The 246,341-nt window shown below is 40.6% G+C and overlaps 1 protein-coding gene and 1 long non-coding RNA gene across 2 annotated transcripts; one reads left to right on the forward strand and one right to left on the reverse strand.

Moving 5' to 3' along the window:
* The first annotated feature begins 19,085 nt into the window (after positions 1 to 19,085).
* On the forward strand, positions 19,086 to 19,341 carry LOC132958275 (uncharacterized). Its single transcript, XR_009666745.1, has 2 exons — positions 19,086 to 19,225; positions 19,285 to 19,341. It is a non-coding gene; the product is annotated as an uncharacterized LOC132958275 (long non-coding RNA).
* A 139-nt stretch (positions 19,342 to 19,480) lies between these two features.
* On the reverse strand, positions 19,481 to 239,906 carry LOC132958274 (adhesion G protein-coupled receptor L3-like). Its single transcript, XM_061031001.1, has 24 exons — positions 239,323 to 239,906; positions 212,222 to 212,299; positions 179,660 to 179,885; positions 153,893 to 154,106; positions 122,696 to 122,805; positions 108,884 to 108,898; positions 104,477 to 105,277; positions 89,721 to 90,083; positions 86,484 to 86,587; positions 82,881 to 83,066; positions 80,587 to 80,625; positions 70,912 to 71,095; positions 65,872 to 65,994; positions 64,029 to 64,234; positions 61,235 to 61,411; positions 51,118 to 51,327; positions 48,634 to 48,854; positions 42,422 to 42,488; positions 40,049 to 40,140; positions 31,045 to 31,213; positions 30,079 to 30,204; positions 28,049 to 28,145; positions 24,564 to 24,689; positions 19,481 to 21,752 (listed from the first exon to the last, which is right to left on the reverse strand). The coding sequence occupies exons 3-24, from the start codon at positions 179,712 to 179,714 to the stop codon at positions 20,803 to 20,805; spliced, it is 4,635 nt and encodes a 1,544-aa protein (XP_060886984.1). The 5' UTR covers positions 179,715 to 179,885; positions 212,222 to 212,299; positions 239,323 to 239,906; the 3' UTR covers positions 19,481 to 20,802.
* Positions 239,907 to 246,341: the final 6,435 nt, after the last annotated feature.

A 246,341-nucleotide genomic window follows, 5' to 3' on the forward strand; every position in this document is an offset into this window, starting at 1 on the left:
TACCTGATGACACTACTGGGTCATCACACTTACTGTACATTCAGAAGATATAGTATAGTCGAGCCATGAAACAACCATGATAGAGCCAAGATCAGTGTAATACATATTGTTTCCCCATGATCTGTCCTACTTTTTGTCCTAGAGAAACATACATCAAAAAAATCAAGGCCCCTGTAGCCAAGCTGGCAACAAAAGAAGTCAAAAAGAGTAAGAAGAGGACACAGAGGGTATAACACCGCTAACACAGTAACAAGCAATTCTGGCATAACAACCACTGCCTGGCTGCCGCAATAGATTCCACCAGGGGAAGGGAACTTTACATGAAATGTCAGGGCAAACATTGACCATGACAGGCTGACCATTGAGGTGATCCATTATTGGGCTGGGATAATGGTGCCACTCATGGAGCGTCCAGAATATATCTGCGAGTCTCCCTCAACACCCTTGGGGATAGGGTTGGGATGACTGTGAATGATGCGAGTGATGACTGTGAAGATGAATGACTGTAAGCAGAGCCAAGCCGGAGCAGCAGGGAGCACGCTGAGAGTTAATACACTACCTTCAAATAGGCATTTTCAGGTCCTAGAGCCAAGATCAACCCATCTGCTTGCGTTAGTGTGCCATCAGGTGCAGTGTGGTTAGAAATGCTCCTACAGAGGGAAATACCATTTGACTGTAATATTATACTGTTAATAATTACTGGTTAAATAAAGATATATCAAAAGATATATTAAAAGATGCATCAGGGCAAAGCTATCATAGGATATTCATAGAGCATTGTACGCAATAGTCATTCATCTTAAACCAGTTAACTCAAAAATAATTAAATAAAAGGAAGATAGTGGATTTAAATTAGTTCAACTATTAACTGTGACACCTAAAGTCTGATGCTGCTTCATTCACACGTTGGTACAGAGCTCCTCTGTCATTTCAATAGATGGAACAAATCAAGAGTGAATTAAGTATGGCGCTTTAAAGCTATAAGCTTGATTACCTCAAGACCTGCAGCTTCAGAGGTGGCCAAGCAATCTATTTCAACAGCTACACCCGATTGCTGGCCTCATTATATATGTCCAATTCAGCGGCCAAATGTGCAAGGTTAACATGAACCTGGATATCTATTATAATTCTTCTTTATGGTAAAGCATTGCCTTAAGTCAACACAGGTGTTAACCTCTAATTGCATATCATTCAATAATCTACTGACACCTCATCATACACACAAGTTATTATTTAGCCTTATGGCTCAAAAAGTCAAATAGAGAATACTTTATATGTATGTTGCAGCACCAAGTGACATGTAGACTCGCGGGTAATAAAGAGAAACATTGACATGGTTGATATCTTAGTATTAAATTGTGGTGAAATTACAAATTATATAATTGAAGTAGAGGACAAAGAGCCAGGAGGCTCCTTGAATATCATCTTTCCTCTATTATTATAAATGTGCTTTTGTTTGTCATTACAATCAGAGCAAAACATCAATAAATACTGTAATTAGCTGAGGTTCAATTGTACCCAAAACTATCTTGGTAAATGTGCTCAATATTTTTTTTTTAGCATTTTAGGAAAAGCTTAAGGAACTTTTAACTGTTAAATTACCAAATACATTTTAGTACATAAACAATTATTTCACACATAACAAGTACTTGTTGTGACAGTTAATTCATCTTTCACACAAATACTCCTGGATCTTTACATTAAAATGATTGTTCAGGAAATGTATTGTACTGTTGTGCTGCATATTTCACATAAGGTTCAAAACAAATCTAAATTGGTCTTCCAAATTTAGAGTATTTTCTTTATCTTCTATGAATGGAATGGTTATGCCTTTTAACATTAAAGGGAAATTAAATAAACATTTCACATAAGCATCAGTGCGGTATTAGAAGCAGTTGTCAGGCAGAAAAAAGATATCAAATGCCACAAAGTGTCAGGCTGTAAAAAAAAATAATTAAAAAAAGTATTGAATGATGAATTGTGTTCACACGTTCACATAAAGAGACCTATACAAGGAAACGGTCCAAGCTTTCCAAGTACCCACAGGCAGCCACACTTGTTGCAGCCCATCAACCTAATAGCTCAGAGGGTAAAAAAACAAGTCAAATTTCTTCTCTACAAAGCAAGTTGAGTTGTCAAGATTCCCCTCTCAAGTATTGATCTACAAGCATGCACTATGGGAGGGCACACAGACGCTCCGCCCTTCGTTTTTAACAAGCTTCATTCAGTCTAGTGGATAATATCTGTGAATATTTCAGCACTTTGAGTACGGAGGCTGCAAGTGCCTTGACTGACAATCAAGAGGAGAGAGTGAGAGAGGAGAGAGACTCATAGAAAGAGGAGAACGTGTTTGAGCTGCAGTGCTGAAGTTGTCTGCCACTGTGGTTCCTGTCATCAGTATTCTGGGTCACTCTGAGATACTCTTTTATTTATTTTATTCTGTCTCTCGCTTCCCATTCACAGGGTCTGGGGCTTTTCATATCACTCTCTGTGATGGAATGTACCCATTGTTTCCCCCTGGAGATTAAACTCCGTGAAATGTCAATTTGAAATAAACTGTGAAAAAAGTGATACAAAATCCAACCCAAGCACTGGGGTTGTGTGTGTGTGTGTGTGTAGGGGGGGGGGGGTGATGGCAGTGAGTAAGTTAGAGGGAAGGGGGAATGGCACGTGCACAAAAGAGTGTTGAGAGAGAGGTTTTAAGATGTATTTTTACGTGTCTTGGGAGGGAAGAAGTAAGAGTACAAGTGTTAACGTGTCGTTAAAAGCGTTTAAAATTTCCTGGACTGAGCCGCCAAGCAAATCCTTTTTATTCCCTGAGCAAAACAGCCATCTTAAAAATAAAAAAAAGTTTCATTCCAGCACATTTTTTGCCACGGGCGATTGGAAGAACCATCAACCCAACGCATTGTAAAGTGCCACAGGAAGCTTGGGTGAGGAAGGTTAATGAACCCACCTTTTCCATCATCCCGGTGGGCGTTTTTTATAGGAGAAGAATTAATTACTTGTGACAAACAGACCGGTGCTTGGACGAGCTGCCATTTCTGCCAGGCGGCCTGTGAAGAAAAACATTTTTCCAAAGCCGTTATATTAGCAATGGACTAGCTGACTAATCAAGGCCCTGTGCAGAAAGCAGGTGTCAACACGTCCAGAGAAAAACCAAAGCTCAGACACTCCAAGACTCCCTGACAAAACATGACAGTACATAAAAAAAAAAAGTAAAGTTCACAAGCTCTGACAATGATGGCATGCTGTTTCCAGAGTAAAACACTGCACAGTCTATGACATTATGCCTCGACTCACTGGGGGAACAGCCAAGTGAAATGACAGACACTCTTTGTCCCCACTATCCGTTCATAGGGAAAGATGCAGTGCCCAAGGGTTTGCAGCAAGATGCTCAGAAATGGTAATGAAATCATTTGTTCCCATCTCCCCCACAAGCATTTCCATGATTAAAATGACATGTTTTAGTGTCCCCCCCCTCCCCCCCGTTAGCAGCGTATTGACCCCATTAATCACATTGCTAAACGCCGTTTCCTTTTCCGGATCGGTCAGTTTGATTAACTGTTTATTGGCTTCATGCGTCAGGGAGTGCCAGGGTCTGAATGGGAACTATTACGCTAATAAAGACTATGGAGTTTTAATAATTAATATCATGCTGGCTTGTGATTGCATTCATTGTTCCTAGAAGTCACCATGGAGACATGATATTGCATATAAATGGAGCGCTAGCTGTATGACTAAATAAATATAAAATAAAATGTGTAAAGATCAGAAAAGACACCAAAGGAAACTGCTCTAACTATGTCGAGTGCTACCTGAAAAATATATTTCTTTGACTATCAGCCCACTGACTATCAATAATACACTTTAGGTATACTTTTGGTGTACGAACACTGCTCAGCGCCCCTTAAATCCTTTGAGCTGGCCAAAGAGAAGTGTCCCTGAAGGAGACGATTAATCCTCACACGTGATTCATACCTTTGTATAATCCTGAGAGAGAGAAACAGGGAGTGAGGGAGAGATGTGAGCCAAATTGGGGGGGAAAAAAAGGATGAGAAATTGAATGTGGATCTCACATCAAAATAAAGCAGAGCAGGTTATTCGGCAGCGCTTTAGACACTGCTGTCATTGAGAGCCCTGAAGTACAGCCACAGCAAGACAATTAAATAGCTATCCGTTCTCCCTAATGGTCACATTTGGTGGAGGAATGACAAATTAGAATCCAATGAAGTTGTACTTATTATAGCTGGATGCTTGCCTTTTAATATCTGCACGGCGCCACCCTGAACTCACAGATAAATTACCCAGAAAACCACAGCAATGAATTATTTATAATGTGATATTGGATAACACCTTCAGTTGAAACTTTCATAAGAAAAAGGTTAAAACTTTGTCTGTATTGAGACTGCGAGTCAGTTGACAGTTTCACTTATCCGGGCATATGAAGTCAACACATTTGGCTAGAAGGGCAGACATTATTTTATCTGTTGTTTTAATATTGCTTCGTCATTTCTGAACACCTGTCTTATATCCACCAATAATACGAGAAGTACCTATCCGAAGAAGCCATCAGAATGAAGTGTCTCTTCTAGCCTATTCACTCTCAGCCTCCAAAAACAGGGTTCAATACTAGCCATGGCCCGGTGACCTGAAGCCAGAAAAAGATGCCATTGAGGTATTAGAGAAAGGCATCCCCATGTGGTCATAAAGTTGCAGTCCACCACAGAATACAAGTCACAGATACTTTGTCATTCTACCAAATCAGCCTATAATTTTATTTCCAGTAAATCAGTCAAACAATCAAAAAACGCATTCAAATGTTACGAGTTAATCAATCCACTTGCGTCTAGGTGGCCAGTTGGGAGCCACACTTTATTGACTCTATTTGTGCAGGAAAACTAAATGAGCGATGGCATAGATTGCTTTTAAAGCTCTCTTAGTGCAGGGACATGCATATGGAAACACAGACACAGATGCTCTGGGTGATATGATGGCATCAGAAGGCTCACTTAATTTAATGCAGGCACATCATTTGTCCTATGGGAGCTCTATCCTAATACTGGAGCTTATTGCAGATTTAGTTAGATACTAATTTCAGTCATCACTCACATAAAGGACACTGCCAGGGCTGCTACTGACGGGGATGTACAGGACATTCATGAAGGTTTTATATTCAATTTGTTCCCAAGAGGGATTTAGAACAGAACCTGCCTGAAGGATAAATTATTAGATATTTATATTTACATAGTCTGCATTTTCTTTTTGCAATGTTAAGAAAAATGCTGAAATCATGTTCTTTAAGAAAAAAAACAACGTTATAGTTTTACTGTGAACAAAAAAAAGAATGTTACATCCAAAAAGCAAATAACAGCAAAAATAACTTCATAAAATTGTTTGATATATATAAAAGTGTGTAAACCTACAATATATATATTAAGGGTGCAAGACATTAGGCAGCATTTTGCTCTAAGATATGATAATACCTGGAGAGGCCTAATAACACTTTCTACCCAGTTGGCCATTTGTTGCCTTAAATTGCTCCCGAGACAAGGCCATCTGGTTCACTCATGTATGGTCTACTAGAAATGGTGTGTTGTCAAAGGCTTGGGAGACTTGTCTTGGTTAGTCCCTCTGGGGGAGGAGAATACCACAACTGTCTATAGGATCAGATATAAATGAATAGCTGCACTGCTGAAATTGAAATGGGCCTTGGTAAGCTTGGTAAGCTCTTGGGTCGTTACTTTAAGTTAGATGGAAGAAAGGGGATTTTGACTGAAACTCATATCTCAAGAGACAATGTAAGGTCACGGCTGTTGCACAGATGTCACAGCAACACGGCACTATTTGTAACATTGGATGATTTAGAACACTCCTCTAAAAGCTTTTTCTGACCAGAGGAACTTTTTCATAGTTCTAGAAAAGACGGAGAGCTCCGCCCCTTTTTGTTGTGTAAGAACTGGAAAGTAGATCTCAGCACCAAATTCAAAAGGGAATTTTCAAGCGACTACTTCAGGATGATAGACCTCAAAGCACAAGAGGTACCTTGAGTCACAGTATGTTAAGTGACATGTCTGGTCCAAGGGCAAGCCAAGGTTTACTGGACCAAATAAATGAGCCAATGATACACAAACAACCTCAATTGTCCCTTTGCTATCTTACGCAACTGGATCACAACACCAACAAATGGACCAATGGTAAAGTCTCAATCAGCTTGTCTCCTTTTCAACAACACAAACAAAAACAACAGTGTTCCTTCATTTTGTTGTTGTTGTTGCAATACCAGTCACTAACTGGAGAGTCACTGTTTCTACTGGCGGTGCAAATGGATATATTGTTCTTCGGGCGCTCCCCCAATGGGCGTTTCCTTGAGCTGTTTTGTCCTAAAACTCCCATTGTTTTTAAGAAAAAGACAACTGTCAGGTTACTTCTTTAAAAAGTGTAATTCTTCCAATCGGACAAATGTCGAAATACAAACAAAATGCCCAGAAGATAAAAAAATAGGCTCGCCAGGAATACCCGTCGTTACAATGTTAAGTCTATTTTAGATACTTTTGTGATTAGAAGATGTATTAATGACCTACAGTATGACAAAAAGTCTTTAACAAGAACATACTATTGACTACAGACGAGGATCCCCATAATTAACATGCCTATATCAAATCATTAAGGATGCGTACAAGAATGATTAAAGAAAAGGAAGGTCCAAGACACACTTTAAGAACATCCTTTCCAAATTGTCTCTCAAGCACTAAGCAGCCAGCCCCATTATCAATACACTTCAGCTGGGATGAGTGTTCCAACCTGCTGTTTATTTGAATCAGTCATTCCAAAACCAAGTGGCTTTTGATGTCAATGCGTGAAAATACAAACAGCATGAAAACTGTCACTGCCAGTGTGCTTGCTCGGTTCTGAACATACTTTACTGGCACTGTCAAACAGGATAGGTGTGACCTGACAAGCTAGCAGAGCACAAACGCAGGAAAGCTGTTAGTGTGAACCAGGGAGCTGAGGGAAAGGAAATGCTTGCTCACTGCAATACCTTAGCTGGACATACAAAGAGACTATCTGCTTAAAAATGCAGCAATATAGTGCAGAGAGGAAGAATCATCCCTTAAACAGCAATAGCCTTAACTTACCAAAAGTTTCAGGTCTGTAATTACTTGAGGTGTTTCCTTTATTGCACTTGATATATTTAAAAATATCTTGAAAAGCAACCTAATAGCAGTTCTTAGCTCAGAAACAGTCCCTTAACAAACCTTAAACCTCAACAAGATATCATTTTATGATTAACTAAGAGTAAATTCTGCTGCACTTGCAGTCTTGACAGTGCAATTGTCACATTGCACATTAGTGAGAGCGTCCCTTTAAGAGATCTCATTAAATTGCTGGATCACAGCAGCGTCCAATCAACAGTATCCACAGAGGATCCAGACAAATATATTAGTATTATCTTAGCGGGGGATGCATGTAGAGCTGATTTTTTAGTTTAACCCTGCAATTAGCAGAGCAACGGGGTATAGCATTTTGTACTGGTGTATTGGTCGCACCGGTATACAGGACACAGTGAGTCTTATAGACCTGTTATGAAAATGTCCTATACAAACACATTCCAGAAAACGGAATCAAAATCATTTAGAGAACAATTATGTACAATTACATCATTTAAAATTTAAAAGAAAGTCCAAGTTAGATATCAAGCCATATCCACATATGTAATCTCACACATTTCAGTGGGTTGATTTATATTTTACTTTTAAAAAATGCTGATCACTTCATAATTAACAGAAAATGTCCCCGCCATGACATCACTACCATTATTATTGCCGGCACATATTTCTAAAGTTCAAGTGTCTCAGCCACTCTGAGCATTTTTACCACATAATTTATATCTTCTCTTATATGAGTCAGCCTTCATTTCATTCTTCTTTGATTCACCTTTTGTGAGTAAAAAAGGTATAAAGAAACAGTATACAGCTGCAACTCCTCACAATAAATCATCGCAATAACAACTTACGAGGTAGAAATATATAGCCTCCCTCCCAAATAAGGTCTTTCAAACAGAATAACAGCCATTAAGTGTGACATTTGCACAAGGAGACCCTCAGCATAAAAAATCAACTATATTACAAAAAAGGCTTTTCCTCCCTCTCCATCTGTCTGACAGTTCAATTTCCTGTGCAAAGCTTTAATTTGGAGCATCCTCTCTATACTTTATCTGGAATTCAGATCTTACAAGGTCACCCAGGCGTACAGAAGAAAGGGCCATTGTGCAGATATTCATCTGCAATGTGATTTCTTATTTTACCCTTGTGCCACTGAGAGTCCAGAGCAGAACAAAGCTTATTTGCAGGGGGGGGGGGGTCACTTTTATCTGGATTCTCTTAAAACAGCCAGTGGGCATTTAGTTTGACAGGTGCTGCTCAGAGCTGACAGAGTGGTTACACAGAACACTTACACCAAACATATTTAGTTACTAAAGGCCAGGAAAAGCCTTTCAGTCCCAGTGGACTGCTTCTTATCCACTGGGTTGAGGCATGCACAAACGATTACGGGGCAAATGTTTCCAATAAAACAATTCTACAGCAATAAGAAGTTCAAAATGCACAAAAGCAAAATATCGAATCAAATACAATCTGTAGAGTTACACCAACCACACAGACTGGAAAACACATCCGGCCATCACTCACACACAAACACACGCATACACACACATGCACGCACACACCCAGAAAAAGAACCAGAACTAGTGCTTTATTGATTGAGGAATGCGCTTAAAGTAATTGCCTTAGGTCAATCTAGCCAGATAAACTGTTTTTTTGCTTCATTAAAGGAAACCACAACTTCTCTCTCAGTCATTAAATGTGAGTTATTGACTCCGGGTCCCATGACATTTGATACAAAAGCAAAGTCCCAGAGATTTTAGATAAACCGATTGTGTGTGCTGCCCTTTGTGTTGTAAAAAATGACTTTATCAGACCTACTGCCATTTGGTTTTGCTCCTGCGGGTCTATAAATGAATTTATATCCAAACAAGATAGATGGATACGACTCACAGCTTGATATCTGACCCGTGATGATTTGTAACTGCAGAGTTATTTGTGTATTGTTTTGAAACTGTCTGCCTTCATCAGATTTTCTCCTCACAAAGTTTCATTGTCATCTAAATAAACACTATGAAAATAATTGTCTTCCTCATATCAATCTTTAATAAATTGAATTCAAGTCATTTAATATAAAATCAATTTGTTGTGATATCACGTTCATGTTAATGCGATCCAAATGATTCACATCCTTATACCCTTGACCAAGACCACCTTGGATATTTTAGAAAAATAATGGCTCGGTTATTTCCAGGACATAACGATGCTGAATGTAAGTTGACCCATGACCTTCTGGGTGAAAAAAGTAATCACTCACAGATTTAAGTGAAACTTTAGAATTAGTGTTGGTCTCCATTTTTGGTTAAAACAGACACTGACCCTTTTTCTCCAAACTGTGATCAGGTCATCCTTGAGTCCAAGTTCAAATATATTTGAATTCTAACTTATTCTCTTGAGGTGTTCACCAGAGAATAGGATGAATTTATGGACTCCCCTACGGTAGATGGGCTTTTTTTTTACCTTGCAAAACTTTACTTCAGAAGGATTTGGAATAACAATAAACAGGATGTAATGAAACTAATTCTATCCTTCTGATTATGCTCAAATATGGAAAAAAAAAAGGGTGGAAATGATGTAGTGCAGTTCCTGGAATGATATGCAATACATTTGTTACAGTTAAGGTTAATTGGTTTGTTGGACAGAAATGTAAAGTTTGCTGTGTCGCATTAAGAAGCAAACATTTTATTTAGAGAGAAAAACACAGTCAAGTTTCAACAATATGTACATTCTTGTAAATTCAGTTCAGTCGTTTCGTTACTCAATATCTACAATCAAACCATTTTCTTCTAAGTTTTTTCTTCATGTACATATTCATCTTTAAATGCCCCCTTTAATTAGATTACATTTATGTGTCGATATCATTCTTATAATATTCCATTCTAGTTTCTCTTTAACTTTGGTGCATTTAGACACATCTGAATCTCTAATCTAGATGTAGACCTACTTGGCCAGTGTGAGCAAAAGCACTCGTGAATCTCCAACACAGACTCAGGAAATCATTGTTAAAAGTGACACAAAGGGGGAAACTCGGACACTCTGGCAAACATGCACTCTAGTGATACATCTTGAGCTGCATGTCTGAAACGGTTTGTTGTTGCAAGTCGAAGCCTGGCATTTCATATTCAAATCATATTTGACAGAGAAAGCTCTGAGTTAGGGACGGCCCTGATAAAAACACATGACGAACGTCTAGAAGGAATGACCATTTTAATCATGGTCTGAGGAACATGTTTAATAAACCATGGACGCCAACTAATGTCTCGATGTTATGTGTCAGAGAGAGAGAGATAAAAAGTACAATTATAGTAAAACAATTGTGATAATTGATAATTGGTAACAAATTCAAACTAAACACGTCTTCATGCAATTTTTAACGCTTGACTCAGTGTGCTGCTTCTGAAAGCCATGGGTTGAAATTAAGCCAATCAAGAATGTACAAGGAGAGCAGGGCAATTAGTGATTTAGATGCCTTGTTCAAAGCCTGAAATCAAACCTCCTAATCCTCACACTTTCAGATACAGTCTTTTTAATGTGTGGCATACAAAAAGACCACTCCCGAGGTACCAATGAAACCTAAGCCAGTCGGCACTTTTTCCACTTAACAAAATGCAAATCAAGTTTAACACGATCATTTCTTGAATACAAGAATGTGATACCATTTATATCTAAAGTTATAATCCCACATAAATTGAGCGTCTAGATCCCACAGGGTTTCTCTGCTCCTCCAAGAAATCCAAGACTCAACAAGGCGGCTGCTGAGCGACCCAATTAGAAAACACAACACTTTACAGCTTCATCACTAACTATCTATCTGCGTAACGCTATGGGCTAGCATATAACCCGGTGTTGGTATTAGCATCCAGCCATATCCGGCCCCTGCCATGAAAGCAGATGTGTACACATTAGTGAGAGCATCCCTTTAGGAGATCTCATTAAATTGCTGGATCACAGCAGCGTCCAATCAACAGCATCCACAGAGGATCCAGACGGATATATTTTTATTATCCTAGCAGGGGATGCATGTAGAGATGATTTTTTGGTTTAACCCTGCAATTAGCAGAGCAACGGGGAGCCTTATCGTGGTTCTCAATAGCATATTTTCAAGGAAGCTGATTAGAATCGAGCAAGGTCAAGAGATTCATGGATCAGTGAGCTCATTAGACCACACAGGGCGATCTGGTAAGCAGACACCAAGAAAGTGCGCACGTTTCTTCCTTTACTTTCAACCCAACAAGTGATCCAAAAAAAAAGGGCAAATAACTACAGTTTGGACATGTACAGAAGAAAATAGAAGACAGCACCTGTATATGTTTGAAGGATTTGAGATGCTCGTGGTGCATCTGGGACCAGCACACTCAACCTGCTTTGACACTATCGCCAGAGTCAATCTACAATATGCTGATTCTATCATAATAAAGAAAATTGGCTCAATCCCCAAGGTAGAGAAGCCCTAATAGAAAATAATTCTGCCCTTGAAACACTCTGGGCCTGGCTTTGATTAGATGATGCTATCTTTGTTTAGACTTGAGCATCTGGGGCAGGACCATGTGTTCATATATTTAATTAAAATACCATTGCCTGCACTGACAAAGGCTACTTATCTCATCAAAGTGTTCACCCTGGATTTTTTCTCTTAATTCAAAAGATTATCTTTGGTGATTGGCCATAGAGGTGGAAAGGATGGGGGCAACGGCGAGTATGGAATCTATTGGCTTGTCAGAATACTGGCTCGTCTGCTGTCCACCTTGACTGCAGGCCAGATATCATCACTGCGTGCCATCTGGCTCGGAGACAGGACTATTTTACCTCAAACGCTGCAATTTTATCATTCATCGAGAGGTGTGTGAGAGCATAATTACAGTGTCATTATAGTTGTCACAACCTTGCCACAACCAAATTTGTATCGCTGACCCATCAGAAATGACCTTTGAATGCCACAAGCCTCATCTACTACATACTATATATGCCTCTGGAGTACAACAAAAACTGTGGGAACACATGAGCTAAAACATTAGGCCACGATAAACATTTCTAAGTTGGAATGAAATGATCAATTTTCATCTGTAAACTGTTATTAAACCGTGAAAAAGCTTTTATTACAGCCAGATTCATTCAAAAGTGAAGCTTAATGTAACAGTGATAAGATAAGCAACTCCTCAATCAATTTTTAAAAGCACAAATCGTGGAACTAAAAATAACAGCAACAGTAAAAAAAACATATTACAAGTGATACACTACTGAAAAAAACAGCAATTATTTATTGAAGAACCAATCAAATCACTTGTTGTCATTTCTGATTATAATTGATTATGAATATTTGTATCAGACTGTACGGTTGGTATTCATTTTTTTATTTCAGGACATTTGAATGTAATAATAAAAATGACTGATACAACTTTTGAATATCCACTGTGTGGTTTTACTATAGACCATGACAGGGTGAAAAGGGAACATAGTTTGTTCAATTAACATTATGCTGTATGGATGAAAACTTCATTGGATTTGTTTTCTAAGTGAATGAATCAACTGAGAAGTAAGGCCAATATCTCAACTGGTTTTATGCAGTCAGACTACTTTATGCAAAACACTGAGTGTCTCCATCCTGTGAGCCATAAGAATAATTGAGGTTCGAGTCCCTTTCACATTTGTTCCACTTCACAAAAGCGACTCGGCCTACACAAAATAAACAGTCTATATTTTTTACACGTCGAAAAAAATAATGTTCTAAGTTTTAGAGAGGGCCTTTTCAAGTCACCAACACTTGTGTTTTTTAGTTGCTCCACCCTCCCCAGGGCAGCTGGGATTGTGCCTAATGTGAAAATGGCATTTGTCTGCTGTTGAACGGAGGGTTAACAGATGAGCGGACGTTACTTCAGGATATTATGGACCTAGAAATGAAGATAATTACGTTGCAGATGTAAACACAGCACAGAAAAGGAGGTCTTGCCTGGAAGTCGTATTATTCTAACTGCTGGCTTCACTGGAAATTACTGAGAAACGTGCATAACATTTCCAGAGGCAAATATCTGAAAGATGATGATTACTGATGGGTTCCAAAATTGAGAACATACAAATGAGCATTTAAAAAGTTAGTAGCAATTTATTGTTTTATTTTTAGTACAAAATGTGTCTTTGCTTTACGAAAATAAAAGACAATATTAGATCAGATTTATATACTGTAGATACATTATATTCATGCCAGATGTCCAAATAAAAAAATGCAGTCCAGAAGATCATAATAAGATTTAATCCAAGCAAAGTATATCGTGTAAAATCACTATCTATGATCTAATTCAAGGTTAAATGTGAGCATGCTGCAACATCTCAACTCATGTCCAGACTGACAGTAAACAAGATACAGCCTACCTGACTTAAGAGCTTTCAGGCTGCTCCTTAGGAGTTATGAAACAGAGGAACTACAGCACACTGCAGCAGTCTGCCTGGTTATGTACTGTACAGCACACTCCATCCTGTGACCTGCAGTAACACAAAAACATCCCCCGACAGCCATTAATGCTTCCCCTACAAGCATACACCTTCTCCTGTGGCCTCTGCTCTGAAAATTATCCTCCAAATTAACTCACAGAGGATTTTCGTCCAATGTCACGTAACCTGTTTGCCTGTGACATGAGGGGGCCTGTTTGCTGCTCCCGGGTGGGTAAGTGTTGTGATACTGTCAGGCATTAAAGGGGTACGAGGGCTTTAACTGCTTATCCCTTCCGTCATAAAAACAAGGCTGTGATGGGGCATGATGAAGTGTATTTATGAGGGAACAAAAGTGACAGTGGCAACTGGGAGGAACTAGAAGATACAGAGCAATGCATGACAGACATGCAAAATGGAGTAAGGTTGATATGCATGGGATTTAGCTTAAATGTATAACTGCACGACAGAAAAAATAGCTCAACACTATTAAAACATACTTTGAAGTGACAAAATCACAAGTACAAAGGGTTTATTTAATAAGTTTATATAGTAATTGGTCAATATTGTTCATATGTTTCGATAAGTGAATTTAAAGCAACAAAGAAGTTTCATTTTCACTTACTCTTCAATAAAAGTGAACTGATTTTATTTTAATTTATTTGGACAGCTAGTCAAACATTAGATGAATCAATTTCTAACAAGATCTGTTTAGACATAATATTTTTTATATATTATATTTTAATCCCTTAACAGACCAAACTTATGAATAGAAAAAAATGATTAAAAATATGATTTGTTGTGCAGCACTAATTGTGTTATGTTGTGTTTTATTTAAGGGTTGAATCACTCCAAAAAAAGATTTAACTTGCAGATACCTTTCACAACAGTGTTATTGTTGTTTTTCTCTATGCATTTTTCCCAAATATTTGGGTGTTGTCTAGTCCAAAACAACAAAACAATAACTTCATTGTTTTAACGGATGCATCCGCAATTTGTAAACCTTTGAAACCTCTGAGTATCTGTTTTACAAAACATATATTTATTTTTCCTCATTGGCAAGTCAGGGTAAATATGCTCTGTCAAACGCATTTTAACTATGTTGTTAAATCTAATTTACACTGACATTAATACAAAACAACGAATCACTATCAATGAAACGCAAACACCAACTACAAATTTGGTTAGTTGCAAGAAAAATTTAAACGTTCAATCTGAGCAAAGGCAAACAATAGCCGAGGCTGTAATTAAAAAAAAAAAATTCATTCATTCATTCATATTTAATTTTTAATTAATAATTAAGATTATTTAGCCCAGTAAGCTAACGCTAGTATTAAATGCCACACAACAGACTCAACATAATTTCAGCAGTGGTCATTAACATAAATGCATTATCTTATTTCAAAGTTGAAATGGATTTAGTAACTGGTTTAGCTACCTCCTTAATAAAAACAAAACTCTCACCTGTTTGTGTCTTGTACAGGTAACGAGCCATTTGTCATCCTTCAATGAGTTTATCGGTCACGTGACGAACCAGACACAAATTTATTCACAATGTTAGCTAGCTAGCGCTTTCGGCTAACGAGAGATATCTTTCAACATGATTATTACGAACCATTAACACATTGGTAACCTGCTTTTTACTCCAGTGATTCAAAGCACTTTTTACAAACAACTTTAACCCACAAGTCAAGCACTGCTAATGTTTTTAAATATTCTTTAAAAAGCTTGGACTAAAAAAAACAGAAAACTCTGTCAAATTACCCACACTTTTTCAATCCATTCCTCTTATAGTAAAAAAAAAACAAAAAAAACTGGTACAGGATATCTGTTTTCTTGGATTAATTTGAACACACTGTGTAAGTCTACTATTGGTGTGCATGGCCTTACAAAATCATAACCCTGTAGTCATACGCAAGCCTACATAATATAAGTTTCATCACATTTTCTGACCTTTTATAAAAGCAAAGTTTTTGTACTGACCCATTTTTTGTAAGCTATCTCAAGTAAGAACTGAGCCAAAAGTCTTGAAAACTTGGGCAAGATTGAGACACAAAAAACTCTATCTTAAATCAATGTTATCTTCATTGAAATAAAAATAAAAGTTAGAGAGGTATTTTTTTGTTCTGTGTGAAAGCTGTCAAGTTGTCCCAATTCACAAAGCTGAAGATGACATTGATTTACCTTTCATTGGAATTCTGCCAGCCATTTGTACATTGATTTTTCACCAGGCGGGCAGATTTAAAACGTGCCTTTCTTTGAATTATTATCTGAGCACACGATACAGTGTTGTTCACACAGATTGCAGGTGTTTCTAAGGCCATTAACTCACAGACGGTACACACATGCAGCCTCATAAGGGATTTTAATCTATATTTGAAGATGGCAGAGAACAGTATTCCAATACTGTCTCCTCAAGCAGACAGCTCACAAATGGACACTTGTCCTTATCAGCACATCCACATTGCTCTTCTCTTTTTTCCCCACCTCGTGTTGAACTGTTAAAATGATTTCCTGTGTAATTGGATGTCATCATACGAGGCCGGGAAATAGTGCAAAGTGGTGTTAAATCTTGAAAAAGATCAAATCGTTTCACCGTCAGTAAAAGGTCCAAAGAAACAAATTGTTAGATTCTGAATGACATTCAAGTGCTGCATGTAAACGCATCAATTTACATGATTGTTAGACTCATCATCCAGTGAATTTGATTTAGACTTGTATCAAAGATGAAGTAAAAAAGAAAGAAGGTGAAACATTTGTTGGTTAAGGGGATCAACAATGGGAAGCTGGGTAACAGTGTGTAGAAGAGGGATACATACAGTTCTTTCTGACAAAATCATCTGTTCTGTCTGTAAAATGAATCTTCAATCTATATCATAAACTGGTAAATAAAACACAGAGACTGTATTTAACATAAGCTGTGTGTTCCTTAAGTATCACTGAAGCTCATCTTTCAAATAAAAGTTCTACCGCAAATACTGTAAATACAAATCAGCTCAATCCTGTGTATTGATTTTCCCTTTTGAAAAGTGCTTTACTTTGAGAGCACTGTGGCAACACTTACTTTGTGGTTAGGGAGGTAAAAGACAATTAGCAATTATCGATATCCTCTTGCTAGTCAGGGAGTGTTCAAACACGGGTAAACAAAGTGAATAAAAGGATAACCCTCTGACTGCAATCTGCATCCCTTCATGTGCCAGTAAACATCTGTAGAGCATTAGAAGTATCTCAAGCCAATGGGAAGTGAGCTGCAGTAGCGTTTTTATGCAACGCAAGCATGTTTCTGAGCAGCGTCCGGGCCCGCGGTGGCTTATGAGCTTGCATAACATCTCATTAATAAAGAGGATGGGGGCCAGAGTCACATCTTCAGCACATTTCATGAACTCGCGCGGGTTTGCAAATGCCAGTCAAAGTGATGCAGTGGTGACGGCCGGGGCTCTCTCTCTCTCTGTCCAACCGAGCCATTTCTCTGAGTGAAGATCCTGGCGGCAGCACACGGGCTAGAGTAAGCACCGGATCTCTACTCTGGATGAAAGACCCTGGCTGTGGTAAGAGAGAATATCTCTCTCTAAATGCAGAATATGGTCAAATACAGCGTTTATAATGCAAGACAATATCTGAGCTTTACCTCCAAAAACATAGGTTTAGCTACAAACAGGCTCACCACCTGACAAGTAGCTCAAATAAACATCCGACCTAATCAGAAAGTTGAGCATTCAAGACCCTACAGAGCCTTTCTATTTGTCTTAATATTGAGCTTACATTCATCACACCGTCTGCAGGTTTGCTAACATGTTGGCGGTAAGTAATCAACAGGCAGATTTTAGCATGAGTCCATGTGGGAGTTTTAGGAGTCCTTCCTTTCTTCATGGTAAACAATCCTTCTATGCAGCTTTGGATTTTTTTATTTCACTTTTCCTGGCTTTAAATACCTCACTGAATTTAACACATTTCCTTCACAATATGTTGCCGAGATCCTTAAAAGGGGGAAGTAACAAATTCATTACATTTTTATTTGGCCACTTGGGGGCAGCATAACAATCCGGACACACAGTGGCCGACATACTTTCAAGTTTTAAAAGTTGTTGTGGTGAGCTTGTTGGAAGAGGTTGGCTTATTAAGCGTTTGGCCAGAGACGAAGAAACATAATCAGAATTAAATTGTGGTCAGTGTATGCATGTCAAATGCTCCCTCTCCTTTTAGCACTTGTTTTTGCCTCCTCCCGCTCCAAAGGTTAATATCTTAACTCTGAGGCGTCTTAATGTTTAGTTTCCTTCATAGTCATTTAAACGATGGCTGCCATTGTTGTTGAAATGATCAATTCAGCAGCTGCATGGGGAAGGGGGATTTTATTCTGAGATAGAAAACTACAACACTCTTCCAAAAGGTTAAAGTCTAAAATTCGAGAGACAAAAGGCTTGACATGTATGACAAAGCTAAAAGCCAATAAAAGCAATTAAAAGAGAAAAATACACATTTTCTTACTTAGAAAATATGAATGTAAACATTTCCTGAGATGATTTGTTGTCCTCCATTGCAGAGTAATATAATGACCAAACTATGTTTCAACCATTTGTGACAAAAAGGAGTACATTTAAAAAACTTACTTTGTAGGATGAGTGATACCGACCTCTCTTCATGTCTTCTCTCACCATATTCAAGTCCAGATGACTTTCCACGTCTCCTGCTCAGCCTACCACACTCACGTCAAACACACAGTATCTGTAAAGAATTCATTGGTTACACCGGCGCTGATTTTGAAATATTTATTACAGCTTATGAAATCACTGCTTCTATCGTAAAGCAGACCAGAGCATACAGAGCACATCCACTGTTGCTGGGCCAAAATTCATTTGGCACTAAAATGGACAGAGGGCTAATGAGGGATAATAACTGAAAATTCAACCGAAAGAATTTGTCGTTCCATCATTGGGAGGTCCTTCGCTGTAATCGATATATATAAAAGTGTTCCAAACCCCGGACAAAACAGTCAAACTTTTGTCATATCTTAGTGATGAATCTTACTCGGTACTTCATTTGTTGTCAAACATGTTTCACTGTTACAACAAATATTAGTAATTATGAAATCCTTCAACTTGGACACTGTGACAGATAAAGGAATAAATAAGAAGCTGTATAAAAAAAATGTTATCTGTGCCACTAAACTTACATCCATCCTGCTTTTAATTTCAAACAAATAAATAAATATATTTTCTCCGAGTGGAAGAAAAGAAAATCACTTCCAGTTTGTCTCACTCCAAAAGCTCTTTCTTTAATAAGTAAAACAACGATCATACTTTTTTTGCACAAGCGCCAAGTGCTCATCAATTTTCTGTTTGTTCTCTCTCCGTGAAGCACGAGCTTTTCCTGGATAAAGATGCCGAAGGATCTCTAAAGCTTTCTGAGGGACACCTGTTGAACTCGGACTTGTTGGCCTAATCCCAATCCCCACACTCACAGACTCCCAAAACTTTGAGGTGTGATCGTTTTTAAGTGTGTGAGTACTTCGGGCTGTCCAATAATCAAACAGCCCTGTGTGTGAAGTCTCTGATGTGGCCTTCACTATGCCAAACAACACAATTTCTGCAAGTGTCCCTTTCTGCAGACTTTCCCGCGGGACTTTCAACATCGAACGTGATGTGAAAGACATGATTGTCCGGCCCCAGACCAAAATGAAACACATGTTTGTATGTTGAAGCAGTATTCAAAAATAAATGTAAACCAATCAGGGATGGACGTGAAAAAAAAAGGGAATCTGTCAGCTTCAAAATTATTGTATTAACTTTGGTTGTTATCAATAGTAAGTTTGTAAAGTTGTGTTTGTTTTTCAGTTAAATATCCACATTAGAAAACCAATAACGGCTTCACTTACTCTAGTTTGCTACATTAAAAACAATGTAATGGAAGAAACACAAACATACTGGAGGCAGGCTGTTTTTCCAATTATGTATTATGGAGCAATATAGTGTGTCGCATTCCTAATTTTATACCATCTAAAACACTCCCGCACTGCACGCCTGAAGACATGCGAGTCTGTGAGGGTTTGTTGTTTAGTCTTTAGGGTGGGAGATTGGGATTGGGCAATTCTGTCTCACTGATGAGCAGTCAATCAGAGCCATCTACACTGTAAAACAAAAACAAAAAAGAGGGAAACAAATCAAACAGAAAACAAACATGAAACAAAGATCAATTTGACACACAAATGCCTGCATGTTAAGTGTTTTGTTGTGATATATATATATTTTTTGATATTTTCATTCTATTCAGGTGGTCACTTTTTGAAAAGTGAAAAAAACCCAAAGAAAAACGGAACAAAAAAAGAGAGATTGGTACCAGAAACCTAGAGAGGCCAGCACAACAGAACAGAATTGCTCCTAACCACTACATTTACAGAGACGAAGGGTTTGCTCGGAACAAAAAAAAAAAAAAGAAAAAAAAAAGCATACTATAATGTGCAATGCTAGTTATCTGTACAATTACATAGAAATATCTCATAGTTCTCTTATTAGTTTTTTTTCTCCCTCTTTAACAACTGTTATTACAGTAAAAGGAAAGGAAAACAGAACAGCTATGCTTGAAAGCATACGATCAATAATTCCTTCATGGTAATTGTTCAAAATGAGTTTTTTTGTCTTTTTTTTTTTCATTGAAGGGACACTTTCAGCAAACAAAATGTGCTGCGACTCACCAAAGAGGAAGAAAATCTTTCAAAAAGTCAATATAGACAGAGAAGTATAATAAAATAGTCTTTTTTTTTTTTTTTAAATCTCCCATTTACTCTGGTGCAGTCTATACTTTAGACTTGTATAGTTTTGGGGCTGTGCAGTTCCTTTTTTTGACTGTCAGGCTATATCGCTGTGACCTAGAAATCCTGTGTGGGTAATGTCTCTTTTCACACTGAGACAAAACACAGCAAACCGCACGGGGTTTGCGACGAGAGGAGGGGTTGGGGGGTGGGGGTGGGGGGGGGGGGGGGCACAACATCAACAGATTCTGCAATGTCTACCCGAATACAGTCACATTTTAGCCCCTGTATGTTGCAATTATCATCCTGTCCGCAATTGTACAGTTAATCGCTTCCCCTCAGTTTTTTCTGGACACGCAATAAAAAGAAAGGCTACCACTGCCGACGACTGATGGAAAAGAGAGACATGGAGGAGTAAGAGGACTACAGTAACAAGAGGGACACTGGAGGAGTGTGGGGTTTTTTTGGGGCCTATAGGCTGGTGACCAGGTGTGACGGCTCCTGGTGGGCTTCTTCCGGAGATAGATCCTCTTTGTTTGGCTGCACAATGAACCCGTCACTGCTGCCCCGCCCTAGCTGGTAGTAGGAGTGCAGCTGATGGAGGTGGTTGCCCGAGCCCAAATTGGGCATGCTCTTGTAGTATACGTCGTCCAAGCTGGCCTCAGGGCTCTTGGCGTCCCCTCCATCCTTGGAGCCGTCTGCAGATTCCGCAGACACGTCGGGCAGACCAGAGAGCATGGGCATGCTGGTGTAGAGCGAGTCTCTCTGGTGGTTGTGGATCGGGGACGAGCTCTCGTCCCCCGTGTGCTCGTTGTTGAGTAAGGGGAAGAAACTCTCGCTGTTCTCCTGGGGGATCCTCCGCCGAGAGGACGAGGAGGTGGTTGCGGACGAGAAGGGGTGGTGTGGCAGCGGGAGGGGAGGCGGCACCGATTGGTGGAGGTGATTGTGAAGGTTGTCAACCGCCTGCAGGGATGGAGGCGGTCTTTGAGGCAGCAGCGGGGCGTTAGACTCCTCGCGGATTAACTCCAGGCCGAGGCCCTCGTCGTGGTGCGGCCCAAAGGTCGAGTGGTCGTCCAGACTCAGCGCAACATTCATGCCCAACCCCATCCCCAAGCCCATCCCGTAGCCGCTGTCCTTGCCGCCGTTGCTCACGTTGTTGACCAGCTTGTTCATCAGGTTCCGGTTGTGCTCGGCTGAGCGGTCGTGGGAGTTGTTGAGGTAGGATGGGATGTAATTGGAGGTGAGCTCTTTCAGGATCTTTTTCTCCAGGGTGGTCTCCTTGTGGTTGTAGCCCCTGTCGATAATCTGGACGCAGTCACTCATGTACTCGGCGCTGGCGATGCTGTAGCTGTTGCCATGGTTACCATTCAGTGGTAGAGTATCCATGACACTTGTATCCCGGGCATTGTTCAGGATTCCCTCTGGAATGACACACATGGATTGGGTGGGGGGGTAGAGTGGGCGAATGAGAAGGGTGAAATCTGATGGGATGTAATTATCACAGCTAAATGTCAGCCATTTTTTTTTTTTTTTTTTTTAACAAACACAAATCACACCCATCAAACACTGCAGCCCTTTTATTCTCAAATATGTCCTGACCCTACAGCTACCTCAGAACATAATGTCACTCACATTTCTATAAAGTGCACTCAATGGACATGTAACCCTACAGAATTTGGATTAGGTAACACAGAAAGCACAAAACGTGGAATAAAAACCTCTCTACTGATAATTTAGACATCATACCCACTTACCTTGACACAAAGAATCATTCTCTATATCCCCATTGTACTTTTCATTACCCGTACATGTTGCTATGGCGGTGATGAATACACTGATATATGTGCGACAAACAACAGCAAAAACACAGCACGGAAAACACAAAGCGATGCATTCCATTCAAGCAAGAACAAAAATAGCTATGCATGCAACACTAACACATTGGCAACATTAGCAACAGCTGTAGAACTGAGCCCCTGCCATATTGTCCCATTTGAGCATTGCAATGTGACACATTTTAAACTGGAAACATTCTATATTCATGTCTGCTTTTTTTTTTTTTTTTTTGCTTTTTTTTTTTTCCCCTGTGTGAGCAAAACTAGCCGAATCTCTAAACATGAATTAGTTAAAACATCTCTGTTCAGATTTTCTGTTCTCTCTGCTGCATGGACATTCATATTTCATATTTCATGAGTTCATGCTACCCCATATCAAAGCAAATGTTTTAACTAGCCAGGACAAGGCCGTACACATAGTATGACCTCTTCAAATTTTCAAAGGGCATATTATCTTAGACCTTCAAGGAGTGACTAGATTGATCAAGGTGGGTGGTGAAAAGATTACTGCATGCACAAAGGCACCGGTGTTAGGTATTCACTGAAAAAAACTACAGATCAATATTATATTGATGTTCCTTGTGAAATGTTGAGGTGAGTCTGAATGTTGATTGTAATTGGATTAGCTTTGTCGGAGGCTGATGGATATTTGCCTGTAAGAATCTGCAGTCTGTATTTAAAATCAAGTCTACAATAAGCAGCGGACGTGATTTAAAGTGATTTTTACAGCTCCTTTTTGAAATGGTGAGAGGCCTTTGTCATAAAAGAACGCTGTTACTTCCAAAGGGAATGATGCTTTTTCTTTCATTACCCCTTTATCAGCATTGAGTGAAAAGAAAAGTAAAGCCAAAGTCAATTACATTTGATAAGCAATGTTTAGTTTGACTCCCATACTTGTCTCTCTGTAGGGCTCTTTTAGGGACAGCATGAGGGGAAGGAAAGAAGAAAACACAATAAGCATAACAGTGACAGGTTGAAAGAGAAATGTGCACATACAGTATGCTGATGAAGCATCAAGAAAATGTCTCTGGAACGCAGTTTCTTTTAAAGTCACCATGCAAATTTAGCAGGAACCACATCACATCTCTCGACAAATAAAGAAGAAAAAGGACGTTTTTGATATATCTCATGGCAGGATCCTTGGGGTAAAACATGGCAGTGGTACTTGTGCGTCAAAAGCGCTAGTAAATCTCTGATGCATTAGCATTTTCATCCTTTCAGATATTTCTTTTACATCTATGGCAATGTAAGTGAATTATAGCCCTCTGTCACGAGCCCCCAATGCAGTGCTTGTATTGCATACATAAATTATCTCCTGATCAAAGCTCTCTGAGACTTTTTTTCTTTTTATATCTGGGTTTTACACAAGTTTCTCAGTTTTACAGACTTGCAGAGTTATACAGCAACTTCATATTGACTGCAGAGAGTTGAGATAAAATAATAACAGCTCTGCAAAGAGAAAAAAGATCACTAAAATACTCAGACTGATACCAGACTAAAGTTGAAAGAAGGTTTCTTTCAAACAAGTGGGACATTTTTGGAGTATCTATAGTTAAAACCTTTACTACTTAATTACAGGTATGTGTTGATGATATCTAAAAAATGACACACTTTTTAAATAAAAGGAATTAGAAGTTATAACGAGTAAAAGTTTCAAATAAACAGCTATTTAGTTTTTGTAAATGTCTTTTGAAAGAAGCACAACGTTAGCAATTCAACTAAAAATGTTTAACAAAGAACTAAATTACTTGCTGTCCTCATTTTGGTCATTCAGACTTTTCTTTTCTATGCAATAGAAGACATTCCTCACAAACAAAATTGCTCAACAATCCAACAGCAGCATAAAAAGAAAAAGTAGCCTACGCTAAAAAAAACAGACAGAAGACATGGCACACAAGCCTCACTGACAATATTAGAGCACATTTAAAATAAATGACTGGGGATGTATCCGGCTCTCTATGGGCACCCTTTCTTGATCCTTTTTTACAACATCTTTGACAGCCAAACGTCTTGGTCTAAATTATGTAAATAGAATTCATGCCCGATACAGAAGCCGAGATACACCTCCAATGAAAAAAAAAAAAAAAAAAAAAACCCACAGAAAACGAAACTGATATCAAACTAATTTGTTCAATGCTTATGCACAACATCTAGAGCAGTGTTTTTTCTTTTTCTTTATCAAAGCCCCGTAAAAACCCTCAAGGGGGAGCACAGGCTTCCAGCTAAGTCAAAGTCCATTACTTTTAACACCCTGGTCATAACGTTTTTTTTTTCTGTTCTTGTGCAGGAACAAAGATGTGCAGCCTCACAGTTTCTCCAGGACCAGACGTGTAAAAAAAAAAAAAAAAAAACACTGCCCATGCCGCTAAGTTAAAGAATGAAAAGAAGCTAGCACACCTTGTGTGTTGTACATGCCCAGAGGGTTGTTATAGACTGCCGATTCCCCAAGCAATGTATTATAGGGATTGTTAGTGCCATGAGGACGTAGGAGTGCATTAGGAATAAGATGGTTAGCCATAGCCCCTGGAGCAGCCAGAAAGAGACAGAGTGAGAGTGAAAAAAAGAGAAGAGAACAAGAGTGTAAAGGCAGAAAGAGGTAGGAGGGTAAAGAAAAAGATAAAGAAAGAGAGAAGGAGAGAGAACATACATATCAGTTTGGCAGATGCAGCTGAGCAATGACAGCCATTTACATCCAAATGATCACATGATCATTAATGTGAGGGGTTTGAGACAGAGCTGAACTGACATGGCTAATGGGACCGATGAAAAGTGTGTTAATTGTATTGTTAATGCCAGCCATTAGAGTTAAGCTAGTTTTTGTGCCCCCACATTCAGCCAGCGTACTCATGTTAACACACATCTATTACAAAGAAGCATCGACAAGGCCAACAAAACACAATCATTACATTTCTAGACTCAAAACAGGACAAAATACAGTCATGGAATAACTGTTTAGTTTGAAATGAAAGAAGAAAGTCTTTAAAGGTGAGTGTCTTTTTTTTTTGGTTTGATTTTATATAAGATGTTATTTCTACTAAGTCTTGCTAACTAGCTTAAAAGCTATGCTAGAAAGGAAATAGAATTTGTGGTATTTTCTAACTTGCTGAGAGTGCTAGCTTATGAAACAGGCCAGGGACAGTTGTTTTTAAGACCTGCCAAACCGCCTTTAGCTGCCTGAAATGAAGAGGCCTCATTCAGTATACATTTTATTTCTCTGGGACCGAGTATCTGTGGCTACTATCATCATGAAGCTGTGTATGTGAAGAGTGAGAATTCAAAGCTTGACAGGCATAGTGAGGCAGAGGCCGAGCAAACGGTGAATATATTATTATTGCCTGTGGCATTGCCAATCTTACCAGCTGAAGTGGTATAATATTTCCTTTTCTCCAAAGAGCAAAGTTCAAATATGGAAGACACTCTTATGTGCCATTGCTGAAATAACCTCTGAGAGAAGCCACATGTCCTCTCTTTAGCTGAGATGGTCATTACTTTGGCCCTGCTTCGCCTCTTCCGCACAAACAGGACAGAGGCTCATTTACTATTTATGCCCGTGCTTGTCCTCAGATACTTGCTGCTAGGATCCTGCATGAATGACTCATCAATTTCCCCAACCACATTCAACGCAGCGGAGCAACCTTCACAGCCTGAGCTCCGTGATTAGCTTCAGATTTGAAGGCTGCAATCTTAAACATGAATGGTGCAGATTCCCTGATGTTTGTTTTTCCGGCTGTTGATAAAAAATAATTTATTTCAAAGTGCTTGAATACATTATGCTGAATATCAAGTTTGCTGGGAATATTTGTGAGACACATTTATTTCCTGTTTGCCTCCCCTGTCAACATGATATGATTCTAATATGTTTTTAAATTGAAGACTCCTGTGGATGTTACAGGCATGTGCTCCCAGAATGCACTACGCTACAGTGGGTAAACACATTTTATCTTCTGAGTACACTGCAATTACTTCCCACCCCCCCCCCCCCCCCCCACCCAAACACTTTGAATCAGTCACACAAATGGAAAAAAAGACTCAAATATCACCTTCTGTCTTCCACAAACTTCTCAAAAAGGAGGGTTGCAGCTTTGAGAGCATTCTTATTGCTGAAGTATTTTCGATCTTGAAAGATTCTCTCTAATGAAATTTTGAAAGAAGCTAATTAAACCTAATCTTAGAGTATAACCCAATTTTTCTTTCCTTTTAAATATTAATTAGGTGTATTATAATTTTGCCTGGGAATCACAATATTGTTTTGATTAAAAAATAAAAAACAGTAATTTGTTGATGTTTCCTCTGCTTGCCCTAATTACAGTGTATTCCATAAACACCAGCCCTCTCGTGAGCTCTCCCCCAATGACAGATCCCCCACTTATTGTGTCTGTATTTGATAAATTGGACAATTTCCAAAAGCCGCACTGATTGCAAATAATTCTGAATACTGGGATAAATGGAACATGCAACGCTATCAAGTTGATTGCGTGGCTGCGCTCTTGAGACGGGCGCTGCAGGAGTGTCAGCTGCAGGCTCTTACTCAGTCGTGTGTGTTTGTGTGTTTGTGTGTGTGTGTAATGTGGAGGTGACGAGTGAAAAGGACAAATCAGCAGAATATATTTGCTCCTCAATGTGTAATTCCTTAATAACAACACAGGAGCAGCTCTGGATAAGTGCAATTCTGTGCGCATCTGTTCCTTATGATACTTGTGACGGCTGACACACTCTTGATCTCTTACAAGTGCTGTCTCTAACAGATCCAGCCTGGTAAGAAGCCAAGGGGAATAAACATCACATTCATAATTTCTATCTCAGCTTTTTGCTTTTAAGGAAGATCCATGTAGGTTTTTCTTCAACTCGTGACCTACAGTACCGCCCCGATTGCGCCCGGTTCAAGTCTGCATCGGTTGGTGGTGCGCTAAGCTGAGTGCCTAATTATTGAGATCTTGACACTTCCTCCCCGTGTCGAACATTAATCCATCATTGTAACTATGCATTAGTGTCTACGGGAGCGGGCGCCCAGAGCAAATTTAGAGAGCAGGAGAGTGGTGAGGAACTGGAGCCTTCTATCATGAGATGCAATGGGTAGGGGAGAGAGTCAGGGAGGGATGCCAGCCAGGACTTTTTTGTTTTTTGTTTTTTTTTGCTACTTGAAGTCAAATGTAGTCTGGTGTCTATTTTCTGTGAAACCTGAGAGACTCTGAAGTTAACTCTATTCTCAGAGCCGCTGTCAAATGCATTATGGGGAAATACTTTTTATTAACGTGTTCCTGAGAGGGAATTCCTCTGAACCGATTTTTCAAATATGTTATTCAGCACTTTGCCTGGGAGAAAGCCCGGTTTCAGTTTTCAGTTCAGTTTTTTTTGCACAAGGTTTGCACCATGTTACACTGCTGGCTGGGTAAATGAATAAAACCTTTAATATCAGTACAACTATTTTTGCTCAATCTTTTAAATAACTAGACTTTGATTGTTCTCCACAATAAAATATGCACCATAATAAACTATTTCAATGTTTCATTTGAAAAATCCAAAGATGGATTTTATACTTTTTATCAATGCCTTGTCATGTTCATGTTCTCTCAACTTGGCACAGATGTCACAATCAAAACCAGCTATTTAAGAGATCAACTTAATTTGATTAAATTTTAGAATTTTGTCATTTTTCAAACTATCAAACCCTGACAAATAATGTCTCCTTGGCCCAAAGTTAATTTTCATTGACTTGAGATGAAGAACGTATGAGTCATGTTAAATAAGGAGTAGAACTGCAATGTCAGAAAAATGTGAAGCTTTAGTGAATACTTTTATCATCGCATTAGTCATACAGTCTAAGGTGAAAGCCCATCTACTGTGGACTCATTCAAGTAAATATCTGCGGCGGGACCAAGTACCTCTGTTGAGTGATGCGGAGCTGTTGATGTCACCGGTCATGAAAGAAGACTCGGACTGTTTCCTGACCGTGTCATTCCACATTCGGCGGATGCGGCTCTGCGGAAGGAACAACATGTCAGAACTCATCGGAGTATGAACTCTGAACAGTGTCAGCAACAAAAGTTAAAGAACACAGATGGAAAAAGTTAAAATCAACCAGACATAAAAATGCTATTTTTAGAGTATTTCTAAAGTATTCTCTCGGACTCACCTCCTTTTTGAATACAACACATGCTCAGATAGAAACATAGACTGTCAAGCCACTAATCCAGAATCCAAACCACAAAACACATCCGCTGTGGGGATAAGTAACCTCCAATTAAAGATGAGCACTAGGACTTGTATAGGTGAAGACAGTAATAAAGCCATCAGACATGCTCTTGGAATCAGTGTCTCCAGTTGCAAAAAGGCTCAATCCAACAGGGTTCATCCTGGTTAATTATGATAGAGTCCCATGGGCTGTTGCACAAGCTAAGGGTCTGGATATTCAACCACAGAGCTGAGTATCCTGTGCCAGAGGGGCTTGGCAGAGGATTCTGATTAATATAAAACCCGTTTAGTGGCAGAAGAAATCAAATGAGTGACATGTTCCTTTTTCCTCCTAAAAGGATAGCTCCAGGTTAGTTTGAGCTAAATCTTGTTTGATCTTGCCTGCTAACATACAACATACAGGATGCACTTTGTGTTGAGAATGCATGGAGAATAGAGGTGAGTGATGAGACATGAAATTTACAACATAGTATTTTTTTTTGCTCCTTGTGGTAACGGTACAAAATGGAATTATTTAAATAATTCACAGAACCTGAATTAATGCTTCCTTGTAATACCCATTATGGATAACATTCTTCATGTTTATTTCCATACAAAAATCTCAGTTGTCATATATATATATTTTTTAATGCCCACGCACTGAATCTATACTGCACCCTCAGACTGTATGTCATTTTTGGCAGTTCAGTGTCAACCCCAGGTGACAAACAAGCTCAAATATTCAAACATACACTGTCACAGCACATCTCATTAGCATACTGTATGTCATGTTATCCCCAGCATTGGAGACACAGATGGGATGAAAATGACACTGCTGTTTTTCTGGACGTGGTAAAAAAAAAAAAAATCTCGAAAACCGCTCCGTCGCCAGCGGGTTGGAATGTACTCTGGTGATTACACATTCACTCCAAGTTAGCGATAAACAACCACGTCTTTCCAAGAGTGTTTCCATTCCTGTCTCGCTCATATGGAGTGACTGAGCACGAGGTTAGAGCGGTCTTGTCAAAGCACTGTGTATAATTAAACGCTTTGATCTGTATGCAGAAAAACCGCCGTGTATCGTGGGTTGTCACTGCATGCTTCGACTCAAAGGACTATTTATAATTGAACACTGGAAGCAAATCACTCTCTCTTCGGGAATGAATTGATGTGATGTTCAATTATAGTGTATCATGGCAATTCATCCTATACTTCATGTCGATGTGGGAGGAATGCATTACCAATTGACTTTTCAAGGAGACTTACCACATAGGCACAGCATTGGCAGATTTTTTGGTAGAGACAATTAAATCTGCATTTGTGAGCACTTCCTCACAATGCTGGAGCCCAAAGTTGGGTGAGTGTGCTCACTCAGCATGCTCCAGTGAGAATGAATGGCTGTATGTTAAGCTCTACAGGCACTACATTATCCTGCTATCACTTCCAAACATATGGTGCACTTACTTGGAATCCCTCATAGAGACCTAAACAGTCAGCTTTTCCCCCATTTCTTTTGTTACCAGGTGCATTTGTGTGTGATGTCAACTGTGTTGTGTCTTGTTGTCTCAGCTTCTAGCAATGCACATGAACTTCTCAAAGATCAAACATAGCCATAGTCTAAAGTCAAAAGAGCATTTATCTGTTTAAGTTTGCAAAGAGAGATGCAGTCAAAGTGCATTAGATCAGGAATGTAAAAAAACAAACAAACAAACAAAAGAAAGCATGAAAAGTGTCCGACAACCTGTGAGCCTGTAGAGTATCGTCCTGGTGCACGGGAGGCGGTGCCTTTTCCCGAGCCGATGGAGCTGTCCACACTTTTGCCACTGCAGCAGTGAGTACGGAGGCATTTTCCGTACTCTTTACGGACCTTTCAAATAAAAAGCAACGGGTCAGCAAGAGCACATGCATTATAGCGAATAGACCAAATCCAAGGATAATCTCGGTGCATTTCATGACATTTTAGAAGAGCCTCTCGGAAAATGTGGCTTGAAATAGTAAAAAAAATCAAAGAATGTCTTTAAGCAGCAGCAGAAATCGGGGGAAAAGATAAACTTTCACAACAGGTGGACACCTGGATTTAAATATTTCAAATAATGACATCTTCCTGTACACTATGGGGCATGTGACACTCGGCTTTATGAAGCCTTTTTAAGAACGTTTGTATCTTCTGAATTAGAGCAAGTTGTTACAAGTTGGTAAACACATGCAACACTAACTTAGAAGCCTCTATTTGCTTAAAAAACATGAATACAATGCTCCAAAAATGGCTGAGTAGCCTTACCTAGTGCTATGATTTTACAGATATAAACCCCCTCAGGTGAGCTACAATACCAGCTCAAATCAAATAAGACCATAATGGCCTGCACTTAACTCCTGCGGCCGAAAAACGGTCAACTGGAGGGAGACTGAACACCAGCGGACATCAGTAATCATCCCCAGCAGTTAATGATCACTTGTGGACTTTGTTAACACTGGGTGTAAACATCTGAGCGGCTGCTGTCTGGGTGTTCCTTACTGTTTAGTTTGCGTAAATATTTTTAAATAAATGTCCAAGAAACTAAAATAATATCATATTATAAAATATTTCAGATTTGGAGTGCAAAAGATTTCCAGTCCTTTACATGCATTAGAGTGAGCTATAGTGTTTGGGTTGACAGTAGCTTTAAATGATGTGTGCTCATGTCTGACACAAACAACACAACTATACCTTCTTCTGCAGCACACAGTGGAAGATGAAGATGAACATTCCCTGCAGGGAGTTGAAGATGGTGAACAGGTAGGCCATGACCACCGTGCTCTCGTTGACATACATGAGACCAAAGGCCCAGGTCAGGCCCAGCAGGCACAGCAGGGCTATGGCCCCAATCACCCATGATCTGGAACACACACACAAACAACTGTCTTAGAAACCAACCGACAAAGTTACTAAACTTCAAAAAAGAAATACTTTAAAGCAGCTTTTGACCTGAGAAGAAAGCACATTATATACGTCAAAACAACACCTTTGAAAATACAAAGAGGACATTTTTAATATGTCAAAATATCATAAGCAATCAGTGCAAGGAATTATCTAGTCCAGTGCTGAAATAGGTTTTCCTCTGAGAGGGGAAAGAGTCACAAAACAAATGAAAAGAGAAAAAGGAATGATTATGGATTTAATCTTCATTTTCTGATTCCTCGCTTGTCTTAGTTACCGCTTCCTTCCTTTTTTGAAGTCTTTCAAGTGATGCCTCTTTTTGAAGTCATAAATTATCATAAACTGCCGAGTCGTATATATAAGGTAACGGAGGTGTGTATGAATTGAGGAGGAACAAATATGGCGTTTTCATTAGAGAAGTATTTACATGACTGCATTACTTTTGGTTTCCAGTGCCTGAAGATTGGGGAAAGTGCTGTATAAATTCATATTCGAGCTGAGAGGTTGAATGAAGATAAATGCCCCTGAGAACGCAGAGTCTATTAAGAATGAAGGGCTCGGTCTTCATTGCAGGAACACTGCACGGACAAGTGGCATTTTTTCTTCACCTGCACCCTTTTGGTATTTCGGTGACTCCCTCTGCGTAGCAGAAGGCGAGGTGGAGTCGAGATTAATATCTGGTTTCTTGCCAGCATCTGTCATCTACAAAAGCCTGCATGTGTGAAGACCTTCCCTTTGAGTCCATTAAATGCTTCAAGGGCCGTCTGAAGAAAGCACTTATATCTCTTTCTGTGGGCCTCTAATTTGAGTGGCATGCATTGTCAAAGTACAATTTCACCTGTAACAATATTAGTGACCTTAATGAAGTATTGTGCAAACATCTGACTGTTTAAAATACTCTACTTTGATCCATTCCAGTTTTATCCTTTTCATTGGAACAGGTTAACCTGACAAGAGTCACAGCTGGAAAGCTAAGTACAAAAACTCCTTCTTTCAAACTCATTATTTCATGTTGCATTTTGGTCCTAACCTGATAAAAGGCCTTCAGAAGTTGGGTTCCTCTTCTTTCTATGTAGTTGACGATACTTCTGTGAAACTTATTCTGTAGTTAATTGAAATATTTAGATCACAAAGCTTATATGAAGCATTTAAAGAAGGAAAATATGAGATCCCTCTTAGTGGCATATTTGAGTCGCTGTATATCATCACCTATAGAACATTGAGTTTATTGAGATGCTAACTTATTAAAGTTTTACCACTATCCTTTTAAGGTACTAGACAACATGATGTGAGCTACACCAATGTTTTTTTTTTCTGAGCCATACCATCACATAGGTCAATCTTCCCTCACTTGAAAGGTCATTGCCATTTTCCATCTGTGTTGACTATAGCTATTTTTTAAACAGGAAGTCATTGCTGTTATTTGTAATACTAAGGAAGAAATTATGATGTGAGGTTGAACTATTTGAACATTTTTTAAATAGTTTTTAGCAGTGCAATCATTACTTTAACCTTTTCCTTTGTGGGCTGTTCAGTGATAAATGTAATCTGTTTCATATTCTTGCGATCTTTTCATGCACACACTCAATGACAGCATAATGTTTCCAGGTGTTAAAGCTTTTCATTATCTCTCTTACTCTACAGTCTTTTTCCTGGCTGGGAATCTTTGCACTACACTAACATTCAGAAAGTGAGCACGCTGGTGTGAAGATTGGCTGTAGATTTCAACAGACAAATGTGGTTGCTGTATCTACATTAAAGCACTTAAGATTTCTTTACAGTGCACTTTGAAGATACAGGTCGGTGCGATTGGAAACTAATCTTACTTGTCACATCTGTCGGGCTATGTATATGTAAGACAGGAGTGCTGTGAACACATTAGTGTGCTGTGTCAGTCTTCAACTTGACTGAGCACTTTACTATAAATCATTTCAATGCTTCAGAGGGGCTGGTAGGTGGACTGGGTTGCTGATTGATTCATATGGAGGAGATGAAAGATGGCATTGTTGGGGAAAAGGGGCCTGTCTTGTTTTGCCTTACTTGATCTCGGGTTCATAATCCTGATAGCTGAGCAACATGAACAAAATAACACAAAGAAAACAGGCAGAAATCAATTAAATCACAGAACAATGGGATGGGCGTGTAATCCAGAATGTGTGGCCAAACAGAAAATGTACACATTTAGACATTAAGAGGTAAACAATACACAAAGACAGACACAGAATTGGGTTATTTTGGCAGAGAGGATTTAAGCTACATTCACAGCATCCACATTCAAACGTTGAGACTACACATTCATACATTTCTGGAAGGGGTTGGTTAGAAATTCACAGGTAACAACTATGATTATTTCAGTATATGCAAGTATCTAGCTCCCCTCATAAATGCTGGCAGACCTTCACATTTAAGCCTTTATAAATGGGCCAGGTGTGCAGAAAAATAAATGATTTATGAATTCACCCAGGCACCCATTAAACATAATTTTCCCCGAGCTGTCTTAATGACCTGGTGGTAGAGGTACTTCATCAAGGCGATTGCCCCCGGAATGGACACAGAAACACAAGCAGTGAGCACAAAGGGAACTAAATATTGTCCTCTAACTTGTCAGTTTTTTTTTTTTTGTTGGAAATAAGAGGCAGATAGAGACTCCAGAGGTCATAAGAAACGCACCCAGGACGACAGGATATGAAGAGGCTATGACTCATATCAGGCAGGGCTTATCTTCTTCTGGAGTTATCAGATAAATATGGGCATGAATTTGAGAGCGGCATGGAAGGAGCCTGGAGGCACAAACTTCTGAGACTGCATAACAGTCACTGAAAAGCGGAACAGATCTCTTACAAACGAAGAGGGGGGCAGTTCAGATGAGGTTTCATCCCGTCTGGACTAGTGCTGCTTGACGTCTACTTAAATAATAAAAGTCAAAGAATCGCTCGCTTCAGATTTCTGGCATCCAAAATGTAAAATCTTTCCATCCTTTTCCGTCTATCTTTATTTGTGTAACACCAATTCATAACAAATGTAATCTCAAGGCACTTCACAAAAAGACTAGGTCGAGCCCCTTCTCTTTATTCTATTATTAACAGATACCCAACATTCATCCAGCATGTAGCATCATTTAGCAAAGCAGCTAGTCAAAGTATATTCTTTAGGTCATATGTCTATATGAAGACTTTCCTTCCATGGTGGCTGCAGCGGACTACTTACAGGCTTTGAAAGCACTAAAAAAAATGAGGGAAGCTAATCGTTGGGAAGATACACCCAAAATGGGCCATTCAAAGCCGAGAACTGCTTCAGACTATGGAATCAAATTACCACCAATTTCCTTCAAAATGGCTTAATTTGCAGAGGAGCCATTCCTCGCAATGTCACAGATCATTTATGTATGAGATTGCTATAGGTCAATTCAGCCTGCTTTCAGTCTGTATGAAGTCATGTACATGCTGGTTCGAGAGGGAAGAGAGAAAGTGCTCTGATCGACCACACATGGTGTGAATTATTCAACCAACGGTGTTCTTAAAATGCTATTCCGCTCAAAAAGTTTGAGACATCAATAGTGCAAAATGTGATGCAGGTAGAGACCTTCTTTATCTTTGACATCATTCTGATTTGGATATTATACTTGCATTTTCTGATCAGTTTTGTTAGGAAGCTCTGCCATACAAATGAACGTCTTTTTCTGGAACAATGTTTGATCCATCACTTTCTAAATAAGTCGCATTCAGAAGCTAGTTTGGTATTTAGAGTCACGATGATATGAAGTCACGTTTTTATCCATGAATCAGAGCGCGCTGGCAGCTGCTGTCTCCATTATGGGGGGTTGAGGAGGGAAGAAAACACATCAAACACAATATCAATTCTACGCTACACCCTCTACTGAGAAATGTTGCATCTTACCAGTGCCATTCTACAATAATACATCCATCATAATAACGGTAGCTAAAATGAAGAAGGAGGGGGGGGGGGGGGGGGGGGAGTGGAAGATGAAGAAAAAAAAAAACAGAAAGATGTTAAAGATAAACACAGCATAAGATACAAAAAAAAGGCTGGAATGCTAATCAAAAGAGGAAATTCAGGGAGGAAGAGGGAGAGAAAAACAGTGAAAGAGAGATGAAACAATCATGTAAAAACAAAGCAGTGTGATGAAACCAGCACAGAAAACGTGACATCAGAACATAAATGGGAATCAAATTGCACCAAGATAAGACACAAGAAGACCTCCTCACACCTCATTAAACTAAGCTAGAAGAACTTAATTAACCTGTGGTATCGACAGCATCAAACCATTTCACCTTGATGACTCAGAGAAATCCCAAATGAAAGGAAGGGAAAAGAAGTCAGCGCTAAAACATCTGCTGTGATGTTTGGATGACAGTTTTATTTCAATTCACGTGAAAAACTGCAAAAAAAAAAAAAAAAAAAAAAAAAAAAAAAAAACAGGCTTTATTCATCCTACATACAATTTAAATCTTGTTTATGATGAAACAAAAGCAAAAGTCAGAGCAAACTGCCAAACGCTGAAGCTAGTTTTTTTTTGCTCCAAATGTGCCTGAGCAGCCGTGTGTTGAGTAATGGTCTTTGAATTTAAAAATGGCGTCAGATGAATGAGCGCTGACAGAAGCAGCGCAGCTTCACATTCGTTTCCAATGGTCATCTGAAACATTGCAGACTGTTTGGAAAGTCAGTAAGAGTCGAGGTCAGGCGGTCAGCTCTCAGCTACATAATGGGAGGCCGTTGTAATACATCATATGACACTGAGAACTCCGGCAGTCGATATGTTTTTTTTTTGCTGCAGAACAAACTACACAATGTATCTTCACTACCAGAGATTTTGGACTTGTGCTTCGTTTCTGGTCTAGAGTTGTATGAAATTGCCAATCTTTTTCCGCTCTGAGTGTCATCATTTAAGCTAGCGAGCCAATCAAGGGGCTTAGGGTGGCCCTTGATTGGGTGGATGTGCCTTGTAGTTTGAACAGAGTTATAACAGTCTTTCATATGTTAGAAATGGTATCTGACACAGACCATGTGTTTAAAAATGTGAGGCTGAGCTTAAAAGACAAGTATGTTGATATCTTATTCAGCTAATTTGAGGACTTTCATTCTTGCAGAGTGTCGTTGGTTATTTAACAGAACCTGATGAGATACACAGGGAACTCGTTGAGGCCAAATTGCTTCATCAAGTATTCACTGTCGGAGGTGTCCACTTGGGATCACCAAAGTATTCACCTTGCAGGAAACTATGGGATCTCATTATGTTTGATACATAATGGCAGAAAGAGAGACTCAGAAAATTGCGCCTATAAGTTAGAAGAACAGTAAAAGGAGGATTGGGTTGACCCATAAATCATTGAATTTGTGGGTTAAATGATTTTCTCCTCTCAGCTACCTTAAACCATTGCATTTACTACAATAGCTCCCTTTATTCACAAACATAGCCTTAGCTGATGAAGATGGAAGTGATGATGGGAGTACATTTGTTGCAGGGAAACATCTGAAGCCCTGTCCAATCCCATTCAATCACCTTTATGAACATGAAGTCATTATAGGATTCAAAGCCTTACCATACCCTTAATCAGTGGAAAAACTGTTCAAGGTGATTCCAATCTTTTGGATCCCTTTTGTTTACACTTGTGAGAAAGGGAAACTGAGAGTTACTACTGGTCATTCAAAATAAAAGTGTTTAAAATAAGTGGGAAACACAAAATGATGCTTACCTAACTGCTCTTATTTGCTCCTTGCTTCAATGTTTTTGGCTGAATCTTTTTTTTTTTAAATTTTGGAATTTAGGCTGTGGCAGTACGCAGTCAAACGGTCCATGTGGTCCAGCTCAACCCTGGAACCCATCAGCACTCATCTGATTCATCTCTCGTTAATGTCAAAAAAAAAAAAGAGCACTCTGCTTAAAAGTCTCGCTAATACTCCCCATGTAGATTTGCTCCTCGGCTCTAACTCCAGTCTCGCTTCTGATGTTGCTAGTATGATGTTGCTAGTAACCATGGCAACGCACGGCATGGGGAGTCTTGGCAGAAAGAACTCGATTTCTAACTTCTGGCTACATTGGAAGCCCCAGAAAGTTGCAAAGTGAAGGGTAAAGAGATTGTATATAAGCAACCTAACCCCATTTTCTTTGTACTTATTCTGTTAGCGACACATCAGTCGGTGACATGAAACTTTTTAGTAAGCACGTACCGGCTTGTGGCAGCAGTTTGTGTGCTTCAAAGTAACCGGCCACTGATTGAAGGATGAAAACAAGACGCCATACTTTTACATTTCTCAGAAGAAGAAGATCATTTAGTGACTCCCTCTACTTCATGTCTTTCAGAGTAGACTGTAGTGTGAGTACAGGTCATACTTTTGTCTTTCTCATAGCAGCACTTAAACACCCAGGTTTTGCTCTGTAACATCCTGCAGAGAATCTGTGATGGAAAAACACATCAGTAAAGTACGGTCTGATGCAACACAGCTAAAGAAGGCAATAGCATGCTCGCAGAAGATTGTTTTTTTTTTTTCTGTGTCACTGTGCGGAGAGAAGCGGGGCAGACAGGGCCACTGTGCAGAGACACGGCCACTGATGTGATGCCACTAAGAAAAAAACAGCCAGAACGTCAGCCATAAAGGAGACTAATGTGTCCAGAGTGGCTCCAAAAAGAAAAGAAAAAAAATAACGTGGCAGACAGCAAAAAACAGAGCAGAGACCCTTATCCATCATAGCAAACAGGCAGCAAAACAACGTTACACCATCTGTTGAAGGAGTGTGCCCTGACACCAGGTAGCCGGGGCTTACGTCAAAGGCAATGATGGAAAAAAGCTGTGTCATCCTTCAGTGGTAAAGGACATTAAAAACAAACTTGTAAAGCTCTTTTTTTTTTTTTTGTTTTTTTTACAGTGCCAGACTTCTAGGAGAAACTTTCAGAAGAACTAATCTACAGCTAAATCTCTAGAGTGTAATGCATGGATAATTCAATGAAAACCTGCAGCTTCAAAGCTAGACTTAGCAATATTTGAAAATCTTAAATTGCTCACACGTCGGCTTGAATGTGAAAAGGGTCACTCATAACCCCACAGCGCTAATTTAGCTGCCCTAAATCGACAAAATGAATACATTTACGTCTAAAGATTAGTGCTTGAACCATTATGTAATCAACATAATACAGATTTTACTGCATTCATTTTTTGTCTGTTTTGCATTGCTGTGATTAGTTATTATTAAGGGGCAGAAATTAGTGTCAACAGAAACTGAATCAGAATTGTATATATCTTTGAATTGCTCCACTTGAATTATTGAATTAAATATTTGAATTTAAATAACATGATTTGAATTTGTATCGTTAAAACTGAATTGAAATTAAAATTTTCCCTTGCTAAAAACACAAGTCCCCCAAATTCAGTTATCTCTATCAATTTACCCGGAGTCCGCCCTCCACCCTTTTGGTTCATGTACTAAACTTAGACTAACTTCATTATTTTCGTGCATTTAGTTTTGTCCTCTTTTGTCTCCTGTGCTCATTATTGAAAGGTTGTTTTAAGAAACTTTTCTGTGACGAGATAAGGGGATACACTGTGATATGAAACAAAAAAATTGTCCCCTTGGGCCAAATTGGTCATGTAGTCAAGTGCTTCCCACATTTAGCTTCCTCTGTAGAAAGAGATTTAGCTTCTTTCAACTTATGCAGTGGAGCTTTTTGTCCTTTTACAAATATCTTGCCTACAGTACAGGTGTATTAGCCTTCACCTTCATAGAGACTTTTTTTCTCAAAGAAGTTAAAAAAAAGAGTTTTTAGTTGTGCAAATGTTTGCAATGTTTCTCTAGGTATTCTCTACTTGCGCTAAAAGAAAAGTTTGCATCTGAGTTGTATAGCCTTCCTTGTCCCTTTAGGTTCCATAGTATCTGTAAGCAGCCAGGCACAGGCAGATAAACATAGAACACACACACTCGCACGTTATGAATATTCATCGTCGGCGTGTTGACACCCAGATAACACCAGGTCAGGCCTGTCAGATTGTCCCCTGGCCTTTCCCCGCTCACAGACAACAACATTCTTCAGATAATGACGGAGACGCAGCAGCATATCTGTTTGATTTTAACCCCCGCCTGACACAACCTTTCAGCATAATGGGAGGTGCTTACCTTTGCAGGCTCCGACTCCCAGACCCTTGGGTTGGCTGTTCACAACCTTAAGTACTTTTAATGAGGTTTCCAAAATATCAAAAGAGAAAGGCAAACAAGAGTGAAAAGCTCGGGAAGACTTGTGAGTACAGAGGGCCAATCGGAAATGTTGCCTTTTTAGCAGGCGTTCATTAAAGCTCCTATGAGGAGTTTCTGAGCTGGTTATTAAACAGACTGAAACGGATATTGAAGCCTCTACAGGAGCTGCGTAATCAAACAATATCATCTGGGACAAGACTGATTATTTCTATAATGTTATTATCAATGCCTGAAACTGCTGCAGGAGGGTAGATGTCAGACAGTTAGCTGGAGAAACATTTTCACACCACAAAAAAAGAAGTCACTGTGAGCGAAACATTTGAATATTAGAGGATAGAGAGAGATAAGTGGGTAGCGCTTTGTCCACTGGGGCACCAGAGCCGACTAATAACGTGAGTTCTTCTCAGCAGCTCTGAAGTGGAGGAAACAGGAGGCTCAACCTGAGTCACACCAGACACAATTCAGCCGTCAGAGCGAGCCCGTCACACAGATTTTCAAACATTCTTCCCATCTGCAACAAAAACGTCAATGCCGGTGCTATTTCTGGACGGCTTTTAATGGATCTCTGGGTGATCTGAGTGCTCTTACTTGATGTTGTCCAGGCAACCGGAGTCTGGTTTCAAGATGGCCGTGTGATGGAACATCTTGTAGAGAGCGATGCCCAGGAAGATCACGTTGAGCTGAGATTCAGAGAGAGAGGGAGAGAGAGAGAGAGAGAGAGGGGGGATAAAGATTTCATGTTGCATCCCCGTTCATTTTAAATCAGAGCACTTTGTAGCACAAAGCTGGAACGCCACAGCCCCAGACTTGGTTTCCCACTTTGCCAAACAGAGCGCAAAATCCTGTGAAACCTCTGTGGCAGTACGGCAGACAAAACAGGGGGGGGGGGGGGGACGGTGAGACAAGACAGCTGCATACTTGTATGAGGGAGCCTTTCCATCTGACTTAGTCACACTTGTCTCATCATATTCACACTTAGAGGCAACCACAGGGAATAACTGCCATCTCTGCTGCTGCTGCTGCACTCCTATTTCTTTACCAGTGTCTATATCTTGAAAAAAAAAAACATACACTTGGCATCGCTTGAAATTTCCACTTGAAGAACTTTCAGTATTTCTCACATTGTGCTTGGAGCTATTCCACGAGCAAATAACAGAGGAAGGGTTTAATTGTATTCACACTGCGATGTGCCCTTTTTGTTGTAAAACGGTACACTTTTTGCTCACCCTCCCGCTCTGTGCAAGAGTTCCTCAAGTATTTTCAAAATACCCGTTTCTCTAAATACCAGATTTCTACAAATTAAAAAAAAAAAAAAGAAATCTGGCTGAGAATCAAACGCGGAAATGTCGAGCAAATTCCACTAAGTTGAACTTCCGCGCGGCTGTGTTTGCCAAACACATTCAAATAAACCAGACAAAAAAAAAATGGTTTGTATGATATTGCGTGAAAATAAAAAAAACTATAATTTAGCACATTATGTTCCTTTTTTCTCTTTCAAACAAAAGAAAATCATTCAAATCTGGTCACAGCACACTGGTCTTTACATAATGGCTCCTCCACAAATAACAGTCATTAGAGCACTTTCACTTTCTGTGCTGCTGCTGCTGCTGCTCACAGGTGACATTTAGCTAATCTGAGACAATTTGAAGAGTTAACCATGTGTGTATGTTATGGCTGTCTTTTTTTTTTTTTTAAATCCCTGTTCTGTTTGTTCCTTACTCCCCTTCTGTTGTCCTTCAGTTCTGCAGTAGACACGAAGGAGCACGTGGTCCTGGATCCGTTCTGAAAAACCTGAGTCGAGACATCTGAAGTGGGAGCTAACGTCTCCGGCCTCTCACACAGGGGGGGGGGGGTTTGTCGCTTGGAGGACCATTGCCTCCATACGTGGGGCGCGCACCCACTGAGATGATTTCTATATGAAAATATTTCTATATTTTCTAGACTCTTATACCCTTCTTTTGTAGTGCAACATTTGTACACAACCATCCGTTTCATTAAGTAGACAGGAGGAAGTTGCTTTGTCTACAGACCTCTTGTAGGGGGATCTCACATTTTAAGAGCTTTAGTTCCTCGACCAGAAAGAGCATTATGCAAGTTAGAATTAAGTTAGTGCACACTGTGTGTCCTGCTAGACAAAATATTACCTTTCTTAAGGGTGTACATCTTGATTTACTGTTTCTGAGTATTTATTATGTGGCTGACTGATGACTTTGAAAATCAGGGACGCACATCATTTGTGCCAAAGTAATATTTATAGCTTGGCATTAGCTTAAAGGCTAAGATAAACAGCACTCTGACACCAGATTTAGAGCACTCAGATCAATAAATTAGCTCTTAAAAAAAAAAATTTATAATAATAATTAGGGCTGTCCTAGTTGGGAAGGAGTCGGAAAGTGTGTATGTGTGTGAGTCCTGCTTCATGTTGCTTGGGTATCTCAGTTCCAGTGAGGAGAAGCGGTAAGAAAAAAAAAAAAAAAAAAAAAAAAAAGGTAGAGAAGTTGGAACGGGAACAAAATCAATCATAATCGCAGTGCGGATTACTCCAACACTGCATACTGAGCAGAGTTCACTCTCTTTCTCTCCGTTTCTCACTAACCCTCTACTACATCCCCCCCCCCCCCCCCCCCCCCCCCCCCCCCCTCCCCCCTCCCCCCTCCCCCCTAAAATTGTCTCAGCCTGTGACTGCAGCGCGGGGCGACAAACTGCAATATATTCTCTACACCCCTCATTCGTTTCTCTGGATGGCTCCGTGCCTGCGGTGGCATATATGCTCAACAGGGCGGGGAAAGGAGGGAGGATAGAGGCTGGAAAAAGAGAGGGGGGGGGGGGGGATCTCGGCGGAGCATTTAAGCGCCGACCCGCAGGCTAAGTAGGGTTAATGAGGAAAGTCGAGGAGGGGGTTGGGGTTGGGGTGGGGGGGGGGGGGGGGGGGGGGGGGGGTGATGGGGGTGTCATGCTTACCATAATTATCAAGGTTGCTGGTCCTATGAAACTCCAAATGAAGTAGGTGTCCAGGCGAAGCCAGCAACTGCAAAGAAAGAGAAAGAAAGAGTGAGGTGAGGGGGGGGGAGAGAGAGAGATTTGAGGTGATGGCTTTATACTCCTCCTCAGAGGAGATACATCAAGAAGGAGGAAGACGTGACACAGAGGAATAGGCTCTTCAAAACATATACTGCCGCGAGGGGTTTAAAGAATGATGACCAACAGTGAGGATTTGGTGGGAAAGGGGGCTTTTAGTGTCAGTGTCAGCAACAATAATAATGGACTCTCATAAGCAGAAGAGTTTCAGAACAGTCAGAACTGTTTGCTGTATGCACATGTTGGATGGTCCGCCTGCTGTGTTCTCATTTACAAGACTAGGTGTGCTTCTTTCATGTCTTCAAACCTACAGAAACTTATTTCTACTGTCTAATTCTAATATCAGAAGTGAACAGGGGGAAAGAGTGCTTACGTTTGCTGCTCCCTTTGTTTGGAATTCATTACAAAAAGACCTGAAATTGGATTGCATCGGATGCTCCAAAGGTGATTTTAAATAACTTGGAGTCAGGCGTGTCTGTCTGTAGATGTTCTTCTTGGTGTATTCATGGTCGATTTTGTCAAACATTTGCCGGTTTACACTTGGTATTTCATGTCTATTCATTTACTATAGTCATTGTGTTTGTTGGGAACTCACACACTGTAAACTGTTCAGCCACCTGTCTGGGCCACAGACAGAATAAAAAACTGGACGCATCTCGCCTTTGGCTGCTGAATGATAGTGGTCGCCACACTGGAAATGCTGACTCCACTGAAAATGTGGTCAGTAAAAGACGACGAGGTGGAGTTGAGGTGAACCTTAAAAAAACAATAACCCTAACTTTGTTTTTGTTTTTTATCAATTGAGAAGTGAGCTTCTGAGCCCAAAAGCATTTATTTGAACCATGTTTATTTCTGGGCATTTCAATATGGGATGGGATCTATTGGCGATTTCTTAACTGTGGCGTCAGAGTCAATGAGCCCTTGAGAAACTGTATTTGTCGGTTTTATTTTTCAACACTAGAAGTGGCCGCTTGGTCTTGGCCAGTACACTCTATGAAAAGAGATATGTTGCTTCTCCTGAAACAATAAAGGTTGAACGCAAAGAACAGGTGTTATCAAACGTGGTGTGAAGTCTGAGAGTTAGCAGAGTTCAATCACTTCTTATTCGATTTGTCTGGTTAAGGTCTCAAATTACCATTACAGATGATAATTTATGGATGATTCAATTAGTCCACAATTGAACCCCAACTGTATCACTCCAAAGGAATCAGACTGACCTTGACCCCGACAGACACGGCCACACACAGATTCAACAAAGTGTCTCTCATGTTCATGTTAACTGTGATGGCACTGCAGCCCTCTTGTAATGAAGTCAATAATTGACTAACATGATATCATGACCCAACGTTTCATGTCAAAACATTACAGATGGTCGCTTCTTCTGCACTCTGTGAAACTAAATGCAGATCACAAGCAGCAGGGTTGGCTGGCGGAAGGTGACAAAGCTCCTTTGAAATGGCAAAAGGAAGAAAAATAACTTGATTCATGACCTGTGGTTGAATTATTAATCTTTTAATCTCCCCTGCCGCAGTAGATAGACGCCTCCATTTTTGGCCACTGGAAAATTACAGTTCAAGCAGGCGCATTGTCATTCCGACTGACAGGGAGAGGAAAATGGAAGTGGCAGAGAATTAGCTGTAATTCAATAGCATTTTAAGGCAATTTGAAGTGTATGAGGCACTCAAGAGGAGCATAAAGCTTGTAAAGTGGAACGTGCAGACAAAATAAAAGTCTGAGAAACAAGGCACAAAGCTTTGAAATGTGCTTGTGTAAAGCCATTCCTTTTCATAAAGCCTTTCTTATTCAATGTAGATAGAGAAACTAAGAAAATACAATAACCCACGGTATGATTAAAGCTTTTCTGGTCTCTTTGAGGAAAGACAAATGGGACATCTTCACTTTTTAAACATTCAATATCGAGCCAAAAAATCTCAAAAACAATGGACGAGTTTGTACATGTTTCACTTTTTGTCTTTGAAAAACACGATACAACACCGCACGAGACGTGACGGGAGAAAAAAAAACTGACTGGTCCTTTGTTGTCACTGGGGCTTGATACGTCTCCCCCTCGCTGATATCGATGGATAAGAGGAGGCAACACAGAAGAAACATGTGTGCATAAAGAAGTGAAAGAGCGCACACAAAAGACGCACAACATGCGGAGAAACTGTGGCAGCTCGTCAAAGCGCTCGCTCTGAACGTCGCTGTTATAAATTATGCTGAAGGTTCTATTGTCTGTATTTTGCCTCTTCTTCTTCTTCTTCTTCTTCTTCAGATCATAGAAAGATTTAAAGACCTGGTGGGCGGTGGAAGCTGCCAGGCTTTCATTTCTTTCTCCCCTCTACCTCCCCGTCTCCACTCGTGTCACGGTTTTATTTGGCTTTTGGAGCTCTTGGAGTTGTTGTTTTTTTTTTAAATCTTCCCCCTCGCGGTTTTCTACTTTGTGCACTCTTCCTTTCGTAACCGAGCACTAAAAGCCGAAGTCAAAACACAAGGCTCGCTCGCGCCAACAGCTTGGGCTGAGTATTTTGGCATTTCGTGCCACCAATCTGCAGTGATCTGACACAGGCTGTCCTCCGAGCCAAGGCAGCTTAATCTGCAAAGACGTCTCTGCGACAGAGATAGTCATTTGGTTGGCGTGATAGCGAGCTGATGACCAACTGAGTGAGTGAAGCAACGTGAAATATTTAGGCCAGAGATATCACTCGCAGCTCTTTGATGCAGTCTGAAGGCCCGAAGCACATTTTGCCTTGAAATATGATCCATAAGGCATTTGCATTTTGTAGACATAGATTTAAGATACTCTGTGACCTGGGGCTGTTATGGAGCAGTGTTTGATGAGCTCTTTTGTTTGGGTTATGTCAATCTTGCTTAACATGTTCCAGTTGTTGCTTTTAATGTAATGCACCAAGACATGAACAGGGAGAAGTGAAGGAAAGACGACACACAAAAAAAAAATCACTTTCAAGAGACTCTCAAGGTCCCACGAACTTGTCATCGGAGGGTCATTTGATAGACACTAAAGGTGTCAATAGGCTAATTTTTGGTAGCTTTGATAGCTTAGCTGCCAAATAAGTATAACTATGAAAGTAGGCTATCATACAGTTTTAAATAAGACCTGTGCTGTATGCTAGCCTTTTTCCAAAATAATACATACATTTATAGATAACTTTCAGATTTCTTAATCACAGTTTTTATCACAGTTTTATGCCTTTCAAGAATGATCTGAAATACTTGAACTTACTGTTGCTTCATTCTTCTAACTTCACAGTATTTAGAATATCAAGCTAGGGAACAGAATACACGCTAGCTTCAGACAAAGGCTCAGCTGTTGTAGCAAAAAAAAAAAAAAAAGTGGAAAAAAAGCTCTTATATTAATATATTCCAAGTCCATGAAAATGTAAGAATAACCTAAATAGTCAAACCCACAGCAAGTAAGATATAGCTAACCCAGTCTGTAGAGTAAACCTGCAGTAAACATGCTAACAGTAACATAGCTAGCTTGGTCACTTCTGCTTGCTACATATGGTACCTTCTTGCCTTGCTGCTCTCCAAAAGGAATTTGACATCATAATGCAAGTCAACAGACCAAGTTTAGCTGTTTTTATTTACAAAATGTTCTACGGTTTACCTCTGGCAATACCCACCATTATTCTGCAGGTCCAACCGAACCGACTGCATGACTACAACAGTAAATAGATTGATGAAACATAAAAGGGGCTATTGCTCGGTTTAAAGGTGCTTTTAGGCCATTTTTGTTTCATTAGAGAAGTTCCACAGGAATACAGCCTTGTTTTGCTGACCAGTGGATGTAAAAAGAGTAGAGTGTGTTGCTCGAGGGCACAATTAGAGGGATCACTTAAAGTTGCTAAATAGAAATCTTGCTTTTTCCTTTCCTGAGACCAAATATTTCCATTTCATCTTGGGCTTTGAACCAGTGACTTTACCCTTCCACTGCACTTTTTTTTGTTACATTATCACACAACTTGTTAGACATTTCTTCTGAAATGAGACCACCTATGATAACGCCGTAATGGTCCCCTAATCAATTTGCAACACGATTTTGCACCTTCCCCCACCTTCTGCTATTCACCAGGTGTCACACCTTGTCCCTTCCCTCATCATTCAATGGCTGCGTATAATTGTTCCACTGGCGGCAGCCTTTAATTATTCACATGATGCCACGGCTCAGGCGGTGGCACCTATCACCTCATCCATCACCAAGAACTATGGCTCCACCAATTCACAAATGCACTGCTGTCTACCAGTAACACTGTGTGTGGGCCTTAGATGATAAACATCGTGGAAGCAAACTGCTGATGCTGGTCTTCATTATTTTCAGATGGCTCTGAGATTAACAGAGAGGAATGGAGGGCCATCCTCTTCTTGACATAGCACTGCTTTATGGACCACTTTGTGCTCAAAGTAGAGTGCTGGGAAATTTTTTATCTAATGTAGCTTTTGGAGGAAATGTAAAAAGGGAGTCCATGTTGCATTGGTTTGTTAATCTCCTGTCTCTTTTTCCCTCTTTCACTCTCCATCCTCCTGTTCATACTCACTCTCCTTCCTTTAAATCTATCCCTCCAAGTGCTTGAATTTGTGCATCCCAAAAACGCCGGAGACATCAGCCACTACAGCCAAACATTTATTCAGCAGTGCTCTCTCCTGAAGTTTGCATTTTTCACTGTCGGAACAATGTCAATTCAGCAGTGGGGAAGTGTTCGCAGCATGAGTAACCGTTCTGCTTCATTAAAAGTTGATGATGATGAGCAATAGCTATCGGAGCGTCATTTGCAAGATTGCTGAACACAAACAGTTGCCATGTTGTTTGAGGGCTTTATGTTGCTATAGAAACACGCAGAATAGTGGGGGGGGGGTCTGCTTTTTTTTTTGACTCCTGATTTAGCCACGTATCCCTGCCAGATAAACGCTTTCACACAGATTCTACTTTTTACCGAAAAACAATAAGTTGCTTTTTTGGTGTCAAACATATTTGACTATTGGAATTGTAAAGATCAGGAACAATTACAGTAAATGGTAGATTGTTAATGCGTTTTGGTCATTTAAGTGGATTGCACATAGTACTATTAGTAGGTCTTACATAGCCCGAGTACCAACTCTTCCCTATATTTGTGCAGTGAAAAAATCCCCTTTCGTTTGTAATGAAATGTACAATATAAAGGCAAGTAGGCAAGGCAAGGCAAACCTGTAGCTCTCCTCTTGAATTCTGTGTGTTGACTTTCACAGTATCAGTATGCTGTTTATAATGCAACCTGATGCAACATTTCAGGAGGCATGGTATAGAAAAGTCAACCACTATGTTGACGACACAAAGTATATATTGCAGTCTCTCCTAAAGACTCGGGCTATTGGCTGCATTTTAAACTGCATAGTCATACAGCTATGGATGGTGATGTAACTTAACAGCTTAACCAGAAAAGAAAAGAAATGTGTTTTTTTTTTTTTTTTCTTTTTAGCAATAAGGGCAAGAGAGAGAGAGAAGCCCAATGTAATACTCCAAGCACTTGCATTACAGCAGCAATATGTAACTCTGACACGTAGCGTTTAAAATGAGTACTAGAGTCCAAATTCAAAAACATTGGAGAGAGCCCGCCTCCTCTTCCCTAGAGCCAGCTCTGCATCGGTCTCAAAACCTTTCTGTGCTCTAACCTCTCTCCATTCTTCAAAAGCATCTCCAATATTTATCCTAGTTTTTTACCATGTTTCTGGTCATGGAACTTATTAGAAAAATGCAGAGGCATTTTAGGTCGGGTAGAATCAGTTATTCTTCAACTAGGGTTGAGGAGGACATACTGGCTGCTGTGCTGTTGATAGGAAAACCAGTTTGTCCATATAGCCTGTTCCTTAATGTCTGATGATATACAGATGTATGGTCACTACACAAGGTTACGTAAAGTTATGATTTCATTTTCTAGATATTTTACATACTGGACTTTTAAACTGTGGAAATCAAAAAAAGTTGTCCGTAATTCTAAACATAATATTTGAACTGCAAATTAGAGAGAGATTAGAACAAGAATAAAGCCAATTCTTCAGCAGCTTGAAGTCATATCTCAAACGCTGATGTTACTCACACTCGGTCGGTGCCGTAACTCCTGTAGTCCACTGCGGCGGAAACGGCCACAATTAGCGCCGGAACTCCGTAGCCCACCATGTAGAAGTAGCGGCGGCGCGAGTGCTCGCTCTCGAACACCTCCACCAGCATGATGTAGAGCTGCACGCCCTCCAGGAACATCCACGTGAACGCTGCCAGGAAGAAGAAGTGGAGCAGGGCTGCGAAGACGGCACAGGCAATCTGGGGGAAGATTTACACGATATGTGCTTAAGAAACATTTTAATCAAATCACTTTGGGGGCATTTTTGGATTTCCCGAGAGGATTTTTAATGCAATGCCCGCGGCCACAGTGTGATAAGAGGACTGTGCCATCCAGGAGAAAGTATTTCTCTGACCTCTGCACATACGTGTCTTCCCAACCATTAGCATTGCTTAGCTTTGTTTGGCTAGCGTGATTGGATGTTTGCCTGTACTGACTGGCAGAGGAACGCCACAGCTACTGAGCCCATGTGGTCTTGTTTGCTGTAGCTGGCACGGATGAAAGAGAGATATGAAGAAGCCGAGTCAACAGTCCAAGAGCCATTTGGAGCTCATTGGTTTTTTAGAGTGCGGCCAGGTGCTCTCTCATAGCGCGCAGTTAGAGATACAGCAGTCTGTCATTGGTGTGTGTTCAGATGCCTTCTCACTTTCTTACAATAATAAGACCAAGTACTTACACGGATTGATGTAATTATCGGCACAGTTGAACATAACTAGCGTATTTTGTCACTGAGATGGATTCAATTAAATAACTAAAAGGTTGAGTGGACATTAATTGCAGTACAGGAGAGTGATCTTAGAGTCTGGGCGGTGAATCACACACATAAAATGTTATGGAAGCGAAAAGGTGTCGGGTAAAGCATTACCTTTCACTTGGTGGGGAAGTAGTTTTGCGGATCGGGGATGACCTGTGAGTTTTGATTTGATAAGTTGTAGAAGTCCAGATTTGATTGGTTAGAATGAGGCTTGTAGGTATGCAGGGGACTAAATGATAATAAAAGCATCTGCAATAAATAACTGTGATTATTCAAAATAGCTATTATAAAAGATTTAATCCAGTGACTGACCCCATTATAAGGTAATGCTTTCTTTCTGGAGACGAGCAAGTTTAACTGCATATTCTGCCTCATTAGTAAGCAAAAAAAAAGGCATAATTTACAGAAGCTGTAGGTGGACTAAAGCCCTCCACTGCTCTGTTCAAATGTAATGACTCTATATTTGTCTAAAGTGTGAGTGCTGAGCACACACACTTGAAGATGACTGTGCAGTGACAGTGCGCCTCCAATTGCTACAACAGCTGAGCTCTCGGAGGAAAATAATGCAATTCAAAGCACAGTTATTATACTAGAAGAAGGTGCAGTTTATTGAACAGCGTCATCCAGTTTAATCTCAAGTGTTGACAAATTAGAAAACGGCACCAGGAGGTGAATTCATGTGTGTACTATGTTAGAGTGATCGAGATATGAGGATGTGTCAGCGAGTTGGCAGGTGTGATTGAGCATGTGTGAGTAATTTCAAGCATGTCTTTGCTTCTGTGGAGCCAGGGGGGAGGGAAGAACCTTTGTTGACTGAAGACCATGCAATTCTTTTTCCACAGTTTTTCGTCTCAGTGAGCTAGGCAGAATAAAAAATCAAAAAAAAATCATGGCCACTGTAACTTGCTTGGAACTAGCACTCACAACACAGCGGGATATTAAAGGTTATGTTTGCTTAAGAGCTTCAGATTCTTAAATTTAGAGAAAGGATGGTGACGATTCTTTGGTGGAAATTTACAAAAAAAAAAAATAGCTTTCAGGGAACACTTCTAGCAGTCCCTAGGGACCACAAACAAAACAATTCAACACACGTTGAGATTCAAGGTTGTTGTGCAAGGTGTAGAAAATGGCATGTCTTCATTTTTAATTTAAAAACTACAACATGGTTATAAAAAGCTAAAAGTCAAATATTTTGAAATAAATGTTGCTACCAGTGCTACCACATTGTCAAAAACAATTCCATAAATCCAGATGACCTGCAGTCATTGGTGTTTCATTTTTAATTTCTTCCAACCCTTCATCTCTTGATAGTGGTATTAAAGAATTAAATCGATAAAGGATAATACACCAATGTTTCTTTTTTTTGTCAAAATTAGGAGACCCTCCATCAATCTTAAAACTTAACAATAAAAACTGTATTTTTATCTGAGCAAGCAATGCAGGTAGCCTAGCTTAGCATTAGGTGGAGAAACAACAATCCTTACTGTGTTATCAAGCTCAAAGTTCTGTAAAAATGGCCTCAAAACAATAACAATAATAATAATTAATAATCAATCATTTTTTTCCAATTTGTTTTCGTCGTTGGCACCTTCCAACAGATTATCAAAATATTACTTTAAACATATTCTGTTTAACTTCTTTTTCGTCACATACTTGTAATTAATGATGATTTTGTCCATGTATGGTAGTCGGGTCTATCGGTTTCTTACCGGCTGGTCGCCTCGGTTGATCCCCACCAGGAACAGGGACTCCGCGATGAACAAACAGATGCAGAGGTTCTTGTGGATGGTGTTGCGATCACTCTGGAGGCCGCGGAAGAAGCAGAAGGTGAAGAGGCTGATGAGCAGGCAGACCAGCGACAGCAGGATGCCGACCCACGTGATGACATCCAGAAGCATGTCGTGGATGGGGTCTGTGTTCTGGTAGCGAGGCGAGGAGAGAAACGGGTTGGCATACACAAGTCGTAGTCATGATCTGAGAATTATTTCTAATTTTTCAAACACAAAACCTTATTTTTTTACTTTTTGAAAAGACTCAAAGATAAAAACGACTGAAAGGGGATTGTTAGTCAAAGGGAAAAACTAATCATAAGCCAATCAATGGTAACACATGAATGACAAAAGTCAGTACAATTCACCGTTCTATTCTAGCACCAACCCTGAAGCTGTTATTTTCAGTATAATTTGATTTTTGTTTCATTTTGGGGGGTAAAGAGCAGTCATTCAGCGCTCCAACAAACCACAACAGAGCGGGCCACAGGTGGCGGATATGAATCATGAATTAGTCAGTGGGAATCAATCTAAAATGCCCCCCTATTGTTTCATTTTGTTCGGGGCAACAAAGTGAAACAAAGTGAGCAGTCCACAGGGCCACAGGTGTCTAAGACCGGCACAGCAGGAATGCAATCAAACCACAACATGGTCAATAACTTTCACTGTTGATTTTTTCGACAATTTTCTCTTTTCAAATAGTAATTTGCCACCAAAGCCAGGTTTGGACACTAAAAGTCTTTCCGCTGACAATATATCCGTGGCTTTACTGGAGAGATAAGGATCAACAGTGAGTCCAGAGCAGCCATGAAAGAGAATTTACATCGCTCCATAAAAGCTGCGTGCACATAGGGATACTGTGCAGAAGCGGGAGAAAGGCAGCACAGGCTAAAACAGCAGCATCTGCAGAATGACTGACTTCTGTGGCCTTAAACACATTAAAACAAACACATAAGATGCATTATCCTTCCAAGAAGCTGCCAAAGATTAAAATCTGGGCCCCTCTAGAATAGGAGCTTCATTAAGAATGTGTAATAGGCGACATCCTGTCAGTAAATTCACTTTGAAACTTAAAAGGTGCCGTGACTTTCTTGCTTGATCAGCAAACTTCTTGCAATCTATGGTTCCTACGGGGAGTTCTTTATGGAAAAGGCATAGGTGAAGCTCAACCAAGGTGATAAAATACAGATCAACATTTTATTTAAAAATAGTTAGCATATAAAGTGGGCATGACTAAGCATGTATTAAAACGGTCGGCATGAAAAAAAAAGAGGACGAATCAGAAAGCTGAAAGTAGTACTACCAAATAGTTGATGGCTGAAATGGCTTGATGTTATCAGAAATTGCCAAAACGTTAGAATTTTTGACTTTACTATCAAAAAGTAATAGATGTATGATAGATATAGTTGAAATTCAAAGATGATCTTTTTTTTTTTGGCTTATACTAGTTGATAAACGGTAGAAGTGGTTAAATATGATGGACACATGTTGAAATATTGAAGTGAAACATGTGGATGAAAGTTCAAGTAGTTCAAGGCAACAGACACATTTCAAAACATTTAATTCATTCATTCATTCAACATCAATTTCAGCTGCTCAAGGTGGCAGTTGAACAAATGTGAAGACTGCAAGTTCAATCGAATAAAAAAAATAAAGAACATTTTATTTTTTGTACTTTTATACGATTAAAAGTTCAGGAAAGTCTGATTCATGATCAATCGTCATGGGGTCTGTCGGGTTTGGAGTGTTATCTTGATTTTATCATACTTGACTGTGGAGTTTCAACTGACATCAAGGTATGATTACATTTCTCTAAAAGATCAAAATCGTTCAACAACAAGCAGATTCCTAGATTGTCTTTACAGTTCACATCTAGTATAATGAACAGCACTGTCGACTGACAATTCATCATGCTTCCAGTGGTAGAGCAAAGACTTGCCAAGAGAGATGCCAAAACATGAATCAGGCCACCAGTATGTGCCTTTAACATGTCAAAATAAATAAATAAATAAATAATAAAAAAAACAATTGGACAGGAATCAGAGTGTGACATCTTGATTAATTAATTAAACATAATCACTGCATCCAAACACTTTGGTCAGCTTTTGAGGCTTCCTAATTTCCCAAAGGGATAGTTTTCTTTTTCAGCCTGCTGGGCATTGATTTAAAAAAAAATGGAGGGGAAAATTGCAAGTGGATGGGAAGTGGTGGAGGGAGGTTCAGATAAATATGCCAACCTCTCCAGAAATGACAAGTTATCTCTACTGGGACTTCAGGATTGCCTGGGTGTAACTTTGAGTTTTAAAGTGACGCATTATTTTAAACACAGAACAACTTAAAGACGCTCAAAGGCAGACAGTTAATTAGCTTTTGACAGGCTGAAAAAAAAAAAACCTCTACACAAGTGCAACAGCAACTCCCTTTAACTTTGTTTACATCAAGCACTGACACTGTATATTAACCTCTAGACTTTGGTTGTTTGATGTTTGATTCAAAGACTGTGCCCTCCAGCAAATAATACATGACCCGGAGCTACAGCGTCAGAGACACTCAAGAAAAAAAATATTTGCTTATGTTGAGAAATATGGCTGCAAAAGCACACTATAAGTCTAATATGAATCTCAAACAAGCACCTCTTTAAATCATACTTCGCCCACAGTCAGCAGTATTTTTTTTTCGTGGCGGCACGGAAAGAGATAGACCACATCAACATCTATGCGTATTTTTTTTCTTCTTTCTTTCTTTCTTCTTTATCTTTCATCCCCTCCAGTCAAAGTGAGGAAACTTAGGGGGGATGAAGTATTGCACAAAAGCCTTGTTTAGTGGCAGCACTGCTAACACTAGCAGAGAAGGGGAACAGATGCTGATCATTAAGGGGCTCTGGTACAATAACAGCCGCAGTGCTCCTTGAGTCTGGGGAGAGCGCCGCGTTTGATTTTCCTGCCTGATGAGCCGTTGTGTATACGTCGGAGGGTTGGCAAGATGTTATATAGAGCAGACGCCTGTGTGTGTATGTGTGTGTGGAAGTGAGCATCAGTACTTTAGAGGGTTGCCTACACAGTGGCTGGCAACAGATGTTGATGTTTGTGCTCGGATGTGACATAGAAGTCTGTTTTCTGTGTTCCATAGGTATAGATGTGGGTGGGTGGTACATTTTGAAAGTACCCTGAGGTCTCCTGGGCGAGCGAGCTGTGCAGTGGCTGCAGGCTCTATCCATCACAATCTCACCTTCAATTGGAGAACAGCCGGGTCAGAGAGAAAGAGAAGGCCACAGAGGAAGAGAGAGAAAAGGAGACAAAGCTGTAGAAACAGTAAAAGAAAGCCATGGAGTGTATCTACACCTGGGTGATGGATTTACTGCAGAATGATTTCTTTGTTCTGCGAGGTGGATGATGGCTGAGACATCGCCAGGAACAATGTCTCTCCTGGAGAGTTCCCTTTATAGCGACGGTTCTGCCCAGGCAGGATGGCAAATGATGTGATCTGCAGAGCCTCCACACCTAACCTCACGCCGACAAGCCTCCATGATGGGAATCAGTGTCGAGGTCTCTAAAGTGGGCAGACGTAATTTGCTCTGAAATTCACTGGCTGTGTCACAGGGGGCGGCCGAGTCATACAGCATCCGTGTTACTTAGCGGGGCCAGGCGGGTTTGTGCACATTCCATTTGTCTTCCAATCTTTCTCTGCTACATTTTTCTTTTATTTCTTAAACACACATATTTTTTTCATTCCAGACGGATGCCTGAGGAGATTGGCTCGGGCCCTGATCTGCTCACACAAAGCGCAGAATAAGATTTCCGGGCATTCGAGCGTTCTGACGAGGAGGAGCAGACGAGGCACCGAGGCCTCTTTGCAACGCATACTGGTCATCTTGGCCGAGCCATCTGAACCTGACATACGCACTGAATTACCATAACAACCAAAGCTGAAATCTCCTGAACTAGTCCAATGAAATGCGTAAGAGGTTGGAAGTGCCGAAGAGAACAGAGCGGCAATCCTTTATACCTCAAAGAACTGAGGCCATGAAGCCAATCCAATTAAAATGCATAAATCTCCCTATATGCCTCCAGAGCTCGGCTTTGACTCATGAAATACAGTCAGGCGGGGCAGACAGTCGTGCTAAGGGGTAGTGGCCCCACTGCAGGGAGTCATGTGACAAGTTCACCTCCGGTATGACCGAGGATTTATGATCTGCACCGGGATGAGGAACAGTTGCAGAGAGAGGGCGCATGAATCAGGGGTCCTGGCAAAATTGTCACATTTTCAAAAAAAAAAGGAGTGGGAGAGCGATTCCAGCGAGTTGACGTTCAGCACATGCACAGAATGTCCCACTGTGTTCAAAGCTACAATAACAATGATGTAACGCCCAAGCAGGACTTCAGGACGCTATGGTGCTTTATGCTGCCTCCCATCTTCTCCATTCATACCTCCCCCCCCAAATAAGTCGATTTATTTTGAACTGTCTCCTTTGCACTGCACCGTGTGTATGTGCAACATCGCACAACAAATAACCTTGAATGTCCTTTCCCGTCATGGTTACAAGCTGATGGCGCCAATTTGGGGATGTTCTATCAGGACATAGATGAATGGTACCCAAATACCACCCTCTCCATCATCCAGTGGGATGCGCCATTGATTTATATTTACTGGTCTGTCGGGACTAGTGCCACTTACCAGTATCTCAACGCCTCCCTGGGGCCAACCTAAGCACACCCGTCGTCTACGTAAAGAATGGCTTGAAGGTAAAACCAGAGCAGGTCTGTATGTCTTGCACTGGGGCTTGTACTTTAGCCCACATTTTAAAATACATATATTTTTATTCAAATGCCCTCAAGCCGTCTTCACTAATGGTGGACTTAAATCCAAAAGGGAAGAGTCCAATTAGGAGCCCCAAGAGCTAGTGTGAGCATGGGCAGTAAGGGAATTGAACAGTATGATTCAAAGGAGACAAGGATGAAATAGCAGCTTTCCATGGTGTGTCTTTGTGATGGTCAATGAGCTTCTTCTTCTGAGGCAAGACCAAGTGACCCAGAAAGGTTTTATGCAACTGAAGAGGCTTATCAGTTCATCAAAACAGGCTGACATCACCACTGCCACGGTGTCAGGGCGGCATATTGAGGTCAAACCATTCACTATGAAATGCTCACGCTGTGACCAAGTCAAAACCACCAACTGAAAGGCTGTATCATGTCGCGCTATATCAAGTGAAGTGGAGTGAATTTATTTGAAGTACTTTTCTAAACATCTTCCTCTGCAGTAAAATGACTCAAGGCCTCGTAAGAGGACATCTCAGGGTTGGAATCATCTGTGTTCTTTGCAAAGTCACATGAAAGCACACCCACACTCACATCACTGGCTCAAACAAGACAAAAACAAATTCCGGTTTGCAATCATTCTGGAAAAAAAAAAAGATACAAAAGAGTCATATAATCTCTCGCATGCAGCTGCCATCTGTGAGTACAGTTTTAATTTGTTTATGCGGCCCACGGCGCTTCTCAGCTCGGATTGAAGGATCAATCAAAGGCATCAGCTCTCCGGCTAGATAGCTCAAAATTAGCAAACAAAGAGCTCAAGTGGCAACGACGGCAGCGGCGATGGCACTCGATGCCCTTGTGATCGCCTAAGTGGCGGTTACCTGATCCTCTTTATCTGACAGATACTCCTGAAAAATAGGAGGGCCTTGGTTGAATTTTTGCAAGACTGCAAGTTGAAAAAGATATCACATTGGGTTCTTGGGTTCAGAACATTGCATTAGAGAGAAGCAAGGCTCTAAACATATTTAGAAGCATGCAATTTTTCAACCGAGATCCACCCTAATATTTGGATTAGTAACTATTATAATACAGTGGTGTTTGCAGAGGATGACCTGGTGGCATCACCTCTGCCTGAAATTTGTTGGGTGCCTCTAACAAGGCATACAACCCGCCACAGTTTAGGATATTGAGGTGCATGCCTGGTCACATGTGGGACTTAAATTCATACTGCCTATTGGGCTGTGGTTTGAGAGGCTTGTAGCATTTGTCAAAATATTATAGTTCCTTTTGTTGGTGGGGCGCTGGTGGCGCATTGGTTAGTGCGCGCGCCCCATGTATGAAGGCTGTAGTCCTCCAAGCGGGCGGCCCGGGTTCGAGTCCGACCTGTGGCTTCCTTCCCCGCATGTCATTCCCCACTCTCTCTCTCTCCCTGATTTCTGACTCCATCCACTGTCACATCTCAACAATAAAGGCACAAAACGCCTAACAATAAATCATTTAAAAAAAAAAAGTTCCTGTTGTTGGAACCTTCTAAGACTTTTGAAGATACATACTATTCTGAAGTGTGTGTGCTTCCTATACTGTACACCCCCCTCCATATGTAAATGCCACAGTTAGGCCAACCTCGTTCCAAACAGTCTTGAAACACCACCTGTTGAAACTAGCTGATTGACTTAACGTAATGTAAATCCCACTGAGAATCAACGTCAGGTTTCACTGTAATTAAAGATACTTATTGTTCAAAGCATACAAGTGCACATTTGTTAGTTTGGTTGGAAATACTTGGTCTAAAAGTAGTGGGGATTTACTCAGTAATACCTTATAAGAGCTTTTGTAGGCTGCTTTTGTAGTGCGTGACTGATATGATTTGTGATTATTTTTGGGGGCTTTTATGCCTTTATTTAGAGACAGGACGGTGAATAGAGTTTCACAGGTCGGATTGGAACCTGGGCTGCCTGCTTGGAGGCCTCCAGACATGAGGCGCACACACCGACCACTAACACCGCCTAATTAATAAACAGCTTAATAGTAAATGTTTCCCAACAACAATGTCTCCAAAACCAACTTTTCCAAACAGACTCATTTTTCTTTTTTTTATACCATACAAAAGCTGAATATGCAATGCACGCTGTAGAAATGCAAGCGCCCACAACCCTACAGCAACTTTAAATTGCCGTTAAGGACAAAATGACAGCGCTCAAAATGTCACACGAACAAGCAGAAACATTTTGCCCCCTCTAATTTGCGTGAAGTATGTGGCACTTTGAATGCAATCATAACTCCATGATCAAAACATAATACCACAGGCAGACAGCTTATTAAGCTGAACATAAAGATCTCTGAATCTCACACTGTCATTATTACCAACTAACGTTCGATCCAGCGGCTGAGACAAAAATACAACGAGATGAAAGATTATGGTGGTGGTGTAGCAAGCCTCGGTTCTCCAATGTAAAATTGTAATTACAGCATCCGCATCTTCTTTTTTTCCTGCACTCTGAGATGCCACAGAGAAATAAACAAGGCTGGAATATAATCTGTTGCTCTGAGGGTAATGAGTAATAACAATGCAGAGATCAGCAGTGGCATGTTCTGTTGCCATGGATACAAAAACAGATATTCTCCTCAATTTTATGACATTTTTTTTTCTCTGTCTCTCTCTCATGCACCCTCTTTGCCTCTGTTCGCTGTGTTCTCGCACACAACACGATGACAGTTTGTCAAATAAAAAGCCTCTGTATCTCCCATTTAGTGGCACCTTCCAACAAACTGCCTTTTATAACATCCAAGTGGAAAAGATAAAGAAATAGGAAAGAAAAGAAATCACTCAGCAACAGGGTGTAACTACAGTCCACTTTCCTCGAGTGAATGCAGGCATTCCAAAATGTTAGGGATTGACTTGACTGAAAGCCCCCCTTTTACTTCATCCTTTTCCCCCCCTTTTTCTTCTTTCCTTCTTTGCTTTCATCGCGTCAAGGCTTCCATTCTTTGCGACTCCCTCTCTATTCCAGACTCGGCTGCAGCCCTGCAGAGAGCTTAGTGGGTCCAAAAGTCATGCTGCTCGCTGACAAACAGCAGCTCTCTCTAGCTGGAGGTAAACCACACTTTGTGAGCCATCTTCTCCAATTGGAATGTTGTGTGGGGCAAAAAACTGTGAATTTTAGATTTAGCTTTACATTTTTTTGTGCATTGTGTCTTTGTGTTAAAAAAAAAAAAAAAGAGAGTTTGATGAAGGAATAAAATGAAGGTGAAGAAAGGTCAACCGGTTTCATGGGCGAAGGCCAACTGTGACAGTGTTCGGAGATTTTTTTTTAAGAGAGACTCTGCAGAGACAGATTCCCGACCAGATACAAAGAACTACTCCCCTCTGTCAGCAGCTACTTCCTTAAAGTTCAAGTGACAGAAATAATTAAACCGTCCGTCAGGCACAGCTTCTTCCCTGACCGCCAATTCAAGTACCTTCTCACCCTCCAATTCCGTAGATTTTTTTTCATTTCCAACAGCCTTGTCACCTTCCCTCTTTTTTTTTCAGCTTTGTAAGAGCTGCCATCAATAATCATTCCACACAAATCAAACAGCAAAATTACAATTTACTTTTCTTTTTTTTTTCAAAACAACTTCCATTAGCACCTCCCAATTAACTGCTCTCCAGCACTCCACATCACACTTTAGTACTCATTTCACTTTGCTCAGTGGCTACCCTGCAGGCAAACAAACTAATGGTGCACTGAGAGAATGCTGCAGGACAGGGATACAATGAAAATGTTTTCCTTTTCTCATTTCTATACTAACATTAATAAATAAGCGCATCCATGCATGAACAAAAAGAAGCAAATAGAAACGGCAGGGAGTAAGAACAAATCTTGATATAAGGCTTTGGGTTCAACCGGATGAATCCAATTGTGAATAACTGAAACACTTCTATAGTTTTAGACTATAAAAAGTATTTCATTAGATAAGCTTAGGATAAAATTTGCAATTTATCAGTTTTCAGTTTGTTGAAAAAAAACAAACAAAGAGAATATATTGTGTAAATAACTGCATTTAAGAGTTGCTGGTAGGGGTAAGGTAAGAGCCAGGCTAGCAGTTTCCCTGCTTCTTGTCTTTGTAGTTAGCTTGGCTAGCCTAAAGCTAGCAAGCTGAGCTAGCTTTAAAGTAAGAGCCAGTGCACTGAAGTGGTAATACCTTAGCTAATGTGAGGCAAGAGAATTAAACAGCTTACATGTATAAAGAAAAAAAAAACATTAATTTGAATTAGACATGAAATTTTCCTAAAAGTTAGCTTAGAGCTAGCAAAACTTGCTCCATAGTTATAGCCCAAACACCTTTCTCTTGTGTTAATTTTTGAGATTTGGAGAAGATGATTTTCTTAAAATATAATTCTTTAAGACTATGGCTACCTGTATCACACTGCAGCCCAGACTTTATGCTAAGTTAATCAACTCTTGCACAGTTAACACATAGGCTAAACAATCTCTCACTTAAAATCTAAGCATATTTTACAAATTAGATGATTGGGAGCATTACTTACTAACAAGAGTCAATCTTTTGGGGAGTAGATCATGGCAACATAGAAGGCTAACTATGGTAAATGTTTTACCATGAAAAACACTAAAAAATAACAATACAATATTTGTCAAACATTTACAAGTCTGGTTTATTTAGTGATAGTGATCAGATTCAAACGGATCAATTTCCATACCGCCACTACCCAATGAACACCCTCAAAATGTGGCCAGGCAAAGAGAGGTAGTAAAAAGACATTTCTGTTTTGAAGAATGCTCATCATGCCAAAAAAACCCATAGAAAATAGATATAGCATAGAAAATATGCTTTAAAGAAATGCTCTAAAGTTCTGCTCTTAAAGGCTTTGTGCACAAAACACACCACAGATTGGAGCCCTTCATATATTAGGTCTAGTTCACACATTGGCGCTTTGAGATGACCACAATCGATACCCACTTTACAGAGACAGGGTCATTGGTTAAAACTGTATGAGTAGTGTTTGTGCATTGGCACTTTAAATGTTAGTCTAAAAAGTGCTGTGAAGGTCAAAAAACTCTTCAGTCTCTTTCACCGTCTGCACTAAAAAGCAGGAGAAATAAAAAAAAAACATGCAATAAAAGAGATGCCTTTTGTTTTACAATGCTTTACACTCTCCTGACCTTACTTTTCTTGTCAACCAAATCATCTTGAATTGGACCGGCTGAGTTACACAGGATGGATCAATGTGTTTTATATCTTTCTAGTAAATTGAACTTTAAAGCAAGGGGGGGGGGGGGGGGGGGAGGAAGCTGGCCTACCTTGACATCCACATGGGCCATTAGGACGGCGAAATTGGTTAGATGGGTGCAGGAGCATGTGGTGTGAGTCCTGTTGGTGCCTAGCAAGCGACAGTCCTGCGTCGACCAGAAACCGGCCATGGTTCTCTTGGAGTAACTCCAAAAGGAACAGTTGGGGTTGAAGTTCTCCTCGGATTGCTGTTAGAGGGCAAAAAAAAGCATAAATAAATGAACAGAATTAGACACAATGGAACTTAAAAAAGGAAGTTTTAAAAAAGGTTTTGTGGTGATTTACCCATTAGCTGTTCATTTTTTATTCTCCTTTGTTTGCAGCATAAATACATCAAAAAGCTAATTTCTCCCGCGGCTATGGGCATCAATTTCGAAAGCGATTTGTTGTTTAACTATCATCCAGCATCGAGCGGCCCCATGCCTCTTTTTCATTGTGTGATTTGACCTTTCTCTTTAACTTTCCCTGCGTGTGAATGGTCTGCCCCACTGTTTAATGGGAACCGCTGCTGTCTGCACCAGGGCGACGGCTCTAACGACGTGCACGCCTTCCCCCGCTATCCAGCTCGCCATTTTAGAAAAAAAAATAATCCACGACACTGAGAACGAGGCACAACAAAACATCACTGCTGATAAAAAAAAGATCCCTCTTGAGCTCAATTTCTTTTGTACGGCTCTGCAAACAAAGGAGATTACACACGGTTAAACACGTCTTTTTCTCGTGCTTTAAACACGAGAAGGAGCTGTAGTTCCTCATAGTTTCACACTCGCTGTAAGGTAATTAGTCTAATAAGGTTCATCCTCTGTGAATGCAAATTTGCAGCTGATTGACTTTCCCCTTCACACATCCAAAACCCTGTGTAAAATATCGCACAGCAAGGAGATAGGATGACCCTCCGTCCCACTAATGGCTTTAATTGGTCCCATTAAGTGGCGAGGCAAGGAAGCAAAACAATAACTAGAGGACACATCATCATCCCAGAAGACCAGTGATCCGAACCATCACGCTTGAGAGGAGGGAGTGATTGTGAGAAGACAGAAAACAAGAAACACTGTTTACCCTAATAGAGGTTCATTTTGAAGATGATCATCTTATTCTTATTTTTAGTCAATCCATCAATCAATCCATTTGATATATAAAGTTAAGGTTAGATATAAGTCTATCGTTTGAGGATTCATTCTCACCAGTTTAGGGCTGGTAGTAACTCATTTTGTCTCTAATCTTTAGGATTGTATCATGATGACAGAAGCTAATGAAACTGTTACAAATATAATAATACATATCTAAATGATCTCTGTTAGCCTGGCTGCAGAGCTGAAAAGGTACCCAAGACTATTTTGTCCTACTAAAAAGGTGTAGAAGGCACAGAGACCATGCCAAAGTGCCTTCCTGTATTTTTATAGCATGATATCATTTATTATTTTCAGCTTTAAAATCAAATAAATCCAAACCAGGTCTGTATAATTATGGATAAAAAGACATTTTCCTGCTCATGACTCTACAATTAAGATGATCAGAATAATCAGAAATCATCTTTGGTTCAAATATATATATATATATATATATACATACATATATATATAAAATTAAAAAAAAGTTGTAGTTCATAGTATAACATCAATTGAAAATGTTTCATCCCTGGAAAAAGACAGGGAGAATGTTGTTTCCACAACGGAGCTTTAAAAGCAGAGACGAGCCAATCAGTGTTCCCTTAACAACACCTCTGATTGGTTGATCAGTTTACCAGAGAAAAGGGAGCTTTTGATTTGATGGAGCAGAGCGAGGGCTCTTTATGCAAAACACCAGTAGGCTATTGCTCCCAATTCATTTAAGAAGCCAGATTTATATTTTTTTTATTCCAGAGTCCATAGTGCTGTTTTTTTTTTTTTTGTGTACTTAACTTTGATGTGATAAAATAGCTATCAAAGCGGTAGCTCTTCTGGTGCTCTCAAGGGTTAAGAGCAAAAAGTAAAGCTTGTGCAGAAAACACTCTTATCCGAAAGGGCACTTTTTTATTGAGAAGACTTGATCTGAGCAAGAAAAGGGTATAAAAGAGTCAGTGCCCCAACATTAGACCAACAGTAAAATTACTGAATCCAAATGACTAATTTCACTTAAAACAGATGAGTCAGGCAGTGAGCAGCAATAACTGCGCTGACATCGCCCCCTGACATTTTCCAAGCATTTACTTTTTACACCTATGAGCTACCATACTTTTACTCTCTCTCCCTCTACGCTCTGTGTTTTTTTTTTTTCTTTTCTGCCATTGTTGCTTCCTTCCAGGTTCCCTCCTACACATGAGACCCCGCTGCAATTCTCTCATGGTTGTTCAACATCCCGATAATCGCTGAAGGCGCCGTTTGTAGACAAAACAGGGATATTTCGAGGGTGGTAGAGTGTGGAGAAGATAATGTAGTCAGGAGGGAGAAGTCGCGACTCCTGGCACTGACTAAGCAGCCTCCAGTGAGGCTCAATAGGACTGATGTTTGTTCAGGAGATCAGGCTGCTGTTTGTTCCGACTGAGAAACAAACACAAATCATCTGCGGCGTCACCTTGTGAGCATCATAATCAAATTTTTCCACATCTTTCTTTCAAAAAACAACTTGATTTTTCTTGCTTTGAGATGGGATTGGCACTTTTTTTTTTTGGTTGCAATTCAGGGGCAGAGGAGATTTTGATAAAAAGGGTTTGATCAAAGAAAATTCATTAAAAGAAAAAGAAAATGACAGAAATGATATCAAAATGAAGGGGGAAGTCACATCAAAGCAGAAATCACAGCGCAGACAAAAGAGACAGAAAATTACCTGTAGGTGTCTGATGGTGAAAATGACAGGGTCAGAGAGGTAGACTTTGTTAGAGTCCTTGTTGATGGCAGCTGTGATCACTGGGGAGTTGACAATGACGGAGTAATTGGTCGCCATCGCTTCGCTGCCCAGTTTAATGCTGGCGTTCTCAGTGGAGAGGTAAACCCCAATGTGTTTGTACAGGACGAATGCTATCCTGATCTCACCTGCAAGACGACAGTCAGGGAAAAACGTTTTAGTTTGTCACAAGTGGAACTCGGAGACAGTATGTGGTAATCTCATTCTACCAAGATGTCGGCTAATTTTCTGCAACAATACCACAGTTTGTAAAGAATTTTACACCAAGGTGGAGGATTTCCTTTCACTCAAACACAAGAATATATCAAAGATATGTATATGTGAGGGAGTTCAAACTATTCCGAAAGGTGCTGCTGACAAGTGCAGCTTTTATAAACAAAACTTGAGGTGCTTTAAGACAGGGGGTTGTTGATTCAGCCGTTGAAATGGACCAGAAGCAGCCAATGTCCCTCCTGCCATTCATTTACAAACAGATTTGAAGTTTAGTAGAAGCAGCAGCAAACCAGTGCAACTTCAAAAGAAATGTCTTTATAGACCTGCCTTACAGTCACTGTGACCATGACAAGCTCAGTGTGACCTTGACACAGAAAACAGTCTTATTCAAAGTGTTGCTGAAAAGCCGCAAGTCCACTTTTGTGTCACTGATTGCTTTAAGATTGAGACAAACCTCAAATGGAACTAGAAATATTCCCTCGCCTGTTGTTTTCCAGAGTAAAAGAACATGAAACTAAAAAGTGTCCAAACCCGTAAAGTCATAAAGTTTAGTATAAACCTAATAATGCAAATATTGCAAATAAACAGCCAATTAGTGTTGTTTTTTTTCCTCTACCTTTTTGCCATAGTAACACTTAAGATGTCCTGTTACTCATGAAAATGAATACTGGAAATAATCGCTCTGTTGAAGCTTTGTAGGCGAAGAAATCAGAAGCTGTATTAAACCGCCGAACAAGAAACCAATCTCAGGTCTGCCTCAAAAGTTTCAAAAGAAAAAAAATGTCAAAAGTTAGTTTAATTTAATATTGAAAGATATTGAAAGAATGTGTTTAGCTTTCTGACAAAGCCAGGATGTTCTTTTTCTTGTAATGATTTTCTACTTTATTTCTCTCCTCCTCCTGTTGCCTCACTTTTCAGCACACACTCCCCCCCCCCCTCCCGCTGAGTCTGAGATCGCTCACCCAGATGAAAAGAAAACTATTTGGGTGCTATAGCGGTGGATGACGGGGGCCGTGCTACAGTATAATGATCCGCCTGGGCCTGGCTGGACATGTTCTTAGTCATCCAGCTGAGAGGGAACCAGGCACAGCTTGAGTTGATTCTGATTTGCATGGGCTGATAATAAAGTCTAAAAATGGGGCTGAGGATGGCTATGCATTGTGTCTAACTGCCTCATTTACAGTTTAGAGGCAGTGCTCGAGTGGAACTAATTCTACAGCCAGGGTGCTATTTGAAAAGTGCAGAACGATTGGTGTGCTTTATGTGCAGCACAACCAAGGATTTGAGAAGCAAATTGAATGTTATTCACAGGCATCAGTAATGATATTCCTACCAAAGAAATGACTGGAGCACCATGCAATGTCACACTCATATATGGGTGGGTGGGTGGGTGGGGGGGGGGGGGGGGGGAATCTCAGAAAGTAAAGCAGAATTTCTAACACGGCCATATAACATTTAGCTTTAAAAATCAGATAATTTACATTCAAACTGAATATTACACTGACTGAACACTGAACAAAAAAAAAACAAATAAAAGATTTTTTGGTCTCACCGTTTCTTCCATGCTGCTTGAGCGTGTTCGCTGACAGGTGGATGGAGTTACCCTGTCCTCCAGTTTGTGGGAACTTCAGATCCGGCAAATTCCCGTCTGTGCTCATCCTCGCGACCTCCAGCTCTACACGGATAAAAAAAAAAAAAAAAAAAACAGAACAAGAAAGAAATAATCAATAATCAATAACTTTGTTTTTGCACAGGCTGATAGACATAAAGTGTTGCAATCTGCTGAATTGTTAATGCTGCACATCTTTTATTAAAAAAATCTTCAATCTTCTTCACTGAATATTTATTCTGACTCTTTTTCCTGTTTTTCTCCACTGAAAAAGTATCAATATGTGTATGAAATGTTGGCTCATAGGCCGGGATGTTTAGGACAAAGAGCAATGAAGACATAGATGTGCTTTGTCTCTTTTGTATACCATGCAGTTATGTAAAATGCAAAACACAAATGCACATTTTTTTGTAAGGATAAAAACGGTTGCAGACATTGTTGTTAGCTGTCTGCAGAGGCACAACAGTTTCTTATATTACGAGAAGTAGTTTGTTTTTTTTAGGAATCCAAGCATGTGTGACAAGCTTTAAATGCAACATTGCCTTTACTGATTGCAGAGGAGGAGAGGTTAGATTGTTGCTACAGGCATCTTAATCAAGTTACCATCAAGTGTTCAGGTGGCATTGTTTCCTCTTCAACTGTAAAAACAAAGGGGCGTCTTTGCCCGCTGTGTGAAAAGATGCCTCGATTTGAGGGAATCTTTTTGTCTCGAGGAGCGTTGAGAGCGAGCCGCACAAAGACGAGATAAAGACCAGCTTGTAAAGACGAGCTCGCTGCTGCTGCTGCTGCTGCTGCAGCTCAACAGCTGTTGTGTCTGAAGCAGGCTCCTAATTTACGGTTCAAAGACTCCAGCGTCATAAAGCAGAGGGAAATGAGCTGCTGATAGGAGCCTGGATGGAATAAAAAAAAAAAGAAAGAAAAAAAAAAAGCTCATTCCATCAACGTTATTATGGCAAGATACAATTGAGTTTAATAAAGCAGTGGAGTGTGCTCTACTCTCAAGCACCGGTGACCTGTGTGAATACAGAAATGTCACATGAACTCTCAAAGCGCTGCGAAGAGTCCGTTGATTCACTGCCAGGTGGAGGTGCAGAGGAGTAGATGCACAAATGTCAAATTCCAAAAACAAAAAGGTGAGAAGTACCCACTAATGTGGTTTGCAGATATGAACAAACAAGCTGCTGCTATTGGCTAATCATCCTACTCGTCAGTTCAGATGGAACCATGTAGTTTAGCTTGACAATGTATGTTACCTGATGACAAAACAAGAAATCCTTACTTCCATGTAATGTTCAACTATTATCAATATTTATTATCATTTGTGACATGGCTAATGTTTAAGTGTTAAGTGTTAAATATTACTGCTGACATAGATGCTGCCCATGCTTAGTGTAATGGACTAATAATCAATCAAACAATTTCCAAACCAATACGTTGTGTCATCTTATTGATTTCTCAAAGCTCCTGTGAGCTGGTCATGCAACAGACTGACATAAATGTGGATCTATTTGATCTAAAAAAAAAATCCAACAAGACTATTAGCGACAAGATGTCTCATTTCTATGTCGTAACATTTAGTGCTTTTAAGCAGTGCTGGGGGGGTAGGTGTCACACACAGTGAGTTACATTGTCCACAGGGTCGCCAAAATCTGCACAACCCAAAGTCACTCACCTGAGCTCAAAGTAAAAAAGCCTTCTAGTAAGTGTGTCGATGTACAGTACCACTGTTTTGTAAAGGTGTAAAGGTGGATGCATGCTGATGTCATGGAAACGTGAAGCAGAGCTCTGAGCAAAGTTCCTGGGGCTGTTGTGTGATTTTTTTTTTTTTGCGGTTCTCTAAATCTCACAGAACTGCTGTTTTCTTTTTTTTTTCATCCTGATTAACAGAGCTTTTAGAAATCCATACCCTCGACATCCATTTCTGCCAAGAAGTGTGCCGTTAGCTCCTTGGATCTTTCACAATTTGACCTCTGAGGGATGAGGAGTCCTGCCATGTTTATCCTCATTTGGACAGCCTCTCCCTCAAAATGAAACCATTTGCTGTGCCTTGATAGAGGCGTCTCATATTGAAATGTAATTGAATTTTCTTCAAAATGACGACTGATTTTAGTCTCAGGCTATATAGGTTGGTTCCAAACACGACCAGTCAATTCTAAACATCTACACCTATACATTTCAGGACACTACATTCGCCTTATCCATGCCCCAATACACCGTGCTTCCAAAGCGAACATATAGACCGGCAGGCAGATTAGCTTTCAACCTGAAAGACATTTTCATCACGTGTGGCAAACAGAAACCTGATTAAAGCCCTGCTGAGGCATTCAGCTGGTGATGTGATGTCTGCAGAGTATGACACCTCTGCCTTTGATAAAGGTTAGTGCCAATGAAAAGCTCAGAAAGGGCTACTTTTAATCCCCCCCTTTGTATCATACCAAGGCTTCCCATCTCTTAAAACAATACGAAATAAAAACCTCTGCATTAGGATTCTCTTGTGCTTTTTTTTTTTTTAAAGGCCAGGGGGTTTGGGTGATACATTCCCATTCAACTTAGCAAAGACAATACCCCAGCGAGCTCACCAATCCCAGGATTCTAGGCCCGCCTCTGGACTAGAGAAAGCATTTTTCTTCCCCCTCTCCGCCTGTCTTTCCCCCCGTGTGGTTGTGTAAAAGAGCTTACCATGGGCTTTGGGGAATTTTCTTTGATGCCATAGTAGTTGCTGGACCCAGAGGCTATACCTTCAAAGCCTGCCTAAATAACACGCTAATCGGTAGAAATCTGCTCATGAGATTATCATGCAGGGGGAGTGAGGCGCAGACAAAGCTGCTCGACGAGCACACGCGCCGCAACGTGTAAACACAAACACAGACACAATGGGCAAGGAAATATCTTTCAAAGCCAAGAAAATAGATCTCATTATGGGCCCGGAACGAGGCTTCTTCTTTTTTACTCTTCAGTGATGCACTTTAAAGCTGGCTCGCCCTGACATTGAGAAAGTGTCACCGGGTGGAATGCATGTGAAAGCTATAGCCGGCACCTGCGCACATAAAAAGCCTTAACTTAAGGTGTAATTCAAGGGGAGTGATCAATAATTAGCAGCTGCGGTGATTACCAATGTTTAAACCGGGGGCCTCCTTGTCCTCATTTAACAACCCTTGCATGGCGTGAGGGACTGGGTGGAAAGAAACAGAGAGATAAGGCCTAGTAAACATGTCACCAGCCCATAATTAACCAGACTACCCCTATGTGCTATAAAATCTCACTCCAGTTGAGCAGACCCTCTCAAACGAGCCCAGAATCTACTTAATACCCCGATGAATTGTGTGCCAGATACAATAAAATCCTTTTTTTAATCATTCTCCTTACACTTGCCTTTAAGTCAGTAGACCTATATTTTTTTTAGGTTGCCATGGTAACAGGAACTTGGGGAAAAAAAATCCCCCTTTTTATATAAGAGCACAGGGGGGCCACTCCATCACATTTTTTTTTTCTTAATTCCCTTTGCGACTTCAGCCACTAATGGTTATTCAATTCGTTTTCATGCTTTCTGAATGCAATAAAATGTGACTTTTCTGATGCATCCAGTTTGTAAAATGATAGTTTGATGACAGAGGTTCCATTATCTCTGCTCACATGGTGTTTCTACACACAATAATGAGCGCTGAGCCCTGATCTGTGCGACTAGTGGTTAATTCCGGCTAATAATCGACGTGAATATGAACACAATCATTTGAGATAATTGTCAATTTAGCAGCAGCCTGCCACCCGCAATAAGAATCACTGCCGAACTTAACCTCCTGTGAGAAGAGAAAGCGTTAATCCAGTGACCTTCACACTAACGCCGCAGTCTCAGGAGCTCTGCTGTCAATACGAGAGTGCCCCCGATCAATAGCACGAGGTGAACTCTGTAACCCCCGTTCAACTGGTCGGACCGGTGAACGATGAAACACAAGAGAATAATGTCAGAAGAAAACCTCACAACGACCGTAAACCACACAATTCTGCTCTTTAAAAGTTGCTTCTAAATCCCTAAATATCATAATTGACAATGCTGTGTTCCTCCAGCTGAGCAAATAATCAGTTTCCCAGCAGCTTGAGGAGAAATTAACTTAATTCAGTCCAAACTGGTTAACTCACACAGACAAAGACAAGCAAATTAAAAGTGTGCTTTGCTTTCTGGCAGACCCTTTTTATTGCTTTCACTTCAACGAAAAGAAAACAAACATTTAGCTATTTAAACTCCTCTTCTACGACAAAACGGTGTGCTTATTGTTTAAACCTTCAGTGTTCAGACTGACATTTACAGTGTGTAGAGCCTGGCACCATTTCCTGACTGGAAGTGATCAAACAAGAGAACATTGGACTGTTTCTCATTTTTCCGGATAACAACACTCGTTCCTGCTTCAGGCTTTGGCGAGCATGCTAAGCTACACGTAGCTCGTTCGGAAAAGCAACCCCCGGTTGTGTCGTTGCAAACGTTCATGCACTTTCTGAACCTCCACCAATGTATTTATCAGTCAAAATTGACCCCTCACGACCCTGATGTTTGCACTTTCTCTCTGACGAGGTAGAGAAAAGGCGAGTCTTGAGTGAGCACCCTGGAAAAGTTTAGAAGGATCGCTTTGGAAAAGGACTAATATTATTAAGTGTAGAAAATCTCAAAGTGCTTCCTGAGGAAATGAAGATGAAGGAAATGAAAGATGAAAGAGGCCGACAATCGCAGTAAATATGGATTTTTTTTTTTTGCCCATTGGCTATATGCAACTAGGAGGTGGACGGCGTAAAAGTATACATCGTCCACCATATACTTGTTTCAATGAGTGAGCGGGGACTAAAGTTATAAGAAACATATTTAGTTAGGTAGTTGAACCTTGGCAAGGAAGTCCAATAGCCATGTTTTGGATTGGCCAGAAAACTCCCCAAAGTAACCTCCACTGAGCAGTTTTAATAGAATCGAATGAAGCGCCATTGGCATATACTCACGGATGTTGTCGGTGTTTTCCTGCACTATGTCTGTCTTCAGCAGGTTGTCAGCCAGCACGAAAGCGCCCTGCTCCACCGTATCCAGCAGCATGGTGGCCGCCCTCAGCTGCTCGCCGGTGCTCAGCTCCCTCCACGCAGCCTGCGCATGCGGCTGCAACAGGTTGTTGACCGTCTCCACCATAGCCTTGGGAGGCAAAATCATTGGATTTATTAGAAAGAATGGACTTCGGCTGGCCATGGACGGCTGTTGTTTGACATGGTGAAGTAGAAACACAGTGACATGAATGGAGGAAGATCACAGACAGTTTGGAAATGGAAAAACCAATCAAATGCTCCTCTTGGATTGGTCATAAAAGAAAGAATCTGAAAGAAAAAACTGCTCGTTGCTGTGTAATTGTTTGACCCTATTCCAAATGTTTAAACCAGTTATGCATCTGGCCATGGATTGCAACCAGTAGCAGCAACACCTGAATCTGAAAGAACTTTGAATACGTTTTTGTTTCTGCCACTTTTTCGCCTACTTCAACTTATCATGTTAATGAATGAGAGCTACAAGGCTAGAGGCCAATCCTTACATGACTTAAGGCTATAGTCTTTAATTGGTGTGATTAATGTTCTTCCATGCAGACAATCCCAATGCACAAAAGCAGTAGAAAATAATAGCTCAACATTAAGTCATACCGTTGGAAGTGCAAGGTATTTGCCGCAACCTTCCTGCATATTAAAAGCACATTACAGCTAGTACGCCTTCTTTAATCTGCCCACAACAATGCTGAAACTTGTAAGCAAGGAGGAAACAAGAACATTTCCAGAGACAAGGTGAAAAATTAGGAGCCATTAAAGATTTAAAAATGCCAATGGCAAGATGTATAAAAGGAATGCTAATTGGTCAAGGAAAGGATTTTATTTCAGGAGCCAATGCTCCGAAGGGCGAAATAAGCCTGACTAACCTGAGCGTGAAAAAAAAAAGAAGCTATTTCGAACCCAGTAGGTGGTCAGGATTATCATAAAAGTATGTTCTCTTGCTTGCTAAAAATAGACAAATTCTCAAGTTCCAAAAAGGAAATCTTGCATCTGAGGTAAAATTGCTTCACACTTCTTCAAAAGCAGTTTTTCACGTACTTGTGACATCCTGAAGGTGGAAGCTGTGATACAATCACAGAATGTCATGCCACAGATATCTCTCTGAACTTCACTTTGATCCCCTTTTTTAATCAATGGGTTACATGGGAATAAGATTTTTAAGCATGACACCAAATGCGTGCATGATAAATAGGCAAAGATCCTAAGATGAGTCATGTGCTCTGATGGGTTGAATGATTTCCTGATCAGGAAAAAGGGGAAAAAAACAAGGTTTTACAGAGTAAGCATGAGAGTTATGGACCCCTCAATTAGCTTAAAATGTTAAGTTGTACTTTTGTTTTGAAATGCTGTGATAGGAAGAGGAGACGGCAGGACTGATTGTGTTCAGCTCACTGACGCTGGCTGAGAATTTCAAATAGCACCAGCTGGCTTTTCCTCATTCAAAACATACCCTGCACACATTAAACCAACCGCCCACACACACACACACACACACACACACACACACACACACACACACACACACACACACACACACACACACACACACACACACACACACACACACACACACACACACACACACACACACACACACACACACACACACACACACACACACACACACACACACACACACACACACACACACACACAGAGAGAGTGAAAGACTGACGCAAGAGCGAACACACACCTCTGCACCTGCCAGTACACAGAAACACAGACAAAACTCCATGCACACACACACAGGCAGTCTCCCAACTTTGATGTAATTATTCATTATCTGCAGCCAATCTCCAATCACACCTTTTGACATTCAGCCAGAGGCAGAGGTTGATTCACTCTCAATTAAGGCGTTCTTTTTCTTCAGGCACTGACATTTCTCTTCCCTTTGTTCACCATGGAAAGATTTTTCTCCAGCACTTCTTAAAACACTAAAGTAATGGTTCTTCAGGGAAAGGATTGATGGATTTGCAGCTTTTTTTTCCGCATGCAGGGGAGACAAGAACAAGGTGGAGGCAAAGCAGCGGCATGGGTCATAAACTTATAAGGAGGATACACAGAATGGATTATTAATAAACAAGTTGAATAAAATAACAGAGGGCATGGTGAAGAGTTATGCATTGGAATTAATATATGAATATAGATTAGTTTTCTCACTGGCCCTTAAGGCTTTTAAGTCTTTAGAATAACAGCAATAAAGCTGACTTTCACTCATGGTGCATCATTTTGTTATACAAAAATGCATAATGCTCGACAAACTTACTTACTTTCAAACCAGACAATAATAATATGATGAAAAAAGTGTAGACAAGTCCTGAACTTGAGCATATGGGACCTAAACTAACGTTGTTGTTTTTTAGACTAAATTAAGTGACAAATTCAACGAGCGACAAAACAAAACAAAAAACTCAACATCCAGTTGAATAACCTTTAATTCCTTTGTCCAGTAAAGTGCTTCCAAGACTGTTATTAACTTATTTTGAAAAGTGAAACAATTTAAAAATGCCACACTTCAAAATAGCATTGCTGTTTTGCTACCTCCAGTTTAAATGTATTCCTCTGTGTACAAATTTGATTTAAACGTTCAAACATCGGAAGGAACAGTCATATTTGTAGAAATGATATCGCTCGCTCTGTGGCAGGATGTAAGACATGACAAATCTCACCCAACCTGTGTCAGAAGGGGCGTTTGGAAGCTACAGCTAGCAGTTGGTTAGCTTGGTTTAGCGCAATTTATTTTGCCACAGATTAAACAAGCAATTCAGGACTTGTTAACAGGCGAGCTTTAATGGTAAAGGTAGAATCATGTAGACAAAGCCAGCTATACATTTTCCACAGCTTTGTTTAGATGGTATGCAATGCTAAGCTAATAATGTCAGCAGGAAGAATAAGAAACTTAATCTAGCAGCACTTTAGATTAGCACAGCACAATACTTCTAAAAGAAAAGGTTATTTTAAGATATTAGTTTTCAATTTTCAGCAATGGCGTCCTTGCCAAAATCATGTCAAATCTGTTTATTTACATGTTTGTGCATATCAAACCCTGCTAAATCCCCTTCCTATTCTGTGTCAGAATATGTCTACTGACAGATTTTGCAGCCAAGGGTGGATGTAAAAAGTCCATCCAAAAAAATGCCATAATTGATTTTTGCATTGGTCCCGCCAACCCCTCCTACGAAACGAAACCTGCAGGTATATTTTTGTCTCTCGTCTTGTCTACACTAGGAAGCAATTGAAAGGCGAGCATTTGGGCAACATCATTCCCAAAAAAAAAAAAATATCACTGGTGCTGTCACATGAAGCGTGACCTGTCATTCTGGAGAAAAACATGTCACTCATCTCTTTCTTTTTTCCCCATGTAGAAAGTGACGGCCCGTGTCCTGGGCGATGTTTGAGGTCTTTAATAAAATCCCTCCCCATGTAAAATCCCATCCAACCCACGATTTAATGGAAAAAGACATCAAACCAAAAGACAGAAAAGGCATCTAAAAGCCATTTTATGAGATCCTGAAGGTTAATGGATGGGTTTAGTTTAATCCAAGTGGACACATACACATCCAAAAAGCTCTTTAATGTAAGTGCTGGAGCAGGTGAAGTCTGGAATATATCGAGAGACTATAAACACACATGACAGCTCATGTTGACAGTGCTTTAGTTTAGTTCCCCAGTGAATTTTTTACTGCACACTTGGCTCCTGATAGCTGAAGTTTCCACTGAAGTTAGGTAATTGTTTGACTTTGGGGTAAATTTTCCTCTTGCTGATAAACAGATGAAAAGACTGATACTGTACTCTCGTTTCTGTATGAGTAAAACTAGGCTAGGTTGTTTTAGCTTAGCATTGGGGCTGGAAACATGAGGAAACAGCCGGCCTGACACTCTGTAATTATCTAAATCAATATAATTAACTTCTTACGCCAGCCTGTTGAATACAAAAAAAAAATAATTCTTGGCAACAGGCAGTGCATTTTTTGAGTCATGTTGTTCATCCAACAATTCCATTAAGATAACAAGGTAATGATGATAAGGTTATGGATAGCAAGTGGATAATGCATGGGTGGCTGGTTGTTAATGGATAAATAATAACTTTAGTTAAGTTTATAATTCATTTAGAGAGGCTGATGTTTTTACATAAACCAGACTTCCATTCCTTTCCTCTGCATCATGCAGAACCGTGCCTGTTCGTGTTCCTGCCATGTAATCCGTCCCCATATGGAGAATCTTGTATCTCTATGTTTTTCATGCACAGAGCAGGATAATTGCATTTTGAAAAAAACGCTTGGGCTCGTTCTGCAAAAATGTATGGGATCAGTGCACGGAGGAAAGCATCGTTTCCAGACTTTGTGGTGAAAGCAGAGCGAGGAGGAAGGAGAGGTGGGGAGTCGGGGGGGGGGGGGGGGCACCCAAGCACAGCAGCACACCAGGACCATCATCATAGTCTGTGCAGTCGAGTCGATCTGCTATTTTACTGCTATTAGCGCACTGCCACTCCATCTGTCAAATGTAGCAGCTCACTCCACTGCTGCAAAATCCCATTCATTTTTTCAGCTCTTTTATTTCCTTGCACTTAAAAAGTAAACGGGCATATATATATATATATATATATATATATATATAAAAAAGACATTCTACTCTCTGGCACATGGGGAAATGCTAATCATTAACAGGACTCACTTCTGGAATGTTCCACCAGGAACAAGGATGATGACCGGGTGTGAAAAGCTGCAGTGCACAGGCCATTTAAACCAATACAGGAGGAAGGAAGGGAGACGTGGACATTAGCATGCTTTTGGCAGGAGTCCAAGCTAACCCGTGGTGTGTGTGTGTGTGCGCTTCTATCTGTGTGCTGATTGATGAAATGAACTCTGGGTCTGGGAAATTGATTCTGGCTGAGGCTGATCTCCCTCTCGTCCCTCTCTGGTGTGCAATTCTCCCCGGTCCTCCCTTTCCTGCTCACAAGTTGGTTCCTCCTCGCTTGTTTTTCTTGCACTGACATTAAGGATGATCACAAAAAAAAAAAAAACACAAGAGGCGGGGAGGGGAGGACGACGACAAAGATGGTGGGATATCTTGATCTCGCTGTCCTCCTCTGTCTCTATAAAAGGACTCTTTGCACAGGTGACGCTCTTGCAACATTTCTGTTTTTCACTCACTGAGTTTCATTTCACCTGCTTTTAAAAATCATCACCCGTCTTCTCTGACAATCTCTGCAAACTTCCACTTAAATATTTTATAAAACTCTGTAGTCAGGCAGGGATTACCTGTGTGTGTTTATTTCTGTCTTTAGTTTAACCTTACTATTGTACAATTCCAAAACATCCCTTTATTTCCCTTGACTGCAGAGACAGGCAGATTTCCATTTGAAATACTCTGATATCAGAGACAAGTAACATTCGTTTATAATATCATTTTCTGTTTTTACTGTTGATCTAGATCAGTGAGACGGATCTAATGTGTTATATCCCATATAACATGAAGCTAATGTTAACGACACAACGGTAAATTCCCGTAAATGAATCCAGATTCTTCCACATTCTCTCCACACCTTTGTTCAGGCAAAGCGCTGCACTTCAGGCCACTTGAGGCGGTCCCTGTTTATAAGCATCTGGTTATCTTCATCCTCCAACAAATTGACTACCAGAGAAATTTTTATCATCTCATTACATCCCCGAACGAGGAGCCTCCCTGCGTTCTGCCTGCTCTAAGGTCATCCTGCGCTGCGACACTCCCCCTAGTCATCCTCGCTGTCTAAGGTGTCGTTTTAATGAGGGGTCGGAGCGCAAAATCCTCCCTGTGTGCTGCATATTCACACTCCACGGCCCCTACTTAGGCACGAGATATCATTTGATGTGTTGAAATGGCTTTATTCATGTCTGGATTTACTGCAAATGCCACTTCTCTGACTTACTTTTAGACTAAAATGCCGCAGGACAAAGCATTTCCAACAACAAAAGAACATAATCACAATAATTGGCGACCATATTTTCTGTTCCATATGAAAAAGCTGCTATTAAATTGACCAAAAGGCATAGGAGGTAGGCTTCTATTTTTATCACATGTGCTCCAAATCCAAAGGCAAACAACAAAGACCCATCCCTGCAGGGGCAATGGAGAACATAGGGAGTGGATCATTACACGTTTTGTAGCACTATCAAGGCTAACTCCCAATTTTGCTGGGATTAAATTTGATATGACACTTGGCAGTACGGGTGATTATGAGAACAAAAAAAAACCAGGAAGTTTCAAAAGAAACCATTGTAAATTATTGTTTCATCTGCGTAGAATCAGCACAGGAGGGACATACTTCATGTAAATGCCACCACAAATTAAGTTCCTCGTGTTAAAACTCGCTGATCATGCTAACAACATTAAGACCTCCCTTGCAGGCAAATTCAAGTGTTAGTTTACCACTTAAACCTGATAAAAATCCCTCCTCATTTCATTAAGAAACCAAACTCAAGCCGTGTACATTATGTCCTCCTCGCACACCTGCACGCACACAATTTCCCAGAGTACTGTCTGTTTTCAGCAGCGTGCACAGGGACAGCAGAGGCAGGTGCGCCTCATATTAGCTTTGTATTCCTCTGCTAATCCCACTTATGTCGACCACCAGGGCCCTGTTGGAGAAAAACACTGCCCAAATTTCCCTAATCAATGAAAGTCCCTCAAAGGCTGTGCGGCACGTGCAGTCAATGCCTGTGTTTACCTAAGGCCACAGATGTTTCTCCATTATTCTGCTTCGTCAAGTGAAAGCTCTTCAGTGTTGTTTGCGCTCCTCAAATAAGCGAGGGGATGGAGCAGGAGAGGAGATGCATGGCTGAGTATTGTGTACAGTCATGTTTGGAGTACAAGACACCCTCAGAGTGCATGCTGAAATCTGGAAATATGGACCCTGCAGAGTGTTGGCATAGACACAAACAACATTTTTTTACTTCACTTCTTCTTTATTTGTACTCTAAAACTGTCTATATCTGTCCATAAATCCCTCAGTTTCATCTATAACACAGGGATATTTGTGCAGTTCTTTATGACAGAATGAAATCCATAACTGTAAGGGTTGACAATCTGTTTGTTATTTTTATGATTAATTGTGATACAGCAAAGTCTTAACATCTGTTGAATAATCCAAATCTTCTCGTACTTCGACATCTTTCTTTAAAATATTAATGACGTTCCTGTCACGCAGAGCTCTAATGTGTTGTTTAGTTTAAAAGCTGGGGTAAGCATCTTTTGGGGGGGGGGGGAACTTGCAAGAGTAAGCTTTTAGAAGTATCGTACCGCAAAAATATGTCATGGCCACTCTCTAACACACGGGCGTGAACAAGTTTAAAGAACGCACTGGAGATGACCATACTCCATCATTCTTCTGCAAAAAAGTTGACTTCATTTAGCTCTTGAGAATTGTGGCTCGTTGCAAGAAATATGCCAAAAAAAAGTTTCTCAAACAAATTGCTGACCCTAGCATAAAAAAAACCCCCAAAAAAACATTTGTTAGGATCTACCAAAACTAAACTTTAAATGGTGAGCAAGTTATACACCATATGCTACACTTAGGGATAGGATGCTTCGATTCTGCTGTCAAAAGGATCTCGTCAGACTTCTGTGTTCAAGGTTGCAAGCAGTATAAAGAGAGTGACGGCTGGAAGCTAGCTCAGACAGGCAACTGGAGCTGCACTGCGGCACACCAGCAATGCAGTGAACCTTTCAAACCAAGCGTGAGTTGTCATACTGAAATGTGATAAATCTGACAAGTTGTTAAGATTTCACCAATCCTAAGGTGATTGAGACGACAATGGATAGTAAAAAATCCAAAAAGGACACCTGGACAAACCATTAGACAACAGCTGAAGTTAGCCCTCAGTAACTAGCTCGCTAACATGACCAATTGATAGCGTTACACTACACAAGAGAATAAAGTTTGTGACTTCTGTTTAATGATTATTATTTTCATTGGTTTTGTTATTTTAACATGTGACACTTTAAATCACTAAATGAAGCCAGGAAGTGGTTGAATGATGTCATTAGCTGTTGTGTAACAGTATCTCAAGGGTTGTTTCACCTTGAGTTTTACCCTCCTGTTCATTGTCTTTTATTTCGGTTGCAAGTCAATTAATAATGAGCGAATTGACAGAGATTCATGAGCTGTCCAACTTTATTACGACTTGCAACCTGGAACACAGCAGAATATTTTGACGGCACCTGAACGTCCCACCTTTGGCCTGAAATCAGAGGAAAATGTTTACCCTTTATTTAACTCAAAGCACTGCTAGTAAGACTGTAGTCTTGGTTAAACATAACCTTTTATTGAACACACTTTGGTTCTGATTCCTAACCAAAGACATGTTTTACTTTCTTAAAGTAAACAGCTTTTCTTCAAATCTGGGACTTGTAGTTCTCAGAACAATGAATAAGGTTGAAAACAGTGATATACATGTGGGCTAGTGAGATTCTATGACATCATCGGTCAACAATGGAAGTCTATCGGATGTATGATGTGTTTTCTTCCAGCCTCTGGCCTTCCTTCAGGCATCTCACATTTAAAAAAAAAAAAACCCATCTGCAAATATGAGCCGACTCTCAGCAGACACAAACACGCACACCACTTGGAAGTCATTTGCACAATCACATAACTATACATAGTTAAGTGCCTGCTGACGCTGCCTCAGAGGAATCAGACAGAATATGTGTTGCCTAACATGAAGCGCCACAGAGCGTACACACAAAACAACATCTGTCTCTAATGTGCAGCTTTACTGGAGTCATCCGTATGGAAGACGGGGATGTCAACTTCTTCCACGTTTCTCTTGTCAAGGCAGAAATGATTCTGATGACAGCTCAAATGTCACCCGAGGGCTGACAAAATCAGCCAGTGGCCCGAAAAATAGCTGACTGAAGCGATGGAGACCCCCCCCCCCCCCCTCTTTAAATTGGGACACATATGTATTATGCATCAGGGAGAGTTATAACATGCAATGACTTTGGCTGACTTAGTTGACTTGCTGGTATAATGAGGTCACTTCTTTTGGCCCTTAAGTATTTGCTGAGAAAAGTAGGAGTGCTTAACACGCCTGAGGGCTTCTTTTTTTTGACTGATGCTGTCCACTTATGCTCGCTGAAAAGTAGTGCTGATGGGGTGGTTTGAGGGAATATTTAAAATGATTGAGAAATCTGGGAAATCCACCCAGATGTTAGGCATTTTAAAGTTCAGAGATGTATATCCTCATGCTCAGCACATTAGAGAAAGAGGGAAGAATATTACAAAATACAGTGTTCATGCAGGGAGAATGATGAAACATGACTCAAACATTTAGGGACTACCACGCTGATCATATTAATGTGGATGCAACAGTTATGATGTGAAACTTGTGAAATTTGACCCTTTGATTTATTTTTAAAAATGTTAAGAAATGAATAAGTAGACTCACTTTAAAAACTACATCTCTGTGATTCAACTCTTTTCTAGTTCTTTGCAGGTCAAAAGGTCAAACTTCACATGGTTTGTTTGAAATGAAAATGACAGCAAAGTCGCTGCAAAAAAAGAAAGAAAAAAGGGTGGAATTGAAAGAGTGGGGGAAAATTTGATCCAAATACCTGAACATAAAACCGGCAAGAGCGCTCTCTTTTCTGTAGCTGCAACCCAAAGAGAATGCAAGAGTTAGAGGAAGGTCAACAACTCACAACGGCTCCACTTGAAGTACATTTCTGTTTGATGTAAAGATTTGACAGAATAAAGACAAAACAAGACACTCGCTTAACAAAATGAAAGGTAATGTTAATTATACTCTATCATGGGAAAACCGCAGAGACGCTCAAGTTCACAATAAGACAATACAAAAGAGACTAAAACTGTGACACTGTAATGGTAGTTCAAGGTGATCATTTTATCTTTTTCATTGGAGATATTCATGTGAGAACTAAGGACAGCTATTCACTCTTTGAGCCTGTGCCTACATTTAAGTTGAGTTAGCGTTAACAGAAATTTAGCATACCTGCTAAATGAAAGGCTCAAAGAAATACTGTGAGCACTGCAAGGAAAGGGAACATTTCTAATTGAATTCTGATAGCGAACAGAGCTAACAGCTAGCTCATAAAACCCTCTTGTTATAACAACAACAGCATTGGAATGCTGAGAGTAGGTAAGCGTTTATTCAACAAGTGCTCGAGTACTCTAGTAATATTAACCATCCGTAGTGTCCCTAAGTGTGTTTCCATGCTTTGCAAATCTCTTTTAAATTTCAGTGTCCTGACCCTTGGTAGAAATAGGGCTTGTATGTTAAATCCCATGCAGATGATTGCCAGAGCCACTTGCTTGACGGCACAGCCTGATCTTCTGGACGTGTCCCGTCTGTAAAGTTAGCCGACAAACCCTCTTGATCATAAATATGACACTGACGTCGCCGCTCTGCCAACTCGATCCTCTCATTGTCTGCCGGCTGAGGGCATTGAGCTTCACTATCAGAAGAATGATCTTCAATACTCTCATCAGCCCCTTTGAAGATTGTGTCAAATTGACTGAGCTCAAACATCAACCGCTGTGAGAGAAGGAATGCAACATTCTGCCGATTCGAGTTGTTATTGACAAAGCTGTGAGGCCCTTTTTTTTTCGTATAGACAAGAACAATGGTTTTTATATAAGACAGAGGATTCTATCATAGGTAAGCCTCTGACCTCTTAAAGAAATTATCCACGTTTTAAAAGGCTTTTTCATTCCCTCCGTCCAGATGTTTTTACCCCATTTCCCCTTCTTTACAAGAGAAACTTAAGACTACAACAGTTATCTCTACGGCAGCAGTGTCCCCTTACTTGAATGCTGTTCTTTTACGAGAAGCCTTCTTTTCAAGAGGCGTTATAAACTCTAGTTGCTCCTCAATGTGAATTTACTCATAGCGTTCCCTTCTGAGGCCCTTTGGCCATCTTTACTGCCTCCCCTCTCCATTGGAGGAAACTGGCACTAAAATCTCAATGGGGACATCTGTGTCTGTTGCGGGCAATGAAATAAAAATCCGTCTCGGGGAAAAAAAAAAAAAAGCTATCTGGGAACAGGTGTTCGTATTCCTCGACAAGTGAAGCCGCTCCAGCAAATTAACGAGCGACATTTTGGATTTCACTGATGTTTGCTTTTCTGTTGGCTGCTCAGCACACAGAAATTATTATTTTAGCTCGCTCCGCCTGAGTGCCCCGCGTCGCTCACCGCGGTGGATTGGGAAATAAATGCATTAGCTTCAGGTTCAGCTAAAATGAGAAACTGTGCACTCCCACAGCTCGGATCCCACCAGCTGAAATCTTAGCCTGTCCCATTAGTGGAAATCAAATGGTGCAAATTTTGTCCTTTTGACAAGCCTGCTATATTGATAACATCTTTTTGAACAAATCAAAGTGAAACTGATAGCATAAAACATGATCCTGGAGGTAGAGACGTGCTTGAGCGTCCACTGAAATTGGTATGTTTTTGAGTTCATCGGCCCCCGTCGGAAAATCATAGATATTATTTTATCTGACAGCACAGGGCCAAATGGCAGATCATTAAAAGAATACCTACTGTTCAGCTTTTGACTAAAGTTAAGTTCTCGAGAAAGTGGGCCTCCTATTTGGGGAATTTAGAAAGGTTAAGAAGCTTGAACAAAGTTTTTGTCTTAAAATGGACACTTCTGAGTCAAATTGCTCCCTTAAAACTTCCTTCATTTCTAGTCTCCTAAAAAGTCCACGGCTGATTTGAACAGTGCAGACAAGCGGGAGCATAGGTCACTACTCCTGCAGGTCATGTTTATCTGGACTGTCAGTTTGTCTGGATTTTCATTTTAAAGCAAAGCAGAAGTGAATAAAGGGCAGTTTTCATCATTTTTTTTTCTTTTTTTCTTTTTGAGGTTGCAGTTTTTTTGCTGTACCTTGTTGAGGCTCCGCGCGGCGCTGTCTTTGCCGCCCGGCGTGAGGTTCCTCAGCTGCACGTCGAGGAGATCCACCAGCTGAACCATGGCTTTCACCGTGAACGTGATGTCCCCTGCCTGAAGGTTACGCTTAGTTTGCTCCGCCAACTCTCTGGCAATGACGGCGGCTGTCTCTCCGGCTTTGAGCTGGGAAAGAGAAAGGGCGAAAACAAAGAACATTTAGGTTTTAAAAAAAACTTTTAAAAAATCTGAACTGGCCGATATATTTCCCAACAAAATCAAAACAGAACCTTCTCATCTTTGTTTGCAGGCAAATGAAGTTATTAACCTCAACTATTGAGGTTATATATATATATATATATAACAAAATGACCATAAAAAAATGTCTAGCCCCTCACAATGAATGCTGTTAAGCCTTTATATTGTCTCTTAAACTGCTTTTTTTTTTGCACACATATTTTGTGTTGTTGAGCTGTGGCTCAACTGAGTGTGCACTGGGGCCAATATTATATCCGGAAGCAATTATGAAATCAACTACAGAGGGGATTTCCCCAGATAGCTTTACACCTTTATGAAACTAACGGGAAGCCCTGCAGCTCGGGGGAGGCTGTACCATAAAGTCTATATATGTTGTACACAGAGGACAGATCCTGTTTGTTTTTCTGACGTTTGAAAGCTTGTAAAGTTTTTGTGGCGTTAGATTGGTTGATAAGTACAGCAATGCTTATATATATATATATATGTGAGTGTATAGTCTGTTGTTGTTTCCTGATTTAAGATAAGAACATGTTTAGCTTGCATCATCAGTACGTGGGATATCAGCTGGTTATTTGCAATTCTAGAAACCTTTTTCTCTTGTGAGTTTGATTTGAAGACATTCTGTTGAAAGTGGATTTGAGAAGGAGACAGATGTCTTCTGCCGGGATCATAAAGTGGTCAGGGTGTAAAAATGTGATCTCAAACGTGTTCGCTTATCCTTAAGGCATGATGCAATGTGAAGAGACATTCAAGCAAGAGGCTTTTAAATTTGAGAATGAGTCAACAGGAGACGTTAAAAAAACCACAGAGTAAATTCATATTTTATAGAATTAATTTAGCTAAAATTAGCTTTTTAAGCTATCTCCCTATAGCTGACAGCGTTAACCGTTTTGGTTCATGAAATCAACCGACAACAAATGTAATAACTTGTTTTCTCATCCTCCTCTATATCTAAAGTTGAACAATTATAACTTTATATTATTTAAACGATGGATGGACAGTTTCACATCATCATAAACTGCAAAAGATGAGAGAACAAAAAGACAGAAGTAGCAGCGTCAGGTACCTGAACCACTGCAGTTAATGCATCATGAAGACCAAACGGGTTGACCTAAGAACGTCTTGGAGCGGGACATCATGTCCATCGTCATTTTGTAAACGGCCTTTTACAGCAAAACATGTCAGCTTGTTTTTTTGTGAGCCAAGTAGACTCATTAAATGCGAGTGATTTGTTTCCCTTCATGTGGGACTTGAGATGAGCTGCCTCATTGTCGAACCATGATGAAAATGTTGATTAAAAAAAAGGTCTTCTTTTAAAACTGCCACTGAAACACTGATTAAGCAATGGTGAATCGCGTGGACCACAATAGTGTAATGGCTGAAAGTTTTGTTTTCAACAGCAATCAAAGATGACCTTGTCTTTTCTGCCATCCGGAAAAAACTTCTTAACATCTTGCGTTTGAGCTTCTGAGGCTTCTGTTTTTTTTTTTTTTTTTGGGCTAATGAGTCTCACCGCAAACCCTGAAAGGTCCATTTACATTACGTCTTTTGTAGTTTCAATCTCAAGCCAGCTCTCTCCATCTATTAGAGTGAAGAGCTGCCCCTTGATGTCAACTGTGTCCCACTTCTAAGTCTCTAATTGCCAGACATTTGAATAAACGTGCTGCATCCAACATCCATGCGTCTATATAAAATATATATATTGGCTTTTAAACACGGTGCATCCATACATATGTGTACACATTTGACACAAAAATATTTGCAGAAGTTGTCTACCCATAATGATAAACAGTGAATAACTAAGCTGTGCAGCCAACTTGATGAAAAGCATTGAGCCTCTTTGGTCTGATATTACAGTTCTTAGGTCAGCTACATTTAAGGTTTAACCAGTAGATGAAAGATGAACCCCAAAACACCTACTAAATCCCGCACATGCTCATCCCGGCTCCTGTAAGTTTATTAGTAAAGCCAATTATCTGGCCTAAATCAGTCTTCATAGAACGTTGAGCAGGGGAACGTGTGTTTGGAATTTGTTTTGCTCATTTTCTCAGCCCTGCTCTTGTCTCTTAATGAGAGGAGCTGACGACGCAGCTTAAGCAGCTCTACGGTAATGTCACCTCGTTCTCGTTTTGATTCTCCACGTCTTCCTTTCTCATTTTGTATACAGAACTATCTGGTAATGAGCAGCTTCACATATACAGGATATGCACGCTCTGGATATAAAATCACAAAGTGGCAGATTCTCTGACACGTTGATCTTCATTAAAGCCTTCCAGCCTCCAATACTTGTTTGACTTGCATATTCCACGTTCCTGTATATGTAAACATGAAATACTCTACATTACAGAACCAATGTTGCCGTTTTATGTTAGACAGGTTAACAGTAGACCCTTTAGTTAATTTCAAAACAGCAGCCTGTACATGAGCTTCACTGCACCTGATCATTTCTCTCCCTTCTATTTTGTTGCTGAGCTGCCATTCTCCATCCATATCTGCAAACCGCCGTTTGTTTAATGGGCCGAGCTCGACGCCGCTGAGTAGATCATAAGCATTATAACATGCACGCCTCAGGGTCCTCTGAGTTTAAGGGAGAACATTTTCTACATTGCCGGCAATTCATAATCCAGAACCCTGATCCTCACTTGCAGTTACCGTCTCCTCTTCTGATTTGATTCCACAGCAGATTCTGACCTAGGAAGCTTTGAATGGAGGCTTTGCATAATAACTTTAGCCACACAAATGGGCTCCTGCTTGAGGAGACTGGGATGCAAATAGCTGCTGTATCATATCTAAAAAGACAGACAGCGGTCTGGATGAGCTGTTACACAAAGCCGTCCATTAGTCTTTGGTGGTTTGGTATTGGTTTTCACTCTGCCCCCATTGAACCTCCCACACCAAGCCCACACACACACAAACAAACACAAGCGTAACACTTAAATTGAGTAAACCCTCCAGCTCATCTATTACATTAATTGAACAGTTCAAATGAGACTATGAAAAAAAAAAAGAGAAAACGCATGAAAACTAAAAGCCTCCGAGTCAATGGGAAATATAAACACCCTTGGTTTGCATTGTGTGCTGTGGCAAATGTTACTTAGAGCAGGCCAATAGTTCACACTGGTGTTTAGAACAACAAATGAACACATCAAAAATAACATTTAAAGTCAGTGCCAAAACCTTCAGGCCATCTTTAAGCCTTTTTTCTAATTGCTGTTTTTGTAAAAGAGAATTTGCACGGATTTCTTATCGGAAAAAGCAAATAAAAAAAAAGCACCCGTCAAAGCAAAACCAACTGGGATGTAACCGTGAGGTTTTTTGTTTTTTTTTCATCGTGCATTTCGGTACCTTCTGGCTGATGAGGTTGACCCATGGGGAGGTGCAGTTGCTGAAGTCAGGTCCTTGGGGGTCCCAGTATCCCTCTGGACCGACGCACATGTATGAAGCGACGCCTTAGGAGAGAGAAGACAAAAAATGACTGAGTGAGAAAAATAAATAGACTGTATATAAGTTTATGTAGCTCCTTGGTGGTAAGAGCGAAGCCTATTCCCCATATCTACACGGCAGGGAATGTCGTCCTAATATTGTACTGCTTAAGTCAAATAAATGTTTTCTCCTGACACTTGTTATCATCTCTCCGCTTCACAATGAAACGGCAACTGAATAGAAAGTCAAAAGAATATGGAGGGAAATTGGGCCTCATATCAAGGTTAAACAACATATTTGGGGAGACCTTCAGAGACCAACAGCTAGTACCAACAGTCAACCGCTTCCTGGCAAAGATGAGGTCTAGCGAATGCTAATCAAGCATGAAGTTGGCTAGAAATTCTCATATTCTCTATCATATCTTAACTGAACCCAAAAATAATGTTTTCTTGAAGCCACGGCCGTTAAGAACAGCTACAACACCACATCTAAATCTCTCCGGGGACAAGCCCACTCGCACATGTTTTCTCACTCCTCTGACCCCTTTTCCTCATTACAAACTGATGGACTGCACACCGATTTCAAGGTAATCTCAACTGTTGCCAAATCCCCAAAACTTGGCCAAGAAAAAAATAATAATCCATCCAAAGAAGCACAATTCTTAAGTGATTAAATTAATGGATGTAGAAAAATGTAATTGGATGGTTTTATCTCTTAGTGACTGGAATAAAGTTATTTCTATTTGAGGCCAGCCAAGCTCGCCCAGACAGCGTCTGTATTTGATCATTAAAAGTCAGACAGTGTCGGCATGTGTGTGTGACAGTTCAACTCTGGCATGAGAAAGAAAAAAAAGCTCCAAAATAGGTGCCAATTAAGTCGGCCATAGCTGAATTCATCAGGAAAGGTCAATTAAGCTGGTTTCGAGAAAAGTGTCTCCGCTGTCTGAGATGTGGTTGTGGGAATGACAGACTTTTTAATGCTCCATGTGGGTTTTTGTACGAATAAGCCTCCACACATTGGGTCAAATTAAACAGTGTGACAGTCGCCTGCTGAGTCTAATTATATGAATTTTAATTAACACATTCAATGTATTTATTCTGGGGACATACAGGATCAGCCCATAGTTTTTGTTGGCATGTTTCATTTGAAAATGACTCCAATGGACGTACTGTATTTCAAAACATACGTCTTTGACTTGTTCTTCAGCGTACCTCAAATAAACTGGCGTCTATATTCTCCCCGCTGACATCAGCAGGGCTACATGCTGACATTAAATCGCCCTTGCTTGTACTCAGATTGAGGGTGTGTGAGTGTATGAGTGTGTGTGTGTGCGAGGGTGAGACGACCAGCATTAACAGATATAAATTTTGATTGACATATAATTTCCTTCCCCGGTCCACCTTGGACAGCCTTATGTTTGATGGGTTTATAAGATAAGGGACTCTGCATTTCCGTCTATATTGAGAGGCAGGAGAAGGGGGCATGAAAGAGAGGGATTGAGGGGGGGAGAGGGGGGGGGGGAGAATGACAGCAAGTGAAGTGAGGTAGATGGAAGGGGGGAAAAGGGGGAGCCTGAGGAACTTTCAAAGTGTGGCAGAGGAAGCTCACGCAGCCGTGTTTCTGCTCGGCGGTGTCGTGTGAAGAGCGGTGGCTTTGAAGAGAGCACTGAAGGGGAGGGGGGGGGGGGGGGGGGGTGTATGTGTTGCTCTTATCTAGCCATATGACGGCTGTTAGTGAGGTCTCGAAGGGTGCTGGTGGTGCCCGCTAATGAAGGCTGAATGCATGTATGTGTGTGTGTGTGTGTGTGTGTGTGTGTGTGCTGATTGATGAAATGAACAGCTTCGAGCAAGAATCGAGGGTAAGATGTCACTCCCAAATCTAGGGTGACTTGCCCTGAAAAAAAAATGGTGAAAAGGAAGTTTCAGAACACTCTTTTCTGGTTTCCTCTTCTTTCTGGGTTTGTAATAATAAATTAGCACAAATAATTTGGTTTATTAATGCAACAACACTGTCTGACAGCTGAAAGCTACAAATAAAGGTTTCTAGGTTACATTTCGGTTAAGTTCAAGCTTCAGTTCTTCCCTCCTTATGCAAAACTCTATCCTCTGCGGTCGGGTCTTACTACAACACAAGCTGCTGCAAAATCAGCGCTGTGATACTTTTACAGTCAGAGATAAACCTCTTTAATATAAAGCACGAAACATCGATTGCTTAATGCAAACTTGACTTAACTCTCTCAGTATTGATGATAGTACAGAATTTGCAGAGAAAAAAAAGTGAAACAAAGCTGAACGGCTCTTTCAAAGAGTTCAACACTAAAGTGTGTAGTGTGTAGAGAGTGTGGTTGTGTTCTAGTGACTGTTTCAATACAGAGGCAATGCTAAGCTAGCTTTATGCTTGCATCAGTGAGTCAGGAATAATAGAGTGAGGACGGAGGACAAGAGGGAGCGAGTGCTGCAGGAGTGTAAACATAAACAAAAGCACACACCAGCGACCAACAGGCCGACATCAAGGCACAGAGTTTTGCAGTTGACTGTCTCCTAACAAGAGTTTTGACAACCTCACAGGGTGACGGGATGAAGAAACAACATATAGATTTAACCAGTAAAGTTTTGTCCAAGCAGGGGAGTGTGAGAGGTTTTGAAAAACAGCTCGTCATACATTGTTATACTTTACTGACCCAACAGTCACCTTAAAGATGTCGAGCTGCAACGACTACACATAAACAAGAGTAATCCAGGTGTGACTGGAGCGTGCTACCACCTCAAATAGGTCCAACTTTGATGCCAAAAATGGCAAAACACAAGGAACCAATCGTCTATTTTCTGCACCAAAAAGTCTGACTGGCCACATACAAAATGTTTCCCAATAGAAATGAGCACCCATTTATCCAATATGGGGTTTCCTTCCAAATGAAATCAATTTTTCCAAACCCCAATAGACCAAAAGCAAGGTGAAGTGTCCAACAATATAGTCCCCATGCAGTATGTGCTTGCACTCCAAACATGTGAGGACCCCTAACTTTTCCAAACAAGATGCCTAACCGAATAAAAATGTTGTCCCCTCTGACATACTTTATTATCTATTTGTTATCAATATGTGTGTTCCTAAATCTACTCTGGTTTATCCCATAGACTAAGTAAAGAAAATTCACATTACCTATGGTTCCAGGTGGACATGGCATCTTGGTTACCGTCCCCGGCTTGGTCTTGGGCCAGGAGATGTCCATCATCACCAAGGGGTTGCAGTACTCCACCCTGATGTTGGGAAGCTTGGAGGAAGGCGGTCCACCCTCATCATCATCATCATCATCATCTTTTGGAGCCAAACCCTCCACCACTGTCTGGACAGGGTTCGCCACCGTGGTGGTCGTCCGTGGGGCCATTGCAGTTGTAGAAGCTGGCATCCTGGTAGTGGTAGTCCTGCCTGTCGTGGTTGTCAGGGTAACAGTGGTGGGCCGAGTAGTGGTCCTTGTTGTCATTGTAGTTGTGTCCATGTAGACCATTATGGAGGAGGATGTTTCTGGTAAAAGAGAAAGACGGAACAACAATGAAACTATGGTTTGGCAAAATTCAAGGTCTGGAAGGAATATAGAAATTTAAGTTAAAAAAAAATGTTTTTCCACATTTTAACCATGTCTTGGTGATAGGGGATGGTATGAAAATACATAGAATTGGTTATTTTTTTTTCTCCTTTCGAAGTGACAATTTAAAAGAGGACAGCTTGCTGTGGATCAATTGGAAATGGCAGGTGTTCTTGCAGGGGCATGCATGGTGTCTAGTATTGGACCCCTACTAGCTATGCTATTACACTCACACCACATACACACTCTTACATCTGCGCAGTCTAAATAGAGCTGTTGATGAGGGCATATCTCTGCCAGTCAATAACAGGGTTGTTGTAGCTACATGCTATTTCTGGGTCAGCCGGGACAAACTAGGATACCTATTTCCTGGATGTGACTCTTCCCTGTGGTTACCCTCCAGGAGGTTCTTGCTAATGACGCTGTTTACCTGAGCTGTTGGGGACGAGGCCTATCATCACACCAACACTCACACATCAAATTAAGATGCACCAAATTCTAGCACTGTACTCCTGTTCTTCACACTACAAAATGATAAAAACCTCATGTACTCTCCACAATGAATCATACAATCAACCTTCCCCTGTGCCGCGGATTGGCAAACAGTGGCCCACAATTAATTTATCTGCAAGCTTTTATGAATGTGGTGACTTGGTTATGTCACAGAGGTTCAGATGACACAAGAGGCCTTCCTGATTTATCTTCATTAAATTGGAAAAACAGGCATTTATATAAAACTATGTTTTATGGCACATTTGTAATGCTCTTATTGGACAGTTAGATTGCTTTTTGCATAAAGATTGCTTAAAATGCTATACTGATATCTTAATATGTCATGAAGTCTTTAAAAGAGAACCTTTGTCATAAACACACACACAATCTGGAGCCTTTGCGAAAAAGCAATTTGGGAAGGCGTTGTTTCCGCCTAATGTGGAGATACAATCAAAATGACAGAAGTGACAAATGGTCCCAATCTCTGAATGAAAGGGGGAGCAAAACAAAATTTAATGAGGGTCAATTTAAGGATGGCAGGTGTAATGGACGTCACACTTTCAGGGAGAGCTTAGATAACAGACATCACTGCTGAAATCCAGTTCACTGAGTTTCAATTTGCAATCGGACGCGTTCTCTGAATGGCGAATTTGAAAGCGGTAATATCAGCCGGCATAAATTAGTGCCAGCGTTTGGGAATCGCATAGATGCCTTGGGGCTGTAATGACACAGACCAGACTACTATCAGCAGCAAATGCATTCAACGCTTAACAGCATTCAACAACAGCCAGGGTTGATTAAATAGGTTGCTGCCACAGCAAGAGTTCCAAGTTGATTGAGTACTTGTTTTCTCTTGCTAACAAAAGGATTTGTTGTTTTTTTAAGATCCGCAGGTACTGTGGACACTCCTGCGGAGGCACTCTATCAATGAGGTGGAACTATTACACAAATCTAATTGAATGGCAATGTGAACTAAAGGCAAACAGAGCCTGTTTTTTTAACTATCAAATAGCTAGTAAAGCAGGCTGTAGAATTCCAGATTTCTCTAAACAACAACAAATAAGCAAAGCACAGCCGAGTAAATGTTAAGAGAACATCAATAGAGCTTATGACTTAACACTGGGGCTCATTAATGCAAACACTGGCAGCCACTCACTCAAACACAAACCCTCATCAACCAACACAATCCGACACTAACACCCATCAACAGGCCTTTAAAAACCACATGAATACTCAAATAGGTATTTAACATTTCCGCAAGCCACCAAGATATCACCATTTACATTCTATAACCACCGTCAGGCATCATCATTAATCTGCACTGCAGCATCACGCTGAATCCTTCATCTGCATCATGTCCTTCAGCAGCAATGATCACGTTATTACGAGGAAGAAATACCTTCAAGGACACTAGTCTATTTATTATATTATTCATGATATGGCTTATGCATGTATCTGTATCTGAGCAGAAGTGATGATAAACTCAAAGAGGTCCCACCAACTATAAAGGTAAAAGGAAGTAGAAGGAAGAGTCGTCAATTTAAGTATAATTGAAATCAGCTGCTGGTGCTTAAACTGCTTATAGTAAAGGAGACCATTAGTGCACCCCATGGGAATCTGATGATGGAAATTCGCAGCACATATTAAGGTTAGAAGGGGTCACAGTGCACAAGCCAAGATAAGCTAGTAGCTTAAAAGATGTTCAGACGGGCGCATTAGGATAAGGGAATTTTTGTCCTGGTCAGGGTGGGAGATAGAGGAGTGATTCTGGCTGTGGCAGATTTTTGCTGAGTAATTGTGTTGCTTAAGGAACCAAAAAAAAATGCAGACTGATATGAGAAGGTAAACTGCACAGGGGCACGTGACACATCAAGCATAGTCATAGAGGTAGACATTGCATATAGAGCCATCATTTCATGTATAGCTTTAGATCAGATTAGTCACAGTAGCAGTGTCATCCATTGGCTTACTTTACTTTGAGATTTTATAGACAGATTCAAATGGCACTATTTACTAAACAATTTAAATTAATTCTGAAGTCATGAAGCAGATGCACTTTTCAATATATTAGCCACTCTAAACCTTCACTTTTTCAAAGGACATTGTAGGAAACTCACTGTTATTCTTAGTTTTTCTCTGCTATTTGTATCTCAGCAGTATCTCCCATTCCTCAGTATGGCACTGTTGCATTCTCAAACACCAGCTTTCCAATGTTTTGTATTGGATAGCAGCTGTGTTGCTATCACCATGCATCTGCGCTTTAATCCCACTGGCCTATAACCAATGTTTACACATTTCTGTATGACAAAGATCTGAGGCTGCCAGCTTTAAACTAATATTTGAAAAGTTTTTAAATGGTTCTTTCTGCTTTTCAAAACCAAGTTAAAAGTGAACACGACACGTCCCACAAAGACGCAATATTTGCTGCCACTGGATACTTTTCATATCTTGAGGGTCAGCAAAAGTTTAGCGGCCACATTTTTTTCCGCCATTTAAAAAAAATAATAATAATCTGAACAGCAAAAATGGTTTTAACCTTCCTCCTTAAGTCCTGAAATGTCGATCAACCACATAAAAACATGTGATAACAATGCCACGATTGATTCAGGAAATGTATAGTGAATTTTACATTCACTTTTCATCTGGTGTCATCTGTAACAAACCGCATCTAACACTGCTGCTAGTGCTAGTGCTAATGCTAGTACTCGGTTTATCAGTAGCAAAAGGAGAGAAAACATTTGTTCAAAAACAACCCTAAGATATCTAACAATATCCAATTCCTGAGGTATGCTAATAGAAGCTAACATTAGCCACCATGTGCTACTTGTAACAGCAAGTAGCACATCTCTCCAATGCCACATTGTCTAACTTTTAAGGGTTGTGATAATACCAAGTCAAATATCACTATCTCATTGAGAAAGATAATGAGATGAACTAAGCTTACCATGCCATTAATAAACAATAATACAAAGTTATCTTATGCCTGGTTAATGTTTGAGGTAATATAACACTATGGAGAAATACGGCCTGAGGAAATCGCCATAACAGCAGGAGGTTAATTCAAAGTCATATGGAACCATGGCTAGAATGTAATTCAATGCTTCCAGTTGATCCTGTTGAGCCCGGTGTTGAATTATTTTTCAACTCACTGCATGTTAAATACAGCTGCAAAGACACGCGCTAGAGATAGAGATCAGGAGTTAAAAGAAAGAAAAAAATGTCCTTGAGAAAACTTGTATATCTTTTCCATGAGGCGAGCACAAAAAAAAAAAAAAAAAGGAAAGCCAGCAGCACACAGCAGCCACAGTCTGCCGGCACTTTCGCCTTGGAGACAGCACAAGGACATTTTGTTTTGCTTTGCCAGCTTTCCCTTTCTATCCAAAAGGATAAAGAGAGGGGGAAAAAAAACCTGGGCTCAAGAACACCAACGATTTGAACAAGACTTTGGTATGCTTAGAGGGACCCGTGTGTGACCTTACAGGAAGATTTGAATGTTACATTGCTGAAAGTTTTATAAAATATCCCCACAGCTATTACAACCTCCATAGTGAAACCTCTACTGAAAAAACTATCTAGACTCCTGTGCGCTACAGGCCAATTTATAATCTACCCTTTCAAATTAAAATGTAAAATAAATTTGTTTTTAATCAACTACTTGTTAATTTAACTCATACAATATTTTATAAATACTCTGCCCTGCTCAAAGTAGTAAATTACATCAAAATGACTGTAGATAAAAACAATTTGGCAGTCCTCCTTTTTTTTTTTTTAGACCTCAGTGCAGCATTAGACACATTTGACCATCAAATCAACAGACTGGAGAGATGGGTGGGTCTTTGACCATGTGTTAGACTGGTCTTGTCTTTTTAACAGACAGTTTTACATCAGTTTGTACAGACTCATCATTGACCTTCTGTCCGTTGATGCATTTGCTTCGTTTTTCTACACTGCAGGTTGTCGCTTGGTTTAGACATTGAAAAATGATTCAATGCAATGACATTTATATGGGAATACTTCAATTAATTGAATTAATCAATACATTTTCAAAAGCAGTAAAACGTTGAACAAAACCGAATGAAGCTATTCAATATTCAGGATTTTTAAGACAAGGGGCTTAAATTGTTCCTACTTTTAAGCTGGCGACCTTTTCATTCATAAACGACAGGCGCAAACTTCTGTGGGTGCTCCAGCTTCCTCTCATCATTTACACTCCGCTTCCATTATACCAACTTCTCCCACCCAAACCAAACATATGAAGTCTGTTTCCACCACACACAGGGCTTTGTGCTGCATTTCAAAGCATTAATTTCTAACTAATTAGCCTCTCTCTCTCTATCCCAGGGCTCGTGGCACCCACAATTAGATAAGCCCACTCTACTTCGCTCCAGGAGAGAGAAAAAAAAGAAAAACCCTGCTCTGCTGTTATGAAATGAATCCGGTTTATATGACTTGCCATTTCCCTCACCGAGAGCGAGCGAGAAACTTCTGCAAACTCGAGATCAAAAGAGGTGGAAAAGGGCTTTCGGGGGTAAAAATGAAATGAGCATCAGACGGAGAAGTCGCTCGTCCAACCTAATGTTGAACCCAATTACTACCTAATTTTAGTATTTGAACCTTTGTGCGTGGTTACATTTTCAGCCGGCACTTGAACTGACTCTAGATGAACATATTGGACCGTCTTTGTGTGTCACTTATTAACTTTCTACCAGCCTGTTTATAGCTTGTGAAATGGGATTTCTGGGTGCTGGGACATGTATTTTTAGAGCGTATTCTAAGTCCAAATCCATGCTCATGGCTGAGAGTGGATCAGAAATAAATTACAACCTTATACTTGTTTCATTTGGCTCTTTGATCTTAGGGTGCTGCCTCCACTTTGTAACTCAGTCAGCTTCTCTTAAGGTCACGTTGGATTTCAGACTTCACTTCTTTTTAGGTACATGTAGCAAAGGGAAAGTGAAAAGTCTTTGTTCTGGACTACCTCTAAATGTTGTTAGCAATTCATCAACAAGCGAGTGTGCCTGGTTTGTTTGTCTCTGCATGTTGGCCCTGTGATTGACTGGAGAACAGTGCAGGGTGTGTCTTGCCTGTTGCCCAATGACAGCTGGGATTGGCTCTAGCTGAATAAGCGGTATAGATAAGGGATGGATGGATCAGATAATGCATCCTAGTGTGAGCCACAGCCTTAAAATAAAGAAGATGGAAAAACCAGAGAAACAGATTTGCTCATTTCTCAGTCATCAGCTAATTCAAAGAAAAGTATCTATGACATGTCTGGTTAAAAGATGGACTGAAATATTGACCAATGTTGCTAAAAGTCATCATGATAGGCATGAAAAAACAGTATGGAAATGCTAGGTGGAATAAATATGTCCTGCAGTGGTGAAATTCTGGTACATTTTGGTCAATTTCACCACTGCAGTCCATTTTTTTTTTTTTTTACAAGTTGTCTTTTCTAAATGTAAACATTTGATATTAACATCAAATCACATGTACTCACGTCACCCAAACAAGACGAAACAGGAGCAGAGAAAAATGGAGAAACAAACTTGATTTCCAAACCATCGTCAGTCGTACCGAACAATTTTAGGCTACGATGGCGAATGTGTACAGCAATGAGTAACAGCATCATCACGTTCATTATGGCATGATTCACCCTGCCCAAGAGCTTGTCAATTCCTGCATATTTGTGTCATACAATCCCATTAAGATGCCACACGTGTCCTCATTGTTGAGGAGACTGACCCACAAATCCATCAGAGATTGCGACTGGGATGCGGTGGTGTGGGAGAATGGAGGGATAGAGGTAGTGGCGGTGGCTGTGGTGAGGAGGGGTTGCGGTAACTTACGCAGCCAGACATCCAGTAATGCCTCGATATCATCTGACATGATGAGATCCGTAATGGATGAGAGCTGTGCATTGTTTGGCAATTAATTTCTCATTCCCGAAGCTCTCTTGCCGGGATTTGAGAGGGCATCTATGGAGGTCACACAGCGCTGGGAGAAGCATACATACTGGGCTAATCTATATGCACACATGGAAACAGGCCCGAAGAGACACTCCCAGTGTTCGGGTTAAATGACAGAGGAAGCAAAGCCTGCTTGCATATTCACTACAGTGCTTGTAGGTGAAGATGCATGCTAAATAACAGGAAAACTGCTTGTTGTAGGCATAAAAACTGATCTGCATTGGAGAAGGAGGATTTTGCTAATTTGGCTTACTTACGTCTTTCAAATATTTTCAAATAGTCTCAAAACCCCATTGAATGCATTATGCAAATCTGACATATATCTTTATTTTTTAGTATTAATACAGTATATAGCACGGTTTTTCTAAGTCAAAAAATGGACGTTGGATAGGGTTTTATTTGTTGGAGTGAAAACTCAAACTTCCCAGGCTATTGACCACGCCAAACATCCTCAAACATACCAGGAGAAGCAAAAAAATGGGGAGAAAAGTGTGAGTCCATCTGCAAAGGGGATTTCAGACTCTCTCAAAGGAAGGCGCACTCCTTCAAGGTCTCACCGTTTGCTAGAAAACCTTGAGGAAGGCTTTTAAAAAGACTGTCAACCAAGAGCTGAATGGGGCCAAATGGGTCGGGAAAAAGCTGTGCAGAGGAACTCTGACACTCCCGATAAAGAGAGAAAAAGACGCTTCAGAGGCCCCCAATAAGATTTACTCAGCTGATTGGCCAAAATAAAATCACTTTGAGGTTGTGTGTCACCGAGCCTGTTAGAGCTAATGTGGCAATTTCTGGGGGAGGCTGGAGAGAAACTGGTAGCTGTACAAACACAGAGACACACACATCAGGAGGAAAGTCATGAAGGAAAAGAACCTCAAACGCTCATTTAGAATTTTGACCAAAATCTTGTTCAGATCATTTTAAAGTTTGGATAAGATTGTGCTCACTTAAACACTTCTCTTTGTTAGACATGAATCATGCAGAATAAAACCGTGATTTTCTCTGAAAGCACATCATTAGTGAACATTATTTACTTAATCTTCAGTCCGTTTATGTATACAGCATGCAACAAAAGACATATTGACGTATTGTGTTGTAAACTATCAGAAACATCTAATGGTATCATTTTAAGCTTAATAAATGAACAGAGCATAGGGGCACAATTTAAATCTTCTTTGCTTTTCTTGTTTAAAGACCAAATAAGAATATGTCTGGAGTTTAAATACCAACAAAAAATAAATGTGGTTCCACATTTGTGAATCCGATATTGTTTTGTCATTTGAAGTTAGAATTGTTTTAGTCTAATGGCTTCCCAAATGTATCATTTCTTCCTTTACGAGTCTCTTTTTCACAAATATATGTGAAAAGTAAAGAATATGTGAACTTCTGATACCTCTGCAAGTAAGTGGAACCAAATATTTGGGAAGTAAGAAACAGAACTAGTGTATATTTAGGGGTCAGGACAAAAACTAACCTGTACCTAATAATCATCTTTCAACATAAATTTCCCATTCGATAGTGGTCTGATCTTTTTTCTGAGTATGCTTTCCCTATTTCTGCACACGTCAGGAGAGATGGATAGGGTGTTGGCCTTAACTGAAGGATTGCCTGCCACCTCTCTCACTACGCAGGTGATCTGTGTATGATTTCTGGATCAAGGCAGAGCCGCCGAGGCTCATGATGGATGGTCAGTCAGGAGGAGGGACGCCAGACAAAATCATGTGATAAATATAGTGGGGTATCAGACGGAGGGACAGGACATGCCATATTCTAAAAACCACTTGAAACGTGAGCTTGCCTGCTCAAATTGACAAAATTTCCAGTCAAAAACTAGATCAGACTGGGGGAAGAAAAAAAAAGGCAAACACCCACTGCACTAATATGGAAACAATGATTAAAATGATTCTCACATGAGGGAAGATGTGAGAATAAAATCAAAGAGTGTCTGCAGCAGCAACAAAGCGCTCTCTGTTTCCATGCTAAAGATCTAAAGCTGCATTACTAACAGAGACCCATTGTGTTGCAGCATTAAAGGGTTTGAAAGTAGACTGTGTATTTGTGCATGTGTCCATGTGTCCGAAAAATAAATCACTCCATACTAGTACACCCTCAATCTTGCTCTTTTCCAGGAAGAAAATTGCCCTCTGCTAGAGGTACACCAGTCATGTGATAAGAGTGTAGCCTGCAAATAAGCATGCAGCCTACATTTCTAAGCCTCGACTTCAAAAAGGGCATCATGCAGCATGCAAATACTTGTTTTTTTTTTTCCGGGATAGAAGCTTCAAGTAAAAACTACCACACACAATTTTCCATGAGGCTTTGCAATCGAGACAGAAAAATGTTTCCTTATGACACACACCGACAGAAGGGTGTCACTTGAATTTATTGAATTGCCTGTCAAAGTATATCAATTAAAAGACATGACAGATACTGGAAGGCTACAGCTTGTGCCTTTAAGAGCAAAACTGAGCCACTCAGATAATCTCCATCAGACTCTGCCAGCCTGCATTTACCGCTTAGACACTCTTAATCAATTTAGCATGTGTCAGGCTCCTCCAAATAGAGCCAAGACGGGCATGGGCGTCCAAAACATCGGCTGTTTCGGCAGCAAGGTCGGGGCAGCACGTCTGCGAGCTCCCTCCAGGCTGGCAGAGCTGGCACTGTGCCCTGTCCAGATGGCAACATGTGGCAAGATTACGGGGCTGCCAGACTGCGCGTGTATCTATGACACCAACTGTGCCTCGTCCTATGAACCAATCATGATCCAACAAAAGAATCACTGCTACAGTGGAGCAGTGGATTTTCTCAGAGACTAAGTAAAGGTCCCGTAGAAATGTCTGTATTAACAGATTCAAAGATTGTGACGGCTGTGTTTTGTCAAAAATATGATTGGTAGATTGAAGCTAAAACAAAAACAAAACTGCATTTACTGCATGTAAAAAAAAAAACCCCACATACTGCTGTAGAAGCGGCATGGATTTGCATCTGATGACAGCATATTAGTGCCGCAACAGCAGGTGTGGGAAACTGAGGCAAATTGTCTCATGTGGCTGCACTCGCCTTTGCAGTGTCGTGGACTTGATGCAGCTACCGCCTCATGCTCACTGTAGCAGACAGCTCTGAGGTCATTCTGGTAGATAACGGGCTGGGATTAATTTCTTCATTCGAGTACAAGGAAATAATATGCAGCGGGTCTATTTCACTGCAAGCGCAGGAAGCGAATTCAGTAAATATTTTTGGATATAGGCTGGAAACATAGACTTGTATAACACTCTCAAAAGCTACGAAGCAAGAGCACAGACTGTTGCATAAAAAAAAACAATGATTAAATGATGAACCTGAATGGGAAGTTAAAGACAAAACATATATTACAGTTCTTCCTAAGGGACTACAGATAGATAGATAGATAGATACTTTATTGATCCCGAGGGAAATTCAAATGACGATGACTGTCTGTACCAAAATCTACCACAATCCATCCAACAGCCTTGAAGACATTTTACTGAAAACCAAAGATAAAACTCGTACGGCATCTTGGAACCCATTGGCTATCACCTGATAATGATATAAGGCAACTTTGGGTCTTGGGTGTGGCCAGTGGTTTGAAATTAAAGACCTCAAACCAAGACTTCCTTACCAAACCACTCCCTGACTAACAATTTGAGAAAAGAGAATGAAGTTGGAGTTGAGAGACAAAGTCTAAGAGCACATGGTTAGCTGTGGTTGCATGATAATATCTATAGAGATAAATGAAGTCACTGTTACATAGCTGTCTTTGTGTTTTTGGACTGCTTCACTGTGAAGTGCATTTGCGTATGTTCTCCACAGCGATGGCTTTTCTTTGCACTGAAACAAAAGTGGACTACTGGTCAACAACTGGTACCACAGAGGAAATCAGAACCCTATTGAAACCCACAACAGGGTGAAGCGCTTATAGATTTGAAATTATGATGCAGAATCAATAATTAGAGTTTAAACACAATAAGTCATATTTTGGGTTGGTTATTTTTGACTTAACTTGCATGAACTTGGTCATGGACAGTTGGCAGTCAAAGTTCCACAACTGTCCGAACACCAACATGATAAATGGGTTTGCAGAATTTTCATTTTCTGATTTTCTGAAAAAGGTCAAAAGTCAAGTTTGCCAGATGTTCCTCTTTGCTACTGTGTATTCAAATATTGCATGTACAGAATGGAGTCATTGGTGTCTTTAATTAAGTTTTATTTGATTCAATATTTTCAAAAGAAGATCACTGAGCAATTCCTTCCAAAGTTGTCCTTGTACAGCCAGGCATTCAATGTGATCGTGTTCAGGGATAGATGATAAAAGAGCTTTTATCTGCCTGCTTATGGCAGTCTTTGCAGCACCAATTTTTTATTTTTTTAATATCACCAATTCACTGAATTTAATTATCAATGGAGTTGGAGGCACAGATCATCTGTCCTTGAAAAGAGCCTGTTTGGGCAAAGATATTGCTGTCTCTGTTCAAAAGAGTTTCGGAACTTTGGATATTATCACAGAATTATTGCAGGTGAGTGTTCCAAAAGAGAGAGAAAAATTGATTGATTTTCATGAATATCAATTCAAGATTTTTTTGGGGTGAGCTTAAGAAAGTTTGTTCTTGTTTTTTCCTGAAGGACTATAGGAATACAACAAGATGATCTGCAGAAGAGATTGAAAAGTACACAAATCATTTCTAATACGACACCATAAGATATTTTTAAGTCCTTGATGTAACATTTCAGATATACAGAATTTTCCCAGTTTCTGCCTACTTCCCTGTAGCATGTGCTGTCCCACGGCCCATGTGGTTCAGCATACGGCGTCAGAGCCTCAGCTGTGGGCCTGGCCCTATGTCTGCTGCTCTGTTGCACATATACTATGCTCCACTGGTATGGCAGGTCATGCATGCTCATTGTGGTGGGAGCACAAGTTGAATGAGCTTGTGTTCACAGCGATCACAGAGTGGCATCTTTCAGGGAGTGTTAACAGGCCGGATGTTCATGACACTGGATCAAATTCCAAACGATCATGTTGGCAACCAAAGGAAAGTGCTAGGCTGGCTTTGGTCTCTGTAGAGAGCTGGCTTGCTGGTTTATACCGTATATGGTGCATATTAGAAGATTTTGTAATTTTGGTGGTTTGTAATAGCTTGGGGGGACAACAGGCAATGAAACACATTATATAGTAAAGACACAGATATTGAGTTTCAGTTTACCCATTTTGGTGAAGCATACATAACTCAAATGCTTTAAAAATCACTATCTCCCACATCTTTGTAGCTCTTTCCCAGCAGCCATTGATGCTGATTCTTTCTAGTTTTCACATTTTTGTCAGTATTTGAAAAGTGAAGTTTTACTTTGCAAATGCATATTTAGGTGTAAAAAATAAACAATCTACACCCATTATAATAAATGTTGGTATGAGTCATTTTGATTTGTATAGATTTTTTTTTTTTTTTTTGCAGAGCTGTACAGTCGACAGAACATCCTGATCAGGTCCTGTACATTCCGGCTCATTTTCCTAAAAAGATATAACTCTGTCTGCTTCCATTAAGATTGTCTGGTTTTTATTTTACAAGGCACATAGAAATAATGGAATTTAATTTAGAAACCTCCTCAGAGCAGCTTTTTAAATACCCTAAAATCTCAAAAACAGGCACATCTGTGTGCAAAATTTGCACAGCTAAGTACTCACACAGAGCATGCCTGCATCGTCTGTTTGTGTACTTGGTCTGAGTTGCTCAAATTAAATGGTTTATTACTCCACAGCCTATTCAATCACTCTTTCATTTCTTATCAGTGTGTTTATCTGACATTTATATTTGTTCTCTGACTCCATCCATCCACTTAATGAAACTTTTTATTGTCTATATTCATGCAGCAGCCTGTTTGGAGGGCAGCCTATCCTGGACAACAGCAGCCAAACACACAAGTCGACATCTCAACAGGGGCTTGAGATGTTGACTGATCAACAATTTCAATTTGCATGTGAATGTGTATGATCACTGTGTGCCACTTTTTTTTACAAAGTGATGGATAATCACTTAGCACAGAAACCAAACAAAAAAAAATTTGGCCATCTTCAACTGCGATCATTTATATTTTGGTTAGCTGTGTGTCATCAAAACTTGCCCAGTAAATGAATGAATATATTTGAAGGTTTGTTGAAGCAGGACTCAGTGTACAAGAAAGAGATTTGGGGTCGAGCGGCAGCCAGCTGAGGAAAATAAATTAAACTGGCAAGCGGCAGGTAGAGAAAGCCTCAGAGGAGAACGCTGAGGCAAGGACTTCACAGTCAAATAACTCGTGACATTTTTGACTCGAGCTGTTGATGAGATAGCGCGAAGAATTACCTTGGTGTGTCAAAACCGGTTCATTTTTTCTGTTTCTTGCTTTCCAAAGAGCCAATTTATAAAAAGAACAATGGAGTGGATAAATTAGACTTTTCAAAAGACTTCCAAGAAGTTTAACATGAGAAATTGCTTGTTCCTTTTCAAAGGCAACACTAAGAGTGGGTAAAAGATCTGGCTTGCGGCTGAACACAGTGTGACAATACTTAGTGTTGAACTCAATGTGTCATAAACGTCCTTACAGTCAAGCCAGGAGTTTCTGTATGCCTCTAGTTTCTTGAATTGTTTAATGAGAATTGATAAAGGTAATAACGGCTGCTGCTCCTTTAATGGCATCTTTGTTTATTTACCCATATTATTTTCTCCTTCTTTTTATCTTAATGATTGATTAAACCATCCCTTTTATTTTTGAGGCTAATTAAAAACACCAAAATGACACATTGAGCAACATTCCACATAAGCAATTATCACCAGCCCACACAGTCTTGGGGTGCTACATTTGGAAAACATATATCTTTTATTTTATTGCTTTTCACTTGACCAAAATAGGACAAATATGAAGATCTACAGTGATAAGAGATTGCCATGCCAAGCTGTTCTTTACATCCCACAACATTAAAGTGTGAGGTGGAACAAACATGGTGAGAGTTTTGCTATTTTCAGAGCCCTTTAAGTCACAAGACAAGGCTATAAATGTACTTCATTCTGTCGGTTTCTGATCAAATGGGTCACTTAAAGAGACAAAAGAATCTAATTTGTTGTGAACATATATGTCTCGGTTGGATTTGATGGAGATATTCCTTAAAGTTCATGCAGACAACATGCATAAATGTAGTATATGCCTGTTGATGGTGCTACTACAGTACCATAAAGTAAAGAGAGAATTTGCAGTGCCAAGGCTCTGGAGAACGTGTTTGCATTGTTGACTGGTGTTTTTTGCCCATTCCTTTTGTAAGTATTTATTATGGCTAGGTTCAAAGATTGTTGGTGTCAATAAAAGGTTAATGGATCAATGAAATCCTTTAAAATGATCCACTTAGATCCAAGGGAATGCATTCAAAATGTTGTGTAATCTGGCTGGTGTATCTATTTTAGGATAACTTTTCCTGAACCAATGTTTTGCATGATTGGATGGACCAATGTCATTATCCTGTTGCAGAAATGATAGTGATTAGAAAGTGAGCTTTGTTCCAAAACTCATGGATGAAAAATAGTCCCGCCTGATTTGTCATTTTCATATTTCCAAATAACAGTAAAAATACTGCTGTGTCTAGATTGTCAAACACCTCAAAACTGAGTCTGTTGATTTTTTTCATTAACCCATTAGGTTAGGGTTGGATAGAGGATTATGTTCTCACTGAATGTAGAACAGACACAAAGCAGTAAATGGTGTTGACACTTACCCACATATCTCACCTACTCTAAAAGTAAGATTTGAACTGATCACAAGGAATGAAAATAACAAAAGAACATGTGCCGTGGAAAAATACCATGAGAGTAATGTATAAAGAAAAAAGTTGGTCTTACCTAGCCTGTTGTCTAATGCTCCAAAGTCCAGCGAGTACTTCACGACATGGTAATTGTTCCAAACGTACAACAGGTTGTCCCTGGGATTATAATCCACAGCAGCAATGTACTGATAGGAGTTTGGAAACGGGATGTCGAGAAAACCATCTTTACTCAGCTCTGTGTTGTAGATGTAGTCAATCTTGTTCCCTGTCGCCTCATTATCATCGTCTTCATACACTGACTTTACTACATATAGGATTCCACAGATCATGAAGGCATTGGAGGCCGAGCGCTTGTCGTAAGCGGTGTCCCAGGTCCCCTCGACTCGTAATGTGTAGGGATTGAGTTGGCTGATCACAATCCGCCCGTTGTTCTGCTCGGTAGCATAAATCACCCAAAGGCCATTTTCGTCAACGGCCAAATCAATGTCTGATTTCCCTCCCCAGCGGTATGGAGAAGTGTCATGGTAGTTGGCGTTGGCAATGATAGCTTCACCGCTCTTGATACGAGTCCGCAGGTCAAACTTGACAATGTTGCGCGTGCGCTCCTTATTGAAGAAGAGCGCGCCATCGTAGACCACAAAACCGGTTCCGTCGACACGATGTGGGAGCTTGTAGGTCGTCGTCGGTCTTCCTGCGATGAAGTCTTCTTTGGAGGAGTATTCGGTCAACGTGTCGGTACGATAGGGTGTCCAGGGCATGTAGTAAATCTTATCAGACGCTTGGAGAGGGTCTTTGCACCAGGCTCCTGACTGGTGGTCAGATTCAAAGAGGTGCTCGCTCTGGTACACCCTGCGCAGAAGCCCTGGGCACAGGAATACTGAGGAGCCAAAATAGGGGAAAGACAAGTACAGAGTTACATTGGCAGGTATTAGACATCACTAAATAACCCAGAAAGCAAATGCAAAGACAATGTGATGGAAATCTGCATCTGCAACTTCTAGATATAATGCAGGGAAGATAACTGATTGTCAGACAAATGTTCTTATTGGACGATGCCAATGAGTTCTGGATTGTACAATGCATGTAATAACACACTACACTTCTATTTATTGTAGTTCACATTCTGTACTGTATGCCTCTGAGTCTTGGGGCAATTTCTTATCGTGTCACTGATGAATATGGTTGGATAAATTAAGTGAGGGTTATGTACTCACTGAATGTAGACCAGACTCCATGCAGTAGATCCTGGTAACACTTAACCACATACTGACTGACTCACACTCATTTCTAAGTTACCTTTTGTTTCCTTACCCTTCACAGAGCTCCTTTTCTGTACACATCCACTAAATCAAATATAATTACACTAAAAAAAAAGGTTTCATTGTTTTCATTTATTGAAAACACCCTGCAAGCAGTTCTTAATATATACACTTAAACACACAAGTTAAAAGAGTTTGACAAATAGCTACGCTGTAATTATTGGCTGAGGCAGCCCTGTAGGAAAAGGAAAACAAAAAGAGAGAAAAAAAAACCACAATAATTACATCAGCTATATAATGATTTGCCTGTCCGTTATTTCATCCACATGACAGTTTTAGTCTGCGGCATGATTTACAACACCCCACACTGTAAACTAATTATATGTGAGCTGGTTTGTACTCAAATCTGATAAAGCTAGGCCCAGGCAATCCAGCTGGAGCAGGTCAATACTTTGAACCATTTGTGAAAGCTTATTTCAGTTCACTGTGGATTATCTTGGACTCAGGCAATTATCATTTTCTGTCTTTCTAAGGAGATGGTGCTTCTATTCAGAATAGTTTTCATTCAAAATGTTTCTATAGATATCTCATTATGAAGTAGTCCAAAACAATCTATTCATTTTAAAAATGCTAAATCTTAACAGGGCAAATCTTAAGACAATATAAAGGAAATACCAAGATTTCAGACACAATAAATCATGTATAAAAACACAGTGTGTGTGTGTGTGTGTGTGTGTGTGTGTGTGTGTGTGTGTGTGTGTTTGAAGGCCCTTTTCACAATAATGGGCCAACAGCCTGACACAGCGCTGACAGGTTTTAGCTGCAGATCCGTCGAGAGGAAAAAGCAGCACGCTCGGAGGAGAAGGGGAGAAAGAGACAGCGAAAACAGAGCCTTCTTCCCCTTGTAATCTCTCAAGATTAAACATGTTGTCTACCTGCGGGTGAAAAATGTGGAGAGATGCGTCCCGTTGACATAGCGCCTTGGCACACGTCTCAGCGGTTGCTGTGCTAAATGCTAAGAGGGCTGTTCCCATGGTTGGAAAAAGATGAGTTGTGCTAGTGAACAAGGTCAGAGTGGGCAAGCTTTGAAATGACAGCACGCTGGGCTCTGAGGAGGTTGTAAAATATGCTTTTTAAGGCTGTAAGCAAATAGATGGAGGAGTGGGTAGAGGATATTAGAGAAGTGATACAAAAGCAATCATGGCTTTCATGGGGAATTGCACAAAAACTGTTAACGTGGCAGCAAAGCCATCTCTATAAAGTCATCTCTATAAAAATGTTTCAGATTCCCCCTTCACCTTCATTGCTCATTCTCTTTGCCACAGATTCCAGAGATGTGTCATTAATTAATGACTCCTATGAAACTTCAAATTTATTGCACAGCTATTAAAGCGAGACTCTTGACTCTTGTTTAATGATTCCATTTCAATCTTTGACTTTAAATTCAACTTAACAGTTAACGTCTGACAAAGGGAAATATTTCATGGAAGAAGGTAACACTGCAAACACAATTCTCTTGGGGCGCAAGTGAAGATTTGGCATATGTTCTCTAACATCATGCAGTGCTGATAAGGTAAGAATATGACCGCTTTGATCCGTCTCCGGTATTGACTGGTATGTCCCTGAAGGTTATAGCCATCATCATGTTAGAGCTATAATCAAAAATGCTGACAGCTTATTGGACAAGCTATTGATCACCCTCGACTTTAATTTTATTCAGCTATAAAGCAAAGATGGGGAAATCTGCACTTATTACAGGGGATAAAAAACATCCCAGGGTTACAGGATTACACTGGAGAGCAGTCTCTAATGACCTAGCTGTGATGATTATCGTATATGTGGCAATGTCAGAAGCGCTGTCAATCTGTGGTACTGATGATGAACACTGATTGAAGGTAGGAGTCCAGCCTGATGTTTTTGACAGCCTGTTCTTACTCCACTTCACACAAAAATTCAGCAGCTTAGTCAGTGGCCTAATCCTTCAAAAGTAGATCCTTGAGGTTGATCTCTAGCTTCACTTCTGGACACTGTATGTCAACATTGTTGTTTTTTTAAATGTGACCATAAAGTGTGGTAAAGTAGCATGAAGAGTTGGGGCGTATTCTTGGAATTGGAATCAGGGTATAGCTGGATCAATAAATCAAGGGACAAAGACACATATTAGTTGTGTTTTAGTAATGTATGGACGGAAGGCTGGTTATGCTAGATATGAATTGTATCTATATTTTAATTAAGGTTTATTGGTAGCATTATGTACTTAAGGTTAGTACTTAGTTCAACCCAAATCCAACCCAACCCCATATTTTAAAATTAGTTGTACATAATTAAACTACAAGTGTTTCACAAAATGTTATAAATCATTATAATTGTTGCATATTCAAAAGTCCTAAAATGTTGATTATTTGTCAGCCAACTGACTTGCAACACGAGGTATCAGAATGGTGTCATAGGCTGCTAATACTGATTCATGGTGGGATGACTGCAAAATCTTTTCCAATATCTCCCCCCTCTGTTCTTCTTTTTTTCCAACCTATACATGTACCAACCAACTAGGGACTACAGATGGGAAAAAGCCTATGGCTGCAATTTGGCATATTTACATGTACATTTACATTAATTGTGCACTCTCCACATTTTAATTTAAAAAAAATTACAATTGCAATTTTGATGGATGAAGTGATCATTCTGCTATTGCAAAGAGCCGGACATTAGGATATTAAATCAAGAATCGTAAGGGTCCAACACATGTTCCATTTTTGAAAATATAAGAAGGTCTTTCCATTTTATGATGGCTAACTTGCCTGTTTTATCTTTATAGAATAACTGGATGCTGCAATGATTGATTGTTTCTTGACTGTGGAGCTCTACATGTGTCATACTGAAACAAGAGAGATACCTACTCTTCATATTTCAAAGCTTTGGGTCACAGACCAACTGCTAAATTGGAATATTTTGGAGTAAGAAGGGCTGGTTTTTCCAAGCTGCAGCGTAACCTAATCAAAGAGAGATTTGGCTCGTTATGTATATTTCTAACACCGTCTCTCCAAGCAATTTAATTTTCCCCATGAATGACATGTTTAACCTCACCGATGAACCAGACAATGCGCATGAATCTACAAAATGCCATGAAACCTGCTGTAGCAAACCCGTCACCAAACAAATGCAAGCATTTACTTAAATGATAATGCAGATGAAAATAAAAGAAGTTATTGTCATTTAGTTACCTTTTTGTTCCACTTCTATTTTTAGGCATGAAAGGAAGAGAAAAGAAGAAATAAAGAAACAGATTATTGATGTGTTATAACTGGGAAAAGACTTGTAGTTCATACCAGTAACATAATCATTCAAAAAGAACATGGGGTTAGTGGGTAGACACACAGAACATTCAATCACAAGCTTTCAAGGAGGAGAATTAAGTACACATGTGATCCTGTAGGATAAAAAGACAGATTAATCAGGTCTTAAGTTGTACAAAATGTGAGTTGTCATTTTTTGCAGATGACTGAGTGATGAGAATATGTAAAAAAAACAAACATTTTCACAGCAGTGAAATCACCTCAAGCCTTGAGTTTAAAAAAAAAAAGCACCTCTGCATAGCAATGCAGTCGACTTCAACGGATAATTTGTCATGGATGACTTAGACAGACTGACACATTTAATGCCCTAGCTTTATGTGAGGACACTGTTGCTAAGCTACACATCCATCATATACTGTATAAAACAATACAGGCTATATTTAAGGTTTAAAACAAATTACATCTATAGGGCACATTTTCAACATTCTTGGTATAAATTAGCAAAAACCTTTGCATATCCACTTCACAAGACAGGTGCGTAGGAGAGCAATGTATCCATCAAAAACTTAAAGACAAACTCCTGCACACTGTCTAACTTTGCTTGCAAGTTAGACAGTGTGCTCCTAAGGAAGTATGTACGTGTTAGTTGCGAAATGCGACGCTCTGCAACCAGCTAGCTGCTAGCTTTGTTCCTATGCTTTTTCATTGGGGAGCTAGCACTGAGTGGCTTTGGTAGCACGTTTTTAGGTATGTGAAAAACATGTTTGTGCAGCTGCTGGAATGAAATGTACTAAATCAGTAAGACTGAAGCAAAAAAAAGTATTGCTTCAGTGACCAAACCAAAAGAATTTGATAAAGACACTAAAGTGCTATCTAGAGATGAGGGGAACTGAGCAGAAGAGGTGCATTTTCACAAACAGTTATCCATTTCTACACTTGTTTATTTTATCTTTTGTCAATGTTTAATATATCAATGTGTAACTTTAATACAAAAAGATCTTGTGCAGCCTCTGGAACTATAATTTATTATCTATCACAAATGAAAACCTGCGGGTGTATTGGAAGTGAAAGACCTGCCTTGACTCCGCAGCTCAACAGCTACACTGAAATGCTGTGAACATTCTTCTGCGGCTATTACATCTTAACTCCCTCCACACTATATGTATTGCTTCCTCTTGTGGACAAGCTTTCAGTCAGTCATGCCATTTTGCCGGTCCTGTCCCTTCCCCTCCAGTAATCCCGGTTCTAATAAGAGAGGATTAACCTCTCTTACCAGGGCTTACAAGAGTCCTCTCCTCCAAATGGAGAGTGCAACAGACTGAGGTATGGAGGTCAGCAGGCAGGGGCGGGTGGGGTAAAGTTTGAAAGATGGGAAAGTTATTAGAGGAGAACAATATTAATGCAGAGCGGTGAGCCAATGACAAAACAGCGAGCGAGAGGGAGCTGTGTCAGACGAGGGAAAGGGCAAAAAAAAGAGAGAAAAATAATGGGGAGGGGAGCAGCTTTCAACAAGTCGTCTGTGTTTGTCAGATCATAAAATTGTACAGTGGTAGAGCGCAGGACCTCATCAACAAGCGAACACTCCAGCTGTCATTGAAACGCGATAAGTCCATACAGAGTCCGGGCAACAATAGCTGCAGGCTACATCTGAATCATCATTACTGGCGACTCAAATTTGCCAATAACTCGGAACTGCACATGGACCCCATAGATCAAATCAAAGTAAATAGCCCAACATCCCCGATCGAAGCCTCTTCACCTCCCATGAGCAGCGGCCACACAACAGGGACCACAGGGCGGCCAGCGTTTCTGATTGAGCGATCGCTAACAGTGGCGAGGGGAGAGGAGGGTAATGATCTATAGAAAAAGGCATTAGCGATGGGGATGTGAGAAGTGGTATACAAAGCAATCGCCCAGGGGACATGGTGTGAGGAAGAAGGGAGGAAAGGATTCGGATGAAATCCCTGACAAGGAAATACACTATACTCCCCGGGCTACTGAACAGTGTGTGGCCTCGTCGCTTGACCTGAGAATGCCTCTGAAGGCAACAAGGTCACCCGTCAGATCACTCAAACGTGTACATGTCATGTCCACTTGTGTTTTCCTACAAAGCCGGTATGCTCCGAGATATACCTCAGATGCAACCGTTGGAAGGCTTGACGTTTTTGCATTGCACATACAAGCAAGGAGAGTGGAGAAAAAAAAAGCAAAGTGAGACAGAGAATTGATTCATTTGAAAAGCCTCTTTACTCCACCCTACCACCCCCATTGTGACCTTAATACGATTTTGGTCACGGCCGTCATTGAGTCACTAAAAAGCACTTAGCTCTCTCATCCTCTCAACCAATCCCTCTCTCTTTCATCTCCTTGTCTTTCTCTCTGACGCCCGAGAAGACTGAACGTATCAAAAATATGAAGCTGTGCATATTACTTTTGAGCACATCATTCATATCCTCTGTCAAAACCCCACTTATACCAAGAACAAAAAAAAAAAACATTTAATGGGTTATTCACAATTCCCTCAGTATGCCACCTTCTATTACACATTATCAGTTTTCGTAATGACCGAGCATAAACAGCTTTTTATACCAAAAAAAAAAAAGCACAATTACTGGAGATCCTCGACTGGATTGTTCAGTGATGTTAATGGTAATTCTGCCATTGTACAATCTACTGTGCTTCAGTGAAATCTACTTTTAATCACTGCAAAGAGCTAATTACTTGAATAAGAGGTAATTAGCAATTGAGTGACAAACTTTTTAATAGCAGATATGGGATTGAGAAAATACATGACTGCTGTGATGGGGCTTGTTGGGTAACTACCACAGTTGAAGTTCAAGGCGGTGTCTCTCGACATTTCAGCAACTCGTGGGGTATGTGTGGCTTTTCCTTTGCTTGAAACTTAAATATATTACTCTCAATTGTTTTGGATGGATGAAGTGATTTAGGAAAATTGCTCATAATTCTGCTTTCGCAACAGGCAGTGCACTTGGACATGTCTCCGAAGATGTTGAAGGCTCTGGCACATTTTCCAGAGGAATGACTTGACCAGCTGTAATCACCCGTCTTTGGATGCCAAAGCAAATCAGAGGGAGGAAAAGCTATCATTGGCAAGGAGAAATCCAAACCCCCAGGTATTTTCTGATATCTAGGATAGATTTGCAATTCACTTCTTTACCAGCAGCCAGCTTTGGAAGAAGCCCAGTGGAAGCAGTCTTAATCTTCTGGCTACTGAGAAGCTTTCTGGAGTTGCCTTGCACTAAGACAACAAACAACAACATTTACTTTTCAAATAAAAGAAGAAGAATTCCTGTTTAAAATGCACTTGTTAACTTGTGTAAACTGTCAATAATTGGACAGATGCAATCACATCTAAGCGTGTTTGTTACTCTTAGGCATAACTGGCCAGAAAGAGCGAGAATGGATGGATTAAACAGCAGCAGTACAGCTGAGGATAAAAGTTTAAGAAGGACAACAGTATGGAGAAAAAAAAAAGGTTATACAAGAATATAAGTACTGGGAGGAATGCTTTTGAAATCTCCATTCAAACCATCTCACACTCTGTGCTATAGTTGCAGGGAGAATTTAACCAACAATTGAAGAAGTCTTGCAAACCCAATGAAGGGATTTTAGCGACAAGTTTGTCAAGTAAATCAGACACTGATGGTTCTCTATTGTAGCTCTTTGTACAAGTTTTATTATTCTACAACAAGACATTTTGGCTGGGATACTTTGATGCAATATATTTCAAAGGAGGCACTTTAAAAAAATCAATGTCTTTCATTCTCCTCCCTCTGAAGACTTTTAAGGATAACAATATGCCTACAAACATCTCGGCATCTGTTTACATTTCATGACACTATATTTTCTAAAATGTTCTATCCTTAAAAGGTCAGTTTGATTTTATGACAATTATGGAAACAGCCAATCACACAGAGGTTCTTCCAAGGCAGTAAATTAAGCGGATGCATAGCTTGGCCAGGTCGGTTCAGATTTCTGGAAACAGGGTTTTTTGTTTTTTTTTCGGGGGTAAAACAATAACTCAGTGAACCGTGTGCATTCAGCTTGTAACAGTTTGGCTGCTGTGTGGCTCACGCTGCCAAACACACGCAGCTGGAAAAGGCAAAGTGGCTGATTGTGCAGCCCGCCTAATTGGTCAAGCTGCCACACCAAATTTGATTTCATTTGACGACTACATGCATGATGTTTTCATGGTTCTAAAATCACGATTTGAATAAGAAAGTGCATGAAGTGTTGTGCTTTTGTTGCACATAATTCAGAATTGTATGTGAAGCAGTCAATGGCTAAGCACACTGCTGTTGAGTCATAGCATACTCTGTAAAATTCAATTACAATGCCCCTGCATAATGACATTATTATAATCCATATTGTATTTGTTCATAGAGTATAATATAATTTCTAATATAATTCACACCTGATAAGACACTCTGCATACTCATTGTACTCTCCTCCCTTGCTTGAAACACACGCTGAGCAGCTAACAATGAGGACCTTTAGCGACTGTTAGCGCCGACCCCGTCGTGTGAGCGGCAGCTGTATGGATTTTCATTTGAATAATTAACGCTTCCCAATTTCACACTAATGGTTGAGAGGTATCAGAATGGTATCATTAGCGGCTAATAGAGATTCATGGTGGGATGACTGCAATATTTTTTGAAACATCTCCCCCCCTTCTCTCCTCCTTTATTTCCCCCCCCCCCCCTCCCCCCCTTATTCTCTCTCTTTCAACCGGGCGACTTGCAAACCCCTTAACTCCATCCCATCAGCTTTTTAATTAATGACGCAAATTACGAGGCTTTGAATAGCATGTGCCTAAGGATGGGGGAGGACACACAGGCTTCCATCTCTCTTTCTCTGCGTTCTCTCTTCTTCTTCTTCCTATCGTTTCCCTCACTTGGTGCTCATGAGTCTCTCATACCATCATTACAGGTCTCATTCCCCCCCCCCCCACCCCCACCCCTTTTTTTTGTTTTATCTTTCAACCACTTGTCTGCTCTCTTTGTGCTCCTTCCTCGTGCTTATTCAATCTCGGTCTCTATCATTCTCTCCCTACCCTCCTGCTGGGAAGCTGCTATGCTATCTTATAACCTTGACAATGCAGGATGCTGTGTTCCGTGTGTGTGTGTGTGTGTGTGTGTGTGTGTGTGTGTGTGTGTGTGTGTGTGTGTGTGTGTGTGTGCGCTTGTTCTTCTGAGTGTGTGTTTGTTTGTCTCTCTTTGAGGGACAGGTGCAAGGACTTGGCGCCCGTCCAACCCGCTACCCACGTGGGAGAACAACCAACAGAGGGAGGAAAGACAAGTGCTGCTAGGAAAAACAAAATTAAATACTTCTTTTTTTTTTTTTTTTTTTAGTGGCAACTGGAGCAGAAATAACCTAATTGCACCTCTTAAAATATGTCTTGATTTCGAAAAAGACCTTGAGATTATGGCGAACAGAGGGATGGGGTGGGGTGGGGGGGGGGGGGGGGGGGGAGGAGAGAAAGGAAAAAAAAGAGGCCGTTTAGTCCGGCTGTAGCTGAGCACCAGTGAATGAAGAAAGAATAAACGAGGAAATGGAGAAGGAATCTTTTACTGGTGGGATGATCATTAAAAGGAGAGACCCCCTGAAGAGACCAATCTCTAATTAGTGCTCTTTCCTCAACTTCTAGCTCCCCAACAAGTCTTCAGCCGTGTGTCGGCGTCTGACTGTGAACATGTGTGTGGTGGAGGAACTGGGATTAAAGAGCGTGTGTTGCATAAAAGGAAGTGTTTATGAAGATTAAAAGAAGCTTGTTCCGCAGCATTTAATCGTATACGTTAGAATGCATTTATTTGAATCTAGCCATGAGACAGTTTGTGATATAATTTATGTCTATTATCGAGTAAAACAGCAGTAGGCACAGAATAAGAACCTGATAGATTACAACAGTTTATTCAGCCATTAGTAGGGGGAAACAGTTTGCACATGTAAAGATTCACCCCTCTCACACCATCATTTATTCACAATGGTAATAATCACCGTCTCCCGGTGCAATTATCTCACCTCTCCACTGAGGACATAATATCTTTTTTTTTTTTCCTTTCATTAGGTTCATTGTAAATCCAGACTCTACTACCACACTTTAATGATGTAAAGTTAATAGTAAGACCAGCTAGTTATTTATAACGGTTATTTATAACGGGCTGTTTTTATCTTGTATCATATCATTATCAAGTAAGAGCCAATAAAAAGGTGTTTGTAAAAGTTTGATTTGACCAGTATAACCACAACATGATCACATCCTTTGATCTTTTCAAGTGTACATTTGTCTATCATCATGATTGACACAATTGCATGTCAAAATCTTGATTATCACTTGAGAATCAGTATCAAATCAAACATTTCATTTTAAACCGTCCTTACTTGGAGCAGTGGCACCACTAGCTCCAGCCCCAGCTTTTAAACAGCAATAACCATAATTAGCTTTCCGGCTAACGGCTCATTTGATTAAACTGGCATCTCTTTCGGCACCTTCGCTTATTTAATGATCTCCAAAACAAAAAAACCCACTGCTAAGATTAGTTTGCAATCTCGAAAGCCAAAACATAAAAAATAATAACACAGGTTTTGCATTCTTTTTTTTTTTTTACCTCCAAATGATGATAACTAATAGTGATTTTAGTTTGACTTCAATATTTATGGTGTAAATCCAGAGCTTTCTGCAAAGCCTGTTTTGAAAACAAAGTGTTATGACAAGATCGATCTCTGCACACTGAGGCCGTGACACCAGTGTAAATCTGGTACGAGATCTGACAGAAAGTCATAGTCATCGGGCTTTCTGTGCGGGTTAGGGAGTGGTCAGCTGTCACTGAGCGATGCGATGCCATTACAGGCCTCCTTCACACACGGGAAGACGAGGAGGAGGTCGCTCAGGTTGGGGAGAAGGAGAGGAAGAAAACGCTGTCTGAACAAGAAGGCTAATGGTCACCGGCATTTCAGCAGGGAGCGCAGAGGGCGTGGCCGTGTGATGTATTTGCTGTCACGGTGTTGACTCCCACACTAGACTTGACGAACGTGGATTTGAGAGCTCAAGGGCGAGGAGCCACTGGAACTGCATACAATCTGCTTAGCAGATTTACTGATAGCATCAAGTAGAGTGATCTACTCTTTGAGAAGCTTAAAAGTTGCAACAAGATTATCCAGGGGCTAAGAGAAGTGCCTGGGTGCTTAGGATCTAGACTGATCATGAAAATGGTTTAATTAGAAATGTATAAATGGTGACCATGTTCCACTGACATCAGGACAGTACTCTAGGGTAGGAAGCTGAAATAAGTCTATATCAAAACTTGACAACAAATCTTGATTGTTAACCACTTTTAAAAATGGGAGGTAACTTTAAAGAGACAATGGATAGCAAACACCCTGAAGGACATCTAGCCATATAACAAGTTCAACAACATATATGGCAACTCTTCCACTGCTGTTAATCAACAGCTGACTAGCATTGAATCCCTTGATGGTTTGAAATGATGTAATAGGAAGGGCATTGAATCCTAGCAAATGGAAATGTTCGGTAGCAAATGGTCATTTTCCTTTGAAAGTTGTTGAATTCTAGTGATGGGTGCAAATTGATTATGTATGAAATTTGTCAAAATGCTTTAATTCTGGGATTCTAGTCCTATAGTCATGTTACCTAGTTATTGTGGTGATAGCTAGGAATTGGTTCAATGCAGGGAGTGTTAGCTGTTTTTTAATGATAGCTAATGAGTTTACATAAAAATATTGCCCTGATGGCCCTTCATATTTTCCCAATAAAATGTATTTTAAAAACGTTAATGGTTTGTGAGATTCTTGTCACCGCAAACACGGCGGCAAAACATCATGACGGCATTCGAGCTGACCGGCCAAAGCATGACGCCGGAGGAAATGGCCCCAGTGTTTTGTTAATGACCCACAATCCTTTGACGCGGGCAAACATTTAAACAGTTAAGAGACCCCGGCGTGACACATGACCAATGGCAGGGTCCATATCACAGCCATGAAGTCCCGCCCGTGGTCACGCAGGTGGTGTTTACCGTCAGCGTGACCACTGCATAATGGGCCCTGTAACGACATTACGTTCTGCCCATGCTGCACTGTTAGCAATAGCCCTGTGTACACCATCGATTTCATGGCCTCACCTGCCAACACAGAAGGACACAGACTGGTAGCAGGTGCTGGGTAAAACATGCCAAAACAATCAACTTCATTATTCATTGAGGGCCCCCCTGAACTTGTTTGGTGTGTTATTATTAGCAAAATGAATTAAAAACCAATTAGGATTAGTTGGAAGTAAAAGAACTTGACAAATTACATGGTGAGTTTCTATGAGGTAGGAGCTCAGGATTATACTGTGCTACGCTCAAATCGCAGAATTGATTGCATGATTATATGTCCTGGCTTAGCTTCCAAAGTGTGAGCAATATCTGACAAGGCTGAGCTGGATCCCACTGTGCAAGACAGGATTCCACATTGTCCTTATTAGCTGCAAACAGTGGGGGGAACCAGTGGCTTATGTATAGCATCAGACTGCCAGCAGGTTTTCTTCCTTTGTTCTGCGGCTCTCTCCTCGTCTCGGCCTTCTTTCAGTCTCTCACTTTCTCTTCACCTCATCTTGCATTTACATACTGAGGTGTCAATTTTGAAAAGTGAACTGAACAAAAGCCTTTCCCTAAAAAGGATGTGTAATTATTCCCGTCCCAAAAAAAGCGTTGGGGGGGGGGGGGGGGGTTTGACCGATCGCCTGGACAAAATTAGCAAATTTGCCATGGAAACTCCACAGAAAGATATCCATCCATCTAATTAGTGGAGGGAGAGGGTTTGAATACAAGCAAGCTTGCAGACCAACAACAGAAACGTCAAAACACATTGCGGTAACCCAGGTTTGCTTTCTTTTTTTTTGACAACTTTGAGAATGTAAAGGGCCACCGAGGGGGTGTTAGCGCTTCATTCCTGCCAAGGAAACAAACACTTGGTTGGCGTTGGAGGGAGACACAGTTGTGTTGACCTCTTATGAGCTCAACCTTTGGGAGGGAGCGAAAGAAGTTGCAACGAGAGAAAGGGGGAGGTTTCAATACGGCACGGAGAGAATAGACATAGGTTCTCTCTGCTGAACCCATGAAAATTCAAGGTAAGAGGGCGGGGCAGAGGCAGATGTCAGCCATCGGAGCTCTGTCATGTTTATGAGTCATCATAAAGGGTCAGCACATCGCTTCTGCCTGAGGGTCGCTTTACTAATCTGGAGAGTGCATTGGGGAGCATGCACATGCTGCAGCAGTACAAAGACGAAAGGGTGCTGGGGAAGATGAAATATGAGTGTACTCTGATGTTCACATGACTCCATCTTTTCAGTGTCCATTGTTTTAGCTTGCTATCAGTGATATTTTCCCTCCCCTGTTGTTCAATTTTATGCTATTTCCCTGCAGCTAATATCAGATAATTATCCAGGCGGCAGCTCAAATGAAAACACGATGGATCGCCCCATGCTGTGACACTGCCACACAGCTCACACACACACACACACACATAGTTGTAAATGTTGTAATGTCTTTTTCTCCTTATTACAACTGATGGAGCGGATCAAATTGCAAATTAATAAAATCAACATTGTGTCTGCGGCCATGTGTCCATCGATTTAGCACACTCCTCTGATGTTATTAACAGCGGATCTGATCGTCCAATCTCGCAGGCTTATGAAGATACCGAGAGGAGAGCTGTAATTTATCCTTAAAAGAAGGGGGGGGAAAAAAAAGAAAAGAGGAGCTCCTAAAGCGGAATACAGATTAAAAGCTGTCAAGGAAGGTGGTGGTGAAAAGGAGGAGGGGCGGCTGGATTTGTGAAGTTGGGGAGCAAATGAAGGGATATAGGGGGTAAAAGGCAGTGAGAGCACTTAAGGGACAAAATGTTAGTGAAAGTGAGGGAGGACTTGGAAGAAAAGGACTATTAGGACTGAGGGCTTAGAGCTTGTCTGTGGAATACAGAGTCAGACCTCGACAACTGAAGGAGAGTCCAAGTCATGGGTGGCTGCTTCTCTTATTAGACACTCAAATCCTTCAGTCCGTCTCAGGAACTTGGAAAGAAGACTTGTGTTGAAAGCCCATCCAGAATTGAGCTGCTGTTTCTCCCATCATACACTTTCCTTCATGTTTCTACCAATATATGTGTCTTTTAAAGCATTTCTTAAGAGATTTCAACGTAAAAAATCAATTTATTTAGTGCTTCAAGTCACAAAAAACACATCAAACTGTTGCAGAAGTGGCTCATTCCTGCTAAAAGGATCTGATTGCTTTGTTTAGGAGAGAGTCCACTGGGCCGTCACAGATGAATTGCATTCACACCCTGCAATAAAATGTGTCTCAAGTGACCGTTTTACACTTTGCCTCAAGCTCAATATACAAATAAACGCCTACATGACTTCTGCAATGTTTATGCTATGCCAGCAGAATTCTTTATCCTTCGATGGCTCTGGGCACCATCTACACTTACTCCAGACAAGGTGCCCCCGATTTTCCTCCCTGGTGCAAACCTAATAGGCAGCCCCCATGTCACAGGAACAAAGCTGCCAGAAGCAGTTTTCCTAACAATTCAGCAGACTGTTTTGAGTTGGCTTTTGTTGAGGAAGTTGAGTATATAATTAAAAAGGAAGGGGAAGTGGGCAGAAAACTGAATGGGAAAGCTGTGGGTCCCAGGGTCTCAAAGAATTTCCAGTGGACAGGATAGTTATTAAATTCAGTCACAAAGATTGGGGAAGGTTGGCAAAAACCAACCCTCTGCACTGGACAGGAGCTTTTTTGTGATTGCCCTCAATCTTTTGGTGTTGGAAGCCTTTTGGTTTTGGTCTGCAGCCAAAGCATTGTTGTCTGATTGTGTCCAATGGGGCTTTGGTTGAGTTAATGAAAACAGTCCAAATGTGGACGGGACACAGCCAGAAACAATCAGCTATCATCTCACCATGATTTAGCATCTTATATAACTATAAGTGGATCCAACAATCTGTAAGAAGAGGTCATCTCTCCATGTGAACTCCATTCTCTGGGTTGCTAATTGGACTGTCGAACAACTTTCACTCTGAAAAGGAAGTCAAAGCCGAGGTATCCTTTATCACTTGTCCAAATAACTGCTGGCTATACCAGAAGCCCTTAAAAAATTAGGCCACCCCAAGTTATATTATCCAACACCGTAACCAGGACTGAGAGAAAACAATTTCAAACAACCAGCATGTATTTTGACAAATTGTTCAAAAATTGGTATGCCATGTAGAACATTGAAGTACGACAAAATTCAAGTCCATATTGCCGTAGGCAGGTTTGCATGGTTTGGTCAAAGATTAAACAAAGCCTCTCTAGGTTCCCATGTGAGTAAATGGAAATTTGATCTGCAAAATGCTCAATGGAAAAATTTTGGAGCAAAAATGTATTTTGGCAGCTAAAGCAATGCACACTTAGTATTCGAATACAGACAGAAACTTAAAACTGGAGGATTGATTAAAGTTGGGTTTCTATTTATTGCCGTAGCTTTCGTTAAGTCAGTGTCTACATGGACATCTAGCAAAGACTCTGACATTCAGAGGCTGAGATGGCAAAATGTGCTCATAGCAGAGGGTCTGGTACAAAAGAGCCATCTGCCAGCGCTGGATCACAGGTAGAACTGGATTTTACTCTGAAACATGAAAGCTCCTTTGAGGTAAACTACTGAGGGAGCCATGTAAGGACATCAAATGTTTAAAAAAAATGATGGTTTTGATTTGAATTTGAATTAGAGTTCACTTGAACCTAGCAGCTGCAGACTAAACCGATAAATTACCAGTGATCCAAAATTTCCAGTGACACAACAGATTACAGTTTTTTGGCAGGCATAATTATGGTGACGTTGGTTTTTCCACTTCAAAGGTCATCATAAAACAATGCCTAAGGTCACATGGTGATGTCCATGGCACTTCCTCTAGCCTCACCTGAACTTCCTCTGTGAATGTGTTCATCCTGTCACCCCATGCTGGTCCTTCCATTCCCAGCCCAAATGTTTCCATTCAGGCTCTGTGCATGAGCCTGACAGCATTTTTCTACCGCTGCACTAATTAAATCCTTTTTTATTTACCCCCTTCCGAGATGCCTCACTTGCCTGAACATTAACAGACGTCCACTGAGCTGAACTGAAGCGAAAAACGAGTACATTTGGCTTTGATGAAAATTCAACCGGTCATCCTTGCTGTTATACTTACAAAGACTTGAGAATCAGACATGATTCCTCAAAGATATTAAACTGCTGTGAAACCTGATGTGAAGATGAAGACATAAATCTTAATATGAAACATATGCGGCTTTCATCATGTTGTTGACAGAATCCCTTCACAGCTGTGTTATTCTGGTCGGCAAATCTGGTCGCTTGATATTTTGCCATTTTTCTGACCCTAAAGCCACTGGACACCCGAGTCTGTATAATGTAGCGTTTATTGCAGATAATAGCAGGCCTCTGAAAAACCCCTCAAATAAGTTGAAATCCAAAACCAAAATACCTTCATTTAAGTTTCTGTAATGATGAAGTGGAACGATTTTGTGTTTAAAAATGGTCATGGTTATATTTTTCGAGAAAATCTTGCAAATAAATGTGAGAACAAATCACAGAAGCAATCACCGGGAAGTTGCTTTGCAATTTTTTTCGACCTAGATTTAGCAATGTTGAGTGGTATTTTAAGTACGGGCAATCACTGGTCGATTTTCAGCAGCTGGTGCTGAGCATGAATTACCAAGTTTAGCTTAGTAAAAAATGTAACTCTGGCTTACGCTGCAGAGGTTCTTTAAGCATAAGAATCATGGCTGTTAGAGGAAATAGGGGCACCACAGCTAACGTGTGATATAGCAAAGCATGTTGAAGCACATCATTGAGGGACTAGCTGATGTGAATATTTTTAGATGGCAGTCATTATGCGTGCTTCTCTGATTCAGAATCAGGCATTCTGTTAAGGGCTACACTATGCTGATTGTCACTTGAGCCACTGTTGTGTGTGTGGAGGCAGGGACATGTCAAACAAAATGTGATCAACCACACCTACACACTATGGACATACTGTTTTAACAGCAACATTTGGTTTTTAATTTACCAGCATGTATTTTCACTAATATTGTCATGGACGCTTGATGAGACTAATCTTTAATATTATGAATGTGTTTTTAATATCCAAAGCCATGTTTCCAGTGGCTTCAGCACTTTTATCTTCCTTTATCTTTAATAAATTACACAGCCAATATCCCAATGAAGATAACACTCGTACAAAATAAACAAGGTCAACAAGTTATTTAAATAATTGATTCCATGTAGATTGGAGAAATGAAGCATTAAATGTTTTGTCATTCATGACAAGAACTTCACAGTTTTATAAGAATAGTATCTTGTCCAGAAGCACACACTGATAGATTGTCTTTTTTTTTTTTTTTTTTTTACATGTAAACAACACTGTCAATAATATTTCCTGTACTCCAACGGGCTGTTATGTTTCACAGACCACAGGAATCATCACTCGTCTTCACTTCCCTTGCTGCCACTGCTGCGTCTTAATCTGTTCTACTAAACTGGATGACACATTTGAGATATTTTTGAGCATCTGGAACATTACGAGCATACGTGATGATTGGCTTGTTGATGAGTCACTGCTGTTCATAGGAAATGAGAATGGATAAGAGCATTAGAGAGGTGCAGTAGCGTGTGGAAGACTGAAGGAATACGTACTGTAGGGCACACATTCATATTGGACCTCCAGATATTTGTACGTTCCCGGGCAGGGGTCAGGAAACACATCTGGTCCGGCCACGACGGCACACTGGGTCCGGTTATTACATCTGAAAGAGAAGAAAAGGTCTGTCAGAGAAAACAGCAACAATAGCCTCACCAGACAATCTCCTAAATGGCCAGAGTGTACAACTGCATATTCGTCGAATAATTACTATGTGGGTAATGAAGTTTAAAGTATTACATTCTGTACAAGAGATTATGAAGAGTAAGAAGCTCCATTGGTTAAGGAAATGATTCATCCAGTCTCTTCCTTTTAATACAAAAGATTCCTTTAGATACACAGCAGAAGCAGAAAATTAAAAGAAGTTCTATACAGACCACTGGAAAGAGATTGTACTGTATATTCTAGTGAAAATAGATAATAATGTTCCTCCAAAGAACATACAATTGTATTCATTAGTTTAACTTTGTCTTATGTAAAAACACTGTTTATGAGAGAGATTCTGACATTCACCTTTCTTTGAAGGTTCACAAAGAAAGCACCGGCGTGGCTACATTCATGTCTCTATTGGGAAGTAGAGTTGGACGTCATGGCCATAGAGCCAGCCTTTAACCCATGTTACAGGTTACATTCTTATTAACACATGATGGATGGCAGCAGCGGTGGAGAGGAGGAGGGGGGAGGGGGGGGGGGGGGGGGGGGGGGCAGACACAATCAACTGAGTGCGAAATCAGCTCCAACGTGGAATGTAGGTCTTCATTAAAAAAACACAATTACGGTGCCGGTGGTGTTCTCATGTGCCATTCTGTTTTTGGCAGTCATCAATCACAGCCCCGCTTCTTATGCACCAAGAGTGACTCGCCGCACATAATGGCGACGCTTATCTCACAACATTAACTCTTGAATGTTTTGACAGGTATTGATCATGTGTTTGCAAAGTGAAAGACAGAAAGTGAAGCGGAGTATGGATTCTATTGGAGCCAAAATTACAGGACATATACAGGATCGCTGTCGATCAAATGGAAAGCCATTAAGGACTACCATGATCTTACAATTTATTAACGGTATTTATTCCCCAGCAAGGCATTCACAGTGTAAGTCTTGTGAAGGTCAACGCGGGGTCTGACACAATGATTCATACGCCACAATTAAAGGATTCTCTACACCTTAATTAACATTGATTGGCTGCCGACTAATCAATCGAACCAGTGAGGGACAAGCAAAAAGGGGCCCATCTCATTCCAAGCCGAGCCAGTAATGAGATATGGTCTGTCAAGTCTCTCCCATGTGAGCTTTATGGGTTCATGAACCCATCCCCCCCCCACCCACTGCCACTCACTCCGGTCTTCTGTCTCTTGACTGTCCCTGCAAGTGAAGAGTTAACTCCCAGGTCGTAAATGCCAGTCAAATAAATAAGGGGTCAAGCCCGTGAAACTGAGAAACAATTATAGAGGCCTAAAAACAGCCTTCTGTTCTCTACAGCCTTTACTCCTCACTACCATTTCTAGTTCATTCTATGGAGAATTGAGAGTGTGTGTGTGTGTGTGTGTGTGTGTGTGTGTATGGAGGAGGGAGGGGGCGGGGGTTTGTAATCAGCGAGTGAGAACACAAGTTAAGATTAAGTGTCACATGAAATTAGAAGTGAGGTGGAAAGAAGAGATGTAAGAAACGAGGGATTGGAGCAGCGACAAAACACACTTACATGGATGGACACGTTCACACAGTTCTTGCTCTATAACATCTTAGAAACAGACGTCGGGCTTACATGTGGATGTGTTTTGAAGTTGAGTATGTCAGTAAAGAAATAGTATGTTGTAATGTTAACACTTTCTAACAAGTAAAACATCGAGGGTGTTCAATTAACATTTTGAGTTAAATCACGTGTGTGGGAGGAGCCCCTGCTCCGCCACAGAAGAAACCCCATAGCTGTTTTTAATTTCTGCCACTTTGTGTTTTGGACTTTTTTTTTTACAATACAATTAAGATGAACGTATCAGGTAAATACTAAGTGTATTATTGTACCAGGAATAAGGTGTGTTATTTGTACTCTCTGACTTCCTGTTTATGTGTTTATAAGTGTACTGTAATGTGTAAAAAGATTAACAAGATAATAATATCTCAAGGTCCTAACAGGACATGGATATTTCTTTTTTTATTCGCTGATGTTGCACCTAGAACGTAATAAGCAAGCACCAAATCAGGATTTTTAATCATAGTTTGACTTCCTCTTAAGGGATTAAGCATCATCAAGTGTATTTAACGTTGATTGAAAAACTTAATCCCAGCCTCCACATCGATCTTGACCACATTCAAAATCTCTTCTATCACTGCACTGCAGTTTTTTTTTTGTTTTGTTTTTTTTAACTCTACACGAAAAATACCTGCTGATCAGTTTTCTGTTCGTATCTTGCAGGGTGGGGGGTGGATAAAATAAGGTTGAAGAACAATTACAATTAAATGGATCAAGTGCAAATCAATAGGCAGAGTAGGAGGGCGATCGATAGCAGGAGAAGCTGCACCGTGCCACGTGCCACAACCACTTCACAATTACTAATTAGGGGGGTAATTAGGATTTCATCAGACACTTGTCTCTGGTGTAGCCCTTTGAACTGGCGGGGGAGAGGGAAATAGATCCACATTTGAGTGATGCATTTAAATATGTATAGTGTTTACATACGCACTATAGAAGGATGGAGACAGCAGGCGGTTTGGAGCTACTGCAGGCTGAACGCTCTAATTGGCATCTTGCTGGAAACATCGTTTTCCACAACCCAAGTAAACAACAGGCTGAAATGTGTTCTTTGAAAAGCATACATTAATGGCATATCATTTCTAGATGAAAACAAAGGTCCACTGGACATATGATGACAGCACATTATAAAGGATAACATTACATTATGTCACAGGTCAGACTAAAAGACTCTAACTCAAATCTGTTTTTTTTTTGCCACCAATGGCCCATTTTTTCATCCGCATTCCTGCTTTCCTCTCTTACAGCTTATTCCTCCTGTTCCCTCGTCTGCCATTTGTTATAACTGGCAGATTAGAGCTCAGACTGCCAGCTGACGAAGGGAGATGTGGCACAAAGCGCAAGAGCCCTATGTAAGCACAAACTGTAATGACTATAATCGCCGACTGATCCCTGCTGCTGCCTCTGATGTAAGGCGGTTGAGTCCCCTCAGTTTATTGACCGCTGACTAAAGACAGCGAAAAAATGAATTAATGAATGTGCGAATAAATAAATCAATGAAAGGGAAGAAAGAAAAAGTAAATAGCGAGCATTCTAAGATAACAGCTGCTGTCAAAGCTGGACAGATGTGTCCACATTGGAGAGTAATGAAAGACAATTGGTGTGCACCACTGTTCCCTTTCAGGACTCAAAACGATTTACATCAGACAAAGCATACCACCCAAGTGGAAGTATAGAATGGTTTGCCAGCTTTTAAAAGTTCAGGATGGAAAGAAATGCGTCGCTGAATCTGCTTCCAAAACGGCAAGTGGCTTTGAGAGCTTTTCAGAGAAGCCTTATCAAAGAAGTTTGCTTGAAGTAAGTCAAATAAGAGCAGAGCTGGTTCAGCTGGCGTTCGGCATGAAGGGGGACCTCTCTCTCTCTCTCTCTCTCTCTCTCTCTCTCTCTCTCTCTCTCTCTCTCTCTCTCTCTGTGGAGTTTCTTGCACAGTTCATATGTGTTTGATGACACAGTTCCTGTCATGGAGCGCAAACTCTTCCATTTGCTTTCAGTTAAGAAGAGCAAACACAGAGGGCCCCCCCCCCCAAGAAATTCACACGCGCACGTTCGCAGAAGTTTCTCAAGTTAGGACGAGAAAAAGATGCACAAGGTGCTGTAGGGACTTGCAGTGTGTGTGTGTGTGTGTGTGTGTGTGTGTGTGCAATGACAAAGTGCATTTTGGGATTGTTTGATTCATGTGTACACTGCAGAGTGTGTGTCTGTGCCAGGCTGTGTACACACTCATAAGGGGTTTCGTATTTGTAAGACAGGGAGAAAAGTAAGGGAGGGGAGTGACGGACGGGTCAATATCCCCGTCTCTCTGTTGGGACCCATTATGCTTTAGTGATGGTCTTCGCCACCCACGGTCGACTTCATTCATTATCTTTCCCAGCTGCACGCCGCAGCATCCATCTTTTCTCATTCGGCCTGTCTCTTGGCGCCCCACACACACACACACACACACACACACACACACACACACACACACACACACACACACACACACACACACACACACATAAAAACAGCAACTTAAAACTCCAGGAAAAAAAAAAAACCCTTCAGAATATGTTAGAAAAAAGAAGGCAAAGCAATGGCCTTGAGCCTACGCATTTCTATCTTGAGAAGAATTATTTCAAAAAAAGTAACTGCTGAGTGTCGATTAGTGTAGCTCTTTTTACAGAAAGAGGAATTATCAGTGAAAGTCCCAGCAGAGGTCCATTGTTCACATGGAGACGCTTGCTAAGGAGCATATGCATCAAGTTTCCTGTTGGGAAGTTGCTATAGAATAAAGCATCATTTATATAGTCCCATTGTTGGGAGTTACTTTAAAGATAACCCAAGCTGGGGATTATCAAAGAACTCTAACAGCCATGCTAATGCTCTTTTAGTACATGCTATTGAATCCAGTGAAACTAAACTGGTTTTATTAACACATCTGCTTTAGTGCCGTGGAGCAAAACTTAACAAAGGGGTGTTTTAGAAGACATAATTATGCCAACAGATATATTTTATTCATGTTTTGCTATTCATAATGGATTGGAAAGTGGCTAAAGCTATGCGTTTCATTGTAACATCTGCTGTAGTGTCATATCTACAAGGTGTAGTTAAACCAGATAGTGTAATAGAACAAAAGGCCATTTGTGCCTATTTGTGAAATGGTAGAGAAAGGTTGTAATTGTGGTCAGTACTTGGGTTTTTTTTCAGTGGCTTCCATTGGTTGTGGTTGGATTTATTTTCGGACAAAATAAGTGGGGATGTGTGTTGTTTTTTTTAAATTCCATGTTGGTAACTTAAGTTCTATCTGTGAATCTATTGATCAAACCAAAGCCACTGAAATGAGCTGATTTCCATTCAACACATGTTGCTATTAAAGCCTATAAAAGACATTTCTACAATGGTAATGGACTCTGGTGTTAAGTCTTGTGGAGCACTTTTACCCATGTGAAAATAGCATTTACAGCCCTTTGTGTCTCCAGAGGAAGCTGCGTGAAGTCTGATAAGTAGCCTCAAGTGCTTAAGTCTACAAGTTTGAGACTAAAAAAAAAAGAAGAAAACCTGGAGGTGTGTGAAGTTAGAAAGGAGTGAGTTTACCAGACCTCTGTAGCCCGCTAATCTCTGCTTGAGGCTAGTGGCTCAACGCTACATTCCCTGCTACTAGCATAACACACCTGAATCAGGTTGCACAGTGGGTAACGTAGGCACCAGATTTTGTGAAGAGAGGAATAGATGGAAGAAAAAAAAAAAGGCAATACCCGCAATTCTGCTGCAGCAACTTTCATTCTTTTAATTCTTAACTGTGCCATACGTTCAAGAGTCTATAATCATTAACGCCTATAATCATTGTCCCTATTTAATTCCATGAGGCAGACCTGTTTATAAAGCAGCCTTAAAACCATGAAGTGCCAGTCAGATGGAAAGATTTAGCTTAATCTTCCAAGATTATATGATCATTTTGTAGTCCTGAAAACAACATAATGATATAAAGCCAGCCCCGCTGACTGCTGATTGTAATGACAACATTTGAATGCATCATTACAACAACAGACTCCCGTGATTACACGTCAAGATTTTTCGGAATAAATACGAAAACCTTCAAGAAGCATTTTTGACAGAGAACCAAACACAAATGATGTGGATTGTGTTTGTTGGTGGTTTGTGGTCATGTGGCTGTCATGCGTGGTTATCATCATCATCTCCTTGTTGTTTATACTCTTAAAGAATACCGAAAGGGAGAGCTTTTGTCTGCAATTGTGCCAATGCGCAAAACAACAAATGAGTTACTAAAATCACCAAAAATCAAAGTCAAGAAAAATCCATAAGATTTGAAAGTTAAGCAGGGATTCAACATGAAAACAGATAAAGTAGTTAATATCACAAAAGAACAACTAAAAGATAAAAGGCAATGTCAATGTCATGTAATTCTGGGATTTATATTATTGGTAAAAATGAATGGATTCATTATTTTCTGTCTTTTTGGATAGGAAATATATATTTAAAATAACATTTGTACCTGAAGTATGAAAACATCCAATACAAGCTACTAAGCAACTGTACAACAATAATCAGGGGGTTAAAAGGTAGAGGCCAACATGTTAGAGCACTATATCTTTCATTCACTTACCCTCATTTTTTTTTTCTTTCTGTCAGGATTCAAATGGACTTCCACCCTTTGGTAACAAGAAACCTTTTAAACTCCCATGATCGATAATGCTTGCAAACATATAAAAACAACGCACTTGTACACGTATCTATATGCTGTACATTATCTTAAATTGGCACTCCTGAATCCCCTCGAAAGTTTCCACTGTTATTGCAAAGCTTCAGAGCTTGTTTCCAAAATGCCAGGAGAGCCGCTCGACGTGGATTAAAAAGCCAAAGCCGAGGAAGACAGGGAATGAATGTTTACATTTATACAACGTGAAAAGTGTGGGTGGGGAGGAGTATTCAAAGTGCATCGCCCAGGGAGCTTCCTGTTCACATACAGGCATGAACATTAGCACGAGGAACATGTGCATGCACCTTAATGTTAAAAAAAGATGTTGCCAAATGTCAGGTGCATTGAAGATTAACACATTGCAGCATTACCTGCTTACTCGGTGGCATATGCATAAAAAAAATATCTAGCTCTGCAGCACTGTTTGTACAAACAGCATGGGTGACAGAACATCAACCATATTCCTTTTTTTCGCAGGATTAACTACGTGGAACTAAGCAGAAATGAAAGAAGTGCCAAGTCAGTATGGTGAAGATGGAGTGTTTATGGTCATGAGCTATATGGATGACCTTTATCAGGCTCTATTAAGTATGGAATAAGAGTTTCATTAGGGATGGTCAAACAAAGGTCGAGATTGATCATCTCTCATGAACTGCTTCCAGTGCTTACATAAATTCAGTTCTAGTTCTCAAAAAAAAAAAAAAAGAGCATCTCTGGCTTTCTTTTTTTTTTTTTTTTTTTCCAAGCCTGACAAGCATAATCCCTCTCAGCCATTCACACAGATTAGTAGCTTTCATAAGATTTTTACATCACACAGTTTCCCCCTCTATCTCTATCTCTCTCTTTCTCTCTCTCTCTCTCTCTCTCTCTAATATTGTGTTTGGAAGATAAGCCGCACTTCATCCAAATTCAGCAACAATCGGAGGGAGATACAGCGGATGAATGTGGGGAGATGATCAACTGGAATATACAGACTTCTTGGATATTTAAAAAAAAAAAAAAAAAAATCTCCACTCACGCTGAGAATTTATAGACGGAGGCTATATATGGATTCGTCTACGCTTGGAAAAAACCCAAGAGCCCAAAGTGAACACTTGATAAACACATGCCTTTTTCTGTTTTGTGCCGTGTTTGGGCGAGTGGGCACTTTCACTGAGGTGATGACTAAAATAATAACGGAGGAGAGAGGCTGGGCTTGTTTATGGCTCACGATGATGGATGAGACACATATAAACAACAGTCAAAACTTTATCCGACTCTGATTTGTTCTATTTGTACATTCCCTCGCTCACTGAAGCCCACACCAAGAAAAACCCGGCCTCTTAATGGCTTTCTCTTTTCACTCCATGTGCTTTTTATTGCCACTTACTTTAGAGGAAAAAAAATAATGTTTCCGGCATTTTCTATTTGAACACATCTGAACTTGTTGTGACTCTATGCTCAATATTAAACAACAATGTCAACTGTACAGAAACAGCTTGTAGGGCCGGGACTAATAATGTACACAGCCGTGTTCACGACAAGTTCAAGTTGTTCAGTCCTTTGGCAATCTACAGTAGAGCCTTGGATGCAGCACAGCAGTCAAACTCAGACTTTGTTTTATTTTTCTAAACAATAGCTTGTGTACTCAGGGCTTTTCAGATTTTTTTTTTAACTACACTTCTTTTTAAGTCACATAATTCAGGAGGAATTTTGAAATAAACTGCAAGACTTAATAACTAACTTGGGGTCTGAATCACAAAAACGTTGCACAGATTGTGTGGCTAACAAAACCATGCACATGAGACTAAAGGAAGTTACCCCGTGATATGAAGCACATGCAATGGTTAACTGCAACCTAAAGTCCACTGCAGGGGATAGAGTGACACTGTGTCTGGTGCTGTTTGTCCCTATTGAAATGAGTCATTTAGCATAATTAAGGGGCAAAATTTGCCGCATTGCATACTTTTGTACCTCTGCAAAAAGTGTCAGGTTCCCCAACACAAACAGCTGTCCAAGGAGAAACTCAAACTCTTCTTGAATCCAGAGATCCAGAGATTTTGTTTGTGCCTTACTTAAACGCACCGTATGTAAAATCCACCACCAGGTGGCTCTCAATCAAAACAATTTTTAAAAAAGATGATGCCGAGGCTGGTGGGGAATCATGGGAGTGATTCTCCCTGCAATTCCCCTCCCCCTGCCGAAAACGAACTCCGTGTTGACCGTGGTCAATATGAACGGGCAAAAACGACCTGAGAAAAAGAATATGTTTACCGACGATGTATCCAAGTTTAATTCAAGCACCTACAGCAACAGTACGGCAGCTTTCAGTAGCAGCTCACACTTCCTCATGCAGCGGTTTTTGACGTAACATCCGGTGTTTCCTTGGCAACGATAAGCATTTTGTGTCTGTCATGGTGGCTGCTGCAAGAAGACAAGTCCCGTTACAACTATAAAAACAATGATTTCTCTGGCTTTGATAACTGTTGGAAATATTCAAAATTTTTATTTGTCACATGCTCATACAGATGTGCAGTGAAATGTAAATATATCTGTATCTATATCTGAGGTAATGTAAGTACTCAACAAAAACAAATCTAGAACATAGGTTAAGTCAATTTTTAATTAATTAAGATATTTGAGTGTCAACATTGTCATACATACAAGTCATAAAAATGAAGAACTCAGGACTCATTCAAAAAAACAAAGGTTTAAAGTTATAGCTTTATAGTTGGAAGATAATGGGGTCGTTCTGACCAAAAATAGAAAGAGCTGAGACAAAAAAAAAAAGACTCATTCTCAGACTTTTCTGGGCTGTTAGTTTTCAGGCAACACGTGGACAAGAGGGCAGGTCCAGACAAAGGTTATCATCTCAGGGGATTCACTCCTCCTATGAGGAGCTTTGCTACTGAGGAGGATATTATTTACCTCAGGTTTGCTGCTGTTCTCGCTGAGCTGTAAACCGTGGGTTGTTTCATCGGGGCGAGTTTTCACTGACACCACTGTGGCTGACCCTGCTTTTTTTTCCCCAGCATGTTTATGCTAGCTTTGTTTTTCAGAATAAATGCACACAAATAAAAAAAATACAGCTATTTATCTTAGCCCTGTGACACGTAATCCAGCTGCAGACAGATCAAACTTGCTCAGCCAGCCTCTTTGAAATTAATCCATCTATTTCTGTGCAACAACAGGTATCAGGTGATACAATTTCTCTCTCCACCTGACAGGTCAATCCGTGATTCTGCACATGCTGTAGACATCTATCTGGCTGTGCACACCGAAATTCCATTAAAGTCTGAATCTGGCACATGCTGGAGAGTGCAGGGGGAGTTAAGACGCTTCCAAATCCAACATTAGGGGGGAAAAGAAAAATTACTGATCCAGATAAATCTGGTAAAAAGTGCTTGTAGTGCAGATAGAGTTTATACTGCGAGTGTATTGTTTGAATTACAGCATAAAAGCTTGGCCCTGTATGATAATTCATTTAGATGAGCGAGTTCAAGTTTATTCTTTCACAAGTGGTAATGTAAAACCATTCTTTTGTAGACAATAGACATTGTGTAGCGCCTGAATCCTCTTCGACCCTTTTCCAATACGCATTCACAAGTGCAGCCCATCTCCCCGTCCTGCCATGTCCTTGGATGTCAGGAGATATGCATCTTGAAAATTGCGCCGCTCAAAAAGAGAGCAAAAGAATAATGTTTTGTTTAAACGTGATAGCAATTCCAACTTCTGCCAATACAAGCTTAAATCTCTTTCACATATATCGAGCTGTGGCCCTGAAGCCAGAGTGGAATTCACTGAATCCAACACTAATGTAAACTGATATCATATATATTTCCAAACAGATCGCCAAAATAATCATCCCTCTCTTTATACAGACTTAACTAGACAAATAGCCTGCAGTTGTATGCAAATGATTTCATCACCATACATGCAGAGATGTATGATTCATCTGATTCAGCAGCTTGATGGTGGTTAATTAATACACAGCATGGAGTTCCTGTCAATAAAAGTCCCCTGACAGCTCTGGTTTAAAACAAGGCAACTACGACTGACTGGCAACTGAACATACCACTTTTGACAGATTTTAAGGTACATTATGCAGAATTCCCCATGGGGTAGCTGTATCCGACACTTATGATCCGTGAGTTACAGATCAATTGTCTTTTTCAGGCTATTTTACTGCATGACTGGAGTATTTCAAATGGAAACAAACGGTTTTAAAACTAAATGTCTCAACCTGGAAACTGATATATGACTGGATGTAATTTGCATGCATGAAGTAATTAAAAGCAGCAGGTACTAATATGGTGTCAGAAATTATTACCAAGAGAAATTGGGTGAAAAGAAAAAGTTATTTCCTCCAGCTTCAGGACAATAGTTAATTAAGACATGTTTTGAAATGTGTTGCTTAAAGAAGAATGGGCTCTGATTGGATAAGCTTCACTTCCAGATACCCACACATGGTGAAACAAACCTGCTGATCCTGATATTCAAGCCATAATCAGATTTTTTTTTTTTTGATACATGTCTCCCATTAAAAATAAGCAAATAAATAACGTGTGATTTAAGTGTCTGTCAGAAAACAAGAGGCGTCTAATCTGGGGGTATGTAAATCACGACGCCCACAGGGTCTCTCCAGGTGCCTGGAAGGAGGCAGAAGGGAGGATTGAAACGTGCAATAACTTCCCGAATCGATTTGTTTGCTGGGTGAGGCTTATTCACCGGGGCCTGCCCGTCTAATGATTTACGATTTCCAGGATGAATTTTTCTATTCTTGCCAACAAATGATGCTGCTCCCCTATCTTGCTGGTGACGCTTGATTTATCTTCCTGCAAAAGGGGCCCTTGGGGATTCGGTGCCTGTAGGCCCATTTTTAGGCTGAGGCTCATTCCAGGGAGGATGTGTAAAAAGTGAGGATTGGGTTGTATTTTTTTTTACAGGCAGAGTCGTATGAATATTAATGTGTCACAAATTGAAGAAAAACGCTAATGTGACGGGCAAGGTGTGATTGGAGATTTGCAAGACGTATGTGCATCAGTGGCTTAGTTGAGGCGGTGTATGTACGGGTGTTAGCAGGGTGCGTACAAACATGCACATGCATATACACAACCAGTATACTCTTCTCACAGCCTAAAGGAATCCATCCTGAAATATTCAAGTGACAGGCTCCATTGAAGTGCTGACCAGGCTTAGCCTTTTGGACCAATCCCGCAGAGATTCTAAGCCCATCTCAAGAGCATCTCCACAAGCGTCAGATTCTCGTGCCAGATACCCAGGGGTCCCACTGCTGTGTTGGCCTTCTGATGGACAGGCAGGGGATAAAATATATAAAAAAAAAAAAAAAAAAAAGGAGTTGCAGAAATGCCACCAGTCTGACTTTTTTTTTTCAAGGCATCGAGTCGTGTTTGTTACGCACAAAGAGCGACGTCTGCTGCTGTGTCGAGTCAAAAGGAGATGCTTTGGGGAGCTTATGTGGCTGCATGCGCCGCACAGTGACAACAAAAAGATTCTAATCCTTCCCTCGGATGCTTATTCAATCTCTGTTTGGAAAGATTGGAAGAAATTCTGAGGTTAGTCTGAATAAGGAAAACAAAACTACTCAACCAACACCAGAATAGAATAGCGCTGCATTGGCTGTATTTATAATCTACACACAAATCAATAAGCAGACTGTATCACTGATCCCCACCTCTCTCTCGTTCTCTTTCTCAGTCCCGCTTTCACACACACTCTTGCACACACACCAAGGCCTGCCTTTAAGCACAGATTTTTCATTTCCAGTCACTGTCACCATGGTAACTCCCAATGTCCGACTAAGGCCAGTATGTGCTTCCAGCACTTTCCTTCTTCAAAGCCCTTTTTCAAAGCCTAAAACTGCATTTCTTCGCTAACAGTCTCCCATAGTGCTTTGCTTCTGGGAGGGTACTCGGCTGCTAATTACCTCGTGTAACAAAGAGGAATAGGCTCTAATAACAACCACTCTATCTGAAGAAATTAGGTTTAGCAATAAATACATTGCTTTTTAGCTGCAGTTTTGTAGTCTAAAATAGAAAAAAAATGAAAGAGATTTAGAATGACCTTGCAGTTTTTTTAACCAGCCATTTCAATATGTTATATCTACATTTAAACCTTGTTGAGCATTCAAAATGGCCGACTTTGTTCCAATGAAGAAGAGTGTCTTGGCAGGGCCGCCCGAGCGACAATCAAATATTCCTGTGTTGACCGATCGATGCAAGCCCACCCCCCTGACCTTCCACATTCACATCTCAATAATGAAAGACGAGCAGGGGTTATGAGCAACCTTACTGCTCCATACAGGAGGGGTCAGACGTCGATAGCTCGGCAAGGGTCCAGCCCTGCATTGGCATGCAGGAAATCACCGCAGGACTTAAGGAATTGTCCTGCAGGAGGCATGGTTGGGATTAAAAGATTGGGTTTGACTGAACTCTCCTGTCTCTGTGTGTCAATATGCCCAAGGTACTGTCAGTCACCACTGAAGTCTAAGGGGAAAGTAATATACTGGCATCTGAATGCACAAACGTTCAAATCCAAATTAAGTTGACGGTTGCAGTGACGAAACATAAACTGTGACTTTTAGAACATTTTTAATTTGCAAGATCTTTATTAGGCTGGAAGATTCAAAATAAGACGATAGTGGTAAAATGTGGAAAACTGTTCAATTAGTTCAATTTGAAGTGACTGCCCAATAAACAGATCTTATTTGCAATGTAACCAATAATGTTCAAACAGCTCTCATTTGAATTCGTCAATAATAAGATAAAAGTTTTTAAATGCAATATTTATCTTGCAAGTTCTGGCATGTTTTAACAGAAGGGAAGCTAACTCCTCGGAGGTAAACGCCACCATAAAACCTCTAGTTTATGAAATGTCCCATCACAAGTTCTGAGGTGTGATCAGTTCTGATCAGTGTCTGACATTTTTGCTGAAAAAAATAATGACAACCAAACTTCTATGACCAACAAACTCGTTTGCAAAAGCACTGTTGTCTGTTTGAAAGGTATACAAAGTTTTAAGGTCTTCAATTTAGAGGCCCTACTTCAGAAATAACTCTGTGTGACTGCTTCAACTTTATGCACGGCTTTGGTTTGAAAGAACAGGAGTGCAAGTGATGTAAATGAGGAGGAAACAAGAAGTACAAAGACTGATATAGCCCTGTCCCTTTCCTGTACTGGTAGAGGTGACAAGTCGTTCCTTGTTTTTCACCAGACGTAGGCACCACTGTCCCTTTCAATTTGTCAGGGGATGCCAAGACATTTAGCTGTCTTTTAACTTCTCTTCCATACCAACAGGTCTCCTGAGATACAGCCTGGGGGGGTAGGGAGAAGGAGGGGGGGGGGAGTTGCATTCTGGTGGAAAAACAAAGTCTAGAGTGTGTCATCCTGTCTGTCGGTTTCTGCTTGGCTTGTTCCCCAACTATGGTTTGTATTTGGTGTCGGCATATGTTTGAAGCAGAAGATTTATTGCAAAAAGCTTTGAAAAGTGACAGATTTTTGGAGCGTACTTTGTTTTTCTGTTGTACCGAAACACAAAAAGTGTTATCCTCTCCTAATTCCATCATTTCTGGGATCTATTATGCCGTGAAGCCTGTCTCAAAAGGCAAGGATTAGTGGGTAGGCAAGCTAACTTTGGGCTTAACCCTCACTGTTTCTCACAAAGACGTCTCAAGTTCAAACCGAGCTCTGTTGCCACAGTTTTTAATGCTGCATTCCACACCTTAAAGATAATGTTTTTGTCCAGGCTTGTGAATAAATACCTCCGATAAGACCACCTTCACACCAATCTATTGTCAGAAACATGGAAGAACCATTTTTACTTTGATCTCCGAGACATAGCAGCTAACTATTTCTTGCAATAGGTGACAAGTTTAAGTCAGTAGCTACTATCAATAGCAGCTAAACAATTAATGTAACAGTGATTGGTTCCATTGATTAAAATATGCTTTGACTTTAACATTTAAATCTCCACTGACTTTTTACTTGGAAGGAATTATGGTTGAATGCTCTGAAATTCTTATTTCCAATGAATTTACCCTACAAAGAATTAATTTTGAATTGAACTTGTATATGCTATAAGAAAAGTAATGAAATAAGCCATAATATCCCCTAGAGTATCTCAATATTGCATTGTTTTCTAGCTTTTGTATCGCTACTATTCTATCTCTTTTACTTTGCTCGTTTTTATTATTTCATACTCCTGCAGTAACCTAATTTCCCAACTGCAGTCAACACTTCCAACATATCTTTGATTAAATATACTGCTGTCAATACACTGCTGTGAACTTGCATCATGTTGAAAAGCCTCAGTAACAGTGAAGGAAACATTTGGGCTATCATCTTGAAATGGATAAGAGGAATGTAACAAAAATAATGACACAATGCGGTGGCAACTCAAGGTCCTTTGAAAGGCAAATTAAAATTCTGATCGTGTAACTAATCAAAAACTGCAAGATGTCCTGGTTGCGAGTGAATGGCATTGTAAACAACAGCATGAGGGAGCAGTGGACGTAAAGCAAATTCCATCAACTTCTCAAGGTGACATTTGGAACTTCATTTTGGGGCGAAAGTAGCAGCAGGTAAAAAAGGAAAGGGGTGCAGAGTTGGGTCTTTTATCTTCTGTTTCATCCTACTCTGACACTCTGAGGCGAAAAAAAAAAACAGTTTGCATCTCACTTCCTTCCGTCACCCTCTTCGCTTCTTTTACATAGATACAGCTAACAGCCACCTTTTATTTAAATTCTTTAACAGATTCTTCAACTAAAATTGATACATTTACAAATCTAAAACACAAAGATTCAAGTCTTTAATGACTCCTAATGAGCTTGCCCAGATCTAATGCCTGACAATGTGTTCATCAGAATTGTATGGACAATATACAGGCCAGTACTACTGCATGCACGATGGAGAGTCGAGAGTCCTATACATACCCATCATATTTACTTAGAACACTGAACTGACTGTGTCACCAGAAATTGAACTTCGTAGGTTTACATCTCTCAGGATTAGTTGCCTACCTGCAGCCAATCTGAACCGAGTATCCAACCAGTTAGTAATATATTTTACTTAGGGTGTAGTGAAGGGACTATATATCTATTTTAGCTACAACCTCTAAAAGAAGATCCCTACGATTTCCCAGAGGTTTAAGAAATAGCCTCAAACAAAACCTCAAATAATTATAGTTGGAATTATTTAATTAAATTAACATAATCTACACAGGTCTCCCTTGGAAATAGACTCTTAACATCAATGGGAATTACCTGACTAAATTAAGGTCACATATGAAAACGTAGAAAGCTATCAATCCCTTAGTGTGCCTATATTTGTCCTCCTCGTTGGTGTTGTTTGGCAGTTTTAACATAGCGAGTAACCAAGCTTTGGTTAAGAATTTGTGTTGTATTATTTTGGATTTTTGTCAACCCCGACTCTTCAAATTCACAGATAAAGGCTGAATCAAAAACAGCTTTCTGCACCGCTTTACAGACAGGCTTATCACCGATTTCAATTCCACTGCAAGGTCCCCAGCAAGAGCCACTACAGCCTCTCATCTCCCCAAACACATCGATGTGCGTGTACATGAGAAAATTAGGTCCATGTCAGCACCCACAAAAGCCCTTCTCTTGCTTTATACGCAGCACTTTTGAACATGTTCTAAGCGAGTGGTGAGAGGTGCGGCTACAAGCTTCACTCCTTTATGGTCTGGCGTTGCTCTGCGGCAGCTACAAGCGCTCGCCTTTAAAAAACACACCATAGCGAGGAACAGCCACGGTCCAGTGGCTGAGGAGGCCATTGATGGAATTAAGGCTCATGAATAAGAATGCAGCGCAGGGCGAGTGAGAGCTCTCCCGCTGTGTAATATTGACATGGCTCCCCAGTCAGAAAATAGCCCAGCGTAATTAGCTTTCAAAAGGGGCCAAAAAAAGGAGAGGCCACTCCAGACACAGAGGAACCCTCAACAGGAATGCGTGCTACTCTGAATATAAGTCAGTGGCTGGGTGAGGCGGAGGGACAATCGTTTACATTTGATGCAAGAGAGACCATTTCTGGGAAAAAATGAGTGCAGGATGTATGGAGTCACCTGATTCTTTGAGGATTTTGAGAAAATTGTATATGTTGTCCTGACAAACAAGGTTCCAAGAAGTGAAATCATTGAGTTTGTGAGTAATGTGAAGATAATGGTTATGTGATTTGATCAAAAGCTCCAAAACAGAAATAGATTGAACGTTTGAATCAGAGCATCTTCTAAAGAAGTCCATCTGTTAATGGGGGTTCTGTGATATAGTCAAGAAGCTGACGTATTTTTCCAATTGAAATGATGTAAATATAGATTTTGAAGGCTTGAATATAAAAAAAAAATACAAACTCAAATTCATTTTAAAAATTTAGAAAAAGTAAGTCCTTTGGTTCTGACAATTGTGTGAGAAAATATGGAAATTCAAGACGTGGCCTTGCACAAATATCATTCAAACTTTATTTTTTAAGGCCACGGAGTAGATCTCAGTTGGACCTGATTTTCTAAATTTTGAGACACAATTTGGATTTGGTCCAAAAGTCCTTTGAAAGTTGTTTTATTAAAGTATGTGGGCACTGACAGATGAGTCACTTGGTTGCTTCTATAACAGTGACAAAGGTTAATATTAAGAAGTGAATTGTTGAAAAGTGTCTCTAAATGCCGGTAAATGAGGTCATAATTGGTGATGAATGGCCAATTAGCCTCATGGTGATTATCAAACCAATTGAAACTATGTCAGCCATTTATGAGACAAGGGACACAAATTAAATTAATCTATTACCATGAAATCTAAATGCACAGCTATGAGCATACTGCTAAGTATTTCCATATGGATTACTGGATATGTATAGAGTTCAAGTGGTACAAACTCTATGAATATTCATCTCCTTGGGCTTGATCAAAGTGAATAATTCAACTGTGCTATGAAACATTGATTACAAGGGTGTCATCAGTTTTTCATCTTAAAGATTGATTCATTATTTTTTACCACACATTCCATATTAACCATTTAGGTGGGTCTAACAGCAGAAGATCAAAGAGCTGGGTAATTGGGCCATTTGAATTTGTTAGTACATCTACCAAGACTGAGCCAAAGACTGGATTAAGATCTAATGAGATGAAGAGGAAAAAGCCTTTAAAAGTCGGACTGTTATCCCCCTAGATAAACACAAACACTGATAGCACCTTTATCACTAATTTGTTGTTTCTGAAACTTCACCAGAGACATATGAAACAGGAGACGAGATCAAATCTCTTTCCAAAGTAGAATGAAGAAAGAAAGGAGAGCAGTCGGTGCAAATTTAAACAAGACTAATAAAACAGGTCCTTTGCAAGGTTCTAACCGTGTGCAGCCGTCAGTGAGTCACGAAGGAAACAAGGTGAAACCGCTCCTTGTCTCGCTTCCTTGGTTTCCCTCTCGCCAAGGTTGGAGGCCAAGTGACGTGAATGTAGATTCCATTTTCACAACCCTCTCAAGAACAGCACCCTGACACTGTGGACTGTGGCCACTCACTCATGCCCAGTGTAAGCCCATTATAGAGAGGGCTATGTGACAAAGACACAAAGAAAAGGAGACACGTTCAAGTGAAATTAAAGAAATTGAGACATTGCAAGAGAAAAGTGCGAAGGAGGGCTAAAAGGATTCAGAGTCGAACAGTAATTGAGAGGACAGGGAAAGAGACAGGGAGAGTGGGAGATAGCAGGATTAAGGGAGGTAGAAAGTGACTTGAAATGCTTTGCTGAGCAACGGCTGGTGGCTTTACCAGTCATCGTTTGAGTGGGACTACAGTACTATCAAGGATGAGTCAGTTTTAAGCCATGTTCAACACCAGAGTGAAAGACAAACATCAAGCTTCCCATAGAGACAAACGCACATGAGGCACTCACACGTCTGAGAGATCCATTCTGAAAACTGTGAATCCTAAAATAAAGACAATCCAGGAGGCTCGGCCCTTTGTGTTTGGGACTACGGAGGTTGAGCCCTTGCAAGCTTGACAAAGAGCGGCACGGTGCATAGATGAAACTACGGCACCAACATCAGTAGAAAATGATGACGGATTAGCAAATTAGCCCACACAATCAAAGGAAAACATGATTCATCAAAGTTATTTCAAGTTGTTTAAATATTGAAGGTCATTACATTAGAAAAACAGGATCAAATGTTAATTTTTGAATGGAGCAACATTATGAAATTGGTCTATATCAGCATTAGTGGTTAGGGAGTTGGTAAAATTATATTTAGAAGCCTCAAAACTTTTTACTATGTTGCAACAACTAAGCCTCTGACTAAAATGGATCTCGTCAACTAAAACTTAAAGAGGTAAAAATTACTCAAATGTGAAGCCCATTCTTTAATACATCAAGACTAAATCTTAGATAGCTGCCAAAAATAAGACTGCAGACAAGGGGTATGTTTTGATTCATCATGATCTTCCCAGACAGTCATATCTGTCTGGGAAGTACATCACAAACAGCTCTGCCAAATGCAGTGCTGACGGACAAAAATCATGCCCCAGACTGAGAGGAGAGTAGGAAATGATTTTGTACCCTCGGTGGCTTGAAATGAAGCAGAGTGTGATGACGTACTACTGAAGGAAGGTTATTGGTGTTGTCTGTGTCTTTGAAGAGATACTAAAAGTTTTATTAAGTAAGACAATGATCCACAGTTGCACACTGACTCTGTAGTAAAATGAAATGAATTATGCATTATAATATTTTAATGTTTGCCATTGTTTCATTTAAGTGATTATTAAGATTGGATCCAATTAGATGGGCTTACTTTTATATGCAACGATAGCACCACTGCTGCCAAAACCGAGGCTGAAGCAGTTTGTTTAAGCTTTTTATATGATTGCATAAACAGACAATTCCACAATAATCCTGTTTACATGGCCATCCAGAAAGAGTTGTTGATTCTTTCTCTCAAAAAGATAAATTGCCTCCTCTCTCCCCTATCAAAATTAATCAAAAATATTACAACCGTAATCCTGCTGCGGAAACATCAAAACGCTGTTTAAAACGCATTCTAAGTGCAATGCAAGTTTTGCAAGATGATTTGAAAGGACGGGGATGACTCGCACAGCTGTTGCCCTTGGCAACCCTGGTTTTTTGTTTGCCAAGGATATAAAGAAAAGATTGGTAGGAATAATACAGAGAAAGATTTGTTCTTGATGTAACAAAAAGACGGACATTTTTAATTGAGTTGTGTCCAGTATTCTGCCAGTCAGGAAGTCCTCATCTCCTAAACCTAAAGTTCTTTTTAAGCCTACATTTGGAGAATACCAGGTTAGCATGGGTGAACAGAGGGGTAATTGAGTAACTACTCTAAATGGTACTGGTTGTCTCTGAATGGTTATTGGACAGTATTAAAACCAAACAAATTTAACAACAACATTGTTTTCATGAGAAAGTTAAATTAAATGTTGTAAATGTCCAACTATAGTCAGGTATTTGTTGTGTCTAATTTAAAAGTTTATTGACAAAATGAAGCAATATTCTGTTCCGGCAGAACATTACTATCATTTTCATACCTCCTGCTCGCAGACAAACCAAACTACAAACTTGATTCCAACACCACTCTATCTTTGCATATAAATGAAATGACATTTCACATTCATTTCAACTTTTTGTCTGCCAATAAATAACAAAATACCAACTCTAACATCATAATAACTTAGTATTGTTCAATGGATACAAATAAACTTAACAATTTTAACAGTTTAGCTCCCAGTCCATTAAGGTGACTTCATTCTATGACTTCTGCTGTAGCCTAGCGACTGCAGATGTTGATACGAAGGAAAGCCATCAGGGGGCAGTTGTTTCTCTCAAAAAATGGGTAGACAGAGGATGTAAGAGCTACAAGAACTTTTGGAACTGGCTCCAAAACTCAGCAATGAATCAGTATAAAAGGATATTGTTGTTTTTTTTTTTTATCTTAGGGGAGAGATGATGAATAGCCGGGAATGTTATTAAAAAGGTCAGAAGAAGTTGCATGCCCTCTCTGTGATGGAAGAAAAAAAAACTGGATCCAGCGCTTCAGGGCAGAAGGAAGGAGATAGAGTAGTAGACATCAAATGTGTCTGTTGCCTATACTCCCACCTGCCAATTAAAAAAAAAAGAAGCAGAAAACTAGAAGAACAAGGATGAAAGACTATGGAGCGCAGAGAAGGGCAAATATCAAAAAGATAGAGGGAGGGAAAAAGCCCAGGCGGCTCCCTGCACTCTGACTAACCACCTGCTCCTGTCTGAATTAGCCCTTTCTTTACTGTTTGCACTCATCCAAGTGAAACTCACTCCCCTTGCTGACAAATGGACTGAGTCTAAACCCCATGTTTAGTGAGCCACCGCTGAGACAGCTATTAATCTGACACCATGGATCCAATGACCAGGCCCAGGCTTTATGAGGATCATATTAAGGGCTGAGGTCCTTTCATTTTATTTTGTGAGAGTCCAAAACTTCTGGAATTGTTGGCAAAGCACTAAACTTATGGTGGCATAATGAAGCCTATGGGGCATTTGGCTCAGAATCCAAAAATGACTGCTCTTACAGTCGATTCAAACCACTGGCTTGGTTGAGATCAATTCTGCTATCTCCCGCGAGCAACCAATTCAGATGGTATTGGGCAAAGGCCTAAAATATTTCACATTTCCCAACCGTTTCTTTAACAACAAATCACCACAGAGTCTTGTATGGCCACCACGTCTAGCGACCAGGTTTGGCAACATAGGCTGCCAGCTCCAAATGTACAGCAAGTAATTGGGCAGAATTGAATGCTGCATGTTCTTTCAAAGGGAGTCAGACAGGGGCTGAAAAATGAGAGCGAATAATGAATCTCAGGTGATGACAGGATGTGGGAGAAATAAACCTCTTTGATTTAAAGTCTTTATGGAAAGAGGGTTACGTAAGGGCAGGAGGCAAAACATGCACAGATGGAAAGGCGGTTTATAAATTCTTATCGAGTAATCCACAGAACTTGGAAATGTGTTTATTACTTTGCATGTTTGCTCCAAAAGGAAAAAAGGGAGTCTTTATCTTCCCTTCCTGTCAGAGCTTTTATTAATACGCTTTTGCATATTAATGCAGGCTGCGATAAACCACCCACTATTCTCTATTTGTTCAAACTATTAAAACAGGCAGTTGTCCCCCCGCTGCGCTCATCGGTCATGTTTTTGTTCGGTAATTGTCAGGTGCTCAACACATAATTGTATCATGGAAAAACCGCCTGTAACCAGGAGTATGCAAGACAAACCAATGAGTCCTGCATAAACAGAGAAAGGCTGGTGGGGAAAGCGGCTGAGTGCAACAAATGCGTTCACAGAAATATACACTGCTGTTAAAACACACAATTAAACATATACTTTAAATTGTTCTTCATTGTTAGGATGACTAAAAAACGGCAGTGGTAGTGGATCTTTCCATATAATTAAGTACCAGACATCCCTTATATTACTATCTGCCAAATAGATGCTTTAATTTAAAGCAGAACCTGCGTGATATTTGCACTACAAACATTAAAGTCATGCATTAATTAATCTAGCAGCTTATTGTTTGGAGAGTTAAATGTTTATGCATACAGCGACTTAAGACAAGGGAGTCCACTTCAGACAGGTCTTTCGAGGTTATGAATGAACAATGATGGCATTACTCCCAGGTCTGCTCTGCCTGATAAGCTCCGTCTTAATGTCAATGGCAGCTTTCTATTTGTTTATATTAAAGAGTCTATTAAGAATTCAAGGCTACGATATGAATATGCATGCATACTCAATAACAACTTAGCATTGAACTCCCTTACAGCTGGGGGACACATTCAAAAACAGTTTGGAATGAAACTCAAATAGCCTTTTTTTTTTTAATTTGGGTCAAGCTCCAAAAACAATGGCTCCTTCATTTCCCACAATGCCACGTGACAACACTATGCACAAGATCATCCCTGTCTTTTAATACGACACTTCTTTCCAACCCCATTTTGACAGTTTTTTTTTTTTTTTTTTAAGGCTGGCTTGGTGTTGCTTTTTTTTTATTTATTTCAGGTTGACTCAGCCAAAGCTGAAATAACTCCGATGACATCGTCAGTGAAATGTTATCAAACTTCAGGAAGCTCCCTCTGGGAAAACTGGATAGTCCTCCTTGTGAAGGGTTAAAGGGCCTATGTTAAATGAGCTAAGTACACTTTTTTCAATTCTCAAAAAAACAAATTCAAATGGCAATGGTGGGTGTGACTACTTCAATTACTGGTTTTGGTTTTGGAAGAAAGAATTTGTTCAATGAATACAGTATTTCCATTTGATGAATGTAAACTTCAAGGAACATCGACGTAGTTTATATTAAGAGTTCAGCTATTTGGATGGGAAACAGTGATATATCACGTCTCCATGGATACCTGGGGAGACGTAAGTATGAAAAATGACAATTCTAAGTATCAGTTGATGACGTTAAATGTTTTCAGTCATACGTAGCCATCTTTTGTAAAATGCAAAATGGCGACCAATTGGGATAAAAGTGGTGTTTATTTCAGTATTTTTTGGCAAAGAAATCTAAACAAATGTGCAGCGCCAGCTTTGTAACATTCAACTTCCTTTACCTTAAAAGAACTACTCTGATGACGAATCGTTCATGAAGCACAAGGACACAAATAACAGGCGGTCTTCCACCGTTTATTAGCTAGCAGAATAATGCTTGCGCTAGCAGCTAGCGGAAATGGTGAATGGGGATAAACTTCCTTTCAGATTTATGGAATCTTTCTCTGGGCTACTGGTGTTTTGTTGAGCCAAAGAGAAAACTCAACATTGTGTGAAAAAAACTGCTCCATAGATAAAAACTATTTTGGTTCGGAGTGGTGAAATTGAATCTTAATGAATTCAAGTTAAATGATCCTGAATAGTATTAGCCACTATTATTTTATTTCAGCACACACACAAAGACATATTACTTTCTTTGGTGATGTACAATGATTTATTATTTCATTTCAGATTAAAAAAAAACCACTGTGATGTGTTCCATTTCTGCCAAAGATGAAGGGTTTGTCCCTTTATTACATTTACGTAGCATCTATTGGGTATGTGAAATAAGGTATTCTAAACACACTGAGGCAGTAAAAAAAAAAGATAAAGACAGACAATCCAAACCAAGCCAAAGGATATATGGGAGTATATGAAACAGATGGTCACGCTCTAATATCCACCACCTATTCACTGTCAGAGCTGAGGGCATGTAAGGACAGGTCGGCATGTGGTTAAACTTGAGCTGCTCAGAAGAACAACATGTTTGTGTTTTGTAAATTGATGAATATATCATTTAGCCTTGGTCGGCTAATCTCCTTGCACGTGTCAACGACAATGTTTCATCCTCTGTGTTTTATTATAAACAGAGATTCTAAGTTGATAGGAGTTGTATTAAAGTGTCAGTGGACAGCTGAACTTCCCTTTGACTTCGATCGCTCAGTATTTTTTGGCAAAGACGAGACTGCACAAATCAGAATCTATCCCCTCTTCCCAGAAAACCCGTAACAACCTGCTCGAGATGAGGGGATTTAAAATGAAGACGGGCGAAAGAACCAGAGGGGATTCTTCATTTAATCCCTCTCTCCTGCTAAAACAAATATCTCATCAAATCCTTCAACTCTGAAATAAGGTCAAAAAGCCAAGGATAATGAGAACGGGAACGTATGGGAGAGATCATCGGCAAAGGAGGAAGGATCCTCCCATCTGCTTTCCCTCTTCTTATCCCTCAATCATTCTCGTCCCTCTGTCAGCACATGTTTTCATCCTGACGGGAGGGGAGTCATTTGTCTCGAGCTTTGCAGCTTAAGTGTGCTGAGGTAAATAATGGCTCGGTCGCTTTTTTTCCCCCCCCCGCCCCACGTAAACATCATTAACATGAAGGTTGTCAAATGTCAGCTGTCACCAGGGCAGCAGGTTGATATCACAGGTTGCGCTAATTTAGCTTCATCTTCCTCACGAGACTCATCAAGCTGTGATATCTATTAACCTTCATCATTAGTGTCACATGCATTAGCACAAATGCTAGCAAAGGAAATCTTTTTTTTCCCAATCTTTGTTCCTTGAAAAGAAAGGTGTGATGACAAAGCAGTGGAAAGAATCCCCCAAGAGACTTGAAGGGAAAAAATAAATAAAGTGGTTGAAAAGACAAAAAGGGGAGTTTGGAATGTGTGTGTGTGTGTGTGTGTTTGTTACAGGGGAGGAGTTTGCTCCTTCCTGACCTGCTTTTCTCCTTCAGGGGTCATGCACAAGCCTGCCACAATGCTATCAGCTGTCCCTTAAGGTGTCTGCTGAAGTCTACTGAGATATAAGGTGATATATAGCTTTGATATAGCCTGTAATTACTGGCCGTGAAGGCCACACCGCCTTGGGGAAACGGAAAAAAAAAAGGGGAGCACAGAAAGGAGAAGGGAGGAGAGAGACACCGAGGCTCTGATGAGAAGAAGAAAAAAAAAAGGGTCAGTGTTGTTTGATAGCACAAGTGCTTGGCCTCTGCGGTGATTTTTACACAGTGGGGAAAATGGAACCACATGAACACAACACAGCGACCAAACAATAAACTCTAAAAAAGAAAAAAACTAACCTGCAAGGCAAAAGCAACGATTGGTTAAATCTCAGGCTGCGGTATGCAAATGGCCTCAAGTGGGGCTAAATGAATCCTTGCTAGCAGGTTTCTATTAGCGCCGTCCTAGCTTGCGACACAGCACCACCTATGGTCGACATGTTTATTCAGGGGCTTTGGATTCTGCACAGCCATGGGGATGCACAACAGAAACGAATGGCTAATGAAAGAGAGCCATTCATTTTTTTTTTTTTTTTTTGATCCTGTCACAGCACGGCGTGAGACAACCTTCATTTTGAGATGCATTACAGGACGCTCGGGCTCTGTGGCGTGCTATCATTCAGGTGCAGGGTGCTATTAGCGGCCACTTAAAGGACTTTAATGGAACCAAGGAGGAGACAAGTGCACACCTGAATAAGGGGGCTAAACTGGGCGCATGTGGCGCTGGGGTTTGATGGTGGAATATCAATCGAGTGCTCTTAAAGGCGGCATTGGTGGGACGGACAGCCTCGATGTATATTGACAGCTAGCGAGAGCTGGTGGCACGGCTGGGGATTTGCCGATGATGGATGCGAGGGGGCCTGGCACACACAGACTAAGCCGGCAGCAGCGTGGCTCATCTTCAGACGGGACGTGAATGCTAACTAGTGTGCTTGCCAGTCATCGCAACTTAACTGGTGCCAGCAGGAGAGGCAGGTGGTGGGGGGGGGGGGGGGGGGCACGAGTCCCACGAGGGGAAAACGCTATCAGTGCATTCACAAGCATGGTAATTCAATATCAAGGTAATGCTCAGATTATTACGATTTAACCAGTATTCATCCTGGTTAAATCGAGATTCATATGGGAGTCAACAATTACATTGATGCCAATTTGCTGCTGTGGCCAAATAAAATCCATTTCACAGTTTTAGCAGTTTCAATACAAGAATCGAAGCGTTCTTCACAAACACGAAATTAGAAACTGTCTTCTTAACAAACATCAATCAAACTGCAACTGTTGTATTCCAATGCCAGTTTAACTTCCCAAAGAGATTTTTTTTTTCAATATTTCATACTCGTTTTCTTTCGGTCTTTCAGGGGCTCGTGTTCAAAAATCATGAGCCGTCCTCTCGTTTATCTGCAGCTGTGAGGGAAGCCTTCTTTCCCTTTGTGCATTGTGAACATCATTAATGGATGTTTTTAGCACGCACAGTGGGTTTTTTTTTTTTTCCCCTTGTATTCTTAGTTTAGTCACATTTCAAGTTTGGAGACAGAAAGCACTCAACACCTGCTTACAATTAGGGAATAGATGAAAATAGGACACAGCTGCGATTTCTTTAAAAAAAAAAATGAGGAGTTATTTAAAAAACTGCTGGACTCATCTTCCGCTTCACGTTAAGTCAGAGTATCCAAACACATTTTCCTGTCAGGTTGTAGATACACTCTGTTCCTGAGTACCAGACTTATAACATCATTTATACTTGTAAGATGTTTTGCAGTTTGCAAACTAGTCAACCTGTCTAAAAGTAAGAAAGCCCTCAGAGAACTGTCAAAATGAACAACTAACAACATCCAAGATGTGTAGTGTATTTATTTGCTATTTGAAACATTATTCACACTCACATTATTCAACAGCCAAAATGTCAGCTATTTGAAATGTCAGGCACTTTGTGGCATGCATTATTCTGCGGGTAAGCGCTGTCAAATTGGTTCCCGGACTGTAGCTGAAGTTAGCATTGCTAGCACCACCTCCTGGCAGGTTCACACTCACATGTCTGTGCTGAATGTAGATGTGTTTGGAGCTAGCCAGATGGTTATATGCCGGTTTTAACCTGACACCACTGTATCTCCATTTTCTAGTTCAAGATTCTGCCAAATTGTGCTGCTCCTACAACATGACATCCTTTGGGTTTACATTTGCGTAAATAGAGTGGGAAGAGCAAGCCCGGTTAGTGGCTGGTGACCTTGTTACGTCTAAGACTCATCCATGGCTAAATATATTAATAATTAGTTTAAGTGACTAGCGAGTCTGGTGGTGGTGATGATGACAATGTTTAATCGTTTAGTTGTCTGATCATGCACATCCCCAACTGTCCCACCTGTAAGGTTTGTCCAAGTGTATTTATTCAGCAATAAGTTTTGTAGAGTTCTTCTAGGACACAAATTGAAGCTATCCTTTCAAACTATGTTTTGTGAAATGTAGGTGTTAAGTAAAAGATACTGCCTGACATATCTTAACCATCATTCTGTTAATCTCCTAGATATAGGGTTAGGGTTAGGGTTAGTATTGGCAGCTGTCTTCATAAACAATAATGATTAGTGGGAAAGTATCTACACACAAAGATAAGTTCAGCAAGCAAAAGTACTGCATGTGTGTGAATTCTCCATCGTAAAAAAAAACCGTCAAACTTTTCTGTCTCCCTTTGGTTTTTTTTCTCTGGAGACAGCAACATATTTCTTGCAGCCTTGTAATCAAGCAGCTCATGGAAACCACAATTATTGGGGGAAATCAGGTTACTGCGAAGCAAGTAAATGCTTTAATCACACTATTACATTGTTTTGGTTGTTTTCCAGTGAGTGTGCATGGAAACATAGTGAATAATCAATAGACGTGGGGGGGGGGGGGGGGGGGGGGGGGGGAGCCGGCAGGAAAGTATGAGACTAGGACGGAAAATAAGGCTTAAATATTAATGAAAGAATGGGCTTGTTTAACTGCTAATATTGACTTTTTGGAGATTATAGGGTAGGCATTGCACTGAGGAAAAACATAATTATCTTTGTTAAATATGAGAATTACTTTACAACTGTTTCAATGGAAGCTTGCGGGCTACAAATCTGATCAGTCATTTAAAAAAAAGGGAGCCACCCTTTAGGGAAATATCATTTTCTGACAGTGTCTTTCAGTTAGTTGTTTTTTAACATCATATTACCGCAGTGCCCACACAAAATGCATCCAGGTCAAATCTTCGTGCCCTGGATTTGACTCCTTCTATATAAGATGTCTGTTAAAGGCTTTCTCTGCTCAAATTGCTTGTTTCTGTTTTTCTCTTTAACCCTAATGAGCTTAGCTGCAGGTGCCAAGCAACGTCTCTGACAGCTCGACAATGGAAAAAGTCGGGGGTGGCATTTCGTTTGTTGTGCTAACCTCTGCATGCTAATGTGTAGCCGTTGTCGCTACAGCCACAAATATCCTTGAATGCTCTCACCCCATCCCTTACTTTGGCACCGGGCCTCACCACACGCTCTCAATCAGCACCGCCCACACCTTTTCATCCACTTTGCAACTTCCTCTCCCAAGACTAAATGCCCTGGTGCTGAATCAGGTTCTGGTTAGCTTTTTTTTTTTTTTGCGTCGTTAAAACGCCCCCAGTAGCGACGAGATGCTAAAAAGACTCGTCTTTCCCTGGCACTTTGTGTTTGTTTTGTGTTCTTGACAGTAGCAGCAGCCGTTGATTCATTCCTGCAGGGATTTTTTAGTCTGAGTGGGCGTCCGGAGAACAAGGGAGCTACAGGGTGCATCAATTATCCGACAACATGTTTCAAACCACCCCTTTTTTTTTTTTTTTTTATGCCATCAGCTGCTTTTCACACAGCTGATTATCTGAACTCTACGGCTCCAGACTAAAAAGCCAAGAGCAATTGTTTCATAAAGCCCAAAGGTCCATTAGTAGTCTCAAAGCCGTCTGTCCTGTGTGGAACCAAAGAGTTCGGATTTAAAAAAAAAAAAGATGCAGACAAACGTTAACGCAGAGAGGCAATTCAGATCAAGTTCACCCTTTTTAAGTGCTGCAGTAAGTCAACAAAAGAAACAAGATGGACGATACATCCACACACCCTAAGCTCTACTTTTTCTTCAATTCAGTCCTCCTGAAAAAACCCGGGAACTTATGTATACATTACCTTAATGTCTGTAATCCATTATTGATGTGAAAAAGCCAAAAGGACAGTAAGACTATACTCTGTCTGCTCTGACAAATAGGTCTCCATGTCCCGGTTTCTGCACACCAGGGTCATAATTCCACAAGCAGGACACAAAACCCAGGGAGGACATTTTAATTCTGACAAATAACTGATTATGTATTCATATCTTTTGGAGAGAAGATTGATTTTCAGGCATATTTATAGCTAATATAGATTAACAAGCAGGTATGGAGAGGTTTTCATTCAGTGTTTTAGCAGCATGATGGGATTGTTGACCAAATGGATCTATAACAGGAATTAAATCACTCACTTATTAAAATCAGGGATTTATTATTAACTGTTGAACTTTTGAAAACCTGAAGCATTTTATGAACCAACAGGCTTGTTTTACTTTATTTGCTAATCCCAAGAGATCTTAATATTGATCACACAAAACAAATCGTTGACATACTGTGTCCCTTTTTTTTCCCACAAAACCAATATACCTCCATATTCACATCCATCACTGAGCTCTGTCATTAAGTATAACATATCTCTACAAATACAGCATCTCAATCCATTGTAGCGGACCTCAGCTGTGAATTTAAGTATCTCACATTTGGGGAAGACTCAGTTTCCAAGATTCTTTAACAAACGCATCTACTTGAGAGAATTGAAGAATAAAGCTTTGGCTTGCGAGTATGGCTGTGTATGTGTACATATTCAGACATGTCAGAAAACCTATTCAGTTATATTTGAATGAAGCTAATAGGAAGCCCTTTTCTGTTATTGTCACATGCTGTAATCACCTATAGAGCTTTAAAATAGTTCAATAAAAGAGAGCTTCAGATCTACGTCAAGAAGAATATATTGTGATATATGTGTTTAAGTCAAAGACATCAGGGGCCGACCGATATGGAATTTTTGGCGCCGATACCGATATCAATGTTGGGGAGAGACAAAATCCGATAGAGATACAGTACATGGGCCGATATCTTTCTTAGATCTGTAGAGACAGATAGATTTAGATATACACATTCATTGCGTTCATCCCTCAAATGCAGTTGTCCCAAGAGTTGAAGAAAAGATATACAGCATAACAAAGACAAGCTGGTCTCTCAACTGGAAAGTAACAATGCATGTAAGTGCGTAATCGCTTGACACTCATGAGGGTGATGATGATTGTTACAATCCATATAGCACACTCTGTGAGAGCAGCTCGTGTACTACAACGACACTCAAATGAAATGCTATGTGACTGGTGAATAAATCTGGTAATACCAGCTCCTATTTGCGATAAAATTAACCAATACTGAAAATCGCTGGATATTCTAATATCGGCCAATAGAATTGGCTGGCCGATTACTCAGTCGGACTCTGATAGACCTATGAATTATGCTGACTTTTATGTTAGGAGTTATATACTGCTAAGACTGAAGCTAAGTGTGCATATATGCAGTTTTTAAAAGGATAGTAAATTGCGTTTTTGCACACTTGTGGTTTCACAAATAAATGTTTTCAAAAGTTAAACTTAATATCTTCATACACAATGCAACCACAAGGAACATGCTACTACTAATGGCAGCATAAACACAATTCAAATGCATGATATTCCCTCATTGGTTGGCCTTTTTGTCACTTTGCCTGTATAAAGGTATTTGAATGTAGTTGTTACAATGCTCATGTCATATTCTATTTTTCTATCAAATGAATGCCCAGTCCCGGAAGCTTTACCACCACTTCTATCACACTAAAATATACACTTTAAAGAAATTAAGTTAGTTCCAGGTCCAAGACAACAAGACCCACTATTTACAGCCAAAAAACCAAATGCATCCAGCTCATATCTTTTCTGTCTGTTCATGAAAACTATAATATGTTGTTCGTGTAAACCTCAGCAGTTATGAAACAACTATTCAAATTTCTGGAAGCACTTGCTGAGGCAGTGAATTTCAAATGTCTACTCTCTTATATCAAACAGATGTGACTACACTTCTTCAGGGGACCGACAGTGCTCTAAACTGAGAGAACAATGGGTCAAGTTTTTCTTTAGAACTGGATTTATTTCAGTTTCTGAATGAGTGTTTGAATTAAAACTAAGGCATTTCACGGCCTTCAAAAAGAAATACAAGAACTTCAACCATTTAAAAATATATATTTGTGGAAAGTAAGTGTGGGGCAAGAAGGACATACTATTATCAAGTTTGAGATGACCATCTTTTACGCGTTAAGTTGACTTTGCATTTTGTCAAAAAATGTTCAGGAGCTGTCAAATGATACCCCAAACTGTGTCCTTACCTTTGCGACATGATCTTGTATGCATCTGGCAGGTAACACCGCGTGTTCTCCATCTGCGCCGGGTCCGCGTCGCAGATCTTGTCATCGGTGCGACCGTAGTTGGCGCTCTCAATCATGATGACGTCGGTGCCTGGGCAGCGCAGCTCGATGGGGTAGCTCTCGCATGACAGCTCCCTCCTCACAACCGCCATGGGGATGGGTGCTCGACTGAAGGCTGCAGAGGGAAGGAGAACAAGCAAAGAGTTGTTTTAATTGCTTCTTTTTTCCACTTTGGTTTATGGATTTCTGCACTTGCATTTGAACAATTTCATCCAGGATTTAAAAAAAACAAAAAAAAACAACACTTTTGCACTCCTACAAGAAAACACAAGAACAGATGGGAGGACGTGCAATCTAAAGGTCACACACTGAGACATATGAGATGAGGTTGTCCACCCTGGTCTGAAGAGTGTGGGCGGACAAGACGCTTGTTGTTTGGAGTGGGAGGATGAGCAATACCACAGGGGCCCTCGAGAGGCAAGGGGGGGGGGGGGGTTGTGGAAAGAGAGAGTGCGAGATTGACACGGATCAAACATAAGGAAATAGACTCGGTGTTTGCGTGCTCGTGTGAGAAAATAAAGATTCATTACACGAGCATTCAAGTGAGAAATTAGAGACAAAGAAACAGAGCAGAGTGTGTCTTATGTAGATTGGAACTATTCCCCTCCAGAGTAGGCTTTTTTTAAATCATAATAGCAGCTTCATGCTTTGTCCTTTTTTTGGGTGACACAATGCACTTCAGTTAGCTACACGCAGGCAGGAAGCAGAGGGTCAAAAGGTGTCCACAGTGCCTCAAGCCAAAAGCCCAGAGCCTGCTTGGCAAAGAAATCCGTTGTTTACCGCAGAGCCAAAATGGCCGGGAGGGCTAGTGGCAGCAGTTCGGAGGTTGCTGTTTCCCCTCTCCTTGCCACAGGCACATGCACGCACGTCCGCAGAGGCTCACACTTTGTGCACAAGCAGGGGAATGTGCACTTTTCTGTGTTTACATGCGAGGATGAAAAAAAAAAAAAAAAAAAAAAAAAAAAATGGGCGAGGAACGTAAACATTGGGCTGAGTGACTGCGGGAGGGAGTGTGATTTTGATCAAATCCAGAGCGGAGCGTGTGAGCTGCGAGAGCCACCGCGAGACGATGTGCAGCACAGACATTCATCAGGGAGGACAGATAGAAAGAGGCGCAGAAACAAGGGACGGAGAGAGAGTATTCACATGTGAGACTAGAGGGAATTTATCACCTTAAGTCAATATTGTGATTCAAAAGGCACATTTAAGCTTGGAAACAAGAAATAGAAGAATATTTCTTCCATAAATATGTGCAGGAGAAGATTCTCTGGGACTCTTACCAGATGTTTATACTGATAGGCAGAGAAACATTCAGCAGTTAAGAACTAATACGTGGACCGTGAGTTAACTAACTTTGTCACACATATCAGAAATACATTAAGAAAACATGTATTGTGGTTTAGAGCAAACATCTCTGCATTCCTTCAGATTTTTTCGAGCAGTTAAAAGATAAATTGACTTTTTTTCAGCTGCGTTTTGACTCACATGGCATTTTGGGTGTTTCCCAGCTCATCCTGGTTCTCTTAGATTATCCAAGTTATCCAAAAGTTAGCGTCTTTTAGCAGTAATGTAAGCTAAGAGACAATTTAGAACCGTATGACCTTTGAGTGTTGATGGAGAGGAAGTCGGTAGCTAAAAGAGGGAGCGAATATTTGACCTGCTGGCAAGAAATGTAACTTTAAATCTATGCTAATGTAAGCGTTTATAAGTTGGATATGTAAGCTAATGTTTGAGAAAAGAACAAAGGTTATATAGGGTCAACTCTCCATGGAGCTGCACACAACCGTTTCGCTATTGACCAGTGACTCCGTGTGGCTTTGACAGAAGAACATTTTTTTCCATGTTAGATTTCATTTACTGCTGTTTCAATGTGTTGTCTAGTGTGCAGGCGGCGCTTGCTGCGGAAACACGATGAGTGGAAACTGGGGGTTAGGCATGAGAAGGTGTTCACAGACGAGGACCACGTGGCCACTTTTGAAATATCCATTTAAAAAAAAAAAAACGGAACACTGCAATGCTTGTTATTCTTTTTTGATCAGGATAAATCATGTAGAGTCAAATGTCACACTACTCCATTGATGAAAAAAAAAAAGAGTCATGATTTGAGTCACCCAGGCACAGGTGTTCATCAAACTGCTTTCCTGTACGCGTAAACGATCTCTGACATTTTCATTTTCTTTCAAATGTCAGCCAGGTTCCACTTCTAATCTTGCCCTGACAATTACCAAAAACTGATGAGACAACAGGAAGGTGAGGTGCAACAAACATAAAAGGGACCTTCAGTACTGAATCACTTAGTCTTATAAATCCATCAAACCCAACACAGTAAAGCTCGCTTTCCACTGAATCATCACAGATTGGAATAACTGTATTTGTTCTGGTGATGAAAGCCATCAATTATCTTCCTCTTAATGGTGAGATTTATTCCACCCCCTGAGAAGAAAAAACAAAAAAAACACCAAACTTCTTTGAAAGTGACAACCATGGAGAAATGAAAGAAGTTGGGTTGACTTTGGCAGGTGCACTTAGATAAATGACAGACCCGTAATTGACACTGAAGGAGGAAGGGTGATCTTGCTTTGATTAAGCACTTCAAGCTTTTGTTGCAATGTTTTGTCTTCTTCTGAGAGCACTGCGAGTGCAGAGAAAGACACAAAAAGCCCCTTAAATGCTTCTGAATAATATGAATCTTGATTTTATGTTGCTCTGTATAATTTGCTGTTGCCTTGAATCCTTCAAAAACTAGAGTCCAATTCAAGCCTGGATCCTGAAAAATCAGCATTAAAAAGAACACAGAAGTGGCGAGCAACGACGGCGTCAACATGGGCACCAGCCATCCCCTAATGTAAGCAAGCCAATGCATGCCAGCCATGGCTCGGATTACCCGACTAGTCAACAACTGTGGTGTAATTACATTTGTGCCCGGAGGCGGTGATTGATAGGGCTCATATTTCTCTGGTTTCAAGAGCCAGCATCCTGCCCCGCTCGCACGCATCGCTGTGTACCTGAACACATCATCGACGGAGCTATTGAAAATCAAAATTGTCTTATTGAAAGTCCTATCTAAGTTCCATGTTCTTTTCAATTCGTCTTCCCCTCTCCAGATAATACTTTAGAGCTTCTTTTTTTTTTTTTATATGCAGTGTGTCTCTTTCTCCCCTCTGCAGATTCTCCCTTGATAATTCCTCCGTCAAGCGCAGAGCTGAAAACTGTGGGTGAAAAAAAGAAGAAAAAGGAAGAAGCAGTTCGGGGTCATGCCGGATGCTTTCATTACTTCCACACTACAGAGCAGTGTTATTCATCAGGATGCTCGCAAATGACATAACTCACAAATGAATATTTCAAAAAACGTAATTACTCACCAAAAAGGGCAACGGAAAGGTCAGGGAGAGAAATGTTCATTTGGAAAATGTCGCTCCCCCGCAGAGCCTTTAAAAACCGACTCCGAGGGGGGAAATGCTTTGGAGTTTGGATTTTTTTTGGGGGTTTTAAGTGAGAAAAAAAAAAAAAAAAAGCTCACTTTTGCTGTCTACAAGCACAGCTCATTCTTGGGCCACTCATACAAAGTAAAGAGCAATTACCTTCTCAGAACCAGCGGGCATTGAAGTGTACACGGAGCACAGTAACAATGACATTTAAAAGTCATCATTAGTAACAAAACAGGGGTCTTCGGGGAGCTTGTATTGCATTTCATCTCCCAAGAAAAACATGTCAGGCAGAAGGAGTTAAGGTCAACCACCGCACGTAATTACAATGAGTCCAAGTGAATGGACCAGCGTCCCTTGGATAAGCACATGTCGAGGCACTTGTGACAGCTCTCAACAAGAGAAACATGCTGTCAGATCATTTTTTCAGGCTCCGGCTTAAGTGTTTAAGCTCAGACACAGTGGATAATTTCCCAATAAATAATAATGCTCCCTCGATTAGGCAGCTGGAGAGTCTGGAAAAGGGCCAAAGACGTTCCCAGAAATGGATGAAATGAATGTGACTATGAAATATTTGAGCTCTTCAAAAAAAGGAGGCTCGGTTTGTGTAGCAGATACCACTAATACAAAGAGAAGTGGAAGTGTGTGTGGGGGGGTTGCATCTAAATGAACTCTGACTTTATTGAATTAATGGAAGATAGATGGAAGAGAAAGGGCGGAGACGACAAGGAAGCTGATTCAACAGATCAAATGTCTCTTTCTCCACTGAGAATCGCCGGGTGGGTCCGTCCCTCAAGAGCTGGTGATTAATTAGCGACTGCGTCTCGATACCGTTATTTGATTAGACCACCCACTTCCTGGTTCGCGATGAGGGCTTTTCTAAGAGGGTCAAATAATAAAATAAGTAGCTTTGCAGGACTACTTTGCATTGAGAGGGGAAGATCTGGTTGGATTGCAACCCGAGGAATAAAACCAAAAAAAAAAAAAAAGGACAGCATTTTCAATAATTCATGAGGGATTATTTATCTTAATGTGAGAAACAGTTCAGGCAAATTGTTCTCCCAAGTAAATTACGTTTACATATGGCCCAAGGCAAGTGGAATCTCAAAAGGCTTTTTTACACAAGAGTGCAAAAATTATCCAGGAACTGAACTGTCAAAGAACTCTGCAGATACAGCATGGAAGAAGAGAACAGCATCAATAAAACAGTGCTTTTTCTTTTTTTTTTTTTTTGGTGCATGGGGCAATTTGAGGAGTGGAATTGCTGCAGACATTCGTGATTGCATTGCCAAGAAGGCCAAAAAACTTGCAGAAAAGTTTATCAGCTAGAAGAATTTGGTGTAATAAGGCTGTTTTTTTTTTTGGGGGGGGGGGGGGGAACTCAAGCAACTGTATGACAAATAACACCTCTACAGTGATGAATCTATTAGCCGCCCACGAGAACCATCTTGACGAATTCCTCAAATCGACTTGATGCCTTCTGACACTTTGACCAACGATCCCGCTAAGCACAATTAGCATTACTCATTATGACAGGAGCCAGATATCTGTTCGCTGCTCCGCATGAACGAGCCATTTGTTTTTGCTGACACGCATTTGAGCGCGTTAATTGGCAACACACCACGCACTCGCAAAATCCAGCAGAGGGGAAAGAGCGATGGCGTTTACGTGCGGGGCGGTGACGTGCAAGCGTGGAGTTTAGAAGCCGTCAGTCAAACTGCCCATGATGCTTCGGCGGGGGGGGGGGGGGGGGAGTCAAATGATCTCCTCAGTGTTAACAAATTAGCACAGAGGGAGGACCAGAGACAGTATCAACCTCCTCACATGGCGATTATTAGATTAGGGTTATTAGATTTTTTTTTTTACGGGATGCAGCTTCCTTCTACCTCATGAAATAAATAAAAAAACAGTAGAGTAGCAGTGCATTGCCTTTTCTTCTTTCCCTCTGTAACAATGTATTGACACAGCTAAAGTTAATAACTGCGAAAGTTAATAAATTGGCTGCTACAGTACACGGAGAGGATTCTGCAGAGCACAGCAACTTCCCCCCCCCCCCCCAATCCCCCAGCGTGATATACCTCCAGCAGACAGTAACCTCATGTTTGTGCACACACGACTAACAAATACAAGTAGCGTGCCGTCACTCCATAAAGGCTTGATTCACATACTGAGAACACAGGGGTGAAGTGTCTTCTTTCCATCAGGCAAGCACTTTCATTTAATTAATCACTACTTCAATTCATTAAGTGCATAGCCGTGGCAAGGAGAGAGAGAGAGAGAGAGAGAGAGAAAAAAAAGAAAGAAGAGGGGACGGGGGAAGGCTCCCATCATGGTGTTAGGTTTAAAAACTACTTCAGTTTGCACCTAACAATGTTAGCTACTTTAGGTCCAATCCTCTTCAGATGAGTCAAAATCTGTGATTTCTTTCAGTGTTGTTTGAGAGGCTTTGTTTCAAGAAGAATTTGATTAGCAACAGACTCACTTAGAAAATGCAGTGAGTGCAGGGCATGTTTTAATGTCATCGCGTCCTTGTAACCATAGAAACTCACTCTTCACCTGCTAAGAAAAAAGAAACACAAATGACGCGCTGCTGACTGATAACACTCCAAGCAGCATTCACGGGGGAAAACAAATTAGTTTGGAATATACAGTTCGATCCTACAGATGATAAAAATGACCACTGAGTTACGACATCCATGACCTGAAAGCTGATCACATCGCTTTTGCAACTTGGACGTACGGACACAAGGCGCTAACTGAAATTTGCTCATACTCTCAGAGATGAACTGTTTCATTAGCTTGCGGCTAATGTTTGCTAGTACCTGCTAGGTTTAGCACATTCAATGAACACAAACAGCATGGATGGCTCACCTCGATTTGAAATCCTTTCTTCTATCCCACAAATATTTCAATATGCATTTCACCCTGTAGATGTCCTGAAACGCCTCATTCTATCACTCAAGAGTGCAACATCCACTCTTCAGAAGTTTCACATGAATGATGTGGTCAGACGATGTGGAATTCTGGATTCATCTAAACGAATGAAAGTCCTAGATTTAATACGGCTAGTTTAAAAAGAATAGAAATTGTGGAACAGAAACATACTTTAAATGTTTTTGTGATCATTTTGACAAAGCCTTGGTCATTACCCAATTTTCCTTTCAAACTGTAAACAGAACAGAGATGTCGGCTCTGTTTCATATCAGCGTGGTGACAATTTGTCAGATTTTGTCCAAGCCGGAGGTGAGAGTGCGGCGCTCCTGACAGCCAGCTGGGCTTTGTTCAGCTCCCGTCATGTCTGATATCGTATTGCCCCCCCCCCCCCCCCACCCGCCTTCGTTTCCTACTCCCTCCTCCTGCACCTCTTATTCCCCTTTTCTTTAACCCACCCACAGGAGCCAACATTACTCAAGGGAGCATCTCAGCCAGGACTAATGCACCTTGGCCCCCACCTACTGTACGATGCCTTCTGGGCTAAAATGAACACAATCCTCCGTCACACATACACACAGGAGACACACACACACACACACACACACACACACACACACACACACACACACACACACACACACACACACACACACACACACACACACACACACACACACACACACACACACACACACACACACACACACACACACACACACACACACACACACACACACACACACACACACACACACACACACACACACACACACACACACACACACACACACACACACACACACACACACACACACACACACACACACACACACACACACACACACACACACACACACACACACACACACACACACACACACACACACACACACACACACACACACACACACACACACACACACACACACACACACACACACACACACACACACACACAGCTCCCAGAGCAGACATGACTCAACATGCCCCTGTAGTAACACATGCCCTGATAGTAATTGAGGTCAAAGAAAAGAAACAACAGCCCGATTTTTCGGCTTGTGCGAGCGGTGGGGTGGGGGGTGGGGGGTGAGGTCTTTTCCTCACTCTTCTTTTACCACACATTATCAGATGGTATTGCCTAACGGCGCACTGGAGGCGCGAGCGCGGCTAAGTTTAGCATGGTGAACTGAGACAAACTGCAGGGCAAGTGCTCTAATCGGAACCTCTCAGGAAACGGAGGCTGCTCAGTGTTCACACAAGGAAAACACTGTGACACAGGGGCCAGGGAATCAATATAGAACAAAGTGTGCGTCTGTTCGGAGGCATCCTGAAGGAGCTATTTTGGTATTAGCACGTTGGTATTACTACTCGTAGATTTCAGACATAGATATTTTTTGAGCCAAAATTTTGACAATAGTCTTTTTTTATATACAGGAAACAATACTCCAGTTACTGTTGCGATATCATTATTTTGGTGATGGGGGGGGGGGGGGGTGATTGAGACTACAGCTCGGGGGAAAGAAGCTCTTTCCAGATGGTAGGTGTTGTGTCTGTAACAACTTTTAAATGAAAGACGGAGACGGAGCTTCAACTCAGTATGACACTTTACTGATGAACGGCAGGTTACAAGAAGTCCGGCAACACATATCACTGCGCCAATGTAATTAACTATGAAGTGCGCTGTAAGGCACAAGGGGTGATATAACTCCGCATGTATAAATAGTCCATACACTACAGTAGGGGGACAAACAGACTGTGTCCTGGGTGTGTTGTGTCTTTGCTGATGTTGGTTGCTCTCCTTTGCAGGCGGCCGGCATAAACAGCATGCAGGTCCGGTAGCTATCCTGTTACTACAGTCGCTGCAAAAATGAATCCAAAATGTGTGCTTGTAAGTTATTATCTGAATCCATTGCATGGGATCATTTGTACGTTGATTGATATATTTGGAAGTCAATCTTACTCTCGGAAAAAAGGACAGTGGTCAAACAAATATAGTGTCACAGTAGCATTGAATTAAATGTAAGTATCAAAGCAATATACTTGCAATTTTCAAACGCTGGTAGCAGATATGTTTATTATTCAGCATTTATTTGGATTCTCACTCTGCTTAGCACTAAATTATTCATCTGTTTTAGTAAAACTGCTTAAAGTAATATTTGAATAGTTTCCTTGTAACCACAGTCAAACCACAAACACATTCAAAGTGTTGTTTATGAAGTTTGTATTTAAAACCACCGGGGAAACTAATGAGTTCAACTTCTTCTTAAGTGATATGAAACAACGTTGGTGTGTGCCTATTTTCTAAATTATTTATTTACAAAATGTTCCAAATGAGAGATGTAATGCATGTACTTTGCGTTCAGTGTCATGCTGTATGTAATGCATACTCCTGTATCTAAAGGACGCTTCCATCCATGTTAACACTTGACTGCACTTCATTTATTGCCATGGCAACACAGCATTGTAAAGGCTCCCATAACAGGACATACAGCACCGACCAATATCAGAACACCTTTAAAGGCCTCCTCCTGTGATGAATAGGGAACCAGGCTGTCTAAATGGGAGGGGGTTGAATTATTAGAGGTGTAATAATGGTGCAATGGAGGGCACACATTGAGCTGAACTCCAGCTTAGCTCACAGCTGTCTGCTTTGGCACACCATATGAATGTGTCTGCCTACAACAGCAAAATAAACACACTTTTAACTAAATCAATAGTATGTACAATATGGCCAGTCATTTGCTGCAGGCTGATAAAAAATATATATATTTTTCATCTCAAAACAAGCGGCAGCAGAGAAGACCTAGCAACACAAGTTACATAAAACACAATATTGGTTGTTGATGAAATATTTTGTTCTTTTTGTCACAAGGAATGAATGAAAAAAATGTGGCCTTGTTTGGAATTTGCGGTTGTGGAATGTAATTTTCCAATTTCTCGCAGTTTGAAGACAAAACCAGAGAAGCGCCGCTTGCATTCACAGCGTCCTTGTATGAACTGGTTTGCCTTGTATTTTATCAAAAGTACTCCCCGCACACGGACTCTGTGAATTACATTTGAGTGATTCGTCTTTTTTTTTCTGCTGCAAAGCAGTTTGGAAATAAACCCAATTCTCCTTCTACTACTGCAAGTGTGTTTTTATTTTTTCATGTTTTTTTTTTTTTTTTTTTTTACTGCAGTGAAATATCCGAGGGGCAAATAGCATGAATTAATACCAATTACAGCTCGGTGCTGTAATGTTTACTTACATAATGAAGAACAGGAAATTATTTAAATGACTAAATTAAAATGTGATTTCATGCATAAGCATTTGTTATAACAAAGACATTAGTTGTACATTATTCGTGCCAGTGGAGCAACTTTTTCATGGCCAAACATTTTCACTCACAAATACAGAACACGTGCATAAATGTTAGTGCAATATCCCAGATTTTACCACACACCTAATGGATGATAAAAACATGTTTAGCATAAGATACACATCAAATCCCTAAACTAAATACTTTGGGAACTGAATGACTAGATAACAAGGAGATGAAATGGGAAAGCCGTTGGGGGGTGGGGGGGTTTGCCCTATATACCATAAGAACCCAAAGGGGGGTGCAATCTGTAGCTGGGTGGCATTACCAGATTAGTTTGTACTTAACAACCCCCTTCTTTTGTTGATTCCTATGTGGTTTGTTCATTCTTCCACATGTGTGTGTATGCATATGTGCTCCCTTTGATACATTATTCATTGGGTGGAGGGTGTTTTTTTCCCAAGGGGAATATTTCTGTCTAATACACCTACGCACACGAACTGTGACACCGTTCAAGGATGACAATTTCTAAATGAAGTCCTCTGTTTGCTGTGTTTCTCTTCTTACTCCTTGAGCTACAAATTCCCTAAAAAAGGTGCAGCACTGATTCAATTTGATGTCAAACCGCTACTGCAGTCACAGGCTTTCATATGTCCATACATCTTCTTTTTCATGTAAAAATGCGGCTTTTATGATACACTCTGTTATCTGTTTCTTGATCAAGAACTCCTTTGATGGCATTTTCGATGAATCAAATGTGGTGGGTTAACTGGTTAGAACTTGGTTTAAGCTAGATGGTTGTAAAATGTTCACATTTAAATCACTTCAAAATGATATCCAAACAAAGGCCGAGCTCAAAGTTTTACTGTTCATGAAATATACTCTGGTTGCCAATATGTCGTCTCCTTTTGAATCAACCAAATATCTGGTGTTTTTGTGAACACATTTTTATACAGCTGGTGCCATTCTTTTGCAAAGAGTTACGGTCAAATCAGTGAACTTGGCTTGGTTTGAGATAATACAGGCCATTTCTAAGGCCATTGTAGTGCTCAGATTCTGCACATTTTTTTTTTTTTTAAAAAGGAAGGAGTTCTATTTCAGGAGGATGACAAAAGCAAGAGATAAACTTGTAGCAAAGCACAGTAAGCATTGGCAAACCAACAGTCAAAAAGTTGAACATAAAGAATGAGCAGAGGGAGTATGTGGGTGACATCAGGGTAAAGATGGATTTGTGAAGAAAGTGAGGGTGGAAAAGTGGGATAAAAGTTGGAAGGACAAGAAAGCAGGTAAAAAAAAGGTGTTTGAGAAAAGAAAAACCTAGTGTTAAAGATAGAGGTGAATGTGAAAGCAATGATTCCTTAAACCACCCACGGAGTGTGAAGTAATCGCATTCACATGTACGCAATCACAGCAGCGCTGCTGAAATTAGCCTGGGTGGCTACGCTGCATCTAAGACACACAGCCAGAATGATCCCCTTTGATCGTGTTTCTTCTCCTGTATTTAAAGTGACAGGTATCAGACACACGGTTATTGTGTGGAGATAATGAGCACTGAATATGTATGAGGCAAGATGTACATGATGCTCATGCTTTAAATAATCTGGCTGAAGAATATTTACATGTGGCATATTGGAATTCGACAACGAGTACGAGAAGCATGAAATAGGAGGGGATGTAAGATTTCTGGGAACACATGGTTTCACACAAGCAGGTGTAAAGCTGTGATGCGTGATACAATGTCACATTGAGACAGGTTTACACCTCCGAATTCAACTAATTTATCTGAAAAACCTGTTACAGGAGAACTTCAAGCTTCACTGGTTGCATACATTAGTGTAAGTCCAAACTTTTGCAATTCAGTTAAGTTTTTCTTCATTTTTTTTTATCTCCATAAATGTGTGGAGTCAAATTGTCAGCTTGACTTGTTCACGATTTTGCCGGATGAACCAACAGGGTGCTTCATAATTTCAATAATAGATTGGTTTTCAATCCCTTTGCGTAAAGGATTATGGATCCATCATAACTGCATTAAATATGTTTGGCTTGTAAAGTCATTTTTAACATGTAGGTAAGGCTATATATGGAAATATCACCATTCCATTTCATTATTGAATGCTTTATGATTCTGTTAAATAAAATGACGTCACTGACTTTATACATGATATTTTGTAATACACGATATTTTATTAGCAACGTGCTTTTGTTTTCTTTTTGGTTTGTTAGTCTTTAGTGTTACAACAAGTCATTTCTAGAGACCAGGTGGGGGACGAGGGTTTATGTATGCTATGTGTCTGTCATGCTTTGGTATTATTTCATTTTGTATTTTCAGTGTTTAGTGTTTCTCTATGTTCTAGTGGGTTTTGTTCATTCTTGAGTTCTGTGTGTCTTCAGTGTTTCGTGTGTTTTATTTTGTAGTTGTCCTCAGTGTTTCTTGTGTCCATTCCCTCCTCTGTGTGTTTTCCCTCCAGTGTGATTGCCCTCATTGTCTTCACCTGTGTTATTAGTCTCACCTGTGTTTGATTACCCCGTGTCTATTTAGTCTCTGTGTCAGTTCATTGTGTGTGTTTGTCGGTGTCATTTGTTGCATGTCAGTTTACCCGTGGCGCCTTCTCTTAGAATAAATAGTTTTAGTGAATCCTGCATCTGGGTCCTCCTCTTCGTTTTCGCGCTCCGTGACAGTGTCAAAGGGATGGTATTTTTAATCTTTAAAGGGCCATGTGGTGAAAAGGTTGGGAACAACTACTCTGGGTGATATTAGCAGGAAGTGTATTGATGCCACAGGGCGTAAATCAGTTAGCTGCAGGCTAACTTGGACATTAAAGCTAATGAGACTCATCCTTTATGGCTCTAAGCAGTTCTTGTTTGCATGGATAGAAGTCGTTAAAATCTGGGTTAGGGTCGATGATGTGGCAAAGCCGTGTTCTTAAACGTGATTGGGAAAATTGTGCTGTGTTCAAACTGCACTTGCACCCTCACTCTAACCCATTTGACATATTCATGACGTCAAGAATTGGGCGCTAGACAATAAATCCAGACCTCCCAGTCCAAGGGCCACCCACCCTTGGGATATTCACCATAACCCTGTACAAAGTGCCCACCATTGTGTTAACTGACAACACGCAGCTAAGAAACATCTGCAGTGGGACCATAAAAATGGCATGCCATATTGTTTGATGCCGTCGCTCGCTGTGGAATGACATCGCTCACTCTGCTGCTCCAGTTTCAACCCATTCCTCTGTCCATCTCGTGGCAGAGAAAGGAGAGTATTATCACAGTGAAAGAGGATCCCTCTCTTACCCCCCCCCTCCCCCTCCTAAACCCACCAACAAATGAGGGGCAGTGATCACGGAGGCAGCATGCGTGTATGTGTGTGTTATTGTGTGTGTCGGGAGTGGGAGGCAAGAGGGAGTGCACCACTGGGGAATGTGCACCTGCAATTTTTCTTATTTGACACAGTTGGTCTTTTGTAGGGTCTCAGGCACAACAAGATGTCTGTGAAAGTTATGGCTTCTGCCCTTTACCCCAGACTCCTCCCCCCCCCCCCCCCCCCAAAAAATAAAAAAATAAAAAAACAAGAGACGTCTCCATGATGGTATTCTCCATGTCAGTTTGGAAGATTGTGTCATGAACTGGGAGGAAATATATTCCACAGATGACACGGGTGATCTGTAGCAATTCATACATAAAAACATGTATATCTGAGGGCTGTCAAATGTGAAAAGCAGCAGATCCTTATGGGAAGGGGAACATGTCTTTATATCTATATGTATAATCAATTGGGTTCTTTATTACTTGTCATGCAAGTTAGAAATGATCTTCGAAGATATTAGATGTACAGAAACAGCCATGAGCAGCAGATGTTTGTGTTTCAGTTTGTATCGGTGTGACTGAGGATATGTTTAATTTTCTGAGAACAAGAAACTGGAGTTAAGTTGTTGAATCCAGAAAAATGTTAATAATCTCTGGTAGTGCAGGTATCTTTTCTTTTTTTTTTTTTTTAGGTTTTTGCCATATTGATTAAAACTACTTGAAAGAGTCTCAAATTGAAATATGACTAGTCTGTATCGGAATTGTTTTGCCATTGATAATCTTGTTTTTGGTAGTGGGAAATGTATCATCTCAAAACTCTTAAAAAGATAACTGCGGTTTATTCAAAACTTTGGTCTTATATCACAGATGAGGTCACTGTTACTATCCCTCATGATAACTTTCTTTTCACCAAGTTAAGAGTCTTTTATCAAAGACTCTGACAAGACCGTCAAAAAAGAAGTCGTCACAATCACAAATGTTGAAGGGTCAGAAGCATTTCAGAAGAGAAAATAAAAAGACTGTTCAAATGATGTCCCTTTTGACTTTCCATAAAGGATAAATAGTTTTCTTTGGTTTTCTTCAACCACCATCTAACTTTTACTGCTAAATTGAGCAATTGAGTTGGTAAGTTCAATGTCATTATAACTCATAAGAATGATGTTTAAAAAGTAACAGTAATATTATATTTCCCAAGTGGTAATAAAGCAGATAAGCAGAGAGTTAAAGGCTTCGTTGGGGAGTATATTTGGTCAGCTTATCAGTGATCCATAGCCTGGAGTGACGACTCCTCCCATGTCTGACAGCTGTGGTGTGAGTCAGAGCCGAAGCCGTGCCCTCTGAGTCGTGATACTGTACATCTGCAGAGGATGCGCATGGAGCCCCATAAGGAAGATTTGTGTTTCTGTGTGTAGGAGGGCAAGCGAGGAGGAAGATAAAGGCAGAGAATGTGTGTGCATATCGGTGTGTACTGTGAGTGCAGTACATAAAATACATAAACTACAGTGTATTTTCCATCCTGTATAAAGCGCTGGAACTGTAAACTACTTGACCTTGGCTTTCCTCCAAACAAGGAGGCTACACTGAAGAGCTATCATTATTCTTGCGCTATCCGTTCCCTTCTCCCCTTCCTTTTATTTTAATGAGAGCACAATTAATAAGGAAATGGAACGGCTTCCCAAAGGAGGCTCCACAATGGAGGCCTTCTTTTGTCAATGGCCGTATTGAATTCCCCTACAAGGCCACTGGGCCATATTGAAGGCCATCTCTAGTATCACCCAAACCTCCCCCACACCTTCACCACCACCACCACCTCTCTTTTCTTCCTCCCTCTCTCTTATCATCGAGGTCTCATGGGCTAATCTGTGCCACAGTATCATTTGATCCTCACCCCCACCCGTTCGCTCTGAATGCAGACTTTACAGTTCTCCATATTGATTTGCTGCGATGAAATCACCAGTTACTGTGCATGCTTGGTTTATTCAATGACAGAGCAGTGGGGAGGGAGAGAGCAGGTTCATAAACAGGCTTACCCGTAATTGTCCTACTGCGTCTTGTGTTAAACTGTATTTTGAAGCAATGATGAAAGATCTCTATTTTTCTTTGTTTCTGTATGAATACATTAAATAACAAACCAATTGTCTATGCTTTTTTGGTTTTCAATTATTCCCTTTGTTGGTCCAATAAAGGTGTTGTCGCTTCACCCCCGTCCTCTGAGCTGTACAAAAGAAGCCACCTTAATTTTCCTCAGCAGCTCTGTAATGCTCCCTTCTGCTCCCGTAGCACTCAACAAAGCCTCCCTCACTCAGCAAACAATACAAGGCTATGATAAAAAAAAAATCTGAGAAATGCACAAACGAAACAAGGGAAGCAGTCGTTTGGGAGTCCTCTCTGTACAGTTTAATATTAAAACTGAAGAATGTGGTCTAAATTTACAAGACAATGTTGCCATTGTGATGACTTCTTCATCAACAGACAGTTCAAATGCATCTCCTCTCTGGGAAATGGAAAATACACTTCACTGTTTAATGTAGTGTGTCAATCTAGGCACAGCTACAGCTTAAGTAGAAATGCAAAGCCTCTTAGAGAGCTTCACATGTATCTATGTCATGAACAATGACAAAACCACTACAACTTGATCAAAAGTCTCTTAAAGGTCAAACACTAAGATAGCTAGCTAGCTAGCTAGCCATCAACCTTGTAGACACATAGTAAGATTAGAGTTAGAGTACCCCCAGGACTCGTTACCCTTTAGCTATGTGCAAAGACTGGAAACAGCTAGCCTTGCATGACCAATGCTAATATTGAAGCCATGCTAACTTACCCGTATTGAATGATATAAACTACTGCATTTAATTATCTCCCAAAAATCAAACTACAGCCACTAGCCCACTGTTTATTTATGCTAATTTGTGGCTAGCTGCTACAGCTGTTAGCTCCAGTCTCAATGTCTTTCTGTATTTCTTTGTTGAATTAGATTCATTGAATGGTAGCATGTAACCACCAAAGACACATTTCCTGAGGCTTTTCAGCATTAGAAATTGCAATTAAGGAACAATTTTATAATTACAAACTATCAAATCCTTATCACAGCTGGATACAGCTAAATCAAAGTAACCCAGGAATGTCACTGTCGGTGTACATCATATATCAGGTCAAAGGTTATCTTTGATGTTGGACAGATGATACATTGAACGGTTGTAGATAAAGATTTGCACAACCTCACCAAATACACCCCCTCCCCAATTCTCCGTCCACAGACAAACACACACATTCAACAATCGAAACATCTCTGCATGTTATTAGCAACATGTGGTTTAAAAAGGGAAGATTCTTATCTGAATAATTAGCAAACATGCAAATAGAATCGCCTCGAGGCGTATACTGTAATCATGTACTGCCGCAGTAACAATTCATCATGTTGGTGTGTCGGGGGAGGGGGAGGGGGGGCTCTGACAGCTTCACCATGCACACGGTCATAACCTCACCCATGATTGTGCCAATCCGACAAAGCTGCTACATTTGCATATACAGCACTTTTCTGTCTATAGCTACATGTAATCATCGGCCTAGTCTTTCACAGCATCTCCTGTGTCATCACAATGCAAATATGTCATCTGCATGTTGGATTTATTTTGAAAGGCGGAGGGATAAAAAGCACACGTCGCTCGTACAGATTTCACACTGTGGCTGGAGGAGAAAAAAAGTTATTAATTTCACAAATTGAGTAAAGCATAGGTCGCCGCATTGTGTCTCTCTGTGTGCTTCCAGTTTGCCCTTCCTGCTCCTCGCTTCCCGCCCACATGCCAAATTACTGCCTGACCCCTGCTGTTATGCAGTGTGGGAAACCCTGTTGGTGTTGCACGCCCACCATTTTTGCCCTGTGAGCCGGTCTGCAGGGTTACTTCATCAAATCTCTCTCTGCTCTTCCAGAAAGTACACATACACAAACACACACAACTCACACACACACACACACACATTATGCAGCCTAATGTAAACCAGCATCCACGACCACTTGACCTCGCTGTCAATATCTGGACTCATTAAACACCATTCGGCCAGCAGCGAGTCTACTTTAAATGGCATCATTCAGCGCTTACCTTATTATGCCTGTGTAACTGGGCTCAATGAATGGGGAGTCTAAGAATCGTATTTGGAAGATATACACAGGTCCAAGTCGGGACACCTATAAAACATGCGGGGGTATTTAACCCCACCCTGCCATTCTTAATGTTGCTGTCATTCATTCCTCTTGGGTTGCCAGTTCTGACAGCAATTTGGCAATGTCAAGCAGTCGCTGGGGATGCCACGGGCAGCAAAGGCCATTCTTTTATTCCCCCATATCAAGCAGGTATTGATTTTTCACTCATTACAGAAGAACATAAAAGGGAGGGGATTTCTGAGCGCCATGCCAAATGCCACACAAAATGTAACCAAGGGTGGAAAATGAATACAAACAAAAACTCAAACCAGTTATGTAAATAATGTGTTAAAAAAATAATAACAATAATAATTCCTGCCCAAATATAAGACCCAATAAAACTCCTTTACAAAAATAAAATAAAATCATCATGCAGAAAGAAGCAATGGAATAATCTGGAATCCAAATGACAGCTGCAGAGACCACCCCAAGGCTAGGTATAACAACAAAGTAAATTTTTTCATAACTGCTACACTATTATCTATTTCCAGAAACCTTGTGTGGCTTATGGAGAGGGGGGAGAAGCATAATCCATTCCCTGGAAAAAGAGAAGCAAATAAAAAAAAAAATCTGGTAAAGCATTAAACCCAAGGCATTTTAGAGAATATCATCAAAAAACATTTTCAAAAGCCATCAACGTTTTATGTGATATTCAAGTAAGAAAACACTTAGGGAGTGCATTTAGCAGGCAATAAATTTCTCTGTTGTTTAATTAAAATCTGTTGTTCTCAAGTCCTCTCAACTGAAATGTGTCTGTGTCATCTCATCATCCCTATCTTTTAAGCTGAACTGGTTTCTGTTTATCCCGTACGGTGCTATATTTTCATGCGAATGAAGATAAAGTGCAGTGACTATGCACTCAGGATGTGCTAATGTCAACTTGCAGAGGCTGAAGTTATCCGTCTGAGCCTGTTTAGCACTTTGTGGCCTTGCCTTGACATTTATTGCGCCAGTATGTGCACCACATTCTTCATTCCAAGCTGAAGTTTGCAGGGTGTTGTACTTGTTTTCTACCTCCATACCAGTGTGAATGAGGCGTGTGCTATTGTAAAACTTGTACATGACTAACATAAACACTAAACAAGGATGGAGTTTTGGACATTTCAACATCGTGGTCTAGACGACCAGAGTTAAATCTCTCTTGGAGTAGGCAATAGATTACGATGTGAGTATGCAGAGACATTCATGGGCCCCAGAGGATGGGATCCCCTGACATTTCCTCCAGCTTCACCACCAGCTTTCTGTTTGTGGTCGAGTGAAATATCTTCACAACTGTTGCATGGATTACCGTAAATTTGGTTAAGACATTTATATCCCCCAAAGATGAATTACTGCCACTTTTTCTGTGCTCCTGACTTTTCCTCTCGTGGCATTAAGTCTTACTTTCAGTTTGTCTGAGACTTTAGTTTATGCCTCAGTATTTGCAAAACTAATTGAGCATTTAGATGCTCGTCTTACTTCAAATATCACACACGTTAACCTGCAAAACTAAAACGCTACAAAGTAAAAATACTACCGATAAACATAATCCACTTACAATAGCATTGTCCCTGTAAGAATTGTGCCATCCAGTTGTTAGCATTTGTGCTGGCTTCAATCAATACATGAAGAAGAATAACTGCTCTAAGATGCTTTAGATGTATGTGATTACACAGAGTTGGCCTTAAGGATTCATTGCCACAGTCACATACTGTGTGTGTTGTGTAATGTTATTTAGCATGTCCTTTATGCTGTGTATGACATGCACAGTGTGTATTCAAAATACTGGATTAGTATGAGCACAGCGCGGGACATTCTAGCCATGCAAATAGATCTACAATGCTTGCATTGGAAACACATGTTTCAACAACAATGTTAAATAAAGAAATCAACTTTGTATCAAAATAGATGATGAGCATGAATCCACTTGTAACCTGACTTAGGCTGGATTTGGAACACTTAAAAAAATGTATCTGGTAATTAGAAAATGTGTCCTTTTGGAAAAAAATGTTTTATAAAAACTGAACTGAGCCCAAAACCATCAACCATTTTTAAACACTACCTCTGGATTAAGTGTAAATTTTAACTGTATTTTATCTGGAGGTTGTGTTGGGAATCAGCTGGTAGTTAATTGAAAAAAAAAAAAAAAAATTCCTTGCCGTCCTTTGTACCTTTATTTATTCCACACACTACACACATATAAACCCTGATGGAATATGTAAGGTCAATATTTTGAGTCTTCAAAACCTGCAGTTAGAAAACTTTTTTCCTTCTACTTTCTTTCCTTCTACCAAAGACAAAATAACTATGCACATCCCTCTGCCTCATCTTCATAAAACACTGACACTTCATAAACACTTCATAAAACACTGTTCAAAGTTATATCCTTAATCTATTAATGCATACATAATTCAGCACGGCTCTGACGTCTATCTGCCCGTACATTATGCAGCTCCAAGTGAGTGATTGACATCCACCCACTCCGAAGACCGCTTATTTCTTCTATGCTTCAAGAGGCGTCTCACAGTCACAACAAAACAGTACATGCCTCTGTGGGCTTTACAAAGAACTTTCTGCCGCTTTGAAATATGAGCTCAAATAAATCATTTGTTTAATTAATTAAGCAAATTAGGCAAATCCAGGGATGCCTTGGCGGTCGGAGACGGTGCCCTGGCACAAGGAGATTAATTAAGTGGATCGGATACAGGAACAGGGAGGGTGACGTCAGGGTTTTTTATGTCGTTGTTGTTGTTTGGTTACACACAGCTAACCGTTGAATATGTGTGCTGATGCCTCAATGTAAGCAACAGAGGGTGTTTGTGTAAAGTGCACGGTGGCCTGAATGAAACTCTGTGTAAGCATTAAAAGAGTATGACTCTATATGACCCTCCTCAGAAAGGGAAAGGGAAAGGCAGATGTTTTTCTTTACATTCTGTCTTCTTAGACCCGATGCACTACTGCTCCTACCTGACCTTGATGGGAGACCCACGGAAAACCAACTAACACACACTTCTACAGAGCGGCTGAAAAGGGAAAATGCAATGCAACATTCACAAGAATTTCCATGAAGAGACACCAAGTGCCAACCTCAAGGGTACACAATAAACCCAATGCGGATGTGCAACAAAAATAAAAAGTACCACCTTGCATGTCCCCTTGTGGCTGACCTCTAAACCACAAAAGATTCACTTTATGACCCATAAATAAAGACGTTGTTTCTTTGCCGCAGAAACAACATGTTTACAGCCTGGTACAAAAGAAATGATTTCCATCTCTGTCGCTCGTTTCTCTATTCATGACAACTGCACAAGGGCTAAAGGTTGAACTATTATAACCCATCTGTTTTATATGTCAAGCATTCAGTTATACATAACTAATGGCGAGGTCACTTTGAGTGACAGGTGGATACTGATAGACATCAAGCTTTTTTGGTAATTGAAATTCTAGTATTACACATCACATTTTTTTTTTTGTGCATCAAACATTGATTTATATTTTTGGCCAGTGCATAGAATTTTTCTTTGCCCCTGAGAGTTTCTGAGAGGCTTTTCACCCAGTACGGTGATACTGATGTAGACGGCTTCTTTGGCAGCGTTCTGCTCCTCTGCTGTAGACTGTACTGACCTTAAGGTTCATTGACGTTTTATCAGTACGTTCAATGTGTGCTTTGGTAAGCACAAGAGACGAGACTTCAATTCTGTGGTTTAACCAATCAGATCCCTTCTTTCTGTGCTTGTCTAAGTGTAACATGTCAGTGCCTGTTGCTGGAATATTTTGGCTTCAATTTTGTACAACGGAAGGGGATGGAGACAGCATTAAGTATTTTTGAATTTGCATAGATTCCTTATTTGCAGCCTGCTTCTCCTAATGGAAGACCCTTGGACCCCTTCTGAGTCACCGTACACACGTGCTGAGCAGATGCCTCCATGTCTCGTCCATCCCTCATTACCTACCCCCCCCCCCCCCTCCCCCTCCTTTCACCATGATGACATCTGCTTTCAGACTTGATGTATGCACTAGTTTCTGACCATGAAAAATACATGTCAGACTTCACGCTTTCGTCCCCTCCATTGGTTCACGAGCCGTCATCCATTATAGCCGCCATGTCTCCCGATTCCACGGGGCGGTATTAAGTGGGATGAATATGAAATCCTTCCTAGAGCATTTTTGCATGCACAGAAATGCATGATTAATGCGCTGCTGAGGCGTGGCCGGAGTGTTTGGGACATTGCTTTTCCTTTTGTTATTCACGGCTACCAAAACAATGACAAGGATGGCTTTTTACGTATTTTTCAACCCAGTGCCTGCATCTGAGAGAGAACCTTTTTTATTAATCTTGCAGGACACACAAAAAGGAAGACATGCAAGACGGTACACATGCGCACACACACAGGAACCCGAAGGCACATAACTCCACCCACACACATCCTCATAGGTCCTTCACCTTCATCCTATCTTTTCATCTTCCTGCTGAGACACTTGTCCAAAAACATATCCTCATCTTCATCCGACCAGCCGATGCAAGTCTGTGCATTGTTTCGAACACCTGTGATCAGCGCTTGCCATGTGCGTCAAAAGAAACAGTGCTACTCCCCGTGTGTGAACTCATTCAGCCGTGAACATGTGTGTGCATGCCTGGGACCGAAGAGACAAAAGGGACTATGAAACCAGAAGTAGGCTAGCATCCCCCAGAGTCCACATCTCCAACACTCTCAGGGAGACGCATGCACAATGACACTGTGGTGAATATTCCCACTAAAGCTCCCACAGCTGCAGAACAATTCACTGGCAACATCTGGTCGAGTCTGCTTATAGCAACACTGCTGTGCTGGGTGTCAAATTGTTCTTTTCTTTTTTTTTTTCTTCATAAAACTGTCAATCTTGGTTTTTTTTTACAGGGGATTTCAACCACTTCATCTGGTGTTTAAAAAAAAGCCTTAAATGCTCCAATGTTGTTCTAAAAACCAGGGCTGCTCGATGGTTTGTCAGTTTGATGTCACCAATTCGCGTGGGATCAATGAGTGATTGATTGTCCGAGTGTTTCAGACAAAGCAGAATGATTGATTTAAGGGACTGCGTGTAGGTTTTCTTTTTGTTTATGCACGTTTCAGCTCATTTGTCAGAAATCATGCATGCACCGCTGCCTCTCAGAAATGGCTAAAACAGCTGTTCAGATAAACACATGTTTTCTCATATCATATTTCATATTTTCACACCATGCTGACATAAACTGAAAGCGATGGCAGCCCTACAGGTAAGAAAATCAAGCCACAAATCCAGAAAATTTTTGAAATAGTAGTCATGAACTGATTCTGAACATATTCAATAACTTGTAAATGGGCTAAAACATTGAGAAAAAAATAATTTCCAATGTTTTTTGTTGCAATAAACACAGCAATAGAAGCCTGGATCGAAGGAAAATTAAGCCCTCAAACTAGAAAAAGTGAATTGCTAATATTATTTTCAGTGTGTGGCTTATTTGCTAAAAATATTTCCTTGATCAAAATGGTTGTCGTAGGGTTTCCACAGGGGCCATATTTATTTAAATTCCCATCTTCTTGAAACCATTCACATCCATCCCCTATGACACTTCCTAATCGGCTGAGGCTGGTTGTCTTGGAGTTCCTGATCATCCAGCCAAAGAGACCATCAACATACGTCTTTGTAATCCTAAATCGAGTGTAAATGTTGTTGGCTTGAATGGTGCTTTGGGAATAAAAGATTTCCAGTGAGAGAACGGTGGAGACAAAAACTGAAAACATGTCTGACAGTGCGGCTATAATGAGAAATTCAGACTGAAGATTCACACGGACAGGTTGAGGGATGCTTACATGCCGTGTGATTGACACATCTGTTGTAGGCAGCACTTTAGACTCAATGCTAATCAAATAAAAGGTCAAGAGGTTAAAACAATGAGGACCAATAACACTGACCGCACAGAACCTATTTACTTTATGGTTCTTTGCCCAGTGATATGCTCGTGTTTGTGTGTGTGTGTGTGGGGCTCCTTACAGTGTTTGGATTTGTTGTTGAGGGTATTTGAGGGCAACTACTAGCTTAGCTGTTACTCTGATTTAATTGTACGCAAGACATAGAATAGGAATTCACATTTTTTTACACAGATTTAGTTTGTACAGTATGGTGCAAACAAGGATAACATTTTTCTTTTACCCGGCTGTGTTAGTGAGCAATCATCAGGTATGTGATGTCAGCACAATACACACACACACAATCTCTCTGTACAGTTAAAATCCCAGCTTGCTCATCAGATACGGAGCTGTGGAGGTTATAGTGAGGAGTGAACATCAGTCCCTCCTGTCAATATATGCGCAGTCTGTACTCGGGTCAGCACAGAAAATATTGTCGGACAAATCTCCCACCCTCACCTCTGAGTAGGAGCTTTTACGACCTGGCAGATTATATGAAAGTTTCAAGGCCCCAATGCAACTGTTTGAAAAACTCACTTGTGCTTAGGTAAACACAAACATTTGAAGAATGTTTCTTGGGGCTGTAGGGTTTGTGCAATATCATCAAAGTGTTCAAAATCTCCCTACAGTTGTTACAGGGTATATATACTGTTGTGCCGTGTTATCCTGCCATATCGTGTCTCATCATATTTGATCATTTTATCAGGAGTTTGGGGAAATAAGCTCCCTTGACACATGGTCTATGGTTCTGTGTTGTAGCAGTGGTCAAAAAGATTTAAGAATAAACCAGTCGTAATGGTTTCTTTAATGTCTTTGTAATAATAATGAAGGGTATTTTGAGGGATTTTTTTAAAGAATAAATACTATGTATGTCTAACCCTGCTGGTTTGATTGATTAAAATAAACATTGTGGTTAAATCGTATCAGTTAATTGTTTTTTTTAATTTTTATTTCTAATTTGTAAATGAAGAGGAGAACTGTTCATGACATCACTGCAGGGTTGAGTTAACTGTTGAGCTTTGCCCATTTTTCCTGCCTTACAGCTGCCCCACATTCACTACTGTATCAACCTTTAGCAGTTGTTAAGTCCCTCTGTCTTCTCGCATCATGGAACATCCCATTTTTTTGTTATCACACAACCAAGAAAACTAAAAAGTTCAGCTAAATAAGTTCCCCAAGGAAATCAGAAGTTAGTTAGACTTGCTGGATAACGTTAGCACTCCATGGGACGCTACTTTCCATTCATGTTAGTCCAATAGCGGATTAGTCAGAGAGGTTCTCAAACTCTGTCTAATCCTTCTCACATTATTAAAGGAAGCCAGTGTTAACTGTCTGTCTCTCATGGCTCCAGTTTTAGTGTTGGCAAATGACCAGACTGTAAAAACTCTGAACAACTGGAAGGTTCAGCCGTCTGTTCTTTGTTTGTTCCGCCATGATGTCAATCAGAAAATGAGGCTACATACAGAATCCCAGTGTCCTGCAGAGAAGAAACAACCAAAAATGATTGCCCCCGGCTGGTTAAATGTCTGAGAAATGACTTTGGAGTTGAAGGGATATAATGAACAACACTGATATCTGACTAAGCGGGTGAACAGCAGCCAGAAAAAAACAGTCACAACCCTAAAGAACACTAATATTAAGACTGTTGATTTAAAGCAAACTGGATATATAGCATACTGCTGTCACCCGTCCTCTTTCTTTTGAGCATTAAGGCAAACTACAGATGCCATAAGTGGGCTTTCATTAGCAATGGATGATGAACCGAGTACAGCATAAAGATATTACAGCACAAAAACAATTCAATTAGCCTCAAATCTCCCATTAATGGTTTTAGCCATGTCAAATTAACATTGTTACGGGCTATTGCCCCCCTCCCAATACTCCCTACATCTAAACCCTGGCTGATTGTTACCAACCAGCCCATCTGCACTCACTCACACACTTCTTACACACACACACACACACACACACACACACAAACCACCACCAAAGAAGTCTCTAATCTGAATTTAAATGACTTCATTTAGCCTCTGAAACAATCCACAGACAGAAAAAGGGAAACTCTGCAAAACCAGAGTGGTTTCCATTTAAGAGAAAAGGAGGGGGAAAAGATAGACTTAGCAACTTAATCTTAAGATCTTAATGCGTGAAATGATAAAAGAGGTCCTTTTTTTTTTTTTCCCCCCTGCTCTTCTTGTTTTACTGAACATGTGTTACAAAGCTGAGGCAGTGTTAATGATTCTTTGTAAGTCATTTCTGTTCATTCCCAACAACAGGAGAGGAAGAGACTGAGACGCAAGAGAGAGAGAGAGAGGGAAGGATCTAAAAATAGGTTTGAAAAAATGCGAAACACACAGGAGTGCAAATAAGAAAAGTGGAGACAAAAGTTTCGGGGAGTATTGAGGAGTGAAAAAAGTGCTAATTAGCGAGAGGAGAAAAGAAGACAAAAAGGCAGAAAAAGACTTTTATAGCTAAAGGATAGAATTCTGTAAGGCTTCAAAACAAATTCAAGAGGTGTGTTTTGGTGCAAACACCCACACATTCACATAGACGCCAACCCAGACAAACACCAGCCCCTAATGAGCTAAACTCACCCAGAGCGGCCGGTGCGAAGAGGCTGGCGAGGACAAGCAGGCGTGCGGTCCACATGGCCTCCTCCTCCTCTTACCGCCCGCTGCTGAAGGTCCCGGTTTAGGTCAGTCTTTAGCTGGCAAATGCCGGAATTGGGGTTCCACCTTTATGGCACGGCTCCCTCCACTGTGCCACGTTCACCACAAGGACACGAGTCCTGCTGCTCAGAACCTGGATGCAGTCCAGAATCTGTCAAAAGAAATGAAAAAATAAAGTTTAGTTAGCTTTAAGAAAACAGTTTGGGTTTTTTTTTCATTTAAGGGGATAAACTGTGTCTTTTTCCAGTAAGACACACACAGCAGATGGATCGACCATGGCTTTAGCATCCTTATGGCGTTGTGGGTTTTCGAGTTGTCATCGACTGACTGGGTGTAAGTTGCTCGATCTCCAGTCAGATCAACTCGTACCGGGTGTGACAGCGTGAAATCCATCATGTATTTTGGGATATTCTGTTGTTTGTTGCTCATCGATGTGTTAACTCCCCCACCTTAACAACAAATCACTCCTACAGAGACGCAAGGAGGGAGCGATGAAGCAACTTTTGGAAAACAAGTTGTGTGTGTGTGTGTGTGTGTGTGTGTGTGTGTGTATTGAGTATGTATGCTCCAGACCTTGTGTGTATTCTAGCGAGGCCTTTTGGTAATTGACATAAGAAGCTCTGCTGTGTTTTTTTCCCCCCCTCTGAGTACGTGACATAACTTCACAATTTGAGATTTTGCACCTGTGAATAATTTTAGAAAAGACTACTTTGCTCGAAAAAGGCTTTGATTCCAAAATGCCAGACAAAAAACGTCGCCTGATCAGATGCACTTTAATCAGCCCAAAGAGACAAAGCTAACTTTGACCTCCACAAATTTCTCTGGAACGCCGTCACATAGCCTTTGAAAGAAATATGGGTGACAAGACAAATGCCCGGAAGTGAAGCTAAAACATCTAGATCACCCCCAGGTGAGTGGCTGTAGTACAGGTTATAAAGCCCATCTCCTCCATATTAACAGATGGGAGATAACTATAAAATCAAAAAAAACAGATCAAACCATTTTTTTCTTGAACACAGTTTCTGTCAGGTTCTTATCATGGAGATTTTTGTCAACGTGTTTTCTGGTGAGCTTAGCCGTTATTAGTTCCTGCAGTGTTTTACAAACAAAGTACATGAGGATGTAACTTGCACTTAAATTAACTTTAAGATTTTGACAATCTTTTTTCAAGCCTTTTCTTTTGGCTTTCATTTAGAGGACAGAGTAGAGTGGATAGAGTCAGAAACAGGGAGCGAGTGGGGGATGACATGCGGTAAATGGCCAAGGGAGGGAATCTGAAATTGCAGCTTCAAGGGCTAATACCTCTGTACATGGGAAGCATGATTTAACCACTGAGCCTTACCATGTTTTTACTCGATTAAATGTGTTTTGGGTGGCGGAAAAGATGAGACACTAATACCGACATATTTCTCTTTCACATACTCTGGCTACCAATGACATCACCAGCACAAGATGTCTGAGCCCACTTATATGTATATTTGGCTTCATAATGTAAAGAGGTGGGGACTCGATGTCCATCTTTATGCACAATGGGACATTACCGCTACACACCAGACACTGAGTGAAGTTATTGCCAAATATTATGAGACAGCATACTTGGATTGTAGAATTGTAAAATGTGATTTAATGGAGTTGGAGTGGATATTCAAACAATGGCACACAAGTTTCAAACTCAAAACTCTGAACTAAAATAAATACACGGGGAGGGGAAAAAGAAGTTAAATGAGGATACATGTATTTTCAATCTATATTCTGATGAGATTATCTCCCATCAAGCCCATATCATGCTATTAAGGTTAAGTCCGCTTTAATGATTAGGCAATCCAAGCCCCTCTATTATCCACTATCAGCCATGATCTGCCGCAGAAATATAATCTCTGCAAAATGATACAAGCCACAGAGTGCACACACACACAATGCCGCCATCCCTCTACACGAGCATTATCCCTTGCACATTAAGCATTCTATGCTGCATTTAATATTGCTGGGAGATAATTCCATTGTGGGATGCTGGGAAATCTGGTTACAAAAGGTCAAAACTAGCACGCTGCATCAAAGGACAAGGCACCAGGGAGGTTGATTGACATTACATTTTAAATACACCTCTTACAGACATCCGTAATGGAGTTATGCTATGACTTCTTTCAGTCTCGAAATCTAGCTCCTAATCGAAAAAAAACCCTTCCATTAGAGTAATCTGATCTTTTGGAGCAATTATTTATAGGTTTAAGAATGGCATGTCCCTGCATAAACAGACCATTTGTGTGATATTAAGAGGTCAAAAGTTGTCTTTCTCATCCGCAAAGTCTTAGGAGAGAGGAGCAAAAAACTAGAAGTCCAACAACTCTTCTGAACCACATCTGCTGTACCGTTGACTTCACTTCTTTTTATACATATACATGATGACAGGGCTTTTAAGACATTAAAATAGCAGTGTGAGAGATTCTTTTTTTGATCAAAGAAAATATCCTTGTGAGTAAACAGCGCTTTTAATAAAACGCCGTGACAGCTGCCGGAGAGCGAAATTAAATATGACATCAAATCAGATAGTGTGACTCCCTTGACAGGAAAAAAAAAACACACATTATTCCTGGAATAATCGCATTCAAATTCACTGTCCAAGCGGCAAATTGGACTTGAAGTTTATATTGTAGGACAACTTCTAAATTGGTGGCAGAGAAAAAAAGAGACAAAAAAAGGGAGGCAGGGGAACGACAACATGTTAAAATATCTGGCTTATTCTGCAGGTTTTTTTGCACCTGAAGAAAATCAAGAGAAAAAAGCACCAAAAGGTAGCAGTTGTTTTTACAGGGAAAGACAATGACAATGTGTGGCTTTCTGTGTGTATTTGTGTGTGTGTGTGTTTGAGTGAGACTCTATGCGCAGTATCTCACAGCACAGCCGATAAAGCAGGGAATACTTGCACAGGTGTTGCTTAGAAATTATCACATAAAATGAAAAACACTTCGCTATCACAGTTGTTAATTTGTTCTCGAAAGACAGAGAGGAAAAAAAAAAAAAAACCTGTGGGCTTAGGTACATGAAGTGCTATCAACCGCCAAAAGAACACATCATAAAATACATATTTATGAGAAGGGCTTGGACCAAGTTCAATGTAAGAAAAATGAGGAGACAAAAAAGACAGAGCAGAAGTCCAGCATTGCCAACTTGTCTTGTATTCCAGAAGGAGCTTTATGATACATTATGGTGCTGACGTTTCAAGGGTACTTGTTCTGAGGGGGATTCTGTATAACTCCCTTAGATAAGCCGGCCAACATTTAGCGGGGCCGAGCGGCGACCGCAGCTTCTGTTCTCTGCCACATCAAGGGGACTTCTTCCTCACCGCCTCGCTGTCTCCTCCTGCGGAACTACTTTTTCTAATCTGCGATGATGTTGTTTTTGTTATTTCAGCGACGGTGCGAGTGCCAACGGGGCCCCAAGATGAAACCTGACAGATTGAATTAATTGACTTTTCTATCTAGTTAAAGCAAAACAGAGACAGGTGATACCACAGTGGTTATCACAGGGGGGGGGATATGTAGTCTCACAGCAATAATCTGACTTGGTGAAAAGACAAATGAGAGGCCAAGAGCGTTAAGGGAAACCAAACAAATGAGCTTGATTTAAGCATCCAGAAATAAGCCTGTACATGACGAAGTTTACATTCATTCATGTGTGATGGAAAATGACAAAAACACTTTTCTGGAAAGGTGTCAAGGATGCTCGTGTTGATATGATTTTGGTGGTAAAAGCTATGAAAGAAGATGTTGACGTGCGACAAAATGCCATCCGCTGCCATGGCATCGATAACACTCCTCAGTCTCCTGTCGTTGGGTGGGAGTCAAATGTGTGATGTTGCAATTAGGCAGTTTGTGTGACTGTGATTTGTCGATGACACAACACCTGAAATAGATCAGTTCTAGCGCGGGCAAGCTAAAAATCTAAATAAATATGTCTCGGTATTAAGTGCGTTACTTTCAATTTCAGTTCATTAAAAACATTTTTTTAAAGCTACAGGTAAACTTTTATGACTGAAAATTGGACCTTGTTTCCTTTTCTGTCTCTGATGTTCAAGTGTCTGCCAGCAGTACAACGCAGTATGCCATTCGTTTTCCATGCTATTTGCACATGCTTTTCATATTTAAATTCACAACTACCAGTTTGCATCGAAGGTCACTGTCACTCTGAGCAGCATGGCAGAACTCTGCTCTATAGCATACAAGCTAATGCAAAGGAACAAAAAGGTTCATTAGGAAACTCTGTGAGTATTGAAAGGCATTATTATTTGTCCTTTCACTTTATAACTGCCTTCAATGAAATGTCAACTACAGTAATTTGCATGAACCTGTAGGCAGCATGATTTTTTTCTTTTTCTTATGAAATGAACTAGTGCAACACTTGGACTATACATTATAGGGTAAGAAGCCTGAGTGAAGTCTCCCATTGTTTACTGAAGGGTCCTTCAGAAGCCTGTTGGTGGCGGTCACCATGCTGGCTCAAGCAGCATTTTTTAAGTATCAAATTGAAAAGACATGTTCTCTTCACACATGTATGCATATTTAAACGGCACCTGAAATATACCTGGATCAATCTGAAAATAGTTTTGAATTAACCAGAAATATCTGCCGCACTTCAGCGCCGTCATCTCTGTTACCCCGAATGTAAAGAAAGCCATCACACAGATGCACATCACTACCTGAGGGGCATTTCTCCATCTGTCGCATCCTGACCTGAGGAAACCAAAGATGATTTCCATTAATCAGGACTCGTTCCATACAATGCTTCTGCAACAAAGTGAAACTTGATCCTGTGTGTGTTATCTGATGGGGGCACGCTAAGTATGATGTTACTAGTCACGCCTGCTTGAAGCCCTCCCACATAACAATATGTAATAAAGTGTGATCGTGTTGCCGGGTTGAGTACCACGTCTTACATTTTCAACTTGTTCCATGTCCAGATGCTTATCACACCAGCACGGAGGACTGGAGGTAATTTTCATGAGACAGACAAGTGTTCATGCAAATGGAGTGTCTCATATATAAAGATGAATATTAATCACGCACGCAGTCTGCATACGGTTTGATTGATGAGCACTCACTCGGAAATCTTAAGAGATGAGCTGAGATGATTATAAGTGAGATGATCCTTTCACTTCCAGAGTTATGAACATTATTTTTTTCCACTTGGTTGAGTTTCCAAACATCACTGATGGCTTAAAAATTGAGCGGTCTTTTTTTTTGTAACATAGAAAAACAGCAGAAATGTCAAAATCATGCTTTTTTTTAATGCGAGTTGAAAGGTGTGACACACTGAAGGTGAATGGAGAGTGCTCTTCTTAAGGCAATGTGAGCATCCCTGGAGCTTGACAAGGCATTCACTCATACAATTGGTTTTCCATGAGGGACCGCAACACAGCTAGCCAGTGACAGGCAGATAATAGCGCTAACTTTAGCCGCCAGAGTCTCTGAATGGCCCTATATGATAGGCTTGTTGAGTGTGACTGATGGCTCAGGTTAAATAATGGGACCCTCCCTCCTCCTTTCTGTGCGCACAAAGGCATTGCAACCCCTCCTGTCACACAAAACACCAAGTAACTAGAAAACAATAGAAACACAATCCATTAGGAGGAAATTACCTGGCAAACAATAAAAAAACAGGCTGAAAACAAATAGAACAAATATTTAACAGTACACATGCCTACAATTGGGATGGGTTACATTTATACAAAGTGGAGAAACATAAGCACAAAGGCCTCAGTGGACACAGAGCTGAGGTGAATAAATGCAGATAGATGCATCGTTTAAAGGCAGGAAATGTGCGCCTTGAGACAGTTCTCCATTATAAAGCAAAGCTCAGACACTATCCATTTTCCACGTCTTCCTTCATCCTATCTTCTTTCTCTCTAGACATATCTCTCCTTCTGCAGCTCAAATGGCTGCCAGACAAAAGAAGAAGGAGAGGAAGAGGCGGGGTAATAGGCAGGAGAGGAAAGAGAGAGTGATGGACTTTCAAGAATTGGGGAATGGAGGAATGTTAAAGAATAAAAGATGGAGGATAAGCGAGAGGGAGGACCGATATAGATAAATATAGAGCGAGATGGATGAACTGTACACAAAGGCAAATAGAAAAATTGAGGACAAAAGACAAGGACTGAGATATAAAGGAAACGTATATTAGCTGATATTTGAAGGTCATTTATTGCAGTGTGAGGGAGTCCAATGTACAGCCTTCACTTCAGCTTTTGACGCCATAGGGACTCAGGTGGGCAGGTTACCATGACAACATTACCTGTTAGCCATTAATCACCTTCCAGAAGCAATTGGCATGCTGTGCCCACAAACACCGAGAGCCATTATTTGGCCAGGCTTCATTTTGGATGTGAGCTAAAATGTGACACATTATACAAACGCCGGGGGACTAAAATGGATTGTGCTCCCAATACTCCCGATATTCACTATTATATAACATAGAAGAAGATATATAGATTCAACACGCTGTGACCTCAAAGGTATATCCCTTGCAGTGTATAGATTTCTCTTTAGACAGCTGTATCAATATATCGCCAATGTATTGTGCTGACGTGCAATTTTCAATGATACAAGATGACAGTATTGGCAAGGTTATGGGTATGATAGATGTGTTGTAGAAAATATGACCTCATCTATGGTGCCAAAGGCTTCACATGATTTTTTAGCATTGTCAGAGGCATAGCAATAAGAAAGGCAATGCTGTTCAATACAGACTGTAAGATTCTAAAAAACTACCCAACAATAAATAGGTACACCCATTCATGTTTTATTCAAGATGAATTGTAGTGGTGAAAAATTCAAATATACCCAGCTGTAATTTTGTTTGGATCTTTAACAAGTTGAAGTGAGCATACTAACAAAAAAAACTTTGACTGAACAAGCTAAGCATTACACCTGCTTACAAAAAGCCTGTTAGTAGTGTTTCTGTAAGCTAGTTAGCATACCGAGTCTATACTGTATACTTAACTTCTGTAAGCTAGTTAGCATACCCAGTCTATATACTTAACTTAGATGGCGAATGTGAAACATTAGAACTGCTTAAAATAGGCAAAGTAGACATGCAATTTTTATTGTGTTAACTCTGCATGCTTAACTTAGGCAGTGAAGATGGTAAACAGACCCGTGTGAAAAGGGTGTGATAACATTGTATTGTTAGCATGCTAAACTTAGATGGAGAATGTGGTGAACATATCTGCTAGAGAGAAGCATGTTAGTGTTGTCTTTTTGAGCATGTGAGCATGTTAGCATACTGATAATGCTTGCCAACTTAGATGGTGAATGTAGTAAAAGACCTATTAAATATTAGCATGTTAGTAATGTCATTGATTTAAGCTTAAATATTCTGTTTGCTCAACTTAGATGCTGAATGTGGTAAGATTACTTTCATTAATAAACATGTAGGTCATTAAGAATGCATATAATATTTGCTAATGCAAACTTCTATCATTAGATTTGTATTCAAACTTATTGAAGAAAAGTTTGATTTTAGCACGTGTTAAGTGTGCATGTCAGTTATCTGATTTCATTTGCAAATACTGTTGAACACGGTAAACACACTTGTTTAAAATAAGCACATCACTATATCATCGTTAGCAAGACAGCATTCTGATTTTAGCCCCAGCTATAAACTTAAAGAGCAGCTATTGTAGTATTGGCTATAAACTTTGACGAGGCTTATCTGAATGCGCTAATAAACACCTGGTTCTTATTGAGGAAAAACATGAATGGCTGTCCATCTATAGCAAACCTCTTTTTGTTTTCAATATGGGCAGCATAGAGAACGCTTGTTAACCATATAAAGCACTTTTTTTCCCAACAGCATACAGAGAAGCACAGCACAAGGCACACCCTTTCACACGTGAAACAAAGCTCAACCAGGCCATTTTTCTCAGTTCTGCAATGTTTGGAGGGCATCTGCTCCATTTATTTTCTTTTTATTTGTATGTGACTTTTCAGGTCCCAATTTCCCTTCATTTTGTATTCCCCCTAACTGCATTTGCATAATTTTCCAATAGACACTTCATTCCCTGCCAGATTTCAGAAGAGAGGGAAAAAAAAACCTACTTACACACACACACTCACAAACAACAGCAGCAATTTTAGCTCAGCCCCTGAATCAGGGGTACAGCAAATTCCAATGTCAATAACACTGATCCCAATGGCGCATGCATTTCAATATCATTATCTGATGCTGAGCCAAGTGCACAGAATATAATGAAATCTTAAAACATGAATTGCATATCATCCCTGGCGAGGCAAATGCAATGCACAATAGTAGGCTACATTATGTATCTTGCTGCATGCACTCAATACAGACTTGATTACGATGTTAATTCTGCCTTCCATCTGGTCCTGCATGTCTGTGTTCGTGCTTTTTGACCGCAAATTGCTATCGTGTGTCTAGGTGGCATAATGATTGTAGCGAGCGTTAGCGATGGCAAGAATATGTTGTAAACGGTCTGGAAATGAGAGCTATGACTGTGTCACGAGCAACCACAATGGTCACGACCACAGGGAATTCAAATGGGTTCCACCTGGACTCTACTCATAGCTCAATTAGAGGGAGAGGAAGGGGGGAGAAAGAGAGAAGAAACCAGGGAAATCCAGCGGTTGGAACAGGCGGCAGGTGTGTGTAGATATGCTTATGAATACATGCTCAATCTCGGCATAGAAATGACAAACAGAAAAGAGATTCTGAACAAGTTTTTCTTCAATCCTGTTTTAAATTACAGAAAGAATAGCCCCATTGAGATCATATTGTCCGAAATGACCAACCATTTCAGTTACGTCTTGTCACATCTTGTAAGCAAAGTAGTGATGGTATTCGTTTTGAACAGGGTGGGAAGTTTAGTTGCCAACTATTGACAGGCCCTCTTCATTAAAGCGTTGACATTTCAGCCAACACACCTTTTGAACGAACCTGCACTGTCTGTTATTGTGTGGAAAGTACTGGTCCTGGCAATATTCCTCAATCTGCAAATATCAATATGAAAGTGTGACCAAATAATCAATGCAATATGTTGTGTTGCGAGACAGTATTGATTCACCAGTGACATTGCTGGAATACATTCTTTTATGACCATTTTTATTTGTCCATTCTTTTACTTAATATGTTTTCTTGTGAAAATAAAAGGATTGCTGTAAAAGTAAAGCAAACATTGTGTAAGAATAACAGTTTTAGAAATGACTGTCCTACATATAATCTTGTGAATTCCTGCAGCTGTTCCACGTTTATTTCATATCAGCTGTATTGTTGGTATATGTGTTTTGTACTGAGGGTTGAACTTTGACCCAAACTTTTAATGTGGCTTCTAATTTCAAGATTATGTCACATCAGTGTGCTGCAACTCTGATTTCATTCAGAGGGTTTGGTTAGGGTTGTTTTCTAGTCTTCTACAATCTGAAAGACAGTAAATCAGTCCAACTGGAAAAAAAGTTTGTTTAGAAAGTATAGAAAGTAAGTATCAGGAAAATGTTGGAAAAAAAAAAACATGAGGCAAACAATTCACCCAACAAGTATTTGTCAACCACAATAATCCCTCTCCTTGTTGAATCACCAATGTTAGTCCCCTAGTGTTTTAAGGTAAATAATCATCCAAACATAGCTGACCCAAGGGTCAACAGTCACGGTGTTGGCTTTGTTGGCTCCTTTTGTGTTGTCTAACCACTTTTAGAAAGCACTGGCTGAAATATGAGAGAGCTTCACTTGTGAAGACCTCAGTGACCCTGCTTTCGGAGTGATCGATTAGCGGGCAAGAATAAACTTGTGAAGGCCCTGCTAGAACCCAGGAGCACTGACTTTCTTTTTAACTCAAAATTGAAAAGTTCAGAAAAAGCGAAAGAATGTGGACAACACTTCAAGGTGTTCAGAGGAATACAATTGAAAGCACTCTTATAATAAAACTGTTTTTGTTGTATGCTTTTTTTTTTTTAAACACTTCAGAACAAACACAGTCAGCCAACGCAGACCTGAGTGAAAAGAAACAGCCCAGAGTACACTGGCAACAGCTGCCAGCCAAGCCAAGATGGTATGAACCATTTCCGAATCATTATGGATCAGGTTGCCCTGTGAAGCCCTGAAACTTGCCAACTGCTCTTCCTGTCTTTCTTGAGTCTGACTTGTACAAAACATGCTCACAGATAATCATCTATAATTGGGTATTTCTTTTTTTTTTTTTCCATGGCATGGAGAAGAGCTGCCTGCTAGTAGAATATGTTAGAAGTCTGGAGAGCTGAGAGGCTTTGGGGTCCTTCAATCCTCACTCAGGGTAGCCTAGAATGGAGTTTGATGAAAGTGTGATTGGTCTGGGCAAACTTCCTCATGGGGTATGTCTCCGGACAAAGAGAGCAATTCTCTTCTCTCTTGTCAAGGCAAGTGCTCTAAGGTCTGACAAATCACGGCTGGTCTCTGGATGCCTGATCTTACCTCCAGTTCTGAAACTTGATGAGAAAGCTGGGGCCTTGAGGTTAAAATCAACCTCAATCTAAATGTCGACTGACTCTCAAGTAAGCTTTTTCTTCATCTTGATGTGCTTTTTTCCTTGCATCCCATGCAGTACACCACTTTCCCTAACACAAAGGAAAAACTTAGGCATGGGCTTTGCAGCAGCATTGCATAAACCATGATTTCAATTAGTGCAGTTGTTGTAATAGACTCAGCAGCAGCGACTCTCATGCTGAGCAATTTACTGAGGGAAAAAAAATGCCATTTAGGGTGTACTGGTCTATTTCACTGGATGCTGACTAATTCTAATTAAGTCATTAAAGACTTAGTCGAAGTACAACTGTGAAAACACACTGGAACTCTGTTCGGAGACAACAGAGCGAGAATCGTGTTGATTTTTATGTTTTTGTATTGTTTTTATCTTGGATGTTTCACAAACATGAACGGTCAGTAAGTCTTGTACACCCAATGTGGAGGCACTCTGTGACCTGTGTGTGCTTATGTGTTTTAATGTACTTAGACACATTTCAGGGAGAGGCGTGAAACACACACACACACAAAATCCACTGACTGACCTTGCCCTCTTGGCCGAGTGGCAGAATGTGTTTGGGTTGGACTCGGCAGGCGACCTTTTCTAAATCTAAATGCGGCGGTCCTCTCAGGGTGAGGCAGCCACATCACGGCCGGGGGATAGTGAGCGAATGTCAGTGTACAGGAACAGACCGTAAACCACAGCTTTTACAGGGCCCCGATTGGGCCTTACACACATATTGGACAGTTACAGGCTGCTACATTGGACAGTCTGTTTAAGAAAAAGCATTACAAACACACAATATGGATTCAAATAAGGGGTTTGGATGGATGGACCTGGAAGGCCTAACAATTGCAGTGTGATTGGACTGGAAAGCATAATAATAGGGTTTGCACCCAGATCCTCTGTAGAAAATGCAATATTGTGTGTTTGTTGGCAGCGCCGATATATTGTGGAGAACAGAGCAAGTGCATAAACACCGTCCTCTTCTATGACAAATACTCTTACACAGTTGCTCCTTTGCATTCCTAACCTCCTGCTCTTCCTGTTTCTTCCTCCTCGGCAGCACTAAAATGCTTAAATTGACAAAACACAGAATCGTCGCGACTTGTGACACAGTTCCAAGTCCTAATTGTACCCTGGTGTGATGTTTTTCTTTGCCACTTACGCCATGGCCACAAACACAATTCTGCCCCTCTACAGAGCAGATGAAAGCGAGGTCAGTAATTGCTTTTGACTTTGCAGAGTACTACACCCCCAAATAAGTGGAAGTTTCGCGGACCCACTCGGAGCGCTGTCAGTTTTTAAATGAGATTGCCTCCTGTTTATGCAGACGGGAAAACAGGAATCTCGTTTTGGTGGCATGGGCCTTTTCCCAATCAATAACAAGCGTATCAATGCTGGGAGATCTACAAAGCAACATGTATTTAATTTGGCCAAAAAGATTGGCAAGTAAGAGTAGTGAAGTCATCCAGTTAGGTTTTTATGCCAAACTCAGTTATTTACTAAACTCAATTAACAATGTGTACAATGTCTCTGCATACGAATTAAATGAATGGGTACATTTATTTATTATGAACTAGTGCTATGACTCTAGGAATGGCAATACGGGTTGGTCTCAATGTCTATCATTAAGCGCCAAATCACAAGCAAATCCACCTTATCAATTCTATTTTCCAAGAAGATTACATTAAATAGCTCAAGAACCATTGTATGGCTTGGAAGATAATTTCCTTTAGAGTATCATGTTCCCCAGTGATAACACTTTAATTATCCACACAAGTTTATTTTTTTTTTCGAGCTATGTCCTCAGATCAACATTTCTTATTATACCAGTAATGTTAGCATTACAGAAAAAAAAAGCAGAGCCAGAGAAACTCTCATGGAGCATTAATTATCGTGCTAGCATTATCATTACTAGCATCCCAGTATGTAGATGTTAGCTCTTGCTGTTAGTGCCACTATGCCTTAAAAAAACCCTCACAGCTGTAACCATGAATCTAGACTCGTCTTATTTAAGCAAGAGTGACAACTCTGACGCTTTGAAAGTCTGCTACAATGCCCATCTACGTTCCAATTTTTTATTCATTGAGAAAATCTCAGAGATGTGTACTTACTCAAGCGTCACTGTCAAATCATTTCAACACAGATGCCAATCTCACAGTGGCCTTTTCTTTTTTTTTTTTTGTTGCGTCCCTGATGATCCTGTTTGATCCAAAACCTCACACCACCTCAGACAGAACAACGTTGACTCATATCTGGGGAGTCCTGTAAGGCACTTTTTTATCACAAACTTATATCTGGATGCCCAAATCTCAAGTGAACAGGACTTTCCACCCCACAGTCCTTTCTCTTTAGATTTCTCTTATTTCATTTTTATTCCAGTCCAACAGTGAAATGTTTTCAAGCTGCACAACAGGCCATCAGGAGTGTGTAGGGGACCTTTAAAGCAAACTCTGAAACTCTATCCTTCCCACAAGCCCTTTACAAACCAACCCCACCGTGGGCCCCCCATTTGAAGCCGGCAAGGGAGAGCAGAATTCTGTTTTCTATATCATGAGTCCATTTCAATGCTCTTCTTTGACTTGGAAACAAAGCAAAGTGGGGTCTCTGGGACCACAAATCTGGCATGCAATCCCTGGACCAGTTGGTGACGGCACGGGGGGGAGTCTGGTGTAGGGGGAGGGGAGGACTCTTGCTCTGACAGACATCCAGCACACACAGCTGATGCCTCAGGCTGGCAAGTCTAATATCATCATCTGTGTGAAACAGTACTGGTGGATCTAATATTTATTACTCAATATGTCCCTGGGGAAGGGTGATAATATCGCAGCAGCAGCCAACACCTCTATGCTCATGTGAGGAAAGCATCAGCATGGATATAGTTCGGCAACTCTTGGCAATGCTGGGCATGCAAGCTGAGTAATGAGAAGAATGCCTCACTTCTAGGATAATTATGGTTGTCTCTGATTAACAGATGACTTAGAACTCCCAGTAGAGAGGCTGCTTTCCTTTTTTAAAAAAATCTGTTACCATCTTGAGTTTGAGAGGTTTCATCAAAGTTGATAGTGGCATCCAAAAGCTGAGATTGAAAAATGAGAAATGTGATCCAGCCAATTTGGGAGACTGAAATTCATTCGTGTGGCAGATCTAACTCACATAAATTTAAACACTTAAACGGTGTAGACTTGTCTGGGACCGTACATATATCACAGGGCCTATTTTACTCGAGAGGTTTCCTTCAGTGCAGTTTTGTATAACTCATTGCAAACGTGACCATTTAAGGGTCTTTAAAACATTGGGAGCCAGGAAAAAAAAGAAACGCAGCTCCAAGCCTTGGTGTCGTCTTTAATTTCAAAATGAATCATTTCTCTATTAAGGGCAAAACATTAAGAAGACTTTAAAGAAAATGTAAGAGGATATTCTAATTTATTTCTTACTGTTAACTTATCCCATTGGCAATATCTCACAAAGAAGTGCATTCTACTTAAACTGAACCATTATACATCGAATTTATCTCTTCCATCATTCTGCACTTCTTTGTGAACTATGAAATGCTTGTCAACGTGTCTAATAGATGGACTATAGGTGACATGTTCCTTCATTAAGATGTATATGAGCATAATGGTTTACTTTGAATCCCAAATTACCCCATCCTAATGCTGCAAATACTCTCTAATGCACCAGATGTGTATTAATCTGCAGCTGAAGATAATCCTGAACAAATACACTATTTACTCCCACTTGAGCAACATTTGCAGAAACTAAGCGTTTAAAATGTAGGTCTTTAGCAGGAGAAATTAGACTTAAGGCTGAGTGTGACGGACAGAAAGACAAGCTAACACCAACGATGGTTCTTCTCATGGCATTGGTTGACGATGAGAAAACAGGCGTACATATAATGCTAGCCTTGTCCCTTTACAAAACCTGGTTATTGTTGGCCTTGCTGTAACCTGATATCTTAAACATAATGCAGCCAGGAAACTTGGTTTTCCGAAATCAGCGTAAGGGATTAAGAGAAACCTTGTTCTCAGAGCAAGATGGAACAATATAAGTTCCAATAAGTCATACATTTTTTTAATTTAAACAATCAAATCCAAGGTTTCACTGTTGGACTTTGTTTAAGTCAGGCACAGTCAGACAATAATGAAAACCTGTCAATGTTTTCCCAATGTAAACGCTCAAAAAGAACTATCTGAAACCTCAGCCATAACTTCAATCAATACTACCCTGCAGTACATATTGGCTTCCTCAATTCAAGTGCAATGGGTGCTTGTAGTCAGAACTTTTTGGGTGATCATTATAGGAAACATGTCTCTGATTTCCTTCCTCCATGCCTGGTTTCCCTTCATAACCTGGACTTCTAAATGCATGTAAACATAGTGAGTGGGACCGTGAGATGAGTTTCCCCTCTGGTTCAGCTCTGATGGAATCTCCTCGCACAACATACCCCGACGCCTGAATTTTTTAACAGCCCTATCTATGAGAATCATGCCATTCATGCTTTTGACACATCACAGCCTCTGAGGTGATTGATGATGGCAACATGTACTGCTCTGCTCTGCTTCTTTTTTTTTTTCCTGTTGTCTCAACTGTGCAGAGAAAAAAAAAAAAGCCCACAAGCGTGAATTGCAATCATTTCTGCTCCAATCGCTGCAGCTTTATCTGCATATAGGCTGCATCTGCTTTGACCTCCCATAATGCCTCCGGAGCTGATTCAGATGTCAGCCAAAACACATTCCAAGTGTGCGTGTATGTGTGTGTGTGTGTATATATTCTGGCAAGCATTGTGTTTTAAGCATAATGCCAACATTACAATAGATTCCTCTGAATCATCATGAGGGAAAATAAGGTTCACAGAGGCTAATGCACAAGGAAGGAATGAAGATAATGTAACAACTCTCAAATAAAAATAATACAATAAAGCAAATGTAATGTCAGAGGAGAATGTCAAAGGGTATGCACATTTTACAGTGAAAGCTTGATTCAGACCACAGCAACACTTGGGTTTATTCTTATAATCTCAATGTTACAGCCCTCTCTAAATGATTTTCTAGAACTGCTTTTAATTACCACATGGTTTTAGTTTGGCTGCTCTGAACACGCTTCCCCCCCCCCCCCCCCACTCCTCCCACAGCTTTTCCAGCAGATATTCAGTCAAACCCAGGGACCTGTCATCAGAACGGAAAAGGCACATGTTAAGTGGAGTGACACGGAGAAATGTCCCATGTTCGGTCCGACTCTGCAAATCATTATTCAGATTGAAGCACACCTCAGCGATCCCAGCCTGAATGCACGCACTAATGCCCGCGCCAAATGGTGCCAATAACTCACTGCGTTTGAGCGATTTCTTCCGCGCAAGCTGATGCTGACAGTTTCTTTGACGATCCCTTAAAAATTCAAATGGCTTGAGTGAGACGAAGCAGTGTGTGCAAGTGTGGGTGTAAAAAAGGTAGACGGAGACAGCTTGCGACGTGTAATGTTAGCATTCATTTAGAATCAGTGGACCAAAGTCATCATGATTTTCTTAAGAGTTCTATCAAAATTGGTTTAATGGCACTGCTGCTGATTAGCGTCTCAGCTACTTTGAAACAGCAATAAATGCTGCACATGATGTCCTTTGCATCATCTCTGCGCTGTATTTCTTATCATACCGAGTTGCCTTCACAGGAATCAATGTTTCAGCAAATTTAGCGACCGACAATGCAGGACTTAAAGAAAGTCAACAGTCTTTTATCTGCCCTCCAAAATCCAAAACCGCAAACTCCAAATTGTGAGGAATCGAATAAATTGGGTGTTTATCTAATTTTCACTGCAATAACAAGGGTGCTATGCTAACTAGCATACTAAAAAGAGTAGCAAGAAGAACACTTTTTAGATGAGCACGTCAATAGTTGGATACATCAGCTTGTTGTGTGTACAGGTAAGATATAAAACATTCTTCTTTTTTTTTTACAGCCAAGATGGTTTAATAGCCAATTTAGGAAGCTAATGTAAATGCTACCTAGCTTCAAGCTAATACAATCGGCCAGCTTTAATTTCTGAAGGCAAATTCAACATAAGCAGACTAAAAATAAAAAATCAAAGGCTGTTTATGTCTACTAAAGTCTGAAATCATGGAAAAAAATTCAGAAATTTAAATGCAGAGTAGTTTGAGTCACTTTTATGATTTAGACTGTAACATGTGATGCGTGATATCAGAAAAATAAACAGGCTTAGAAATAGAAGCAGGAAGGAGCTCTGCCAACAGCCAGCTGTAGCCTGAATAACTGTGGGCACATTTTTTTACAAATTTAGGAGCCGAGTCCTACCTCGTAAAATGAAACAAGCTGAATTTTGCCACGCTTAAGTGTTTACTCTCCTGCTGATAGGCTCAACAAGAAGGGAACCATAACCCTCTGGCTAGATGTGGTGTTTTCGTTTTTTTTCCCTTGTCCTCATGTGGGTTTTGAGCAGCTCAGTTTTCCTTGAGCTGTTTGTCAGTACTGTGCAGCTGCAATCAAAACACACGGGGTGCACATGCCAAAGTCAAAGAATGTCTTCATTCCCATGTATCCCATCACACCACATCGACAGCATGACCCGAGCATTAAACACCAGAGCACAGTTATTAAGCCAGGGCCTGAAACCTGACTCACGTTTCATGCTAAATTGAGTGTGAGCCGCATGAATGCACATCTGTGTTCATATAGAGCTAGTGCATGATGGGAAACAAGTGTCAAACGCATAACTCAGCTCAGTGCAAATGCTCTGATGGATAGTTCTGGGAGTCAGACTTGCATATGATATTTCCCACCAAATAAACACAGCAACACCCTCCAGGTCAAGAATAAAAAAAAAAAAAGCGTTCAAATTTTAATAATGTGTCAAATTTGAACGATTGAAAATGAAATTATTCAGAGCCTGCAGTCTTTCATAGCGCTCCTTTATTAAACATCTGTAAAGCAATTTATCCGTTATTGCTTTCTAATAGGGCAACATATCCTGGGTCCCATCTTCAAACAGAGAAGGAAAACCCTGCAGTGTATGAGCTCGGAGAAGGCGACGCAGTTTGGGGGTGTTAAATTGTTTAAACATGCATATAATGTATCGTCCACCGTGTGAAGCTCGCCCTTCCGCTGAATGAATTATAAATACAGCGGACCTCATGCAAGTGTGAAAAATGAAGCACTTAGCACTTAGAAGAGTGTAGTTCGAGGGTTCAGAGTGCCATATGGCGTCATATCCACTTTCAGCAGTGTTGTGTGTAAACTGACGGACAGAAGGAAAAACTCAAGCTGTCTCTGAAAGCTGAGAAAAGGAGAAGTATCCTCATGCTGTTGCCTTCAGTTAGCTAAAGTTTCTTTTTCTGATAAGAGTTCAGGAGAGGATGCAAATATTGGCTAACCTCTGTATAACACTAAATAAATACTTAATGTTCATCTTTACATTTAAATCCCAAAGAAATACAATCGAGTATTCAGCATTCTCCATCACTGTCTCCACACAGGTTCTTTGAGGCTGTAATAAATGGTCAGGCTCCAATCTGACAACACAATACATGGTGCAGAGTAAGTGGGATATCAGACAAATCCATCCATAACAAAATGTTATTCCTTGTAAATATGTATGTATTCAAATTCTACAGCTCTCCAGGTCAGATTACGAAGTGAGACGCCTCTGACATATTTGTCTGGCATCCAGAAATCTCGGTAAAATCCTGGCTTTGGTGCTTTGTGTCACAAAAACGAGTAATACATCCCAAGAGTGCCCTAACCAAGTGAAGCACATCGATCTGTTTTCCTTCAGGAAAGAAAAAAAAGATTAGGCAATAACGCTTCTAGTAAGCCATTTTGAGAATATTTCTGCATCGTTGCCCTTGTTTTGTCTGTGCAGAACGGTCATTAAGCACAGTCAAAGTCACTGAGTTTTTATCTGATTCTTTTTTCTACCCAAAACAGATATTTCCAAGGTCGAAGGGGCGAGTGCTCTCATGCGACCTTTAAGAGGATGTTGCACAGGAACTTTCTTTTAAAACTCGACTTTTCCCGTCTTCTCCACGGTAGTTACCATGCAAATAACACACTCTGCTGGGTTATTGATTGGTTCCACAGATGCAAACAGCAGGCTTAAATGGAAATGTTAAGTCTGCATGAGAGAATGGTAATATGATCTGATGAGCTCTGTCTGAATGGAAACCTAGCCCATTAAATATGTCCATAAATCATCACTGAATTGACGTTGTACCAGCAACATACTTTTATATCTATAGTTCTAAATAAAAATATGTAATATTAGTCTGTAGATTGGTACAACAAGGGATTTGTCTGCAAAAACAAATTAAATCAAAAATGATGAGAAATGATGATCCTTTCCAAGATTTGGTTTATCCTAATGCATATTATATAACAAATGTTTTTTTAAATAGATCACAGAGCTAACAAAAAATATGTCCAAACAAAGAACTATAATAACATAATCACATTTTTGGAGATTAAAAATGGCTACCTAGGAGTTCCATGCAGCAGATTTAGGACTAAAGAGAGACAAACACGCAATTTTATGCCGCTTTTTTTATACTCGATCACCAGAGACAGAGGAGCCAAGAAGCTTATTATTCAATCTTACCATTTACCTCCAGAATTCTGGATAATGGTTCCCAGTCCAGTAGACATAAGCTATTGAGAAATTAAAGGACAAATGCCAATTTTCTGTCTTTGTAGGACATCAAACAAAAGAGCTAGAAAAAGTACAGCAAACATCCATCCTGTGGTCTGGCAACAGAAAAGGATTGCGATGTTATATCCATAGATTACTGTAATCCAAACCAGAGGACAATTCAGCAGAAAAAAAACGTTCATAACAAGGATTAGGGACACAGGAATCCGATGTGGGATGTATGGGCATAGAAAAAGTAACATAAAGGGAGTTTATTTACATCGTGCTGATCTTCATTAAACTAAAAAAAAAGGAACCTTCTCTTGGGATTTAGAGTAAAGTTTCCTGTCCTCAAGTGAGAGTCCTAAGGGACACATCCAGAGGAAGTTTGCCTGGTTTTATCACACACATTTCATCTTCAACAACTTTATCTTAGAGCTGACTTTTTCAGGAGGCAGAGGAGATGTCTTGCAAAGTATTATTTTTACATTTTTCATACAGTGTTGTCGCCTTATCCCAGTGGGAGAACAAGTGAAGTCTGAAGCTGGATATCGCAGCTTTAATCTACTGCCTAAAGTCTGCATTGGTTCAAAGTTTAGGTAAAGATATAAATAAAGTTTTCTCTGTTCCTTGTGGTCGTTTTATGTCCAGGCTGAAGTGCATCTATTTAGTTAAAAGCACAAGAAAAGGCCGGGGCCATTTTTCAAAAATTGATGACGGCTCTGCATAAATTATGCAAACTTTTGTCCTTGTGCCAAACAGTGCATCTACTGAATAGTAATTACAAGAGGGACTTAGGGATATGAGTATGCAGAATATGAAACACATGCCAACGTCCGCTGTCATCTGTGGCCAAATCAAGAAAAAGAGACAGGGTTGTAGAACACAAAGACAAGCAAAGATATGACAACGATGGACACAACTTTTGGTCCCATATTCTTTCTAAACATGAGTAAGTGAGATGGAATGTCGTCTGCGGTTTGTGACTTTACAACATTTGAAACCACAAAATGTCCTCATTGTCGTATTGTTGACATCATCTGAAGGATTTGCACCAGTCAACTTCCTCTTCCTGCTTGCAAATTCAAATCCATTCTTTTATCGTCATGTTTGGCGGCCTGGCCTGCTGCCGGACATTAACAAGGATTCCATGTACATTTTATTTAGGTGGAGATACTGCGGCTTGGTAACTCAATAAATGAAGCCGTTAAATGTTCACTCTTGGGACGACAGAGTCCAGCTGCATTTTATAAATAGCAATGAATGCAAATCTTTGAAATTGTATTTTTCAGTAGCCATTAAGTGACTGCTAAACATTTGGCTATATTGGAATCATTCTTATATACCTAAAAGATGCAGCACACAATCTCTAGATAAATGTCTTGTAATTAATTGATTATAGTAGTAACAGTAATGATATAAGCCACTGATAGCTAAAAGGGAGTATAAGGAGCTATGAAAGCCAAGTCAAACCCCTGGCATGGAGAAAGCAGCAGAAGGATGTTTGCTGCTGATTTGATAGAACGATGCAATTAGCTTGCAATGCTAATCTGGTGTCCTCGCTTTGGCAAGACAAAGATGTCCAATTTTTGCTCTTCTTGGAAGCGAGTAAAGGGGAGTGTACTGTACCTTCTTCCATTTGTTGGAATAATTTCAGTGTCTGACTTTCGAGAGATCTGGGTGTTTCAGTAATAAGCTATATTCTCCGTTTGGGAATATCCAGGTTTGTCGTTCAGGGTATAGCAAAGAGCCTTTTTGTATAATCATTGAAATGTATTGAGTAATCAAAATATTAGTCAATTTATTATTAGCTTTTTTCTGATTAAATGAATGCCCTTCTTATTTTTGTATGGTAAAACAGACAGTTAGCTTAGCATTAAGACTGGGAGCTAGTAAACAGATGGTCAAAGGTTACAAAATACGCCTACCAGCTCCAATAACGTTGGATCCCATTCTATTTGATTAGAAATCTGATTTCCTACATGTAATATGGTAATAGGTACGCTAATAAACCCAGGTCGGCTGTCTTTGATTTTTACAGTCTTTATCGTGTGCAAGCTAACCGGCAGCAGCAGCATAGCTTAATGTTTACTACAGCGGTTGCATCAATCAGCTCTTCTAACTCTTACAGAGCAAGCAAGCAGAAAGCAATCTCCTAACATATATACCTACTCCATGACAAATCTCAGCTATCTAAGTAATTGAGACAACACGTACAAAGTTTCTTTTTGTTTTACGTCCGTCCCTTGCAAATAATATGATGTATGCAGATTTGGTTTGCGAACATTCCCTCATCGTCCATCTTAATGAATACCCAATGAGTTTACTGGATGAATTAGTATTCGTGTTTTGTGTAGAGCATCTTGTTAGTTTCTTTTGTGAAATTCCACTGGCGATATGTTTCATTGTGGAAGGAAAGGGGGTGGGGGGTGGGGGGGGATTGGTTGATTGATTTATGCTAATTCATTCTGTGCCTATGACATTTGTCAGGCTGTTATATCAATAGCAATGCTGACAGCACCGATGACTGCTCCAAAATTACTGGCAGATCCCAAAAATAATAAGACACACAAGAAAAGTGCCACACAACGAGATTTAATTATGCAGAAAAGGAACTTTCACAATGTGCATTTGCATTTGTCACTTCTCTGTGATTCGAGACAGAAATATTCTTGTCTTAATTCCCTAAAAGAAGATGTGATCACAAAGTAAAGTGAGATTGACTTGCTTGAACACACACACGCTCACACACACACACACACACACACACACACACACACACACACACACACACACACACACACACACACACACACACACACACACACACACACACACACACACACACACACACACACACACACACACACACACACACACACACACACACACACACACACACACACACACACACACACGTGCACTCTCCTGCACACATCTGCTCGTCAGTGAGCCTGTTGGAAACTGTCACATGCCTGGCAGGTTCTGTAACTTGGGCAGATGGTACAGCACAATTAGGCCCACCGAATCTCTCAATCAATCTCCCGCATGCCATATGAACAACCCTGTTCTTATCTAGCTGTTCCATATTAAAAACAGTGTTTGTCCTCTTTGAATTCCAGTCCATAGTTGGTGAATTGTCTTTATCCTCACATGCTGGAAACCATTTGCATCCCCTTGCTACTTCTGGAAAGTTTGGTATCTTTTTGCTTTTCCTCACTTTCTGCAAGCTTAAATGCCAGATTTTTTTTTTTTTTTTTTTTTTCCCGAATGCACCGGTCTTTTTCTTGCTGTATCTCCCATTGATGCCTTAAATATGAACTTCCCCCTTCCAAGACAGTTTTCTCTACCCTTTTCTGCATCCTCTCTTGGCTTGTTTTAACCACTGGCCTGAATGCAAGAGTATACTGTAGACAATAGGCAAGCGCAAGTGTTTCATTCACACCCAATTACTGGAGAAAAAAAAAAAAAAAAAAAGGCATTTTTTTTCTGGCCAGAAATTCACCGAGGAGCACAATGAGAGTGTCACAGAAGGAACAAGATATCCCTGGCGTTTCGCGCTCAGTCCCATGTTCAGCACACAAAAGAGAAGAAAAGCGATCCCGCGTACTCGGCGCCAGCGGGGACTATTAGCAGGAGCTGGTTAAACAGGGATAGCTCTAACTGAGGCGCTAACGGAGACGGGAAACATCTGCTGCGCGCGCTGAGGCCCTTGTTGGCCCTGAGGATCCTGCCTTTGATCAGCGGCCCTCGCAACCACCTTCCCTAAAAAGATTTAAAAAAAAACTGCCTCTCAAACGCACATGAAGAGTGCAAGACAACCACACAAAAAGAAATGCAAGCATAGCTACAATTCTTACCAATGGTGCTACTTTGTAAGGAAATTGGAATATAATCTTCAAAATAATTTGATTCACTTAACAGCATAACTGGTTTGCTCCTTCTGGGTAGAGAAAATACAAACTCGCAGGACTACTTTCCTCCTCCTGCATGAAAAATATGACATATCCTGGTTTCCAGCGGAAGCAAGCCAAACACCTCACTCAACAGCGGGCCAGACGCCACCTTTGGACTGCCAATCCCGCTGTTGTATTTCCTCCACCTGTGACGGGAAGATGATTCACTAGGTCTGCCAGACTGCATCGAGGGACTGTGTGTACTGGGGCGTACTCACTGCCAGCACAGACAGAGGGAGAAGAAGAAAAAAAAAAACACACACGCCACCTTCTGCACTGTGACCTGCAAATGCAGCTGATAAAATAATGTGGCCTACGAGCAGATGTATCATACTCTACCTACTCAGGGGTGGAACAATTCACCAATTCGAATCAAGGCACTGGGCCAAATGATTATGATAAGGCAGACGGGAAGCAAAAACTGAGCCATATACACAAGCAGAATGTCAAAATCACTGTCAGCCCACATGAACATGCAAGCTGCAACAGAAAAGCAATATTTGAATTGGATTTCTCCTTCTTTTTTCTTTTTTTTTTTTAAACAGAGCATGTATATGGAACTTTTAAGGTCTGTATTTTCTGGCCGTGCTCCCTCTGTGCTGCATTCACCTCTGAATATACAATCAGCACCGAGGCAGTTCCCGTTTGGGTGATAGAAATGGAGCACAAGATATGAGCAGGCAACGTAGAATTCAAAGTTCATCCCTGCTCAAAACCTCTAAAACAACATAAGCAACAGGGGAATTGCTGCAAAAATGATACATTATTTTATTGGCATTATTTATCTACATGCATACTTTTCTAAATGTATTATTACCCCCACTTTATACAAACCTGTAAAAAACTTGGAGTCAGACAAACCTCAATCTAAATATTTTAAAGAAAGTAAAGTTGGTTTGCAAAAGATGTCATGGGCGCTGTGCATGACTGCATTCATTCCCATCTCTGCCCAATACATTTCAGTATCTTCCTCTCACTAACTTTATTAAACCATAGATCACATGACTTATAGGAGTCCAATTTTCCCAGCCAGGGAACACCTCAGTCCCTTAAATCGTTCAAAATTAATGAAATAAATTCCGCGTGCATGTACAAAGACTGCAAAGAAATGGAGAAAAGATGTGTAATTATCAAGGCCGCAAGAGTTCAAAAGTCTTAATGGAATGACTTGTGCACAAGCCAAATGAATTTCTCTTCCCGCTCTTGCTCAATGCCATTTCCAGGTGTTCATTATTCTAACCATGGAGAACATCCTGCGGGTCGTGCCATGTTCTAATTCCTAATTAACTGCCCAGAACGAAAAATCGTGGACGGGGGTTGACCCCTTACTGGTGAAACAGGACCAGTTGGAGTCTCGGGGCATTACTCTAACTCAGCTTTGTAGCAGCTTGTTCCTAATAAACTCTCCTCAAACGTGGTTAGGGTTCTGTGTGTCACGGGTTTGCGAGAACTGGGTCATGCTTGGAGAAAGGCGAGTTAAAGCCTGCTGGAGGCTATAGGCTTTTCAAAGACACGGCACAACTGGAAACACCTGTGGACTCTTGGGCTTATGGGTAACCACCGTAAAGATCCCTGTAGGAATCTGTTTATTTTGTATGTGCCACCTATCTGTCAATCAAGGGGGAAAATACAACAAATGAATAATTCCCGGTTTCACTGTTAATCCCGGGTTAAGCTGCGTACCTATCTGTGGTATGTTTCTACAATGTCTTTGAGATTAGTCATGTGTACACTCGCAGCACACATGCATAGTGGAGCATTACCGGCACTTGCGGGGAATACAAAAGCAGCAGCGGTGACTAAATGTCTATGTTTGCTTTGTAGAGATCAGGCCTGCCCTTGGTGTTACAACACGGGCCACCTGCAGTCTGGGAAATAGGTTTCTGGGGGGGGAATTAGAGGATTCTGATGAATGAACAAGACAGACATGAGTAACCCTGCCCAATATGCTGCTTATCTACGTGCTTATGTTGCACAAAGGCGGCAAGATAAGCTCAGACATGCCAGCAGAATGAAGGAATTGGGAGAACAGTGGAAGTGAGGCCGTGAGGCTGTGTGGGGGGGGGGGGGGGGGGGGTCGGTAAGAAAACCAACCCAGGTCAAGATCTACAGAAGTGCGGTCAGTTGCGACAGAGCCCGGATGCTTTGAATTGCCGAAGAACAGTTAACCATTGACTAGAGGGACTAGTCAAGCTCCAAAGCATGGGATCCATTTCATTCCTTGTTATTCTATTCCAGAGAGCATGAAAACAAAGCATAAAGACATTATTGGGGCCGCTGCATGCCCTGGGCAGTGACTGCAACACTAATCAATGAGAAAGAAAGGCTTTGTGGTTGGTCTTAGAGGACAGTGGTATAATGCTGCTGTGTGTTGGTTTCCGTGTCTGTGCATATGGACAAGATTAGTCTATCTATTAGAGTTCTCTTGGAGGCAGGTGGTCTGGTGTGTAGCACCAACAATCACATTGCAAAGATCACTTCGGGACACGGCTGAACGTAATTCACTTTAAATTTGAATCTCTGAAGAGTTTAAACTGAAAAATCCTTCACATGTCGATTCTTAAGACTGGTACGTAGGAGAGCAATGTGTCCATCGAAAACGTACAGGCAACGTCCCGCACACTGCCTGACTCGCAAACAGACATTTTTTTAGCAATATTTCAGTTCTAGACCTTCATCAAGCAAACAGTGGATGAGATCAGACGCCCTCCTCATCAGTTTAATAGCTGCTTTCTGCCCATCAGAGAGTTCCATACATTCTTCAAAGCCTTGCCCGAACACTTCTCAATAAGCCACAAGTGACAAAATTGAACTTCAGTTGTCAAGTACCATAATTCCCTCCCAGGTGTATATTACGCAATCATCCACAGCGCCAGGGAACAAATCCCATTGACTTGATTCCTATTTAATTATTCGCCTTCGAAAAATCCTTTCTGCTCCCTCTTTTCTAAACCTGAAGAAGGAAATAATAAAAAGAAAAAAAAGAAAAATTGCTTTACCCGTTTAAAAAAAGAAAATCTCTACCTATTGAGAACTGCATTCCTCCAAGCTTGTCAGTTTCCATTCACGGGAACCCTACCTTCAACACTTATTTTATTTAAACCCGAGCAAATGTGGCATCCAACACAATGGGGGTTTTTACCGAGATAAAAAATAATTGCCTAAATGCAGTGTGACAGCGGAGGTTGATTCATTCTGGAGAAAACATCGCCTGTTGTGAGAAAGTGTTGACAGAGTAGCAAGAGACAGCAAAAAAGGAGGGAGACAGAATGAAGCGAGGCGTAGAAAGGGGCAGTGTACAGTTTCCATCACCCCAACAAAACACTACACATTTCTTTGAAATACACAGTGTTAAGTTAGGCTACTCTGCACGCTGTCAATACGGACGTTCATCATAGGGCCAAGCCGCAGTCTATATATTGATTAAACCATCCATCATTAAAACTCTACAAGACATTATTTCTAATTAAAAAGTAAGCCATAAATTTGGAGCTTTATTGCCAGGCTGGGGCTGTAAATAAAATTCAAGGAAGGGCGGAAACAGATTGCAGCCCCCTGTCCGCGGTTTAGAGCCACCGTTAAAAAAAAAAAAAAAAAGGACAGACGGGCGTGATCGCACCTTTGGGATCGTCACGCGGAGAACTGCGCGGCTGACAGCAGGGAGGCGGCCCGGCTTCATCTCAGATTAAACAGATGCAAATCAATAATTTCTCCGGTTGTGTTTCCGTGGGACAGGTGCTTTCTCTCAGAGGGGCTGGGGAGTGGGGTCATGCATATGGAGGACAAAATATGTAAATGGCATTTCCACCAACCACTTGGGAATATGCAAAAAAAAAAAAAAAAAAAGGAGCAGCGGTTGTTGTGCTCAGAAAATGATGTATAATCAGAAGCCGTTATGAAAGTCCGAGAAAGCCAGACATCACACAATAGGGTTGGACGGCAGTGACAAAAAGCAGCTTTTTTTTTTTTCCTCATCTGTGTCTCCATTATCTTATGCTAAACAACAAATATGCTGGCGAATATGCAGTCCCAGGACATTATTGAATGATTCCAGTTTTATAAGGAGGCCATTAGTACACATAGACCGCAGCCAAAAGCTCTGATGTTCGACAGGCAAACATGGACCACACTTTCAGCCATAGCGGAGGACACTTCGCTTTTGACAACTTCTGATTACCTCGGCGTGTTTGCCGGTTTGTAAGGCGGTGAACTCCCCTGACAGCAAGTCGCCGACTGTTGGTTATTTTTTGACAGGCACAGAAGGATGTCTGATTTCACAGGTACCAGCCGAGGGGGGGGGGGGGGGGGGGAATGGAGGGAATTGGGGGAAAAAAACAGAGTAAAGGCATGTCATGCTTTCCACTGCCAACAAAAGAAAAGGGAGTGCAAATCATTATTCATCTGCTTCCCTTTCCCCTCTCCTGGGATCTTTTTTTTGTTCTTTTTTTTTTCTCGTCCCAGCACCTGCCATCACAGGAGCAGCTCCGACCACACAAGCGCCTCCTGACTGTGACTTGACAATGGCGGACGGGCTCGGGAATCATATTTGGTTAACAACTGATCGCCAGAAAAGGTTCCTCGCCAACGCGAGGCAAGTGGCCCCGGTCTCGTGTGAGAGACAGAGAGAGAGAGAATCGCCCTCCGGGGGGAAAAGGCAAGAACTAATGAGTGAGCTAAAAAGGACAAGATGGAGTGATCCTCTATAAAAAGACCAGCAGTAATCTCTTCCCTCTACTCTCCCCTTAATGTCCTAAGAGATCTCGGCTCCCTCCGTAAAGCCTTCTGCCTCCGCACATCAAACGGAGCTGATTAGAGCTGCACACCTTCGCTGGAGCTGAAGCTTTGGACAGGGTGCAGGAGGAGTTCAAGTGAGAATCAGTGTAACAAAAACCAGACAGGAAACACTCTTCAAGTTAGCAGGCAACTCTCTCGTCAAGATGCATTTGGACACTGTAAACACTGACTTCAGTATCCACTTACCATATCTCTAACCCAATGCCGAGAAGCTCAAATAGCATCAGTGTCTTTCAAATTAGTAGCCATTGCTACTTTTGATTCTTCTGTCGCGTCAGATGATATCAGCGTAGCCCCAGAGGTGCGAGGAGCGTTTGGATCTAATCGTCGTCAACAGATCGTCTCGTTCGTTTAGATTAGCGTAAATGGCCGCGGTGAGGAGGAGCGGGCCACGGAGAGTCACAGTGGGAAGAGAAGGAGAGGTAGAGCTGGGCACAAAGGCGACGGAGAGGGGCCATTCGGCTGCTGTGTGAGTTCACTGTCAAGGGTGTCGTTTTTATTAAGACACCCAAACTGCCAGGGCAGGTATCAGGAGAGCGAGAGCCCGGGCCCATGACAGGCCACTCGCACTTACATCCCCAGTAACCCCTTCGCTCATTTCACGAAAATAGCTCCCCCTCCAAATTTACCGTTCTCGCTGTCAAGACTTTTGGGGGGGGGGGGTCACCATCGTCGAATGGACTTTTACCTCTCCCAATCAAGACAAGCGAAACGTTCACCTGCACAGCCCTGTCGGGACTGAAGAGGTGGGTTGTGACAGGCAATAACGGTGTGGGTTTATGTGTGAGAGGGAAAAGATTGGGAGAGAGAGGGGGGAGGGGGGGGGGGGGGGGGGGGGGACAAGTTGTTACAAAAGTGTGGTTTTGCAGAAATCCGTCCAACAAACAATGTTAAAAGAAAAGTGTGCCGGGAGAGTGACTTCATGGGGTTTAGACAAAAAAAAAAAAACAGAAAAAGGAAATATAGTGTGAGTATATTAACTGAACTGTGCATGCTCTGGTTGGCAATTTTGTTACATTTTGAGGAAGACAGTGTTAGCCGTTTCCCCCTTTAATACTGTACACTATGCTTAGCTAACTGCATGCTGTCTGTAAATTAATACTTACTCTTACACTTATCTTTCTGTAATGCTTTTTCTTCATGAGTAACAGATTAAGTCTTCAAAGAAATGATGGCTGAATGCAGAAATCACAGAGGAATGAATGCTTTTATCATGATAATGCAGCTTGAATGTAGGGCTACAGAGTACATGAATATTGTATGGGAATAGGTGGAGTGGGTGGACATGCACAAACATCGCAGCACAACACCACATTAAGCAGATGTGCAGGCACATTTTTTCATATCCCAGCTGACATACACACATTTGCTGATATAGAAAGACCACCACCACACACACACACACACACACACACACACACACACACACACACAGATATATATATATATATATAAATATATCCCCAAAGCACCCGACGCTGAATTATTAAGGTTACAGATGCCTTAAGTGCAAAAAGGCTGCTCAAACAAAAGCAAATAATTGCATTGGTGTGGCATGCTGGCCTAAATTAAACTACTTTGATGATTCCTGAAACTGCCACCTCAGGCTAATGTACGTACACTTTAGGTGAAAACCAACTATCGTTTGATAATTAAGGGCATCTTCCAAGTGCACACATTTTTCCACAATGTCCAACCCCAATTTAGGGTTAGGGTTAGAGATGAATGAGTGACATGTTTATGCAGATGCAGGACTGTTCTCATATGAACTCGCTGCCTCTTCGGGACAAAACGACCACAAACATGTCTTAAGTGAATACATTATCCGCTGGTTGCTGTTGTCAGGACAACACCAATTTGCAAAGAGGGTCAACCAATTTTGCGTTGCACTACATCAAGCAGTGTGTGCCTTTGAAATAATGAGGTGATTTAGTCGGTTTTTCGACACCCTGTCCGGTGTCCTCGAGCCAGACGGCTTGGGGCGCTGACCGCAGTCGCCCAAGTAACAGGACACAAACAACAAAGACGTGCAAAGTCAACTATCTCTGGACAGGATTCAAATCTAAGAACACTGCTGACATCGGCCAAAAGGCTCTTCACTCCCTTTCCATTCAAATGAGCTGTTTTGCATGTTTTGGAGAGGTCTGGGCAGGATCACACTATGAAAACAAATGGCAGGGCTTTAAGATAACAGAACCAAAGCTTGGCAGGGCTAATGTCATCGCAGGCCATTATGGTCAAACTAACTTGAATGGCCGGTGCTATGGGCAACCATGTTGGGTATGCAAAGTATTTCAGGAGGATGGAAAGGTTTGTTCTCTTGAAAGAAAGCTTGCTGGTCTAGATTTGTAAAATCAAAGATCTTTCCTTGATAATTACTTCCCGACAAACATCTAGAACCCAGACATCTTTGTAAGTCTAACATGGTATGAAGACATTCCCTGCAGAATAGCAGCATTTTATTATCAGGGGTACATAATAACTTTGGATTAATTCTAAAAGAAACTCAAAGTCTTTCAATATATGACCAGGAGAAAAAAAATGAATGTAGCTGGTCTTCTTCCTTTGAAAAAATTCTAATTAAGGTGGTTGCTCGATTTGGAACAATTTGTTCCGAGTCGTTTTATGGCAAGGTTTTAGCGGAATATCTTCAACTGAAACAATCCCCAGCAAGAATCAATTACCTCATCTTAGAATTAACCCTGCACACTGTAGGTGTGCGGTTTGTAAATCAAGAAGATTGTATTTACTTCTTGGCAGGAAAAGGATCTCACTGATGTCGATGAGACGTAATCTAAAGTGAGCACAAATTAGGTTTAAAAAAAAAAAAGGTGCTACAAATGAAGGTTGTGATTACACGTCGGAGAGCGTTAGGATATCTCTCACCAAAGCGATCCTTAGCTTTTAATTCATTTGACATCTTTCAGCACTAATACAGTATGTGATTCCTGAGAAGCACCAGAACACCTTCACACAGCGTGACATCTGGAGGAAAGCAGCGGGTTGCAGGACGAGTCGTTGGAATGTGTTTCTGCACAGAACAGAGACCAAGCCCATTATGTTTGTATCAGATTTACTCTTCATATTTAAAAAAAAAAAGGCACACGCCAGCGGCACGCACAGCTACCGCCTGCTGCTCTCAATGTTATTCAAATGACGGCCCTATTCTATTTTCACCTTGCAACTAATGTGACCGTTTCTCCCATGTCAGCAAATTCACTGCCCTTTTCTTTTGTGCCGGAGAGGGATATGCTAGCGGAGTGGCAAATTAATTCTAAAAATGGGATTATCCCGGGATGAGTGTGTGTGTGTGTGTGTAGGAGGTAGATGCTGGGATTGAGCTCAAATGCATCTCAATTATTCCCCCTCTGAAATCTCCCATCCCATCAAATCTCCTGAAACAGTCGCGCACAGAGGATATGAGCCCCCGAGGCCTTATCGGAAAAAAAAAGGTGAAATGACACATTCTCCCTCGGTGGCAAGTTTTTATGCCTTGATCTTGTTGAATACGAGGCTGTAAAATAACATGAAAACATCGACGGGGGCTCGAAAAAGCAATGTAAACAATGTACCCAAGAAATAAATATTCAGCGCTGTAAGGAAGCGGTTAGGGAAAACAGAAAAGGAGGGGTTGGATTGAGTTGGATGGTAGATGGATGAAGCGGAGTATGTTTGTGTGTGTGTGTGTGTGTGTGTGTGTGTGTGTGTGTGTGTGTGTGTGTGCGTGTGCGTAGGTGTTTGTGTGAATGAAGGAAGGGAGGAGGAGGAGGGGCGGCGTCTGCAGCGGCAGGCAAACCTATCATCCACAGAGCCCACCAGTAAACTCTGGAGGGCAAACAATCTCCCTAATTGAATTCAATCCAGGCTCACTGCAGGAGGCACAGAGGCTGGTGGCTCCATTAAGTATGGAGAGGGTTGGTGGAGGTGGAGGGAAGTGTGTGTGTTTGTGTGTTTGTGTGTGTATCGACAGGGTGAGGAGGGGAGGGCTTTAGCCGGCGAGGAAAGGGAAAGCAGATAAGTACGAGACGCAGAGAGCAAACACGGGGTTGCAAACGACAACAATGACAAACAGGCAGAGAGGCCGAGACAGAGCGAGCGAGCGAGAGAGAGAGAGAGAGAGAGAGGAGGACGAGTTGGTGCGTGAAGGTTTTGGTGGTTAAGAGGTGGAGGCAGGTGGGGTTGAGGGTGTAGTGTGTGGAGCAGGAGACTCGAGGCGGAGAGAAATGGAAGCCAGCTGTGCTTTTGCATGATTACACTGAAAACATCATTTGCATCAGGGAATGAAATCCAAACACACTCGGTAGGTACGTAAAAAAAAAAAAGGAGCCCTCCTTGTTGCTGGCAGCAGAAATTAAAGGCTTACTGGTGATGTCCCACAGATTTGCATATTAAGATGAGTACCTTGCATGAATCATTTTCATAAAGATCCTATTGCACAGAAAGCAACAGGCCCAATCGGCCCACACGAGAGCTCTTCATTAGATCGCAGTGTGGATAATCTCAGATCGACTTAACAACATGAAACAACACATATTTTAAGCCTTTTTGTTTTCAGGTCTAACTGCAGAAGAAAAAAATAGACAAAATCAACAATACCTTGATTGAAGAAGGAGTCTGAGTCTTTTCACAAGTCCTGCATTTCACATGCCAGATAATAAAACCATCTTCTGTTTCCTGTGAGGAAAGAGGGGAAAAAAAGAACAAGGTTAGCTCTGCATAAGTTCAACACTTCAACACTTATTATTTGTTCACGATAAATGACAGGGGACATAATTAAAAAGTCCAGCAGGAGGAAGTTTTGGTGTCTGCCAAGATGACTTTGGGTCACTGTTAACTCAGGAAAACTTGCCTTATAGTAATCGCTATTCAATGCCAGAAATATTTATTTTTTTCCTGTAACAGCATCAAAAACAAACTTTATATTTCGGTCACTTCTGGGTCAGCCCTCATTAAGTGGCATCTTCATAAATTTTTCAGCTGTTGTCCCTGTTGTTCCCACACTGGAATTAGAGCCCGCTCGTCGCTGTATGAAACGCTATTCAGGTCACATCAGCTTTTAATGGCTGATTTATTAGGGCCCAACAGGGGCTTGGTGATGGGCTGCAGGACAAAGAGCCTGCTTTAAACTGCATTAACACTGTGCAGTAAATATCCCATGCAACATTAGCATTTTGATGACTGCCTCCCCCAGTCACCCTTCTTTTGCGCCGTCTCACTTCCCCTCGCACACTTTTTTGCTCCCCTGCTCTGCCTCTTCTCCGCCTTTGAAACAACACATCTCTTGCCTCCTGCTCTCTTCCTGCCTTCATTACCTTTCTTTCACTCGTCATTTAACAGGAAACCTGCTGGTCTGATAGCAGTGTCCACAGGTGAAGTGGTTTTCGCCGTTAATTAAATGAACAGCTACGCATACATTCATTCAAATTGGGTTCAGTGAAACAGAAAAGGACATTTCTGAAAACCACGTCACCTTACTCCCTTTCATTATTGTGATGCAAACTATCTTTGCATGCTTTCTAATTAAATCTCACCAGCAATCATAAAAGAGGAGATGAGGACCAAAGCTCTTATAATTAAGCTGTCGATAGCAGGTTAGAGGCTTGAATAATGAGCCAAAGTTAAAAAGGGATTCATCAGAAGACCTGTATTTATAATGCTAATCAAGCAGATATTGGATTAGACAGAATTAAAAAGTTTTTTTTTTTCACGTTGACCTGTGTGGGTTGTCTACTACATATCCACATATCTTTTTATAGCACCTGCGCATGCTTTAAAGTACCTTCTATCTCCATAATAAAGCAGAGACAAACAAAAGAAAAGAAAAAACATATCTTCTGTTGTCTTCAGGTCTGGTTTTCGGCAAGTCTGTCACAGATAGGAAATACTCCGAGTAAAATTGTTCCACTTTCATTGTGAAGTGCCGCAACAATAGAAAGGAAAAAAAAAACAACTCAATTATACTGCCAAACTTTCAAATATCTTCCAGGCACAATGGCCAACTGATCCTGGCCTCTGCACAAGTGCCGGGGACGTGGTGCATCAAATCTGCTGTTCATTATGTTTGATCAAATTTGAGACTTTGGCGGAGAACGCAGATGCCATAGGTCAATTCAGCTGAACCAGCGCTCCGCTCGTTGTGGTCAACAGAGCATCTGCCAGTCATTTACCAAGCCTGGAAGTGTTTGGAAAGGAATACAAATTGCACCATAATGCAGCAATGCAAACAGCAAAATGTTACACAAAGGGAGACACAGGGATCACAGAAAATTTAAATTATGACCCAGGCAGTTAAATGGTCCGTAACCGGCTTTCATCATCAGCTTACACTTGATGTAGATCTGATTTGCGGTAATTACAGCAATTGTACAAACTCTAATTTAACATATTTATGCCTTTTTAAACACAAATCCACCGCTCCTCTCACTGTTTGAACCTGCTCTCTTCTAATGATCTGTCTTTAAGCACTGGCAGGAGTTGAGAACTGAAGCTTCCAACGGATCTTCAAAAGGGTTTCTGGAGCAGAGAAATGTACAAGAGGCAGTTCCAGGCACTCAAGGAAAACTTGCACCATTACTACAAGGACGCTTAAACCAAAGGTATGCAATTTTACTGAAGCATCACAGATGGAGGACCTAATGTGACACAGTGTGATACTGCCGCTTGTTAATGCCAAGTTGCTTGTTAATGAAAACTGAATTTTGGAGTCACTGTGCTGAGTTTTTACTGCAGCAAGACACTAATGATGTCCGAAAAGAACCTCATTGTAGGTTTTTCTGGGAGATATTGAAATAACTATACAAGATTTAAGGTAAGCCTATATTAAAAGTGCAATAACCAAGTCTGTAAAATACTAGATATTATCATGTTTTTTTTAATAATCCCCAAAAGAACACTCAAATTAGAAATAAACATGCATAGTTAATGTCTATAAATACACGAGCTAACATTTTTTAAAGATTTGTTTTTGGGCTTTTGTGCCTTTATGGAGAGAGATAGGACAGTGGACAGAGTCGGAAACCAGGGAGAAAGAGTGGAGGACGACATGCAGGAGGGGGGCCACAGGCGGGATGCGAGCCCGGGCCGCCCGCTTGAGACGACAGCCTCAATGCATGGGACGCGCGCCCTAACCATTGCGCCATCAGCGCGCCCCATGAGCTAACATTTTGAACCTGAACTCTAGTTACTTTAGCTGTTGTAACTTAAGCTCACGTTACTAAAAGCTAACCATCAAGGTAATGTTGAGACAAGCTAACACACATGAGCTAATGTTAGTGCAAACCAACACAGGGGTTGATATTAAGTGAATTATGCCATTGGCCCACTGGCCCAGGATCACTGCTAGGAAATCATATTTTAAGAACTTACTCCCTTAATGAAGAAAATTGACCGATCAGAATTGTGTACACATCATTTGCCCGTCTACTGCAAGCTAACAGTCATTAAGCTAATGTTAGCTCAATCCAACAAAAATAGACAAAACCCTTAGCTAACGTTATGATAACCTTAAACATGAACGCAAGCTAGGCTAAGATTAAAGTTAGCGTCTGACAGGAGGAAAAGAGGGCAAGATTTTTGAATTCATTCCTTCTTTTTTTTTTTTAAAAGGAAAGGTTCAAAACACAGAGGTTACATTCAAGTTTCAAATCATTGCTGACAACCTTTTGTGCTACCTGCTAACTCGGTCAAATCCTGGCAGGGTGTTCTTTAATAAAAGGGCACAAGGAAGTATGAGCTCTACATAATGACCTCTTATTGCAACTTTCTTCTAAAGATTATTTAAAATGATGCAAAAAAAAGATGTGCTTTTCATGTCAAGAAAGCCTCCTTGGATAGCATTCTGAGACTAAACGATAGTGGTATTTTGGTTTTACATGATGTTATTAATTTTTCACTGTCTTATAATATAGGTTACACAGTCCATCGGTTTTACAGAGGGCAACAAGGAATGTGAAAGACTTTTGTTGCATTGCCAAGTGAGCCAGCCAGGATCACTCAATATCTGTAAGTGAATGACTCCATACTGCAGAAAGGCACAAAACCAAAAGGAGGGCATTTAGACACACAAAATGATCCACAAAAAGACGCCTTTGGCCTTTCTTCTTAATCACATTATCTACTCTACTCTGTTTTTTTTTTTAGTTCCCATGGTGGAAGGGAGGTTGGTAAATTACAAAATGATGAAACACAGGCTGACTGTCCCGCTCTCACTGCCATGAACTTGCACCTAAATTTGATTTCACACCCCAAATGTGATTCATTGTGGTACAGTGTGCTGGACATCGCTGTTGACTGTGCTCACAAGTGCAACGGACCATGCTTCACAGCATGCCTAACAGTAGTGTTGGGTGTATCAATGCTTTTCTGTCATGACAGGTGCAGAGGATACTCTTCCTTAAATGTGTTCACTTGAAAAGAAGAACAAAGTAAACTTTAAAAAACAGTTTAAAAAAAGGAATGATCTATCATAGTTTTCTAAAAAGCTGCTGTGTTCTAACATTATAAGTGACTAGCATTGCCTTCAAAGCGTGCAAATAAATGTGTTGACCTCCCTGTTTAAAAGAGCTTACAAAATCTCCTTTGAAGGTGTGAATTCATCACAGCTACCAACACTGGCCTTAGTTCACTTCATTTCATTTATGTTCTTTAAAAAAAGAACTGAATAAAAAGTCTAATGCGTTTAATCTTAAGAAGTACTCACACACGAACAAAATAACGCAAAAGTGCAGGGCTACACATCAAAATAGAGGAAGTAGACCTTTTCTTTTCTTTATCATCCAAATCAAATGCTCAAAGTGGCTGCTTCTCAAATTTAAAGAAAGAAAACGGCGACAGCAGCAGGGAAGATGCTACCAATCAGAACCAAGTAAAGAATAAAGAGGTCTCGTAGAAAACCAAAACCATAATAATTATCATTTTTTTGATTTTTGGGGTTGGATGCACTCACCGTCTGCTATTCTACAGCCTGCACTGGCTGCACAGCTGCTGGTTACTTCAGCCTCAGGCTTCATGCTGTTTGAAAGGTAGACAACTAATCACGATAACATTTACAAGGGCATGTTTTGGAAAAAGAAACTGAGCAGGAATTGAATTGTTCTAAATATCTCGAGGAGATGACACTGCATATTGATTCAGTGCATCCTTTAAAAATATTAGTGGTACTAGAACCAGCATGGGAAAAATAAAAACTCAGCAAAGCTTTTTTTCACATTTAAAACAAAGTAAATGGTAACAATGAAGAAAAATTGTTTCAAACTGACCTTTACAGCTAAATATGATGCCTGTAAGATGCAATTCATAGTGAACATATTCTCTTTTCTATTATTAGTCAACTTCCTGTCTAGCTGCTCTAGCATGTAGTGACTATGCAGCTGTAGAGAACAAGAGCATAACACTATTCTACATACCTCAAGATAGAAAAGTTGCACATTTGAAATGGAATTCATCCTTGAAATATATAAGCTGACACTAGAACCAGCTTGTGGATGAAATACTCAATGTAACTGCTATTTCCATTTCAAGGAAGAAAACTCGTAAAAACAGCAGAAAAAAAAATTGTTCCAAATAAAAATGTTCATTCTGATTCGTTCAAGTCTTAAACCCATAACCGTCTATTCTTTTTATTTTGGGTTGGATGCACTCGCTGTCTAATGCTCTGCAGCATGTACCAAGTGTGCAGCTGTTGGTTACCACAGCCTCGGGCTTCGTGCTGTTTCAAAGGTAGACAACTAATCATAATTGTACAGGGGCATGGATTAGAGAAACTGAAGGGAAACCGAGCAGGATTAACAAAGTCGACATGTCTCAAAGAGAAAAAAACTACATATTGTTTCAGTCATCCTTGAAATATATTAGCACCAGCTTTTCATTGTGTGTCAAAAAAAAAAAAACTGTGCTATTAGGAGACAAAGGAACACATGATAAAGCAGTGGATGCATGCGGCCGCTGTATGACTGATCCAAGTCGACAGCCTGTGGTGTGTCTCTATAAAAGCATTTACTGAGGCACGGCACCGTGGCCCGCCGAAAGCTCATCAAAGAGTGGCTTATTTTATCAGCCAAGTGGAAAATGTGCTGAGAGAGAGAGAGAGAGAGAGAGAGAGAGAGAGAGAGAAAGAGAGAGAGAGTGTGGGGGAGCTGCAATAGTGAGGAAGTCAGCGAGAGTAACAAAGCTATTGTGCCCATCGCTGACCCAAACAGCCACGTTACAGTAGTCGTGGCCGCTCACAACAAAAGCTCTAATCTGCAGTGCGGGGCTCTAAATTAAACGACCCCGCGGTTGCAACACTGTAACTGACAAGTCGGCCTGTGCACAATGAGGCCAAAGGCAAAAGAGATACGGCTAATGAACAGAAAAAAAAGTATTGAAATGGCGGCATCTTTTACAAGAGAAGTCAGCCTTGAGTAACCTACATACTCCCGTGTGAAGTGTAAGTGCTTATTCGACTACTTGCAGCTGTTTCAATGCACACTTTCAAATGAGCTGCTCTCAGCAACTGAAATAACCCGGCTTCATAAAGATTTCGTTTGCACCCTCAGGTAAAGTGCACTCCTAGTATAACACACCATGATGACTTTCAGCCAATGCAGCCACAACTCCTCGTGCACTACGAGAATTAAACTGCATATAGATAGAGTTTAATCACGGCATGAGAAAAAAAATGTGAATAAAAATCAAGTCCTCGCTATTTATGGAATTTTAACTTAACAAATTGCATCACTTTTATCAGGTGAGTAATCATAGCCAGGCACGGATTTCTCATTCAGAAGCTAAGGTCAATGGGCAGCATTTATAATGCACAGGCAGGCAGCATCCCTACCCCCAAGGGTCGCATTAAATTCAGGCAAGCTGATAACAATTGACTGAAGTTGTTGGCAACTGCAGGAAGATTATGTATACTTACACATCCTCATTTAAATTCTCTGCCTCTTCACTTCCTCAGCTTGCTTCTCCTTCTCATATTTCTCCTCCCTCTACGATTATCTCCATGATTTTTCCCTCAGTCCATATTTCTCTCTCGCGCTGTGGCATACCAATGAGAGGAGGCGATGAGGGATGTACAGTGTTGAACGCTGTGGTCCTTCCCCTGCAGACTTTCTTATACATGAGCCCTAATTGGCTTTAATTGGAAAGAGATGTAGCTCAGTCTGTAGGTTTCTCTGTATTGAACGCATGCGTGCCTGTATCTTCATCTGTTGAAATATAAACTAGAGACAGTCATTTGAAGGTTTATTTGTAGATGTATGCAGACACATGTGTTTGAATATTTATGTAAATATCTTGTTTTTGTTTTTCTCAGCCCTAGATTGCTTCTTAAGCCGAAGCAAGGTTTTCTGTTATCACATGATCTTACGAAAAAATCCTAGCTCAGAGCCAATTCTTTAAAAGTCTTAAGGTTGCCCGATACTAAACCCATGAAGCCTATTGTCAAAAATAAGGCGTCAAAATGCCATACGTCCACATGAAAATCTCCCCCTCTCCTGGGAACGGAGAGCTGTTTACCTGAGCAGGAGAATCTCATTATGATAATCACGCTTGTCTTTTATTTGGAATACATACATATTCCCACCACGATGACCAACCTTGCAGCAGAACATAAAAGTCAATAGAGAGGAAAATTGTTAGGGTGACACTTGTGGGACTTGACACCATAGGTCCTTCGCGAGGGTGCACGTTGTTTGCATGTACAATCAGCCATTTAGCAATTCTTCTGTGATGGTAACGCTACATTTGTTCTTGTGAAGGTTTACCGGCCAAGGCCATAGAGAGGCACAGAGACAAAGGATGCACTTGAGATGAGATGAGTGCTGCAAGACATAAAAAAAAAAGAAAAAAGAGCATTACATTCAAAGGGTCATAAATTATATAGAGCTCTCGAAACATGCCATGCGACTGAAAATAATGCCGGTCTGATTCTTATTAATGTTAACCAAGGCCTCAGCGTATTCTCCTTTGATTCTCAATGGGTCTATGCAACACTACTGAAAGATTACAGAACCTAAGCTTTCAATTTTATTCTCATGTTGATGATGGTTAATAAATAATTAAAAAAAGGGTGGAAATTACATTTTCCTTTGATTCTTAATGCTTACATAAACGATTAACGGCTGCAATTTTCATTGTTGATCAATGTGCCTTTTTTTCCCCCCAAGAAAATGGTTGAATGTTTTGAATTGAAGGTGTCTATTAAATTCCACACAGCCTAAGATGACGTCTTCAAATCTAGTGTTTGTTTGTTTTTGGACAATGGTCCAAAAGTCATATGTAAGCTTTTTCTAACAAATATTCGAATTAAAGAAGCTAGTTCTGGCCTTTAAAAGACATTTTTTCTTTAAGAAAATATTTGAACGTTTATTGGTTGCTATGTATTTCCTTTCAATTTGATGAATTAATAAAAGCTAATGTATTCTGCTCTCTATCAATTATAGAAAATAGCTTCTGATTGATTTCCTTCTACCATTTCAGCACAAATGTAAATCAAACATATTGGCTCTTTGGAAGGAAAGTATTTCTCCTCTTAACTGGAACGCAGAAAACCTGCAACTGATTGAAGCGGCATATCGAGTTACAAGTAGTTTACTTCTCAATCCTGTTTCCATGTGAGCCTCAACCAGCCTTCTGTGCCCTCGCCCTCCCTAGCCTGACAAATATGGAACTTGACCCTTTCTGAATTCTGAAGCCGACCTGCACACTCAATATAACCTCAGCATAGTTAAAGGGAGTGAGGTGTGTTTCCAATAAAGACAAGTCTTTGAGAGTGTGAGTGTGTGTGTGTGTGTGTGTGAGTGTGAGTGTGAGTGTGAGTGTGAGTGTGAGTGTGAGTGTGTGTGTGTGTGTGTGTGTGTGTGTGTGTGTGTGTGTTAGGAAAGGGCATGTATGCATGTTCTGAGTTGAGGTGAAATTAAATTGTGTATTACTCTGTATACATGTCTATGTCTTTACATAACCCTGTGTAACCACATGTGTTTATTTCTTCTCATATGGCTGCTTAAGGTGTGTGTGTGTATGTGTGTGTTTGTATGGGCGTGCAAGGGTTCAATCACCATGTGTGCAGCAGGGGGGCTTCTGGAGTGTCTCAGCACCCCAAGGCGCCAAGGACATGGCTTGACAGGTGTGTGTGGAGGACCTAGAGGTCTGTTGGAGCAGCAGCGGGCGGCAGCACAATGTGCCCATTCAGGCCTGGAAGGAGACAACCGAGATATCGCAGGACCCCCGTGAGGAGGGGGGGGGCAGTCATCTGGGGGCATGTCAACCTTTCACGGTGACTACAAAGAAAGACATAACTATAACTGCATCAGCACAGTAATGGGCTGTGTGCCCCCACGCTGGGGAGATGTCTACTGGTATGTGACGGATTTAGGTTTTGTATAGTTTCTTCAAGGAAAACTTTGACTATTGAAGCTATAAATTGGGCTTAACGTGGGGCCATAGGTCTTCATAGGTGACTAGTGGAGAATAGCAGTGACCTATAAAGCCGAATAGTGGAAACCCTTAGCCGACTGGTCAGTGCAAATAGAACACCAGACCAGTTCAATCACTTTTTGTTAATTCACCCTTTTTGAAAATAGTTAAATGGCAAGGGCTATGACATTTATATTTGTCTGACCTGTAAAGCTAGGAAGATAAATATGTTAACAATGCATGTAATCCTTCTCCAAGAGAAGTACGCTGATGTTTGAATTATAAACACATTGAATTCAGCATCTCGGTCTTTACAGTTTTAATCTCCCCAATTCCCTCTGCACACACATTCTGTTAAATGTAAGCTTAATAAAGTATATATTTGGTGCCAAATAGTGGTGCAATGGATCCAGTTGACCTGTGCTACATATGGATCACCCCCTTACAGTTCGGAAAGGCAATCTGCAGGAAAGAAAATACATTTGCCCTCAAAAGTATGTAATGTGAAAGCCATTTTGGCCATCAATCTTTTTCAAAAACAAAAATACAAAATCCAAGGGCAGACATAACTGATTGACTAATTTCCAATTTGGTATTCATAACACATTAACAGGGATGAGTGCATTGGCCACTCATGTGATAAAAGTTTTAATTATTTTTAAAATAACAACCAGCAGGAGAAAAATCTGACAATTTGAGGAATTTAACCGCTAAAACATCGCATGCCCATTTGCTGAATCATGGTTTCAGATCCAGTCCAATTGCATACCAACTCACACAACTTCCAACACTTTGTATCATCTAGATGGAAAGAACCAGCGTGACAAATCACTGCCATACACAAGCTAATGGCTGCATGTGACAGGAATAGCCAACTTTTGATAGCCAGCAAGATTTACATGGATGTGATGTCCGTACTACCTTAACACATATCTGATGAATGCTTTTAAAACACACACAATGCTGCCAGCACTGCTATCCATGCAGAAAATTGGACAGCCATCCTTCAGCTCAGACATAAATCTGTGGGTTAGCAACATGCATCAGAGAGCAGTAAGGTATAGAACGAGTCCTGGCTGAAACAAAACAGTATTTGAATCGAGAATTAATATAGACAGGGTGGGATGGGAGTTGAAAGAATAGATGTCTTGTAAATTTGACGCTCTGTGAAAGAATTATTTTAGGAAATATGCAGGAAAGACAAAAAAAAAACAAAAAAAAAAAACAGATTTTTTAAAGAATCTGTAAAATATCACATTTGTGTCATCTGGTATTTGTTGGCAAAGCAAAAAGGCCTTGGTGGTTGTTCTTGGCTATATCCGGATGCAGAACATATCCAAGATCCTCACTATAACCTTTACCTACATGAGTTGTATCCATTCAACAGAGGTGTCTGAAGCACTGACCCCTGAGTCCCAAGGCTATCTGCCCACTAAATCACATTTGTAGAGTCATATTAAACACGTAGCCCTGAGGAGAGTAAAAGCTCAGCAAAAGAATGATAGGCATCTCTCTATCGCTGAAAAACGGCACCGCTTTATTCCATCCTAGGGGCTGATTTGGCAGCATTTGGCAATTTAGTGCTTTAATGCCACAATATAGACTGAAGAAACGTGTTTGACTTTTCCTGGGCACAACTGAGAGAAGAGGGCGATGTTCTCATAGTGTCAATTGCAATGGGAAAATGTGACAGAACCGAGCAGATGGCGGTGGGGAAACAGTAGCTAGCCTTGATAATGCACGGCCACAATGTGAGGGAAAGGTGTCTTAATGCTTAGAATTACAAGAAAAGGCTGCACATTTAAAGAGAGAAATGTAGTGCTCAGATGTGCAGTGTTTGTCAGTGGAAAGCCAGGTATGGATAACCTTTACGCTGCACTCTGAAAGCACCCTTAAAGCACCCCCTAAATCCAATCTGTTACTGTCACCAGAAATGCCACATTTAGTCGTCCGAGCAGGGATGTGACTGCTATGGTTGGTGGTGGAAGCAGGAACCAGAAACAATCATAGTGGTGAGCAGCCTTGTGTTGTGGTTACCAAAGCTCAATACTCAACAAAAAGAGAGACCAGCATACTAATGGAAACCTGCATCTTTGAAGCACCTAGCGTTTTCTCAAAAACCTCCTGCTGGCTAATTGGGCAAGTTTCTAGAACCAAAACAAAGTCGCAGCAAAAACTATCTCTTCAGCCTAGTATTCTGGGAGCCACATATCCACATAAGATTGGGCTGCACTTACAATGTATGTACAATGCAAATGTGAAGTTTCACTGCAGGAAGAAGTTAACTCTTCATGCAGCAAGGCGGAAAACGAGACAATGGATGGTAGCTAGCTGGTCTCACTGTTCTGTAGCCTGAAGGTCAATCAATCTCAGATGTGTACATATTGATTATCTTATTAACTGTAGTCTCTCCCAAGCAATAACAGAATGGTATTTGCCAAACCCTGCCATGCGGCTTGAGCCATATATTTCTATCCCTGGCTTAACATATCTTAACCATAATATGAAAGTAATAACAACAATATTTTCTCATTTTGACAGTGTATTAGCTGTAGTCAGAACAATTTTGGCATTGAATGTAATAATCCAGGTAATGTAGTATAATCCTATCCCAACATTATTGCTTAGCAACAGGGTTTGTCCAATTTCCTGGATCATCAAGCGCCAATTGAAGTTTTGTACCCTTTATATAGAAAACAAGGTACTGTTGAGAAAATAAAAACTAAAGCTCAATTAACCACAAAATTTGCATTGCCTTCATTTTAGTTTTGATTTTCCCTAATCCTAACCAATTGTTTGAACTGCAAAACTCTGGCTATACATGTACTGCAATTTATTTGTTAAAACCCTAATCTTTCCATTTTCTTTTTTTTACCTTTATTTTACCACAAGCAACATTCATTGAGATTTAAAATCTCTTTTTCAAAGGTTTCCTGGCCAGGACAGGAAGAAGCACAGATAACAAAGTTTCCTACAAACAGCTTGCAGCGATACTAAAATAAAACTTAATCTGAGACACATGAATACATTAAAAGATACGAAATAAGTAAAACAGCAAATATTTGTCAAGAACTACCGCATTCATAAATATATCAGGCATCTACAGCTAGATGTGTTTGCCTCAAAGGCAACAACACATTTAACACTTAAGACCAGCTCGTTCAGTTCCAGGTCATGTTTTAATGATGCCATTGTAATAGCCAGCAAATGTTGAAAAAAAATGTCACTAATTGTCTTCAAGGTCATTTCAAAATAGTCCAATATTGACATTCTTGCTCGGTAGGAAGGTAACAAAAAAGGCTCTGGGGTGATGGATTAGCAGATGGCACTTCTGATTGATAGGTTGAAAACTTAAGTTCAATGAATTACAGACATGCCATTGATGATCCACCCTGTCGCTGTAATCTTTTCCTGCACCAACAAGATTTTGAAATTGCTTTAACCTAATCATGCCAGAACCTTAGCAAAGTGATTTAGATGCCTTACCCTGACTATAACTGAATTATATTTTATTGACACAACAATCTTAACCAGATCAAATTATAAGGAGAGAATGTTGGACAGGGTCTTGCAAAATAGTGCAAAATTGACATTGTCAGGCAATAGGGTTGGTCAAATGTCCTTGTTACATTGTTTTTCATTACTCTTATCAGTATGCAGTGGTTTTTATAATGTCAGTTGACTTGGTGAAATGGTAAATAGCTCCAGTTCTTGGTATCATTTCCCAGAGCTATTAAAGCAATCCTTTTGACCTTCTTGCTTTTTACCTGTTATGGTTTGGCATGCTGTTTTTGTAAGTTCTTCTTGGAATCAGGTCGGGGGAGTCAAATTTCATTTTAACGGGGCATAATAATTCATTCCAGCCATCCAGTGGAGGTAACAGTATAGCAGGGCACCAAATGGCAAATCTTTCCACGAGTCTCAGAAGCTATATAAGGTGACAGTAAGTATATTTTCTGGTTTCTGTTACATGGGTCACGTATAGGTCGGGAATGAGATTTTAGAATAAAGGTAGAGAGGTCATGAGATTGGTTCAGCATATTTTGCAGGTCTTAAATTTTGTATATGGGTAGTAGGTACGAAAACAAACTGCTGGTGCATGGTAACAGACACACGGAGACAGATGGGCTGTCGAAGTGGGGTTTCTTATGCATGACGAATTGCCGCATCTGCTGGTGTGACTGTGTAAAGCGCACGGACAGAGGAAGTTATCAAGAAAACACGAGGAAGCTCCATCTGAAAACAAGCAAACAAAAGCCAGGCTGTCATCGCTTTCCGAAAGGAACAGATCTTTTTATAGTCCAGAGTCATCTGCGGTAGCCAAGATGGGCAGGAATCCATGGGGACCTAAGGGCAATCAAGGTGGCAGTCAGTTTCCCGATACACAGGTGAGGTGACATTCTGCCAAAATAAAGGCTTAAGATTACTGGAAACAGCCACTGAAATGGACATGAATCCTGAGGGGGACGACAGAATGACTTCAGAGGATCTATCCAAAAGCCTGACATCACCTTGTCATTAAAGTTACAAAAAGCCACACCAAAGGGTCACCAAAGTTTTGTCAGATGTCAAAACAGAACACAAGAATTCATCAAAGCCCTATCACGGGGAAGTGCTTGTGTGGCCTCTTTCCAGACCTGCCTTCCTCACTATTCAATTCAATGGCATTCCCCTAATGAGATCAGAATGGTTTCATGTAGATGCTCTCATTGTATTAAAAAATAAGGAAGGGGAAAAAAAAATAAAAAGCCATGCATAAAGCTCCCGTGTTTGCCTGCAGTGCATCGAAAGCAAAGGTTACAATTGTCTCTCCCTCTCTCCGGCATGTCTACGGCTGCAGAGAAAAATCGATGCACAAAAAGCACTTCGTTCCTGCTCAATTTCATCCTTTGCTGCCAGTATAATTAAAAGTGGCTTCTACGGACTTACCGATCTAAATTCCTGCATCAGTTTGGAGGTGGCCTGCTCAAAGTCATCCACATTGGAATGAGGGGGGAAAAGGACTCTCTAGGGACTGCTGCTGCATCACATATGCAGGGCTCATGTTGATTGAATGGTGGTTCGGCATACTGACCACTACTCTGTGACAAAACACGAGATGATACGGCACAGCAGAAAAGAACCTACCACAACATGGAGGAGATGATGTGAAGACACTTAGCTGAGGATAGCAGGGGGTTCCATTATTTAACTGCATAATCACACAAGTTCACTCAAACAATAGGAATTTGCCACTGCAAAAGTTAGACAAGCAATCAATAGCCGTAATTATACAAGTTGTTTGCTCTGCTCAATTTCCATTACCTCCAAAGCAACTTCGCGAGTCTAAATCATTTTAACAAACTCTTCCAAAGACCGCAGCCTCCTGCACTGGTAACACCAGCTGAGAGACAGAAATTAGCAAATTACCTGTGTGTCATGGCAGCATCCAAGCTGCTGGACCAATTATTTCTGCTCCACTGCAATTGCAAAGGCCTCTCCAGCTGTGTTTGACACAAAGCTGGCTTAGGGAGGCTTACTACTGACCAAAAACATAAACAAGATTACAGGAGCCTAACCTTTCACAGCGCTCACGGGCGACACAACAGAACGCCCTGCTAAATACACTTTTTGGTCTGGAGCCACCAAAAGTCGTGGGACGTCGCCTTTCGATATCTCCTTGCGGAAGACCGACCTGATAAGAAATGGCGAACAAAGCAATGTCTGTTGTCCGTACCAATCAATAACGGGCTGTTCATTAGTAGAGACTGTACAGCACACAGAATCAACAGAAGACGACACAACAATGCATTAAGTAAGAGAAACTGCAAGCGAAGGTGTAATGAAACTGGATTACAGATAACTGCTTAACTCCAGCATTCCACTGATGACTTCCGAGGCAATAACTACACCTCCCTTATTAATCATTATGGGCAGAAATTCCATAAAAGGGTTGACCTACGCTGACCTGAGTGAGCTCATTGTCTGGTGGCATGCTGCAGTTTCATAATTCCATGTGCAACTCGCATACAATTGTGTAAAGCTATTTGCTGTATGCCAGGCTGACTTTTAGCCACATTTATTATGTATGAGAGGGTAAAAGGGGTCCATAGGAAGATTATAAAAGCTTAACATTTTGACGAGATTAATATAGCTAGCAATCTTTGCATGCATACAGAAGTGAAACAGCTATAAAGTGGCAGCGGATATACAAATAACATTTATATCTCTATGACTTTATAGTCCGTACATCTTAAAACCCTTAAACATATGAGGCAGAATATTCCTGCAACCTCCACCTTAAGAAAATGTCTATCCTGAGCTTGTCTGGTGTGCTAACAAGGGACCGTAACTATGAATGCAGGCTATGTCAGGAGATAGAGTAACAATGTGGAGAAGAAGAAGGGAGTGGATGTCAATTGCCTGGAGAGGACAATCTGACATCTCAACTCCCCCTGTCTGTCATTCTGTCTTCTAAATGATGTATGGTTGTTATAAAGGCACCGCACAGCCAGCAGATCCAGTCAATACTACCATGCAGAGGAATGCCATCGAGAGACAATGGGGGACTGTGACCCTTGTTATGGAATGACAAAACTCCATGGAGGGTGAGGGGAAAGGAATCAGGCTAAAAGAAAAAAATTGGGAGTGGGGGTCTTTTTTTTCCCCTATTCAAACTCACAAGTCAGCATTCCTGTGGCGGATAGCTCGCAGTGAATATCTTTAAAAATGTAGAAAGAAAACTTTTTGATTTCATCAGGTGCTGGAAATTTTGAAGCGAGTTTGGATTTTGACTTTATTTTCATCTCTTCATAAATTAAAACATGTAGAGTACTTCTTTAATTGGCAATCATTTTTGACAAATGATTAAAAGTCTTTTCGCCAGCTGACTGCCCCACTTGGGCCAGTGAAAATTCTGCCTTTAACTATTACACTTAACTCGTAATTTCACAGTGGTTTCCTGCGAGACTGGTGTTTTGTCAGTGATTCTCGTGAGAGCATCTCTTTAATTACTGCTGACAGCATCAACATTTTAGAAGCACCGGCGATGGAATGTGTCATAGTACAGAGGCAGCCACTGCAAAACCCCTTCACTGCTGTCACTGCCACGAATGCCCTCGCTACACTCGGACTGTAAACTTGGACACTGACAGTACGGCAGGTTGTCTCTCATCAACTTGTACGGTTGAAAGTTTTCAAAACCATCAGTTCCTGGCCGAAAAGCAGAGAAAAAAAAATCAACATTAAAAGAAAAGAAAATCACCATGAGCTAGACACCAGAGATTTACAGCCTGGGTATTAGGAGGACGTCAACTGAGGAGGAGATGGTTTTTCTTTTTAAATGAATTACCTTTACTTCAGATAGCTTCTTTCCTCGAGTGAGGGTAAATTCATTACCTCTTCAAAGCAAAGTTCCTGTGCCAGTGGTTACAATAGTGGAGCTAGGGATCTTGAAAAGCCACTGGCCCAGAGGACCAACATTTTTAAGCGTAGTTGACGGGAAATATATTTTCCTCAACCAAACCCACTCATTCCCGATCAGCAGCACAAGGTGTGTTGTTCCAAAAATGCCAAACTGTTCCATCCGCTGTATGTTAAGCTTGTACCCAGCCCTTGAGCCAAGGTGACAGCCCTGTGGAGGACGAGAGGAAAAGGCCCCCCCGTTTTTTAGCTTCTTGCCCGCGGGGGGGTTCCCTTCCTGCCTGCACGCCAGCGGTGTTATCTGCTGCTTATTATTTGGCTGAATGAGCTGGAGCGGGGCTCGCGGGGCTCGCTTCTGACATAATGACTGATTACAGTCTTGTGGCTCCCCATCTAAGAAATCCCACAGTTGCCAACGCTGCGCCGCGGCGGCACGGCATCACAGGCGAGACCAATGGAGGAGCGAATGGCGTGGAGAGGGGCAGCTGGTCTTTTCCAGTGACAGCGTAACTGCCATCCAGTCCTCAAGCTGTCATGGCTGACAGAGATGCTTGTGGGAACCTGGGTTATCAACCTACTTGTCATGAGGCACCTTGTTAACAACTGCTTCTTCTTACTGAGAGGCAGAAATGGGAATAACAGGTTATTTCCAACCCCAAAGCAATACCATTTTAAGTCTCACTTCAATACCTTCACCTGGAGAAAGGCTTTACATACTAATGCATACAGACATTTAGCCCATTAGGAGTAATATGCGACACATGAACCATGCATAATTCACAACCTTATAAAGATACCATCCATCTTAACGTGTGAGTGTGGGTGCATGGCGCATGCAGATGTGACAGCAGTCTAAAAACAATGCCAAACCGGCTCTGTCGATAGCTACAGTTTCAAAACACCAAGGGAAGCCTTTCCGTCAGCACTTTTTCAAACGCTAGCTTTCAGGCAGTCAATTAAGTTCAAGGTGAGACAAAAATGTGTTGTCATTTAAACCGTTTTGCTCCACTGGGGCGGTACATCAATTCAGTCATCTCCATTCCAAAGGTGACAAAGGGTTGGCAGGGAAGTTTATGTTTGCCAGAGGATACTCACTTCTGCTGTCACTATACCAACCCGAGATGAAGCAGGTGTGCAGAGATTGAAATGCACTGCTCCCTGTGAACAGCGGCTAAAGCGAGGGAGTTACAGGGGACTGCTCTTGAGGAGTGAGCTGGCTGAGGCAGAGGGTTCCACCAGATTCCAGCCCTCCTCTCCTACAGTCCGGAATCCAATCCCATCATTGATTTGGAAAATCAATTCAGCCTAAGTCACAAGCACAGGGGGGAAATGCTGAAATGCTGCAATACATTTTTAAGGCACAAGTGGAACCAGATTTTGATCAATAGAATGAATACACTCTGATTGAATGCATTACAGATATGGCTTCTTTTAATTAAGAAAAAAGGAAACAACCACAAAATAGAAGCATCAATCCTGTGCAGAAATAGTTTCATTATCCACCTCTGCAGATCTTGTCAAGTATGATTGGGGAGATGGTATTCTAAATGTAAATGGGTATTTTAACAGGATATTGTAATCATCATTCTGCGAGGTATTCATGCATTAAAGGTTAAATTATTTTTCTGTCATTTTTTTTAAAGATGTCAAACCCTTTGAGGAGCATATGGATTGCTGAATAAAGCAAGGGCACTAGTGGCTCAAAGGATTTTTGAGCCAGAGCCTCTCTACAGTGACAGACGTTTTAGAAAAGTCGATCAAAATGCAACACAGTGTTGCCAAATAAGTAGGAAAAGAACACTACTTAGATGCACAACTACTACAAAAGAGTCACAGCCATACTTAAAGAAGTAAAAAAAGAAAAGAAGAAAATGTCAACAAAGGTGCAAATCAACTTCAGACATACATGAAACTACTTCCGACCAATCACAAAAAAAGGACAAGATACAAACGACCACAAAACAGTCCCACTGCAGACAAAAGTAACTGGCAGTAACTCTCTCTCTTCACGCCCCCTAGCCTACTCCACATTAGCAACATCCATTTCATTAAAACCGCAAGCGGCGAGGAAGGGCCCTCGCACTTCGTGCATGCGGGGGTGTGTCGCGACCGCGGGAAACGCAGCAGCAGCGAGGCGGGGCCAAGGAGCAGGCCAGGAGATGGATTTGTGTAAAAGTCGACGCACTGACAAGTTCAAATAGGCAACGCAATGAAGATCACAGAATATTTTTTACGTAGAGCAGTTCAGGCTGGCACTGTCATGATACCTGTGAAATTTGGAGCAAATTTTACTTTGTATGGGAGGTAGTAATTACTCCTTGCAGTAGGGGGCGCTATGGTGACAGTTGAATGTTGTTATGTTACTGTGTTCAGAGGCCAATTCTGATCATACCTGTGAAATCTGGAGCAAATCTAACATTGTATATGAGAGTTACAGCCACTTCCTGTTTGATGGCGAGCAACCATTCGCGATGGTCACACAGGCTGTTCAGGCTTCAGTGAATGTGTTCCGAGGCAGACCACGATCATACATACAGAAAGTTGAAGAAGACAGAGTATTGTATATGAGAGTTTAAATGATTTTCTATCTTTGGCACAAAAAGTCAAAACGTCCAAGTTTGATCTCCAGCTGTGGCCACGCCCCCCTTGATGTACAGTCATGCTGCGCACAACTATGGATCTTCAATAAGCTTGCACCCACCATGCGTGTCCGGGCCCTAATTAGACCAAATTTTGAACAAGCTGGAGCTGAAAGACATTACAGTTAACTATTTAGAAAAAAAACGTACACATATAGGAAGAATTGTTACGAATACGATAAAACATGATGAATGGTGCGGTCCAGTTGATCTCGTAAATGGGAAATTCCCAGTTCCCATTCGGAAGTGTCAACTGGAACGCCCCCCTGAAGTCGTAATTACGACTCGGAAACTCGGAGAAAAAAAAAAGTAGCCCGAGTTCAGAACCAATATGGCTGCTACGTGCATCCAAAGGGATGTTTAAGATGCAACTGTTGAGTTCATTAGCAGCTTAGTCGTCTTTTTGAGTAATTAAATCAATCACACATACCGATGTTATCGCGCAAGTTCTCTCTGTGGAGGTGTTTTCATGTTATTTTCGGTCAGAAACTACCACGTAGTGTGTTGTTATCGTCTGGTATTAGCTAACAAAACAAAGGCACTCCTGGACGCGTCCGTGTTGCTTTTCCGACTTGCGACTGGAACGCAGCTTACTCGGGTGTGACGTCATTCCCAGTTCCGAGTTCCGAGGTAAATGGAACGCGGCAGAAGTTCTACTGACCCTGAGTGTGGCTCAGTCTGGGACTAATAAAACTGTAGACATCGTTTTCCAGATTAATGGCATCTCTACCTAGCGGTTACCCTAATATTAGCATCTATAGTTAATGAAGAACTTCCTTATAGGCTATCCATTTCTAAAGCAAAAGAGTGCTAACGTGAAAACAAAGTTATGCTACGTTGTTACACCACTCAAAACCATCCTAGCAGATCACCAGCAGAGGGTATACTTCAACAATATCAACAACGCATGCTATTCACATTAATGTAGCAAGACAGCTGAATGCTAAAGAACCATCTTAGACAAGAATGAATCCCATTACCTAAATATTTATTTAAAAAAAAAATGCTAACAAAATGAACAATAACACATCATAATAATAATAATAACCATGCTGATTTCTCCTGGAAAGGCCAAATTCCATAGTGCCAGGTCTGCTACAAAACTACACAAAATGACAACAGAGCAACATTACTACTGCAAAGAGAAAAAGATGATTGAATAGATAACAACAGCAGAGAGGTGCAAAACAACTATAAAGAGACAACATAATGTATCTACTGTTTAGACAGTCTGGGGAGCTTGTTGCCCTGATGGAGGGGTGGGGGACTTTTACACTTCCTTGTTAAGGGGCTAATTGTCTTATTACATCCTTGATGAAGAGCTACTGTACCTCATATCATTCAAGTTACACAGGAATTACCTGAATAATTTAACACTTTGATTACATTAAGAGTATAAAACACAGAGTGAAGTTCACATTTGCCAGTACCTCTCAGATTATTTCTGTTTTCCACTGCCATAGTGCAGATTTTTTGTAACTGGAGCAGATGATTTTGTGTGGCATGTGCAAATCTGCGCCCGAGTTTTGCAGATACAGCAGCCTCCGAACAAGGAAGCTATCTTCATTTCTCTTTGCTGCCCAATTAGTGGTCTGATCAGGAGGTCCCAGTGGTTTCGGGAGGCGTAAATACTAACCGTCATTTCCATTCATTTGTATGCGGCTGCAGGTGCACTACCTTATTATGTATTCAGGCCCAAACCTGCCTCCCAAACAGGCCATAAATTAACTTCTTTTAGAGCGTCGGTCTCAGAGAAGCATTGCATCTTTGTTTGAATCCTCTTTACTGGTCCAGAGTTCAGAAGGAAAAAAAAAAAAAAAAAAAAAAACCTTTAGAACAAAGGAAAGCCATCAATTTTGGAGCAAAAAGTTGCCGTCATATTGTAAAATGCACATAGACAAATGTATCAGATTTTACAGAGTAGTAAAGCGGTTGATGTACTGCGGCTCTGTCAGGCTTTGTCAGTTTGATAGCTTTTGGGTACCTTTTAACACCACCAACTAGGTCGTAAGAGTGGCTTGGATAGCTTTAAATGCTAAGTTGACATTTTTGGTCCATATCTGCACTCCAGCCGAGAGAATGTATCCTTTGTACTCGAGGGTTTTAATTTTCTCGGGGGCCTCTCTGTCTTATTGGGGCTGCGGTTAACAATGCCACACAATAAACTGCGTTTTTGGAATACAGATATGAGTGCTAAAAGCGTCAGTGCAGATTTCAACCAAGTATGGAGCAAGTGATTTGATCTCTGCACTGTTCACTGGTCAGACATACTGCAGAGGCCCTTATCTGTGAGCAATGTTCTTATAAGAATCCTTGCTGCAATGGAGAGATAGCATCTTCCCTCTCCATTCTTAAAATGAACGCATATCTGCATCTGCAGAAGCTACTTAATGCTCTGCGCTCACATCCTCTTGGCATGCAATCTTTGTATCTCTGCCTGCAGAAGTTGTTGAGTGTTGAAATGCGTCTGCTAAGTGTTTTGACCCCCCCGGGGACAACTTAACTACATGTCAAATTAAGGGCGGTGGGGTGGCTTGCAGATAATGAAAGCTGCAGACTTGAACATGAGATGTTTTTAAAGCACACTGTCTGTCACTGGTCATGGCTACATTGAGCTTGACAATGTACCAGCGTTGAGGGCCTTTATTAAAATCGAATGCATAAATTAAAATGACGTGCTTGTGGAATTCAAAATAGTCTAGGCTTAGCGGGTTCTTTGTGTGTACATTAAAGTACCAAAAATCATTTGCGTCCAAAACTGATTTCGCCGTCATCCAATGTTTGACTAAATCCAAACTTGTTTCTTTCTGATTCATTGTATGGCATTACCAGTAACTATGTGTATTGATTCTACTTCTCACTGGAGTGGTATAATACTCCCTGCAAAGCCATTAGCAATTTAAATGAGGCTCATCAATACACTAAACTATCCTTTTCCTCTTAACCTAAATGATTATTTTGCTGATAACAGCCACAGAGAACTGTCCTAGATTTTTTTTTTTTCCAATTCTATTTATGAGAATGGTACATAAAAGACGGTAAGAGAGAGAAAAATATTGGGTTTGGCAACTTAGCTAAAGAGAATTTTTTAGATTTCTCTTTCTCAAAACATATAAAAAGCTGCCAAATAACATTACATTCATTTTTTTTTTTTTATGTGACATTTGTGCATTTGTAGAAAATGCTTCATCACAAATATTCAGATGTATTCCCCCCCCCCCCCCCCCTTTTTAGATATTTCATCTTTTAATCCTCGATAACCTTATTTTTATCATCAGTGTCATCTGCAGGAGGGCGAAATATAATGCCAAACATTACATAAAAGCTGTTCTTTAGTTGACCTGGTAACATACTATATTCAATAAGCAAAATGTGCTATTCATAAAGCATCTGTTTGAGAATGATCTCCTTGTTTTCTTTGACATCAGCATGTGAAATGCTCCCGAACATTGGAGTCACTCTAAAAGACCTCTACAGAATCAAGAAAATAATTGTCTGTGCTTTCCATCAAGCCACCAGCTGAAGTCTCCATCACAACTCCAACCCCCATTTCCTGCCAGGAGGGGGTTGTGAAAGCTTGTCTCCAAACCTTTGTGTCGTAGCTCTTTTACGAGACAGGACAGCTAAAGTGTTGAGAGGCGTGGACCTCAAGGACCTTTTTCCTCGCTCTTGTGCTTTCACTTCTTATATTTCAGCGTTTTGCTTCTCTCCTTCTGTGGCATTGCTGCCAGAGAAAAGGCCCCCAGCAGACAAACCTGTCTCGCTCCTAACAGCATGATAACTCCGGTCTTTGGGACGTTAGAAAAAGCGAGGGCCTCACTGTAGCAGCAGGAGATATTCTGACCACAGGAATGTGAACACAGTATAGAAGGTGCGCTCGCTTTAGATGATTCCATGAACAGGTTAAAGCATTATGTTGAAAAGACATTAAATGAAGCGATGAGCAAATGAATTGTGTCAAAGAGATATGACCCAGTATGTCTTTAGCCACTGAAGTCCAGACTATCTATTGGGTTACACTGAAGATGGAGCCTCTTATTATCTGAAAATTGTGGGAGAAAATCAGACAAAACATAATGAATAATTTCCCTTAGATGAAGATGCTTCTGTGATGCCAAACAACTTCAGCATCCAGCCACAGTGATAAACATTTCAATAGCAAAAGAAGTCCCAAAAATCCATCATTAGGACAGCTTCAGAGAGCCGTTTTCTGTTGGGTCCTTATTTTCTTACTTGTGCTCTCTTTGACAAGTCAAAAAAAGATGTCTAATATTTCCAGACTAATCATGTCATGAGCACGAGGATTTCAAATAAAGTACCAAAGCTTGTTCAGTGCTTGAAACCATTCCCCCTTTTTGTCCTTAAAAACGGTTGCTTAATGAACAACTATCAAGCAGACTGCAGATAGAGTATGAGAGAAATACAGCAGTTTGTAGTCTCCCAGTGTAATATTTAACTAAATAAGGTGAGGCTCATGGTGGGATTGACACCTGACACAGTGCATCAGCGCTTCTATTGGCGCACAGTGAGAGTTCCCTGGTTAAAATTGAACAATTCAACCTGGCCTTCAAGTCCACCAAATGAAGCAGCACAGAAAACTAGAGCTGTTGTTTAAACTGATTATTTCCAGTAACAGATAAAGAAAGATATAAAAGATCAACCTGGTCAAGCTGTGTGTTATTTAAAACATCAGGAAATGGTAAAAAAAAATGCTATCCAAATGTCCTTAATCCCAATGTGATACCCTCAAAATGTCATGTCAGCTCAACAGTCCAAAACCCAGACAGAAGATATTCTGTCAACAGTTTAGAGGCTGGTTCATTTCAATCTATTTGGCAAACAAATTACTTTAAAGATTCTTCATTTTTTTAAATCACTGAGTCCTTTTCTTCTTATTGCTGAATCAAAAATGGAGAACGAAAAATAGTATATTTTGGTAGGTGCTTTCCAGGTTTTTCTCTTTCACCATGCAGCAGAGTTTGAGGATTAACTGATGCAATGGATGGAAATGTGTCAAAATATGTTGTAGTTAAAAATTTGCCCTGCTACAGCAATTTACTGTTTTCCTCTAACTATGAAAAGTTATAACTTGAGACAATTGGATGTATCAGCCACTAACTTCCTAAAAGCTGGACAAAGATGAATGTACCACAGTGGCTGTCTTCCAAACCAGCCACTAGCACTTGGTGGCTAACCAACACCATGCCCTTCTTTAAAATGGAAAATTAGATCCTCCAGATAAGCAAAACTTTAAAATGTTCATAAAACCTCTACAGGGAAAAAAAAAAAACTTGTACTAGATTCAGGTTAAGTGTACTGAGAAATGAGTGACCTTACAGTACATTATTCCATGAAAGAGTTCAGTGATTGGTCGCCATGGAGACCATCAAATTTGCTGCTATTGCAATCTAACCACCAAAACCCGATGATTCAACACTAACTACCAAACAACTAAAAGCATATTGGCACCTTTTGCATATCCAAATTGATTAATAAGCTTGCATTTAAAGTGCTAATATACGTGGAAAACAGGATAAACATGAAAAGTGAATCACAACCAATCCACACACTCTGATCCCGAGAGAGATGACTGTACACTCAGGGCGAGAGAATATGAATCCAACATCTGAAAGAGTGTGAAGCATATGACCTTGAGCTTTATATTCAGCTGTATAAAGCAAGGCCAGATCCCTACAGGAAAAAAAAACATTTAGAAATAGATGTTTAAAAAAAAAAGCGTTCATTCACCGAGTTATTCTGCTTCACACCAACCAATCTGTATTTGGGCAAAGCTATCACAGCTTGCTACAACTACAAGACATCTTAACAGTGAAAGACACGAGTGTAACGCTAGAAAGGTGCAGTTCATCTACAAAGAAAATGTATACCTTCATTTGTAGGTTCAAGATTAGAAAATAGGAAACATTTGTCACGAAGAGACTGTCAAGAATCTAACTTTGAAGAACGGTTATCCAAATTGAAACATCAGTAAAAGCCCCACCGTCCATAATATGAGCCATGAAGCCGTAACCTAATGAAGAAAATGAAAGAGCCCATGTCTCTATTCATACCACAACGACAAATTTGATTCCTCCTGGCTTTTGCTATTGTATCCAAAAAAGGTACAAAAAAAAAAAAAAAATCAAATCAAATAAATGGAACCGCCACAGGAAAGGCAAAATCACTCGCTGAAAAACTGCACTACATCAATGGGGTTGAGAGAGGCGACACCACAGACTGGTGGGGTTACTTTAGAGCAACGATACATGAAGAGGAAAAAAAAACGACTGCTTCTCTATCAATGAGGGCGACAAATTAACACATATTGCTGTAATGGGATACAAGGGGAGGAACAATGTGCGAGCACAAAGTGTCGGACTAAAAAAAAAAACACATGATAGAATGAGTCACTGTATGCAGACAAAAGCAGCCTTGAGTAACTCATTCATGAGGCGGCTAATGATTCCGGTAAAGTGTGTTTTTCAGGGAAAGGCTTGTCACCATTTCTGTGAAAGAAAAGGGAATGTAATTGAGTAATACAATTTAAAAAAAAAAAAGACTTTTTGCAATAGTTAAACACCATGAACTTGTGGAAGAGATTGAAGGTGATACACCACAAAAAAAAACACTCTGCCCGTGTGCCATCGTTCCTTATCTCTACGTGTTTCTTTGCCCAATCAATATGTAGCACACGCTCTCCTCCTACAATGGACTGCAACGCAACAAAAGTTCATCTAAGGCAAAGGAGTAATTGTTTGATTTCCATACAGCGGCCTCCCATCAGGTATCACACCAGATGCAAGGTTCAACGGCTGTTAAATCAAATAAAAACCGAGATGATAGTCCACCAAGGAGCAATTAAAGTGAATCAAAACAGATGAACACAAAGTGAAGACAGACACAACTGTTCAGTCAGAAAGCGTTCAATATTGCAGCGAGTTTAAGCAAAAGGAGAAAGTCAAAAAGGCTTGTGCTGTTGGTAGAGGGTACTGCGTGTGTGTGTCATCTGCTTGAGGGCACTTCCACCAATGCAGATTACGTGACAGATGGCACTGCAGCTCTGGATAAAATGAATGTAATTGTCAAAATAAGGATACAGCCGACAATGATGACATTCTGAGATGCATCACGAGAGTTAGTCACTCCTCTGGAACACACACATCCTAAACAAGATAAACACTCGTGATTAAGATCATCTACAAGTTATTTCATTTAGGAACAAAAAAAAAATCAAAAAAGGATCCGAGCATATTCCAAGCCTCGCATCGGAAATGAAAACATCAGGTCTGATTCAGAGTGATAGGCTTGGGTACATTTTCACTTTGATTTTGATGTTGAAAGACAGGGTGCTGTCCTCACATCAAAGCATTCGGCAACAGTGACCCCTCAACCCTGCACTTCTTTCAGAGTGAGAAAAGCATGTCTTCCTCAGCATGGGGGATATTCCTACTGTAGCCTATATGTGCAATAAATCCAGATATCTGAGCAGAGATTCTGTTTTTTACTGCAATACATCTTGCCCAACAAAAATAATATAAAAACAAAAATGTAACTAAATGAAGAGGGATATCAAGTATGTTTGACATTTTTACATCTTGATTATTTTATCCTTAACACACACACACACACACACACACATCATGTAAAATGCAGTGTGCATATATCCTCCTAACACCCCAGTACATTTTGAGCAACAAACTGCAACAGCATGCAGGCCTGCAGAGGTACATTTCTGGCATCAAACACCTTTTTAAGACCCAATTTACAGACAGCTAGTGTCTTAGCCTATAGCATGAGCTCCACAAATTCCCTTTTGAGCTGGACGATATTTCTATTTGTAAGCTGCCTGTATCAAAACTTCATTCGTAGGAATGCATCATATGTGCAACTTCTTTAACATAAAAAGCATATTGTTTCCATCACCAAGTAAGGGGATAAAAAAAAACACACCTCCTCTTCCCTTTAGATTGCATCTGAAGCTCCTATGATTCGAACAGGAAATTGAGATTTTTAGGCTATCAATATGTCGCGCGTTGATCAGCGCTGATTGCACCTGAACGCATCGATAACCCAGTTAAAGTAATTAAGAGAAGAGTGCATGCCAAGACTGACATTACAGAGCGCATCAACACTGCTGCAGGCTTCCCTTCATTCCTTCATTCATTCATTCAGTCAGTCACTCGTGGGCTTTAATATCGCCCTCAGCTGAATAATCGTAGATGTGCGCACATGCATTTCGTAAAGGAAAGTCACACTTACCGCGGATTTAGAAATCACTGGTGCAGTGGAGATAACCGCTCACGTCCTTCCATTCAAAGTAAAAGCGATAAATTCACTGTAAAGTCTCTTGCAGGCGTTGGACACCGCTTCGCGCACAGTGCATGGAGGAGAGAGAATCCAAATAGTTCAATATCCTCGTTAAAAAATGGACTCTTGTTTAATCGGCCGTGCGTCCACAATCCCGAGTGTCCTGGTGATGTTGCGCGCAGTAAACAGCAGCTTCCTCGCGGTGTATCCACGGCACTGTTGTAGGTACCCCCCTTCTTTTACATCCCTTTATGGCACGAGGCGTCCTTCTGTGCGGGGGCTACATCACGTCCCGAAGCTAAAAAAAAAAAAAAAAAAAAAAAAAGAAAAACCGACCTCGCCACTCACACAACAAAAAGGGAAAAAAAAAATATCCAGAAGAATTGGACACACGAGGGATGGAGGAAGTGGAAATATTGTGAGGTTAAAAACGCTCCGCAGGTGAGAAAAGAGTCCAAGTTGTTTGGGTCCCTAAAACCTGAGCTCTTTTCTGCGACTATGACAAACCAATTGTGCGCACTGGCTGGGAGTAATTCTGTGTGGAGACCAGTGAAAGGTGAGAGGAAAAACTCGGATGTGGATTGCCGCTCTCGCAGTATACTCGGGCTCCACCTAGCAGAGATAGCACGCTACAACCCCTTCAAAAAAAAAAAAAAAAAAAAAGCATCTCTCTGGCTACGTTTTATCTTGCCTGGGGGCTGGCAGGGAGACCTATGTTATATTCTGTCTGTGCCTGAGACTGCAATTTTTATGCGAAATCCACTGCCTGTTTCTCTCAAAAGTGAAAATATGGCGTATGAACTGTCCATCAACTCTTTGATTTGAGCTGATGATAAATATGATCAACTGTTTTCTTTAAAGGGACATTGTTGGCTTGCATGGAACTACTGAAGATGAGATTAAAGTTCCTTTCTTGGCTCACATCACATGGACTTGCTGAAAGCTGATAATTATCTCTATAATTAAAACATAATATTGCACCCGATAGTATACTACTGGATTAATATTCCCATATGCTCCATGTCAAAGAAATCGAAAGATCTATAACACTCGAGAAAAGCTGGGGATTAAATAAGGCAAAGAAATGCACAAGAATTTTTTTGTAAAGAAAATAGAAACACTGCTCTCTAAGGAGAATAGTGACATGACATTTTCACAGGATGTCCTAAAGATGAGTTCATGGTCTTTTTTTTCTTTTCTATCTGCAGTCATACTGATCAATTTGCCCGAGGCTGTTGAAGCTCCATGTTTTAACCACACGGTACTCTGAGATGTTTTTTTTTTTACTCTATTCTAAGCGTGAAATGCCGTAATAAGTTTGTCAAAATGTTCAATACTTCGATACTTTTCGATAGCGGGTCTTTAAAACGGTACAAACTCAACTGTTGAAAAAGTACCAAAGCTTTTTAAAAAAATGCAGATCTTAAGTCAAATGTTGAACCGAAAGCACACTGAAAGAGAGAGTCTAAATTATGAGTATGATAGCAATGTTTCTGTGCTTGAAAATGTAAAAGTTATCCTTGGGGGTATTGTTGTTGGCGTGAAATGTGTGAGCATTTATTTCCACATGGTGTTCAAATGATCATCAATTTGAATGATTTTTCACTCGATTCCTGCATTCGGTCGAGATTGAATGTCCAAAAGATGAAACTAAAGTACTGATGACCTTTGAACGCCGCACCAGCTGCATATATACCAGCTGGAGCGAGCCTGCCTCAACCTCTCAATCATCCCATAGCGCAATTAATCACTTTAATAATCCCCATTACAATCAAACAATAACAAGTAATCATCCAATCACTCACCCAGTGTTGGGCTAATGAGCCCAATGTGAACACGGGCCTGCTAAAAGCACATTTTTCCGCACTTGTTCCCTGACTCAGAAACACCTTGAACCTTTGATTTCCCCATGAAAAGCCCCCCCTCCCCCACCACCACCAATGCAAATGAATTACTCCAGGTATAGCACTGACCGAAGCCATCTTCCACCACAATTGCATTAAGCAGATAGCTTCAAAGTGACACTTTAAATGCCATGCAATAAGCTGCTGCTGCCATATCCGCTACATGATATATAAGAAGTACAAAAAAAAAAAAAAAACAGAGTCCTAGCATTAGCAGTGAGATGAGGACGTCGCTAATATTGGAGACGCACATGCCTGCACACTCCTTTAGATCTCCTGAATTACTCATTCTTCATTGTGGATGGTATAAACAGCTTCGCATGTCCTTCGCTGAAATGGAAAAGCATTTCAAAAACATGGAAACGAAGGCGAGTAAGACCTCGCCACGTCTAGTTCTACTGAAGAAAAACACAGAAACTCAAAAAAAAGTGATAAGAAACGTCCCTGAACTGCATGGAAATGAAAAATGATGGCAAACTAAAACTCCCCCCCAAAGAAATCATGAATCAAGAATTACCATTGAAAATATTAAAGGGACTCTGAGCCCGAGCTGTAAAACAAAGAGCTCAAAGCGTCGGTGTAATGACCTTGAATAAGCTAACTGTAAGAAATCAGACGTGTCAGATTTTGTGCTTCTAAAACATCCCCATCAGCAGCAGTAAAACTACCTTTTATTCTATTAATACCAGTCTACCATTTACAGTAAGCCGATCAGCACGCGGATTTGTTCTTTACTTCATGCCAGGAGAGATTTAAGACTCGACTAAGTGTCCTCAAGGCAGAGATAACATGATTGCTGTCAGATAACAAGCCTTTCACTTCAAATCATGAAACCTTTCAAGAATCTCATCCATTTTTCAGAGGCCTCTTTTGAATTGCTTAATTAGAATGGGTTCAATTTTTTGAGGTGAAGCGGTTTACTGCTTCAAATTCAACACCCACACAAACACACACAAACACACACAAATACACACAAACACACATGCGCTCATCATGACACAAACATCATCTTTATAATGTTTGTTATCAGACAAGATAAAAACTGAGTCTTTAAGCATTTTTCATTTTGAATACTGAAATCGGGAGGGTAAAAAAAACTTGACTGCCAATGTCTTTCGTGTAGGCTACTATATAGTTTATATCAAAAAGCTGGTGTGTTCATTTTTAAGATAAAGCAAAAACAGTTATTTCCACTTAAAAGTAGAATAAAAGTATATAGAATACATGTTTTTTCTCAGAGATGCCAAAAGGGAAATGATGAAATTCATTCAACATGAACTTTAATTTTCGGTTTGTCTATTGATGATCTGTGTTTAAGTAAAAGAAAAATACACGGGGTGCAGACGGCCTAGTGGTTCAGTCCTCCAAGCGGGTGGTCCAGGTTCAAGTCCAACCTGTGGCTCCTTCACTGCTCTCTCCCTGGTTTCCTACTCTATCCACTGTCCTATCTCATGAAGGCAAAACAAAAAAAAAAACGCTAAATATACAGCAGCTTGTCACGTTAGCCATTTGAGCAGTTTTGATTCTCCGGCACACCTTCACAACGTTTATCTATTAATGAGGCAGCAGACTAAAGTTGAAAATGCCGGATTTCACAAACTTGCAGACGAATAAAAAGAAAAATCCACAAATGCTGTTGCTGCATCGTGCTGAAATTAGCAGAATTTGTTCTGCTTTATTGTTGTACTTGTACTTAAATGGAAGCAAACACTATAGAGTGTGAATGAATACAATCATGCAAAAAAGAAAAGGAGGGAAATGTTGAAAAGTGAGGTTCTTCTGAGCCCTTCAGAGGCATTTTTTTAACAACAAACTCATTCCAATGTCAGTTTCCTTGTAAACAACAACATTTCACTTCTAAAGCAATATGTATAATAGCATGCGTTACATGCTAATGCTAAGTATCCAGCTGCCAACAAAGGATTTACTAAATACAGAGAGTTAAGCACCTGAGACAGCGTCATAATTGAACGCCATAAAGTGATGCACAGCCCCATAAAACCTCTGTACAGCTACTCACCGTGCTGTTGTTAGAAACTCCTGCCAAATATAAAGCTGTTCAGGAAAATTAGGGCTTATGGGGACAGTTGTTGTGCGAAGTGAATCCAATAATGTAGAAGCTATTTTCCCTGTTTATCCGTGCTAGCAAGCCTAGGAATTATCATCTCCACAGTGCTGACACTTACATATGCAGCTGTGCTTAAAGTGCTCAGACAACGAGACACTCTTCTTGGGCTGTTTGTGAGCCGCGGTGTGGATGTGTGCTTGGCTTAGGAAAGAGGGCAATGGAAAACAAATCTAAGGTTTGTTATATTAAGTACAATAAATACATAAGGAGCCAAATGGACTTGAGCTTCTATAGCGCTTTTCTAGTCTTCCGACGACTCAAAGTGCTTTTACACTGCATGTCACACCTACACATTCACACACTGATGGTAGTGGTCGCTACGTAGCTATCCATCGGAAGTAGCTAATCCCATTCACACACCGCCACCGAAGCAGCGGGAGCAATTCAGGGTTAAATGTCTTGCCCAAGGACGCATCGGACATGTTGCCCAAGCAGGGGATCAAACCCTTCCAAGACCTTCCGGTTGAGAGGCGACGACTCTACCAACTGAGCCACAGCCGCCCCCAAATGAAAGATGACGGTTTGTAATACAGCTCAAAGTCTAGAAAAAGAACAGATAAGAGTTTTTTTTCTCATGATTCCGCATGACATCCTTTCTGCAGGTTCTCTTACTGATCTGATTCTTATTTGTATGTTTTCATTCCTGTATGTTATGTCTGTCTGAATGTTGATTTCACTAAACTGACACCGGGAAAAAAAAAATGTTTTAATAGTAATTGCTGCTCGCAAAAGTTACTGCAAACTTGGGTAACTTCTGTTCCATATTTGATTCTTTTCTGTAGAATCCGGATCAGGCAGTGGAACACACATTCTCCTGTTTCATGATGTGTTTATCAGAATACACTTTTGGTCAACCATTAAGAGATCCCAGTGTCACAGTATCTAATCCCTCCCTCACCAGCATGGCAATACCAGTTACACTACGCTATAAGAAATGAATTTAAAGAGCACGAATTAAAACATTTTGCTTGTCTCTTTTTGTGGCTGCGACTATTAGGAAAAAGGAGATTATGACCATTAGTTGGGTAATGTCAGCTGATGTCAGAAAACTTTCTCAGGCAGTTTATTGACTTCATGACTCTTGTCTACGTCTATCACTGCCTTTCAAGAGGTAGCGAGCAGAAGCTGGAGGCTCGCCCCGAGGTTAGGGGGAGATCACAGTTTGGGTTGGGGGAAAAAAAAAAGCCATTTGGTGAAAGACGGAGAAAAGTGTTCAATACAGGTCATACTTCAAAGTAAAAGCACTCGGTTCAAGACAGAAAAATAATCGCAGTTTTATTAGGAATTACATCTACTTCGTTAAAGTGAGAGAAACATCAGGATAATGGTCAAATGAAATCAGTGCAGACAACAAGCAAGAAAAGCCTGTGTTTGACCAATCAACCCTCAATGATCCCCTGTGGGTTTTATACCACTTAGAACAGCATCACACAGCGTCTTCCTTTGTTTTTAAGTTACCTAGACGTGATTCACACTGTCAGGTAAGTCTCAGAATACACAGAATTAGATTTATTGGACTGCTTTTTCCAGTTCATAACAAATCTGCCAAAAGATAGCCTGCATGACTGACATGGAAAATGATACGGCAACAAAAACAAGGCCTCACAGTTTGGTGAAGCTGCGTCATACAGTCTGTTTGCAACTATGTTCTTTACCTCTCATTCCTTGCTACTTGTTGTAAGTCAGGTAACTGTCATTACTTTTCTTCATCTGCCATTTCCGCGGACGATGTCGATTAATCACCTCTTATGTTAACCATGAACTCCTAAAATAGCATACACAATACTATCTCGGGTTTGTTTTGAGTAGTGCTTTATTGAGTTGATATTTCCATCTTTTCTTAATGTAGGTTCACATAATAATAAAAACGACACAGAAACATGGTTTATAATTCTAGTACCTTTATTTAATTTAGTGGTTTTGCAGCTATTGTAAGTTAAGTCATTTCCTTTGTCTACAAACAAACTTACCTGTCGCGGGAATCATGTATTAAGGCGGCCCGCCGCTTGTTTCCCTGTGTTTGAGCTTTCAGTGACGTCAGCAGTACCGTCAAAGACGATACCATGTCTGAGGGGGAAGCTGCTAACAGGATTGCTATGTATTTCTTTAATATGTGATCCGTATGGGAGAATAGCGGCATGTTGTGATGCCTTCACGTAACCTGGGAAATTTGAGTATTTACCGAAGCGGTTTCTTGTCTGTATTGTTTATTTTCTATTTTATGATGATTTGTGTCCCCAACCCTGTAGGGAGGATGGTTAGAGCCAGGTGCTGGTAATTGGGGAAGTTTGGCTCTATAAAGGAGAGTCGTTTGTGAGCAGTGGGGGAAAAACAGGCCAGGATCAGACACCAGGATGTATGCTGTGATGAGTTTGTTTATTCTCAGTTTCTTATGTTTATAGTTTTCACTTCACAATTATGTTTTTTTTTTTGTTTTGCATCTGTCCTGGTTGCACTTGTAAATAAATGTCCACTGATGGGACCCTCAACACAGAATCGTGAGTCTGCCTCCTACTTCATCACCACACCCTCTACCTACACTGCCTCACAAGGATCCTTCGAAGCAGAATGCGAGACCAAACAATAGCTAACAACTTTGTTTTGTAAGTTGTCTCTAAATAGAAATCTTGCATCTCATGCTAACAGAGCGATTGGTCACTTTAACCATTGCTCCTCCACATTCTAGCTGTGGCAGCTCATCTTAACACCATTTCCAGGTCATGTATCTTCACTTTATTTCCCTGACATAAACTGTAAAAAACAACACGTTTCCAAAAGAACTGCTTGCTTTGTCTCCTTTCATCTCTCAGATGAAGCTTTGGTAAAAGCAAATCTAAACTTCAAAGACATAACAAATTCGGTACAAGAAGGTATTCTGTGTTAATCTGTATTAAAACCTCATTTGTAGGTGTTTCTTAACCTGTTTGTTTTTAACTTGT

Source organism: Labrus mixtus, chromosome 23, assembly GCF_963584025.1.
Source record: "Labrus mixtus chromosome 23, fLabMix1.1, whole genome shotgun sequence".
In the NCBI taxonomy this organism is placed as follows: Eukaryota; Metazoa; Chordata; class Actinopteri; order Labriformes; family Labridae; genus Labrus; species Labrus mixtus.

What these genes read in the sequence shown, in the direction of transcription:
- LOC132958274 (XM_061031001.1), bottom strand. Translation starts at nt 179,714, where the DNA reads ATGTGGACCGCACGCCTGCTTGTCCTCGCCAGCCTCTTCGCACCGGCC. An exon ending in CTTGCCGGTTTTATGTTCAG is followed by an intron (nt 71,096 to 80,586) that starts GTATTTGGATCA and finishes TTGCCTCCCAAG; the next exon opens with GCTATGGTGGAGACGGTCAA. An exon ending in CAGCAACCTTGATAATTATG is followed by an intron (nt 40,141 to 42,421) that starts GTAAGCATGACA and finishes TCTGAATCTCAG; the next exon opens with CTCAACGTGATCTTCCTGGG.